The sequence below is a fragment of the Aotus nancymaae genome, unplaced genomic scaffold (assembly GCF_030222135.1).
Source record: "Aotus nancymaae isolate 86718 unplaced genomic scaffold, 86718_ANA_hifiasm-v0.15.2.pri h1tg000079l, whole genome shotgun sequence".
NCBI classification, from domain to species: domain Eukaryota; kingdom Metazoa; phylum Chordata; class Mammalia; order Primates; family Aotidae; genus Aotus; species Aotus nancymaae.
The window spans coordinates 20,459,497-20,703,289 of record NW_026988494.1 but is presented as its reverse complement, the minus strand read 5'-3'; the positions used below and the strand labels follow the sequence as shown (position 1 = coordinate 20,703,289).

At 52.7% G+C, this 243,793-nt stretch overlaps 11 protein-coding genes and 1 non-coding gene across 31 annotated transcripts; 5 read left to right on the top strand and 7 right to left on the bottom strand.

Annotated features, from left to right (window-relative positions):
- Window positions 1-268: 268 nt before the first annotated feature.
- BMP1 (bone morphogenetic protein 1) lies at window positions 269-50,250 on the bottom strand. Of its 3 annotated transcripts, none has more exons than XM_021665093.2 (20): window positions 50,070-50,250; window positions 40,877-40,990; window positions 37,375-37,545; window positions 37,031-37,148; window positions 36,543-36,758; window positions 35,723-35,828; window positions 33,865-33,989; window positions 32,891-33,006; window positions 21,495-21,597; window positions 19,235-19,351; window positions 18,823-18,968; window positions 18,494-18,689; window positions 17,765-17,890; window positions 16,239-16,399; window positions 15,661-15,841; window positions 10,885-11,010; window positions 5,626-5,753; window positions 5,097-5,310; window positions 2,795-3,045; window positions 269-999 (listed from the first exon to the last, which is right to left on the bottom strand). In XM_021665093.2, the coding sequence occupies exons 4-20, from the start codon at window positions 37,068-37,070 to the stop codon at window positions 865-867; spliced, it is 2,487 nt and encodes an 828-aa protein (XP_021520768.1). In that variant the 5' UTR covers window positions 37,071-37,148; window positions 37,375-37,545; window positions 40,877-40,990; window positions 50,070-50,250; the 3' UTR covers window positions 269-864. The 3 variants fall into 3 exon arrangements, with proteins under 3 accessions (XP_021520768.1, XP_021520767.1, XP_021520769.1); XM_021665092.2 differs by having other exon boundaries at window positions 36,543-36,721; XM_021665094.2 differs by lacking the exons at window positions 269-999; window positions 2,795-3,045; window positions 5,097-5,310; window positions 5,626-5,753; window positions 10,885-11,010 and adding an exon at window positions 11,020-11,699 and having other exon boundaries at window positions 36,543-36,721; window positions 50,070-50,232.
- An 883-nt stretch (window positions 50,251-51,133) lies between these two features.
- Window positions 51,134-53,927, bottom strand: SFTPC (surfactant protein C). Its single transcript, XM_021665096.2, has 6 exons — window positions 53,672-53,927; window positions 52,859-53,017; window positions 52,389-52,511; window positions 52,047-52,157; window positions 51,543-51,693; window positions 51,134-51,329 (listed from the first exon to the last, which is right to left on the bottom strand). The coding sequence occupies exons 1-5, from the start codon at window positions 53,711-53,713 to the stop codon at window positions 51,553-51,555; spliced, it is 576 nt and encodes a 191-aa protein (XP_021520771.2). The 5' UTR covers window positions 53,714-53,927; the 3' UTR covers window positions 51,134-51,329; window positions 51,543-51,552.
- A 5,104-nt stretch (window positions 53,928-59,031) lies between these two features.
- LGI3 (leucine rich repeat LGI family member 3) lies at window positions 59,032-68,032 on the top strand. The gene is made up of 8 exons (XM_012435260.3): window positions 59,032-59,237; window positions 60,132-60,203; window positions 60,969-61,040; window positions 61,387-61,458; window positions 61,561-61,632; window positions 62,917-63,086; window positions 63,266-63,430; window positions 65,910-68,032. Exons 1-8 carry the CDS (start codon window positions 59,032-59,034, stop codon window positions 66,725-66,727), a joined length of 1,647 nt encoding a protein of 548 aa, XP_012290683.2. The 3' UTR covers window positions 66,728-68,032.
- Window positions 68,033-72,986: 4,954 nt separating this feature from the next.
- On the top strand, window positions 72,987-76,888 carry REEP4 (receptor accessory protein 4). Of its 3 annotated transcripts, none has more exons than XM_012435261.3 (8): window positions 72,987-73,475; window positions 74,256-74,328; window positions 74,701-74,777; window positions 74,865-74,985; window positions 75,405-75,518; window positions 75,876-76,011; window positions 76,136-76,290; window positions 76,373-76,888. In XM_012435261.3, the coding sequence occupies exons 1-8, from the start codon at window positions 73,444-73,446 to the stop codon at window positions 76,436-76,438; spliced, it is 774 nt and encodes a 257-aa protein (XP_012290684.1). In that variant the 5' UTR covers window positions 72,987-73,443; the 3' UTR covers window positions 76,439-76,888. The 3 variants fall into 3 exon arrangements, with proteins under 3 accessions (XP_012290684.1, XP_064224904.1, XP_012290685.1); XM_064368834.1 differs by lacking the exon at window positions 72,987-73,475 and adding an exon at window positions 73,482-74,154; XM_012435262.2 differs by lacking the exons at window positions 72,987-73,475; window positions 74,256-74,328 and adding an exon at window positions 74,336-74,482.
- A 5,746-nt stretch (window positions 76,889-82,634) lies between these two features.
- On the top strand, window positions 82,635-84,363 carry HRURF (HR upstream open reading frame). The gene is made up of 2 exons (XM_064368835.1): window positions 82,635-82,712; window positions 83,772-84,363. Exons 1-2 carry the CDS (start codon window positions 82,676-82,678, stop codon window positions 84,215-84,217), a joined length of 483 nt encoding a protein of 160 aa, XP_064224905.1. The 5' UTR covers window positions 82,635-82,675; the 3' UTR covers window positions 84,218-84,363.
- A 1,233-nt stretch (window positions 84,364-85,596) lies between these two features.
- Window positions 85,597-100,522, top strand: HR (HR lysine demethylase and nuclear receptor corepressor). 2 transcript variants are annotated; one of them, XM_012435295.3, is made up of 18 exons: window positions 85,597-86,259; window positions 86,975-87,764; window positions 89,025-89,175; window positions 89,253-89,446; window positions 90,950-91,114; window positions 91,876-91,965; window positions 92,148-92,263; window positions 93,386-93,467; window positions 93,827-93,990; window positions 94,107-94,343; window positions 94,545-94,710; window positions 94,889-94,958; window positions 95,175-95,305; window positions 95,755-95,874; window positions 95,948-96,063; window positions 97,902-98,066; window positions 98,528-98,656; window positions 99,188-100,522. In XM_012435295.3, the coding sequence occupies exons 1-18, from the start codon at window positions 85,597-85,599 to the stop codon at window positions 99,248-99,250; spliced, it is 3,612 nt and encodes a 1,203-aa protein (XP_012290718.2). In that variant the 3' UTR covers window positions 99,251-100,522. The 2 variants fall into 2 exon arrangements, with proteins under 2 accessions (XP_012290718.2, XP_012290719.2); XM_012435296.2 differs by lacking the exon at window positions 97,902-98,066.
- Window positions 100,523-104,522: 4,000 nt separating this feature from the next.
- NUDT18 (nudix hydrolase 18) lies at window positions 104,523-108,016 on the top strand. The gene is given in 8 exon segments (XM_064368767.1): window positions 104,523-104,616; window positions 104,694-104,745; window positions 104,793-104,845; window positions 104,848-104,978; window positions 104,980-105,086; window positions 105,088-105,580; window positions 106,345-106,558; window positions 106,794-108,016. Coding segments are annotated over 8 exon segments (1,740 nt in total). The 3' UTR covers window positions 107,390-108,016.
- A 2,229-nt stretch (window positions 108,017-110,245) lies between these two features.
- Window positions 110,246-126,236, bottom strand: FHIP2B (FHF complex subunit HOOK interacting protein 2B). 6 transcript variants are annotated; one of them, XM_064368824.1, is made up of 17 exons: window positions 126,084-126,236; window positions 120,257-120,335; window positions 118,523-118,695; window positions 117,347-117,451; window positions 117,127-117,249; window positions 116,655-116,897; window positions 116,346-116,542; window positions 115,910-116,018; window positions 115,604-115,680; window positions 115,077-115,266; window positions 113,902-114,047; window positions 113,670-113,798; window positions 113,108-113,198; window positions 112,791-112,934; window positions 112,327-112,467; window positions 112,027-112,127; window positions 110,246-111,860 (listed from the first exon to the last, which is right to left on the bottom strand). In XM_064368824.1, the coding sequence occupies exons 1-17, from the start codon at window positions 126,126-126,128 to the stop codon at window positions 111,722-111,724; spliced, it is 2,232 nt and encodes a 743-aa protein (XP_064224894.1). In that variant the 5' UTR covers window positions 126,129-126,236; the 3' UTR covers window positions 110,246-111,721. The 6 variants fall into 6 exon arrangements, with proteins under 6 accessions (XP_064224894.1, XP_012290720.3, XP_064224897.1 ...); XM_012435297.3 differs by lacking the exon at window positions 126,084-126,236 and having other exon boundaries at window positions 111,538-111,860; window positions 120,257-124,184; XM_064368827.1 differs by lacking the exons at window positions 110,246-111,860; window positions 112,027-112,127; window positions 126,084-126,236 and having other exon boundaries at window positions 112,371-112,467; window positions 113,659-113,798; window positions 120,257-124,184.
- A 5,039-nt stretch (window positions 126,237-131,275) lies between these two features.
- On the bottom strand, window positions 131,276-161,515 carry DMTN (dematin actin binding protein). The gene is made up of 17 exons (XM_012435318.3): window positions 161,294-161,515; window positions 160,040-160,268; window positions 147,654-147,709; window positions 147,390-147,464; window positions 146,862-147,017; window positions 145,270-145,314; window positions 144,801-144,900; window positions 144,382-144,438; window positions 143,980-144,132; window positions 141,169-141,293; window positions 139,774-139,879; window positions 133,557-133,621; window positions 133,342-133,390; window positions 133,178-133,185; window positions 132,937-133,002; window positions 132,610-132,690; window positions 131,276-132,452 (listed from the first exon to the last, which is right to left on the bottom strand). Exons 3-17 carry the CDS (start codon window positions 147,669-147,671, stop codon window positions 132,339-132,341), a joined length of 1,218 nt encoding a protein of 405 aa, XP_012290741.1. The 5' UTR covers window positions 147,672-147,709; window positions 160,040-160,268; window positions 161,294-161,515; the 3' UTR covers window positions 131,276-132,338.
- A 5,521-nt stretch (window positions 161,516-167,036) lies between these two features.
- FGF17 (fibroblast growth factor 17) lies at window positions 167,037-172,342 on the bottom strand. 2 transcript variants are annotated; one of them, XM_012435369.2, is made up of 5 exons: window positions 172,268-172,342; window positions 172,050-172,086; window positions 168,961-169,138; window positions 168,637-168,743; window positions 167,037-167,330 (listed from the first exon to the last, which is right to left on the bottom strand). In XM_012435369.2, the coding sequence occupies exons 1-5, from the start codon at window positions 172,300-172,302 to the stop codon at window positions 167,037-167,039; spliced, it is 651 nt and encodes a 216-aa protein (XP_012290792.1). In that variant the 5' UTR covers window positions 172,303-172,342. The 2 variants fall into 2 exon arrangements, with proteins under 2 accessions (XP_012290792.1, XP_012290793.1); XM_012435370.2 differs by having other exon boundaries at window positions 168,961-169,105.
- Window positions 172,343-172,458: 116 nt separating this feature from the next.
- On the bottom strand, window positions 172,459-190,365 carry NPM2 (nucleophosmin/nucleoplasmin 2). 9 transcript variants are annotated; one of them, XM_064368659.1, is made up of 9 exons: window positions 190,279-190,365; window positions 189,604-189,694; window positions 189,391-189,476; window positions 189,139-189,264; window positions 182,894-182,987; window positions 181,865-182,040; window positions 181,613-181,647; window positions 173,239-173,327; window positions 172,459-172,539 (listed from the first exon to the last, which is right to left on the bottom strand). In XM_064368659.1, exons 2-8 carry the CDS (start codon window positions 189,659-189,661, stop codon window positions 173,288-173,290), a joined length of 615 nt encoding a protein of 204 aa, XP_064224729.1. In that variant the 5' UTR covers window positions 189,662-189,694; window positions 190,279-190,365; the 3' UTR covers window positions 172,459-172,539; window positions 173,239-173,287. The 9 variants fall into 9 exon arrangements, with proteins under 9 accessions (XP_064224729.1, XP_064224728.1, XP_064224721.1 ...); XM_064368651.1 differs by lacking the exons at window positions 172,459-172,539; window positions 173,239-173,327 and adding exons at window positions 173,334-173,656; window positions 179,361-179,394; XM_012435367.3 differs by lacking the exons at window positions 172,459-172,539; window positions 173,239-173,327 and adding exons at window positions 178,029-179,252; window positions 179,361-179,394.
- Window positions 183,729-183,830, bottom strand: LOC135271523 (small nucleolar RNA U13). The gene has a single exon (XR_010339680.1). It is a non-coding gene; the product is annotated as a small nucleolar RNA U13 (small nucleolar RNA).
- Window positions 190,366-243,793: the final 53,428 nt, after the last annotated feature.

Here is a 243,793-nt window from a genome sequence, read left to right as displayed (position 1 = left end):
CCCTTCCCTCCCCACCCAACGGCCTCTTAATGGCATGTTCCACCCCCCGCTCGTGCGGAGGGGAGTGTGTAGTTTGTGTGCACGCTGTGATGGACGCCTGCGAGTCTATGTGTATCTGAGTGAAATCACACCCTCGGGGGCCTGGGATCAGGGGAGGGAAGGGCAGCCCGTGATGCCCTGACCACCTGCTGGCCTCACACAGCAAGCCTGGACATCTGGAATGTGACGGCCCCACCCCCATAGCCCAGACAGCATCTGGCACAGGATATTGGCTGTAACACATTCGGTTTATTGGCTGCGGTGCCCTGGTATGGCTGACCGGCCACTGGGCCTCAGAGAAGCCCTGTCTTGTTTCTCCATCCCCTCCCCATTGGCTCCCCATAGCAGCTCCTGGGGGACACGCACAGAAACTTGTGCCCCCAGGAAACTGGGGGGCCGGAGTGGGGGCTCAAAAGAAAACCAAATGGAGGCTGGAGCAGGGGTGGGAAATGAACATTACAATGAAGATAACGCCCCCGCGATACACAATACAGCGTGCAGAGACACAGGGATGGCAGCAGAGTCCTGCTGACATTCCCTCTTGTCACCAGGCAGGGGCGCCCAGAGAAGAATGGTCACTTTGAAATGTTTCTGTGGAAGGTCAGGTCCCTGGCCCCAGCCCCTTGCTGGTGGGGGGTCGTGGGAAGTGGCTTACACAGGAGTCCAGTTCCCCCACCTCCTGTGGACAGTCTCACCGGGCCATCGTCCCTGCAGGTCCTGGGGCCTGGGGGAGAGGGACAGTGTGTCGCCTTCTGCCCACCCTCACTGTCCAGTCTAGACGACCAAGGGCAGCAGGCTCCGGTCCCCGCCCCTGTTCAGGCAGCGTCACTTCCTGCTGTGGAGTGTGTCCTGGAACTTGGTGCTGGTGTATCGCAGGTGGAAACCTTTTTTGGTGATGGTGTCATCCGAGTGGAACTTCACCAGAACAGAATCTCCCGCCGAGTACACCACCTCGGGAGGCTGGCAGAGAAAGGGATGGGGTGAGGTGGAGGGGCTAGGGCTGCCTCCCCAAGGTCCCCAGCTCTGAGGGGTAGGAGGCTCTCGGGCAGCTACCAGATTCTCCCCACCCCTCAGAGCAGGGAATTTCTTGCTAGTTTAAAAGGAACCTAGGGCGGGGAGAAGGCGGGGAGAACTTAGCCGGAAAGAACTAAGTTCCTGTAAACCCAGCTCTGCTACCAACTTCGAACTGAGTTGTGCAGTCTCAGGCAAGTCACCTCCCATCTCTGGGCTTCACTTCCCTCAACCACAAACAGGAGCACAATCTCTCTGCTCTCCATGCCCAGGAGGGGTGCTGGGGAAAAACAAAGGATGGGACTGATGTCAAAGTATTTTGCCAAGGGAGGCGATCTTTGAACGGCATGATTTCCTGCTGTCCCAGCGGACTCTTAGGAAAGACAGCACAGCCGCTTCTCTGCTGGAGTGTGGAGGAAGTTCTGGGGAGAAGCACAGTGTCCCTACCCCTTGCCCCCAACTCTCCTCTGGCCCCTGGCCAAGGTCTGCTCCAGAGCCCTTCTTGGGTGGCTCCTGCAGGCCCACTGAGTGAGGCCAGCCCGCAGAGCATTGGACGTCAACACCCTGGCCCTCCAGGCACAGAGGAAATCATGTCTGAGAACCTTGAGGACATTCCCAGTATCTCTGCCAGGAAGCCCCCATCCTTCCCCAAGTCCCCTCCCATGGACTCAGCCTGGGGGAGCTCTCTGGAAGAAGATACCTGGGGACATCCTATTTGGTGTGTGATTCAGAAGAAAGAGCAAAGAGGGGAGGGGCACTCCCTGGGGGAGAACCTGGGGGAGGTTCAGCCAATGCTGGGTCCAGCAGCTGCTGCAGCTTCCGGGAGCTTTAACCCTTCCTGGGGCATTCAGGCTGCCTGGGACACAGCCATGCGACAGGCAGGGGGCTGGGGAGGTGACAGGAGGGACAGTGTGTTTGAAAGTGCATGCAAGTGGGTGTGCCAGTGTAGGGGGGTGTGTGTGTGACAGAGAGAGAGAGAGAGAGAGAGAGAGAGAGAGAGAGAGAGAGGGTGGGGGGTGGGAAAAGAAGTCTCTCTCTCTAAAGTCCTCAAGAAAGGACAAAAAGAAAAATGAAGCTACAAGCTCTTATAGGGAGGAAAGGAAATCCTCCCCATAAGGCTAGCCCACGTCCTTCGGGAAAAGCCCATCAAGCTGACTTTTGCTCAGTGCCTCTGAATGTGCCATTTTATGGACCAAGAAGCAGTGCCCAGGGCCACTGGGACAGCAGCAGCAAGAGCTTTGGGACAAGCTGGCCTCTCACCAGGAGGAGAAACTGGCAGAGGAAGCCACAAGGGTGTTTATGGCTCCGGCAAAAGGTCTGGTGAGGCCCCCTCAGCTCAGGCCCCATGTCCGGCTCTGGTGCCAACCTCTGCCCCCCATTCCAGGCCCTGGTGAGCTGCCTTGGAGGAGGGGTAAGGAAAGGAGGGACAGGGGAAGCTCCATCCTCCTCCCCAGGTGCCAGCTCCCCTGGAAGCCCTAGCCGACTGGTTCTGAGAGCAGGCCTGGGTCAGAGCTGTAGGAACCTCTCGGTTGCCCAGAAAGGACTGGGTTTCCTAGGTCGGGGGCGGGGCAGTGTCTCTGAGCAGCCTCCACCAGGCTGGGACTCTGGGCTCCTACAGAAGGCCACACACATGCTTCACTCATCCTCCGGGGCCCATGTGGGTGCTGGGTCTCAGGAATTGGGATGAGAAGGCTGGAGGACAGTGTGGAGCATGGGACCAGGAGGGTGAGGGGCGGGGCCTCACCCCTGAGCCGCAGAAGCGCCCCAGCCTGGGGGCCGAGCTGTCATAACCGTCGAAGAGCTCCATGTAGTCATAGCCACAGTCAGTCTCCTCCTCCACCTCAAAGGTCTGGAACACCAGCTCCACGCCATAGCCTTCCTCAGCCATAATGACCCACTCGCAGTCCACACCTCCGGGGTAGTTGTTGTCGCCAAACTGGGCGTGGGAGTAAAGTTCCTTGGTCTTCACCTCTGCCTGTACCTGGCCCCCGCACTCTGCAGGGGACAAGATTGGCCACCAGCCCTAAGCACCTTGGGTGCCAGGCTCCATAGCACACCACGCCAAACCCGCACAGCAGGATGGAGGCCCGGATGAGATTCACATGGCTAGTGATGGGTGGGCGGGGGCCTGGCCCAGAGCAAGTGCTCTGCTACCCCACCTCTGGATAGAGGGACGTCAGCCCTAGGGTGAGGGGGACAGGCAGTGAAGCTCCCTGAGAGGAAGGCAGTGTGGAGCGGCAGCGCGGGGCACCACACACTTAATCTAAAGCAGACATTGCTCATTTGCTTCAGCTGATGACCGTCATGGAAGAATGTGGGCCTACTGTCGCCACAGCTTCCATTTTCAAGAAAGAAGCTGTACATCTGGGTTTTATGTGAAAACTCCCAACTTTTAAATGTTGGCTCACATTTTTAAAAAAACACAGTGTGGGCCAAACATAGCAGGTCCAAGGGCCAGATGGCGTTCCAGGCCTCTGGTTTGTGACCCTGTGCTGGGAGGGGCAGAGGACACTGCATGGAGCCACCCTCCTCCCCAGGCCCTCTGGCCTCTGTGCACCAGGCACTCAGATCTCCCTAGAGGAGGTGGGGATAGGACCGGGGAGGGGGTGCTGGGTCAGGGACTGAGTTGAAGGGGAAGATGGGAGGCCATGGACCATCAGCTCTGGGGACACCCTGACAGGTGGCTCAGGACCCAAGAGGAGACTGCAAAGCTCCCTCGTGGCGTCCTTGGTCTCTCACTCGTATCCCTCTGGGATCCAGCCTTTCTCTGCAGCCACCTCACTCCCACAACCTGCTGTCTTCACACACCTGTGGCTCCGGCCAAACCCAATGACCTGCTGTCACCTGGGCACACCCTGGGCTGGGCTAGGGCTGGGGCTCTGCCTGGGCATCTCTCCCTGCCTCTACCAGCTCATGCCCAGTTAGGCCGGGGTGCCTTTCTTCCTGCCTGACTCCCGTTTGGGCTCATGTGGTCATGGGCTGTGCCTGCCTTGTCTCTTTCCTGGACTGAGTTCCTGTATGGGGTGGGTGGCAGGGGAAGGGCTCATGCCTGATTCAGGCTACGTGTCCCTCAGTCCTCCTGCAGAGCAGAGCCCAGTCCATGGCTGCTGAATAAACAAGCGAGGGAAAGCAGAGCAAGCCCCTCAAGGGCTGGGGTCTTCGCTTTGTCCGTTTCCGGGATCTGCATTTAGGATTCGGCCTCATCCATCCTCCATGTCAGTAAGTATCGGGAGAATGGGCCGGGTGCGGCAGCTTATGCCTGGAATTCCAGCACCGTGGGAGGCCAAGGCGGGCGGATCACCTGAGGTCAGGAGTTTGAGACCAGTATGGTCAACAGGGCGAAACCCCGCTTCTACTAAAAATACAAAGATTAGCCAGGTATGGTGGCAGATGCCTGTAGTCCCAGCTACTCGGGAGGCTGAGGCAGTAGAACTGCTTAAACCTGGGGGGAGGAGGCTGCAGTGAGCCGAGATCATGCCACTGCACTCTAGCCTGGGTGACAGGGCAAGACTCTGCCTCAAAAAAATATCAGGAGAATGGGCTGGGTTGAGTGGGTCATGCATGGTGGTGGGCGCCTGTAATCCCAGCTACTTGGGAGGCTGAGGCAGAAGTGCTTGAACCCTGGGTGGCAAAGGTTGCAGTGAGCCAAGATCGCACCACTGTGCTCCAGCCTGAGCAACAGAGCAAGACTCTATCTCAAAACTAAAAATAAATAAACATCGGAGGACGTTTCGGGGTTGGTGTGTGGGTGGGCTGCTGCACTGGCCAGTGTGCTCTCAGGGGCGCCTCTGGGGGCTTTCCTCTCTGTCCCTGAGTTCCCTAACCTCTCCTGCCCATTGCCTTCACTGCCATCCTAACCCCTAACCATGCCCTCCTCTCCCTGCCCCCCAGGCCTGGTCCTCAGGTCACACTGCCTCCCCCACGTCCCAGGCCCTGGGTCACAGGGCTCAGTCCCTTTCTGCCTTCATACCCTCTTTGTAACCCCCGACCCTACCCCAGGCTTGGAGACCAGGCTCAGTGGACGCTCCCACAACCAATGACAGCACCTGTGTCGTGGGCGGCCTGGAAGCCCTTCCGCTGGACCGAATTGTCTGAGTAGAAGCGCAGGAACATGCGGCTGCCTGTGGCCAGGACGGGCTGGGGCTTCTTGCTCCCACAGAAGCGGCCGAGGACGGGGGCCTTGGTGTCTCGCCCGTCAAACACCTCCAGGTGGTCGTAGGCACACTCAGGCTGGGACTCGATGTCCATCTCCATGAAGGTCTAGGATGATGAGGAAGGAGCACAGATTTAAAATGTGGCTGGCAGGTGGGGCGAGGACGGGGCCCCAAACCCAGGCCTCATGGACACCCATGGGATGGGCCACAGCTGGGGATGACAGGAAAGGAGGGCCTAGGAATGGGGCAAAGGCAGGGATGCCCCTAATTTACACTGGGAAAGGGGCCTCTGTCCAGGCCACACTTGGGGTCTCCTGGGGTGGCAGGCCTCCGGGCTCAGCCTGCAGCCTGTGTGGCCCTGGGCAGTGCCTCTGACAGGGGGTGGCCACATAGCATGAGGAGTGGGGAGGGGGCCCCTTACCAGCTTGACCCGGTGCCCGGGGGTGCTGGAGATAGCCCAGGTGCACTCCTTCTTGCTGGGATACTTGTCAGGCCAGTTGGGGCTGGTAATGGTACCACTGGTGGATGTCACCTTGTGGTCACAGCCGGCTGCAGGGAAGCGAGTGACGGAAAGGGATAGAGAGGGACCCCAAGCTCCGATAGCCCTTCCCTCCTGCCCCCCTCCTTTCTTCCACGTCTCGTGCCACTTACGAACTGGATGGCAGGCAGGCATCATTTCTTTTTCATGAGGTTACCTGTGTCTGGGGAAAATCTAGCTGCCAATTCCTACAAAAGCCTTGAGTGAAGCCTCACGTGGCAGCACTCATGAAGCAGCCATCACAGGCTCTCCTGGGTGACCCCCGGACCTTTGTAGGTGTTAGGCCACATGGGTCATATCACCTGTGCTTCTCCATTTTTTTGGGAGTGGGGGGCAGGGACAGAGTCTCACTCTGTTGCCCAGGCTGGAGTGCAGTGGTACGATCTCAGCTCACTGAAACTTCTGCCTCTCAGGTTTAAGTGATTCTCCTGCCTCACCCTCCCAAGTATCTTGGATTACAGATGTGAGCCACCATGTCTGGCTAATTTTTGTATTTTTAGTAGAGAAAGAGTTTTGCCATGTTGGCCAGGCTGGTCTCAAACTCCTGGCCTCAAGTGATCTGCCTGCCTAGGCCTCCCAAAATGCTGGGATTACAGGTGTGAGCCACCGCATCCAGCCGACCTGTGTCTCTCCTTGAAGCTGTTGTCTGCTGATCTCCAGCAATCTGAACAGTCGCAAGAGACTTTGACACCTGACTCAGTTCTCCCCACCCCCACTCCTGTTACTCTCCCAGTCAACAGACATGCAATGGTCCACCCAAGATGGCCTCTCAGTTCCTTGAAGGCTTTGTCGTCATCCACTGTTTCTCCACGCCACAAACACGTCACCCTCTCCGTTCCGTGGCCACCTCCTGTTCCTTCGGGGTGCTCAGGACCTCACCCTCCCAACTATGGTCATTTGACTTTATTAAAATTAAAAAACAAAATCGGGGTATCACTTTGCTACCCAGGCTGGAGTGCGGTAGTGTGATAATAGCTCACCATAGCCTCAAGCTCCCAGGCTCAACCTCTGCCTCCTGGATTCAAGCAATTCTCCTGCCTCAGCCTCCCAAGTAGCTGGGACTACAGGCATAGCACCTGGCTAATTGTTTTCATTTTTACTTTTTGTAGAGATGGGGTCTCACTATGTTGCCCAGGCTGATCTCAAACTCCTGGTTTCAAGTGATCCTCCTGCCTCAGCTTCCCAAAGTGCTAGGGTCACAGGCATGAGCCACTGCACCTGGCTGGCCTCTTGATTTTAGAGAGACCTCCATGGTCTTCATCTCTCCATTCCCTCCCAATACTTCTTCCTCAATTGACTTAACTGACTGACTGCCTCGCTGACCACCCAGCCTGCTCCTCCACACTCTGCATGGCCCTGCATCCCGGCTCTACACAGCACCATCTTAGAAAACCCCATCTGTGGCTCCAGCCTCACCTGGGCCCCCAGACCACTGCATACTCCTTGGATTTGTCCTTCACCAGCTCCATCTCTCACCTCCTTAGCAATTGCTGCAAACATCCAGCCCCCTCCTCAAGCCACTCTATCAGCTCCCAGTGGCAGACCACCTCTCTCTTACCTCCTGAGAAAGCCGGGGCCCTCCACTATAAATGGCTTCAACTTCTGGGTTCCGACCTGCAAAACCATCTATGCTGCTGCTCTGCAGCCTTGGAGCAGATGCCCCTCCTCCCCGTCAGGATGGACTGCCGTTCTGGGAGCTGCGGCTCATTGCTGCCCATGCCTGGGAACCCTCACACCAGAAATGATCCAGCCTCACACTCTCTCTTAGCTCTGCAGCCTCTGAACCTTCACACATCCTGAAAGAGCTCTCCCAGGCCCCTCCAGCTACAGCCCATCCACTCTCCTTTTCTTTCCAGCTTGCCTTCCAGAACACATGCTATGGCCACATTCTCACTGCATGTCTCCTCAATCCACGGCAATCTGACTTCTGCCTCTGAAAAACATGGCTTCCCCAACTCAATTGTTTTTTTTTTTTTTTTGAGACAGGGTCTTGCTCTGTCACCCAGGCTGGAGTGCAGTGTCGCAATCCCGGCTCACTGCAACCTCCACCTCCCAGGTTCAAGTGACTCTTGTGCCTCAGCCTCCCAAATAGCTGGGACTACAGGCATGCACCACCATGCCTGGCTAATTTTTCGTATTTTTAGTAGAGACAGGTTTTGCCATGTTGCCCAGGCTGGTCTCGAGCTCCCGACCTCAGGCAATCTGGCCCCCTCAGCCTCCCAAAGTGCTAGGATTATAGGTGTGAGCCACCACACCCGGCCCCAACTCAAATTTAAAAGCTGATGATCGTTATTCATAATCATGTCATCAGACAGGTTTTACTAGGGGAAACAGGCAGCCAGGCACTATGGCTGGTGGGGAAAAGGATGGGCAAGATACAGCCCTGTTTTCCAGGCCCCTCTCTACTCCCTGGTGGAGGCAGGTGAAGCTCCCATCTCCCCACACTTACACCATGAGCTGTCGCCATTACCAATCTGTGGGTTCACGCAGCCCCTGGCCTCTCCCTTTGCACTCTGGCCTTTCTGCTCCCTGTGTTCCTTGCATGCTCACGTCTCTCCCCAGAGAGCCTGCATCTCCGCAGGGCACCGTCTTGAATTCCCTACAGATCTCTGCATAGCACTGGGTCCTCCATAGGAATCAGGAAATGCTTACGAATCTGTAATTAACCTATCACCTGAGTAAGAAACCGCACATACTTCTAAGGTGAATCAGCACATAAAAGGTAAACAGGCCATCTTCTCCAGGAGCTTCACCCCTTCCTGGCTATCTTGTGGATTCTGTTCTTTATCAAACCATCTTTTTACGCAGGGAGTACAGAGACAGAATGCAGTTTAGACAACAGGAAAAGGTCCCGTCTAGCTAGTTCCATGACTCAGGAACTGCATATTTGGGAAGCTTGAGGTCACAGGGTTGGAAGCCCTTGACTGTCCACTGGTTCACTGTTGAGTGCTTTGGTTCTGGTGAGCAGCTCATCTGTTTATACCTGGGTTGTCAACTAACCAGGATGGGAAGAGTCACCTGCCAGGCATGGTGCTAAGGGCTCAGAGCCATGTCTATATAGTTTAATACGTTGCAAGGTAGGTATCATTTTTATTTATTTATTTTTTGAGATGGAGTCTTGCTCTGTTGCCCAGGCTAGAGTACAGTGGCCCAGTCTCGGCTCACTGCAACCTCAGCCTCCTGGGTTCAAGTGATTCTCCTGCCTCAGCCTCCCAAGTAGCTGGGATTACAGGCACATGCCACCACACCCAGCTAATTTTTTGTATTTTCAGTAGAGACAAACCTGAGCTCAAACGATCCCGCTGCCTTGGCCTCCCAAAGTGCTGGGATTACAAGCATGAGCCACTGTGCCCAGCCTAGAGCTATTTTTAAATGTGTGCAGGGCTTCAGTGTCAGGAAGGCAGTGGCCCTGTTCTAAGCATCCCCAGGGGTTATGTGGCCTCACATTGCTGTGTTGGCAGACACTTTTAAGAGTCTAATGTTGGCAAATCCGAAATAAGGGATTAAAAGCAGTGACTCACATTGGTACAATATCAGACTCTTTAACCTATAGATTCGCCCAGTTTTCAGGAATTTGTGTGTGTGTGTGTGTGTGTATGTGTGCATGTGTGTGTAATTCATTTCTCCACTGGGTTTTGAGTTCCTTGAGGGAAGGAATTGAATCCTACCCCTACCGTCCTAGAGCCCCATGGATTTTAAAGAAGTCTATGTTGGCCAGGCTGGTCTCGAACTCCTGACCTCAAGTGATCCACCCACCTCAGCCCCACAAAGTGCTGGGATTACAGGCATAAGCCATTGCACCTGGCCTATGATTTTTTATCATTTTATGGATGAGGAAACTGAAACAGAGAGGTTGAGGGACTCACCCAAAGTCACACAGATGCTCAGCGGTAGAAGCAAGTCTGTGTGTGCTGTGGGATTGGACGCGCCCAGCAGGCAAGGGCCACAGTGGAATCCCTGACTCAGAGCGGGCCTGTGAGGTATCATGTCCCAGGAAGTATCAGGGATACTGGCGATGCCAGGAGAGCTAGTTTAATTTCACTTTATTTATTTATTTTTATTTATATTTATTTTTTCCCACTGTCACCCAGGCTGGAGTGCAGTGGTATGATCTCGGCTCATGCAGCCTCGACCTCCCCAGGCTCAGGTGATTCTCCCACCTTAGCCTCCAGGGTAGCTGAGACTATACGTGTGCACCACCACACCCAGCTAATTTTTTTGCATTTACTATAGAGATGGAGTTTTGCCATGTTGCCCAGGTTGGTCTTGAACTCCTGGGCTGAAGCAATCTGCCCACCTCGGCCTCCTAAAGTGCTGGAATTACAGGTGTGAACCACCATGCCAGCCTATTTTATTTTTAGTTAAAAACACTGTTTAAAAATAAAATAGAGACAGGGTCTCACTATGTTGCCCAGGCTGGTCTTGAATGCCTGAGCTCAAGCGATCCTCCTGCCTCAGCCTCCCCAAGTGCTGGGATTACAGGCATGAGCCACCGTGCCCGGCCTAGAGCTATCTTTAAATGTGTGCAGGGCTTTACTGTCAGGAAGGCAGTGGCCCTGTTCTGAGCATCCCCGGGGTTAGAAGTGTGGCTGATCATGGTAACAGATACCATTGTGCTTGCAGTGAGCCTGGCACTGCCTGGGGCGCTTCAAGCCCCCAATGCCCCTCTGAGTTGGGTACTATTATTATTATCTACATTTTATGCAGGAGCAAACCAAGGCACAGAGAGGGTAAGAAGTCGCTCAAGGGCACACAGCTAGCTAAGTGGCAGGGCTGGACCAGACCACTGGCCCTGGAGACTGTGCTCTTACCCACTATCCCTTCTTGCCTCTGTGCCAGTAGGAAGTCACAAGGACAGACTTGGATGTGGTTTTAAGAGGCGCGAACCACTAGGAGAGTCTGCAAATGAAGCCTCGGAGCAGCCATGAGCTCCTCCTCTCCTAAAGTGGGCGATAGAAGTGAGCGTGTGGCTCCGACATTGCGGGAGGGGGATCGATGTACCAGGTGGGTGGTGGAATGAGGGGGCCTCGGAGATCACTCGGCCCCCAGAACCTAAACGGAGGCCAATGGAGACGGCCCCTGGCCTTCCACTCCCGGCACCGGGTCCTTCAAACCCCGACGCCCCTGGCATGCAGCCCGTACCTTCTTTGCAGTCATGCTTGTTGTCGTGAAGGACGAAGCCGCTGCGGCACTGGCATTCGTAACTGCCGAACGTGTTGACGCAGTCCTGCTGGCAGCCACCATTATCCTTGGAGCACTCGTCCTTGTCTGCAGGGGAGCAAATAAGGGCATTCGCTGGGTCTGTGCAGGGCTGGGATCTGGATGCCCCAGGGGAAACGGAGGCCTGGCTGGGCTTCCTCCCACCTGTACAGAGCAACAGCTGGCCAGAGCCGGCCAGGCCAGGTGGCAGGGAGTGGAAGGCCAGGCGACAAGGGGGTCCGAGGGGCACTGTATCCAGCGGGACCAGCTGAGTGGGGCCCAGCTGTGGGGAGAGGAGGACGGGGGTCCGAGCGGACCAGCATGGGTCACCATTACCTGCTTACTGGACAGATGGGCAAGTGGAAAAACAGACACATGGACAAGCAGACTGCAAGAGAAAGGAGCAGGACGCAGGGGTCCCTCTTTTACTTCACAACAGGAAATGTCACAGACACCATCAAAATGGGAGAGGGTGGGGGGTGGGGCATGGGGCAGGGTCCCCAGTCCGCGGGACGGGCACAGTGGGGAGAGAGCACCAGTTCTGTCCGGCCAGAGGGAGGTGGGCCGGAATGGCAGAGTGGAGGTGGGGGGGGGTGGGCACCGAAGCCCCCATCCCATTCCATCCAAGGTGAGGTTCCTGAGTAACAAGGGGTCCGGGAGGCCTGGCAGGCCTCACTGGGGGGTCCGGTTTCTTTTCTGCACTCGGAATTTGAGCTGGTGGGGGCGTCCCCGAGGGGGCTGCAGAGCTGGCCTCTTTTCTGAAACGAGAGAGAGAAGGAGAAAAGGGACCAAGGGGTGGGGGTGGAGGGCAGGGACCAGGGAGGGACAGCAGTGAAAACCAGACCCAGGACCTCCGAGGTGGGTCCGAGGGGCAGGGTGGGGCGGGAGGGCAGGCGGACACACATGCAGGGTGGCCATGTCCAGGCGCAGCCAGGGCACGGAGGGCTGGGTTAGCAGGGGCAGGAGGCACAGCGACGGGACAGAGACAGAGCCTGTGGCAGGGAGAAGGCCTGGAGGGACGGCGCACATGGCCCACTAGGCGTGCATTGCATCAGGGAAGGAGAGAACTGGGGAGTCGTTGGTGGAGGGAAGTAGTACTTGGGAAGGGCTGGGGAGAGCTCTGCTCTGGCTCTCATTCAGAAGGTGACATCAACAGAGTGTGTTAGACACACACACACTCACAAATACACCTGCAGACCCAGTGCATGGATGTACTGTCACCCAAATGTGGCAACACAGGCGCTGGCCCAGAGGCACACACATACATGTGCACACGGTACACACCACCCACACGCGCACAGACACACAGCTCCAATACACCATGCAAATGCAGATGGACAGCCAACCACACGTGTGTCCTCACTCGCCCACCCAGCCTGTATACAGGTGCACACAAAGAAAACACACTGCACTCCAGCTACGCGTGAGGAGGCAGGCACAGATATCAATGTGCAGACAGGCACAGACACACCCAGGGACAGGACACATGTGTACACATAGGTGCGTGAACACCTCGACATGGATACAAAGTCACGCATAAAAGCAGAGATGTAGCTCATTAGCAGATGGCTCACAGACGAGCAACTGCCACATGTCACAGACCCACACATGCACTCACACGACGAACACACGATGTGGATATGCGCCCTGACGCACAGAAGTGCACATGGTCACAGGTGTGTGTGCCACAGCCACATACACTCAGGTCTGTCTGTGGGCACTTGGGGGATGGTGTGCCTAGCATAGAAGCGGGTATATCCAGGGAAGATGTGGGATCCCAGTGGAACCCCAGAATTCCAGAGATGAACCATGAGGTAGAAAGATGCCTGCTGGCACTGAGCTGGCCAGGTGGGGGTCTGTGCAAGGGGGTCTGTTGCTGATCCGCATCAGGAGGGGTGCCCAAGGGCTGGAACATCGGCTTCCAGAAGGCCCTGCTTCCCCAACCCAGGATCAGGCAGGCCAGGCCCCTAGGGGCCACAGGAACCCAGGCCAAGAGGTGGAGTCCCCAAGTCCTCTCCAAGGGCTCTTGCTCAGTTAACACATCACAGAGGCAGCCTGATCGAGGGCCCCCATAAGCTGCCTTTGAATTAGCCCTGCAGAAAATGTGGGGTGAAGGGCACCCTATAAGCCATCCTGGGGTTCACAGAGGACATCTCCAGTGACCATGCTAGAAGCTTTGGGGAGCCCAGCTATGGACTGAGCAAAGCCTTCACTCCACCCCTTCCTCACATTTGTGCCTAGAAAGGCTAGTCCAGTGCCTGGTACACAGCAGGGGTAAAGTTACACCTGCCAAATGCACGAGTGAATGGGTACGTGTGTGAGTGGGGGAAAGTAAATCCTGAGGAAGGCTGCTGCAGTGCCTGGGGCAGGAGTGGGCAGCCTCACCTGGGAGCTGGGGGGAGCAGGTTGCAGGCGGGTGGGGTGAAGGAGGTGGGCACCGGCCCAGGCAAGGAGATGGCACTCACCCTACAGTGCCCAAATGCCCCGGAAGGTGGCAGGGTCAGACTGAAGGTCTTCAGGCTTTCTTCTTCTTGGCTTAGGGTCTCCTCGGTGGGTGTCCCAAAAGTCCAAATAGCCCCCTTCCTGGGGGGCCAGAGTCAGATGCCCCAGGCCTTGGGTTGAGCCTCGATTCCCCTGGTGGGGGTGCTCTGCAGGTTTCTTGTGCAATGAGGCAATGTGTGTGCGCATGTGTGTGCGTGTGCATGTGTCTCTGTGCAGGGCTGAGGGTGGGGCGGGCACAGTGTCAAGCGGAGGAGCAGAGCAGAGCAGTAACTCCAGGCCTGAAAGATGTGTCAGTCCCCGGGCCCCTCCAAGACTGGAGCAACAGAAGGGCAGGAAGAGACGAGAGTAAGCAGGTAATGGTTTCCCGGGGCACAGCCTGCCCCCAAGTAGAGCTACATCCTCTCAACCCTCTGGTGAGCACCTCTTAGGAGTCCCAGGTGGGCGCAGGGAAGAAAGAAATTGGCCTGGCATGGGGAGGGTCTCAGCAAGCAGGGGCTGGGGGCAGGAGGTCAACGGGCACTGTAAGCAGAGCAGGGTGGCTGGCAGTGCCAAGCAGGGAGCCAGTGCAGGGGCAGGTGCATGGCATCTGGGGGTCAGGCAGGGTGCAGGGTGGCCACAGAGGGGGCTTGAAGATGCAGGACGCTGGGCAAAGGAGGGGAGAAGGAAGGCAGCGTGGACTGGGCTGTAGGTGTCCTGCCTTCCTGCCTACCCCTTGTCCTACCCAGCAGGCAGGCAGAGTGAGGATCCTGGGCCTGCTGCAGCCAGCCCCTGACCTCCCTCTCTCCCCTGCTCCACTTCACTCCTGTCCTTCACTGCATGGGCCTGGGTCTGGTTACCTCTGGGGACTACCAGCTACCTTGCAGCCTCACCCCAGGGTGAAGGACTGAGTGATTCACAAAGAAGAGGAGGTCTTCCGAACTTGGAGGCCCAGCTCAGAGGCTGGGCCAGGGGCTGCTGATCAACATCGAGACCACCCGAAGACGGGGCCATCAGAGGCTCAGATGAGTCCCAGGGACTGGAGCCCAGGCCTTATGTGGGGCAGCTGTCAATTAACATCTGCTAATTGGATCTGAGTTCCCGCCCACTGGCTCAGGGGAGCCCCAAGGCTATGGAATTGAAGGAAGCGGGTGACTCATCTTTCTTCTTTAAAAAAATAAAAAAATTTTAGAGACAGCATCTGGAGTGAGGGATGAGATCATCATTCACTGCAGCCTCAAACTCCTGGGCTGAAGCAATCCTCCCACCTCAGCCTCCTAAGTAGCTGGTACTACAGGCAAACACGACTACACACACCCGGCTAATTTAAAAACTTTTCGTACAGACGGGTTTGCTATATTGTCTAGGCTAGTCTCGAACTCCTGGGCTCAAGTGATCTTCCCGCCTCGGCCATCCTAAGTGCTGGGATTACAGGCATGAGCCACCGCACCTGGCCACGCCTCATCTTTCTGAAGGCCCCAGTGTGAACCTATTTGACTTGTGCAGGGTCTGATTAGAAGTCTGACTACTCTCACGCCTGTAATCCCAGCACTTTGGGAGGCTGAGGCGGGTGGATCACGAGGTCAAGAGATCGAGACCATCCTGGTCAATATGGTGAAACCCCATCTCTACTAAAAATACAAAAAATTAGCTGGGCATGGTGGCGCGTGCCTGTAATCCCAGCTACTCAGGAGGCTGAGGCAGGAGAATTGCCTGAACCCAGGAGGTGGAGGTTGCGGTGAGCCGAGATCGCGCCATTGCACTCCAGCCTGGGTAACAAGATCAAAACTCCGTCTCAAGAAAAAAAAAAAAAAAAAAAAAAGAAGTCTGACTACTGCCAGAGACTCTGCCCCACACAGTCCAAGGCAAACACCCGCCTCTCCTCCATCCACCAACATTCTTGAACTCCCTGTTCCTAGGACCTGCCCTCTCCCAGGACTTGGCTTGCACAGCTCCTGACACCTGGAATTCCCTCTTCTTCACTTCCGGATGCTGATTTCTAAATGTTCATGTTCTGCCCATCCTCCAGCCCCAGCCATCACAGCCCTGAGGGCTCAGGGATAATGGGATGTGGGTACCGAAAGGGCTGGCTTGATGGGGAGTGAAGTGATGAGGAACAGAGGGCAGACTCTGCCTGCCTGGCACCAGGAGGGCTGGGGAACGTGGGGTGCAGGAGCAGGGAGAAGGGAGCCCTGTTCTCCAAGGAGAGGCAGGGCCAGGAACTGGGCAGTCCAGGGGTACCTGAGAAGAAGTGGGCCTTGAAGCCCTTTTTGGACACGGTGTTGTCAGACTTGAACTCCACACGCATGTTGTTGTACTGGGAGGTGATGACCTCGGGCTTCTCAGAACCACAGAACTTGCCATGCAGCTTGGAGTCGGCCGTGAGTCCACTGCGCACCTCCACGAAGTCGTACTTGCACACCTGCAGGGAAGCCCAGCTCCAGACCCGCCTCCTCCAGGAAGCCTCTCTTGACTACTCCCACCATCGGGAAGCTCTGCTCTGTACATCCTTTAGCCTTGTCTTTGCTGCTCCCCCTCACTGGATCCTCTCATGCTCCCCAAGCCAGTCCTAAGCCTTCCCTTGCTCCACACACCTCCCTAACACAATGTCCTTCCTGCCACTTGCCACATGTCCCCTCACCCCCTTCAGGGCCCTCCCTGCTGGGCCTCCTGTGCTTCCTGAGCTGGCAGCAGTCTCTCCTCGACATTTGCAGCGTGTTTCTGGCCGGCCCACTCTCAGAGGGCAGGAAACAGGCACCGAGCTGAATGCCCACACCTCATACCTTCCTGCCCCACCTCAGTCCCTGGTGGGCACTTACGTCATTGCCCTCTGTCTCGAAGAAGTCAAACTGCAGGGAGATGCGGTACTGGGTGGGCGCCACCAGTTGCCAGATGCAGTTCTTGTTGGGGGGGTACTCCTTGGGCCAGCCTGGGCTGGTGATAGAGCCGTTGAGCTTGGTGAGGAATCCACCACAGGCAGCTGCAGGGACAGGAGAGGTGGCACCATCTGCAGGGAGCCCCTGCCATGGGGAAGGGCTGAGACGCGGGCTGGGATGCAGTAAGAAGAAGATGGGGAGCCTGTGGACTCCCCGAGGCTCAGGGACCTGTGTCTGGTCCCTCTGGGGCAGACAGGAGGAGGGAGGGTGGGCTGGGAGTCTTTAGGGGTGAGCCTGTAGGAGGAGCAGGGAAGTTAAGGGGTCATAAGTGTGGCCATTTCTATTTTCTCTGAGAATGAACAGGTCAAGAATCTGCCAAGAGGGAACAAGGGGGAGTAAGGGGTTCAGGGGAAGCAGTTCAGGGACGGGGGCAGTCCAGGGAGGCGCAGGAAAGGGAGCAGCTCAGGGGCATGGCAAGATCAGCCCAGTGAGCTGGAGCCATCAGCCTCGGAGTGCTGTCACCGGCATCTAGGCACCATGCGTGGAGAGGCAGAAACAGTGCCTGTCCCACAACAGGGGTTTCCAACCTGGAGATCACAACGCCCTGGTGGGTGGTGATATCAATGAGCAGGTCAAGATTGTCATTTACAAAAAGAAACAAAACTCAAAACACTCCAAGAATGAAAAAACAAACCAAAGCCAGCACACATCCTACAGGGTGATGGTGTGTTCCTGGGGTTGCAATGTGACGTATCTTTTTTTTTTTTTTGAGACAGTCTCATTCTGTCGCCCAGGCTGGAGTGCAGTGGCTCGATCTCGGCTCCCAACAACCTCTGCCTCCCAGGTTCAAGGGATTCTCCTCCCTCAGCCTCCCGAGTAGTTCAGATTACAGGTGTGCACCACCACACCCAGCTAATTTTTGTATTTTTAGTAGAGACAGGGTTTCACCATGTAACTCAGGCTGGTCTCAAACTCCTGACCTCGTGATCTGCCCGCTTTGGCCTCCCAAAGGGCTGGGATTACAGGAATGAATCACCGCACCCGGCCTGTGACATGTATTTCTTATCCATGAGCTATGAAAAGAGGGTTGGGGTATCCGTCTAGCTTTTCCAGGAAGGGGTCTGTCCAAGGCATAAGAAATCTTGGCAGTGACTGAAGCCTGTAATCCCAGCACTTTGGGAGGCTGAAGGATTGCTTGAGGCCAGGAGTTTGAGACTAGCCTTGGCAACGAAGTGAGAGCTTGTTTCTACAAAAAAACTTTAAAAATTAGCCAGGCAAGGTGGTGTGCGCCTGTAGTCCCAGCTACTTGGAAGACTGAGGCAGGAGGATTGATTGAGCCCAGGAGTTGGAGGTTATGGTGAGGTAAGACTGACCCACTGTACTTCCAGCCTGGGTGACAGAGCAAGACCCTGGGCAGGTGGGCCGGGGCCGGGGAGGGAGCAGGGTCAGGGCGGTGTCGGGGCACTCACCCTCACAGCGGCGCTTGTCGGGGGCCAGCTCATACCCGGGGTCACAGCTGCACTTGTAACTGCCCAGGGTGTTGAGGCAGCGCTGCTCGCAGCCCCCGCGGTTGGGCCGAGAGCACTCGTCCACCTCTGTGGTGGGGAGGAGAGGGTGTCACAGACTCCAGGCAGGGGCCTGGCCCCTCTTCTCCCCTCTGCTTGGGGGTCAAGTCCAGGGTCCCTCATGCTTCTTGTGACCAACCCCTCACCCCATTCAAGGGAAGAAGTTGGCTGTGAGCCTCTCTTGTCACTCAGCCCCAGGACCCACCTAGCCCCTCAGTGGCTGGAACCCCACAGAGCCTCCCTGCTGAGCACATGGACTGGGTGAGTGCCCCTCCTGTTCTGGCCCTGACTAAGGACCCCTCTTTCATTTCTCCTTCAATCCTTATGTGAAGCCTGTTACTGTGCCCATTTTAAAGATGAGAAACTGAGGTTCAGGGAGAATATTGTGCCCAAGTCCACACAGGTGAAAAAGCCTCCAACTGCCTTGCTTCCTCCCTGAGTCCTATGGCAGGTTCTGCCTCTACTCCACACTGGGGGACCCCTTCTCCCCATTTAGCCCCAAGTTTCTTAAGGGCATGGCCCTGACGTCTCACTGGCATCCATATGCCTCCTAGAGTCTCCGTGTTGAATGAGTGAATGCAGGAGCGGAGGTGATGGGCGCCTTGGGGCAGGGGCGAGCAGGGTAGGAGGCACCTTTGAAAAAGTTAACGGCAAAGCCAGCTTTGTTAATGGATCCGTCGGAGACGAACTTGAGCCAGAGGCGGCTGGACGAGCTCTTGACATCATCGGGCTTCTCGTAGCCACAGTAGCGCCCGATGAGGGGGCTGCTCTCGCTGTGCCCGTCGCGCACCTCCAGGTAGTCGTAGGCACAGCTGTCGTGGCGCTCAATCTGGGGGTTGAGGCTTCATCAGTGGAAGGGGCTCTGGCTGCCAGGGACCCACCCCCAGGAGCCCAAAGAGAGGAAGCTGTTCCAGGGAGCAACTGCAGGGTTCAAAAGTCAGATCACAGGGTCTCTGACCTACCTCAAAGGACTGGAATGTGAGGCCCACATGGAAACCCTCGGACACCTGGATCCGCCAGATGCAGACTTTGCTGGGCCGGTAATCGTCTGGGTAGTTGGGCGATTGAATGTGGCCGTAGTCCTTTTTCACGTCACCCCCACAGATAGCTGTGGGGACACAGGGTGGGGTGGGAAGGGGTGGTGGGTCGGCACACTCTGCCCTGCTGGGGAGCTCCTTCCCCCACTCCTCCAGCCCCTCCCATGCCCCTCCAGCTTCTCAGTCTTCCACCCCCAGTCCCAGCCAATCCCACCATTCTCTCTGCTTCCTCCCTTGGGGATCCACAATCTTGCCCCTGGGGTGCCAGGAGGGAGTTGTTCTAGAATGCCCAGGGACCTCCCATCTGACTCCTCCCGTCCGCCGCCTTCCTCAGTACCTTCATAGACAGCAAAGAAGCCCTTTCCAACCCAATTGCTGCTGCTGCGGAATTCAACCCAGAGGCGGCTGTCGGTGGACACGATGGGCTCAGGGAGTTTGGACCCGCAGAAGCGGCCTGCGCGGATAGGGTAGGTGGAGGCGTGGTGAACCCCGAGGACACCCCCTGTGGAGGCCACACCTCTCCGGGAGGCTTGGGTGCCTGGGCCCTGATCTGTGGCCACCCCGCTTCACACATTCCCAAGACTGTACACTCTCCAGTTGGCTCCTGTCTGGTCCAAGGTCCAACTTGGCTTTAGAGAACCAGAGGCCACTTGAGGGATAGGACGTGAGTCTATTTTCAGGAGGAAAGGTAAATCTTTATTTTTATTTTATTTTAGATGGAGTCTTGATCTGTCGCGCAGGCTAGAGTACAGGGCCCTGATCTCAGCTTACTGCAACCTCTGCCTCCTGGGTTCAAGTGATTATCCTGCCTCAGCCTGAGTAGCTAGAACTACAGGCATCTGCTATCACACCTGGCTAATTTTTGTATTTTTAGTAGAGATGGGATTTTGCCATGTTGGCCAGGTTGGTCTCGAGCTCCTGACCTCAGGAGATCCACCCACTTCAGCCTCCCAGAGTGCTGGGATTTCAGGTGTGAGCCACTGTGCCTGGCCAAGGTAGATCTCTATAATGTGCAACTATACATGTGTTCTATTTACCTTTTTTTTTCTTTTTTGAGACAAAGTCTCACTCTGTGCCCAGTGGTGCGATCTTAGCTCACTGCAACCTCTGCCTCCTGGGTTTGAGCAATTCTCTGTCTCAGCCTGCCGAGTAGCTGGAATTATAGGTGTCTGTCACCATGCCCAGCTAATTTTTTTTGTATTTTTAGTAGAGGCAGGGTTTCCCCATCTTGGCCAGGCTGGTCTTGAACTCCTGATCTTGTGATCTACCCGCCTCAGTCTCTCAAAGTGCTGGGATTACAGGTGTGAGCCGCCGCACCCGACCAATGTGTTCTATTTACCTTTCTAGAGACTATTTTGCCATCATTATTTACCTTTTCTTATTTGCTTTCTATGCAAAGAAGTAATCATGAGAAATCAACATGGCTTTCTTCACACATGACAAACTGCCTTCACAGACATGTTTTTATTTGGTCAAATGCAAGGGATGCCCCAGGACCCTAAATAAATCCCAGAATCTGGGGACTGGGTCAGACAATGTCCACTTTGAAATAAAAATGAACAAGAGTCAACCTAAGTGGATGAGGCCGGCCATCTGTGGAATTCTTTGTGGTGAAGAATTGCTAGGAAGGAGCTGTGTGTTCCTAATAAGGCCGGTGTTTCCCAACATTCAGCAAGGGACACAGGGTGCTGGCCCAGGAATGTAAGTTATGAAAAAGAAACTCCCATCTTGGAAAAACACTAACACGTTCAAGGGAGGAAGTGTTGTAAGGACAGCAGCTTTGAGTGACCGAAAAGAAATATTTAAATATCAGAAACTAGGGGGAAAAGAGAGGTTAGCAGGATCCGCCTGGCTGAGGAGCAGAGGCTCTGTTGCCAGAGTGGTCCTGAGCGCCTTACAGTGAATCTAGCCGGAAGCAGGAGACTCACACAGCTCCTTGGGCTTGCTGCAAATACCCTCTAGAAACACCTGCCTCCCTCTGCCCTAATTCCAGGTTCATTAAGGCACCTTCTGTCCTGTGGGTCTGACCCACTTATCCCCACTGACTCACCTCCTGCCCCCTACCCTCCTCGGAACGAATCATCCTATGTGAACAAGGTTGGGCCACAGCGCCCAGCATGCAGCCTCCGGCGGCGAGTTAGGAGACATGCTGGCAGGTTTATGAAGACTCTCTTTTGAGCCAGGCTGCACTGTGGACACCCAAAAGCCAGAAGGGCAGACAGAAACAAATGGTGCAGCCTCTGAAAGTGCCCAGATGAGGAGGAGAGCCTGGGGCCGTGGAGATGCGCAGAACAGCCTGTCTCTGTCTCTCTCTCTGTCAATTCCGATGACTCCTTGCACGATAGGGTGACAGCCACCTTTAGAGGGAGGTCCAGAAGCCTACACTGGGGACTCTGAAATCTGGATCGAGGACAGGACTTGCCTAACGTGAGTGAGTGATGCAGTTAGCTGGGACTAATGGTGCCAGGACTCCTGGCTCCCACACCAGGATGTCGTCCCTGGCCAATGCTGGCCCTGTGGGAGGATGAAGAGCGTGAAGAGAATGGTTCAGAGAGGGAATCAGCGTGGAAGAGGCAGGCGGTGGCTGGTGCTGTTACCTCGGAGGGGCGCCTTCCTCCAGAAGCCATCTCGGACCTCCACATAGTCGTACCAGCACAGGCGGCTGCGGTACAGGTCCAGGGATGTAAAGTTCAGAATGATCTAGGGCAACAGGGGAGGAAGAAGGTTAAACTGTTCCCTACATTGCACCGGCCCTCTGCTGGCCCCACGATAAACACAACCTGCCTTACGCCAGGCAGGTTGCCCCGGGTGAGAGTCAAGGGGCTCCCGAAAGGAGCTCCTGGCACAGAATCACCCCTCCTCCCAGTTGTCTGTGTATGGTCCGCTTTCTTCCCAGAAGGCCCAGGAGGAGAAGGAGCCATCACTTTGGGTTGAACCCCTGGCTCCAGCTCTCCTCGTAGTCAATTAGTTAAAACAGCCCACAACACCTTCAAGAGGAAACTGGTCTCCACAGTGGTAGGAAGGGCCCACGCTGCAGGAGGGTACTAGGGGGTCTGAAGTGGGGATGAAGGGTCCCAGGAACAGAGGTAGGGGGAAGAAGGGCTGAGTCACCAATCATCACTTATTTATTTTTTTTGAGTCAGGGTCTTGCTTTGTCACCCAGGCTGGAATGCAACAGCACAATCACAGCTCACTGTAGCCTCCACCTCCCAGGCTCAAGCGATCCTCCCACCTGAGCCTCCCACAGTGCTGGGATTACAGGAGTGCATCACTGTGCCCAGCCCCATCATCATTTATTGAGTGCTGATTCTGGGCAGAGGGACACACTAAGTGCTGAGGGGACACCAGATCTGAATACGTCCCTATCCTCAAGGAACTCCGGGCTTAGGGAGGAATGAAGATACACACACGAGAAAGCTCAGACTCCAGTCACACAGCCTGGGGGTGAATCTCTGCTCTGCATTTCCTGCTGTGAGTCATCAAGCAAACCACCTAACCTCTCTGAGCCTCTGCTGTGTCCTGCGTGCAATGGGGAGAAGAGTCCCTACCCTGACATTGCACTTACAAGGCACCGGCATGGTCTGTCCTGAGCACCTCATTTCAGGCTCCCAGCTCAGGAAACACTCGCTCGCTACTGGAGGCACATTACACCATGGTGAGTACCAATCCTCCTCAGCAGGTGGGCATTTAATAGGTACAGAGTTTAATGACTTCTCTCCATTTTCAGGAAATGGAGAGAAACCACTTCCTTGGTAGGTTCCAGAGTGAGCCCAAAGCCTGTCGTGTATTCAGAGCTCCAACAAGTAGGGATTCCAGGGATGTGTTCGCCGTGACCTGCGAGGCCCGTGCGGCGGACACACGATGGTCTCAGGGGCCTCCTGCTCTGGGAGAGCTGGGTTCTCTGCTAGAGAAGGCGACAGCAGTCCTGCCTCCCTTGTAGCTTCCTGAAGAGTTAGAGGCAGACAGAGTAGAGGCCAGGATGAAAAAGAATCCAAGGTGGGCGCTGACAATTGCTGTCTGTAGCCAGGGTCAATTGGCTGGTTGGGAGGAGCTCCTGGCTCCTGGTCACTGTGACATGAGCCCCATCCAAATACCTGGTGATTCCAATATCCAACTAGGGGACCCTTCCCACTTCCTGGCCGCTCAGTTCTGTGACCTCCTCTCTCCACCTCTCTGTTCTTTCCTGGCCACACACAAATACGTCACACACCGCAGCCCGGCTTCACCAAGAATTGTCCGCCCCTCCATCATCTCAGTTTCAAGGGCCCCACTCTCCATTCGATTCCCAGCTTTTCCTTCAGTTCTCATCACTGTGACCTTCAACCAACTGCACCCAGGAATTTCATTCCCGGTCACCCCCATCTAATCTCTCTCCTTACCGAGCTCAGCTCCACAGCCCATCCTTCTTCTATTCGTTTTTAAAATTCATACATGAGTTTAAATATATTTATTTGGGGGACCTTTTATTAATTGTCGCATTCTGTTATATAATTGAGATCATGTTTTTGAACAGCACACTATAGGCTAGGTGCAATGGCTCACACCTGTAATCCCAACACTTTGGGAAGCCAAGGCAGGTGGATCACTTGAGTTCGAGAATTCAAGACCAGCCTGGCCAACATGGTGAAATCCTGTCTCTACTAAAAACACAAAAATTAGCCAGGCGTGGTAGCAGGCACCTGTAATCCCAACTACCTGGGAGGCTGAGGCAGGAGAATCACTTGAACCTGGGAGGCAGAGGTTGCAGTGAGCTGAGATCATGCCACTGTACTCCAACCTGGACGACAGAGACTGTGTCTCGAAAAAAGTAAAATAAAATAAAGCACAGCACACTATATACTACGCTTGTTATTATTAATTATCATCAGTTATTATTACTATTGTAAGTGCTGGCATGTTGAAACACTGAAGGTGCAGGTCTGTTCTAGCTCTTGCTGTGAAGTAGATGGCGTCTCATTACCTAATCTTTTAACTTTTTAGAAAATGACCAAATGTGGGCCAGGAATGGTAGCTCACACCTGTAACTGAGCACTTTGGGAGGCCGACGCAAGGGGATCGCTTGAGTCCAGGAGTTCGAGACCAGCCTGGGCAACATAGTGAGACTCCATCTCTAGAATAATTAAAAAATTAGCCAAGTGTGTTGGCACGTGTCTGTAGTTCCAGCTACTTGGAAGGCTGAAGTGGGAGGATCGCCTGAGCCTAGGAGGCTGAGGCTGAGGCTGGGATTGTGCCGGCTCACTGAATGGATATTTGGTTTTACTGTATATATAGAACATATATATATTTTTATTATATATAATTTATATATTATATATAAAATATATATCATAGGGCCAGGCGCGGTGGCTCACGCCTGTAATCCCAGCACTTTGGGAGGCCGAGGCAGGTGGATCATGAGGTCAAGAGATCGAGACCATCCTGGTCAATATGGTGAAACCCCGTCTCTACTAAAAATACAAAAAATTAGCTGGGCACGGTGGCGCGTGCCTGTAATCCCAGCTACTCAGGAGGCTGAGACAGGAGAACTGCCTGAACCCAGGAGGCAGAGGTTGCAGTGAGCCGAGATCGCACCATTGCACTCCAGCCTGGGTAACAAGAGCGAGACTCCATCTCAAAAAAAAAAAAAATAAAATAAAAAAAATATATATATATATATAAAAAATATATATAAAATATAATATATATCATATATCTATATCCATGAATAGAGACTTGTAGGGGGCAAGTGAATAATTGGAAGAAATCAAGATAATGGCATTCTGAGCAGCCATAAAAATGACTGAGTGCTGGCATGGAAGGGCGACCACCTCATTGCTGAGTGCAAGGTATATTGCGAAAGACCATATACATGTGTATACAATTCCTTTTTGTCCTGTATGTACATACATACGTGTGTACACATACATGCTTACATGCACATGTATACCTAGAAGGGTCTGGAAGGAGACACCAGGAAGTGTTACCAATGCTTAGTCACCTCTCAGGAGTGGGATCTGGAGGGGGGTCAAAGGGAGAAAATTCCCTTGTTATTTTATGCATTTCTAGATTGTTCAAAACGTTTACTGTGTGCAGATGTTATTTTTATATCTAACAAACAACAAAATGACTTTAAGAGTGTGGCTGGCTGGAAGAAGGGAGGCCGAGGGCCCAGTGAGGGCGCTCTGGCTCCTGACTCAAGCCTTCCACCACTCCTCCACGTGGCCTCCCCGGGCCTGCCAAACAGTTCTGCTCAGCAGCTGTGCTGAGGACAAGCATCCTCAGAAGCAACCCTGGCTCTATCTGGGGAGGATGAGGTCAAAGCCACTGAGGAAGAAACCACGCCCAGCCGGCAGAACCCAAGGGCCCACCCAAGACCTCCAGAGAAGCAGGAGGATCCAGAGGTCACGTCACTCAGGAGGGGAAACCTGCTCTGGCCGAGAGGCGTCCTACAGAGGAGTCCAGTGATGGCTATATTGAGACCGGAGGTGTCTAATTAAGAGTTGTACTGGCTTCTGTCATGTGGAAACAGCTCTGCTCTGGTGGCAGGGGCACTGCCCTTTGCCAGAGAAAACCTGGCCAGCCCCGCCACTTCCGGGCTGGTGACTTGGGCCTGTGGCTCGGCTTCCTTAAGCCTTAATGTTTTTGTCTGAAATTGAGATGGGGCCAGGCACGGTGGCTCATGCCTGTAATCCCAGCACTTTGGGTGGCTGAGGTGGAAGGATCATTTGAGCCCAGGAGTTTGAGACCAGCCTGAGCAACACAGTGAGACCTCATCGCTACAAAAACATTAAAAAATTTGCCAAGCATGGTGGCACATGCTGGTGATCCCCATTACTCCGGAGGTGGAGGTGGGAGGATGACCTGAGCTGGGGAGGTCCAGGCTGGAATGAGCTATGATCACACCTCTGTGCAACAGAGCAACTCTGTCTCAGAAAAAAAAAAAACCCAAACTAGAGATGATCATAATGGCTCTGCTGGAGAGTTGGGGGGATTCAATGAGATATGGGGTGCAGAGTGTCCTGGTGCAACCCGAGTATAGGAAATACTCCTCATGCTTGCTGCATGCTGGCAGGGGAGAAGTGATGGGACACCTCGCTTTTTGCCACAGTGTGCCAGTTCAGCACGTCCCCCCTTGGTGACTCACTGTCTGGCTTCAATCTGACCTTGCTGCATGATCTTTACGCCTGTCAACCAGTTCTGTGCCTCCGCATCCTTGTTTATAAGAGGGTAATGATGATACTGTCTGCCTCCCAGGACTGAGAGAATTCAATTCATATGTGTAACAAAGTTTACAAGTGTCTAGCAGAGTAAGCACTCAATAAATGTTAACTTTGCTATTAGAGTGAAGTTTGCTTAAGATTTTTTGGTATTTGAAATGGTTCAGACTAGAATCCTGGAATTAGAGAGAAATAGCGTTCCTGGGGAAGTAGACCAGGGTTTCCTCATTTAAAAAGATTAGGGCTGGGCTGTGGGCACTGTGGCCCATGCCTGTAATCCCAGCACTTTGGGAGGCCAAGGCGGGCAGATCACCTGAGGTCAGGAGTTTGAGACCAGCCTGGCTAACATGGTGAAACTCCATCTCTACTAAAAATATAAAAATTAGCCAGGCATGGTGGCATGTGCCAGTAGTCCCAGTTACTCAGGAAGCTGAGGCATGAGAATCACTTGAACCCGAGGGGTGGAGGTTGTAGTGAGCTGAGATAGAGCCACTGCACCCCAGCCTGGGCAACAGAGCGAGACTCCATCTCCAACAACAAAAATTTAAAAATTAAATAAAATAAAAAGATTAGGACTATAGGAAAGACAGCAGCAGCTAACACTGTCACTGTGTGATAGGTATTACTCCAGTGACTTAAGTATATTAATTTGTTTAATCCTCATACCTTTATGAGGAGGAGACTTTTAAGAAGGGAATCATGGTTAGCAGATCAAACATGATAGTGCCTCCAGGTACTATCACCAGACCCATTTTATAGATGCGGAAACAGGCTGGGCATGATGGCTCATGCTTGTCCCAGCACTTTTGGAGGCCAAGGCAGGCAGATTGCCTGAGGTCAGGAGTTCGAGACCAGCCTGGCCAACATGGCAAAACCCTGTCTCTACTAAAAATACAAAAATTAGCCAGGCATGGTGGTGCATGCCTATAGTCCCAGCTACTCAGGAGGCTGAGGCAGGAGAATCGCTTAAACACAGAGGTGGAGGTTGCAGTGAGCCAAGATCAAGCCACTGCATTCCAGCCTGGGTGACAGAATGAGACTCCATCTCAAAAAATATATAGATAGATAGATGGGGAAACAAAGGCACAGAGAGGTTAAGCAAGTTACCCAAGACCACACAGTCAGTACGCTGCACAGCTGCAAGTCAACTCAGGCCCTCTGGCTCTTAAGTTACACCCTCCACCAATCCTCCACGTGGCTTCCCTGGGCCTGCCAAGGAATTCTGCTCAGCAGGTGTACTAAGGATAACGGTCCACTTTCCCTTCATCCTCAGAGCCCCCCACCCTTCAAGCAGCATGGACTCAGGGTAGGATCCAGCACAGGCTTTGCAGAGGATAGAGGGATTCCCTTTGGCCTGGATGGGCACGTGGAGGTCAGGGAAGGCATCAAGAAGTTGGGTTGGACCTTGAAGAATGGGCAGCATATCAGAAGGCAGGAATGGGTGTGAGGGCAGATACTGCCAGTTCCAAAAGTTCTTATCTTCTTGGCACCTCTGCAAATGCTTGATCTGCTGACCATGATTCCCTTCTTTTTTTTTTTTTTTCTTTTTTGAGACTGAGTCTTGCTCTGTTGCCCAGGCTGGAGTGCAGTGGCATGAGCTCAACTCATTGCAACCTCCACCTCCCAGGTTCGAGCGATTTTCCTGCCTCAGCCTCCCGAGTAGCTGGGACTACAGGTGTGTACCACCATGCCCAGCTAATTTTGGTATTTTTAGTAGAGACGGGGTTTCTCCATGTTTAGGCTGGTCTCGAACTCCTGACCTCACGATCTGCCCGCCTTGGCCCCCTAAAGTGCTGAGATTACAGGCGTGAGTCGCCTTGCCTGGCCGATTCCCTTCTTAAAACCATCTCCTCCTCATAAAGCTTCTCCTCCGTTGCTGGGGAACCAATGTCAATCCTCTCCACGCCAGCTGCTAATTACACGAATGTAGACTTGGGGGATCCAAGAAGAAGGTTTTCCAGGTGGCTCTTTTACTTTGACATACCCATGACATGCAGCATCAACTGTATACGATAAGATTTACTATCATTCACATTTCTGGCAATAAGCTGAGAACTGGGAGGCAAGTGAAAAACAACTTCTCCACAGCCAAAGTAGATGGCAAAGTCCATCTGCTAACGCAGGTGGCATCATTTCAGGTTGACTGTTGAAAGATCATAGACTTTGGAGTCAGAAAGTCCTAGAACTTGAACGCCAGTTTCACCACTACTACCTGTGTAAACTTGGGGAGATTTACTCAAGCGCTTGGAGCCTCCATTCTCTTGGCTAGGGATAATAGTACCCAGGTCGTAAAGGTGTTACAGGGGCCAGGCACGGTGGCACAAGCCCGTAATCCCAGCACTTTGGGAGGCTGAGGCAGGTGGATCACGAAGTCAGGAATTCAAGACCAGCCTGACTAACATGCTGAAACCCAGTCTCTACTAAAAATACAAAAATTAGCCAGGCGTGCTAGCGGGCGCCTGTAATCCCAGTTACTTGGGAGGCTGAGGCAGAAGAATCATTTGAACCCAAATGGTGGAGGTTGCAGTTAGCTGAGATCACACTATTGCACTCCAGCCTGGGCGATGGAGCGAGACTCCGTCTTAGGGGGAAAAAAAATTGTTACAGAGAATAGCAGCGTCTGGAATGTAAGGTGCCTAATGCTTTGCCTGGTGCATAATCATTAAATAACAGAGAGGCCGTTATTATTCTACTACGCCAAGCTCTGCAGGCCCTTTGAGTGTTTCCATTCCCAGGGTGTCGCTAGGCTTCCCTTACAACTCTCCAATTTCATTCAGGACCGTGGATAGTTTTTACTTTGTGTATTTCTACAACCACGTGTTGATTAATCTGGAATTTTTATACTTAGCCCTTTTCTCTTTCTGTAGCTCCAGGGAGGCTTCTGAAAAAAGGGCAGCAGTCCTCTGGGAATTGTGGCAAGTGCAGCCCCAAGGCAGAGAGGGAAGCTTTCAGGGCAAGGCCATGTGTGTCCTCTAGAGAGAGACTAGTGCCAGCCCAGGCTAGCCGGGAACAAGAGAGAAGGAAGCCGATCCTGATCAGCTGCCATACCCCGCTGCTTGCATAAAACTCCCGGACAGGAAGGTAAGTATTGTGCCACCTGACTCCGCTGCTCAGGGCCAGGGACCCTCTTGTGCATCTGTACATCCTCAGTGGCCGACCCAGTGCCGGGCACATGGTAGGCACACTGGTTTGCTGAAGGGCACTAAAGTAATTGTTGAAATGCAACAGGGCTTCAGAACACACCTAGTATTGCGATCACTGACTCTTGTATCATAATCCAATTCTATGCGATTTTGGAGAAGTTACTAAATTTTTCCACGTCTGTTTTCTCATCTCCAAAACAGGGATAATGTTAGCATCTGGGCTGTAATGTTGCTGTGTGATAATGTTGGACAAAATGTACATAAAGAATTGAACACATACCTGATCGATCTATGTTCAATCAGTGTTAGTTACTGCTCTTATTATCTGTGGGTGAGATTTCCCAAGGCTGGAGTAATGGGAACCCTCTAGAAGGAAACAAAGGAAGCCCAGGACATAGCTGGTAGAAAACAGTAACAAAGGAATGCAATTTTTTGTTGTTTTGAGACAAGATCTTGCTCTGTCACCCCAGCATGAATGTAGTGGCATAATCACAGCTCACAGCAAACTTAAACTCCCAGGCTCAAGCCATCGTCCCACCTTGGCCTCCCGAGTAGCTGGAATTACAAGCACCCAAAATACACCCAGCTAATTTTTAAAATTTTTTGTAGAGATGGAGTTTCGCCATGTTGGCCAGGCTGGTCTCAAACTCCTGGCCTCAAGTGATCCTCCTGCCTCAGTTTCCCAAAGTGGATTACAGGCATCGGCCATATAATGGGCAGAATGGCAATTTTAAAGTGAGATTCAGAACAAGGAAGAACGGGTTCACTTTTAAGGGAAGATGGTAGAATGTCAACCAAGAGAGAAGCCAGAATTACTCAACTCTCAATAAAAATCTGTCCTATGTAAGAATGATCTTCAAATTACAACAAATGAAAATAAGCATTATTTGAAAAGAAAACAGAAGTTCAATAACATAGAAGGAGGAGAGTGCGAGCACCTCTCTAAACTGGTTGTCTCCAAGCTCACCAATGACATCAGAGGAATCAGTCAAATAACTTGCAGATGTGATCAGCATGTGTAATCTGCAGAACTCAGAGCAAGAGCTTTCCCAGTCTTCAAAGGGGTGTGTATGCTGGGAGGAGAGTAAGGAGTGGATTCTGGGAATTGCAAACCACTGGGTCAAATGTCAATCCCCAATGAAACAGATGGTGTGTGACCATTAGAAAAGAAACACTTGATTACTAGGAGCCAATTTGGGTTCACTGGAAACAAGGCACATCGAACACATTTGTCTTCCTTTTTAAAGGGGTTTTATCAACTGGGGGAACAGATTTAGTTCAGTAAGGGGCTGTATCTTAAGTATTTGGCATTTATGAAACACTTCCTAAGCCAAGGATGGAAAGATGACCAAGGTATGGTCTCAGAAGGAGCACACATCCCGGTCAACCAGTGGTGACCTGTGGCTAGACAGTAATGACCACAAGTGGCATCATAACTAGTGTAATAACTCTGCCCAGAGCCTAGATTAACAGATTAATGTCAATTTGGAGGGAAATCTGGGTTCTTCTTTGGTTTGTATGCGGTTCAATGTTTTGATCAAAGACCAGGATGAAGACCTTCTCCAAAGCAGCTCATGGCAGATTTAAGAGGAGGGCTACCTGATGGATGGTGAAATTCTGATTCAAAATTTGAAGGCTTTGAGATGTTGAAACGAACAATTTGACAATAACAGAATCGAATCCACCTCAGGTTGCATTATGACATTAAGAACCATGCCCCAGGCCGGGCACGGTGGCTCACATTTGTAATCCTAGCACTTTGGGAGGCTGAGGCAGGCAAATCACTTGAGGTCAGTAGTTCAAAACTAGCCTAACCAACATGGTGAAACACCGTCTCTACTAAAAATACAAAAAAATTAGGTGGGCATGGTGGCAGATGCCTGTAATCCCAGCTATTCAGGAGGCTGAGGCAGGAGAATTGCTTGAACCTGGGAGGTGGAAGTTATAGTGAGCCGAGGTGGCACCACTGTACTCCAGCTTGGGCAACAGAGTGTGACTCCAACTCAAAAAAAAAAAAAGAACCATGCCCCAATCAAGGAAGATAAAGTCTTGTAGCTCATTTTTGGGAGCAATAAAAATAGGAAGGACACAGAAGGTCTGGGGTTGGTGGGGAGGTCCAGACTCCATGTGAAAAGCCCATGAATGGATCTAAGAAGGCATGGGAGTAGTCTCCCCATGTTAGGAGGGCTGACATGGGAAAGAGGGCCGGAGTTATCCTGAATTGCTCTTGAGGGAAGTACTGGAGCAAGTGAGGGGTTTAAGGGAGAAGAAGAGACATTGTAACATTAAGAGCTGGCTACAGGCCAGGCGGTGGCTCACGCCTGTAATCCCAGCACTTTGAAGCCTGAGGCAGGAGGATCACTTGAGGTCAGAAGTTCGAGGCCAGCCTGGGCAACATGGTGAAACCCTGTCTCAACCAAAAATAGGAAAAAAAAAGTCAGCTGGGCATGGTGGCGCACATCTGTGGTCCCAGCTACTCGAGAGGCTGAAGTGGGAGGATTGCTTGAGCCTGGGAGACAGAGATTGCAGTGAGCTGAGATCATGCCACTGCACTGCAGCTTGGGTGACAGAGTGAGACTCCTCAAGAAAAAATTTAAAAAGAGCTAACTAGAGTGCAGAATGAATTATTCTGCAAAGTAGTGAGCCTCTCATCACCTTCGATATTCAAACAGGGCTAATCAACCATGCAGTGGGAAACCCGACCAGACAGGCTTGGGGGCCTTCCCCGACACCCTGCTTGCCACCAATTAATATGGCGAGCAGGGAAGCCTTCCTGAAGGAGGTCACATCCAAGCTAGACTGTGAAGATGGAGACAGCTCTGACCTGATCCCGTAGTGTGCCCTAATCCAGCCCTACGTGGCAGCGAGTATGAGAACTGGGCACTTCCTACAAGGTGAGATGGAAAGTGGAGCTGAGCTTTCTCTCTGGATCAGAACTGATACAGCAGATGACAGGTAGAGGGAGGAGAAAGAGTGCCGGTGGAAAGCCAGGCACAGAAAATCAGGCCCACAGAGCAAAGACTGGAGGGGCCTGGCCTGTGCAAAAGGAAGGACAGGTGGGAAGGAGAGACCCTCCAGGGACATCCCGCTGAAGGCACGCGCATCATTCCTGAATTGTTCCGGGACCAGAGCCTGTCAGAATTGGGAAGAACCCTTCAAGGAGCCCCTGGCCCAATCCCTGATGAAACAGATGAGAGCTGCAGATCAGGTTGAGCAGCTCATCCAAGGGAATCCAGACCTGAAAGGGGCTCCAATCCCACCTCAGTCCTTGTTAGCTGTGTGACCTTGGGCAAGTTACTTAACCACTCTGCCTCAGTTTCCACATCTGTAAAATGAAGGTGGAGGGAGCCATAGAAACTAAAAGAGGTGATGCAGGAAAAGCACCAAAGAAGAACTAGATAATCAAAACAGGCCTACATAGCAAGTGCTATCTGCAAATTAACACTAATTTACAAGTATTGGGAGATGCTGGGGAAGGCGGCAAATTGCCGGGAGCCCCTTCCCACAGCAGTGCTCCGTCAGCGCTGTGGACTCAATGCATTTACCATGACCAGGTAGGATGCTGGCACCCACTGACCCCCCACCATGGTAGAAGTCCCTGAGGTATGGGGTCCCACAGAGGAGGGGAGGCTCAGTGGCCAAGTCCACACGTACCTTCTCCCCAGGCGTGACGGAGATGCGCCACACGCAGTGCATGTGAGCTGAGTAGCCATTGGGGTACTCAGGGGAGGAGAAGTTGCCTGTGCTATCTTGCAGGGTCTCTCCACAGGCTGTGAGGAAAGGAAATGACAGAGCAGGGTTGCAGGCACTGAATCCCCCACCTTCTGGTTCACCCACCCCTGAGCCCTGGCATCCTCTGGGCAAGGGGAGAATGCCTGAGAAGGAAGGTGTCTGCAAGGGTCCTGTCCCTTTAAGATCCACCCCCTCCGCCTCACATACAGCACACACCATCCTACCTCCCAGCCCAGTACTGACTGGGTAACCAGTGCCCTGTTGTGAAGGCAATGTAGGTTCCAGAGTTAAGGTCAAGCTCCCTTGGTGGGCCTCCGTCTCCTAGGATTGCTCTGTTCTCCCCAGTTCTTCTGCCCCTACAGAACCTCAGAAGGTGGCGGCTCAGCTTCTCAACACCACCCGTCGCTACCCCCAGGCAGCTTCCTTCACTTGGACACTGCCCCCCACTATGGGGTCCCCTCCCCTCTACCCCATTCTCTCTTTTTTTTTTTTTTTTGAGTCGGAGTTTCGCTCTTGTTGCGCAGGCTGGAGTACAATGGCGTGATCTCGGCTCACTGCAACCTCCGCCTCCCAGGTTCAAGTAATTCTCCTGTCTCAGCCTCCCGAGTAGCTAGGATTACAGGCGCGTGCCACCACGCCCGGCTAATTTTTGTATTTTTAGTAGAGATGGAGTTTTATCATATTGGTCAGGCTGGTCTCGAACTCCTGACCTCAGGTGATCTGCCCGCCTTGGCCTCTGAAGGTGCTGGGATTATAGGTGTGAGCCACCATGCCTGGCCATCATTCTCTAAGACTTGCAGCCTCAGTCTTTCTGGTGGCACCAGGCCCCTGGCCTCTGCCTCCCTCAGGCCCGGCCCTGCCCTCCATGCCCTCACCCATCCCTCCTTTGCCCTGACCTGGGCACTTGTAAAGCTTGCGGGCCTGAGCAATGTCCCCCTTGCTGAGCCGTGTCCTTTGGCCAATGGGGGGTTTCACCCCGTTCACCTCATACTTGGGGACAATGGTGTCCAGGAAGATGCCCCTGAGGAAGAAGAGGGAGAAAAGTAAGAGTGAGCATCTGATGGATGGTGGGCAGGGAGTGGGTGGCAGGCCCATCCGTACCCACAAGTCACGACCCTGCTGGAGCCCAGACATTCCTCAGCAGGGTCAGGGCCGGGTGGAGACGTCTCACCCTGTCATTATGCTGCCCACTGACCAGCAGCCACCCTGCTCCGTGGCAGCCACACCACAGGAGTCGGGGGAGCCCCAGGAACACATTGGGAGGTCAGGGATGCAGGTCCAGGGTGCCCTGGGACCCACTGGTGCCTCCAGCTCAGGCTGGCTGCAACTCACAGCCCCAGGAAAGCTATGGGCCCCTAGGGGGTCATCTCTCCAACCCTACTGGGCCCCTGCTTCTGCAGCCCCTCATGTGGCTCCAGCCCTAACTGAACTTCTCCCAGGACTCCCAGGCGAGCTCCTCACCCTGCTGGCACAGGCTGCGTCTGACAGCACCTGTAACAAGGCCAAAGGCAGATTCCACTGCAGCCAGACCAAGCCCTGGGTACAGCCCCACCAAATCCCAATCTATCAGTGTCTCCTGTCCCCACATTCCTCCCTTCAAAATCCTGGGTATTTCCACTTGGAGGAGCAGAGTGAAGGGGAGGCAGCCTCCACCTCCCCAGGGCCCCTGACTCACACCCAGCTGGGTGGATCACAGCAGGGGGTGGGGTGGGATGTGGTGGGAAATATAAGCCTGGGTCTGTGGGTGTGGGGGACAGAATGACCTCACCACCCTTCCTTGGTCTCTGTTCCTGCAGGTCTGCAGGCAGGAAGAGCAGATCGGGTAGGAGCACTGAGAAGAAGGGGGAGGGCCACTGTCTGGGACACAGAGGATGAGCAAAGCACCAGGCCTGGGAATGGCCAGGCCAGGAAGGAATGCGAGGAGGAGGGAGGCATCATTTCCCACACTCTGCTAAGGAGAAGCTGGGGGAGGGGAGGTCAGGCCACCACCTTGCAGGGTTCTGGTTGTGGCTTCTGGTACCTGGGCCTGGGATCAGGAGGATATGCTTGGGAGCTGGGCATGGGGGCTAGTCCAGGGCAGGGGCCACGCTTCATGCAAATTAGCCAATTACAAAAAAAGCGGACTAAAAGGAATGGCTGGGCGTGGTGGCTCACGCCTGTAATCTCAGCTTTTTGGGAGGCCGAGGTAGGAGGATCACTTGAGCCCAGGAGTTTGATATCAGCCTGGGCAATATAGTGAGGCCCCATCTCTTAAAAAAAGGCATGGCGGTGAGTGCCTGTCATCCTAGCTACTCAGGAGGCTGAGATGGGATGACTGCTTCAGTCTAGGAGTTTGAGGCTGCAATGAGCCATGACTGTGCCACTGCCCTGCAGCCAGGATAACAGAGCAAGACCCTGTCTCAAGCAAAAACAAACAAACGGCCTACAAATGAACACTCAGTCCTTCAAGCTGATAGTTTTGGGGCTACCCCATACTGCTTGGCTTGCAGAGTGGCTGGGTTCAGCCTCCTCCGCCAGGTGCCCTGGGTGCACCTGGCAGTAAGGGAAGAACCTAGTCCCTGCCACAGACCCACTGGAGGAAGAAGACAGGAGGGCAGGCAGCATCTACAAACCCTCAGCTTGGAGGCCACAGCCCCCTAGAAGGCCACTCTCTTCCTGCGTCACTGCCCCAGAAGTGGGAGGAGGAGGAGAATGGGCTACAGAGGGCAGGGTGGGGCTGCCCCTGCAGAGGCCCAGGCCCGACCCCGTCTCCACCTGGAGAATGTGTTCCGAGCGTAGTGCATGATGCTGTCGAAGTCATAGGTCTCCCCCAAGGACTCCACCTCCTGAGGCTCCATCTTCAGGAAGTTATACTCCTGCCCTGTGAAGATCAGGAAAAGGGTGTGAGGGAAGGGAGGGGGTGGGTCTGCCTGGAATGCAATGCTTCCTTTCCAGCGCAGGGAATGGGGTCCTTCCTGTACCTGAGGGGGCCCCCCTACCTGAGGGTCCCAGGAGCAGCCAAGGGGAGCCTGGGGGGTGGGGAGGCTCTCAGGAAGAGTCCTGCCCAGCAGACGGCCTGGTGAATGGAGGACTGAAGGCGCAAGGGATCATGGGAAGGAAGCACCCATTTCTAGAGCCACAGCTGAGAAGGAAGCAGTGAAGCATAGAGAACACCTGGGGCAGAGAGGGAGGAGGCAGGAAGGGAGGGACAGAGATAGCAGAAAAATGAGAGAAAAACCCTCAGAGGTCAGACCAGGCAGAGGACAGAAAGAGGGCAAAGGTGAGAAGAAAGGCCTGAGCAGCCCCCACGATGGGCCCACTAAGCCCATGCCCCACCCTAGAGGCTGCCAGGGCTCCTGCTGTCCAGGACCAGGACCTGGCCCAGCCTCCCAGAAGAGCTCTACAATGGATGTGCGTCCTTCATCTGCAAGGGAGGAGGAAATGCCTCGGGGGCAGGGGCTGGCTCAACCCAGGCTGTGGGCAGCGCTGCGGGCTCAGGCGATGACTGCGGACAGTAGCGGCTCCCACTGCCCCGCCAGGGGCTCTGGAGGTGGGGGCTGGGGCGGGAGCCGCGCACGGAGGGGCAGGTATCTACCTGGCTGGATGTTCTCACGAACGATGGAAACGTGGCGGTCACGGTCTGGCCGAGTGTGTTCGTGCCAGAAGCCGACGACATGGCCCAGCTCGTGGACCACGATGCCGAACTTGTCACAGTTCTTGCCGATGGAGATGGCCTGGGGGCCCCCGCCGCGGCGACCCACGTAGGAGCAGCACCTGGAGGGCGGGGCCAGCTCAGGGGGGCGGTCCCGAGCTGGGGGAGTGCATCCACTCAGGGGCGGGGCCAGGCTGCCGGGGGCGGGGCGGCAGGGGAGCGGAGGGGAGGGGTGGGCCCTGAGTGCCGAGTGCCCAGGCTGTGCGCTGGAGTCACAGCCACACAAGGGGCAGTTCCTGGAGAGATGCCCCATAGCAGGAGGGGACAGAGGGACCCAGGGCTGTGCCCAGCTGGGGGCAGCGGCAGTGCCCAGGGCAGAACATGGGTTGGGGCAACGGCGGAGGGTGCAGTGCCTAGGGCTCCCTGCTCACCCGCAAGGTCGGTAGGTGAATACAATATAGCTGTCCTCATCAGTGCGCTCCAGGAAGGTGACACAGGTGTGCTTCTCCCAGTGCCTCATGGCCTGCCGGAAGACTGCCCTCTGGCTACCTGCCAGGAGGAAGGAAGCCAGGCTGCCACGGTGTCCAGGCGGTCCCACCTCCTACCCACAACTGAAGAGTCACTCACAGCCATTCTAAGAGCAGACTCCCGGGAAAGGAATGTGTGGGCACTCTGGCTGCAGGTGGCACCCACACACACCTCCATGCCTGGCAGGGCCGCCCCAAACCCAGGTCCGATACTGGCTGCAGCCTGGGTCCCACAATAGCATGCTCACCAGTGAAGTTTCCCCCAATGACAAAGGGGATGACCCCATCCGGCCACACACGCTCTGGTCTGGACGTTGCTGCCCGCCGGCTACGAGATCTGCCTCTCCACCTCCCGCAGGCTCCACTCTGAGGCTGCCCATTGGTGCTTTTGCAGCTGAGGGTAGAAGTGTTTCCTGAAACTGAAAGAAGAAGGGATGTGGCTAGTGAGTGGAGAGGAAGAGGAGGAAAAAAAAGCATAGTCAAACCTCACGTTTCATGGATTCTGTGCTTGCAAATTTGCCTACTGGCTAAAATTTATTCGTAGCCCCCAAAATCAATACTTTCAGGCCTTTGGCAGTCATTTGTGGACATTTGCAGAGTGGTGAGAATTTTGAGTCACCCAACATGCATGTTCCCAGCTGAGGTTGGACAAAGCCTTCTGCTTTCAGCACTCTTTGTGTAAACAAGTATCCTTTTTGAGGTCTAGTTAAAGTGCCATGTTTTTCGCATATTTGTGCACTTTGTTGAGGGTTTCACTGTTTAAATGGGCCTTGATTGGCCAGGCGTGGTGGCTCACTCCTGTAATCCCAGCACTTTGGGAGGCCGAGGCAGGTGGATTCCAAGGTCAGGAGATCTAGACTACCCTGGCCAACATGGTGAAACCTCCTCTCTACTAAAAATACAAAAATTAGCTGGGGGTGGTGGCACACTCCTGTAGTCCCAACTACTTGGGAGGCTGACGCAGGAGAATCACCTGAACCTGGGAGGCAGAGGTTGCAGTGAGCCGAGATCCCACTACTGCACTCCAGCCTGGCGACAGAGCGATGAGACTCCATCTCAAAAAAAAAAAAAAAAAATTAGTGGGGCATGGTGGAGCCTGCCTGTAGTCCCAGCTACTCAGGAAACTGAGGCAGGAGAATCACTTGAACCCAGGAGGCGGAGGATGCAGTGAGCCAGAGGTTGCAGTGAGCCAAAATCACACCACTGCACTCTATCCAGCCTGGGTCACAGAGCGAGATTCCGCCTCAAAAAAAAAACAAAACAAACAAACAGAAACAAAAGGCCCCTGAGCATAATGCTGAAGTGCTCTCTGTGTTCCCTAGGGCAAGAAGGCTGTGCTATGTCTTACAGAGAAAATACATGTGCTAGGTAAGCTTCTTTGATGCATGAGTTAAAGTGCCGTTGGTCATGAGTTCAATGTTAATGAATCAGCTCTATATTAAGGAAGGTGTCTTTAAAAAGAAACACTCATAAAACAAGATGATGCATTGATCGGTTGATAAAAATGTTGAGACCTGTGGCTTGAAGGAACCTGACTGTATTTTCCCTAGGAGCAATGGCTCAGCATTTGGTAATGTTTTCAGTGACTGTACAGAGTAACGATAAAGTTATTCTATAACTTCTGCAAATGGCAAGAATTGACTGTAATCATAGAATAGAACAAAGGTGTACTCGTTTTCTAGGAACTGTAGGGGTCTGAGATTTGGAGAATATCCCTTCTCATGGAATAAACCTTGACATTTGTGGAGCATTCAGAACTCTCGGCCTTCTTTTAGTTTCCCAAATTCATGTTTGCATTTGACACGGGAGCTCTAAGGCACGTGGGCAAGTGTCATATTGTATTTGGCAGATGAGGAAACTAAGGCCAAAGCTTTGCCCAGGGTCACCTGGTGCATTAGCGGGGGACCCCTCCATGCAGCTTTCCCTTGGGCCATACCTACTAGCCCCCACTAAGGTCACATGAGCCTTACCTATTAGCAGGCTACCAGGTCACCCTCCAATGCCACCTACCCCCTGGGGTACTTTACTCCATGGGGTGCTCACACCAGGATCTTCCCTCAAGCTGGACAGGACAACTGCAGCCACACCAAGTGTTCCCAGAGCAGGCAGACCTCAATAAAAATCCCTGCCCTTTGGCGTGGTGGCTCATGCCTGTAATCCCAGCACTTTGGGAGGCCGGATCACTTAACGCCAGGAGTTTGAGACCAGCCTAGCCAACACAGCAAAATCCCGTGTCTACTAAAAATATGAAAAATTGGCTGGGCGTGGTGGTGAATGCCTGTGGTCCCAGCTACTTGGGAGGCTGAGGCACGAGAATTGCTGGAACTCAGAAGGTAGAGGTTGCAGTGAGCTAAAATGGTGCCACTGTGCTCCAGCCTAGGTAACAGAGAGAGATCTTATCTCAAAAAGAAAGAAAGAAGGAAAGGAAAGGAAAAGAGAGGAAAGGAAGGAGAGGAGAGGAGAGGGGAGGGGAAGGGGGGAGAGGGGAATAGAGGGGAGGGGAGGTGAGCAGAGGAGAGGAGAGGAGAAGAAAGGAAAGGAAGAGAGGAATCCCTGCCTCTGCCCTTTGGGAAGGGGAGAGCTATTTGTGTGCTCTGAGGACCGTGTCCCAAACATCAGCATTGGCAGTGAGGCACCTTCTACAGAGCAGTGAGAGGCTGGAACAAACCGACACAGCCCAGGCCCTCATTCCTCCCATTCCCACATCCACGCACAAGTACCACGTGGGCTTTTATTTATTTATTTTTGAGACAGAGTCTCACTCTTGTTGCCCAGGCTGGAGTGCAGTGGCGCAATCTCGGCTCACCACAACCTCTGCCTCCTGGGTTCAAGCAATTCTCCTGCCTCAGCCTCCTGAGTAGCTGGGATTACAGGCATGCGCTACCATGCCCAGCTAATTTTGCATGTTTAGTAGAGACGGGGTTTCTCCATGTTGGTCAGGCTGGTCTCGAACTCCTGACCTCAGGTGATCCACACACCTCAGCCTTCCAAAGTGCTGGGATTACAGGCGTTAGCCACTGCGCCCGGCCCCATGTGGGCTTTTAGGTGTTTGGACCACAATCGAGGATAAGAAGAAAGCATCCCTGACCTTAAAGAGCTTTGAGTCCAGCTAGGGAGACATAGGAGCAAATCCTTTCAACAGGGTGTGGTAAGTTACTGAGTAACAGTGTGAGCACAGAGGAGAGAGAAAACAGGGGAAATGGAGGGACACTCATGTTTGGCAGGCAACTGGGAAAGACGAATAGGAGAAGCTCCTGAGTGGGCCTCAGAGGACGCACAGAAACCTGCGAGGTGGAGAAGTACCGGGAGGGACTGCAGGGTTGGGCAGAGTCTCAGATCTGGAGTGAGAAAGCTCGGGTTCCAGTCCCAGCTCTGCCACTCACTAGCTGTGTGATCCTGGGCAGGTCACTTTACCTCTGTGGGTCTTAGTTTCTGTACCTGTGAAACAGGAGTTGTCCTGACACCACCTTTAAAGGTAGTTGGGGACAGTCAAGCTAGACAATACTATGGAAGGTGGTTTGTAAACTGTAAGCAGAAAGAATGTCAGTTCTTAGTTGCTGGGGATGTCTATATTTGCTACTCCTCTGGGGAAGGGATAAAGATATCCCAAGGGAAAATAAGCCCATGTGCTGAGGTCAAGCTCATGGCCTCTGTCCTGGGAGGGCCTGGCTGGGAACAGGGAGATTCTTTGTTTCCCTAAGCCTGGAACCCATTTCTAGGACACAGAGGGCCCGTCGGCACCTGGCTTACCTGCAGCTTTGAAGGAGGACCTATGGACTGTGCGCTGTCTGAGATCCGCAGCTTGCTGCACCTGGAAGGCCCTCAAGTCCTCTTCGTCCAGAGCAATGTCCCCAAGAAAGGCAGCTAAAGAGAATAGCAGCAGCCAGGTCTGAGTTAATCCTCCTACCCAGACCTAGATGCAACGTGCTTCTAGTCCCACCCCTGTGGTCACCAGCCCCCAACCTCCACAGCGACTATGATCCTCAAATGCCATCCGAAGACGAAGGAGAAGGGCAGCGAGGAATCAGTTTATAGAATTTCTTGGGGAGCTCATGCTCACTTTTCAGTTAAAAACCCAGTAAAGTGGCCAGGTGCAGTGGTTCACGCCTGTTATCCCAGCACTTTGGGAGGCTGAGGAAGGTGGACTACGAGGTCAGGAGATTGACAGCATCCTGGCTAACATGTTGAGACCCCGTCTGTACTAAAAATTAAAAAAGAAATTAGCTGGGTTTGGTGGCGCATGCCTGTAATCCAGCTACTCGGGAGGTTGAGGCAGGAGAATCGCTTGAACCAGGGAGTTGGAGGTTGCAGTGAGCCAAGATCCTGCCACTGCACTCTACCCTGGCTACAGAGTGAGACTCTGTCTCAAAAAAAAAAAAAAGAAAAAGAAAAAATTCCAGTAAAGCTGATGCTCAGCCCCTACCAGGCTGTTAGCTCATCATTCTTTGGGGGCCGTCGGGGAGATAGGGTCTCACCTCTGTGCCCAGCTAATTTTTTAAAATTAGCAGGGTCCTTGCTATGTTGCCCAGACTGGTCTCAAAATCCTGGCCTCAAGGGATCCTCCAGCCTCCTCAGCCTCTCCAGTAGCTGGGATTACAGGTGTGCGGCACAGAGCCATCAATCTTCAGCAAATAGTTAACATACTACTGTGGTCCAGACAAGACCCTAGTCATTAGCAAGACAAAAGAGGCTCCTGCTCCTGTGGAGCTAACCTTCAATAATATGCAAGGAAATAAATACTGACCTAGGGTCTTCCAGAGAGCATAAAGAAAATAAAATGAGGTATGCTGACCACGTGGTGTTCACTCAGCAAATGCTGTTTCAATTAAACCAAGGGGAGGTATGAAATAAAATAAGCCACATGTGGTGGCTCACACCTGTAATCCCAACACTTTGGGAGGCTGAGGCGGGCTGAGGAGGGCAGATCACTTAAGCTCAGAAGTTCAAGATCAGCGATCAGCCTGGGCAACATGGCGAAACCCGTCTCTATAAAAAATACAAAAATTAGCAGCCAAGTGTGGTAGCTCACGCCTGTAATGCCAGCACTTTGGGAAGCCGAGGCAGGCAGATCACCTGAGGTCAGGAGTTCTCGAACAGCCTGGCCAACATGGAGAAACCTGTCTCTACTAAAAAAAATACAAAATTAGCCGGGCATGTGGCGCATGCCTGTAATTCCAGCTACTTGAGAGGCTGAGGCAGGAGAATAGCTGGAACCTGGGAGGTGAAGGTTGCAGTCAGCCGAGATCGCGCCATTGCGCTCCAGCCTGAACAACAAGAGCAAAATTCCATCTCAAAAACAAAACAAAACAAAACAAAAAAGCACACAAAAATTAGCCAGGCATGCCTGTAGTTTCAGCTATTCACTCAGGAGGCTAAGGGAGGTGGATCGATTGAGCCCCGGAGGTCAAGGCTGCAGTGAGCCAAGATCGCGCCACTGCACTCCAGCCTGGGCAACAGAGTGAGACCTTGTCTCAAAAAAAAAGAAAAGGAAAGGAAATAAAATGCTCCAATTTTCTTTTTTTTCTTTTTCTTTTTTTTTTTTTGAGACTCGCTCTGTTGCCCAGACTGGAGTGCAGTGGCACAATCTTGGCTCACTGCAACCTCCACCTCCTGGGTTCAAGCAATTCTCCTGCCTTAGCCTCCCAAGCAGCTGGGATCACAGGCACGCACCACCATGCCTGGCTAATTTTTGCGTTTTTAGTAGAAACGGGGTTTCACCATATTGATCAGGCTGGTCTCGAACTCCTGACCTCATGATCCTCACACCTCGCCCTCCCAAAGTGCTGAGATTACAGGCATGAGCCATGGCACCCAGTCAAAATGCTCTAATTTTCATTGGAACAGATAAGCATCTTTGGGAAATAAAGATACTTTCTGGGAGCTTCCCAGCTAAGAGGAAAAGACTTAACAGTTCTCAAATCATTTCTATTCCAAGTCTTAGACTACCCAAGCAGAAAGGCCAGAGGGGAAGAGAGCCTCTTTAAAGGGCCATTCTGATTCCAGTATCTGGAGCAGGGGAGGGATGTTTCCAGAGACCCGGCTGAACTGTTTGTCTTCCTTTTGAGAAGTCTGGAGAAAAGAAAGCAGAGGCCAGAGAACTGGCTGCTTTAGAAAGTGCTCAGATGGGAGCTGCACGCTGAGCTGGGCTGGGCTGGGGGAGGCATGAGGCTAGGCTGGAGGTGGGACCCACAGCAGCTTCCCTGCAGCTCCACCCATGGCGACATCTGCTTCTCATCCAGGCAGAGTGCTATACAGGCCTGGCGGTCGCATTACACAAATTGTTTTAACCCTGAGGCCTTCTACACAGGTTTCTCCTCCCCAGTCGGCCCCACTGGTGAACACACACACACATACACTGACTTCATCACACACACAATCGGACACCCAACGTTAGTGTTCCTACGGACATATGGTGATGTCCACACCCTTGCCATCCAGTGCAAAGCCATCAAAGCCAGAGACACACATCCTTGCACACGAAAGCAGCCCCCAGCACTGCGCTTTCCAGGATGTTTGAATGAATGAATTGCCATGCTGATATTCTCTGGCTTGCAAATACATGCTCAGAGACACACCCTCACCTAGACAGGATCAACAGAATGTGGGAGTGACTGTAGCAGTCATCAAGGCCAACTTTCCATTTTACAGATGAGGAAACTGAGGTCCCAAAAGAAACAACTTAACTGAGACTACACTGCTAGCTCCTGGAAAAGCTGGATGTATAACTCAGGCCTCCCCATTCCCAGTCCAGGGACCACTGCACTCCCTAGAACCCCTATTGTAAATACATACACACAAAAATAGACAATCCACAGCAAAATACACACGCAGTCACAGACAGTCCTAAAAAAACACACGCATGCACAAGCTCCAACACACATAAACCAGCTGCAAGCTCTGAACCCATTAAGCCAGTAATAGTCGTGATAATGACATCTTATGTAAATATCTGTTGAAATTTATGTGGTGCTTTCCAATTGGCAAAGTGCTTTCCCATTAATTAATTTAATCCTGGCCTGCCCACAACATGCCTAGTAAGCCACACTCCACACCATGCTCTTGCAGAGGAGTATCCCATTAGAAACCCTCAGAGAGATAACCTAAGTGGCCAGGTTCCAGCCCACCTCCCTGACTTTAGAGATCAGAACCCTTGAGCCTACGACAGGCAATGACTCACTCAAGGTCACCAGCCAGTAAGTGGCCCCAAATCTCTTCCACCCCATGAGAAAGCGTCTCTTACCTAAATTGCCATCCTCGGCAGGTGGCCTTGGCTCAGCAACTGATGGGACAGCCACAGAAGATGCTTTCAGGTGACATGCAAGAGTGGCCTTAGCAAGGACATGGGATGGGGGATACTCTCCAAGGAAGGAGCAGTGGGTTCACACTCGCCAAAGTTCACATAGGTGTGCATATGCCACACGAATGCCCCCCCACTTACGCATGTTACACCTTTCACAGACACTGCACCTGCAGGCTCCCACACCCAAACCCACAGGCATCACCACATACAGGTGTGGCTGGTCATGCAGAATCATCTCTGGACATAGAGCAAAGGGCAAGGTCTCTGGAGTCAGACAGGCCTTTCTTGGAATCCCGGCGTGGCTACTATTGGCTGACAAGTCATGTAAACTCTTCTAAGCCTCAATGTTGTCCTACATAACAGAATCTGTCTCCTAGGATTACTGCATAAAATAAGACATATACACGAAACCCCTAGCACAGAGCATGCAGCATGGTAAGCACCCACCTGCCACTTTAATATTATCCCAACAACAACCCGCAAGCTCAAGGTCAGCTCTAGACCTCCTCAGGAAATGCTGGCTTGCCCACACACGCTGCCCCCACCCCTCCTTGAGTAAAACCCCAGGGCAGCCGGGCGTGGTGGCTCACGCCTATAATCCCAGCACTTTGGGAGCCCGAGGCAGGTGGATCATGAGGTCAAGAGATCGAGACCATCCTGGTCAACATGGTGAAACTCCGTCTCTACTAAAAATACAAAAATTAGCTGGGCATGGTGGTGCATGCCTGTAGTCCTAGCTACTCGGGAGGCTAAGGCAGGAGAATTGATTGAACCCAGGAGGCGGAGGCTGCGGTGAGCCGAGATCGCACCATTGCACTCCAGCCTGGGTAACAAGAGCGAAACTCTGTCTCAAAAAAAAAAAAAAAAAAAACCCAGGGCAGAGGCCACAGAACTGTGCTGGCCTGCGGGTCCAGGACCAGTGTAGGATCAGGGCAGAGCAAATGCAAGGCAGGGCAGGGCATGGGCCTGGCTGCTGAGCTCCTGGGGTGAGGATGTCACGACTGAAGAATGCGTGGGAACCGAGTAGGGGTGGGGAGAAAGGAGGTGGGCAGGAGAGCCTTAGGGGCAGGAGCTGGGCTTTGGGGCCCTGTGCATTTGGGGTCCCCTCTGGGGAAGTGAGGGAATCTGGATGCTAAGGAATCCAGGAGGTCTCTCCTTACTCAAAGGAAGCCCTGGGTCATGGTCAGGGTAGTAGTTATTTTCAACACAAGATAAAAAAATGTTTGTGTTGTTTTCCAGCTGTAAACCTGCCAGGAGGACTGTGGCTGAGCCCAGCTATGTGCCTGTGCCTGGGAAGAATCTCACTCTTCCAGGTCAACCTCTGGACTCCAATCTCCTCCCCAAGGGCATGGCAAGGCATCTGCTTCTGGGGAAGTCGGGAGGGGAGACTGGCTGGTGTAATAGCCATATGTGCAGGACTGATGCATGTCCCATCACATAAACACAGCTTCTAGCTGAGGGAGGACACACCCAAGCCCCTGCAAACCTGTGGATGGACTTCATCACATATATGCCCTTCTGCAGAGGTGCATGCTTGCACCCATACCTGTATGTACTCAGGAAGACTCCTGCACACGGGTTAACTCGCTTGCCCATAAGGCAGCGACACACCCACAAATGTGCACAAACACACACTCAACCTCTTCCCGTGCAGAATCTTGTGTTTTCAAACACACAGATAACTGCAAGCATGCACCGCGTTTCACAGGCCACACCCCCCAAAGGACAAGGGCATACTTAGAAATGGACAGGGATGCATTCCTGTGAGACAATGAGAGGGAGGGAAGGAGGGAGATTAGCTGACCCTCTTGGATCTCCTTAGGAGGTTCCCCGTGGCCTGAGGAGTGCTGCTTCTACTCCCTTCACCCCAATATCTTCTCTCCAAATCTCTGGAGAATCTAGACTTTTTTTTTTTAGACAGAGTCTTGCTCTGTCACCCAGTCCCAGCTCCCAGCACCCACGAGAAATATGACAGCGAATGTCCTGGTTTACCTGCAGCCCAGCAGGCGTGGAGGGGGTAGGGCTGAGGGATTTGCCCGATCTCCTCCATTGGATGGGTCTCTTATTCTACCCAGGCTAGAGTGCAGTGGCGCAATCATAGCTCACTGCAGCCTCCAGCTCCTGGACTCAGCCTTGAACTCTGGCGCTCAAACTCCTCCCATCTAAGCCTCCCAAGTAGCTGGGACTATAGGTGCATGACACTATGCTCAGCTAATTTTTAATGTTTTTTTGTACAGATGGGTGTCTTGCTGTGTTGCCCAGCCTAGTCTTAAACTCCTGGCTTCCAGTGATCCTCCCACTTTGGCCTCCATTGCACCCAGCCTACAATCCTTAAGAATCCCTCCTTCCTGGGGAACCTCACTGCCCCTCCCCCACCACATCTAGAGCCCAGAGAGAGTATAAGTCTTTTCCTCCTCCCTTGGGGCACTGAAATAAGAAGGTGAGTCAGGGGGTAGGGGCCTGGGTGGGTGGGGCGACTCAGCTATCTAGAGGGGGAACGTGGTCTGGTGAGAGGAGAGATTGCTTCTCGACCTCAGAGGGTGTACCCTAATCCCCTACGGCTTTCTGATGTCCAAACCTAGGCCAGGCAGTCCCCTGGGTGGGGATGGGGATGTGGGCTGATGAGCACTGCCCCCTCCCGCTCCTGCAGACTCTGGGCTGCCAGATGAGGTTGAGGTGGTAGCAGGGGCCTCACTGGCACAGGGTCACTACCCCAGACCTGGGTACGACACGCTTCTAGCCTCACCCCCGTGGGGTCAGGCCCGTGGGCTTCTCTGCTTATGGGATCAACTGCGTCCCAATTCCTGCCTCCAAGGTCTCTCTGGGGCTTGTTGGTTGGTCACCTGGGGCAGCCAAACAGCGCTGGAAATCTTGCAGAGGGACCCCCTTCATGGCTTGGCATCCTGACATACAGGAAATCAGGGCTGCCTCAAAGTCTTCCTGGGCAAGGGTTAGTGAGGGCATGGTGGCACCAGCTCTGAGCACACAAACAGACCAGCCTGGCTTCCTACACACTGTCCTGGTCTTGCCCAGAAGGTCCAGGAACCTCTCCAGGGTAGCAAGGGTCTTAATTTTGCCCTTACTACAACGGCAATCATAACTCGGCCAGTAATGGCCAGAGGTGACTTCCAATGAAGGGAGCTGGCTATCCTCAGAGCAACACAAGATGTCACAGGTAAGCTGTGGGAGTCAAAAGGAGCTTTCAGTCCCAGGCTTTGAAAAGAAGCAGGGACAGCCATGCCTGCCATCATCACCTCCAGGATCTGGAGGTCAGGGCTGCAGTGGGTACGGGAAGCAAAGTCAGAAAGGAGAAGGCAACATGGAGAACAGAGCCCAGGGACTGGGGTCTGGAGGGCAGTAGCCCAGGGGTGTGGGTGTGAGCACCTGGGAACGCCCATGTGAGTTTCCTTCAGAGGTGGGCAGGTCTCAAGCATCAGTCACACTCGAAAGGGAGGCCTGATCTGACGCGAAGCCTGGCCTTGTCAGGCTCTGGGGCCCTCTCAGCTGCCCCTAGGCCTGGCCCAGTGTCCCCCCAGCCTCACTTCACTCGGTTGGAGTGCTTTCTCCAGAACCCTTACTCACAGCTCCAACTCAGCCAGCCCCACCCTAGCATGAAACCTGAGACTGGGGGGGAGAGCCCTCAGCCTCCTGCTGCTCTGGAAATCACTCCCATTTGCAACAAGAAGGGAAAGACATCAGAATGGCTTCTCGCCATTCTTTAAGGCCTGGTCCCAGCCCCAAATCCTCCATGAAGACCCCAAAGACTTTCCCAGCCTGCTATGATCACTTTTCTCTGCCACCACCAGGCTGAAGAGGGACAGGAGACTCCCTGAGCCTTTAGCGTCCTACCCTCCAATGTGGCACTCAATGTGGCTTGGTTTGTGCTGTTGATTATGTCTGTAGGTGTCTTGTGTCCCTACTGGAGCATAAGCTCCTTGAGGGTAGGGTCCTAGCTTATACCTCTCAGTACCTCCCACAACATCCATCCCAGGCCGTAACACATATTATGTTTCGATGGATTGATGGATAAGAGGCACAAAGAGACACGAGCAATCCCACACCCCTCAAAAAAATGAAGTGAGAGTCTGAAGCACAGAAGACAAGGAGTAGGGAGCCCACATTTATTTAGTGCTCACTGCGTGTTAGGCACTAATAAGTGTTTTATGTATGTTCTCATATTTAACGCTTTCCACCAACTCTATGGAAAGATGTATGATCAGTTTCATTTTACAGGTGTGAGAACTGCAGTTCAGACACGATAATTACCATTCCCAGCTATCATGAGTGGCGGGGTCAGGATTGGAAGCTAGATGTGCCTGCCTTCAAAGCCCATGCGCAGTCCCCTCTGCCCTGTGCCCACTCCCAGCACCCAGAGAGAAAGATGACAGCGAATGTCCTGGTTTACGCTCAGTCCAGCAGGTGTGGAGGGGGAAGGGCTAAGGCATTTGCCCTGATCTCCATTGGATGGGTCTCTTATTCCTGCCTGTGGTCCATCTCCCCAGGAGAGTCCCTGAACAGGGTCCCCAGAGCCAGGATTAGAGCTGCCTGCCCCTCCGCCCCCTTGTGCCCCATGCAGGCAGCCCGGTTCTAGGATCTGTGCCACTTCCCCTGGCTCTGGCTATTTGGAGATGAACTGAAGTCAGGCAGGAAGTCGAGGAAAAGTTCTGCTTTCTTGTCCCTGTGTGTCCCCAAACAGCCTGCTCAGGGTCACGCAATCGGGCAAATGGCCCGAGTGCCTGGCCATCTGGTCACTCCAGGGGCAGGACCCTCCTGGGCCCAGCAGGAGTGAAAGGGTTACATAGAGACAAAGAACACACACACACATACAGGCAAACACACACTCTGGGGCCCTGACCTCAGCTAATTAGCCTCTGGTGTCTCAGGGGTGACAGAGCGGATATACAATATCTGGGTTCTCTTTGTATTTTCCCTCTTTCCACCCCAACTTGGCCTTGGCAGGGGTCTCTGGGCACATAGGGGCAAAGGCAAGTCCCCCTTCTGGGCTGGCTTCTCTGACTTTGACAGCTGTCTCCTAAGTCCCAGAAAGCTGCAGCTACTGGTTAAACCACGGGATACCCAGAGAGCACGATCTCAGGGAATCCCTGGCAAAATTTCTTCTTTCACTTGGGCTGGGTGGTGGCCCTGGGACCTGCTCCTTGGAGACTCAGGCCTCCCAGCTCCAGGCCGGACAGATGTGCAGCCCCAGGGCAGCCCAGACAGGCTGGAAAACACCCAGCTCCTGGAGCAGGAGAGATGGGGGAGACGGGGAAAGAAAACTCATGCACGCACACACACACACACACACACACACACACACACACGCACAGGAGTTTGGCCGGAAAAGTTTCCTACAGAAGGAAAAGCAGCTTTGCTCGCAGGTTTTCCCGGGACCCAAGGAGACTTCCCCAGGAATCCTCTGGGAAGATGAGAGGCAGCGGCAGCAGCTTCCACCAGCAGCAAAACTTCAGTCCGAAAAGTCCCCCAAACCCCCCTTCCTCTCCCCCTCGTTCTTTTGTTCCCCACTGCATTGCCAACCAGGCAGCTCCCGGCTTCCCACACTGGACTGTCCTCCCCCAACCCCGAACCCGAACCCGCCCGCGCCTCCCCGCCTGGCCCGCCGCCGGGGGACCGGGGGGCGCTCACCCGCCTTGCAGGGGTCTTTGTAGTTGAGGGGCTCCGGGTCGTCCTCCTCCGCCAGGTCATAGGTGTAGTCGGCCAAGTCCAGTGGCCGGCCGGGACGCGGGAGCAGCAGCAGCCCGAGCAGCAGCGGCAGGCGGGCCACGCCGGGCATGCTGGCGGGGCGGCGGCGAGGGAAGCGGGCACTGGAGGCCAGGGGAGGGCGTCCCTCGCCCGCTCGCTCGCTCGCTCGATCGCGACCGCGACCGCTCCCGCCCGCGCTCCCCGACCTCTTCCCCTTCCCTCTGCTCGTCTCCCTCCTTCCTGTCTCCCGCCCCCCGCTCGGGCCGCGGCTCCACGCTCGTCCTCGGGCTCCAGCCGTCTCCCTCTCCCTTCCCTTCTTTTTCTCTCTTTCTTTCTCTCCCTCCCTCCCTCCCGTTCCCCCCCGCTTTTTAGGGAAATGAGCTCGCTGGAGGGCGGGTTTTCGCCCGAGCTCGGCCCCCCTCGGGGCCGGGACTGTGCTCTGCCGGGCCGGGCCGCGCGCCAGCCGTGGCTGGGAAGGCGGGGAGCCGCGTGCCCGGGGAGGGGGCTCGGGCCGCCCGGGGCGCGGGCTGCGGGGCCGGGGCGGGAGCTCGGTCCCCCGGGGTGCCGGGCGGGCTGCCGCTCCCGAGGTGCCCTCTAGCGGCGGCTTCCCCCGCGGGCGCCCGGCCGAGCCCCCGCCCCGCCGCGGGACACGCTGTCAGTTTCTCGCGCCGCCCCTGCCCCTCGCCCCCGCCTCGGGTCGGTCTCTCAGCCCGCGTCTCCCTCGCTCCCCTTCTCGGACCCTCGCTCTCTCGCGTCTCGCTCTTTGCGCTCTGTCTCTCTCGCTGTCTCGGCGTCTCTCCCTCCTCCGGAGACGCCGCTGGAGGGCGCCGAAAGCCCGTGGATGGCTCCCGGCAAGCCCCTCTACCCCGCCGGGTGGACCCAGTCCCCCAGCGCCCTGAGACAGAGGAAGAATGGCAAACCCCTCTCTGCTCCCTCAAGCCCCTTCCCTTTCTGGCCGGCCGCCGCCAGGGCAGCACTGCGTCCTGCGGGAAGATGGAAGCAGACCCTTTGCTTTTCAATCAGGCTGCTTTATTCTGTTGTGGCAGGAGTTCCCCGGCCCCTGGGCGCCACCTCCGCCCACTCCCATCCTCTCCCCAAACTCCCATTTCTCCAGGGCCTGTCCCTGCCCTGTGGGCAGAAGCAGCTTCTTGCCCGTCTGCAAAAGTTGCAAAAGACCCTTTTCTTGGGGCGTTTCCACTGACCCTGTGAAGCAAAGGAACGTTGAGGTTGGACAGAGAGGGTCCCGGGAGTGGGAAATACTGGTATGAGCCTCCCCTCCCCTGAGCTCCCTGGATGACCTGGCTTCAATGGACGCCCCAGCGCCTGGTCAGCCTGAGTGCTCCTCCACTGCTCAGGGCAGGTGGCCCGAGGGCTCCTCCACTGCTGATCAGGGTCCCTGGGATCACATCTGCTCACCTGAGGAGTTCTAGATGTAGTAGAGCGGCACTTCGCCACACAGGGTGCTCACCGCCATGCCCAGGAAGCCCGAGTCCCCTCTGGAGGGTGCTGAGCCTGCATCACGCCCCTCCGCCTGGCCCAGCTTAGAGGTTGGCATTTCAGGCTTGGCCTGCAGAGAGCATTCCATTTGGAATCTGGGAAGTGAGTTTCTATCCCATGTGCAGCCCGTATTGTTGGACTTCAGGCATGTCAGGCAATCTCTCTGAGCCTCTGTTTCCTCACCAGGAAAGGGGGACTGTGCTGGAGTCAGGAGCCCCCAGGTGGTGAGTGGGCTCACCTGAGCCCAGCAGCTTGGCAGCAGGGTGGGTAGGAAAGGAGTCGTGCAGGGGAGTATGGAGAGGCGTAGTTAGTCTGCAGCCCACGAGGAATGGTGCTTTACAGATGACAAATAGCCACCATTCAGACACTCCTCCCAGCAGGCCTGGCAGGGAGACAGCCCACTCTTTTGACTCACACACATACCTGGAAGTTCTGGACTTTTCTAGTGAGAGCCTCCAGACTGGGGATGCTCTCCGGAGCAATCTTCATAATGTAGCAGCAGGTGCCAGGGGCTGGCTTGTAGGTGATCAGGAGCTGGGCACAGAATGCTGGCGATCATTTAGGGGTTCCTGCCCTGCTCGCTCCCTGATCCAGATCCTTAGCCAGCTCTGTCTAGGTTGGGCACAGGAGTCATACTAGAATCTGGAGTTCAGGCAAAAAGGGCTGGAGGAGGGGACAGATGGATGTGGATGAAGTGGCCCAGCTGGGTGGCTCTAGCAGAGTCTTGTCATTAATCCCAGGATCAGGAGGTCTGAGCATACCCACCCGCTGGTAGTCATACACCACGAGGCCAGTGGAGCCGATGGAGAAGGTGGCAGTGGTACCCAGGTGCTCACTCAGGGCCAGGCGTTGCTGGGCTTCCGGCGCTCCAATGCTCATCTCCAGGACCTGGCGAAAGCACACAGAACTTCCTGGTCTTCCCCTTTCCTACTCAGCCTACGGTACCAATCCACATACTGAGACCTCTGTACTCAGATGCGCTTCCCTCTTTCCCTAGAGCTCAGGGAGGCTGAGTGGATCCAGGTGCTGGAGGGAGCCGGCTGTCCTGCTGCAGGACACAGGGGCCTTGTGGAAAAGCCTGGGCTGGGTTGCTGCCTGGTTCCTGCCTCTTTCCTTCTAGCTGTGCCCCTTGCCTCCCCTCCATTCCCCTTGGACAGTTTCCTAACGCCCATCCCACCCAGCCCCTCTGTCTGGCGTGTCCTGTGCCCACTGCTGCCCCATCCCACACCTCTCACCATCTCCGTGTGTTTCTGGCTCATGTGGAGACCCATGAGCAGAGCTCCCACAATCACCACGACGACGAGGACCACCACCACCACCACGATGAGAAGGCGTTTCAGGTGCACCGGGCAGCAGGGGATGCCAAATCGGCCCCGGGGGGCTGCGGAGTAGTCCTGACAGGGTGGGGCAGGCAGAGAGACCGGCATGAGGTATTAGGGTATCCCCTCCTCTCCCTGCACAAGCTGGACACCCTCCCACGGCCGCCTAGGGCTGGACAGCCAATGTGATGGATGGGCAGGAAAGGGCTGAGATCAGAGGAGGCTTCTTGGAGGAGACGGCCTGGATTCTAACAAACCCATAGACACATAGAAGCGGAGAAGCAGGGTCTAGTTTTGAGGGACCCCAGAGAGCCCACTTCACCTGTCTCTTCCTGAGCTTCCCCCAGCCCCCTGGCATCCCAGCCATGGCCAGCTCCTCTCTGTTCCCCAAGTGATCACCCCCATTAAGTAGGAGTGACATTTTCTCTGTGAAGTGTCCCCTGACCTCTGATGTATTTCATGGCTTCTTACTTGGGGCTGTCTACAAACAGCCCTTTCCATCAACCCCTATATTGGCTCTCGGCCCATAACTGCTCCCCAGCGGTCTCTGGCTTAGTGGTCTTGGTGTCCCCATGTGGACTTATCACAGCCCTAGGTTAGTTGAGTGAATGGATCTGGATAAGGAAACAGGCCAGGGACGTTAGAGGAGGCAGGGCCCATCACACACATACAAACACACACACACACACACTCTATGTCTCTCTCTCTCTCTCTCTCTCTCTCTCTCACCGGCGGGCTCTCCATCAGGACCTCTTTGCTGCCCACATCCATCTTGTCGCAGGCGCTATGCTCTCCTCTCCTCCTCTCCCAGGTGTGACCAGGGTCTTATATGTGTCCGTAGGGAGAGAGGACAGAGGTGAAGGACCAGGCCCCCTGTGTGCCAGCCAAGACCTTGGCTTTGAAGCCTGTTTGTTCCTGGCCCTCCAGAACTGAAGCCCAGATAAGCCAGCTGTGAGAGCCCCCAAGGGCCCTTGGCCCTGGCACATGAGTCCTCTTAGCCCCAGCAAGAGCAAACCTGGGTGAGCTGAGCAAACTTGCCCTTGGGGCATCTGCACCTCTCACTGTGGGTATCTCGTTGGCGTGCCTGCCTTCCTTGCTGGCGCCTGCCCCTGCTGCCCTGTGGCTTTCCTTGTTCTTCTGCCAGCCTGAACCTCTCAGGTGGCCAAGGGTTTGACCATCACATTTCCCAACAGAATTTCGCCATGCCTAGGGATGAGCTCCAGGAAGCGGGTTCTGGAGACAGCGCCTGTAGACTCCGAGGGGACTCCGCTGAAGGCAGGAGGTGCTTTGACATCAGTTTTGGTTATTTCATAAATGTGCATTTCCCTGCAAGGGCTGAATTCCCACTTCAAGCATTCTTTCTCTCACCTTGCCTCCTGCCACACATCTGGTACCAACCTCAAACTTGCCCCCAGTCATTATTTTCCTCATTCTGGAAACTCTGTCCCCACTGGTGGCAAGCTCTTACTCATGTGCAGTGCTTCCTTCTTTGCTGTGGGCTTGTCTGTCAATTGCAGACTGTGCTGATGGCAGATTCCAGGTCTGACACTGTTTTCTTCCACCTGGACAGCCCTACGCAGGATTGGCTCTGGTCACTGGCGGGCTCCCAGTCTCCTTATCCTCGAATCAGCCCACTCACCCTGTGGTCTACACCCCACCCCTCTAGACTCCCTTTCTACATCCTCTGATCCTAAATTTGCCGTGAGAATGCTACTCACCCAAATACGATCAACTTTTGGGACAGTCTCCTTCTCCCTTCTCTCTCTTTCCTACTGCTTTCCCCAAAACCATCTCTGCATATTTACAAGGTCACATCTGCCCACGACTTTGGGCTGACTCACCCTTCCTCTCAGCTCCCTTTCACTGTTTGGGCCAGGTGGCCTCTGAAGTCCCTTCACCTCCAAACTCAGGTGACTGAGGCAGAGTCCACGCCTCCCTCTCTAGGCCTTGCTCTCTTAACCTCCTATCTTTTTTTTTTTTTTTTTGAGACAGGGTCTTACTTTATTACCCGGGTGGGTGTGCAGTAGCAAGATCACTGCTCACTGCAGCCTTGACCTTCTGAACTCTGGTGATCCTGCCACCTCAGCCTCCCGAGTAGCTGGGACTGCAAGTATGTGCCATCACACCCAGCTAATTTTCATATGTTTTGTAGAGCTGGGTTTTCGCCATGTTGCCCAGGCTGGTCTTGAACTCCTGGGCTCAAGTGATCTCAGCCTCCTAAAGTACTAGGATTATAGGCGTGAGCTACTACGCCTAACCAGCTCCTATCCTTTACCTTTAACATGCCACCTCAGTTCCTGTCCCTTGCCCTGGCCCCTTCCCACCTGAGCCCTGCCCTTCAGTCATGAGCTGACGAGTTCCCCTGTTCCCTCTCCACCTGGAGGGTCTTCAGTCCCCCGGTTGCCTAATAGCATGGCATCTGAGCTGAGAGCCCCTGAGAAGTAAGAAAGGAAGGGAGAAAGAGAAGGAAGTGTTTGCTCCCACCATCCTCCTTATCCCCTAGCTGCCCCTTTAAATATTTGCCTAAGACTCCAGCAGCCAGAGAGTGTCCTGGGACAGTGAAAGGAGGGGAGGGGTGCCAGGAGGCGGGGGGAGCCCGGAGAAGTGTCCTCTCAGCTCAGCCTCAGCTGTGTGCAGGTGCCAGATGTAGGAGACAGCTCTCCCGCAGTGCCCACCCCTGCCCTCCCCCGGGCCCCCGCTCCCGCCCCCATCGTCCTGGCAACATTGGGATTGATCAGCTGACTCATGAGTACTGGGCCTGAGCCAGGTGGGCAGCTGGCCAGCGGGAGAGCCAAGCACTGCAGGCATCTCGGGGTCCCTGTGGGCATCTCATGGGGGCCGTGTTATCCTCACGTGGGACTTGTTCTTAGCAGGCACTATGGGTGGGGCTTGCCGTCATCGCTGGGTGCTGGGAGAAGGGTCTTTTTTTTGAAAGAAGCCTCCGCTCCTCAGGCCTTCAGTCTCCCCGTTACCCTCAGGCTGTAGCTGTCACAGGCTCTGTGGCTGCTGCTGCTGCTGCTTCTCCTCCTTCTTTCTTAAACCCGCGTTTTTCCTTGCTTGAGAGCTGGGGAAGGGTGCCTGCTTCCTGGAGGGCTCACACCAACCAGGTGGAGGTCTCGGGTTCCTTGGAGAAGGAAACACAAGAGTCTGCTCTTGTCGTTAGCTGGGTGTGCCAACCTTCCCCCTCCTCCATACCAGCCCTCTCTGCAGCCTTCTCACTTTTTGGCATTTACTTAAGTCATTTCTCCCTCTGTGAAAGCCCACCTCTAATCCCTCTCCACTTCTCTGGTTTTATTTTTATTTTTATTTATTTACTTATTTATTTATTTTAGAGACAGGGTCTCTCTCTGTTACCCAGGCTGGAGTGCAGTGACACAATCACAGTTTTATAGCTCACTGCAGCCTTGGTCTCCTAGCCTCAAGTGGTCCTCCTACCTTGGCCTCCCAAAGTTCTGAGATTACAGGCGTGAACCCTGCATTCTGGCCTTCCATGTCTCTGAATGCCACCCACCCAAACAGGCCAAGAGCCAGTGGCACCTGCTCTGTGACCTCACTCGAGTTCATGGTGCCCTCTGAAATCCTCAGGCTCTCTGTGGCACCTTCCACCCACCATTCGGCACACATAAATGTTCTCATTGGCGACATGGGTGCTTTTTGTTGCTCTATCTTCCAGCGCAACTGTGGGCCCTGGAAAGGAAAGGAGCATGCTTCCCGCAGGCTTCTTTGAACATGCCACTGGGCAGGAAGCTCACAAACAGCCAACACTTAGTGATAGCCAACAATGAGACCAACCCCAACAGCGGTCAGTAGTCCTTGCCTTTAGTATGTGAAGGTCTCAGTGCTTCCACTGGCCAGCTCTGGGACTCAGCGGGAGTCAATCTGCTTTGCCAGGCATTAGTATGTTCGTCTGTGAAATGGGTCAGGTCCTAGCTGTCCACCTCACCCACTGTTGTTGAGTACTTAATGACATCCTGGGTGTGAAATCCAATCGTCATCATTAGCATCATCTACTTCATCCTCTCAGGCACCTCTCACTAGCCAAGAATACAGCGCAGACTTGCCCTCTCTATTTCTGGGTTGACCCCCTCCGAGAGCCGTGGGTGATGGACAGCGCATGGTGGCCACCCCTTCTGCATGGGCCTCCCCATTTCCTCCTCCAGCCCCTCAGCTGCAGGGGTTGGGACAAGATTCACTTTGCTCTTTGTGTACTGGGCAGAGCCGTGCCAGGGACGGGTGGGGACAGTTGCCCAGCTGCCCCAGCCACCTCCCTACCCCCACTGCTTCCCTCCCCCCAAGCTGGCATGGGGAGGGCAGCAGGGCAGCTGGATGTGTGGCAGCAATCGACATCAAAGGGCAGGGGCATCCCTGGCTGGGAGAACACAACTTAAGCTCAGACCAGAGAATCCCCTGCTGGCAGAGGCCGGGGACAGCTGGGGAAGCATCTTAAAGCCAATGGTCTCCATTCCCTGGACTGATGTGGAAAGGACACGAGACTAGGAGCCCAGGCAGCTGACAGCCAGCCTCCCCTTGCCCTGAGCCCACGAGCTCTTAGGACAGTCATCCCCCTTCAACGGGGACCTAATGTGGTACAGAGCAGCAGTCTTCAAGCTTTTTGGTTTCAGGACCCCTTAATACTCTCAAAAAGTATTGAGGACCCTAAAGAGCTTTTGTTTATGTGGGAAACATCTATTCATAGTTGCTGAGAAATTAAAGTTTTATTTACATATTAATTTAAAATATCACTAATAAACCCATTATATGTTATGACTAAATCACATTTTTAATGGATATAACTATTTTACAAAGCAAAAAAAAATTAGAGAGGAGTGTCATTGTTTTACAGTTTTGGAAATCTTTTCAATGTGGGGCTTAATAGAAGTGAAAAGGGTAAATCATGTCTTAACAACAGTAGGAAAATCGTTCTGAACTCAGACAGTCCCTGAAAGGTTCTCAAGGACCCCTGATCTCCCAGGGGCATACTAGGAAGAGCCCCACATAGAAGGACGACCATAAATGGTGAAGTTGGGCAGAGTGGGCGGAAATCCCTGCTGATACCTTTTCTTCCCATGTGACAGGCCTCGCTTTTCTTGTCTGTAAAAGGGAATCACTATCACCTGCCTCAAACGATGGAGAGGATGAAGTAGGGAAAGTACAGAGCACATGCTAGATGCATAACAAGCTTAGCCAGCCTCTTTTGGGGGGCCTCAGTTTCCTCATTTGTTAGACAAAGGGCTGGACTGGAAAACATCCAGCGTGCTTCCCAGCTCCAACAGGCTGTGGCTGAGCAGTGAGAAATGTTCCAGAATTCCACATAATCCCACTCCAGCTCCAGAGCCTGCATTTCCCTTCTCAGCTCATGCTGACACAAAGGTACATGCTGTTCAGCGGCGCGTGGAAAAACATGTGAATCCAGTTAGAAGCGAACTTCAGACTCCTCCAGGACGCCCTTGTGCTTCCAATCTTGCCGCTAACTTAGATATGCGCTGTCACTCACGACATGCCCATGGCTCTGCCTAGGGGATGTATCCCCCCATGCAAAGAAACCCAGGTACCCAGAAGCACAGGGATCCCTCACCCCGAAGCACCTCCACAAGGCGGTGTGTGCATGTGCCCGTGCACAGACAGGTGAGCACCGGCGCGCACGGTCGTGCCCAGCACACGGAGGCACAAGTACACCCTCACACGCTTGCACTTACGCGCAGCCACACACGCGGATGGCCCCAGAGACCGCCCGGTAGAGCACACAGCGGCCACTCCTCCCTTCGGCGACTCCCAGGCCCGGGCCTCCCCCCGCCGCCCCGCGCGCGCCCCCGCCGCCCGCGCCGCAGTCCGCATCCACCCGGCGCGGTCAGCCCCGGCTGCGGCTCCAGCTCCGCGCTCCGCGCTTCTCTCCGAGCCGGATCGCGGGAGCGAGCAGGGGAGGGGACCGCAGCCGGCGCCCGAGGGCAGGAGGAGTCCACAGGCAGGTCCTGGGCTGCCGCAGCAGCTGCCAGTGGCTAGGAGGTGCCAGCCCGCGCGGGGCGGCCCAGCTGCGGGAGCGGTGGGGCGGGGGCCGCGGCCGCGGGCCCCAGGGAGAGCTCGCGGGCAGCATGGCGGGGCTGCGGGCCAGGCGGGGCCCGGGGCCGACGCTGCTGGCGCTCTCGGCTCTCGGCTTCTGCCTCATGCTGCAAGTCAGCGCTAAGAGGCCCCCCAAGACGCCCCCCTGCCCTCCCAGCTGCTCCTGCACCAGGGACACCGCCTTCTGCGTGGACTCCAAGGCAGTGCCCAGGAACCTGCCCTCGGAGGTCATCTCCCTGTGAGTGTCCAGCCCTGGCTTTGGGGGGTGGGGAGGGAGAGGAGGCCGATGACAGCTCTGGGAGAGGACAGGAGAACCCCTGCTCCCTGTCTTAAGAGTGTAGAGACCAGGGGGACCGCAGGGGTCCTCAGGACTGGAGATTCCAGGCACCAGTGGGCAGCGAGTTCTGCAGTTTTGCAGGCTCAGCGGCCATGGCTGGGAAAAGCATGAGTTCACCGCCAAGAATGAATCATCACTGCCAGGAGCATCAATGAGACCTACTATGTGCTGGGCTCGGGACTTGGGGGGGTTGTTTACAGGAGCATGTGGGCCCCTGTCTGTGATGTCACACCAAGGGTAGGAGGGCTCCTTATGGGGGAGGAGGGTGGCAGGCAGGGTGGTGTGGGAATGAGCTATGCCCTCCCAGCACCCTGGCTCAGGGCACATGCCTGCCACTGGCCAGGCACTCGGCACCCAGCCCGGCCAGTCTGTCACTTGCAGCAGCCAGCCTCAGGGGCTCCCCTTGTCTGTAGAACCAGAGAGGCTGTGAGGTCCTTGGGGACCAGGATGCCAGCCACCACCCCCATGCCCCATCTCTCAACAGCACTCAGCACATTGTGGGTGTTTGAATGATGATGACGACGGTGCAGGTGATAGAACCTTTTCTTGGCTAAGAGGGAAGCTAAGCCTGGGGCCATGGGTGCCCCAAGAGGCAGTAGGGGAGGACCATGGCGAAGGCAGGGGGTGAATTTGGAAAGAGAAAGGAAAGACACACAGGTAGGGGCCAAGGAAGCTTGGTCAAATGGGGCATTTCCAGAGTGAGTGAGTACAAAAGCCACTCCCTCCCTGTCCACCTCTCCCTGCCTCAGCACATTCCCTGCAGCCCCCACAGTACTGACTGGGGTGTCTCTGCAGGACCCTGGTGAATGCTGCCTTCTCAGAGATCCAGGATGGAGCGTTCTCCCACCTCCCACTGCTGCAGTTCTTGTATGGACAGGGCCTTGGGGGAGGGTTGGGGGGACTGTGGGGATGGTAGCAGGGGACAGATCCGGGCTGGGGAGACAGAGAAAGAGAGTGGACAGAAGCAGCCTCTGGAGATGAAGATGCAAGTGTCCCTTGCTTCTGTTCTGATAGGATGTACCCAAAAGGCGGGGCAGCCTGGAGTCATGGGAGTCAGGGGCAACAGGAGGAGCGCTAGAGATGGCTTACAGAAGCCAAGCAGGGGGGATCGGGGATGGGCTCGGCTCCTCTGGAGACCCAAGGAGATTGGGTGCGATAGCCTGGTCAGTACCCAAGGTGGGCACTGTGGGGTCATCTTAGAGACAGGTGACCGCAGGAATCAGGGATCACAGAAAGAGCTGGGGGCTGAAAGAAAGGGATGGCAGGAGTGTTTCGAGCTCTACAAGATCCCATCCATGAGGGACAGTTGTCCATGAGGGGTTGAAGTGGGACAGAATGAGGGTAGGGGACAGGGAGAGGAGATGTCACAGGGGCGGGCCAGGAGCCGGCTTGACAACAGAGCCCTGCCTTGGCGAATGTTTAGGAGCCAACAGGGACTCTGGGAGCTTCTGGGGCCAGAACAGGCTCCTACCTGGTCTTGTTGCCCAGGTGGCCCAGGGATTCCCCATGGGGTCCCTATGGATGGCAGTGGGGCAGCCAGGTCTTGGAGAAGCCCAGGGCTGAGGCAGCGGGCTGGGGGCTGGGGCAGCAGGCACACCCTTGAAAGCTCTAATTCCAACTTTGTCTCCGCAGGTTACTCAACTCCAACAAGTTTACACTGATCGGAGACAACGCCTTCACAGGACTGTCGCACCTACAATATCTGTGTGTGGGATGGAAGGGGCCATGGGAAAGCAGAAGAGAGGGGGACCCCAGGCCTGGGGGGCCAAGGGTCTGGGTGGGGAGTGGACGAGAAGGCTTTGGGATGGGGAGATGATGGGAGGCGATAGCTCTTGCATCCCACGATGGCAGGACCTGAGCAGGAGGTCGTTTGATTTGTTTTGCCTCCACCCTACCTGATGCCCTGTCCCTACGGGCTTGATGTTGCCAGATTCCATCTGGAAACCTGCCTTGGGGACATGGGCTGACACCTAGGCTGAGGCATAGGGCGAGTGCTGCTGGGGGTCTGGCATCCTTCGTGACAACTGAGGCCCATTCTCGCTTTCCCCAGCTTCATTGAGAACAATGACATCTGGGCCCTATCCAAGTTCACCTTCCGAGGACTCAAGTCCTTAACTCACCTGTGAGTACATCACGCATTCATACACTGCACTGAAGCCCCACCTCTCCTGTGGCCTTTGACCGTGGTCATGATCTTCAGCTAACCCAGATGTCTCTCTTGCAGCTCGCTGGCCAACAATAACCTGCAGACACTGCCCAGAGACATCTTTCGGCCCCTGGACATCCTGAATGACTTGTAAGACCCAAGTCCTGCCTCCTCCAACAGTGCCGCAGAGGGTGCATCCCTGGAGGGAGAGGCATGGGAGTCAGGACTGGGATGGTCACGAGGTCTTGAGAGGCTGACAGGGCTTGGGTCTTGGGGGGGTCCCTGAGAAGGCGAGGTGGAGTTAGATACAGATGGTAGCTTTCCAAACTGGAGTTTCTCTCAAAGTACACCAGAGACGCTATGTGTGTATGTTTTAAAAATGTGCTTTTTAAGGCTGGGCGTGGTGGCTTATGCCCATAATCCCAGCACTTTGGGAGGCTGAGACGGGTGGATCACCTGAGGTCAGGAGTTTGAGACCAGCCTGGCCAACATGGAGAAACCCCATCTCTACTAAAAATACAATAATTTGCCAGGCATGGTGGTGGGCACCTGTAATCCCAGCTACTTGGGAGGCTGAGGCAGGAGAATAGATCACGCCATTGCACTCCAGCTTAGGCAGCAAGAGTGAAACACAGTCTCAAAAAAGAAATAAAAACATGTGCTTTTCTTTTTGGAGACAGAGTCTCACGCCGTTGCCCAGGCTGGAGTGCAGTGGTGCCATCTCGGCTCACTGCAACCTCTGCCTCCCAGATTCAAGTGATTCTCCTGCCTGAGCATCCTGAGTAGCTGGGTCTACAGGCGTGAGCCACCACGCCAGGCTATTTTTTTGTATTTTTGGTAGAAATGGGGTTTCACCATGTTGACCAGGCTGGTCTTGAACTCCTGACCTCAAGTGACCCGCCTGCTTTGGCCTCCCAGAGTGTTGGGATTACAGGCGTGAGCCACTGCACCCAGCCAACATGTGCTCTTTAAATGTATGTTTGACTGGACTCTACATTAAAGTCCAATGAGAGAGGAGTGTTTGAAGGTCTCGAGTGAGTAGTGGCGTATAGTAGTATATATACAGCACATAGTAGCATGTAGCATAGCCACACTCATTTATCATATTTGTAAGAAAATAAAAGCCTTGGATTGTGGGAGGCTTAGAGAAACAGGGGTGCAACATATAGCTGTGCAAGTTGCACACTGCGAAAGCTAACCTGGCCAAAGAGCTCAGCAAGGGCTGAAACTGGCTCCACACTGCTGGCCAAGCCTGTGTCTGTGGAGCTGCATCCAGCCAGAGGGCAACTTTTCTCTAATCAGTACAAAGATGCAAGTGAGTGACCCGAAGCAGCCTTGACCAGCTCTACTAATGGAAACCTGGAGGGCCTGGGTGGGCCAAGCCCTGAGAGCCTGTCCCTCTCTGTGCCCCCCTCCTCTGCCCTCATGATGCAGAGACCTGCGGGGCAACTCCTTCAACTGCGACTGCAAGGTGAAGTGGTTGGTGGAGTGGCTGGCGCACACCAACACCACGGTGGCGCCCATCTACTGCGCCAGCCCGCCCCGCTTCCAGGAGCACAAGGTCCAGGACCTGCCCCTGCGGGAGTTCGACTGCATCACCACCGGTAGGAGGCGCCCCTGCCTTGGGTGTCAGTCCATGCCTACCCCAAGGCAGCTTGACAGGCATGAACCCTCCCCACCCTGTCCCACAACACTCAGCAGCAGCAGTCAAGCAACCGCTGTCACCCACGGAGCCCTTCCCTTCTCCCTCTGGTCTTGAGTCACACGCTTCTCATCCCTGCAGATTTCGTGCTGTACCAGACCCTGTCCTTCCCAGCAGTGTCGGCTGAGCCCTTCCTCTACTCCAGCGACCTCTATTTGGCTCTGGCCCAGCCAGGTGTCAGTGCCTGCACCATCCTGAAGTGGGACTATGTCGAGCGGCAGCTTCGAGACTATGATAGAATCCCAGGTACCTGCGCCCAACCTGGCTCTGCTGGCCCTTGCCAGCGGGAGGGAGAGTGGGCTTCATCGTTCTACCGCATTGAGTTCCTGTAGGTAGAGGGATAGATGAGACATAGCTTCTGCCCACAAAAACTTTCCAGTCTTTGGAAGGAGGCCAATATGTACACAGATAACATCCATATGCTAGGCAGGTGTTAAGAGGGAGATATTAACACGATGCTCTTAGTAGCACAAAGGACAGGCCTACCCTGGGCAATCAGGGAAGGCTTCCTGGTGTAGGGCGATATCTAAGCTGAGTCTTAAAGGATAAAAGAAAGGGAGGACTCAGAAGTGATGCCCAGGTTTCTGGCTTAAATAATTAGATGGACTGGGAAATGAGTAGGAGGAGACAGGAGTGACTGTTGAGCTCAGTTTTAGATCTACTGAGTCTGAACTGAGTCTTGAAGGCTGGAGGAGACTTAGCTAGGAGCTAAAAAAATAGTATTTTGGCAGAGGGAAAAGCATGAACAAAGTCAAGGAGGTGTGCGGTACCTTAGTATGTGAATGTGTGTATGTGTGCAAATCATAAGCAGCTTGGATGACAAGGGATAAGGTTCAAGGTGGGTGAACCCTTGACAGGGTTTGGGCAGAATGTGTGATCCAGTCTGCACTTTGGAAAGCATCTTGCATGGGAAAAGGCTAGGTGTGGGGCAAGACACAAGGGCGAAATAGTAGGGGGATATGTGCCTGTCTGCTAGAGGGGTGCTGGAGCCTGGACATGAGACAGTAGCAGTGAGGATGGAAGGAGAGATTTAAAAGGAGGGTTAAACTGACACAAGATGAAATAGAAAACTTACATTGCCCCATTTCCATTAAGGAACTTGAAATCAGTATTAAAGAAAAAAAAAAGGGCCAGGTGCAGTGGCTCACGCCTGTAATCCCAGCACTTTGGGAAGCTGAGGCAGGTGAATCACAATGCCAGGAGTTTAAGACCAGCCTGGCCAAGATGGCGAAACTCTGTCTCTACTAAAAAACTACAAAAATTAGCCGGGAGTGGTGGCGGCCACCTGTAATCCCAGCTACTCTGGAGGCTGAGGCAGAAGAATAACTTGAACCCAGGCAGCAGAGGTTACAGTGAGCTGAGATCATGCCACTGCACCACTCCAGCCTGGGTGACAGAGTGAGAATCCATCTTAAAAAAAAAAAAAAGAAGAAGAATGAACGAAAGAAAGAAAAAAGGAAACCCAAAACACCTTCCCCCTAAAAAACCTCCTGGCCCCGATAATTTCCCTGGTGAACTCAATCAAACATTTAAGGAGAAACTAACACCAGTCTACACACACTATTAGAAAGTAGAAGGGAAGCTTGTTGGGACCTGGGGACTCATCAGGGAGGGGCGAGTGGAGGAGAGAAAGGTGTTAGGGATGACTGCCAGGTTTCTGGACTGGGAGACTAGTGGAGCCACAGCTGAAACCAAGAACAGAGGAGGAAGAGGGCAGGCTCAGCGATGGGTATGGAGCTCAATTGTGAGTTGTGAGCCATGAATGGTGCTTGTGTGGGTGTGTAGACCAGGAGAGTCTGAGGGAAAAGCAGGAGCTGAGGGGTGGCATGGGGGTCATTAGCATCTGGGTGGGGCAGACCAAGCCCAAAGAAGGGATTTAGGCAGTGACCGCCGGAACCTGAGGCTCTGCGAAAACTTCTCTTGGGAGAAAGGTGGGGTGGTGTGAGAAGGAAAGAGGGGTGAGTTGGGGATGTCAAGGTGGAGATGCTGGGCAGCAGCTGGAGACCCCAGGACAGGTTGGCAGTGCATGGTTTCATGTGCTTGGTGTCCGAGAAGGGCTCTGATGAAGCTGATTGTGAGTACGGGTGCACATGGGCACTCAATTTTGTACATAAAAGCCCTTTCAAAAGTGAGAATCTTGGGAGGTTGTGTTTTCACGCGCCGTTATGCAAACAGCAAGGAGTCTTGGGTATACCTAAGATTTCTCTCCCCACTGTGGATCCTCTCAGATTCTTCCTCCCTTCCCTGCCTGGCCACTGCCAGTGGGGTAACTTTGGGCAAGTCACTTGCTCTCTCTGAGCCTCAGTTTCTTTCTGTGTGAAACAGACAAAAATCACAGGGCCCTTTCCAACGTGATGGATTCCTCATCGATGCAACGTGTGCTTACATTCAGCATAGTGGCTGCCTGCACACCATAAGAATTCAATAACTGACATTAAGGTTAAGCAACAAGTCAATATCGAGGGACACCTATTTTGGGCTGTTTCAGTTTGTATTTGAACCCTAGGGGTATGGGTGGAACAAGGGTGATATAAAACTGGGTATCAGCTGTGAATCAATTGGAAAGCACTGAGCGCTTAGTGGATGAACTTCCGTGTGGGTGCAATGGTATAGCGCAGAGTCTTGGTCCTGGTCCAAGGTTGGAAGGGATGGCCTTCTCCGAGGGGGTGGGATGGAGTGGGAGCTGCCAGCCTGCCTGATGCTGCCTGCCCCTGTCCTGGCACAGCCCCCTCTGCAGTGCACTGCAAGCCGATGGTGGTGGACAGCCAGCTGTATGTGGTCGTGGCCCAGCTGTTTGGCGGCTCTTACATTTACCACTGGGATCCCAACACCACGCGCTTCACCAAGCTGCAGGACATTGACCCGCAGCGCGTGCGCAAACCTAATGACCTAGAGGCCTTCCGCATCGACGGTGACTGGTACTTTGCCGTGGCCGACAGCTCCAAGGCGGGTGCCACCAGCCTCTACCGCTGGCACCAGAATGGCTTCTACTCCCACCAGGCACTGCACCCCTGGCACCGCGACACAGACCTGGAGTTTGTGGACGGCGAGGGCAAGCCGAGGCTGATCGTGTCCAGCAGCTCCCAGGCGCCCGTCATCTATCAGTGGAGTCGCACCCAGAAGCAGTTTGTGGCCCAGGGTGAGGTGACCCAGGTGCCTGATGCCCAGGCTGTGAAACACTTTCGTGCCGGCCGCGACAGCTACCTGTGCCTCAGCCGCTACATCGGTGACTCCAAGATCCTGCGCTGGGAGGGTACCCGCTTCTCTGAGGTGCAGGCCCTGCCCTCCCGGGGCTCGCTGGCCCTGCAGCCCTTCCTCGTGGGTGGCCGCCGCTACCTGGCGCTGGGCAGCGACTTCTCCTTCACCCAGATCTACCAGTGGGATGAGGGGCGACAGAAGTTTGTACGGTTCCAGGAGCTGGCTGTGCAGGCCCCTCGGGCCTTCTGCTACATGCCTGCTGGGGACGCCCAGCTGCTCTTGGCCCCCAGCTTCAAGGGACAGACACTGGTGTACAGACATGTTGTGGTGGATCTCAGTGCCTAGCGAGGTGCCGAGGCCTCTGGGCTCCTCAGGGTGGCCGCTGGAGGCTGGGTGGGGGCCTCTGTGAGCAGCACGTGTGTCTGTGTGAAGACACGAGGCCTACCTGCATCCGTGCCCTTGCATATGCACACGCCCAGTGTGCACAGGCACACCCTGTGGACTGGCCCAGGGGGACAAGCGTCATCACTGCAATCAGCATGAACACCAGGCACCCCTGGGACACCTAGCACCCAGTTCCCATGACCCTATCCGGCAGGTCCCCCCACTCGGCAGCCTTCCCCACGCTCTGCCCCCAGTCTCATGCATATGAGTGGTGCGGGGTGCTAGGAACGAGAGGGGCTGCATCCTCCTGTCTCCATGCTTCTCCTTCTGCCCCCGGTCTTTCCTGTCAGGTGCACCTGCTCTTGCTTCCCTGGGGTGCACTCAGCCCTGCCCCACCCCGTCTGCATGCTCATGTGGATGGGGATGGACACATTCAATTACACACTCACACGCCCCATCCTCACTCCATGTCCATCTATAAACATGTCAGGGCACGTGTGCATACATGCAGAATCAGCGCTGCCCACCGGGCTCGCCTCTTGTTACTTTGCCTCTCTGCTTGGAGGGGACCCCCTCTGCTAACCCCCATCGTGCTCCCCCGCAACTGATAAGGATGAGAATGGTGGTGCCAGCTTTTGAGGGCCTGCTTGGCCTCCTGGGGGCAAAGCCCCTTTGCCCAAAGCAATAACAACGGCAGCAGAAGCAGCCCGGGGAGCTTCCAGCGCTGTCCGCCTCTGTTCTCCTTGGCGTTTCCTTCATGGCCCTGAATCCCAGCTCACCCATGGACAGAGGCCCCCCCCAGCTGAAAGCCTTTCTGCTTTTCTTCCTGGAGCTGTCGCTTCCTCAGGCTGGGGCTACTCGCTGGTTCACCCTGTCTTTGGGACATGGCCCCGGAGCTAGGCAGGCCTCTTGGGTGGATCCAAGAGCTGGCCAAGCTGCAAGCACCCAAGCTACCTGTGAGGGCGCCCAGAGTGGAGCCTGTCCTGAGGGCATGTTGCAGCCCTGGCACACCCAATCCACAGAGGCCCCTAGTAGCACTGTCTTTCAGTGGACAGGGTGGGAGCTGGTGGGAGGAGCCCCAGGAGCTGAGCTTCTGCTGCCCTCTGCTGTCTGCTGAGATGCCAGGCTAGTGGAGAGGGAGTGGGCAGGGGTGGCCCTGCCCTGTGCCCAGATGGTGTGATACTCCTTGTGGCAGGATACCAGGGCACTAGGGGGCAATGCTATGATTCACTTGCTTCAAATAAAAAGTTCCCTCCCCATAACTGATTCTCAGTGTCGCCAAGGTGTTTCATTGAAAACGGAGACTGGGCCTGCCCTGCTGCCCGCAGGGGGCCTGGCAATGGTTTCCAGACTCTCTTCCTCCTGCTTCCCTTTTTTATGAGACGCGGGCATCCCCAACATCAGCTGGGGCTGGGGTCAGGAGTTCACAGGGATGGCACTCAGGTGCTGAGCTGGTGTGACAAGTCTCCAGCACCTGGGACTGACTCACAGCTCATGTTCCTTCCTGGAGATCACAGTCCAGGGACCCAGGAAGACATGAGTCTGTCCTATTGTCAGGTCAACTGCAATCAGTGTGGCCGAGGACAATCTCAGCAATTCGTCTCCTTTTACACCGACCCCCGTTCCTCCACTGGACAAATGTCTGTCACTGCTGCCACCTCCACCCAGGTGAGGTGCCTTGCAGTTCTAGGTGACATCCAGGTCCCCTTTCTCCCATATTTCATAAGCCACCAAGTCCTCTCCATTCTTTGTCTCAAAGGTTTGCTAGATGGGCACTTTTTTGTCTTGCCCTTTCCAAGCTCAAAGCTTTGTCCAAACCCTCCTCATTGTCCACTGTCTTGGGTCCCTTGCCAGCCCCTGCCAACGAGCTTCTTGGTCTGATTTTTTTTTTTTTTTTTTTTTTGAGATGGAGTTTCACTCTTGTTGCCCAGGCTGGAGTGCAAAGGTATGATCTTGGCTCACTGCAATCTCCGCCTCTCTGGTTTAAGCAATTCTCCTGCCTCAGCCTCTCGAGTAGCTGGGTCTACAGGTGCCCACCACCACATCCAGTTGATTTTTGTATTTTTAGTAGAGACGGGGTTTCACCATGTTGGCCAGGTGGGTCTTGAACTCCTCACCTCAGGTGATCCGCCCGCCTTGGCCTCCCAAAGTGCTGGGATTACAGGCATGAGCCACCGCGCCCGGCCATCGGTCTGATCTTTCTAACACATACTTCCCTCCTGTCCTCCCCTGCTCAGGAACCTGCCTTGGCTTCCTGCTCAGCAAGCCCATGAGCCTCTGCCCTACATGAAGATCCCCTGTGACCTCATCCCACCACACACACCCAAGTCTGCTGGGCCGTCAGGGGCCCTCAACATCTCCGAGTGGAGTCGAGAGAGTCCGAGACAGTTAGATGGGGGCCGGGCGGGGACAATGCTCAGGGTGTCAGTGCAAGCAATGGAGTCTTGGGACAGCACGCTAGTACTAAACGGCAAAACAGGTGTTGTCAAACTGGGGGACCCTCTTCTCTTCCCCCATGGGCTTGAGTAAATGGATTTCTCTTGTGTGGGTTGATGACAGTATAAGGAACAGGAGATGGAAGTGGAGGAAATGATGGATCCTTGGGCAGGGGTGCTTGCTGTGTGACCCTGGGCAGCTCAAATCTCTTTTCTGTGTCTCAAGTTTTCATTTGTCCTCCCGAGCCCCTTTCAGCTCTCATATGTCACAAAACCCCCTTCATTTCTCTGTCTTCAGCGAGCACCTGTGAGCAGCTGGGCACAGAGGGCTGGGTCATGGCCGGAGAGCCCAGGCAGCTCGAAACCAGCCTGGTGGGGCGCGGAGAACTGGAGACAGTGGGGTCTGGAGCCTGGATAACAGGGGTGTGAATTCTGGCTCAGTCCCTTCCCATGGTGTGAGATTTCAAGCAAGTCAGCTGATTTCCCTGAGCTTCAATTTCTCCTTCTGTGAAGCAGATTAAAAACCCCACTTCATGGATTACTGATTCTGCCAGCTTACTACAGCCACATTACCTAGCCTATTTGTGCCTCAGCTTTTGTCATTTATAAAACAGGTATAATCGTGATACCTACCTGACGGCATTTTTGTTTGTTAGTGTTTTGGTTTTTGGTTTTTTTTCCAGCTCAGGCTGGAGTGCAGTAGTGCAATCTTGACTCACTGCAACCTCCACCTCCTAGGTTCAATTAATTCTCCTGCCTCAGCCTCACGAGTAGCTGGGACTACAGGAGCACGCCCCCACACCTGGCTAATTTTCATATTTTTGGTAGAGACAGGGTTTGACCATGTTCGCCAGGCTGGTTTCGTACTCCTGACCTCAATAATCTGCCAACCTTGGTCTCCCAAACTGCTGGGATTACAGGCGTGAGCCACCGTGTCCGACCCTGACAGGGTTATCTATCATGAGATTTAAATGCATTAATATATGTAAGTCCATTGGTATAGTGTGCTCAGCACATAATTATGATTTGCCTGGGTCTGTAGGACTATATGAAAACAGAGGTGCCTTAGAGAAGGGCGTTTTGTACAAGAGGAGGAGGTGGCTCTTTAGAGAGAACTGTCTGTAGGTGACAGTTCCTCACCCATCCTCAGTCTTGGCACCCTGTGCCCCATACCTTACCTGCAGCCTCTGGTCTGGCCTCCTCACCCCCAGAAATAGGTGACTTATCTGCCTTCCACCTCCTTAAACTTGGCTTAGCAGGCGCCTCCATCATCCTGGGGAGGGCTGTCCTTTTTCAAATGGGAAATGGGCCCTTATCCTGTGCTTGGGAGAGGTTGCCAGGGAAAGTAGGCTGAGTCTCCCAGATATGCTGGCACTCTGCTGCCCAGTAGAAAGATAAATACCACTTTGACAGCTGCTGCCCCCGTGGAGGGAGCTCTTCTGAGGGTTGGGAGGCATTCTCCTCCCTCGGCCACTGAGTGCCCAGCTTTCCGTGTGTGCCTGCCGGGTCACCTGCCCTGGGGCTTGTCCACATCCAGAGTGCTGCTTAGCAACCCAGGGGAACTGGGTGACTGTGTCAACAGCTCAGGACCAAAGGTTGGAAGAGGCAAGGTCCACGAACTCTGCCAAGGCCAGGGAGGGTGGCACTCCTCAGCTGCCAGCCTCTTGCCCTCCATGCTGAGACTTGCTGTCAGCGAGGACCTGACATCTCTTCTCTAGATTTCCCAAGCACAGGTATTGGGACCAGGAGTTTCCATGCAGAAGACCATCCCAGCTGAGTGGGCTTTGGGCGGAACCAGGGAACGTTTCCCAGCGAATGCGGGGAGACAGAGGCCTGTGATGCTGAGGTCAGGCACGTGGCCCCAGAAGGCAGCGGAGGGAAGGAACGGTTCTGCAGACTCACCAAAGGACCCGAGGCTCACATGTGCAGTGAGCTCCTGAATCATGAGGTCCCTTTCCTCCTGAGACCATCAGGGGATCACACCCTTTCTCCTTCAGGGGGACCCAAGACACTTTTCACCTTCTGTGCTTAGAGATGGACAGTGGCTGGAGCCTTCCTTAGAGGGGTTCCTCTAGCCCTTGGCCTGTCTGGTGACTCCAATGTGTGTGTGTGAGGGGGACGGGTAAATGTGAGGGGGTGGTTAAGAGAGGAGATGGAGACATGGGGGCCTCCAGGGAGTTTCTCCTGTGGGCCGGTTTCACTGCTAGCTCTCACACCCAGAAATACCAATAAAACTGATGATAATAATTAAGACCATATAATCACTGTGTGTTTATTTACCCCCTGGAAGCCTCCTTTCCCTGGCCCCATCATTACCTTTTCCATCCTTATGATAGCTGGTGGGCGTTAACTATGGCTCCAATAAAAAGCAGTAACTGCCTGTGTTTCTATCCCACATGCCCGGACAGCTTTGCTCCCACCCTCTGCAGGGTGGGGCGACACTGCGCTCCCTATTTGCAGAGGGAACAATTGAGGCAGTAAGCTGAAGATATCACAAAGAATGAAGCCTCACAGAGCAAGTAGAAGCAGCAACGTTTGCCTTCTTGTTTTGAGATGGAGTCTTGCTCTGTCACCAGGCTGGAGTTCACAATCTCGGCTCACTGCAATCTCTGCCCAGCGGTTCAAGCAATTCTCCTGCCTCAGCTTCCCAAGTAACTAGGGCTACAGGTGCGTGCCACCATGCCCGGCTAATTTTTGTATTTTTAGTAGACGCAAGATTTCACCATGTTGGCCAGGATGGCCTCGATCTTGTGACCTCGTGATCCTCCCACCTGGGCCTCCCAAAGTGCTAGGATTACAGGAGTGAGCCATGACGCCGGCCTTGCTTTATTTTTTTAGAGCCTTCTCCCTTCTTCCAGGTGTCTGCCTCCCTCCCAGAGGAACTTCTCCGGTTCCACGTCCCTCTGCAGGGCCACTCTCAGCCTGCAGTTGCTGATGCCTCAGAAGCCTGATCAAGCCAAGCATGTAGCCACCAGCCAGCAATAAACATTAGGTGATACTGGGAAAGTTACTTTTTACCAGTGAGCCTCCTATTTCCTACATGGTAAAAAGGATGCTTGCAAAGATTAAGACCTTTTGTGCAAACACTCATTACAAAATAGCAATGGCTGATGCTACTGTTAAGGGCCCAGGGATGTTTGTGTAACTTGGCTCAGAGGAATAGGTGGAATTTCAAACTTCTGGTGAAGAAGGAGCTTGGGAGCTGGGAGCTCTACCCAGAATGCCTCAAATCGTCGCGGTCAGCCCACCTCGGAGTCAGGGCTCTGGAAGGGCATTCCAGAGAGAAGGGAACCCCTGAAACCCGCTGGGGTGAAGAGTGCCTCAGGTTCCCTCTCCCCGACGCCTCCCCGCTTTCCCACCTGGACGCACTAGTGTAAGACCCGGGCTTGTGGGCGCTTAGCCAAGCGTCCTTCCAGCTCCTGCCCGAGCCTGCAGAGATCCTCCCATAACCCCCCAACCGCATCTCATACGTTTACCCATTTCACACAGGGAAAAATGAGGCGAGAAGGAAAGACACTGGGAAAAACCAGTGAAGGGTCGCGAAAACTCTGGAGTCCCGCTTTTCTTCGTGTCCCGACCCCCGCACTCCCCCTGCTTTTTTGTTGCAGCTTCCCACACTCTAATCTTTCCGATTGGGACGACGACTCCACTGTGGGCCCCACGCGCGAGTCCCGTGGCACATCGCCCCTTTAAGGGGCGGGCCTCTCGCCTCCTTGACCTCGCCCCGCCCCCTCTGGGGCCACACTGCGCTTGCGTGGTGAGCCGGAGCCCTGGGGTTGGGCAGCACTTCGTTCCGTGCAACTTTCAAGTGAGTTGCAAACTCCGCCCTGCAGTTCGGTGCCGGTGGCTGGGTGCACCGGGACCGCGGCGACTCGCACGAGCGAGGCCGCGACCTGCCGCCCCAGCGCGGGACCAGCAGCGAGGGCCGAGCACGGGGTTCTCCGCGTCAGGAAGGGCGGGTCGGAGCCGTAACTGCCCCAACCGCGGGGCGTACGCGCCAGCGCCCGCTCCCAAGTCGGCTTCCTCCCCACCGGGGCCACTTTGCCCCAGGTCTCCCCATTCTCCAGGTCCCCCGAACTGCGGAGTCGGAGGCCGTGGGCGGCGGGCTCTGCCTCAGCCGAGGGACAGCTGGATCGCCCCTCTGCTTCCCGCAACTGCCCCGATCCCCCCGTCCCAGCCCTTGCTTGAACGACCCTCTGGGCGGCTTCTTGGGGTTCTCCCCTCGTTCCCAAGGCCGGCAAGATGGTGTCCTGGATGATCTGTCGCCTGGTGGTGTGAGTATGGCTGCCCTCAGACCTCCTCTACCCCGGGGTGCCGTCCCGCCCCTGTGGTGGAAGCTGGGGACGTGTGGTGGGAGAGGGAACTTTACAAGCTCCACCCTCCCGCACTCCATGCAAGGGTTAACGGACCTGTGGTCTTGCAGGCGGTGTCTGGGGCACCGCATGCTCCCCGCCCCACCAAACCTCCCCCCACCAAGCCTCGTTGGCTGAGGACGCTCCCTGCCACACGCCACACACACTTCAAACAGATGCGTGGGGCCAAGGGCCACAGGCCTACCTTGCAGCTCCTTGGCAAACACAAGGTGATATGGCACGTTGTGGGTGGAGAATCCAGGTGCCTACTTGCCATTGAGCAGTCACATGACGAGCAGTCACATGACTCACGTCCTGCTCCTCACCTTTGAGTACTCCAACACCTGGCTCACAAGCCGTGTCTGCAGCCCGGCAGTGCCGGGTCTGGTGGCCCTGGGCCTGATTGCATGCCCATGGGAGGGGACAGTCTGGTGTTCTCACCCACTTCGTGGAGTGGCTGTCCTCTCGCTCCATCATGCACCCATGGGCCACATGTGCAGGCCTGGGCAGGCTTGGGATGTTTGTAAACAGCAGGGTGGGGAGGTGGCCTCCAGGGCTCTGACTCAGGCACGGGTTGTACAAGCCAAGCGAGAAAAACAGGGTAGGTGATGCCACCTTGCACCCCAGTGGGGGGAAGTGGCCACCTGGCGGGGTGAGAGTGGGGCATGGGGCCCCTCACGCTCTCGGTGGCTGCTCTTCCAGGCTGGTGTTTGGGATGCTGTATCCAGCTTATGCTTCCTATAAGGCTGTGAAGACCAAGAACATTCGTGAATATGTGAGTGTGGGGGTTTGGGTGTGTGTAGTAGGACTTGGTGCGGGGAGGGTCTGAGTTGGCCTCTCCCTCCTCTAGGGGCAAGGTCGTGTGGCACATCCTGAGTGGAGTAGGGAGAGAGAGAGAATGGACCCTGTTCAAGAGGGTGTAGATACAGGTCAGGCCATCGGGGTGCCTGTGGAAGATAGTGTGGGTGAAGCCCATTGGAGGCGGGCACAGGAATGAGCAGCAGTTTCTCAGAGCTCCTGTCCAGCCCTGTGTGGGGGAAAGCAGCTATGCAGCCGGACAGGCTCCGTGGAATCTCTGGGCTGGGCTGGCCGGGATGGGAGTTGGTGCTGCAGGCCCCAGGCTGACCTCTGCGCTCTTACCCCGCAGGTGCGGTGGATGATGTACTGGATCGTTTTTGCACTTTTCATGGCAGCAGAGATCGTCACAGACATTTTTATTTCCTGGTATGGACGCAGGGGCCGCAGGCCAGGGTCCGGGGTGGCCCACTCCAGCCTGTTCCTCGGCTCACCCTGCCCCCTGTGCTGTGACAGGTTCCCTTTCTACTATGAGATCAAGATGGCCTTTGTGCTGTGGCTGCTCTCGCCCTACACCAAGGGCGCCAGCCTGCTTTACCGCAAGTTTGTCCACCCGTCCCTGTCCCGCCACGAGAAGGTACCCCAGGAGGAGGCGGGAAGGGAGGCTTAGGGGTGGGTGTGAGGGAAAGAGCCCTGGACCTGGGATTTAGGATGCTGGGGACACTGGGGTTCTAATCCCAGTCCTGCTGCTGGTGAGCTGCGGAGGTTGACAGAGCCCAGCCTACCTCATCTTCTGGGATAATCAAGTGGGGGTGCACATGAATGACCTTTCAGGGTTGGTTTGGGAGTAGTGGTGGCAGCAGCTGGAGCATGGCCGCTGACTGAGGTGGCCTGCCCTACTCCTGGTCTGTGTTTGTGGCCCAGATCTGTGGCCCCTGGGCACCAGGTGGGGCTGGGCTGGGCTGGGTGGCCCCACAACCAGTGACTTCTCAGAATCTGCAGAGGGAAAGGGACTCTGGCTGTCCGCCTTAGCTCTCCTCCCCACTGGGTCCACAGGAGATCGACGCATACCTCGTGCAGGCCAAGGAGCGCAGCTACGAGACCATGCTCAGCTTTGGGAAGCGGGGCCTCAACATTGCCGCCTCGGCTGCTGTGCAGGCTGCCACCAAGGTGCTACGAGCCCCCGGCCCTCCAGCAGCCCCCATCCCACCCCTAGGCCCTTTTGGGCCCATTCAGCTCCTCTGCCAGGGAGCCCAGAGACGGCAGCTGGGAGCAGGGATGAGAAGGTCCGGAAGTGTTGGCCGAAGCGTGGAGCTGAAGTCAGACCTTCCTTCCTGGCTCTGGCACTGAGCGTGAGCAGCAGTGCCTGCTCTCTGGCTTTGGTTTCCTGTTGGTGCCACGCTGGCATGGGGCCAGAGCTTGCTGAGCAGTTTTCAGTTCTGCATCTCAGCCCCAGTGATTAGTTGGTTGGCCAATTTCCCTGGGCAGCCTCCCCGCTGAAGCCTCTCCCCCATACCCACCCCGCAGAGTCAGGGGGCGCTGGCCGGCAGGCTGCGGAGCTTCTCCATGCAGGACCTGCGCTCCATCCCCGATGCACCCGCCCCTGTCTACCAGGACGTCCTCTACCCAGAGGACCAGGTGCTCCACCGGAGGCCACCCATTGGTGAGTGGGCAGAGGGCCATGCCAAGAGGGTTGGCTTCCTTCATGCGCACCCTGGCTTCCCCTAGAGCTAGAGGAAGGGCTGGCCTGGCCACAGACGTTCAGCTTCACTGCCTCCTCCTCACAGGGTACCGGGACGGGGGCTTGCAGGACAGCAACACGGAGGATGAGTGTTGGTCAGATACTGAGGCGGTCCCCCGAATGCCAGCCCGGCCCCGAGAGAAGCCCCTGAGCCGCAGCCAGAGCCTGCGCGTGATCAAGAGGAAGCCGCTGGTGCTGGAGGTCAGTGTGGGAGGATGGTGGGAGGCAGGGGGGCTATGCTGGCGCTCCCCACACCCTCATGCTGGGCCTTCTCTCTTCCCAGGGTACCTCGCGCTACCTAAAGGTTCGGACGAGGAAAAAGACTGTGCCCTCGGACATGAACAGCTAGGGTCTGCTGCATCTGGCCCATTCTTACCTCGTGCCCTGCAGGGCTCCAGGGATATTTGGAGAGACCTTTGGCTGTGCATCTGGCCCGCCTGCACCGGCCGCAGGGCCCCGCCCTCCTTGCTCCTGCTGATGGTTAAGGGCCGGGAGCAGATGCTGCCAAGGCCACAGGCGGGATGCACAATGATGTACCAAAGCAGGCTAGGCCAGCATTCTATTTATTGCCTTGCTCTGCCTCTTCTTTCCCTGGTTGTGGGACCAGAGCCCTCCCGGAACCCCTGCAAATGAAACCAAAAATCCACCTGAGTGTGTTCATTCCTTCCTGTCCTTCTAAGTATCTGATGATAGCCTTTCATAAGGCCTGGCGTGTGTATCCTGGTTGTGTGTGTGTGTGTGTGTGTGTTGGTGAGTGAGGTCAGGTTTGCACGTTTTGATAAATAAATACATAAAGGGGTTCTGTTTCTCCTGAATTCTTATTCCCAGTGCTGATGTCATACCCTTGAAATTCAACAGCCCGGTCCCAGCCTAGGTCTAAGGCTGAAGGAGCCCAGTCCTTTGGAGGGAACAAAGCCATTGACAGAGCGTTGTGATGCAGCATGTGATTCCACGAAAAAACTCTTGGGGCGCTCCGAGAGCATCAATGGGAAAGTGGGGGGACCAGTCCAGAGGACAGGTCAGAACCAGAGAGGAGAGGCTTTGGCAGGAAGGTGCAGCTGTAGAGAAACCAGTGGGAGCCCGGGCAGGCGAGGGCTTGGGGCAGCATGTTAGTCCCATAGGGCGGTCAAGCTAGGCAGGAGGGGTCTGCGGAGTATTTCCTCCAGGAGCCTGGAAGAAGGGGGCCCCTGGGGCAGCTCTGGGGACATCCAGTTCTGTAAACACTCAGGTAACAGCAGGGGTAGCATTGCACCTCTGAGGAGTGGCCACGAGAGGGCAGTAGCAGCCAGGATCTGGGCTGCCCCCAGCTTCCAGGTCAAGGAGGGTGGGGCTGGGAGACTGGCCAGAGCCTCGCCCTGCTGGGCCTGGCAGAACTTGGACGGCCTCCAGTGTCCCTCCCTGCTGCTTGTGGTCACTGGTCCTTGGCCTGCCCCATCTAAGGAGTCTCCTCTGCTCTCCTGAGACCAAGGCTCTTTGCCTGGCTGGTTCCACTCCAACCCCTCCTCCAATCCCTGGGGCCACTGGGTACCCAGCTCTGCCCTCTCCTGCCCTGATGCTGATGCTGGCCTCGTCATGATGCCTGGGGTGTGCCCCTCTGACACCGCCACACCTGCTCCTCCTCCCTGCTTTTGATTAAGCAAAGAGGTGGGTGAGAGTGTGGGATGAGAAGAGGGGAAACGGGGTGGTAACCTGGAGTGGCCTCAGAGAGTGGATTAACTCTTGGTGTGGGGATTATCTGGGTTTTATTTGGGGGAGGCTCGTAATCTGCTGTGGTGGTTTAGCTCCTCACGTATGGGTGCTCGCTGCCATCCTACCATGGCCTGTCTTTGCATCATGGGGTTGTCTTATCTCCATTAATTCATTCAAAAAATCTCTATTGAGCCTCAAGCAGGTACCAGACAACATGCCAGACGCTGCAGGGGGAGTGACGGCTGGCGCCCAGCATGTGGCCGCCCACGCAGACACTGCTCTAAGCCCCTAGTATATACTAATTTAATCCTCATAACAATCTTTGTGGGGTACGTACTACTCAGAGTCTCCATTTTACAAACAGGAAAACAGGCACAGAGAGGGCAAGTGATTTGCCCAAGGTCACACAGCTAGTAGGTAGCAGAAGGGCTTGGAATCAGGCAGTCTGGCTGCAGCATCTGTGTACTTAACCACTATGCAGTACCAGAGTGAGGGAGATGATTCCTGCCTGGCAGGCAAGGACAGGGAGACTAACGTGTGGAGTATTTGTCATGCGCCTGACCTTGTACTGGGCATTTTACAGAGATGATTTCCTTGAATCCTCCCAACAAGCCTGTCAAGTAGGGACTATATCCATTTTTTAAAACAGATTCTCACTGTATCACCCAGGCTAGAATGCAGTGGAGCGGTCATAGTATACTGCATTCTTGAACTCCTGGACTTGAGGGACCCTCCCGCTTCAGCCTCCTGAGTAGCTAGAACTACAGGTGCTGTTCATCACACCTGGCTAATTATTCTATTTTTTTTAAAGATGGGGTCTCCCCATGTTGCCCAGGCTGTTTTTTTGAACTCCGAGGCTCAGGTGATCCACCTGCCTTGACCTCTGAAAGGGCTGGGATTACAGGCATGAGCCACTGTACCCATAGGGCTATACCCATTTTACAGATGAAAAACTGAGGCTTGGAGCCACAACAACTTGTCTACCATCGTGCTGCTTGTGAGTCGGGGACCCTGACTCCTGATGCACCTCTGCCTGGGAGTTGCATTGACAGAGGTGGGCTGGCACGATCCACATACCCAGACCAAGGGAACAAAGCCAGAGGGGTGCCAGGCGCGGTGGCTCACACCTGTAATCCCAGCACTTTGGGAGGCTAAGGCAGGTGGATCATCTGAGGTCAGGAGTTCAAGACCAGCCTGACCAACACGGTGAAACTCCATCTCTACTAAAATGTAAAAATTAGCCAGACGTGGTGGCGCTTGCCTGTAATCCCAGCTACTCGGGAGGCTGAAGCATGAGAATCGCTTGAGCCCAGGAGGCAGAGGTTGCAGTGAATCAAGATTGTGCCACTGCACTCCAGCCCAGTGACACAGCAAGACTCCATCTTAAGGAAAAACAAACCCAGAAGCGCATGTGATGAATGACAAAACAAAACAAAGCAAAAGAAAACTGTTGGGGAGAGGCCTGACGTTGTGTGGTGGTGAGGGAGATTTCACTGGGGTGGGGGCTTCACTTACCCTCCCTCCTAGGACAGGTGTTTGGAGAGGGCCACAGGGCCACCCGAGTCCCTGGCAGAGCTCGTGATGCCTTGTCCTCGCCACCTCATCAATCAGGCTGTCTTCTGGCTCCGCGTGGCCCTGTGCATACTGACCTCTGACATGCTCTTCCTCCACCATCCCACTGTATCCTATTCCCCCTTGCCCTTAGAACCCCGCTCAGACATCATCTCTCTGGGAAGCCCTCCGCCAGCACTCCCTCACCTGGAAGTGGTTTGCTGTCTGGACCTCACCACCTCTGTTCCTGCACAGACTTCTGCTTTTGCCTTGAGCGCGTTACCTTTTCTCCCCCACTGTATTGTGACTTCACAAAGAACACATGTATTTTACACACTGTTGTAGCTCAGCCCTGAACAAAAGGTCTAACGGAAGTGAAATATTTTTGAGAGTTTGCAATTGGGTGGTGAAGTCATGCTCATTCTCTGACCTGTCTGTGAAGCTCCCCTGCCTGCCCCACGGCAGGACTGGGAGCATCTGGTAATCATTCATGAACAAGCCCAGCTCCCCCAGTGCCCAACACTGGGCCAACACCTATGAGGCCTGGAGGAGTTTGTGCTGGTGAAAGAACAAATGCACACAGTGAGCATGAGTTCTGGGTGGGGGAGGCCGGGGGGCGTGGGATGGCCTTGTGATTTCTGCGTTTGTGCCCTGGATCGCCTGGGGCCCACCGCAAAGTGTTGAACGTGCAAGGTCCCTAGAACATGGGTTTGGTGAGCGGTAACTGCAGTTGTATGAATTCCAACACATGATGGGGCAAGAGGGGAAGGAGCCACGAGAAGTCCAAGTTCTGGGGCATTTCTGGGCGAGCATGCATGTGACCCAAAGGCTCAGGGCACTGGTTGTCAACTGGACTTCCCTGAGAGCCAACCCTGCCCCTCTGAGAACCCCTGAGACCTCACCTTTGCCCAGCATGGTCGCACACTGGAGGGGGTTCCTGTCTCACCCTCCACCCATTCTGGCCTGGCCTCTCAAGGAAGAGTAGGCTGCACGCCAGCCTGCCCAGGTTCCCCAACCCTTTCCTCCCCACCAGCCAGTGGACCCCCAGCAGGATCAGGGCACGAAGGTGGGGACACAAAGCTGCCACAGCCAGCCCCCTTAGAGCTGCACACCTCCCCTGGGTGTGGCCCCTACCCAACTCGGTTTGCGCCCTGGTCTCACTCCTCACCTGTCTACAGCTCATCTGCTTTTGAGGGGTTCCTCCATCTCCCCACTGGTTTCTGGGTGCAGATGGCCCTTCCTGCTTGCCCCTCTCTTCTCTCTCCTCCCCACCCACTGCCAGGCGCTTCCAGGTGGCTCCTGTCCCTCCCTGTGTCTTCAGCCCCTTCACCGACCTTCTCGGCCTGGGGACCTCCGTGTCCTGGTCCCCTTCCCCACCTCCAACTCCATGTGCGCTCCACACACTGGCTGTATTTTTAGCTGCCACTGATTAGCCTCTAGTTCTGACACAGCTCTGACCCAGGCTGGGTTGGGGCATCCTGGTTGGCACTGCCCCCCACCTTGAAGGAGTTAAGGAGGTGGCGCTCAGGCTCTGGCTCCGTCCTCTACCCAGCATCAGGGACTGCGGGTCTCAGGAGCTGGGCAGGGGGCAGACGTCCAGGCAGGAGGATTCTCTGCTGCTGGAGAAGTCCTGGGGGCCACAGTTGGTGTTTCCAGCTAGGCACAAAGGTCCCAAGCCCAGGGCAGAGTGGAGCTGGCTTCCTCTCCAAGGGTGGGTAGCTTGTGGGGGTAACCTGGAGGGGAGAGGAGGCTAGGGGGAGGCGCGCTGAGAGGTTTGGACTGAGAAGAGGAATTAGGTCAGGGATGTAGGTGGGTGGGCAAGAGGGGAGGGCGGCATCTGTTGCGGAGCTTCCTCCTGGTTCCAAAGGCATCTCCACACTTCCCTTCCCCTCCTTCCCACTGCGGGTCCCAGGAGAATTCGCCCGGTATTCCCCCTCCCCCATGCCCCCCCCAGGCGTTGCCAAAGGGTGGGGGGGTGGGGGGAGGCCAGCCTCAGCTGTCTGAAGGATGGAGGGGCTGGGGAAGCAGGGCTAGGTGCCCAGACGGCCGCGTGTGTGGGAGGGGATGTCCTCAGATGCCCTCCACCCGGCAGTCCCCGCTCTGACGTGGGTGCCCCCCCTCTCCCCGCCCGGATTAGTGGCAGCTTGGCCTGACTCTCCGGGGCTCCTTCCCCGCCCCCGCCTGCTGCCCTCCCCTGGGCCAGGGGCTGCTCTGCCCAGGGGGCACTGTGATTGCCCAGGTAAGGGGCTCTGGGGATGGCAGGAGGGCCACCGGCTCGAGTGCTGCTGTGTCCGTCAGCACAAGCGTGTGTCAGTGAGCGTGTGGGTGTCAGCATGCCAGGGGTCGGTGCGGGGCTGGGGCTGGGCCCACGCGTGGCTGGGGGTGCTGGTCAGCTTGCCTTTGTCCACGAGTCTGGCACTGTGTCCACACGCCGTGTGGCTTTCCTTCTGTGTTTGTGTCTTTTGTGTGTCTCCTCAGCTCTGCTCCATCCTCAGGCACAGAACAGCCAGCTACAAGGACTCCGTGGGCCTGTGGCATGGGTTTCCAAGTGGGATGGGGAGCTGGCAAGGGTGGGGAAGAGGTCTTTCCTCCCACCCCGCAAGTCCCCACGAGCCCCTGGGCTTTTCAGGAGCCTATCCCCTAGAGCCCTGCTCTAGTCCAGGGACTGGGGCCTGACAAAGCAGACATGAAAACTGGGGGTGGGGGGATCTGTCCCCCTCCCCTGGGATAGTCCCCATCCCCTTTGGGGTTGTCAGCGATAGGCCCTCAGGGTTCTGGACTGCGCAGGCTCCCATCTTGGCCTCTTCCAGGCCCCAAGCCGCAGGAATCTCCCCCTGGCGCTCCCACAAGCTTCGGCTGCTGAGGAGGGAGGCCAGAGGACACAGATGGGGGACCACAGGCACGCCCCAGCCCCTCACCTTCACCCCTGGAGCCAGTTGGAGTGAGGCCGGGCCTCAGGGCCTGGGGCCTCCAGTCCATGTTAGACCCTCTACAAGCAGCTCCCCTGGCACACTCAGGTCCCCGCCACCCCCAGGGGAGCTGGGGAGGAAGGGAGTGTTACTCAGTCATGTAAACAACCCCTACCAGTCTGCTCTGCCACAGAACTGGCCTCTGGAGGGAGGCCTGGGGTGGGCTGAATCGATGCCAACATGGCCCTAGTCCTGCCCAGTGCCAGCTGCTTTAGGCCCCCTCTCCCCACGACCCCACTCTTCTCCTCAGTTGGTAGAAGGATCCAGGTCTTTGCTCATCCTTAGGAGGAAGGCTTCTGGCTCTTCAGGGCTCCCCTCTGCAGAGATAATGGTGTGACTTGGGACCAAGCTAGAGGCATCCAGAACCCATCACTTTCATGGGATGGGAAAGAGGGGGTACAGCTTCGGTCCCAGGTAGGCCAAGGAAGGCTTCCGAAGGGGCAGGGAGGCAGGGGAGCTGAGGGTGGGAGGTGGGTGCCTGAGGGGAAGGGAAGCACCCGTTGGGCGTGTGGGTTTCTGTGTGAGTCTGAATCTGTCTGTGTGTGTTTGAATCTGTCTGTTTGTGTCTGCGCTGGAACCACCCCCGCAGAGGAGCCGGGATGCTTCCTCGGGTGGAGGGTGCCCTGCTTTTCCATTTCCTCTCCTCCTCTCTGTGCTCTCCTGGGAGCCACTCCCATGGGCGCCTCTCCAGCGCCGGGCCTGAAAGCACCAGGAACCCTGGGGATGGGGCAGACCCTCAGAGCCCAGGGTCTGGGGCCAGTGTCGGAGCTCATCCCGGCCCACGACCTCTCCAGACATTTGGCGAAATCAAGGCCCTTAGACCAGGGACAGACCCAAGCCCAGGCCCTCTCAGAGGCCCTAGGCCACAACCCTTTGTGCCCTTGAACTCTGGAAGGGGTTTGGGAAGGGTTTGGGGTGGAAGATGGCAAAGAGCAGCTTGATCAGGTGAGGATGAGGCAGTGCAGACACAGGCCAGTGGGGCGTGCCATGTGCCAGAGCTGGAGAGGACCAGGAGCCAGTGGCCCGGCAGGCACAGTCCGGCTGGCGTGGGCCAGAGCGCCCATCACTGACCCGTGAGAACCCGACTGCCCCTGCCAGCTCTGGCGCTGCCCCCTCCCAGCCGCCCCACCCTAGCACCCTGGGGGGCACCCCGCCCCACCGTGGCCTGGTCCGGCCCCTCCCGCCCTTTGCTCCAGTTTCCCGGGCTTGGCACCTATAGTGGGGGTGCCGCCCGCCTGCCAGGCTCCGGGGCCGGGCCCACGGGAGGGTGGGGCGGCTGGGAAGCTGGCACGCTGCCCCGGGGGAGCCTCTCTCGGCAGGCGCCCGGGTGCCGCGGGGGGGAGGGGGAACAAAGGGCTCATTCTCCCCGTGCGCAGCCGGTGGCATCGCCGGGGCGTTGGCGGAAGCCCCCGGGGCCCAGGAGGGGGCAGGCCCAGGCGCGGCCGCCGAATCACGGGCTCCTGTTTCCCGCAGGGTGCTGGAGAAGGAAACCGGCGGAGCAGCTTCCCCACTCTCAGTTGCGCGTCTGGCGATGGCGATCAGAGGTCCTGCTGCGCTCTCCGCCGCGCTCTACCTCCATTAGCCGCGCTGCGCGGTGCTGCGCCCTCGCCGGTGCCTCTCTCCTGGGTCCCGGGATCGGCCCCCATCCAGGCACGACCCCCTCCCCCGGCCCCTCGGCCTTTCCCCCAACTCGGCCATCTCCGACCCGGGGCGCGTGCTCCCCCCGGCCCGGCGCCTTCTCTCCCTCCGGGGGCACCCGCTCCCTAGCCCCGGCCCGGTCCTCCCCGCGGCGCAGCACGGAGTCTCGGCGTCCCATGGCGCAACCCACGGCCTCGGCCCAGAAGCTGGTGCGGCCGATCCGCGCCGTGTGCCGCATCCTGCAGATCCCGGAGTCCGACCCCTCCAACCTGCGGCCCTAGAGCACCCCCGCCGCCTCGGGGGAAGGAGAGCGCGAGCGCGCTGAGCAGACCGAGCGGGAGAACGCGTTCTTGCCCGCCGGCCGGGAGGCCCCAGAGACGGCCCATGGGGAGCAGGCGCCCGGTGCCGGCCACGACGACCGCCACCGCCCGGGCCGCGACCGGCCGGTGAAGCCCAGGTAAGCGCCAGAAGCGCGCAGTCTGGGGACACTTGTGGCGGGGGATTTCTGAGCCGAGCCTGTGGTGCCCTCAGGGAGTGAGCTCCCCAAACTCCTCTGGGTTGGGCCACCCATTCCGACACCTTAAAGTTAGGATGCCCGACGGGGCCAGACCACGGTGGAGCGGTGGCTCCAGAAAACCCGGGCGCCCTCTGCCATTGCGCCGTCACCTCCTGCCAGGGGCTTCCTCGCGCTGGCGGAGGAGACCACGCCAAGAGAGCGCTGCCGCTCTAGTGCCACCTGTCATCCTGGTCCCTTGCACGCACGTTCAATTTTCCCTCCCTTGCCTCTCTCTGGGGCCCAGCCCGCTTTCCCCGCCTCCTTCCCTCCCCACTCCCCGCCAGGCTGAAGTTTCCAGCGGCGGTGGCGGCTGCCCTGACACTGCTGGCTGGGCTAGGGCAGCTTGACCCATCCACCTGAGGCTTCTCAATTCCCCTCCCCTGTGCTGGCGTGCTCTTCCTGCTGGGGGCCAGGGTGGAGATCCTAGCCCCTGTAGTTGTCCTGGGACTCTGCTTGAGAAGCCGAGAAACTGCAGAACTCTGAGAAGAGGCTGACTCAGGGCCGCCCAGGTGTAGGGAGAGACACAGCCAGCAGCCCTGGCTGGCAGCCCTCCCCATGACTCCAGCCTGCCAGGCCTGCACTTTCCATAGCTACAAGCCTGGCTGGGGCTATGGGCTAGGGTCGGGCTAGTAACACCCCCAAAACCACGGACTGCAGGATGGGGAGAATCCTCTGAGACGTGACCCAAGCCTCAAAGGCACACTGAGGCCCAGAGGAGTGACATGACTTGTCCAAGGCCACACAGCACAGGACAGTCAAGGCCAGGATCCAGCCCTTTTCCAAGTTCAGTGCCTTCCCTTTCTGTCCTCCCTCATGGCTCGAGCAGGTTTCGAGCCCAGTGAGGCCAGGAGGTCTCTGACTAGCAATGGCAGTCTCTGCTGAGGGGCGCTGGCCCAGGTGGCATTTGGGGAAGAGGTGATATCCTCACACTGAAGGAGCAAGATGCGTCGGGCTGCATGTGAAGAGGCAGCATGGTGCCCAGCTGTGGGTTGGCACTTGCCTTACTGGTTTGAGCTGCCTTGGTTCTGCCAGGGCGGTGCCCACTCTGTAGCAGGCCGTAAGGTGCTTGGGGCATGTGCCCCAGAAGCTCATGCTTTGATGGTTATGCTCCAGGGACCCCCCCCTCTGGGAGAGCCCCATGAGGGCAGGAGAGTGATGGAGAGTACGCCCAGCTTCCTGAAGGGCACCCCAACCTGGGAGAAGACGGCCCCAGAGAACGGCATCGTGAGACAGGAGCCAGGCACCCCACCTCAAGATGGCCTGCACCGTGGGCCGCTGTGTCTGGGAGAGCCTGCTCCGTTTTGGAGGGGCGTCCTGAGCACTCCAGACTCCTGGCTTCCCCCTGGCTTCCCGCAGGGCACCAAGGACAATCTCCAACTTGTGGAGGGTGAGGGCACCCAGAATGGGGAGAGAAAGGCCAGCTGGCTGGGCAGCAAAGAGGGACTGCGCTGGAAGGAGGCCATGCTTGCCCATCCACTGCCATTCTGCGGGCCAGCGTGCCCACCTCGCTGTGGCCCCCTGATGCCTGAGCATAGTGGTGCCCATCTCAAGAGTGACCCCGTGGCCTTCCGGCCCTGGCACTGCCCTTTCCTTCTGGAGACCAAGATCCTGGAGCGAGCCCCCTTCTGGGTGCCCACGTGCTTGCCACCCTACCTAGTGTCTGGCCTGCCCCCAGAGCAGCCACGTGACTGGCCCCTGGCCCCGCACCCCTGGGTATACTCCGGGGGCCAGCCCAAAGTGCCCTCTGCCTTCGGCTTAGGTGGCAAGGTGAGTTCAGGGGCAGAGAGGGTACCTGGGGCTCTGGCCTTGCAAAGTAGCTCGGTGGTCCCCAAGCTGCCCTTCCACTGTGATAGAAAGGGAAGGCAGCACCAAGGTAGAGAGGTCCATCAGCTCGGAGCTGTCCCAGGCCCCACAGCTGACCCCAGCAAGCCCTCCCCTGAGAAGCTCATCTTTAGGCCTCCCCTCCCCTCAGGTCGTTGCAGCCGCTGACTCATCCATTGTCTGCCCAGGATAAGGTCCTGGGAACTCTGGCCTTGGAATGTATGGCTTCTCCTGGGAGGAGATGGGCGGGCTGGCAAGGCCACTCTATCTGAGCGTGGGATGTGCAGGGGACCCCATGGCCCGTGTCTAGGGCACCTCCCCCATAGATTACTCCCACTCCCAGGGATGAGATTTTAAAACACTTAAAACACAGTATGGCACAGGACACCAAACGGCCTGAACAGACCCGGGATGCCATTTGGCTGTGCCCGGCGTTCATCCTTTAGTGCTGGATTTCGGGGAAGCCTCAGAAATCCCGGGGGAGGATGTGGGGTTGCCAAGACAGCGGCAGAGGTGCTCCAGAGACCTAGAGCAGTGCCATCCACTAATCAGAATGTGAGACCTTCAGTATTCTCACCATCCTTGCTTGTCAGTTCTGCCTGTCCTTTTAGGCACCGGGAGCCCAAGTCAGCCCGAGCGTAACCCTTTCTCTTCCCTCTAGGGCTTTTACCACAAGGATCCGAGCCTTCTCAGGTTGGCAAAGGAGCCCTTGGCAGCTGTGGAACCTAGGGTGTCGGGCTTAACCCCTGGTAGGCACCTGCAGAGAGCCGGGGAGACCGAACGCCCTTCACTGCACCCGAGGGATGGAGAGACGGGGGCCGGCCAGCAGCAGAATCTTTGCCCACTCTTCCTGGGGCAGCCAGACATTGTGCCCCAGACCCCCTGGCCCACTTGTGCCCCAGGCCTCGTTCATACTCTTGGCAATGTCTGGGCTGGGCCAGGCGGTGGGAGCCTTGGGTACCACCCGGGGCCACCAGCCACACCAAGGTGTCCTTCTCCCGAGCCGCCTGTTACCCGGGAGGGCTGCTGCTCATCCTACCGGCCCACTAAAGATGGGGGTCTTGGCCCTTGTGGGAAGTGCCAGGAGGGCCTGGATGGGGGTGCCAGTGGAGCCAGCGAACCCAGCGAGGAAGTGAACAAGGCCTCTGGCCCCAGGGCCTGCCCCCCAAGCCACCACACCAAGCTGAAGAAGACATGGCTCACGCGGCACTCAGAGCAGTTTGAATGTCCACGCGGCTGCCCTGAGGTTGAGGAGAAGCCAGCTGCTCGGCTCCAGGCCCTCAAGAGGGCAGGCAGCCCCGAAGTCCTGGGAGCAGTGGGCAGCCCAGCCCCCAAACGGCCACCGGACCCTTTCCCAGGCACTGCAGGACAGGGGGCCGGGGGTTGGCAGGAGGTGCGGGACACATCAGTAGGGAACAAGGCAGACTCGGGACAGCAAGATGACCAGAGAGGTAAGAGGGCCTGGAGGGGCTGCAGGCGCTGCATGGGAGGGCACAGCTGGGGCTGGGGCTTCGCATGTTGAGGGGGTCTGTAGGCTTTGTGAGTGGACCACAGCTTGGATCACGATGGCTTGCTAGGCCTTCCTCAGCATCTCCAGGCCAGAGCCTTCTAGCAAGTGGCTTCTATCTCCGTCTCCTCCCAAGCCCTGGTGTGTTGGTGACAGTATAATGACATGAGTAGGAGCATGGCTCTGGAGCTAGAGCGCCTCGTCTCTGACTTGGTTGCTTCACCTCTCTGGGCCTTAGTTACTTCATCTATAAAGTGGGGCTGAAGATGGCACCTGCCCCAGAAAGACTGCTGCAAAAGTTAAATGCTAGAATAATTCACTGCAAGAGCTTGGAAGAATTCCTGGCACCCAGTGAACACTCAAGCAATGTTCACTGCAAGGACTGCTTATACCACAAATCCCTGTGTGGGGATGGCCTGTCCTGAAGGATCCCTTGTCCTGGCCAGGAACGGCTGCTCTCTCGGCCAGATGGAGCTGGAGACTCAGTTTGGACTCTGCCAGTGTTATAGGGCTCTGGGCGCACCATGGAGTCCTCTGCCACACTGCGCCCCCATGGAGGGCCCTCGCACTGCTGGCCCAGCCTCAGTTCTTCAGGAGCACTTCAGTTTTTCAGCTTCCTGGACGGCTGGGTGTGGATCAGGACTCTCCATGGCCTTGCCCAAATGCCCCTGCACCTGGCATGGGCCTGCTGTGCCCTCTCAGGCCTCTGCCCTGGCTGGGAAGTTGTTGGCCCCTTCGCCTTCTTGGGTTACTGCACCTGTGGCCTGTGTCGAAACTCTCCAGCCTTCTCACCTTCCAGCACTCTCCGTCCACGCTAGGATTGTCTCCTCCTGTCACGTGGCCAGTGGTCAGTGGCATCACCAAACCCACAGTGGAGCTATCCAAAGTCTACACTGGCTGGATCCTGCGCTTGTGTCAGGACGATTGCCCCAGCTGCCCAAAGCCTTGGGTGCAACGCACCAGACAACCTCTTCCCTCAGCTGCCGGCCCGGTGCCAGGGCATCCTCAGACTCCCTGCTCAGCCTGGTGTTTGAGGCTTCCAGCTGCCTGGTCCACTCCTGCTGGTTCTGAATTAGGCTTCAGAGACCTGGGGCGAGGAGCTGGGCTGGCTCTGTGTGTGGACAGGCAGGACGCTAAGGCACGGGATGGGGTTCCCAGCAGCCCAGGAAACCCTGACTCCTCACCTCCCACATTGTCCCCTCAGGACCCCACGATGGCCGGGCCAGTCTCCCGGACCCAGGGCTTCAGGACATACCATGCCTGGCTCTCTCTGCAAAACTGGCTCCATGTCAAGGTTGTGCCCAGGCATCTGGAGAGGGAGGAGGGCCTGCCTACCACCCTCAGCAAGTGCAGAGGTGAGCCCTTGACCCTGGATGCCTCCAGTGCCCTCTGGCCAGGCCTCCCTCCTCACCTTCCCCTGCCCTCTGTCCAGATTGCCTCTGGGAGAGGAGCCACAGCCAGAGGAAGACACAGCCGCCAGCTCCAGCTCTGAGGAAGACCCAGGGTCCAGCCCTAATGGCCGGCTCAGCACGGGCCTCGCCAAGCACCTGCTCAGTGGCTTGGGGGACCGACTGTGCCGCCTGCTGCGGAGGGAGCGGGAGGCTCTTGCCTGGGCCCAGCGCGAAGGTGAGCAGGACCTACTGGGTCTGCCTGGGGTCTGCACTGTATGGGGAGCCCCAGGCGTCCCTCCCCTGGCCCCACCCACACTGCCGGCTCCTAGACCTCAGGCAACCTCAGAAGAGTTCCTGGCCTGGGTGGGGACGTCACCAAGGTGACAAACTGGGTACGGCCCAGTTCTCTGGGAGTTTTTGGGAAAACAAGAACGAGTGCCAAGTATCTGCAAGGCACCAGGATGTAGGGTAGCTCCTGAGGTGGGGTAGCTTGTGGGGTCAGGTGAAGCTCCTGGGCCTGGAGGGCTGGCAGGACCTAGCCTAAAGTTCCTCTGGCTCCAGGCACTCACTGGGGTCGCCTTTCCCAGCAGAGAGAGTTCCTCTTAAGCACAGAGCCCCGGGCTCCTGGTCGGTGTTCGGCGGAGACCCCCCCCAGCTCCCTCTAGCCCCAGACAGGGCAGGCTCCTTGGCGTGTCTTCAGCCGGCTCCCTGCTGGCTCCCGCCACTCCCAGCCTGGGTTCCCGGCACACACGCCATCCATCTTTCCCTTCCCGGCTCCCTGGAGCTTGTCATCCCCTTGGGCCTTGGCACTGGCTTTCCTGTGTCTGGAATGCCCTCCTCCTCCCTGCCTACCTGCTGAATGAAAACTTACTCATCCTCTGGGGCCCTCCTGGGAAGCTCCTCCTCATTCCCATCCTCACCCTTCCCTGGCATTTTCCGTCTCCAGCACCCACCTCGTGGTGCCATGGTCATTGCCGTATTTATGGGTCCATCTCCCTACCCGGAATGTGAGCACTACAAGGCAGGGCCAAGTCCTGACCACCTCTGAGTCCCCTGCGCCCAAAGGCAAGGTGTTTGTTGAATTGTACTCCATGGCACCTTTTCCACCTACCAAGAAGGGCTGAGTCTGATACTTGGCTCTTAAAAAACCCCACTTCTGGCTGGGTGTGGTGGCTTACACCTGTAATCCCAGCACTTCAGGAGACCGAGGTGGGAGGATCACTTGAGACCAGGAGATGGAGGCTGCAGCGAGCTGGGATCACACCACTGCACTCCAGCCTAGGTGACAGAGTGAGACACTGTCTTAAAACAACAAAGTCCCCTGGAGGAAGTGTCACCTGAGCATAGTTACCATTTCTGGCAGCATGTAGGGCTTGGAGGAAAGGAGGTGGAGGAAGAATATGCTAGAAGTGGTGCGGATTAGTAATTCAGGGCCACTGGGGAAGTCCCTGGGGCAGGGCTGGGTGTGGGGCAGGAATGGTGGAGCCAGGACTTCCACTGTCCCTGGAAGTGTTTGCTGGAGAGGATGGTTTCTTCGGGGAGGCTCTTAAGGGGCTGTGGAGTAAGCAGGGGGTAGCTGTCAAGGAGCCTGCCTCCATTCTCTGGCGGGCGGGCGCAGGGGGCTTCCATGGAAGCTACTCCCTGTTCTCCTGCCCCTTCCTGGATCCTTCTCACGTGAAGCTTTTCAATGGGGCCCGCTGCCTTCACCCTCTGACCCTGTTCCCTCCGTGGGCAGCAGGCCAGGGGCCAGCTGTGACAGAGGACAACCCAGGCATTCCACGCTGCTGCAGCCGTTGCCACCATGGACTCTTCAACACCCACTGGCGATGTCCCCACTGCAGCCACCGGCTGTGTGTGGCCTGTGGTCGTGTGGCAGGCGCTGGGCGGGCCAGGGAGAAAGCAGGTAGGAGGGGGCCAGGGGCGGGAGGGCTGGAGGGAGCCCTCAGTGGACTGCCCCAAGGCTGTGGTCATTCATTGGCTGCCACGCCCCAAAAAGCCCCCGACCCACTGCCCAGCCGCATTCTCAGCCACCGTGGTTCAATGCCCTTAGAACAGAAGTCCCCTCTCTGCAGATCAGAGGAGCATGCCTGCGTCATTGACCACCCTTAAACAAAGGCGAGTGCCCTCTCTGCATCTCCCACTCTGCTCAGCTGGCATCCTTTAAAAACTACTGTAACGCCGTGAAGTGGCTATTATTGCCTTCATTTTCCAGATAAGAAAATCTCAGAGGATAAGTGACTTGTCCAAGGTCACACAGTCAGTCAAGCGTTGCAACCAGGATGTAGACTCAGGTCTTCTGGTTTCGCCCTGTTTTTTTCATGGTTCTCAGCTTTCTCTCCCTTGGCTCAAGTTGGCCATGGGAGAGCTTGAAATTTTTCCCCGTGTTCCAGAAGGCATGACCAAAAAGAGCTGCAGGGTCAGATGAGCTTTAGAACATTGTCTTCCACATGGTTAGCCTGGGGACTTGCAAAGCATCTCGGCACATTAAAGGCTGTGCCTTCTACAAGCCAAGAATGCGGTGTCTCTGTGTGACCCAGGTTTCCAGAAAGCACAAGTTTTACGGACTATTGAGTCCCCGGATTTAGATCTCATGTCCTGACCTTCTCTGACCTTAACCTGTGATTACCTTGATTTCTGAACCTGCTTTTCCCCTCCTGCCCACAGGCTCTCGGGAGCAGTCCACGGAGCAGTGCACGCAGGAGGCTGGGCACGCTGCCTGTTCCCTGATGCTGACCCAGTTTGTCTCCAGCCAGGGTGAGCCGTCTTGGAGGGGTGGGGTGTGCAGAGGTTGGGTCCTGAGGGAAACCAGCTTCCTGTCTGATTGTCCGTTCCCCCCCAGTGCCATGCCCTTCTGCTTGGCAAAGCCAAGTTGCCCGGGCTGCCTGTTGGTCTACACTCACCACCAACCTCCCTCTCCTGCCCACCCCCACCCCCAGCTTTGGCAGAGCTGAGCACTGCAATGCACCAGGTCTGGGTCAAGTTTGATATCCGGGGGCACTGCCCCTGCCAAGCTGATGCCCGGGTGTGGGCCCCCGGGAATGCAGGCCAGCAGGTAAGACCCAGGGCATACCACCGGTTGGGTATCGTGCCTGCAAATGACTGACCTTTGCAGGGGTTTGCCCTCCCCCCTTTTTTTGGTGGGGATGAAAATCGAGAGAGAAGCCTGTGGAATCAGGCTAATTCCCACCTTCCCCTGGGGATCAGGAGCCATGCAGGCTCTCCAGGGCAGGCCCTCCCACCCCCATGCCCTGAAAGTCCTCACCTCCTGCCTTCCTGGAGTTCTGCCCTACTCTGTGCAGATTCTAGTTCAGTGCCTGCCACATCATGCTAGAGGAGCTTGTTGGTGTGACCGTGTCCCCAGGCCATGGGTTCCTTCGGGTGGAGCATTGGCCCGCCTTTCAGTATCCCCAGTACCTAATACCTAGTAGGCGCTCAATGTGCATTTTGCAAAGCTTTTATGAAATTCATGTTCTTATTATAAAAGTCATTCATGGCCAGGCACGGTGGCTCATGTCTATAATCCCAGCACTTTGGGAGGCTGAGGCGGGCAGATCATGAGGTCAGGAGATCAAGACCATCCTGGCGAATATCATGAAACCCAGTCTCTACTAAAAATACAAAAACAAAAAAATTAGCTGGGCATGGTGATGCGTGCCTGTAGTCCCAGCTACTCGGCAGGGTGAGCAGGAGAATTACTTAAAACCAGGAGGCAGAGGTTGCAGTGAGCGGAGATCGCACCACTGCACTCCAGCCTAGGTGACAGAGCAAGTCTCCGTCTCAAAAAAAAAAAAAAAAAAAGTAATTCATTCAAAAAAAAAAAATAGTTCATTGAATGCATTTTGGGTGCCAGACACTGTTACATACCCACTGTGGAAATTTTGGAAAATGCAGACAAGTGTAAGGAAGAAAATGATGATGGCCTTAATACCACTGGTAGTTTTGACGCGTTTCTTCGCAGCCATCTGTCTGTTTTAGTAGACTGTAGACCCTACCACAGGTGGAAACCCACGAGCAGTGTTTTTCCACCTAACATTATATCCTATAACATTTTGCCCCTATAAATGTGATTTTAGGACTGACAAGAGTCCACTGTTCATTCTTGTGGGTTGTGTTGAATTGTGTCTGCCATTTTTAAATCTCTGGTTGGATGGGGGCGGGTGGATGGGCTTAACAGAAGGAATCGACACAGAAAACGCCCCCAGCTCCACAACCTTCCTGCAATGGGGACACCCACAGGACCAAGAGCATCAAAGAGGGTGAGCGGCTCCTCTGGCCCCTTGGCCTGTGCAGGAGGGAGGCTGGGCCAGAGTTTGACGGAGGAGGTGACAGGCAGCGGAAGTCTCCAGGAACTTTAGCAGCCCCCGCAATAATCTCCGTCACTCCCCTCAAGACATGTCTCCAAACACCTTCTCTGGCCAGACCCCCTCTGAACCCCTCCTTTTAGAGGTTCTGGAGCTACCTGCAGGAAGGGTAGTAGCGGAGGAGACCCAGAGCAGAGCTGAGGTGGAGGGTCCTGGTAGGGGGAGATTGAGCTCAGCCAAGAAGAGAGGAAAGAGAAGCACGGGGAAGGGGAGGGACCAAACGCAAAGCCCCTGACCATCTTCCTCCTGGACAGAAACCCCAGATTCCACTGAGACCCCAGCAGAGGACCGTGCCAGCCGAGGGCCCCTGCCTTGTCCTTCTCTCTGCGAACTCCTGGCCTCTACCGCGGTCAAACTCTGCTTGGGCCATGAGCGGATACACATGGCCTTCGCCCCTGTCACTCCGGCTCTGCCCAGTGTGAGTGAGGGCACGGAGGGAGGGCTGGGAGCCAGGAGACCAGAGGCTGGGCTGCCCTCTCTGTGGGGCTGGGCGGGTCCTGAGCCCCTGTGCCCCTTCCTGCGTCCCTACTGCAGGATGACCGCATTACCAACATCCTGGACAGCATTATCGCGCAGGTGGTGGAACGGAAGATCCAGGAGAAGGCCCTGGGGCCGGGGCTTCGAGCTGGCCCGGGCCTGCGCAAGGGTCTGGGCCTGCCCCTGTCTCCAGTGCGGCCCCGGCTGCCTCCCCCAGGGGCTTTGCTATGGCTGCAGGAGCCCCGGCCTCGGCGAGGCTTCCACCTCTTTCAGGAGCACTGGAGACAGGGCCAGGTGAGGCGCCCACCCTGCCCCTCCCCTCCCAGCCCTGGCCACCCACCTGCCCCTCAGGGCCTTGGTCCCTAGACTCAGACGGACCCGGCGGCTCCGAGGGAGCAGGAGGGCTGTCCCCATGCTGTCCTACTGACCTTACGACACGCTCTCGCCCGGCCACGGTGGGCACCTTCTCATGGCCTCCTTCCTCTCCCCCGACAGCCTGTGTTGGTGTCAGGGATCCAGAGGACACTGCAGAGCAACCTGTGGGGCGCAGAGGCTCTTGGGGCACTTGGAGGCCAGGTGCAGGCGCTGAGCCCTGTTGGGCCTCCCCAGCCTACCAGCCTGGGCAGCACCACATTCTGGGAGGGCTTCTCCTGGCCTGAGCGTAAGTGTCCCCAACACAGGGGAGAGAGAGCTGGGAGCCCAAGCCCTAGGGACTGGGTGGCAGAGGAGTCCCAGAGGACGCTGAGGGGCTGGAAGCAGGTGTTGCTGCCACCGGGGCAGGGGTTTCAGGCCGAGGAGGCCCCTCCCTGGGCCAATGGCCATTCTGTCTCTTCCTCTAGTTCGCTCAAAGTCAGACGAGGGCTCTGTCCTCCTGCTGCACCGAGCTCTGGGGGATGAGGATACCAGCAGGTGTGTCTGTCACCAAGGGCCAGACCTACCTCCCCAGCCACCGCAAGCCCCGCCTCGTTCTGCCCTCCCCTCATCCTCTGACCCCCACCCCCACCCCGTGGCCCTTGGTGCTCTCACATTTGCCCTCTGGGAGTTACCCCAGCAGTGGGGGGTGGCTTTGATAGGGTCTCTGGAGCCCAGGTTGGGCCTGCTGGGCATGACCCCTTCCCCCTACAGAGTGGAGAACCTAGCTGTCAGCCTGCCACTCCCAGAATACTGCGCCCACCATGGGAAACTCAACCTGGCTTCCTACCTCCCACCGGGCCATGCCCTGTGTCCACTGGAGCCCCAGCTCTGGGCAGCCTATGGTGAGTGGCCCTCTACCCGCCCAGTCCCTACTCCCATGCCTGTCATCTCGGGGCACACAAGCGTCTGTGCCAAGGCCCTGGGGCCTGAAGCGCTTCTCTGATTCCATTTTTTTTTTTTTTTCTGAAATAAAGTCTCACTCTGTCACCCAGGCTGGAGTGTAGTGGTATGATTTTAGCTCACTGCAACCTCTGCCCCCTAGGTTCAAGCAATTCTCCTGCCTCAGCCTCCTGAGTAGCTAGGATTGCAGGCATGTGCCACCACACCAGCTAATTTTTTTTGTATTTTTAGTAGAGGCAGGGTTTCACCATGTTGGCCAGACTGGTCTCAAACTCCTGAACTCAAAAGATCCACCCACCTCGGCCTCCCAAAGTGCTGGGATTACAGGCGTGAGCCACTGTGCCCGGCCTCTGATTCCATTTCTAACCGTTCTTACTCTATTGCCATACAGGTGTGAACCCGCACCGGGGACACCTGGGGACCAAGAACCTCTGCATGGAGGTGGCCGACCTGGTCAGTGTCCTGGTGCACGCTGAGGCACCAGTGCCTGCCTGGCACCAGGCACAGAAAGGTAGGTCCTCGGGCAGAGGCGAGTGTCTGCAAGTGTGGGCCCTGGGCCTGCCTGATCGCACTTCCCTCTTCAGACTTCCTTTCAGGCCTGGACGGGGAGGGGCTCTGGTCTCCGGGCAGCCAGATCAGCACTGTATGGCACGTGTTCCGGGCACAGGACGCCCAGCGCATCCGCCGCTTTCTCCAGATGGTGAGGAGGCAGCTGGGAGCCCTCCCCTTACCCCTGCCCCACCCAGCCCCAGAAGCTTGTCTAGTCCTGTCTGGCCGGGAGCCCACCCTAGTGTTTAGTCCCAGTGTGCTCATCCACCTCATGTTCTCAGGTGAGCTGCACAGACAGGTGCAGAGAAGGCAGAGGGGACCCGGATAGCCCCCTGCCCCTTCTCTGAGCCTGGACCCGAAGGTTTTGAAATGAGAGCACCAGCTGCCTAAGGCTGGATGTGGTGCTAGGGCCTTAGTATCTGTTACAATCCCAGCCTCCACCACCCCATCAGGAGGCACTGCTCCCTTCCCACTTGCAGATGCGAACCCAGAGGCTCAGTGGTAGGGCTGGTATCTGAGCTTCTGTCTGTCATGGGCTCAGGTCACTACTCTATGCTTTTCCAGGGGGCAGGCAGCTCCGATGCCTCTGAGACTCTATCCTGCTGCCCTCCTTTTGGTATCTGCACCTTGTTAGGGAAGACTGCCTGGAGGAGGTGCTCCCAGAGGGGCTAGCAAGGAAGGGAGCTGAGGGAGGCGGAGGGAGAGAGGGGCCAGGTGAGGAGTGGGGGAAGGGGAAGGTGATGGGGTGGGCAGGAGGCAAGAAGCTTGAGGTGCAGGGGAGGAGAGAGGCCAGGGGTAAGGTGAGGGCAGCCCCGTGGTTCCCAAGTCCAGCTGGGCCCTCATTATCCTGGGGAAAAGACTTCCACCAAGTGCCACCCCTCGCCAAGGCACATACACAGAGACGTGCAGAGGCCAGCGTGGTGTGTCCCCCTCCCGCGCACAGGCACAAATGTGCAGATGCACACACAGATGCTGCGACATGCAGAGGGCAGCACTCAAGCACACCTCCACACACAGATGGCCTCGTCCAGGCTGGGTGGGGCTGGCCATGGGCAGTCCCCACGGCCCAACCCAGTGACTCACGGAGCAGGGCTGAGGGGCACATTCTCCCTGGGTGGCCTGGGAAACACTGTTCTGTGCCAGGGTGGACCTGCATCTCCAAGAGCAAGGGAATCTTGGCACCTGGCCAGGACTCCCCTGCAGTCCAGACTGCTTCGCCAGCCTTCCTTTCCCCCACAGCCCCATCTTGCAGCCCTAAGCCCAGGGGCAGTGGCTGAGGTCCTTGCTGTGGGTAGATTGGGCTGGTGGCTGGTTCAAGCACGATGCTGGTTCTGCAAGTCCCTGCCTGCCCTAAGAGCTCCCTGATCTGGTTGGGCTTGTGAGGCCCCCGTAGCTGTGGCTGCTGCAGAGGCCTCAGCCTGGTCCGAAAGCCTATTCACCCTCTAGGACCCAGAGCCTCTCAGTGGCCCTCCCTTTTTCTGTATCAGGGATTTTAGGGAGCCTCTGATGAATGCTTTGGGTTGTCCCCCGAGGGACATACAGCTCCCTCCACACCCGCCACTGAGCACAGTTCTGGCCAGCCAAAGACTTCAGGTTAAGAAGTCCTGCATAAGACAGTTTACGAACTGAGATTATGCAGGACGTCTTCCTGGGTTTTGCGGAAAGGGGTAGCATTGAGACAGGGAGCAGAGTGGCCGAGGTCACAGAGGCTGCTCAAGGCCTCCAGCCCCAGAAATGCAGGGATTCAGTCTGCCCACCTGTAGGACCTTGAATCCCTTCCTTCTAAGCTCCTTCCAGCCAAATGTGTGTTCTGCCAACCTGAGCTGCCCCAGGCCCAAGCAACCAAGCCATGCCCTCCCTGCCTGTCCTTCAAGACTTGACCCTTCAGCTCTTCTCTCCACCCCTGGCCTCTGGGAAGTCTGTGCCCCATCCTCCTGCAGCCCTGCCCTGCCTGCCCCATCTCACTCATCTCCCCTTCTCTTCTTTGAGGTGTGCTCGGCTGGGGCAGGCGCCCTGGAGCCTGGCGCCCCAGGCAGCTGCTACCTGGATGCAGGGCTGCGGCGGCGCCTGCGGGAGGAGTGGGGCGTGAGCTGCTGGACCCTGCTCCAGGCCCCTGGAGAGGCCGTGCTGGTGCCTGCAGGGGCTCCCCACCAGGTGCTTCCCGGCAGGCAGGGGCTCTGCGGGGAGATTAGGATGGCAGGAGCAACCCAAGCAATGAACAACACCGCAGGCATCCACATTCCCTCAACACCCCAGAGCTGGGCAGGGCAGGGAGCTGCACGCTGCTGTGCGGGGAGAGGAAATGGGGGCGCCAAGAGGACTTGAAGTCACCAAGCCCAACTGGGACTGTGCCACAGTCCAATCCTGGGCTCCTGGGCATGCTGATGCCAGAAGACTCACGGGGAGGCTTTGGGGTCTCTCTGGCAGCCCTTAGGCCGTGTTTTGGCCACAGCCTTTGAGGTGTCCAGTGGTGCTTCCAAGAATCTGCTCTCTGAGAGCCAGGCAATGGGGGTGGGCTGTCATTAGATGAAGCGAAACTCAGGGACCAGGGGGACAGGAAGAGGATGCATGACCTTGAGCCTCGCTGACCACCTGTTCATGTCCCCCCAACACAGGTGCAGGGCCTGGTGAGCACGGTCAGCGTCACTCAGCACTTCCTCTCCCCTGAGACCTCCGCCCTCTCTGCTCAGCTCTGCCACCAGGGACCCAGCCTTCCCCCTGACTGCCGCCTGCTTTATGCCCAGGTAAGTGCAATGTGGGCCAGCAGGCCGGGTGTGCTGCCCGAGCCCCCATCTCCCCGTGCCACAGCTGCAGTGGACATAGCAGATCCCACCCTGTGCCAAATAGGGAGCCACCCTGTGCAGGGGAAAGAATATTCCTTTTGCTTACTTTGTTTTATTTTTTTGAGACAGAGTCTTGCTCTGTCAGCCAGGCTGGAGTGCAACGGCATGATCTTGGCTCACTGCAACCTCCAATTCCCCGGTTCAAGTGATTCTCCTGCCTTAGCCTCCTGAGTAGCTGGGATTACAGGCGCCTGCCACCAAGCCCGGCTAATTTTTTTTTTTTGGATTTTTAGTAGAGGAGGGGTTTCACCACGTTGGCCAGACTGGTCTCGAACTCCTGACCTCAAATGATCCACCCACCTCGGCCTCCCAAAGTGCTGGGATTACAGGCTTGAGCCACCGTGCTCGGCCAGAGTATTCCTTTTAAGACGGGTGGGAGATAGAGGTGGACCCAGGAATGTCACTGAAAATTATTTGTCCTCTTTTTCCTAGATGGATTGGGCTGTGTTCCAAGCAGTGAAGGTGGCCGTGGGGACGTTACAGGAGGCCAAATAGAGGGATGCTGGGTGTCTCGGGTAGGGATGGGGACAGGTAGACCAAGCGGTCAGCCCAGGCACGACTTTAGCAGGGAATGACACTAGGGGACTTGGGGATTTCCGGTCAACCCCACAAGCACCACTCTGGGCACAAGCTAGGTACCCTATTCCCCTCCCCCTCAAGCCAACAACCACAGTGCCACCAAGCTCACACCTGTCCTTCTCAGGCTGGCACCTCCCCTGCCCTGTGCCCCTCTCCATGGTACCAGGCACACATTGGAGGTGACTGACTTCCTCCAAAGCCCACTCCTCCAACCCAGGACACAAACAGCCCTTCCTTGGGGTACCTCGGTAATCATTCTGGCTTAAGCAACACCTCCTCCTGCTGCTCTCTCTCGCTGAGCCCGCTCTACTGCCCCGCTCCGCTTCCACCGCCGAATCCTCACTGGGCTCGCTGCAGCCATGCTGAAGAAGGGGGCCCGACCTTCCGCCCTCCTGCCGGAAGATCTGGGGAGTGTGAGAGGGTGGCATCAGGGGCTGCACAGGCTTGGCTGAGGGAGCAGCATGGGTGATGTCATTCAGCCCACTGCCCGTCTGCCCGCTTTTCTCCTTCATGATTTCCATTAAAGTCTATTGTTTTGTGACTGCTGCCAGTGTGGTTGGCCCTGACCCTGCAGGCCACATGGTCCAGGGAGGGAGGGAGACATGGAAGTCTGCCCTAGAGTAGAGGCAAATGGAGTAGGGCGGGCCAGAGCTGGGGCCCAAGGGACAGGACACCACTGCCTGCTGTTCTTCTGGGGCCTGGGTCCCTGCCTCCCACTGAGGAGCCTTTGGGTGGGGTGGGGGGACTGTCCCCTAAAGATGCTCTTGCGTGCAACAGCAGGCAAGGCAGAGTCCTGGGGCACAGCTGCAAGGTGACTGCCCTGTACAGGGATTCTGGAGCCCTACTCCACCCAGCAAGCTCCAAGCCACCCCATCTCTCCCATCTACCTTGACCTGGAGATCCAGGAGTGTGGTCCAGAAGAGCCCTTGCCCCACCTGTCTGCCCTTGGTGGCCATGATGCGCACCAGGCCCAGCCACCCTGGGAATGAACCCGACTGCTTCAGATAGTGAACCCTCCTTGTCCCCACCCCACGCCTACAGGCTTCTGGTGGCGCTATGGCCTCTCCCTCTTCTCTTGTGTATTTCAGCCCCACAAAGAAAAATGCTCCCACTCTTGTCAAACCTAATTGTTCCTGCTGTGGTTTGGGGACTTTTTTAATTAAATAAAGTTTTTTATTATAAGCTGAATATACTTTGAGAACATTCAGAAAATAAAGTCACCTTCGAGCCCATCATTACACACCTCCAACTAATATGAGTATACTGGCATATTTCCTCTAGTGCTTTCCAAGGGAGGGAGGAAGCCATGTACACATGGCTGGATTGCTGTGATTTGGCCTTGGTTTCTTTCAACACCATATCATAATCATTTTCTATGTTGCTACCTAACCTTCATTTTAAATGACTGCTTAGATTCTATTAAGGGGCTTTGCCATGATTTACAAAACCATCCTTTATTAAAAAAAAAAAAAAAAAAAAAACACAAGGCCGGGCACGGTGGCTCACGCCTGTAATCCCAGCACTCTGGGAGGCCAAGGTGGGCAGATCACTTGAGGTCAGGAGTTCGAGACCAGCCTGGCCAACATGATACACTGTCTCTACTAAAATACAAACAAAAAAATTAGCTGGGCATGGTGGCGTGTGCCTGTAATCCCATCTACTCAGGAGGCTGAGGCAGGAGAATTGCTTGAACCCACGAGGCAGAGGTTGCAGTGAGCCAAGATCATGCCACTGCACTTCAGCCTGGGCAACAGAATAAGACTCTGTCTCCAAAATAGTAACAACATAATAATAATTTATCTAATTTAATCCCTTTCATTTAAATGATCTCAGTTAATCCATTATCACAATTTTGAGACAGACAAGATTTATTTCCATTTTACAGAAGAAGAAACAGGCAAGCTGCAATTAAGTACATTACCCAAGGTCACAGAGCAATTTTAGTGGCAGAACTGGGATTTGAACCAAGTTTTCTGAGTCAAGCCACTTTGTGTACATTATAGTCTTAGCTCTCACTGGAGTTTAAAGACAGGCTTGCCCTCCTCTCTGTCCTTCTCCTTCCAATGCATGTGCTTTATAGCTGATCATGTTCCAAGTGGCCCTGAATGACCCGTTACCACCTACGTTTCATCTTTTGTTTGAGACAGGGTCTCACTCTGTCACACAGACTGGAATGCAGTGGTGCAAACTCAGCTCACTGCAATCTCTGCCTCCTGGACTCACGCCATCCTCCCACCTCAGCCTCCTGAGTAGCTGGGACCACTGGTGCATACCATCATGCCTGGCTAATTTTTGTAGTTTTTGTAGAGATAGGGTCTTGCCACACTGCCCAGGCTGGTCTCGAACTCCTGGGCTCAAGCGATCTGCCCACTTTGGCCCCCGAAAGTGCTGAGATTATAGGAATGATCCACTGTGCCCCACTTCATCTGTAACCATGCCCTGATGTCACCCCAGAACCCCAAATCCGGGGTCTTTCCTGTGGAAAGATGGTTCTCTGCATTTTACCCATTGTGGTAGGGACAGTGTGTCATTAAGCCTCTGTCTTCCCCATAAGACCTTCTCTCCTGTTTACCCCCCTGGCCTTCCAGGTGGGTCACAATGCCCTCGAGGACATATTTGGTTTGACTCTTTGTAAACAGAAGTGAATCAATGTTCATTTGTTCCAGCACTGCTCCTCAGAACACAGCTGGGCCAGGTAGGGACTGACCCTGAGACTCCTCTTGGGACACTCAGGGGCACTGTTCCTCACAGAGACCCTTGGGGCTCTGCTGCTTGCAGGGTCTACCAAGCTGTGCCATGCCTCCAGCCCCTCTGTCACCCAGATATCCCAGACATACAACCAGCCAAGCTGGAAGTGAGCACGAGGTTGCATATCCAATGCCTTCTTTTCCTCTGATAAAATTCTTAGACTTTTTTTTTTTCCCTTTTTACCCAGGAGCATAGATTCAAGTTGCCCTGAATATACATGCTCAGGCTTTCTATTTTGAAATAATTTTAGATTTACAGCTGAGTCACAAAGATAGCACAGGAAGTTCCCAATTATCCTTCACCCAGCCTCCCCTATTGTGAACATCTTACATAACCGTGGTGCCTTGATCAAAACTATGAAATTAGTATTGATACCACACTACTAACGAAGCAACAGACCTCACTGGGCTTTCACCAGTTTTTTCACTAATGTCCTTTTTCTGTTCCAGGATACAGCAATGCCTGGATTTGACAGATGGCCTGGAGGGTAGATGTGGCATCCCCAGGGTCCCCCAGAGAGCTAGCCTGTGGCCAGCCCTCCCGCTCCCCCTGTAGCTTGGGCTCCTGCCCTTCTCACCTTCCTTCCTTGTCAAGACAAAGGCCTTGTTGCTCTGTCCATGATGCTAACATCACAGACACCCTGACCCAACCTTGCCTGCCTGTCCCTATCCCCACCCCCGTGGCCACCTACCCAGGCCTTCCTGCTCCCCCACACATGCGCACACATGCCCTGAAACAACTGACTCCGGTTTCGCCCGCATGGGTGCTGGGAGCATCAAGCTACTCCCATCCACCATGCCATGCAGCCCATCACACTGACCCAGAAGGTTCTTCCCTCTCTGGGACTAGAGGACACACAGCTGTCTTGATGGGGACCCTGGCATTTCCCATCCAGCCTCCCATTCTCCCTCAGCTGCCTCCCTTGTCTCGGAGCCTCTCCAGCCTCCGTCTGACCGCTGTTCTCTCCCAAGGCCTTGGGAACGCCTGCCTCTTTGTTTTCTCAGCACTGCCTTTACGGTTTACGAGGGGCTTTTGGGGAAGGCTTTCCCCTCGGGATGGGATAATGGGCGGCGCCAAGCCTGGGTTTGCTGCGGTCTCTGCTCTCTGAGGCCTTCTGGTGTTTACCTTAGGCTGCCTCTGAAGCTCCCAGAGCCCTGCCCAGACATGATCTCATTCTCTCAAATCATCCCTGCGAGGCAGACAGGAGTCTGGCACCAAGCTGCCCCCACTTCACAGGTGGGAAAACTGAGAGAGTCGAAACTGAGAGTCGTGCATGCACGCGCGCGCGCGCGCGCGCGCGCGCACACACACACACACACACACACACACACACGGCAAATACGTTGACGAGTTGCTCCGCAGTTCTGGGGTCCTGACTCTCGGCACTGTCCCTGCAGTTGTTTGGGAAGTGAGAGGTCCAGGATAAGGCTTGGCCCAGTGGTGTTCAGCAAGTGCCTCAAAATTCATGGGCCTTCCAGGGATATCCCACAGCCTAACACAGGGCCTTGCCTCCAGGGAGCCTGCAGTATCAGTAAGTGAGGAGCCTGAAAAGACATCCTGCATAGCTGAAGTTCCCGAGTCCAGTTCTAAGGCAGCTCTACAGGCACATTTTGCCAGGCATGGTGGCTCATGCCTGCAACCAGTGCTTTGGAAGGCCAAGACAGGAGGATCACTGAGGCCAGGAGTTTGAGACCAGCCTGGGCAATATAGCAAGACTCTCTATTTCTACAAAGAATTAAAAATTAAAAACTCAGCCAGACATGGTGTCGCACACCTGCAGTCCCAGCTACTCAGGAGTCTGAGGCAGAAGGATAGCTCAAACCCAAGAGCTCAAGGCTGCAGTGAGCTGTGATCATGCCACTGCAGCTCCAATCTGGACAACAGAATGAAACCGTCTCTAGGGGGTAACAAAAGGCACATCATATGAGGACGGGCCTTTGGTGTGGTAGCAAGAAGAGCTAGGCCTGAGAGGGCCCACCCCTGAGGGTTGGTGGGCTGCCTGGGGGGTGGTGCCCAGCACTGGACAATCCACACAGCTCCTCTCTGATTGTCATGCCTTCCCAACACCCCTGTAAAACAAGAGTTGTTATGACCCTACTCTACAAATCAGGACACTGAGGCCCACAGCTCACCCAGGGGCACAGAGCAAGCCAGCCAGCAGTGACCGGCCATCTGGCTCCAGGTCTCGAGCTATGTCCACACCACCAAGCCTGTCTTCCCAGCAGGGAGGTGCAAAAAACCAGCCGAGGAAGAGGAAAGGGGTGGCCTCTGTGGGGTGAGGAGTCAGACGGCCTGCTTCGCAGATCCTTCCAGCTGGCCTTGACTTCCAGTGCTGAAATGCGTGAAGGAAGAAAGGCCGGGCTGGGAGAGGGGCAGGCGCTCGCCACAACAACCCCCACCCTGCTCTCCATGCGCCAGGTCCTGCGCGCTGGGTAGGAGGATGACGACAAGGATGGAGAAGCGGGGCCCCACCCTCGCCCTCCCAGGGCGCACCGTCTGCAGCGGCGAGGGCCTTGAGCTGCGTGGGAAATTAGGTGGGCAGAGGGCCACTGTTGAGGGTGGGCTGGCTGACTGCAGCCCTCTCTCAGCCCATGCCCACTCCCTCTTCCAGCGCTGGTCACTCTTCCTGCCCAAACCAAGCCTTTAGCACTTAGCCTCGAACCGTCAGCTGATTCCTCATCTAGGACTACGCCCCTCTCTCCAATTACAGCAGAATCTCCTGAAAGGCAGGGGTTTACGTCCCCCACCCCAGGGGCCACATGACATAACTCTTTAGTAAAGTGAGAACAAAGTTATTTGGGATGTTATCATCTCCGGCAATGCCGTAGCGTGTTTACAGCAACAGCGGGACAGTAGGTCCAAGGGGCGGCCCCGGGTCTCCGTGACGTCACCTGGCTTGTCACGTCACTGTTGCTTGCCCCGGCGGCGAAACGCACCCTGCGGGAGGAATCACTTGACCGTCGGAGCCCCTGCGGACCAGTGCGCGCTCAGGCAGTTGGCGAGGTGGGCAGCTGGGAGACGTCCCGAGCGTACGGGACGGACAGGCGGCAGGAGCCTGGTGGGAGTCCGCGGAGTTCCGGCCGGGAACCCACCCTGTTCCCCGGCGGCCCCGCCCCCTCGGTGACTGCCGCGGACCGGCCAATCCGGGCAGGCCGCGGCGCTGCGCCGCCTATCAGCGACCAGGGCTCGTGTGCGCTTCCGCGTTCTCGTGCGCTTTCGCGTTCGCGCCAGGCCCGCTGCTGCGGGGACTGTGAGAGGGCGCCGGAACCTGCTCTCGCCCGCGGCCCGGCCCGGCAGGTCTGCCAGGACTCGGGCCGTCGCCTCCCGGGGTACCCGATGGCTTCCGAGGGTCTTGCGGGCGTGCTGGCGGCAGTGCTGGCGGGCCAGGGGCTGCGCGTGCAGAGCTGCGACTCGGCGCCGGCCGGGGAGCCACCGGCACCGGTGCGGCTGCGGAAGAACGTGTGCTACGTGGTGCTGGCCGTGTTCCTCAGCGAACAGGTGAGCGGCCGCCAGCCGGGCCCGCAGGGCCTCGGGAGCACGCAGCCAGCCCAGGTGGGAACGGAAGACCCAACGGCCACAGCCAGCGCTGCCCAGTTTTGCAAAGCACTCCCACTCCCGCTCGCATCTGTGTCCTGCGATCGTCCCAATATGGAGAAGAGGAAACTCGGGCCCGGGGCCTGTTTCACCCCACTAGGCCTCATTCGTTCCCTTCCCCAGAGTCTAGCGAAGTGCCTAGGGCCCCTCAGATAGCAGTTGGCTTAACCATGGCTTACCTCAGGCCTTTGGTGCCGATCCCGGTCCTGGGCAACTAGAAGGGGCCAGGGCCATAAGGCAGGGTTGTACAAGGTAGAGGTCGGGGGTCGTGTTTCAAAGCCAGACCCCAGGGTGAGGATCCATCACAAACAGTTCACAGGCCACGCCGTTGGAGACAAGAGATACCCAATGACACGTACAGACGTAAATCAGTGCAAGACTGACACATGGTGACCTTCACTCTGAGGCCTCATCTCCAGCCCCTGTAGCAGCTTCCAGGAATCTCAGCCCTTTCTCAAGTGGAAGTCTTCTTAACTCCAGAGGGGGACTAATTGCAGGGAGGAGAAGGTTGCAGCCCCCAGCAACTTAAAAGGCAGGTCTTCCTCAGCGCTAGCTGGTTTAAGGGCATCCACCCAGAGGGGACTCTCGGGCGACTGCGTTTGAGATGCCCCCTGGTCCCGGGGCTCGGCAAGGCTATGGCAAGAAATGAAGATGCTCTCTCCCCTCAGGATGAGGTGCTACTGGTCCAGGAAGCCAAGAGAGAGTGCCGGGGGTCGTGGTACCTGCCTGCGGGGAGAATGGAGCCCGGGGAGTCCATCGTGGAGGCACTGCAGCGGGAGGTGAAGGAGGAGGCGGGGCTGCACTGTGAGCCCGAGACACTGCTGTCCGTGGAGGAGCGGGGCCCCTCCTGGGTCCGCTTCGTGTTCCTCGCTCGCCCCACAGGTATGGCCTACCTGGAGGCAGTGTGAACAGGGCCAGTTGACATCTTTTCCCCAGCTGCTTGGTGAGGTGAGCCCCTCCACAGCCAGTCCTGTTATGGCTGGCAGAGTCTGGCATGGGCAGATTCCAGCCTGCAGGCTGGGGGCCTCTCTCCTGGGTCAGGGATGTCTGTTGACGCTGCCAGTCCCGCACTTCTCTCCACAGACCCTCCCTGCCCCATCCCCCACATCTCCCCCAGGTGGAATTCTCAAGACTTCCAAGGAGGCTGATGCAGAGTCCCTGCAGGCTGCCTGGTACCCACGGACCTCCCTGCCCACTCCGCTGCGAGCCCATGACATCCTGCACCTGGTTGAGCTAGCCGCCCAGTATCGCCAGCAAGCCAGGCACCCACTCCTTCTGCCCCAGGAGCTGCCCTGTGATCTGGTCTGCCAGCGGCTCGTGGCCACCTTTACTAGTGCACAGGCAGTGTGGGTGTTGGTTGGCACAGTGGGGATGCCTCACTTGCCTGTCACTGCCTGTGGCCTCAGCCCTACGGAGCAGAGGGGTGGCATGAAGATGGCTGTCCTGCGGCTGCTGCAGGAGTGTCTGACCCTGCACCACTTGGTGGTGGAGATCAAGGGGCTGCTTGGACTGCAGCACCTGGGCCGAGATCACACTGATGGCATTTGTCTGAATATGCTGGTGACCGTGGCTTTTCAGAGCCCAGGGATCCAGGATGAACCCCCAAAGGTTCGGGGTGAGAACTTCATTTGGTGGAAGGTGACGGAGGAAGGCCTGCAAAGCCAGCTCCTCCAGCGGCTTCAGGGATCCTCTGTTGTCCCAGTGAACAGATAGGGAGGTGGAGGAGGTAATGAGGAGCTGGGCAGCTGTGCTCCCTCCAGTGTGGCCTTGTCTCCCTCCGAGGGAGGCAGGAGGCTGGCGACCAAGAATCTTGTTGCATTGGGAGCAGGGGTGGATTTCCTGGTCCCCAGGAGAGATGCTTTGAGGAGCTTTCTTCTAGATTACACAGGGACAGTGCCTTTAACCAAGCAAGGAGTCCAAAGCTCAGGAGCCGGCTACCCTGTGGGCACACTGGCACTTCTCCCCAGGGGGATGGGGAGCTTTCTGCACTCCCAATGGCATCTCATCATCACATTCTGTGTCTTCCTTGGGAAAGGCCTGCACCCTGATCCTTCCAGGCCCTGAGAGCTGCGAGGGGCCCTGAGGCAGGTCTCCCGAAGGAGGAGCCCCTTGCTCAGTAAAGAAGTGTTGCTTACCTTGCCTCCCTGCCTAGATGTCTCTGTGGGGACAAAGTGATGGGGACTGTGTCCAAGAGCTGCTCCTCCCCCGTTGTGCCACCGACAGCCACCTATATCTTTCCCAGTGCACTGACAATGCGGGCCAGCAGCCTGCTGTCCAGGCTGGGCTGTTGGCCTGGGGTGTGACTCTTGAGGGGACCCATCCCTCATGAAACACAGCTGTGAACCCTCCAAGGGTTGGGCAGTGGGCGGCCCCGGGGGAGATTCACATGGGACAGGAGCTGCAAGTGCTGCCTCAGCTCTCTCCTTGAGCCACCCTGGTGTAGACCCCTCCCCCCTCCCCCGGCTCTCCTGCCTCTGCCTTTTCACAACTTCAGCCCACGCCAGACCAAACCTTGTCTTCATTTCCCCTCAGCCTGGCTGAATCACGGTAGGATTTTTTTTTTTTTTTTTTTTTTTTAAAGTAAGCGTCCGGGCATAGTGGCTCATGCCTGTAATCCCAGCACTTTGGAGGCTGAGGCAGGATGATCAGTTGAGGTCCAGAGTTCGAGACCAGCCTGGCCAACATGGCGAAATCCTGTCTCTACTAAAAACACAAAAAATTAACTGGGCATGGTGGCATGTACCTGTGGTTCCAGCTAATCAGGAGGCTGAGGCAGGAGAATCACTTGAACCCCAGAGGCAGAGGTTGCAGTGAGCTAAGCTGATATTGTGCCATTGCACTCCAGCCTGGGTGACAGACTCCCTTGAAATAAAAACGAACTTTGGCCAGGCACAGTGGCTTACACTTGTAATCCCAGTGCTTTGGGAGGCTGAGGCAGGAAGATTGCTTAAAGGTTAGAGTTTGAAGCCAGCCTGGGTAACATAGTGGGACCCTGTCTCTACAAAACAAAACAAAAAATAATTAGCCAGGTGAGGTGGTGCACACCTGTAAGTCCCAGCTACTCAGGAGGCTGAGGCAGGAGGATTGCTTGAGCCCAGGAGGTCAAGGCTGCAGTGAGCCATCATCAGGCCACTGCACTCCAGCCTGGGTGAGAAAGCAAGACTCCCTCAAAAGAAAAAAAAGAATTTTACTAAAATTTAAGGGAAAATTTAAGGGAATGAACAAATAAAATACCAAGTGTTCTACGGTAAAGATCTGAGTGCCAAGATAACCTCCAAGGCCCCTTTGCCAGCACCCGTCTCTCTTGCCTGCTTCTCTTGTCTTTCTGGCCCCTGGAAGGTGGGAGGAATCCTTGTACCCTCTGAGGACAAATACCTCGCAAATGATGGAACTAAACCCTTTTGTTTCAGTTCACTTACCTCAGTGTCTAAGGGACCCACCAGCCCATATCCAGTCAGCCAGGCAGTGCTGTTGGCTTTGTTCCCATTATTAGCCTAGTTTTCAACCCTGGGTGCACAGTACGGTCACCTGGGTTTTTTTTCTCAGACAGGGTCTTGCTCTGTCACGCAGGCTGGAATGCAGCGGCATGATCGTGGCTCACGCAGCCTTGACCTCCCACGCTCAAGTGACAATTGATTTCCTGCCTCAGTCTCCTGAGTAGCTGGAGCCACAGGCACATGCCACCATGTCCAACTAATTTTTAAATTTTTAGTAGAGATGGGAGTGGGGTCTCGCTATGTTGCCCAGGCTGGTCTCAAACTCCTGTTCTCAAGGATTCTCCTGCCTCAGCCTCCCAAAGTGCTGGGATTTATAGGCGTGAGCTACCACACACAACCACCTGGAAAGCTTTGACTCTGGGCCCACCCTCAGCAACACTGATTTAACTGGTGATGGGGCACTGGGCATTGGGATTTTAAAAAGCAACTCAGTCATTGGTCATAACATGAGCTGAAAGCCACTGTCTGGCTCTTTTTCCTCCAAGTTGTCAGTCTGCCCTACCGTAGTCTCTTGGAGACCCCTCTCAGAGGATTCCCCACCCCTCCACACACATCTAGGGACAAAGGGTTTATTTTTCTATGTGTTAATTTTTCTTTTCTCCTGAGAACACACCTGCAAATTTTCTTTTTTTGGAGACAGGGTCTCACTCTGTTGCCCAGGCTGGAGTGCAGTGGTGAAATCATAGCTTGCTGCAGACTTGAATTTAAAGACAAGGTTTTAAGTATCAGGCCTACTTGATGACAAAAACGCATACAACGTGCAACACAAACACACCCAGGTGAGACATGCACACAGATGCTCCCATGTGGGCCATTCCCTCGCCGTGTCTCCAAGGTGGGCAGGCTCTCGGCTGCAGGTCAGCCTGGCAGAGGTGACACTGCTCGGCCAAGAGTCTTTGGCAGGCGCTGGGGATGAGCAGATCTGTACTGCCAGAGCCTGTCTGTTTACCACCCACCCCACCTCCCTGCTCCAGTGCTAGAAAAAGAATTCCTTGGGGAGGAAGATGGTCCCGAATTAGCACTGGAGTCCTGGGCAGAAGGAGGGGAAACCTGGCCAAGAACAGCCACCGTGTCCACGCAATCACACCATTTATTGCTGTGCTGTCCGGGGAAGACACCGTGCAGACACCAAAGTGCATTGAGGGGAGGGGAGGGTCTGTGACTCCCAGACCCTTGAACATTTTATGAACCTAGGAGTCCAGACCCAGTTCATCCATGGAGATCTGTGCCCCATCCACACTAACCCATGTTCGTGCAGCCCACACGGCACAGTGCTCTCAGAGTGGCGAGGTCCTCCCCCGTGGGGAGGAATTCGGGAGAGGCAGAGGTCACTGAGTTTCCTCCTGTTTCATGTCACCTCTTGGCAACCTGTGCCTGGCTTCTAGAAGCAGCATGGGCAAGAAAAGGAAGCGAAAGAGGCTCTGGCCTGCTCCTCCTTGCCCAGAAGCAAAGCCAGCAACTGTGTAGTCCCGCTGTGAGGTAATGCCTGGCGCCGCCTGTGTATTCCTGCAGGTCAAGACAGATGCAGACCGGGTGGGGTGGCAGCCCCAGCCACGGAGGGCAGGCAGGGAGAACAACACCAGGACTGGCTGCCTGGGCCACAGCCACTCCCTGCCAGACTCAGGCCTGGAGTCAGGGGGCGCCCTGCCCTCATCTGTCTCCTGAGCTCCCTGGTCCCCCGGAAGGGTCTTCCATCAAGAACACAGGGCACTGGGCAGAAGCGAGGGCGAGGCCCGGCCTCCCCTAATCTCTGACCTCTCTGCCCAGGTGCTGTGGACCTGCTGAGACGGGTTCAGAAGGCGCCAGAGAGGAATCAGCTGGACCAAAGCCGGGCACCTGGCTCCCCGGCTCCCCAGCTCCCAGGCCCGCTCCCCTCCTGGCAGCAGCTGCACCAAGGTTCTCATTAACAGCAGCCCCCGCCTGGGTGTGGAACATGCTTTGGGCATTTGCCATGAGGCGGCTAGGAGTTTCGCAACAGTTTCCAGGGGAGCAGAGCAGGAAGAGGGGGCTTCCCCGACAATCCCATTCACTACTCCTTCTCCATGGGCCAAGCCATGAAGAAAGGGACAAAATGTCAGGTCTCACCAGCTCCCATGGTACCCTAATGTGACAAAGACAGGGCTCCAGGCCCCATCTCCCTGGCCTGGGCTCCCCACCAGTCTTGGAGCAATCAGCTCACTCCCCATCTTGCCCCTGGAGTTGTCACAGGTCTTGGCCCTGGCCACAAATGGTCAGTACAGAGGGGGCCAGGCACACAGCACCTGAGGGTCTAGGGTTTGGGCGCTCACCTGGCCGTCACCCAGCTCCTTCAAGAAGGCCCCAAGGACCCTGCTGCCTGGAAAGCCATCTGTTTGGCTCCTTGGCACCTGGCAGGCCCATTCCCTGAAACCCAGTCTGGTGTGGTCAACATGCCACAGCCTCCTTGAGTGAGCGTAAGAGCCAAAGCCCCCATCCCAGGAGGAGAGTATGGTGGCAGTGGCAGTGCCAGACAGGAGGCAGCTCTGGGGCAGAGGTGCAGACAGGAGTCTCCCACTGCCCTGCTCCTGGCTCAGACCTGCCCTTCCGGGGCTGGGGAGAAGTTCTGGAGAGGACCATTCGGGGGAAACTTGACGAAGGCAATGGCAGCCAGCTCCTTGCAGAACTCCTCCAGCACCACCACGCCCTGGAGTAGGGTCTGATGGTCCAGCCTGAGGGGAGATGGCACAGGGGGCATGGCTGGGTGGGGGCAGGACTGTGCCCAGCACGACAGCCCAGCATCCACCAGGCTTGACCCTGTGGCTGGCCATTTCCCTTCCCAGAAGCACTCTCAGCCCTCCTACCCCCCAGGCTTCACCTGGCACCCTTGGTACTCACTGCTCCCCAGGAGCCTGGCCTGTCAACTGCTTGCGCACCAGGAGCAGCTTGCCCGGGAACTGGGGCACCCTCTGGATTCTCTGCATCAAGTCCCCGATCACCTAGAGCGGGAACCACAGGGAACTCAGATGGGGCCATCCCCTGGCCCTGCCACACCTGGCAGAGCATGGGAGTCTGTGGTTTCCCACGTACTGGCAAGGGTGGCCATTCCTCCAGCCCCCAACCACCTGCCCCGTTCCCCTTCCCTGCTGTCCCCTCCACCCCCACTGGGCGCACTCCCTCGGGCCAAGGCGTCCTCACCCTCACCAACACAGAGAACAGGCTCCTGCAGCCGGGGGCCAGGCTGATGTAGGGATCCAGGAGGTACTCGTGGATATGGGGGTGGGGGAAGAGGGCAAGCCGGGACAGGACCGAGGTCACCTGCAGGTTCAGGCTGTATGGCTGCAGGAACAGTGGCCAGAGCTGAGGGTTGGCAGGGCTGGTGAGCATTTTGCACTCCCCCAGCAAGGTGCCTGGCCAGTGTGAACGTGTGTGGGGGTGGGAGGCTCACGTGATGTGTGTGTCATGGATTCCATGGGGCTGAGGGCCAGAACATGTTAGAACGTGTGGAGCAGGGGCGAGACGGGGCTTCCCACCTGGAGAAAGGGCAGGGGTGCTGTGGCACAAAGGAACCAAAGCGGAGGCAACCCTGTGGACAGCCCCTGCTCTTGAAGGATCCCAGAGGCACCAGCCTGGCCTTCTCTTGGCCCGGGCCCACTGGCTACCTGATCCAGAATCCGGGACATGCGGTCAAACAGCACTCGGAGGAACTGGCCCTCGAAGAAAGGTCGCTCAGGCTCATGGAGGTCCAAAGGTATAGGGGTCCGAGGCCAGCCCCAGGGCGCGACGCGGGAGCTGCACTCCTGAAACTGAGACAAGCGGGAGTAGAGAAAGTGGGTCTGAGCGGTTGGAACCAGAAGACAGGGCCCCATGCAGGAGGGATAGGCAGGGGTCCTCGGGCAGATGAGGAGGGGAACCCAGAGCTTATCATCCAGCCTCTCTGAAGGACAGGAAGTAGGAGCTGGTGGCAGGAGCCACTCACCAGGCCATAAGCATCGTGAACGTATGTGTCATAGCCCGTCTCCTCCAGGAAGGCAGAGGTCTTGGCTTCCTCAGGGACCAGGCACAAGAAACTGAGAGACAGAAGCTGGTGTGGAGGCACTCCAGGCTCCCCCTGTTCCCCCTGCTCTCGGGACCCCATCTCCCTCCCCGACTGGACCCCGTCAGGGCTGTGGCCAAAGAAAGAGTAAAACTCAGGCCATGCATGGTGGCTCACATCTGTAATCCCAGCACTTTGGGAGGCCGAGGTGGGCGGATCACCTGAGGTCAGGAGTTTGAGAACAGCCTGGCCAACATGGGAAACCCCGTCTCTACTAAAAATATAAAAATTAATTGGGTGTGGTGGTGCATGTCTGTAATCCCAGGTACTCGGGAAGCTGAGGCACAGGAATAGCTTGAACCCTGGAGGTGGAGGTTGCAGTGAGCCGAGATTGTGCCACTGCACTCCAGCCAAGAGTGATGGAGTGAGACTACCTCAGATTAAAAAAAAAACAAAACAAAACAGTAAGACTCAAGTGGTTCAGACTGCCTGACCTGCTCCCCACCTGTTGACAATCTCGGTCACTGCTGTTTTGCCATCGTAACTGGTGGCAGGAGCAGGGCGAGGCTTTGCTCGAGGTTGAAAGCCGGAATCCAGGAAGCTATCGGTGAAGTATGGGTCTTCCTCCAGATCTCTGTGGCCAGGACAGAGCAGCGGGCACCAATAAATGAATGGACAGAGTCAGCGTGCGAGTGCTGAGGGCTGGGCTGGGTCCGGAGGGTGCCGGTTTCACTTACAGGGTGTCCTCGTAGCTCTCAGGCTCTGGTGAGCCCCGGGCCACATAAGGGCGGCCCTCGAGGTTGCGCAGGACCAGGCTGCGGATGATCCCCTCATGGGGCTTCTGCAGCAGTTCCTCGAATAGCCGGAGCGTGGCAATGCTGATCTGGATCGGGAAGGGGGTCAGCAGGATGGCCCCTTCCCCACCCAGCTCCCAAGGGTCCCTTGCCACTGCCATAATAAAAGGCCTCCGAGGCAGAGTCACCTCCCCTGGCTGGATGCTAAGGTGGCAGGTTTTGGGGGGAGTGTGTGGGTGTGGGTCCAGGAATCAATAAGTCTGGGTGGTCCCCATTGCGTGACTAATTTCATAGGCGATTTCAGGCAAGCCAATTTGGTTCTCTGTGCCTCAGTTTCCATGTGTGAGAAATGGGAGTATCAACCTCACCTACCTCAGAGTAGGTGTTAGCCCTCCAGCAAGCCAAGTGACTACAAAATCAGTGTGCAAAATATAAAATGCTATCAAAAATAAGCTGGGCATGGTGGCTCATGCCTGCAGTCCCAGTACTTTAGGAGGCTGAGCTGAGAGGATGGCTTGAGGCCAGGAGTTAGAGACAGCAGTGAGCTATGATCACACTACTGCACTCCAGGGCCTGGGTGACAGAGCAAGACCCTGTCTCTTTTAAAAAAAAAAAAAAAAAAAAAAAAAAAAAAAAAAAAGGGGCCAGGCATGGTGGCTTATGCCTGTAATCCCAGCACTTTGGGAGGCCAAGGCGGGAGGATCACAAGGTTAGGAGTTCAAGACCAACCTGACCAACATGGTGAAACCCATCTCTACTAAATACAAAAAATTAGGTGGGTGTGGTGGCACATGCCTGTAATCCCAGCTACTCAGGAGGCTGACGCAGGAGAATTGCTTGAACTTGGGAGGCAGAGATTGCAGTGAGCTGAGATCGTGCCACTGCACTCCAGCCTGGGTGACAGAGTGAGACTCTGTCTCAAAAAAAAAAAGAAAAAAAAAGTGTATGAATGATCATAGAAAATTAGTGTGTGACAAAAGTGGCTCGGCAGTGGTTCCACAGTTTAATGTCTCCCAGCGTGGAGTCACCTGGGAACACTAATGAAATGGGAAGAGTGTTCAGGAAATCCCTTTGGCAGGGGTGGTGGGAGGAACAGAGGTGCTTGTCTCCCGCCGTACCTCATCAGAGAGGTGGTCACAGTGCCCGATGAGGTGAACATACAGGGCACAGGGTTTGTCCCCAGGGGCTTCAGGCTGGCGGTCTGTGCCCAGGAGGAAAGTCACGGCCTCCCGAAGCAGCGCAGGGGAGCGGAGCTGGCGCAGCATGGCTGTGAGGAGGGCAGTGGAGGTCAGGATGCTCGGCTCAGACCTATGGGAAGAGGGCACCTTAGCCAGGCCTGGTATGCAGATGGCACATGAGTGCGGAGGGAGAACCTTGCCTGGTTGCCTCGAATCTTTGGGTGGTATGTATCTGGTCACTTGCCCATCCCTGCTGAAGTCCTGCAGGGAAGGGTAGGAGGCCTTCATTTAGTCCACGTAGCTCAGAGCCATGTGCACATCGTGGGGCAGGCCTGGCAAACATCACCCAAGGGGGCCCACAGATGGGATTCTGGTCAAGGAGGTGCCTGGCCTTAGGGACAGGAGGCTGGGTTGGGTAGGCGGTTTGCTGTAGACCACAACTATGCCTGAGGGAACCAGACACTTACACGTGCAGGAGCTGGGGCTGTAGGGTCTCCATGAATAACTTCTCAGCCACAGCCTTCGCCAAGGCGTCCGCAACCACCTGGGTGCCAGAGAGCACGACGTCAATGTGTTTTGCGCTCATCACAATTCCCGCTGAGAAGTAACCATGTCATTGCACAGCGCCTGATGCCACTGGAGAGGGTCCTGGCCCACTGGGGCCCCGCTTAGCTCCTGGACCCCATGTTTGCACGTCCCTGCTCCACTCCGTCCTCGAGACAGATGGTACAGGGAGCAGCATGAGAGCCCTGCCCGTGAGCGCCCCTGCTCACCGCATGTGCCTCTGTGATAAGGTGGTCGCAGTAATCAAACCAGCCCAAGAAGGCAGCCAAGGCCTCCTTGCCAGGGAAGGAAGCCTCATCAGATGGGGCACTGGGTAACCTGAAGGGAGAGGGGAGGGAAGGCTCAGAGAGTGCAGGAGGAGCATCAAGGTCTTCCTCAGTATCTCCTGAAACTGGGCCCTTCCCCTCTCCTGTGGAACCTCTGCTGAGGCGGTCAGTTATCTTGGGGGTTTTATGGACAGAGGCAGCAAAAGCAGTGCTTCCCTGGAAGGCGAGAAGGCCTCTGAGGATCAGCTGCAGCCCTGGGAAGAGGGTGACCAGCAGGGGTCCCCAGCCACGTGGAACACCAGGGGAACTGGCCATCAAAGACAGGCAGGGCTGCCAGCCACTGAAGATGCTGACCAGCGTTCCCCGGCTGGGCACCCACCTCCAGCTGATGCCTTCTAAGGCCGCAATGTCTGCGGGGTCCAGAAAGGCAGGCATGGACCGGTACAGCTGGCAGAGGTGCCGGACGATCGCACGGCAGCAGGGGCTGCTCTGTGCCAGGTAGGTGGCAGCCGCCGGGGAGGCCGTGCTCACCAGGAGTAGCAGGTTCTCCTGGGCCTTCAAGGCCACCCGACTTTTCTAGGGGATGAGAATACAATTTCAGGGACATGCATGTGAGCTCCCAAATCACCTCCCAGCTGTCGACCCACCCTTCCCCTGCCCCCACCCTCTCCATCTCTGCTGCCAGCACCTTGCTCCGGCACAGCCCAAGCAGGGAAGTGATCAAGTTGCTCTCTGCAGTCCCACCGTCCAGCTCCTCAGTCTCAGCCAGCAGGGGGTTGTTCAAGGCCTGGGCCCCACAGGGCTCCCCGTCCCACTGGGGCCTGGCGGGAGCACCATTGTGGGAGCAGTTCTTGTCCCTGTGGCTGGCCGCGTCCTTAGGTAGAGCATCGGGTTCTCCACATGCCTTCTTCCTAGCTACAATCTTTTTACCCTGCAAAGAGGGTGGGATGAGGCCAGGCCTGGTGGGGACCACTTCCCAGGGTCCCCCACAGGGAACACAGGGTGGGCTGCCAGCAGGGCCTCGGCCTGGAGGTGAAGGGGAAGCTGCCTGCACGTCTCCCAGGTACCTGCTCTCTGCTTCTGCCTCCTCAGGAGGGCTGAGCGGGCTTGCCCTTGGGGTTCCGCGCCCTCCCCGTCCTGTTCCCTATAGGAGTGCTCACTTCCAGGATGTAGGCCAGCAGCTCGGGGTCCTGCTGGATCTTGGAGCAGAGGACAGTGGTGAGCTGCACCTCCTCCTTTTCTGTAACGGATCCGGGAACTGTCCCACCAAGTCGGAGGAGTTTCTGGAGGAGCAGCAGGACAGAAACAGAGGGGAGCGGGGTGGCAGGGGAGAGCGAGGGGCCTCATGCTCAGATACCCCTTGGCCTCTGGGCCCCTCACCTGCACAGGCCTGTGGACGCTGAGGTAATGCAGCAGCGGGTGCTGCACCTGGGCCAGGACTCTGCTGAAGAACTGGAACACCTGCTGCCGCATGCCTGGGGGGTACTGAGGCCGGGACAGAGCCATGTCAGAAGCCATCCCTGGCCTGGAACACTCTGCCCTCGGAGAACCCAGGGTCAACTCCTCCCTGCATGCCTGGGGGGTACTGAGGCCAGGAATGGACACAGCACCTGTCAGAAACCTCCTTGCCTGGAACATCCGCCCCTGGAGAGCCCCAGGCTCAACTCCTCCCTCGGTGCCGGCTCAGAAGGCACCTTCTCACAGGCCTGCTCCCCTCGCCCTGTTGTTGGAAACTGGCCTTCCTGGGACTCGAAACCCCTTTTTCTGCATCCCTTTGGCTCCTTAACTGGGTCATTGTCGATGCACCACAGGACCGTCCTGCCTCTCCCACTAGGATTCTTGTCAGATTCTCTTTATTTAAGAGACAGGGTCTTGCTCTGCCTCCCAGGCAGGAATGCGGTGGCACGATCACACCTCACTGCATCCTCCACCTCCTGGGCTCAAGCAATCCTCCCACCTTGGCCTCCCACGGAGCTGGGGCTACAGGCATGCACCACCATGCCTGGCTCTTGTCAGTCTGAATCATTGCTGTGTCCCCAGCATCTAGAGCAGAGCCTGGCACGTGGCAGGCCCATCTCTGTGGTGTCAACAGGGAACAGGAGCCCCTGGATGGTAGGATGTTCTAAGTGAGACAGCCACAGTGCCCATCCCGTTTGCTCCCCTCCCTGCAACTGCCACTTTCAGTGTCAGGACTGGGAAGAGCACAGGCAGAAAGGCCTGGAATCCAGGGAGCTCCGAACTGCCCACCTCAGCCTGTAACCCAGGGGACCCCGGGCCCCCCACCTCGGCCTGGCCCGGAGCACAGGGGGCCCCTGACCTCGGCCTTGCCCAGCGCGCAGAGGGCCCCCCACCTCGGCCTTGCCCAGCGCGCAGAGGGCCCCCCCACCTCGGCCTTGCCCAGCGCGCAGAGGGCCCCCCACCTCGGCCTTGCCCAGCGCGCAGAGGGCCCCCCACCTCGGCCTTGCCCAGCGCGCAGAGGGCCCCCCACCTCGGCCTTGCCCAGCGCGCAGAGGGCCCCCCACCTCGGCCTTGCCCAGCGCGCAGAGGGCCCCCCACCTCGGCCTTGCCCAGCGTGCAGAGGGTCTCCAGGATCTTGTGCTGCAGTAGGTACTCCAGGCAGGGCCCTGCCTCCCCCACGGCCGCCTGCTGCTGCTCTTCATACACCAGGATGTCCAGCATCTGCTTCAGCCGCCAGGGAATGTCCGTCTTCTTGGCGGGGGTGTTTTCATCTAACGGATGTTTGGGAAACAAGGGTGAGTGGGGTAAAAAGGGGCACCCTGGCTTGAAAACTTCATCTCCTGCCAAAGCCCAGAAAGGGGGGGGCCTATCCAGGAGAGGTGGGGGAAGAGAGCTGCGGCCAACTGGGAAGTGGAAGTTTACAGCGGATGCTTCCATATTTAAGACAAAAGTCCTTCCAGGCTTAGGACACAGCCCTCTGAGAACTCATGCATGCCCAGTGCTTTATCCCAGGGCGGCAGCATCGGGTTCCTCCAAACCCCGGCATAGGTACAGAGACAGGGACACGTGGTCCTGGGCCCGCAGACGGCTGCCTGTCAGCTGTGGGCCTGAGTGAGACAATGTGGGCTCAGGGCTCTTGTCACATAACTTAGAGGCTGTAATTTCAGCAGCCACCTGAGAGAGAACCTCCCCCACGGACAGAGAAGGCAAGCCTCTGTTTTTCACAAAGCAGAAAAAAAACACCTGTGCCACCACCTTCAGCTTTGACCCAATCCTGTTCCCTCTACCAAGGCCCTGACAGGGAAGCTACTTAGTGGGGCTTTTGCAGTCAGAGTCTCAGTGTGTGTTTTAAAGAAAGTTCTGGTGCTTTAGGACTGGCCTTGGAGCATCCCCTAGCTTTTCTTTAAGGTACAGGAGCTTAAGTAGGGTGGCCTGCCTCTCGGACTTCTGACCCCTCTGGTCTAGGGACCACTCTGGAAATCAAAGAGCTGGATCTGGGTGGATTTAAGCCAGTTCTGATCTGATCTTACTCTGCTGGTGGACTGAGGCTGTCCTTCAAGAGATCTTTAACCTGAAGAGGTGGTTCAGAACCGGGTGTGCGCTCTTGCCCCCCAGGGAACATGAAGCAATGTCTGGAGATGTTTCTGGTTGTCCCAATTCAGGGGTGGGGTGTGCTACTGGCACCTAGTGGTCAGACGCCAGAATGACTGCTGCGCATCCTGCATTGCCCAGGACAGCCGGCACAGGAAGGGCTCCAGGTCCAATGCCAACCGTGCTAACATTGAGAAACCTGGTCTAGCAGAACCCTCAGAGGGTCCCATAGATTTCTGAATTTCTTAGGCTGGCCTAGGCTGGAAAGAAAGCCGGTAGGAAAGGTGTGGGCTGCAATCAGGCTAGTTGGCTCAGGGAAAAGGAGAATGTGTTAAACTCTCTTCTTTTAATTGGTAAACCCTGGGCACTAGCTCTTGGGGCCTGAAGGCCTAGAACTGGAAGCTGGGGGAAGTACAGCCACCTCTTCCTTGCCATCAAGCCAGTGAGACGCCCAACCTGGCTACTCCTCCCTCACACAGTCCCTTTCCAAAAGGTCAGGGTGGAACCGGCAGCTAAATCATCAGGAGTAGAGGTGGGACAGGCAGTTAAATGATTAGGAGTGGAGGCAGCCCAGGGCTCTGGGTCTTCTGTCTGTCTGGTTCTCTGTCTTCATTCACTCGGCTCCAATTCTGAAGGACTGGGCACATGACCTTCCCCAGGACACCTGGATGGTGACATTCTGCCCACATCTTCCTCCCCGCTCCCTCCAGGGTCCCCGAGCTGGGGAGGGCCAGGCCCTACCTGTGGTCTCGATGTAGTAATGTGTGATGCCCTTCCAGTGCTCCACGAAGGCCTGCAGCAGGTCAATGCTGGGCTCCCGCTGCAGAGAGAGCAGACACAACCTCGGTGGGGGCCACAAATGCCAGGGAGCCCCTGACCTCATGGGTGTCAGGTTCATGCCAGGCCTTGGAGGAGGCCCCCTGCTCCCTGGCTTTCAAAGGGAACGGTAACACATTTCCTCCAGGACACACTGGCACCGTCTCCATATCTTGCCAAGGATCTCCTGGCGGGCACTTCTCCCTAGATACCCCTTCCTCCTGGAAATGCTGTTTTCTTGCTGTATGTCACAATCCTGTCCTGTCCTTAGCAATCCTGCTAAGAATGTTGCTGGGGAAACAGATACAGACACAGATTATTTCAACACAGCATGATTATGCTACAGTAGAGGCACCTAGAGGACAGGAGCACAGTCCCCCAAAGAAAAACAAATGATACAGACCTGGCAAAGGCCAGGTGCAGCGGCTCATGCCTGTAATCCCAACACTTTGTGAGGCCAAGGTGGGCAGATGGCTTGAGTCCAGGAGTTTGAGACCAGCCTTGGCAACATGTCCGTCTCTACAAACAATTTAAAAACTAGCAGGACGTGGCCAGGTACAGTGGCTCACGCCTGTAATCCCAGTACTTTGGGAGGCCGAGGTGGGTGGATCAGAGACCAGCACAGCCAATATGGTGACAACCTGTCTCTACTAAAAATAAAAAATTAGCCGGGTGTGGTGGCACATGCCTGTAATCCCCGCTACTCAGGAGGCTGAGGGAGGAGAATTGCTTGAACCCGTGAGGTAGAGGTTGCCGTAAGCCGAGATTGTGCCACCGCACTCCAGCCTGGGCAACAGAGCAAGACTCAGTCTAAAAAAATTAAAAACAAAAACAAAAAAACACTAGTAGGATGTGGTGTGTGCCTATAGTCCCAGCTACTCAGGAGGCTGGGGCAGGAGGATCACCTGAGCCCAGGGAGGTTGAGGATTCAGTGTGATCGCACTGGTGCACTCCAGCCTAGGTGACAAGGTGAGACCCTGTCTCAAAAAGAGAAAAAAAAGGAAAAGAGAAAAAGCTTTCTCATTCCTGTCAATGTGAGAGTCTATGAAAATCTCTTCAAGACCACCACAGGCTCTGTTCAGCCTGATGGGTAGGTAACATCAGCATGATATTAACAAAGTGCCTTTCTTAAAACACGCTTTCATCTTGTGTCCAAAGCCTGAGCCTGCACAACCCCAACTTCTTAGCCAGTGCTGTTCTCATTTTCTCCTCTACTGGCTCCTTCTATCAACCTTGAATTCTGGTTCTGCTCTGGGCAAGCCTCTAACCGCCCCCTTTTCCGTAAGTACTCTCTCCATCTCTCCACTACAGTGGTACAGCTGATACTGGCCTTGCACTCAGAACCACCACTTTCCCTGAAAATGTCTCCAAAAAAAAAAAAAAAAAAAAAAAAAAAAAGCGCCATTCCTTCCCTTTTCTTGCAGAGTAAATGTCTGCAGGAAAAAAATGATTCCATCATCCCTCCCAACAGGTGTGCGTTTCTGCCTCTGGGTCTTTGCTGGGGCCACTCCTCTGTCCAAGGTGCTCTGATTCCTGCTAACTTGTCTGGACCCTGAGAGTCCCCAGTGAGGTTCAGTCCCCAGCAGCTCCACCAAGCCCTCTCCAGTGCCTCTGACCCCACACTTTGCTGCACCACAGAGCTGAGTAAAATCATTCATTCATTCCAGGCGCCCACTATGTACAAGACACCGTTAGATGCCACAAGCAACGTGAGGATGACTAAGACCCAGTCCTCAAGAAACATGCCATGGAGAAGACAACATCAAACTGCACTGAATAATGAAACTACAAGGAAGTAGTGTGAGGCTGAAGGAGAGGTGGAAAGTAGTGACCTCTCTGGAAAAAGGGGTCACTTCTAACAGGCAAGGCTTTACCAAGGCCACATCTGAACTAAAATTTGAAGAACCAGTTCAGTATTGACAAGAGCAGGAAAGACAGTCCCTGCAGAAGGAACTCTGCAAAGTGTGTCTGGGGCAGGGGTGGGCTGGTGAGTCTCTGGAGCCTCTAATGCCCAGCCAAGAAGTCTTGATCATTTTTTCCAGGCAGCAGGTCAATGACAGCTTTTTTTTTTTTTTTTTTTTTTTTTTTATACGGAGTCTCACTGTCACCCAGGCTAGAGTGCAGTGGTATGATCTCAGCTCACCACAACCTCTGCCTCCTGGGTTCAAGTGATTCTCCTGCCTCAGTCTCCTAAGTTGCTGGGATTACAGATGTGCACCACACCTGGCTTGTGTGTGTGTGTGTGTGTGTGTGTGTGTGAAACAGAGTCTCACTCTGTGGCCCAGGCTGGAGTACAGTGGCATGATCTTAGCTCACTGCAACCTCAGCTTCTCAGGTTCAAGCGATTCTCCTGCCTCAGCCTCCTGAGTAGCTGGGATTACCTGCCACCATGCCTGGCTAATTTTTATGTTTTTAGTAGAGATGGGGTTTCACCATGTTGGCCAGTCTGGTCTCTAACTCCTGACCTCAAATGATCCGCCCACGTTGGCCTCCCAAAGTGCTGGGATTACAGGGGTGAGCCACCACGCCTGGCCACTGACACCTTCTGAGCAGTGTTTTAGGAAGATGCATCTGGCAGTTGAGCTTGGGAGAGGAGGTAAAGGCAGGAAGAATGCTTAGAAGGCCACTGCAATGGGGGGCGGGGAGGGATGACACTCAGATGACTGGAAACACTCCCCTGGGTCTGCAGGCCATCTTGTTTTCTTTCAAAGCTTGTTAGGGGCCACAACCCTCCTCAAAGTGGTACCACCCACAGTTATTCCAAATATTCCATACCTATGGTGTGACCCCACCTCACCACATTGCATGCGACAGTGCCTGCTGGGCTGAGCACTCATCTCTCCTGCTAGATAAGCTCTCCGAGGACCAGGGTTCTGTGTTTTACAGCTAGCCTTTCCTCCATGGACTCAGCACATAGTGAATACCCATGAATATTTACCAAGTATCTCAGGAAACTGCTGCAGACATTCTTTCCCTAGTTCCTTGTTTTAGAAAAGTCCTCTGGCCCTTTACCAGCCCCACAGTTATCTCACAATTTCTGCATTTGGGTCTCCTTTAGCCTCAAAATTGGCTTATAGTCTTCGAAAACCTTGAGCTGGGCTTTAACCAAAAACAACACTGCAGTATGAACAGAAGACACAGGAGGGGCAGGTTAACTAGCACAGGTCATTACACAGCTGCTGACACAGGGGTGTGATCTTTTCCTGACTCCAGGACCAGCTATGGTAACTCCAAGCCAAAGGCACTGGAACCAACAATTTCTCTTTAAAGATATTATTAGTGGCTGGGCATGGTGGCTCACACCTGTAATCCCAGTACTTTGGGAGGCTGAGGCAGGTGGATCACTTAAGGTCAGGAGTTCGAGACCAGCCTGGCCAACACAGTGAAACCTTGTCTTTACTAAAAATACAAAAATTAGCCAGGTGTGGTGGCGCAGGCCTGTAATCCCAGCTACTTGGGAGGCTGAGGCAGGAGAACCACTTAGGCGGAGGCTGCAGTCAGCTGAGATCACCCCACTGCACTGCAGCCTGGGCGACAGAGCGAGACTCCAAAAGGCTAGGCTGGGTACAGTGGCTCACGCCTGTAATCCTAGTACTTTGGGAGGCCGAGGCAGGCAGATCATGAGGTCAGATGCTTGAGATCATCCTGGCCAGCATGGTGAAACCCCATCTCTACTAAAAATACAAAAAATTAGCCGGGCGTGGTACATGCATCTGTAATCCCAGCTACTCGGGAGGCTGAGGCAGAATTGCTTGAACCCAGGAGGCGGAGGTTGTAGTGAACTAAGATCGTGCTACTGCATTCCAGCCTAGGCGATAGAGTGAGACTCCATCTCAAAAAAAAAAAAAAAAAAAAAAAAAAAAAAGCTGTAATGATTCCTAGTCTGTTGGCTCAGAAGAGGGCAGGGAGGAGCATTCTTCCTCCTTAATGAGGAGTCAGTTGACTTACTGCCATCACACGTTATTTGGTGACCCAGGCCCAGGAAAGACCTAGACTGGAAGGAAGCCTGGTGGTAGAGCAGAAAAGAGAAATTCCCATCTCCCTGTAATCACCTGGTGCCAGCCACACTTCCTGGACATAGCCTATGTGGTAAATACTAAAGGGCCTGGAGGATCACCTGCCTAAAAAGATCTCCCTCCACTGCCCAAATCTCCTCCTGCCACTGATGCCTGTACTTTGTCATTGGAAGCCTTAGAAACTGACTCCCAGCCGGGTGTGGTGGCTCACCCCTGTAATCCCAGCACTTTGGGAAGCTGAGGCAGGAGGATGGCTTGAGGCTAGGAGTTCAAGACAAGCCTGGGCAACATGATGAAGCCCGGTCTCTACAAAAAATGCAAAAATTAGCCGGTCGTGGTGCCACATGCCTGTAGCCCCAGCTACTCAGGAGGCTAAGGTGGGAGGATTGCCTGAGCCCAGAGATGGAGGCTACAGTGAGCCAAGATCGCACCACTGTACTCCAGCCTGGGCTCCCAAATGAAATAAAGAAAAAGAAATTCACTCCTTAGGACTGAAGAACTGTCTGGCAATTGGAGTGTTCCCCAGAGATATGAATTAGTTTATCATACCACTTTTGAAGATGACAGCTGTTTTGACTGGGGATGGGGAGAAGGGGTAGAAAAATCATTTTGGAATCTTCTCTACCTGAATGTCCCAAGGCCCTGGACGTGGGACAACAGCAGGGCTAAGAAGGGGGAAGGAGCCACAGTTTCTCACTTTCTTCCCAAGTGTGCCTAAGGCTGAGCCCTCCCTTCCACAGGAGCTCCCATGACGGTGGGGAAGGAGGTGGTGGGGAGGAAAGAGGGTGAAACCCAAGGCTTTTTCTCCTGAGAAAATCTGATCCTCATTAATTGGGGGAAGATTTATACAAGGAGGCAGCAGTATTGCTGACTTTATAGCTTCTTGACACTTACTTTCAACGGCATCCCCCCACCCTACCTACAATGCACTACAACCTGCTGAACGAACCCTCGTAGTGGGCAGCCAGGGACCAGCCCGCAGCCCCAACAAAAAATGGCAAAAATACAAACTCTGATGGCATGTGAAACATCAATGGATTCTCTCCGCCTCCCCCCACAGCCACACAAGCCCCACCACGGGTGGCCTCTCCCTAACTCAAAGTCAGTTTGGCTTGGGACGGGTGGAAACTCGCTTTCGCCCAGCAGGAGGCGGTTTCCCCGGCTGGGCAACCACCCGCCTGCCAGGGTCTTTCCCTTTCGTGGGGACTTGGACCAGCAGGGCCCACACTTCCCACGTCCCGGGGTGATGGGCAGGGCGTCCCGCACCCCAGCAAGGTCCCCGGGTTGTCTGGGAGGTCAGACCCAGGAGAAGGGACCGCGATTTTTCGAGACAGGGCGAGGCGGCGGTGTGGAGAGGGGAAAGGAGGAAGGCCCCCAGGGGCTGGGGAGACGGCCTGGGGCCCCAGGGGCCGGAAACACCCCATGGGGTGACAGGAGAGTCCCGGCGAAGGCGAGTTCGGGAACTGGGAGAGACTCCCGGGGCCGGAACGCACAGACAGGAAGCGACGCGCGAGCAGGCCGGGGAGGTGGGGCGGTCGGGAGGAGTCTGGGAGCGGGCCTGGGAAGAACGAGGGAAAGCGGGGCGCGGCCGGCGAGGGGAGGCCAGGGAAGGGGCGCCGCGGCCCGGTGGTCCCTACCCAAGGGGGCCCGCCCGCCCCCACCCGGCTCCGCACCCACCCTCTCCCCGGCCTAGGCCCGCAGCCCCCGGCGACCCGCCCCGGCCCTCCCGGCCTCACCGCCCCCACGGCCTCCTGCAGCAGCGCCCCGAGCCGGCTCAGCATGATGGCGTCCGGCCCCCCGGCTCCCGGGCGAAGGCGGCGGCGGCGGCGGCACTCTCGGCGGAGGCGGCGGCCCGGTGGCCCCGGCGGCCCCGGCACGGCGAGGGAGGCGGGGCCAGGCCGCTCCGCCCCTTCCCGTCCCAGCTGCGTGGCGCTGGCTGAGCCGGGCTCAGGGCACCCCGCCGGGCCGGGGAAGAGGGCTCCGCCTGCGGAGGGCCCTGAGAGTCGGCCGGGAGGTTTTCTTTTTTTGTCTTTCGAGACAGGGTCTCTCTTGGTCGCCCAGGCAGGAGTGCGGTAGCGCGATATCTGCTCATTGCAGCCCCCAACTCCTGGGCTCAAGCGATTCTCCAACCCCGGCCTCCCAAGTAGCTGGGACGCCAGGCGCAGGCCACCACCCCCGGCTAATTATGTTTTACTGGGCGGGGAGTTCTCACTACGTTGCCTAGGCTGAACTCGAGCTCCTGGCCTCAAGCGACCCTCCCGCCAGGGTCTCCTGAGTAGCTGGGATTACAGGCGGGAGCTAAGGGAGGTGTTTTCGATGAGGAATTGTAATTCCTCCTGAATTGAAGTCTCAGGCAGCCCCAGCCACATGGGCTGATGAGCTCCCGATATGTGCTGGTCCCAACCAAAATGTGCAGTGCCAGGCACACCCCGATTTGGAAGATACAGTAAGAAAGGAAACAATGTGAAACTGCACTAACCCTGACTTGTATTCATTACATATTAAAATGACTATTAGGTGTGTTGAGTTAAAGTATATTGTTCAAGTTAATTTCACGTGTTGCTTTTTACGGTTTTGAAACGGCAATCAGAAAATGTTTACGGGGCGTGGGCGGTGGCTCACACCTGTAATCCCAGCACTTTGGGAGCCAAGGCGGGTGGATCACTTGAGGCCAGAGTTTGAGACCAGCCTGATCAACATGGCGAAACCCTGTCTCTACTAAAAATACAAAAACAAAAACAAAAAATTAACCAAGCGTGGTGGCGTATGCCTGTAGTCCCAGCTACTTGGGGGACTGAGGTGGGACAATCACTCGAACCCGGGAGGCGGAGGTTGCAGTGAACCAAGATCATGCCACTGCACTCCAGCCTGGGCAACAGAGTGAAACCCTGTCTCAAAAAAAAAGTTTCTGCAGCTGGGCTTGGTAACTTATGCCTGTAATCCCAGCACTTTAGGAGGCCAAGGCTGTTGACCAACCTGGACAACACAACAAGATCCTGACAAAAAGAAAAAAAAAATTAGCTAGCTGTGGTGACATGCACCTATAGTCCAAGCTACTCGGGAGGCCGAGGTGGGAGGAAATCAGTTTCCCTAGCGAAGGAGAAATAGCCCCCGTCAGAATTACAGAACCTCGAGTTTTGGGGTCTCAGGCTTCACAGGACCTGCCCCACCTTTTAGGGCCCATTCTCCAGTGAGGCTGAGCACGAGAAATGCTAACCTGCTAGACTAGGCTCTGTGCTGTGGTGCGGCGGAGTCCGCTGCCTACAGTCCGCTCTAAGCCAGGGTGCAGCGTCTGAGCCTCAGGCCCTAGGAACTGCCAGGGTTAGGTAAAGCCCAGGCTCGGTAAGAATTGATTAAGATCGCAGTTCTTTAATAGGTGGGAGTTCCAGTCCACTCTCTGCAGATTTCTGAGCCCACTTCCTCATAGGTGAAGGACGCAGGCTGGGTAAGTCATATCAGCTTGCTTCCCTTCAGCATGTTTCAAAGGACTCTAGGGGATAATGACAGTGCATCAAGAGTTCAAAACCTTTTATTCGACTTAACTTTTTTAATGTTATTTTTAAAAGTCCAATAAAAGTCAGTGTATACACTACATGTGCTATATTCCAGAAGTTTCAGAGACCATGATGTTGTGCTAAATTCTGCTGTCAGGTTAGCCCACTTAGGGGAAGACCTTTGAATAAAGCCTCTCCTATCAGTTTAAATGAAGAGTTGAAGACATTTTCACAGTAAATGAGACTCCGGGGCCAACATGGTAAAACCCCATCTCTACTAAAATACCACCCCACCTCCCTGGCCTGCTCGCGCATTGCTTCCTGTCTGTGTGTTCTGGCCCCAGTCTCTCCCAGTTCCCCAACTTGCCTTTGCCTTCACTGGGATGCTCCTGTCATCCCCGGGGGTGGGAGGGGGCCCAGCAACAGCCTATGAAGCTGAGCGCCTCAGAAGCTGACAGCCTACCAGGCTGAGGGCCTCGAGCAGACGCTGACCCACACATTTATTCTCTCTGAACAGGTGATCATTATTAACAAACAGGTGTTCTGTGTTTTCTCGTAACACAAAATATGCCAAGTAGGCAGCTGGTGCCCACTTACCACTAATCACAAACTAAAAAGTTTTCTCCACGAGGGAGCCACGGGGGCAAGGTCAGATATCTAAAAGAATTGTTTTAACCTGTGGATGATATTTACATATTGTTCTGCCACTTTGGAATGCCCCAAGCAGTTTTCTACTTGGGCAGGGTGTCGGGGGGTGGCTAGGTTTTCCTTGCCATCCTTCTTCCGAGCAAACAATAGATTCTATGATACACTCAGCGTTTTTCCACAGAGAAGGCCATATGGCCGGGCGTAGTGGCTCATACCTGTAATCCCAGCACTTTGGGAAGCCAAGGCAGACAGATCACCTGAGGTCAGGAGTTTGAGACCACCCTGTCCAAGATGGTAAAACCCCATCTCTACAAAAAATATAAAAAGTTAGCTGGGTGTGGTGGCGTGCACCTGGAGTTCCAGCTACTCAGGAGATTGAGGCAGGAGAATAGCTTGCACTCTGGAGGCAGAGGTTGCAGTGAGCCGAGATTATACCATTGCACCCCAGCCTGGGTGACAAGAGCAAAACTCCGTTTAAAAAAAAAAAAGAAGAAGAAGGCCATATAGTTAATGACTCTCAAGGTGAAAGAATTTGCTCACGTTCTTATTTATTTTTATTTATGTGTGTTGTGGGGAATAGGCACTGAGAGACTCTTTCTAAGGTTTATGTTAGGGACAGAGACCTCCATTCTGAGATGTTCTAATTTTTTTTTTTTTTTTTTTTTTAGTAGAGATGGGTTTTCACCATGTTGGCCAGGCTGGTCTCAAACTCCTGACCTCAGGTGATCTGCCTGCCTTGGCCTCACAAAGTGCTGGGATTACAGGTGTGAGCCACTGCGCCCAGCCTTAGTTTTTTTTTTTTTTTATTATTTCTATAGGTTATTGGGGAACAGATGGTATTTGGTTCCATAAGTTCTTTAGTGATTTGTGAGATTTTGGTGCACCCACTGAATCCAATTTGTAGTCTTTTATCCCTTGCCCTTTTCCCACCCTTTCCCCCACAGTCCCCAGAGTCCATCGTGGTTTTTTGTTTTTTTGTGACAGAGTCTGGCTCTGTCGCCCAGACTGGAGTGCAGTGGCAGCCCACTTTAATGTTCGCCTCCCAGGTTCAAGTGATTCTTGTGCCTTAGCCTCCTGAGTAGCTGAGATTACAGGTGTGTGCCACCATGCCCAGCTAATTTTTTGTATTTTTAGTAGAGATGAGGTTTTGCCATGTTGGCCAGGCTGGTCTTGAACTCCTGAGCTTGGTCAAGTCTCCTGCCTCAGCCTCCCAGAGTGCTAGAATTACAGGTGTGAGCCACTGCACCTGGTCCATTGTGACATTCTTATGCCTTTGCATCCTCATAGCTTAGCTCCCACTTACGAGTGAGAACACATGAAGTTTGGTTTTCAATTCCTGAGTTACTTCACTTAGAATAATAGTCTCCAGTTTCATCAAGGTTGCTGCGAATACCATTCATTCGTTCCTTTTTATGGCTGAGTAGTATTCCATCATAGGTATGCTCTAAATTCTCATGAACTGAAAATCCTTTAGGACCTAGGGTCAAACCTGCCCCTACCACATACATTTCCCAAACCCTGTCTCCAGCACCCCTTAGGGTTCAATGACCTTGACATTTTTCCAAACAGCCTGGGAGCTCTTTGTGGACAAGGGGCAATGCCAGCCTCGTCACTGCTGTGTTCCCCATGCCCAGAGTAGGGTAAACCCCCAGCATTTTCTGAATGCTTAGTATTGGTTATGCGTGCAGAGACCTTCTCTATCTGTCTGCAGCTCCTCGTCTGCCCTCCTCTGCTTCCCCTTCACTGACCACGGGACCTATTGGGAAGGCCCTGGAAAGCTGAATGCCATCTCCATTCTCCACTCATTCATTACTGTGGCTCTGGGCTTCAGAAGAAATGTCTCTGTCCCACCATTTCTCCTTTGCTAAGAAGATGACAGTGGTCTGTCCTGTTGCCCTCACAGGTTTGCTGAAGGGATAAAATGATGTGGATGCAGCAGACTCCTACAATGTAAAACAATTGCTCACATGTGAGGGATTCTTACCCACTTTGCTTGTTTCAGCCACAGGGGCTAGGAACTCAACTCGAGGACTCAGGCCAGGCCCCAGCTCCAGTCTCAGGTGGTTCTGCTCCAGCCAGGTGAGGCCGGCCGCTCCACACATAAGCACCCACACCTGCAGGCAGTCATCCTCCTTGTCTTTCACTCAGATCTGCAGCCTCTTTCCCACCCCCAACCCGCAACCCGCAATTCCCTGTCTATTCCCCTTGGGAGGCCTTGCCAAGTCAACCAAGACCAGATTCCCATCTTCCCCTCTTGGCCTCCCCTTGACTCGTCCTCCAGCTGCCATTTCTCCATTCCTTAGTTTCCCCTGTCTGATTCTTGGCAATCCACTCACCGTACATTCACACTCCGCTGACCTTTTCTGTATCTCTGGCCTCCCCATTGGACTGTGAGCCCCGTGCCTCTTGGGAGGTGCGATCATGTCCGATGTTGAGCTTCGGTACCAAGGCAAGCACGTCAGACCTTGGTGCAGGGCTAGGGCTGTCTTTCCTCCCATCCTGTTCTCTACTGGCTCCTCCCTGAGATGTGAGTTCCCTCTGGCCCCAAACACAAGGGTTCCTGCCCCCATCACAGAGTCCGTAAAGGAGAGGCAGACAGGCCCCTACCTAGACAGCTCCTCCTTCTGTGGTCTGGGCTTGGGGGAAGAATATTGCGTGACTGCCTCTTCTCCCCTCCAACCCTATGTGGCCTCTGCATTTGAACCCTGGCTCCCAGGGCTTCCCTAGGCCTGATATTGATTACCCCATTCACCCAGATCTGATGGCTCATAAGAAACAGACGGATGTAGGGACCCAATGCAATCTTTTAATTCCAAGCAGAGTCCCCCTCCCCCAGCATGGTCACACACACAGTGGAAAGGGATGCCAGGATCTGGGCAAGAGCAATACCCAGACCTGGGCAAAAATATAGATATCATTATATACACATGTGGACTGGAGAGAAGTCAAGCTGGAGGTGTGAGTAAGGTAGGGCAGGGGCAGGTGAGGAAAGCAGCTGGGGGGCCCCAATAAATTACATTCTTGAGAGAGCATAGTGTGGGGGTGCATGGGTGTGGGTGACAGCTGGTAGCCAGAACACTCCAAAATGTGCCAGGCCTGGCCTCTGGACCCCATCCAAGGGAGTCAGAAGGCCCGGTTTCAGCCCAGTGCCTGGCTTGCTGCTGGAATTTCCATTGCATGGCCCAGAGGCGGGTGGAGAGCCAGGGTTGTGTGTAGGCAGCTTCTCCACCCTAAGCTGAGGCTTCTGGGGAAGCCGCAGGGCTGGGGCAAGACGCTTCGAAGCTCAGGGATTGCAAGAGGAGGTCGGGGCAAGCTAAAGGAGTAGGGGTAACCTCCCTGCCGGAGGCTGAGTTGGGGCCTGTTCCCACTAGAGTCCGAGGAGCAGGAGGCTGCAGTGCGGGAAAGCTGTCAGGAGTGAGCATGGGAGGGCTGGGTGGGCAACACCAGAGCCTGGAACTCTTTCTGCCTGACTGCTTCCCACCCCTACGTCTTCCCTCCAGCTATTCAAGACAGGCCTGACCACCAATGCCCCTCATCCCTCCTCACCCTCTGCTGGGGGTCCTTCATGTGGGGTGAGGGGCAGGGAGAGGGCAAACAGAACCTCTCTGTCCTGGAGTCCAGGCTTGCTTTGCCCTGTGCAGGGAAGGCCAGGGAGGAGAGCAAGAGACTCCCAGGAGTGAGGGGAAGAAAGTCCGTGTTCACTGCCCAGGACCGCAGAGGCCTCGGCTCTGCTCTACCTGAGGACAGGAGGCCACCCTACTTCCATCCCACCTCCTGCCCCTCCCAGCCCTCAGGGAAGAACCCTGAAGCAGCAGGGGGGAGGGGCCGTCCCAGAACAGGTGGGGGCTATCAGAAGAGAGAGGCCTTCTTCTTGAGCTCATTCCGCTTCCACAGAGCCAGCTTGCCAAACTCTTCAGGGGACATGGCAAACACCCTTGAGAAGTCCTCTGCGGACAGATGCCTCTGCATGGGAGAGCAGGGGGAATGGGCCAGCTCAGCATGGGGTGGGAGCTGCACTAAGTGACCGAGGGGACACTCATTCAAAGAGGCCCCAGGTCTTTCCCCGGGCTGGAGAGTGCCCGTGGGGTGCCCCCTCATCCAGGGCATCTTCCTTGCCTACCTCCAGCCGCATCCGATCCACACCCGGTGGCAGCTTGGTTCGCCCCTTGTTGGTCACCACTAGCATTTCATAGGGATAGATCTGGGGGCAGGGGGAGGGGAACTTAGGCTCACAGAATGTCATCAACGGACCCCCTTCAACTCCCTAGGCCCCCCCGTCAACCTGCAGAGGCCACTGGGGTTCATGCCATCTTGTCCTCTGTCTTCCCCAATATCCTTGCCATCCCTCCCATCTTCAACGTCAGGAGAACCCCACAGCGCATTCCACTTGCCTGGCCTCTCCCCAGCCTCCCGTCCCGCTGCAGGCGCTGGGTCCCCTGCCCCTCACCTTCTGCTCCAGCACACAGGGCAGGGAGTTCCCCCGGTCCATCCTCCCCCTCTGGCCCTCTCCGTTCTGGGGAGACCAAAGCCGCAGTGAGCCAGAGTGGGGCAGGGAGACCTTCCCAGCCTTACCCCAGCTTCTTCTTCACCAGGCAACTCTGTGGCCCCACAACCCCCTCCCCCGACACTTCCAGGCGCCAGGACCCGGCTTCTGCTGCTCCGCCTGTTCCCCTTCAGGAGGCGCTCACCTGCAGGCCTGTGAAAGAGAAGGCGCACGGTTCAGAGGCAGCTCCCAGGTAAGCAGGCCAGCACATCTGACCTCCCAGACCCCTGCCCACAGTCCAGACACCGGCTGCCCAGGGTCCCGTGTAAGCCCCTTCCCCAGATCCCAGCACCAGGCTCCGCTTCTCACCTGGGCTTCCAGTCTCACTCCCCGATGGGCTGAATTCTGTGGACTGTAGCTAGAAAAGAGGCCAAGGAATCAGAGGCAGTTGGGGATATTCGCCTTTGGTCCCCTTCACTTTGGGGGTCTCCCTGCTCCCTGAGGGGGCCCAAGTGGCACCGTGCCTCAGCACCCACATGCACGCCCCTCCCATGTAGTCTGTAGCTCTGGTCCTGAGACCTTACCCGGCTCAGGGTGGTTCTGCCATAGGCGGGGAGAGAGGAAGATTTAGACGTTCCCTGGTGCAAGGCTGGAAGAGAGCAAAGGCCCTGGGTTCAGTCCCTTTGGCCCCGACAGCCCTTCCTGAGAGAGCTCCCTCACTGGCCTTCCACAGCTGGGGCAGGGCAGGAAGGGGTCACGCTGAGGGGAACCTGGTGGGCTTCTCCCAGCTCCCAGCTCCTACTGGCCACCTTCAGCAAGCAATACAGTGCTGGCAAGTCTCAGCTGTCTCTACCACCATCCTCCTTCTCTCTAACTAGACGTCGCCCAAATATACAACAGGGCCCAATGCCTGACTGTGAAGATTGAGAGTCAACTGGAGCCAAAGCTCACATCCAAAAATGAACCTCTGGAATATACAAAGAAATCTAAATCGCTGGGCACGGTGGCTCACACCTGTAATCCCAGCACTTTGGGAGGCCAAGGCAGGTGGGTCACATGAGGTCAGGAGTTCGAGATCAGCCTGGCCAACATGGTGAAACCCCGTCTCTACTTAAAATACAAAATAAGGCAGGCGTGGTGGTGCACATCTGTAGTTCCCGCTATTTGGGAGGCTGAGGCTGGAGAATCGTTTGAACCTGGGAGGCGGAGGTTGCAGTGAGCAGAGATTGCGACACTGCACTCCACCCTGGGCCACAGATGGAGGGGCTCCAACTCAAAAGAAAAAAAGAAATCTAAAATTGAATCACAATAATTACATTATTATAATTTTGTTAACAATGTTAGTAATCAAATCTAAAAAAAATTTTTTATAGATATAGGATCTCACTGTGTTGCCCAGGCTGAACCTGAACTCCTAGACTCAAGTAATCCTCCTGCCTCTGCCTCCTCAGTACTGGGGCTACAGGCACAGGCCACCTGCCCAGTTAGTAATCATATTTGTTTGTTTATTTATTATTTTTGAGGTAGGGTCTCAGTCTGTCACCCAGGCTGAAGTACAGTGGTGTGATCATACCTCACTGTAGCCTTGACCTCCCTGGCTCAAGTAATTCTCCCATCCCAGCCTCCTCAGTAGCTGGGACTAGAGGCATGCACCATCACACCCAGCTAATTTTTCTTTTTTTTTTAAGAAACCAGGACTCACTTGTACCCAGGCTGGCCTTGAACCCCTGGGCTCAAGCAGTCCTCCCACCTTGGCTTCCCAAAGTGTTGGATTACAGGCGTCAGCCACTATGCCTGGCCTAGGAATCGAATTTTAAAAGTCTGACATTGTACTACAGAAAGAGTCATGTTGTCAGCACTATCGCTGGGGATTGTACCAGCAGTCAACAACTTCACATCAGCATTACTGGACCTCAGCCTCAACTTGCACATTTAATAGGATCTCTACATTTTCAAATACTGCAGATTAGAATTCAAGAAAGTTTGTTTCCAGTAATATGTTTTCTTAGAAATAACTTTGTACCTAAGATTCTTAGCTTGAGGTGATCTCAAAACGCCTTCACCTCCAATTACAAGAAATGGCTGGCATCTATAGCAACTATTTCCACAAGTATTTTTGTGTAAGTAGTTAACTTTCATAGATTCAAAACTATGGGAATTATCTTCTTAAAATATTCTTTTTTTTTTTGATACAGAGTCTCGCCTGTTGCCCAGGCTGGAGTGCAATGGCAGGATCTTAGCTCACTGCTACCTCCACCTCCTGGGCTCAAGCAATTCTCCTGCTTCAGCCTCCCAAGTAGCTGGGATTACAGGCACCTGCCACCACACCTGCTAATTTTTGTATTTTTGTTAGAAACAGAGTTTCACCATGTTGGCCAGGCTGGTCTCGAACTCCTGACCTCAGGTGATCCACCTCCCAAAGTGCTGGGATTACAGGCATGAGCCACTGCATCCGGCCTTTTCTTAAAATATTCGTATGAAATTTGTTGCTTAGAATACTTTGATTATTGAGAACAAAACCTCAGGTCTCCCCCGACACTTATTTTTATCTTGAAAATAGCTTTCACAACAATTTACTCTTATTGCAAGAGTAAATGCTTCACTATTGAATAAGCATACATTTATTCAACCGACTGATAGAATTTCAACCTTCAAACCCTGCACAAAGATGTTCCCCCCCAGATTGCTTATAGAATGCTTATGTGTGTTTCAGAGCGACTATTCCAGTGTCACCATTAAATCAGCATGACATACCTGTTCATGATTCTAGAATTCAGGTTGTTTTAATATATCAGTAACCTACGCAGTCATGTGATCATTAATCACCCACAAGTTCAGGGACGCCAAAGATGACACGGACGGAGATAGGCATCTGGTATTCGACTTCAGGAGGCCAAAATGGAAGTTAAAGAGCTAATCTGGGCTGAATAGAAGATTCTGGCAGAACACTGAAACTGAATAATCCAACCTTTAGGCAGCCTCTGTCCACATCAGTCTTCCGGCCTTAAATCTTGATTCCACATTCTCTAAAAAACCTCTGAAGCTCTTCCACCCACAGAGACAGCATTCTGAGAGCTCTCCCTAACCGCCTATTAACCTTGAGGTCCTTGCATTCCCCAGTGGTTTTCACCTCTGCTCCACATAAGACAACCCTTTCAAAGGGTCCCACCCAGGATCTTGTCATCAGCCACACCACGCTGCCTAGAAACCGTCAGCTTGGACCGTTCAATTTGTGGCTTTGGCTCAGCTCCATCCCTACCACGCACAGCTCACCAACCTCATGGAGACCTCCAGTTTCTTCACTCCCCTCCTGCCTCCCCCACCACCTGCCTTCTGTCGCTACCTTCTCAGCTTCAGCCCTGTGGCTGGGCACAGTAACTACTTTCATCAGCTCCTCCTCGGTGTAGCCTGGACCCTCAGCACCTTCCTCACAAAACGCTAACCCAAGGCCAACCCAACAGCTGCTCTCCTGCCCCGGCTGTGGACATATAGCCCACTCTGTAGTCATGAGCACCACAACAAAGGCCAAGCCTCCCCTCCACAGCAGTTCCAGATCCTCTCATCAAGTCTCCAAACCCTCTCACCAAACCCTCTCACCATTCCTACCAAGTCTCACCCCCTAATGCTCAGCAGACAACTTAGCTTCTCATCTGGCCTGCTCCTGGATCCAAGTTCCCAGCCCCCAGGGGAGGCCTTTCAAGGCCAGCCCCCAACACATTCTGAGGCTGGATCTCAACCAGCCCTCAAATTGAATATATATATATATATATTAGAGACAGGGTCTCACTCTGTCACCCAGGCTATTGGAGTGCAGTGGTGCAATCATAGCCCCCATCTCATCGCCCACCTGGCTGAGACTACAGGCACACACCACCACTCCCAGCTAATGTTTCTATTTTTTGTAGAGACAGGGTCTCACTATGTTGCCCAGGCTGATCTCAAACCCCTGACTTCAAGCAATCCTTTCACCTCAGCCTTCCAAAGTGTTGGGATTACAGGCGCGAGCCCCTATGAGACCTTTAATGGAAGCCCTGGGCACCCTTCCCTTCTTTCTCTGTACAATCTCACTTCCTCCTCACCATTTCCTGCCACATATCAGCAAGCCGAAGACCCTCAAGCTCCTGACTCTGCCCGATTCGCTTCCCACCCACAGTGCTCTACACGGGCCACTTCATCTTTCCCTGAAAATCTGCCTCTCTTATTATCTCAGTTCCAAGTTGGTCATCACCCAGCACCCAAGACAAAAACCTCAACTCCACGCTCTTACACCTCCCACGTTCAATCAGCTACTGGATTCAATCCAGCGGATTCAATTGTCTATATATTTCTGAAATCCATTCCCTCTTCTCTGGACCCACATCTGTTTTTAGCACTTATCCAGACTATTGGAGAGTGTAGTAGATTGTTTCTGAAGATGGCCTGCACCATCGCCTCCCATCTTTCATGCTTTCTGCAGTGAGAGCATGTGGTGCCTGTCATCAAGAAGTAGAGTCTTGGCCGGGCGCAGTGGCTCACGCCTGTAATCCCAGCACTTTGGGAGACCCAGACAGGAGGATTGCTTGAGCCCAGGAGTTCAAGACCAGCTTGGGCAACATGATGAAACCCCATCTCTACTAAAAATACCAAAATTAGGCTGGATATAGTAGCTCATGCCCGTAATCCCAGCACTTTGGGAGGCCGAGGTGGGTTGATCACCTGAAGTCGGGAGTTCAAGACCAGCCTGACCAACATGGAGAAACCCTGTCTCTACTAAAATTACAAAATTAGCTGGGCGTGGTGGCACATGCCTGTAATCCCAGCTACTCAAGAGGCTGAGGCATGAGAATTGCTTGAACCTGGGAGGTGGAGGTTGCGGTGAGCCAAGATCCGGCTATTGCACTCCAGACTGGGCAACAAGAACAAAATTCCATCTCAAAAAAAAAAAAAAAAAAAAAATTAGGCCAGATATGGTGGCTCACGCCTGTAATCCCAGGACTTTGGGAGGCCAAGGCGGGTAGATCACCTGAGGTCAGGAGTTTGAGAGGAGCCTGGCCAACATGGCGAAACCTCACCTCTACAAAAAATACAAAAATTAGGCTGGCAAGGTGGTTCACGCCTGTAATCCCTGCACTTTGGGAGGCCAAGGTGGGTGGATCACCTGAGGTCAGGAGTTCGAGACTAGCCTGACCAATATGGAGAAACCCCATTGCTACTAAAAATACTAAATTAGCTGGGCATGATGGCGGATGCCTATAATCCAAGCTATTTGGGAGGCTGAGGCAGGAGAATCCCAGGAAAACCTGGGAGGCAGAGGTTGCAGTGAGTCAAGATCATGCCACTGCACTCAGAGCGAGACTCCATCTCAAAAAAAAAAAAAAAAAAATTAGCTGAGCATGATGGCGTGCATCTGTAGTCCCAGGTACCCGTGAGAGGCTGAGGCAGGAAAATTGCTTGAACCTGGGAGGCAGTGGTTGCAGTGAGCAAAGATTGTGTCATTGCACTCCAGCCTGGGTGACAGTGAAACTCTGTCTCAAAAAAAAAAAAAAATTAGCTGGGCATGGTGGCATGCACCTGTAATCTCAGCTACTCAGGAGGCTAAGGCAGGAGGATCATTTCAGCCCAGAAGATGGAGGTTGCAGTGAGCCAAGATGGTGCCACTGCACTCCAGTCTGGACAGCAGACCCTGTCTCAAAAAAAAAAAAAAAAAGTAGAGTCTAGCTCTCCTCCCCTTCAGTCCAGGCGCCCAGTGCCTGGCTCTGGCAGCTACAATGCAGAAGCGGTGCTATGCGGTTTCCTCTTAGGCTTCAGAGGCTTTGCAGCTACCATTCCTTGGTTCTCTGGTCTCTCCTCTCCTCTCCAGCTGCCGAGCTCTGAGGAAGTCCAGGGTAGGCCCTCGATAGTGAGGCATGGCATTCGAAGCCTGCCCTGCTCCCCATCTCTTGGCCTTGCTGCTCACCACCCCTCAGTGTACCCTGTGCTTGTAATTCCAGGCTCCGCCAGCCAGGATGTCTCATGTTCCCAGCTTCACTCCCACACTGTTCCTAACGGTTACGGTGACCTCTCCCACGCACTTTGTCTGGCTTGCCTGTCTCAGCCTTCCAAACTCAGTTTAGGCTGGGCGTGGTGACTCCCACTTATAATCCCAGCAGTTTGGGAGGCCGAGGCAGGATGATTGCTTGAGTCCAAGAGTTCAAGACCAGTCTGGGCAACATTGTGAGACCTTGTCACTATAGAAAATTTTAAAAATTGGTCAGGGATGGTGGTGCACACCTGTAATCTCAGCTACTCAGGAGGCTGAGGTGGGAGGATCGCTTGAGCCCGAGAGGTGGAGGTTGTATTGAGCTGAGACTGCACCACTGTATTCCGGCCTGGGCAACAGAGCAAGGCCCTGTCTCAATACAGCAAATAACAACAACAAAACCCCTTAGTTTAGCCTCCCAGGCCCCATTGCTGTGCTCCCAAAGCACCCTGCACACCTTGATCACGATACCTGCCACACTGCGCCTCAACCCCAGGCACCATGACAGTTTCCTGGTCGACCGCAAGTGACCAGAGGACAAGACTAGATTTTCTCACCGCTTATATGCCCAGTGCCTAGCACATGGTAAACATCCAATAAATGGTTGTTAAGCCAAACTTGCTGAAACTGCTTTAGCCGATAATACCTTTTATCATCTGACACTGTTCCATGACTAGGGTTTTTTGTCCAAGGAGAGTAGCTTTGGGTCAGGGATGGCATACTCTGTCCCACAAGTCAACAGATGCACAGAGTCAGCCCTCTGTCTCTGGCCAGGTGACTCTGAGCCCCTCTACGGTACTCACAGGTATGGAAGGGTGTCCGGTCAGGCAGGGAGCGGGTTTTCCTTCGGATAGGCAATGACTTTTCCATCTCTTCTTTCAAGATCATCTTTCCTAGGTTGGAAGTAACCTGAGGAGGGAGAAAGGAAGATGGAGCCAAGACTTAGACACTTGTTTCTTTTTTTTCTTTTCCATTTTTTTTTTTTTTTTGAGACAGGGGCTCACTCTGTCACCCAGGCTGGAGTTCAGTGGCACAAACATGGCTCACTGCAGCCTTGACCTCCTGGGCTCAAGTGATCCCACCTTCTCAGCCTCCTGAGGAGTTGGGACACAGGCATGTACCACCATACCTGGCTAGCTAATTTTTTTTTTTTTTTTTGTAGAGATGGGGTTTCACCATGTTGCCCAACCTGATCCCAAAATCCTGGGCTCAAGCTATCCTCCTGCCTCAGCCTCCCAGAGTGTTGGGATTTCAGGCGTGAGCCACTGTGCCAGGCCTATACTTGTTTCATATCTCCAAAAGGTCCAGAGTTGGGCACGCTGCACGCAGGACTGGGGATATTTCCCAAGTGGCTGGTCCATGCCTTGGAGCTCACAGAGCCTCTCATTCGTGGCAGACACATGGCCACGTTGGGTTTGGCCATCCTTGAGAGCCAGGAGTCAGAGCTGCTCAGTAGAACTCTACCGCGGCAGCATCCCTGTCCCTGTCCCAGGTCACCCTGCCCAGAGCCCAAGCCTATGTCACTGTCGATGGCCTTTCCATGGTTCTCCCTCCTCCCCTGGAGGCTGGTAGCCCATGCTCTCCATTTTTCTCTTTCCATGGGCCACTTGGCCTGCTAGCTCCCGGCTGTGGTGGGACCACCGTTTTCTGTGCTTTTGACCCAATATCAAGTAGTGTCCTCCGGAAAGCAGCATAAAGTCGAGGTGTCCCTTCACAAGCAGAAACCTGGGGTCTTAAAAAGAAGAGGCTGTCCCACGTGTTCCAACAAGCATGCTTTTTGGGTAGGAGCCCCTTAGACTAGCTATGGAGCCAGACCTTTTGTCCCCAAAAAGACACAGAATGGGCTGGGCGTGGTGGCTCATGCCTATAATCCCAGCACTTTGACGACTCTGGAGGCTGAGGTGGGAGGATCGCTTGAGGTCAGGAGTTTGAGACCAACCTGGCCAACATGGCAAACCCCCATCTCTACTGAAAATACAAAAAAAAAAAAAAATTAGCTGGGTGAGGTGGCAGGTGCCTATAATCTCAGTTACTTGGGAGGCTGAGGCAGGAGAATCTCTTGAACCTGGGAGCGGAGGTTGCAGTGAGCTGAGATCATGCCACTGCATGCCAGCCTGGGCAACAGAGCAAGACCCTCGTTTCAAAAAAAAAAAAAAAAAAAGACACAGGGTGGAGGGTGTGGGGCGGTGAGATGCTACCTTACTGAGTTCCTCTTTCTGACGTTCCCTGAGAGCCTTCATCTCCTCTCCAGAGTCGTCATCTTCCTCCTCCTCCTCTTCCTCTGCTCCCCTCCGAGACGCCTTCCGCTTCCTCCATTCTGTCTCTAGGAGACACAAGCAAAGGCAGGCGGGGAGTCACCCGCTGCAGGCTCATTGCACGTCTACAAGGCACAGGCTCTGTGCACTGCCTAGGGCTGGACCTTGATGAGGCCATTACAAATTATTTTTTAAAAATAGCTGGGTGTGGTGGCTCATGCCTGTAATCCCAGCACTTTGGGAGACAGAGGCAGGTGAATCACCTGAGGTCAGGAGTTCAAGACCAGCCTGGCCAATATGACGAAATGCCATCTCTACTAAAAACCCAAAAATTAGCTGGGCATGGTGGCGCACATCTGTAATCCCAGCTACTCAGGGGGCTGAGGCAAGAGAATCGCTTGACCTGGGAGACGGAAGTTGCGATGAGTGGAAGTTGCACCATTGCACTCCAGCCTGGGAGATAAGAGTGAAACTCCATCTCAAAAATAAACAAACAAACAAACAAAGTAGGGTGGGTGAGGTGACTCATGCCTGTAATCCCAACACATTGGGAGGTTGAGGTGGAGGATTGTTTGAGTCCAGGAGTTTGAGAACAGCCTGGGTAACACAGTCTCTATAAAAAATTATTTTTGAAAATTAGCCTGGTGCGGTGGGGCATGCCTGTAGTCCCAGCTACTGGGGACGCTGAAATGGGAGGATTGCTTGAGCCCAGTAATTCCAGGCTGCAGTGAACTGAGATGGCGCCACTGTACTCCATCCTGGGCAACAGAGTGAGACTCTGTCTTAATAAAGAAATAAATATTTCAACATAAAAATAAAGTAAGACCTGGCACAGTGGCTCATGCTTGTAATTCCAGCACTTTGGGAGGCCGAGGTAGGTGGATCACTTGAGATCAGGAGTTCAAGACCAGCCTGGCCAACATGGTGAAACCCCGTCTCTATTAAAAATATAAAAATTAGCCAGGCATCTGTAATCCCATCTACTTGGGAGGCTGAGACAGGAAAATTGCATGAACCCGGGAGGTGGAGCTTGCAGTGAGCCGAGATCACCTCACTGTACTCCAGCCTGGGCAACAGAGTGAGACTCTGTCTCACAATTAAAAAATAGAGTCAGGCATGGTGGCTCATGCCTGTAATCCCAGCACTTTGGGAGACTGAGGCAGGTGAATCACTTGAGGTCAGGAGTCCGAGACCAGCCTGGCCAACATGGCAAAACCCCGTCTCTACTAAAAATACAAAAAATTAGCCAGGTGTGGTAGTATACACCTGTAATCCCAGCTACTCAGAAGGCTGAGGCAGGAGAATTGTGTGAACTCAGGAGGCAGAGGTTGTGGTGAGCCAAGATCACACCACTGTACTCCAGGCTGGGTGACAGTGTGAGACTCCATCTCAAAAAAATGAAATGAAATGAAATGAAATGAAATGAAATAAAAACAAGAGTAACATTTTCTCATCTGGCCATGAAGCTGGGGAGGCAACACAGACACACGCACTCACAACTGAAATTCAGTGGGTGCAGCAACATGAATGGAACTAGAGGCCATTGACTTAAGTGAAACAAAGAAAGACAAAGACAGACTGCATGTTCTCACTCATGAGTGCGAGCTAAATAGCGTGTGTGCATGCATGCAGAGAGTGGGACGATGGACCATGGCGATTTGGAAGGGTGTGGGGGGTGGTGATGGGAAATCGCTTAATGGATACAACGTGATTCTTCAGATAACAATGCCATAAAAGGCCTGACTCCACCACTGTGCAATCTATGCAGGCAACTTGTACCCCATAAATGTGTACAAATAAAAATTAAGGCCGGGCAGGGTGGTTCATGGCTGTAAACCCAGGACTTTGGGAGGCCGAGGCGGGCGAATCATGAGTTCAGGAGTTCAAGACCAGCCTGGCCAACATGGTGAAACTCTGTCTCTACTAAAAATACAAAAAATTGGCCAGGTGGAGTGGCTCATGCCTGTAATCCCAGCACTTTGGGAGGCTGAGGCAGATGGATCACAAGGTCAGGAGTTCAAGATCAGCCTGACCAACACGGTAAAACCCCGTTTCTACTAAAAATATAAAAATAAGCGTGATGACTCATGCCTGTAATCCCAACTACCCAGGAGGCTGAGGCAGGAGAATTGCTTGAACCCGGGAGGTGGAGGTTTTGGTGAGCCAAGATCATGCCACTGCACTCCAGCCTGGGTGACAGAGCAAGACTCTGTCTCAAAAAATAATAATAATGATAATAATACAAAAAAATTAGCTGGGAGTAGTGGCAGATGCCTGTAATCCCTACTCAGGAAGCTGAGGCAGGAGAATGGCTTGAACCCAGGAGGCGGAGGTTGCAGTGAGCCAAGATCGTGCCACTGCACTCCAGCCTGGGCAACAGAGTGAGACTCCGTCTTAAAAAAAAAAAATTAAATTCACTGGGGACCAAACCATTTATCATTTATCTTTCTCTTTCCCAGAGCTCCCATCCCAGAGCCTGGGAGGCAGGGGAAGTTTGATACATGTCTGTTGAGTCATGAAATAAATGAATGGAAAGTAAATGAATGACCAATAAACAGGGCCACTTACACCAGGCGCTATGGGAAGGCAGAGAGTGGGTGAGCAAGGAGCCTGGGGCCTCATGAAGCTGGGAAAAAGCCCACGAGGACACCACGGGGCAGGGGTGGAAGTGGGTTCACGTGGCTGCAGCAGGTGCCAAGGGGAGGGAGTGCAGAGGTCCCAGGGCCCCCATTCCCATCTCCGCATCTCTCCTACCCACGACAGCCAGAGACGGGGGGCAGGGCCAGTAGTCAGTTTCGATCTTGGCTGGCTGGTTGGGGTCCGGGGGCTGGGCTGCAGGGAACTTGGATGACTCAATGATGAGATCCTCGATGAGGTGCTTGGTCTGAGGGCTGCCTCCCACAGACTCTGCAGACAAAGGCCAGGGTCAGCCAGGTGTGACCTGCCTGAGGCCAACCTGGCTACCCTCACCCCTCTCCCTATACACCTGTGAAGTCCTGCAGGTAAAAGCAGTGTACGCGCTGAGCACGGGGCACACTTTTCTTGCTGCTGTCCCTCCATATCCTCCGGTCCCCCTCCAGCCAGCCCCCAGCCCCGGGGCATAGCCTCCCAGTTCGCAGCTGGAAGTGGGCTCTGGTGAGCCAGGGGAACACTCACCTCTCTGCTTATAGATGGGTGGCTTCTTGTAGATGTTGGAATCCGGGCGGGTGGTCTCTGTGGGAGGGAGACAAGCAGATGAGGAGGAGGATATGCTAATATCAGGGAGGCTGGGGCTGAGAGAATAGAGACGATGGAAGGACAAGGTGGGGAACTCACTGGCCCCTGTCAGGAGCCGAGACAGAGCTGGCATACCTGGCACTGTCCCTCAGGGGTTTGGGACATTTTACACTTTTCTGGCCAGGGGAGAGAGAAAAAGCAATAGGTCCCCCATCTCTGATGGAGTCCTGGCCTCCTAGGGTCCACTTAGATCTGAGATGAGCATATACACCAGAGAGTGGGGGACTGAGCATCAGGGGCTTGGGGTTCCTGAAGGGAGAAGTCTTAGGAAACAATGCGGTCGTGCCAAGAAGACCTACCAGGGTGGTGGAAATGGGGCAGGCTGGTCCGGGGGGTTCCAGTGGTTCTGGGGGCCACAGCCTGAGAGATGATTCCAGGTGACCGGCTGTCTGCCCACACCTGCAGAGTAGAAGCGTGTGGCTCCAGGGTCCCCATCCCCCTCCAACCCACACATGCACCCCGTCAGCTCACACCACCCTCTCTGTCCTCCCATCCTGGCTGCATCCTCCCAAACCCAGGGCAATGTTGTGGCACAGTTCCAAGGACCTACTGATGGTGCCTGGCCTGGGGAGAAAGGGTGGAATGAGGTCCTGGGTCCGACAGAATGATGGACACAGAGCTGGCCAGGGACGGGCGGTGGGGGGGGGGCAGGTAGTGCTGATTCGGGCACTCCCTGGGCTCTGCAGAGCTTGGTCTGATGTGTGGGGAGGAAGTTGGGGACCCCTGCAGGGCAGGGCAGGGCAAGTTGCAGGTGTGGGGCAGACTCACCTCCGGGGATGGTGGGGGGGATGTGGATTTGGGTGACAGAGAGCGCTGTGAAGGGAGAGGGGACTGGTCAGAGCTACAGGGGCAGATTCAACCTCTTCCCTAGAATCCCAGAGTGGCCACTTCACCCTCCACCCAATGCCACACACTTTCCTGGCCAGCTCTGGGCCACCTCTGCTTCCTTGGATCCTGGCCAACCCCCAGCTGCCTTAATCCTTCTCCTTCCCATGGTTCCCTGCACAGAGTCCTCAGCCTTCCCATGGAGGCACAGAGAAGCCCACGAACCTTGTAGCAGCACGCTGGGGCTCCCAGGGCCAACTTCTCCCTTCCCTCCCTCCTTCCTTCCCTCCTTCCTTCCCTCCCTTCCTTCCCTCCCTCCTCCCCCTCCCTCCCTCCTTCCCTCCTTTCCTTCACTCCCTCCCTTCTTCCTTCCCTCCCTCCTTCCTTCCTTCTCTCCTTCCTTCCCTCCCTCCTTCCTTCCCTCCTTCCTTCCCTCTTTCCTTTCTTCCTTCTTTCCTTCCTTCCCTCCTTCCTTCCCTCCCTCCCTTCCTCCTTCCTCTCTCTCTCCCTCTTTTATTTTTTCTTTCCTTTTTCCTTCACTCCCTTCTTCCCTCCCTCCTTCCTTTCTTCCTCTCTCTCTTCCCTTTCTTCTCTCTTCTCCTCTCTTCTCTCTCCTCTCTCCCTCTCCCATCTTTCTTTTTTGCAGTCTCACTCTGTCACCCAGCCTAGAGAGCAGTGGCTCTATCACAGCTCACCGCAGCCTCCCCCTCCTGGGCTCAAGGGATCCTCCCACCTCAGCCTCCTGAGCAGCTGAAACTACAGGTACACACCACCACACCTTGCTAATTTTTGTAGAGATAGGGGTCTCCCTATATTGCCCAGGCCGGTCTCAAACTCCTGGCCTCAAGTGACCCTCCTACCTTGGCCTCCACAAGTGCTGGGATTATAGGTGTGAGCCACCGTGCCTGGCCTTCTGAGAACCAATTAAGGAATAGTTGGTCCTGTCCTCAGAGCCTCAACACAAATAGAAGGGACAAGACCAACAAGCATCCAAGGATGAGGTCCGGGGTCATCACGAAGGAACTGAAGTCACCCCATGGTTTAGCCCCGTGTCACCGGTCAGCCACGACACTACCCTGACTTGAACAGTTGTACACTACTCAGCTCATGAGTACCTGCCTTGCACTCTCTCCTGCACCACGACTACCTTGCATGTGGACGGGCAGAAAGGTCACCTCTGTTTTATAGGCGGGTAAACTGAGGCCACAGCATCACAGAGGTCCCTCTGCTGGACTTTCAGCCCCACGCTCAGTGCCTCTGTTTCCACAAATCTTGCTCTTCCTGCCCCCTGTGTGCTGCTGCCATCCAGATGTGTCCACCTCTCTACATCTGAGCAACACGCCAGCCCAGAACCCGGTCGCCTGCTCTCTTGACCTCTGGATAGACTGACTGGTTGGTTCCTGTGCACAGTTCCCTCTCTTGTTTTTCCTGAGGCAGACCTCAGAAAGGAAAGGAAGCATGGGAGGGATCGGTCCCCACCCAGTGTGGCTTGGTGGGGCCTCCCCTCAAGTGCTGCCCAAGAGGAGCCCCCTCACCTCCCGGCTGCGGGGCAGCTCCACGTGTTCCAGGAGGGAATACGTGAAGTGGGGCTCGTAGATCATGAGGTCGGGCCGCTCGATGTCCAGGATGGCCTTGTCCTTGGGGATGGCAGCCAGGTCCTTGTAGCCCAGCACCTGATTGTCCATCTTGGCCTGAAGGGAAACGTGTGCGTGGAATGGCTGTGCCGAAAGCCCCGTCTAGGACACAGGCCCGGCTAGCTAGACTTATGTTAATTGCCAAGAAAAAGGACTGCCATTGCAGACGTTAACAATTCTGCTAATTTAAGAATTTAGTCACCTTAAAACACGATAGTCCTTTGCCTAGCACTTCGGGTGTAAGGAAGCCAGAGCAGTGGAAGTGGAATGTGAGAGCCTCTCTGGGCTTCGGGGTTCTCTCCGCCCGCCAGTACTGGCGGGACCACCACTGGGGAGGCTCTGCGGGCAGCTCCCCAGCAGCCAGGGGTCCCCCACCCGCCCCACTCCCAGCCTGGTGGGGGGGTGCTGGTGGCCGAGAGGTGTACTCACCACGATGCTGGAGGGAGGGCCAGGCACATTGGAGTCTCGGGAGGAGCTCACGCTCCCGGGGGAGGTAAGTGGTTGCTGGGGAGAGCGAGAAGGCGGGCGAGTGGGCACGTGCGTGGGTGCGGGGGCGGGGCAGGGGCGGCCCTAGGCCTGGGGGACCCGGGGCGCTGCGCGGCGCTGCGAGGCGGGTGGCCACCAGGTGGCGCCCTGGACTCCCGAGCAGCCCCCACCCGCCCTCGGCCCCCGGCCCGGGGCGGCGCCGCGCACCTTCTGCAGCCGTTCCATGCAGCCCGGAGCTCACCGGCCGGGTCACTCGCAGAGCCCTGTGCGCGAGGGGAGAGGACAGCGAGTCAGGCTCGGCGCGGCTGCTGGGCGCTGCGCGCTCGGGGCCGTGAAAGCAGCCGGCGCGTCCCCCTGGGCTGGCGCGTCCTCATCCCTCGGCGGCGACTCTCCAGGCTGCCGGGAGAAGGAGGGGGGCGGCGCCGGGGCGGCGTTAGGCTGCGGGGCCTCCGCGGGCGGCCGCTCTCCAGGCAGCCGGGCCCCGCGAGGCGCAGGCGTCCCATCCGCTCAGACCCGGAGAACGCGCGCGTGGACGGGAGGCAGCCGAGGGACGGGTGGCGCTTGTTTTTGAGCCATTGTTCTCTGGCTCCAAAGGAAATGACGGCAGGGGTCAGCGGGCTGCCCGGGCGGAGGCCTCCACGGCCCTGCTCCGCCGCACCTGCCCTCCCGCCCTGGCCCGACCCGGCCTGCGGCCCCGGCTCGGGCCCTCCCCTCCCGGCCGTTGATCCCACTCCCGCTCGGGGCACCGTCCCCGCCGCCACTTCCCGACGCTCGGCCAGGAAGGGTTAACGCAGAGGGTTCCGTGAGCCAGCCCGGCTTCAGCATCCCTCATCCAAAACCTGACATCCGCACTCCGAAACTTCGTGAGTGCCTCCCGAGACGCCACAAGTGGAAATTCCGCACGTCGAACTTCACACAAACTTTGTTTCATGCACAAAATTGTTTTTAAAACACTGTATAGGTCGGGCATAAGTGGCTCACGCAGGCAGTCCCAGCACTTTGCGACGCTGAGGCAGAAGGACTGCTTGAACCCAGGAGTTCGAGACCAGCCTGGACAACACAGTGAAACCCTGTCTCTACAAACAAATTTAAAATTTAGCCAGGCATGGTGCTGCATGCCTGTAGTCCTAGCTACTAGGGAGGCTGAGATGGATCACTTGAGCCGGGGAGATTGAGGCTGCAATGAGCTGAGATTGCACCACTGCCCTCCAGCCTGAGTGACAGAGTAAGACCCTGCCTCATTTAAAAAAAAAAAAAAGAGAGAGAGTCTTGCTCTGTCTCCCAGGTGGAGTGCGGTGGTGCGATCTTGGTTTACTGCAATTTCCACCTCCCAGGTTCAAGCGATTCTCCTATCTCAGCCTCCCAAGTAGCTGAGATTACAGGCGCAGGCCACCATGCCCGGCGGCTAATTTTTGTACTTTTAGTAGAGATGGGTTTTCACCATATTGGCCAGGCTGGTCTGGAACTCCTGACCTCAAGTGATCCACCTGCCTTGGCCCCCCAGAGTGCTGGGATTACAGGCGTGAGCCACGGTGCCCAGCTCCACTTTTCTGCTTTTGACGCCTTCCAATGCTCTGCCCACCTCTCTGCCTCCCAGATAACTCCAGCCTTCCAGAGCCATCCCAAAGCCCCTCCTCTGAGAGGCCTCTCTTTACTAGTCTTGTCCTCATGGATCAACCGTTCTCTGAATTCCAGTGGGACTTAAAATCAGACCAATGTAGCTAACTAAGCACTTGATCACAGGGAATATGTTTTCTCCCTAACTAGACAGACTGCTAATCGCAGGAGGGTGAAAACAATAAGAGCTACATGGGAGGCCAAGGAGAGAGGATGGCTTGAGGCCAGCAGTTCGAGGCCAGCCTGGGCAACATAGGGAGACCTCGTCTGTAGCAAAAAATTTAAAATTAGCCAGGTGTGGTGATATGCACCTGTAGTCAGCTCAGCTACTCCAGAGACTGAGGCGGGAGCATTGCTTGAGCGCAGGATGTCATGGCTACAGTGAGCTGTGATCAAACCACTGCATTCCAGCTTGGGTGGCAAAGCAAAGAGCTATCATTTTTTGAATGCTCATTATGCACTAGGTACTTTGAGAAGCCCCTTTACAAGGATTATTTTGTTTCATTGCCACAACAACCCTATAAGGTACACCCATTTACAGATGAGGAAACTGGGGCTCAGAGAGGTTAAAAATTTGTCCAGAGTCATGGAGCTGAAAATGACTGTGTCTTCAGCACAATTCTCTTACCTAGTACCATGTCAGGTGAGAATGAGGAGAGCTAGAATCTACTAGATTTCTCAAGTCTGTTGGAATTCTAGAACCATGGCATCTCCAAAATAAGACTCTAGCCATCGGAGTCACACGAGGTGTTGGTGCCCATGGAAAGACTGTTCCGGAGCTTCATATTCCTCTGGCCTTCTTAGTGCTCACTTTGTAATGCTTTTAATTAAGCAAGAAGAAGAATAAATTCTGGAACATACTTGAAGAGCTGTTAGTTCTCTCTCCTCTCTGATCTATACTTTGTTTATAGCTAGTATCAAAGTAGATATATACTTGGCTTAGCCCTAGGGGCAAATGCTCATCCATACATGCATGCATCTATTCATTCATCTATCCATCCATCCACCCATCCATCCCTGCATCCACCCATCCACCCTGCATCCATCCATCCATCCATCCCTCCCTGCATCTATCCATTCCTGCATCCATCCAGCTACCCACCCTGCATCTATCCATTCATCCATCCCTGCATCCATCCATCTATCCATGCATGCATCCACCCATCCACCCTGCATCCATCCATCCATCTCTGTATCTATCCATCCATTCATCCATCCATCTCTGCATCTATCCATTCCTACATGCATCCACCCATCTACCCTGCATCCATCCATCCATCCATCCCTGCATCTATCCATTCCTGCATCCATCCATCCCTGCATCTATCCATTCGTGCATCCATCCACCTATCCACCCTGCATCTATCCATTCATCCAACCCTGCATCCATCCATCCATGCATGCATCTACCCATCCACCCTGCATCCTTCCATCCATCCATCCATCCCTGCATCCGTTCCTGCAACTATCCATTCATCCATCCCTGCATCCATCCATCTATCCATGCATGCATCCACCCATCCACCCTCATCCATCCATCCATCTCTGTATCTATCCATCCATTAATCTATCCATCCCTGCATCTGTCCATTCCTGCATGCATTCACCCATCCACCCTGCATCTATCCATCCGTCCCTGCATCTATCCATTCCTGCATCCATCCACCCATCCACCCTGCATCTATCCATTCATCCATCCCTGCATCCATCCATCTATCCATGCATACATCCACCCATCCACCCTGCATCCATCCATCCATCCATCTCTGTATCTATCCATCCATTCATCCATCCATCCCTGCATCTATCCATCTATCCATGCATGCATCCACCCATCCACCCTGCATCCATCCATCCATCCATCTATCCATCCATCCACTTTCCATCCATCCATCCATTCAACAAATACCTTCTGAGCACCTATTCTGCAACGAACACAGAGCAGGACTCTGTGGTAAGTCTTATGGAGAATAGAAAGATGAGTCAGAGGAGCTAAGCTGCCCCTCCAAAAATAAGGCATACATCTAGATAACTCCCATGCAATGTAGAAAACTATATGTACCAGAGAAGATAGTATAAAGCATATGAGAAGTCACAGGAGAGATTCCTCCCTCTGGGGTGTCAGGAGGGGGAAAAGGGTTTATTGGAGGAAGAAGTATTTGAGATAGGCCTTGAAAGATGCCCAGTTTTGGCCAGGCGCGGTTACTTACGCCTGTAATCCCAGCACTTTGGGAGGCCAAGGCAGGTGGATCATGAGGTCAAGAGCTCAAGACCCTCCTGGCCAACATGGTGAAACCCTGTCTCTACTAAAAATACAAAAATTAGCTGGGCGTGGTAGCACGCGCCTGTAGTCCCAGCTACTTGGGGGGCTGAGGCAGAAGAATTGCTTGAACTCGGGAGGCGGAGATTGCAGTGAGCCGAGGTCTGCCACTGCATTCCAGCCTGGCTTCCGGCGATGGAGTGAGACTCTGTTTCAAAAAAAAAGAGAAAGGTGCCCAGTTTGAGATCATGCAAAAATGGAAAAAGGGGCTCCTGACAGAGAAAGCAGCATAAGGTGGGGACATGGGGATGCACTGGGCCTGTGTGGGGTCAGCAAATATTGCTGGATCGGAGAAATCATGACGTTGAGAAGCATTTGGGACAGGAGGTCAAGACCAGATCATGGAGGCCCTGAACCCAGCCTAGTTAGGTCGTAATCTGTTGGCAACAGGGGGCCAAAGAAGGCTCAAACACTTTTTTTAAGTGAAGAAGTGATGTGATTCAAGCAGTGCTTTGGGAAAATGAACCTGGTTGCAGCCTGAGAGTCAGATTGGACTGGCAAAGGCATTTCAGGTCCGCAGGGAGACTGGTCCGGAAGCTGCAGCAGCAGTTCAGCATGGCATTGTGAAGATCTAGACTTGGGCAGGAAGGAAAGGGGGCAAATCAGAGAAACCCTAGAAGCAGCATGTGCAAAGCAGGACTGAATCTGGGGTGCCCATGGAGGAGGCTGCAAGTCCAAGAGACTGGGAGAAGGGGAAAGGAAGAAGTCACTTTGACAGGTGGAGATTGCGGTGGGTGCAGCAGGGGAACAGGAAGGAATGTCCAGGAGGAGAGGAACCTACGGGAGAGGCCAGGCTGGAAACAGAGATGTCAGAGCCATTTGCCTAGAGGTGGAAGTCCGAACAAGAGATTACCAAGGGACAAAGAAGGTCAAAAACAGCATCCTGGGAAACACCTGGGGGATTGAAAAGAAACAGCCAGAGATGACACAGTCAGAAAGAGAGGGGAAAACTAGGTGGCAACTCCCAGGGGCCAGGGAGTCTCTAGTGAGTTTTTGTGTTTTCAGCAAAGGGTCTGATACATAGTAAATGTGCAAAACATATTGAGAGAGAGAATGGGAGGGAGGGAGGGATAGAGGGTGGGGCTGAGACAGTAGAACATCGTGGAATCCAAGTGTCGCCGTGGAGAAGGTGGGGAGAAGTGTTTTTCCTCCAGCTCGAATGTCAAGGCCATAGTGGCCTCCTGGTTAGGGATGGGGGGGTGAGGGGGTGCTGGCCAGGTGGTATAGCCAGGGGAGTGGCCCTTCCAAGAAGTATGATAGAAGAGCAGAGTCATTTTGGAGGAGCCAAGATTGGCCTAAGGCCTTTAAGGAAAGGGGGAGCTTGAATGTGTTTGCAGACAGCAGAGAGGGAACAGTGGACGGGAAAGATTGAGGCTGCAGTGGCGAGTGGGCACTGGGTGGGTGGAGCAAGAGGGCAGCAGGAGGGAAGGGATCAGGTTCATGGCCACGTGCAAGACTGGCTTTGGGAAGAAAGGCTCCCTGGAAACAAAGATGAGCTGGGTGGTGGCTCAGGCCTGTAACCCCAACACTTTGGGATGCAGAGGTTGGGGGATCACTTGAGCCCAGGAATTTGACTCCAACCTGTGCAACAGAGAGAGACCCTATCTCTACAAAATATATATTTTTTAATTAGCTGGGTGTCATGAAGTACACCTATAGTCCCAGCTACTTGGAGGCTGAGGCAGGAGGATGGGTTGAGCCCGGGCGGTTGAGGCTGCAGTGAGCTATGATCATGTCACTTAGCTCCCTGGAAAGGAGAGGACAGGGAAGGAAGTTGGGTGATGACCATACAGGGCTTCCATTTTCCCAGCAAAAGTGAGAGAGAGCGGCCAGGTGCAGAGGCTTATGCCTGTAACCCCAACACTTTGGGGGCCAAGGCAGGAGGATCGCTTGAGGCCAGGAGTTTGAGGCTTTAGTGCGCTATGAATACACCACTGCACTCCAGCCTGAACAACAGAGTGAGATTCTGTCTCAAAAAAAAAAAAAGTGATAAATAAGGTTCTGTGCAGATCTTACAGGTGGGGCCGAGGTTTGGAGGGGTCACTCTGAGGAGCGAGTGCAGCTGGGCACAGAGGGGCCAGGAGGGAGACTGGATAACTTGAGCATGTTGTGGAGCCTCAGCTGAGCCTCACGGAGGCCCTGGAATCCTCCTGGAACACGAGCCGGGGGAGGGGTACAGAGTGGGACAGTGGCTATCTGTCACAGTGGTGGCTACTCAGAGTGGCAGGAGGTGAGGGGCCTGGGGTGAGCCATGTCTCAGGAGTATGTGGCCATCTATCCCCATACTCACACGTGCACAGACACCATCCCAGAGGCACAGACACTCAGAAACACGGTTGGAAATCCTGATGGTCACAGTCATAGCTGCCATTTATGGAATGTCTATGTTATGGCTGGCACTGTGCTGTGTACTTCACATTTCTTTCTTTCTTTTTTTTTTGAGACAGGGTCTCACTCTGTTACCAAGGCTGGAGCACAGTGACATGATCATAGCTCACTGCAGCCTCAACCTCCCATGCTTAACCCATCCTCCTGCCTCAGCCTCCCTAGTAGCTGGGACTACAGGAGTACTTTATGACACCTAGCTAATTAAACAAAAAAAAATTTTTTTGTAGAGATGGGGTCTCCCTATGTTGCCCAGGCTGGTATCGAATTCCTGGGCTCCAGTGATCCTCCCACCTCCGCCTCCCAAAGTGTTGGGATTATAGGCAGGAGCCATTGCCCAGTCCCTCTTTGTTTCAATTTAACCCTCATGTTCCAATCCTGTGGGTGGACTTGGATTGGCGAGTATCTCAAGTTTGCACAGTTGAGACCTGAACAAGTTAAGTCATTGGTCAAGGACACACTATACTGTGTGGAATCTAAGCTCAGGTCTGTCTGACTTCTAAAACCATTCACCACGATACCACCCAGGCAAAGCTGGCGTGAGTCACTGAGCCCCTGGCCTCTCACTTCTGCTCTGTCCCCAGTCCCTTCTTGCCCAAAACCCCACTGCTGGGTCTTGTCCTTTAGTATCTGGGTCTGCTTCCAGGGCTCTGCCAGGGCCCTGCACCCTGGCGCCACCCCCTCCCCTGCCATTTGTTAGAGAGCATGTTGGTTGATAAATTATTTCCAGAGGCAGAAATTTGGTCTTACCTCTTGGGGGACATTTGCATGTAAACTTGGGCTTAGCCTTAAGGCATCAAGTTTTTACTGGTTAAATTGTAAGCTGTCAGAAGACCAGCAGGGAAGATGTTTGGGAGGGAGAAGAGTGTGTGTATATGTGTGTGCACGTGCATGTGTGTGTGAGAGAGTGTCTCCTTGGCCTCTCTCAAATCACACCCTGCCTCCTCCACCCACTCGCAGGCCCTTCCGCCAAAGCTCATTTCTCCCAGGTCAATGCCGGCTCACTCCACCTCCTCCAGTCCGGACCCCTCTCCAATGCACCACCCCACCTGCCTGTGTGTGCACCCCGAAGGGCCCAGCGACCTCTGCACACAAAGAGACAGAAAGGGCGAGCTGCAGCAGGAAGAGGGGCAGGATGGAGGAAGGGAGAGCGCCACAGAGGAAGGCAGTTCCAGGTGGCGGAAGGGACAGCTCAGCTGCCCCTGGCCCTGGTTGGACACCAGCCGGCTGTTCACCCTCCATCTCAGCCCCACCCTCCCCCAGCTGTGCCTCCCTGCCTTATCTGAACCGCCAGCCCAGCCCCACCTCACCCACCACCCTTTCCTCTCCACAGCTCCCCGGGATGTGGGTGATAAGACCTGCCCACAGGGCCCTCCGAGTTTGTGCCCACCCCTCCTGGCGGGCTCTTCTTCCAGGCAGAAACTGATCCAGACCATGGCTCCCTGGACTTTTAGCAACGAAGCCTCCGTGGGAAGAAGCAGCATCTGGATAGGGGTCGGAGGTACCCTGGTCTAGCTATGCTCCCGTCTCTGGCCAACCACTACCTGTTCGGCGCCAGCCCCTGTACTTGGGATTTTCATACATTCTCTTTCAACCTCACCCAAAACGACGTTCTCCTCATTTAGAAATGAACAAAAACAAGGCTGAGAGGTGAACATGCCAAAAGCCCCCACCAGACAGCAGCCAAGCTGGAGTTCCCACCAGGCCAGCCTGAGGCCCAAGCCAATGAGCGCTCTTTTCAATGAGTACCAAAGATCCCACTTCAATCAGAAATGTGGGACCTGGGGGTCCCACGCTCTAACCTTTAGACAGTGGGGCCACCCAGAGTCCTGCTCGCTGATGGCATCTGTAGAACAGCAGCTGGGAGTCTGGGGGCCTCTGGCTCTGGGCCACATGGACAGCAGGGTCCAGCCAGGCTGGAGGCCGGCCGCTGCAGACAGCAAACGAATTATGAAACGAGGCAAGCCATCCAAGTGGGCTGGCGTGGGGTGGGCAGGGGACTTCACCCCACGTCGCCTTCTCTTGTTCTGTTCACCGTGCAGCGGCCTGGCCCTCTCCCTTTCTTCCTCCTGTCTTTCTGCTTTCTCTCTTCTGGTCCTTTTTCTCTGCTTTCTTCATCTTTTCTCCCTCCCTCCCTCTTTCCCTTTCACCCTCTCCCCTCCCAGCCCTATCCCCGCAGTTACTGTGGCAACAATTCAATGGCAGAAATAAAGGCAGGATCCAGCTAGGTCACCAGTTCCCAAAACAGCATCCCGGGTAGGGAGGAGCAGGGCGGGTGCAGCAGTGCAGCGTGGCAGGGCAGGGGCCAGGCGCTCCCATGGGTGCTGTGCGTGTGATGTGGGTGGGGCAAGGCACCTTGCTCCCTGCTCCTCCCTGGAAAAGGACACCAGGAGGCTGAGGCCTGCTCTAGGCCAGTGGCTCATCAGAGGTGTCCCTTACTTAGGGCAAGGCTGACAGAGCCTGGGGACTCCCTCCTCTTCTCCCAGTTTCTCCCTCTTCCCCACTCCAGTGTTTTTTACCCTTGTGTCTGCTAGGATGAGGGTTCCCCTGACCCAGCACTGTAGGCAGCCTCTCACACTCAGATACAGGACCAAGCCTGAGTGCATGGGGAGCTCAGAGTGCCCCTGCTCTAGGCCTGCCCTCCCCTGTTGTCTTGATAACAACAAAACTGGGCCTGGGTGCCCCCTTCTGCCCCTCTCCTGGCCCCCAGCCCAGCCAGAGATGCATGTGCAGCCATCTTCTCCCAGGTCTTTCTCTGGCTGGGTTTCTGCGTGCCCTCTGCACTCTCCCCCTGAGGAAGCCCCACAGCCCCTCAGGCCAACTTGGCAGGTCCTGCTCCCCTCCATTTATGGCTGGTCCTGTTGTACAAATGGGCCTGGCAGAGCTGGGGGAGACGCAGCCTCAATTCAGCTTTCTATATTCTGGAGCCTCCCTGTTCTGGTCTCCACAACATCTGGGAGCTCTAGCAGATGGATTCTGCAGATAGTGGCCCACCAGCGGACAACCTGACCCAGGAGTCTGACACCTGGCCACAGAGACAAGATGGATAGGTGCGCACAGGCAGAAGCGCCCACACTGAAACCATGGCAGGATTTAACGCACGCGGTGCACATGGGGAGACTCCGAAGCCCTGTGTGCCAGCTCACGCCCCCACTCTCCCATCGAGGCCCCTCACAGTGACATGTGGTGCTGCCAACACCCACTCGCACCCACCCACCAGTCCTCTCCCTGGCATCCCTCCCAGAGCTGCGCACGTGTACAGCAACACACAGTGAGCCCTCCACTTCCTCAGCCCCGGGGCCTTCCCCGGGCTCCCCGTTCCCAGAGCCCAACTGCCTTCCTTGCATCGGACCTGTCCCTGCTCCCCTTACTCTCACAACCAGGCGACCGGTCCCCGGGAAAGGACACACCAGGTGTGTCTGCCCATGAAAGGGTGCCAGGCCTGCTAGGCCCCGAGGGACAGAGCTAGAGAGGGGGAGCTCCAGAACCCTGTGGGGGCTGCATGTCTGCTCAGCCCTGGCCCCTTCAAGCACCCTGGCATTGGGGACAGGGGGAGCACTGAGCACTGGGCTTGGGCCTGCAGCCTCGCCCTGTCACTGCCTCACTCCTCACTCAGCCCCACCCCAGCCTGGCTGGCCACTGTCTGGGAGCAGACTCTCCTCCCACTCCCCCTAAAAAGCAGGCACCAAACCAACAGCCTCAGGCCCTGAAATGAACTGCTCCAATCCCCAGGGTGGAGTGCTGGTGGGAAGGCCAGCAGGACTTCCTCTCCCAGTATTCAGCAGAGAGGGAACGCTCCCCTGCCCACAGTCCCATACCCACGGTCTGTCCCTCCCATTGCTGGCCTGCTCAGCTAGGTGGGCAGGGCAGAGAGGATAGGGAAGAGGGGATTGGGCTGGTAGCAGTTCTTATCCTTGGGCTGAGAACACCCCAGACCACCCTCTTCCCCAAATCAGAAGGAGATTCCATTAGATCAGGCCCAGCTGGTCCCAGGGGCCGACCCATCCTCCCACTGAACAGGGCCCACGGTGGGCTCCCCCCTCACCCGGTACCCTGCCACCACCCAAAGCCTGGCTCACCAGCAAGCGCTGTGGCCCAGAGTGCCCACAGAAGGGAGGAGAGGCGGAGACCCTGCCACCTACCTCTTCCCAGACAGTGTGGCCCAGACGCTCTGAGGCCACAGAGGCCTGAGAGGCGCAGGCCAGATCCACGGGCTGGCACTTCCCCCAGGAAGGTAATCGGCGTCTCTTCCAGGAACCCAGCCTTGCTTCCCCGGAGCACAAATAACAGGAAAAAAGCCGGCTTGGGGAGGGTGGGCGGGGTGGGAGCTGGTGAAGGAGGGGAGCTGGTCTCGGCTGAGCAGTCTGATCTCCCCTCTGAGGCCCCACCCGCCTGGCCCCCCACCCTGCTTCTCTGCAAGCCTCGGCCTCCTGGATCCCCCCGGTACCGGGGAGTCCTCGTCTGGGGGCGGGCGGGCTGGTGGCTCCCCCACGCCCTCCCCGCACCCTCACCACCTCTAGCTGATAGCGTGTGGCCGGCGAGGGTGTGTGTGTGGATGTGTGCGCTCTTCCACCAGCGCTGCAGCTCAATCCATTTCAAACAAGAGGAGCATTAACCCAGCGTCATGACGAAGCAGAATCAGCCAGCACTGTCCTCTCCCTTTCCCACACCCCAGCCTGCAGCACTCACACTCATACACACACCTACATGTACTCAGAGCCCCTCAGCCTCCTCTTAAACAGCCAGAGTTCAAGTTGCTGTGGGTGGTGGGTGGGGGGGTAGGGAAGGGGGCTACTGATGACCCAGGGGGACGATGCCTGGTTTCTCCAGGCACCTGCACCTCCTACCCTGTTCATGACAACCCCATCATCTGACAGCAGCAACTGAGGTCTCTGGGGGCCCAGCATCTCGAGGTGCAGGTGCAGGCACAGGCCAGAATTGGTCACCCAAGGATGAACTCTCTCCTGGGAGGGCAGAATGGAGGGGTGCCACCAGGTCCCCAGTACAGAGACTTGGGCTGGCCCCTCGGTAACCTGAATCCCCCAAGAACGCCAATGGAATGCAGCAGAGAAAGAGAGAGAGAAGGACCCCATCTCTCCCTAGGACAGCTTCACAAAAAGGGAGCTTCCTGCCAGGTGACCCCGGGTCCCAATACAGAATTTACAGGCATGTGTCTTCCCTGTCTTGAGCAAAGCCTCAACCACCCCAGGAGCCTGTCATTGGCCTTTTGGGCCCCCTGGGCAGGATGCGGAAGGGCAACAAGCCTTGCTCTCGACTCTCACCCTGGCCCCAGAGTCCTCTCCACCTCCACACCGCAGACTTGCCTACCTAGGCAGCCCTCACCGTTGCCCTGGCAACCGCTGCCCACAGCCGGTCAGCTGATGGTATCAGCTGTTGTTGGGGAAATCTAGAATCTGGGGAGGGGGCTCTGGGTGTCTGAATGGAGGAGCATGGGGGAGGGACTTGAGGGAAGAGGCCAGGAGGGGACAGAAAGTATCTGGCTGGTGGGGACAGAAAGGAAGGTAACCTGAGGGATGGGCTCCAGAGAGAAGGGAGGGAGGAAGGAGGCAGGTGGCTGAGAGAGGAGACCGAACACAGGCAGAGCTGCAGACACAGGCGGAGCTGCTGCAGCCGGTGGGGAGGCCGTGAGCTACAGAGAAAACCTGGGGGTGGGGGATGAAGCGTCGGATCTGTGGAACTGCGGAGAAAAAGGCCAGGAGTGATGTGGGAGGGGGTGCACATTTAATGTGGCAGGAGGGGGCACAGCACTGGAGGAGGAGCTACCCCGGCCATCGCTCCACAACCAGCCTGGCCTCGGCCCAGCCTCTCGGTTTTCTGTCCCTTCAACCCCACACTTACTGCCCTCTGATCAGGGTCTGAGAGACAGAGAGGAAGCCCCAGCTCACTCCAGCCCTAGATCATCTCTCTCTGTCCCTCCTGCACCTGGGGCTTTGACACCTCAGCCCTTTAGAATTCCTGAGCCCCCCCACCCTGACCTGGGTTCCTCCCCTGCTGTTGGCTGTCCCCTACCAGGCCCCACCCCAGGAGAGCTGTCCTGGTGCAAGGGTCCCAAGAGCAGAGTTGGAATGAGCTGATGCCAGGAAGGACAGCTGTGGTCAGGGGCCTGGAAAGAGGTGGGTGATGAGGAATGGGTAGGATCGCTGGGCCTGGGAGGAGGGGTGCCTCCTATGGAAACCGGCATGTGCGGGGCAGAGTGGGGTGAGCCAAGGGGAAAGGGCGGAGGGGAGAAGGAGGGGAAGGTGCTCAGTACCTTCAAGGGCCCAGGGCGTGGGGCAGGAGCGCAGCAGCCTCCTCGGTGACACACACCTCCATCCCTCGGCGCATCTCCTCTCCGCCTCCCGTTGCCAAGACAACCTGCCGGCAGCTCAGGCCCAGCTCAGCCGAGGCGGCAGGGAGGGGGAGGCGGAAGCTGTGGCTCCTGCTGCCTCTTCCTCGGAGATGGAAGGAGGGAGTCTGAGGGTGGACCCTCAGTGCTGGGGCTGGGGGTTAGAGGACAGCTTCAGGAGCTAGGGTGCCCAGTGAACCCCACCAAGTGCCCCATCCCCCCACTTCCCTTCATAAGGCTCTAGAATTGCCTCTGGGGTGACCTCAGGAGAACCCTAATTCAGGGCCAGAGAGCAGGCCAGTCTCGAAGAGCGTGCAGCACTGGGGAGAGTCCCCACTCCAGAAAGCCAGCATGGAGCTCAGGGCGGTGACAGACAGCAAGGCAGGGATGGTCCCTGTGCTGAAGGGCCAGAGGGGTGGCTCCTGCAGCGTGCGGAGTCCTCTGGGTGCTGGCAGCACTGGGCACGCGGCTGCAGGCCCCATACCTCTGCCATCTCCATGTGAGCACCTTCTCCTGGTCCCAAACCCTCTCATTCCACCTGAGAAAAGTCAGAGCACGGGACGGCTCTCTTCCAGTCCCTCAAGGTCCCATTCCTACTGCCCCACCATGCCCGAGTCCCACATTCCATCAGAATGTCCCTCCACGGGCGGGTGGGGTGGGGGCGGCCACCTCGGGCAGGAAGAGTGCTCAGCCCAGCCAGGCCTGGACCCGAGAGGACTGCAGAGTGAGGGCTCCCTCTGTCGACCTGAGTAGTGGTAGCTGCCAAGGTCATTTTGCTGCCAGGGATCTGGGCTGTGTGTGTGTGTGTGTGTGTATGTGTGCGTGCGTGCGCGTGTGCATGTGTGTGTGTGTGTGTGCGTGCGCGTGTGCATGTGTATATATTTGTGTGTTGGTGGTGGGCGTCCAGAGGGGAGGCAAGGGTACCCTTCTCACCCATGCCATCCCCTGCCCCCACCTCGTCTCTCTCTTTGTCCCATGGACTCACTCTGCCTCCAGCCTCCTCCTCCTGGGAAGGCCTCTGACCCCTCAAGGACGGCTTGTCTGAGAGGGGAAGTTCCCCCTACCCCGAAGCTGGCAACACTGAACAACAGGTGCCTGTTAGCTCAGACCCCAGGCGGGGGCTTCCTCAGCTCTGCTCCGTACCCAGCAGGCAGGTGGCGGCTGCCAGGACTTGCGTACCTTTGAAAGTTCAGGAGTTCTCAAGACCTTGAGGATGGGCGCTTGTCTCCACAACGCAGGGCCAGGGCTCCTGTGTCTCTCAGGCAGGGGGTCCCAGGACCCCTGACGATGCCCTGTTCTTGGCTCCTTTCCCCACAAGGTCACTGGTGCCAGATGTCCTCGGAGAACTCGGGCCCCACCACCTCCTCCCTCCCCTGGGCCCTCTCCATAGGCCTCTCTGTCCACGACTGGGCTGTCTCACTCCAGTGCCCCCAGCCCCACCCCACGCACCAACCTGCTGGGCGGGGGAGCACCAGGAGTGCCTCCCCATGCTATCTAAATATTAACTCCTGGAGAGGTGGAGCCTGGGCACCTGGACACTCAGGCAGGAGGGAAAGGGTGACAGGGACCTGAAGAAAAGGAAGGATGAGGGCCCCAAAGTCTCCATTCTCATCAGAGATTGGGAGCCATGTTTCCCTGCTTCCGGGCACTGGACTCTGCTGCCCGGACCCCAGAGCCTCCGCTCCTCCAACACACTGCCACCAGACCACGGTCATCGGGTGCCCCCAAAGCCCTTCCCGATCTCCTCCCTGCCACAGCATAAGGATCAAACTCTTCATCATCGACCCAATCACTTCCTGCCACTTCTCTACACAAATTTCAGCTCCAGCCAAGTAGACGGACTGCTCCCCTTCCCTGGAGCACACCTCCCATTTTCCTGCCTCTAAGCGTTGATTTTCATGCCCATTTTTCTGCTCGTCATTTTCCACTTTGTGCATCTTTTCTCCACTGAAATCATGCAAACGCCAGGCCTCCCACAAAGCCCCCCCAAACACCTTGGCCTATGCTCTCTCCTGCCCCAGAACCCACAGTGCCTGGGCAGGCGAGTGGACAACCTCAAACGCAAGGTGTGGAAGCCGGGCAGAATCTCGGGTGCAGTGCTCACTAGCTGTGAGACCGTGAATGGCCTGGCGCCTCTGAGTGTGAACTCAGCCACGCGTGCTACGTGGGAACATCTCACCGCCCTAAAGAAGGGGTGCAAGCCAGTGTGCTCTGAGTGTGTCCCCGCACATCTGCTGAACTCGGCACATATTAGTTTCCTTATTTCCAGTAATTCTTATCTCCCCTTTCCCTCTTTGGGGATGTACCAAAAAAAAGAAAAAAAAGCTTTTGTTATACCATGTGTAAGAGAGGGATTTCCAAATGTCCCACCCAAGAATTGCCTTTTTATGGGTTTAGTCCTCCAATTAAATCTCAAGTGCCTTGAGAGCTCTATCTTGTCCATCTCTTTTATTAACAGAAGGATTAGCACGGGGCTTGAATGATGTGGGGAAAAAAGAAATACTGGGACTGACTGCTTAAGCCCTAGCCCCGTCCACATCTGCCTAAGGAAGGAGGGAGAACACAGGATTCTGGCCTCTCTCCTGCCTCCACCTGGAGGGACGGTGGGGTGCTGGGCCAATGACTTCTTTCTGGGGCTTCAGGTGATTTATTTCCTCAATAAACACTTACCCTGTGCAATGTACTGCACTGGGCATGGTGGGGGAGGAAAAGATGGACTATTTCTACGTCTGGGGCACTTGCTACTTAGTGGGATCATGACAAGCACATTCATTATGACAGTTCTGGACAAGCTGTGACAAGTACCATAAGGCAAGGACAAGTGAACGGCTGGCGAGACCAGTGGCAGTGGGGACAGTCGCTCATCCCAGGGAAGTGCCAAGAGCCTGTGGAGCAGAGGAGCAGCCCGTGGTCTGGGTGTGCATGTGCACTAGAGCAGGATGCGCCAGGTGGCAGGAACCCTTCGAATGAGGATGGGGGTGTGCTTGTTTGATAGAGTTCCAGTTTTACAGTGTTCTTTTTTTTTTTTTTGAGACGGAGTTTCGCGCTTGTTACCCAGGCTGGAGTGCAATGGCGCGATCTCAGCTCACCGCAACCTCCGCCTCCTGGGTTCAGGCAATTCTCCTGCCTCAGCCTCCTGAGTAGCTGGGATTACAGGCACATGCCACTGTGCCCAGCTAATTTTTTGTATTTTTAGTAGAGATGGGGTTTCACCATGTTGACCAGGATGGTCTCGATCTCTTGACCTCGTGATCCACCCTCCTCGGCCTCCCAAAGTGCTGGGATTACAGGCATGAGCCACCGCGCCCGGCAGTGTTCTTAAAGGGGAATTGTGGGGCTAGGGCTGAAGAGGGAGACAGAAAGGGCTGGACCAGAGTCTTAAAGATGACACTAAGGAGTGTGGCCAGGACGGTGTGGCCTGGGCGGAGCTGTGGTTGATGGTAGGGAAGGTGAGTGGGGTCAGCTCCGGTGCCCTGGAGTGGAGGGCAGTGTTGGGAGGCACAGACACGATGCTGGGAGTGAGTGCAGATTTAGACAGATCCCAGTGAGGCCTGGCCACGGTGGAGAGCCCCAGAATTCAGGAAAGAAAGCAGTTACCCACAAGGAGGGCAAGGAGTTGGTGGCTGAGATTGCTCACAGAGGCGGCAGGCAGACTAAGAGCAGAGTGGGAGGGACTCTCAGGGAAGGGTCCTCTGTGAGGAGGGGAAAGAGAAGCCCGGATGGCAGGCCGAGGGGGGTGGGGGTGTCTCTTTGCCAGGGCAAGTGCTTGGGGCTGAAGACGGTGATGACGGAGGCAAGGCTTTCAGCTTGGTCCCTGGAAAGTCACTGTCTCAGCGTCAGAGGGCAGGGTTGAATAGACTGATGTAAGTGGAACCAGCTCGTGTGGCCTAAAGAGTGATTGATTGTCCCCCTTGGATATCCTGCTCGGCTCTCCCCTGCCTCATCTGGCTGTTCGCAGGACAGGACAGAGAAGGGAGGTCAATATGTGAGCTGTTCTTAGCGAGCATTCTTGGTAATCCCAAACTGGCGTGAGATTTGAGGCACTGGTGGCTGCTGCCGCCACCTCCCTCCACCTGATCACATTCCCCCCTAAAGGGGTTCATGTTTCCCCAACAGCAAGCGGCGACTAGCAAATTGCCCCCTGTGGCCACTCCTGCTCACACCTGCAGAGACCCAGGGGCTCAGAGGTGAGCAAGGCTGCTGGAGCCAGGTGTGGCCTGAGGACCTGGGGAAGCCTCCTTCCTGCCCACCGCCTAGCTGTGCCTGTTTAGTTCGTTCTGAAGTGCCAGCATTAGGGATCTACTCTTGTGGCTTCTTCCTTTTAGCATCTTCGAAATCACCACTAGTTCAGGGGAAATGAGCTGAACAGGTTTCCAGAGCCTGAAAAGCCACCTGGGGCACGGTGTCCTGGGCAGAGGCGCTGAGAGTTTGGCGAGGAGAAGGCTAGAGCCCAGCCAGAGACCCAGGGACCCAAGGCAGGAGCAGGCACTGGGCACCTGAGGGCTGGGCTGGGGTGAGGGCTCTCCCCGGGACAGCACAGGCCTCCGGAGCGGCCCTCCTTCTCCCTCTCCCTTCTCTGTTCCTCCCTGCCAGGTCTCACCTCAAAAAGCAAGAAAGAAAACAGTGAGGGCTTTCTGGAGCCGGCCCCGAGAGGCCTGTCGGTGCTGGGGAGGTCAAAGAGAGGGAGGGAGGGGCCGGAGAAAGGCCATGAAGAAAGCAGAGGCAACACAAAGGGCCCGGTCCACCTTTGAAGCCGTCTCTAACCCTAGCGAGGGAGGGGTGGGAGTGGGCCGGAGAGCCGGCTAGCAGGGAGGCAGTCTAGAGTTTTAAAGAATGTCTCAAATTCCTGCGGAAATCAGAGGGATTGTAACAGCCCCCCTCCCCAACACACCTCCTTCCCAGCCACCCCCCAAAGTCCAGTTCTCTACACCTGGGGGGCCCCCAACCCTTTGTCCTCAAGTAATTGCTGGGTGTTGCCCCCGTTTTAAAGTCCCATTGAACTCGACAGTTATCAGCTGAGGCTCCAGACCACCCTCCCGCCACACATCCTAGAAAACTACCCCCAACACAGCGCGGTCTTCACTGGGATTAAGGCTCTTTGTGATGGGGGAGAGAAAAAAGTAACCTGGTGAAAAGCAATTATGACGAGCAGTAGGGAGAATGTCTGTCCCAGGGCCGGGGACCTCCCTCTTGGCTGCGGCTGTCCCCACCTTTTAAATTGCCCAGTGGTGGGGGTGTCAGACTCTGCGCTGGCCCTCGCCATCAACCGGGGCTGCAGCTGCACCCACCTCCCACTGTCACTGGACCAAGGCCCTTCCCCACTTCCTCTTCTTTCCTTATTTTTAGGCCATGGTAGGGAGCAGAGAGGAGAAGGGACGTCTTTCATCCTCTCTCCGTAATCCCCCTCCTCAAGGTAGTCTCAGAAGGAAGAGGGAGGGGAGAGGAAGCAGGCTGGAGGGAGTACATCCGCAGAAGAGAGGGCTCAGTGAGGGAAGAGGAAACTGAGGCTGGGGGTCCATCCCCAAAAGAGAGGGCTCACTGAGGGTAGGGGAAACTGAGGCTGGGGGGTAATCCCCAGAAGAGAAGGCTCAGTGAGGGAAGGGGAAACTGAGGCTGGGAGGCCATCCCCAGAGGGCTGAGGGCGTTCCCCCTGAAGAGCTGACCTGGTTGTGGGGGGTGGGGGGGCGGTGTCCCAGCGAGGAAGGACCTCCCCCTGGACATGTTTAAAAGCCAGCGGACAGAAGAGGCGGGTTTTATGGCCCGCGAGTTCCACTCCCCACACGCACACCTGGAGGCCCCTGGGAAAGCCCACCGGAGAAGCTGGGGTGGGGGCAGGGCTATCCCTTCCTCCCCGCCCCGCTCGCTCCCTCCCCCGCGCCATCCGGGCTGGGCCGCCGCCTTTAATTGAGATTTGCCCTCAGGTGTGGCCCCCACCCAGGCCCCGCGGGGACCCGGGAGGACGGGGTACGCCTTCTCGCCCCCTCCCCCTTCCGCCCGCCCAGCCCCGCTCCCCGCCCCCGCCCTCCTCACCGGAAAAAAGCAATCTGGCTGCCCGAGAAGGCTCCTGGCGTCCGCGGGTCGCTCGGGCCCCGCTGGGCTTCGCAGAGCCCTCGCTCGCGCCTCGGGCCTGGGCCCGGCTGGATTCCCGTCCCGGCCCCAGCCCCTCCTGGGGCTCGGGTTTTCTTCCCCAACAGGTAGCACGGGCCGCGCCGCGCGAGCCCAGGAAACCCGAGCCCGCGCCAGGGAGGGGCCGCCCGGCCTGGACGCGCCCTGGACCGCCCGCCTCCCGCGGGGCCGAGCCCGCCGCCTCCCGGGGCCCCGGCGCGGCGGGCCGCGCCTGCACCTGCCGGGGCCACGCCTGGCTGGGACGGACAGGCGGCTCGTTTCCAGGGGTGCCCCGTGGTCGGATCCCCCACCCCGCTTCAGATAACCCGTTTGCAGGAAAATGGTTTTATTCCGGAGATGGGAGTTGGGGGTAGGGTGCAGGCCTGGGTCGCGGAATGTGAGGAGTGGCCAACCCTCTATTCTCTTTCTCTCCCCCCCCTTTTTTTTTTTTCCTGGAACAAACAAAAAAAGTCCCTTCCTACAGTCTGGCCAGGAGGAGTTTGGGGGCTGGGGGGCAGACTGAGGGAGATCCGGAAGCAGATTTTGAGGATAGCCACCTCCAGACGGTGTCTGCAAGGTCTCGGGAGGCCGGCGGAGGCTGGCGGCTGAGATCAGGGTGACACTCAGTTCCTCTCCAGGGCCTGCCACCCGGGCCACTGTGCCAGCCGCCCCTGGGGCACCGGCCTGCCCCTTCCCAGCGGCGGGGGGGTGGGGGGCTGGCTGCTTCGCGGCCCTCCCGCCACCCAGCCTAGTCCTTGGATTAAGAAGGGAAGAGGATGGGGAGGCGGCCCAGGGGTGTTGCCCCTTGCCTCCCTGACTACGTGAGGGGCTGGGGCCGCCGCGTGCGCTTGGTCCGGCGCGTGGGGGCGGAGCCCACAAACTCGAACTGCTTCTGCTTGTCGGCGTGGTTGGGGAAGGGCAGCTGGCCCTGGTAGAGGCGCTTGATGAAGTGGGCCTCGCGCTGGTTCTGGCGGCTGCGGGAGGCCTGGCGGGGCCGCCCCTGACGCGTGAAGGCCATGAACCAGCCCTCGTGCCGGGCGTTCTGGAAGGCCGTGTAGTTGTTCTCTAGCACGATCTCCGTGAACACGCAGTCTTTGCTCTTTCCGCTGGGCTGCGGGAGAAGCAGGAGAGGAAGGGCATTGTCCACCTACCCTGGTATGGGGTGTCTGCCCTTAGGGCCTCTCTTGGAGGACGGAGGAGGGACCACGGGAACAGCAGGACCCTGAGCCCAGGGAACTCTGCCTGGTGAAATGGCATCCTAGTTAGAGAGGCAACAGTGGCCAAAACACACTGCGGATCTGAGTTGCAGGCTTGTCATTTAGCAGCCCTGTACGAGGCTGGGCCTCAGCTTCCTGAGATGCAGGTGGAGATCAAGGTCCTGCCACAGTTCTGACCGTGCCCGTGCCCTTAGCACTGAGAATGCTCATGCAGCCTCGGTGAGTGGTGCGGCTGGGCGGGGGAGAGGAGGCAGCAGCCTCCAATGAGAAGAAAGAAGGGTGCCAGCGTGGCCACCCATACCACCCTGCCAGCAATCTGGGGGTTGATGCCCATTTCTACAGACAAGAAGCCTGAGGCTTGAGAAAGAGAAGCAAACCAGAGGTTATGTGGTCACAGCAGCCGGAATGGGAAGCTGGGACTGCCTGATTCCAAACGAAGTGGAATTCGCCTACCCAACAGGGCTGGGCCCACCGTGCGGTTTGGTCGCAGCAGCTGCTTAGCATGTATCTTGCGAGCTGGAGCCCCCCGGCCCCACTGAATTGGGGGAGTTCCTGCCTTACCTCTGTGCCCTACTTTCCACCCTCAGCTGCCCTTAGTCCTCCACCCAGAGGCTGCAGTGTCAGGTACATGCTAAACTCTTCCTGATGCCTGCTGGAGAAATACTCCTGACGTCAGCCTACCCATCCCGATGGCTCGCCATTCCCCTCAGAGGGCTGAGTCCCAGGGACTCATTTAAATAGAGAAACCAGGCCGGACTCATTGGTTCACCATGTAACCCCAGCACTTTGGGAGGCTGAGGTGAGAGGATCACTTCAGCCCATGAGTTTGTAGAGACAGGGCCTCACTATGTTTCCCTGGCTGGTCTTAAATAAAAAATTAGCTGGGCATGGTGGCATGCACCTATAGTGCCAGCTACTACTTGGGAGGCTGAGGCGAGAGGATTGCTTGAGCCCAGGAGTTCAAGGCTGCAGTGGGCTATGATTGTGCTACTGCACTCCAGCCTAGGTAGCAGAGCCAGACTGGGACTCTAAAATAAAATAAAGAAACCAGAGAGTGGCCCAGTGGGTGGGCTGGCAGTGGGATGGGAAGTCTTTGTGCAGGAGGGTGTGGCTCAGAGGAGGGAGGGGGGAGCAAGCTGCCCTGTGTGTCCCCACCCCAGAAGTCCTGATTCTTTGTTCCTTCCCAGTCTCCCGCCTCACCTTCCCGATGAGCTTGCCCCTCTTGTTCATACAGATGTACTTCTCGCTCTCAGCCCCTTTGATGCGAACCCGGCTGCCAAACGTGTCGGTCTCCACTATGAGCTTGGCTGTGGTGGGGGAGGGGAGAAAAACCTCCGTCCATCGGGGCTGCCGGCCTATGGCTACAGCAGGGGACCCCAGCCACACTGACCTCCAGACTCAGGCGAGGGGGTTGGGGATGCTCAGGGCCTTGGGGCCCTCAGCCCTGACACAGGATCTGGGGATGGACCAAGCGGTGAGGCAGGGTGGAGGTGTGGGTGGCCTGGGGGGAGGGCCAGCTCTCACCAAACTTGTTGCCGTCCTCAGCGGTGGCGGAGATGCGACGCCCGGTGACCTGCACGTGCTTGCCGCTGGTCCGGCTGTAGAGCTGGTACTCGCGGATCTGCCGCCTGCTCAGCTGGTCGGTCATGGCACCCTGGTCCCTCACGTACTGGTTAAAATTAGGAGACGGGTGATTCTCCCCCTTTGCGGTTACCAAGGGAAAAATAGTGTCAATTTGCTTTGGGTGACACCACCGCTGGTCCATCCAAGGGAGAGGGGTGAGGAGGTGAATGTAGTGGGGACAGGCCACTGGTCCTGCAGAGTGAAGAGGGCATATGGCCATAACCTTCCCAGGCCCCTGGGTGAGCCAGCCGGTCATAACCTCTTGGCTTTGCATCTACCCTAGAGCAGGGGTGGTCTGCCCAGGCTGGAGAACACTTAGTGACAGAGCACAGCCCTGGAATCAGCCCTGGGAGGTGGAAGGAGCCTTCAGGGTTCTATCCCATCCTTATGTTCTATGGAGGAGGTGCACAGGGCACACAGCTCATTAGGGACAGAACCCCTGTCCCTGCCTTTTAGACCGGAGCCCATCACCTCCCCGCAGAACTCCAGGGACATGGCTCCATTAGCCAGGACCATTAGATTCCTTCCTGATCCTCCCCACTGTCCTTGAAAGACCCCTTGCCCAGCACGCAGGGGCACAGAGCAGATGGCGCTTCGAGTTAGGGTCACCAGAGAGCATGTGGGGGTCTCTGGAGGCTCCTGCAGAGCCCCGTGAACATATCTTCTCAGCACTAACCAGGGAATCCTGGGCTCATACCCATCTTCTGCCCGGCCTCGACCCCTGGTGCTCAGGGCCCTTCCAGTGTTCCTCCCTCCTCTATGGGCTGGAGCTGGGGCTAGGGCTGGGCACTAAGGGAGAGCAGGCAGGCAAGGTGCCTCCTTAGCGGAGGGAGGCAGAGGCAGCACCGAAAGGAGAGGCGCTATCAGCAGTGGGCCAATGGCTGCCCCTGCCAGGAGGCTCCTTTGCCACAATGTAACAGAGGCTCCCGGGCAGTTGGGGGGATGCGCCCACCCACCTGCTTCCCCTTTGGAGGGCGAGGAGAGGAGCCATTTCCCCCCACGCACTGTGCAAAGCCAGGAGGGGTGCCGCCTCCCAGCTAGGTCTCTCCTTTCCCATCTGTAAGGCTGAGTGGGGGAGCCCCGGTATACTGCTTGCCCTCCATCCTGCAAGGTGCCACCCAGGCTAGGTTTCCCAGCTACTGGCAACAGCCTGAGCTCTAGCACCTTTTGTGTTGCTTCTCTCTCCACCTGGATGCTGCTGCCTGTGCTGGGACGGCTTTCCCAGCCCCTGCCCCAAATCCCTAATTCCACCTTTATCCCAGGCCCAACCCCAGTCATCTGGACAGAGCTAGACCCAGGTCAGCATCTGTTAGGGGCTACTGTCTCCTAGGGAGGGGTGGTAAATATCACCTTTGAGGAGGGGAGTGAGGGAGCAGCTCTGGAGCTGGCCGTTTTCACCTGCACACGGTTAACCCTTCCTGTGCACTGTTGCTCATTTCCAATTGCAGTTCCCCATAGAGCAGCCTCTGCAGGACCTGCCCCTCACCCCACCCTGGAGCATTTGGGGTGGGGGACCTGCCCAGCCTGCCCCTCGCTGGCCTCCCTGCCAGGGGGTGGGGTCCTGCCTGTCCCAGCCCCGCCTCCTGGCCCAGGTTCAGGCCCTCCGCCCCTCTTGGCCGACAGCCTCCTCTGGCAGTCTGTTCCAGGTCAGGAGCAGAGAGCGCCCCCGCAAGCCCCCTCCTCTCCTTGTCCCCCTTCAAGCCTTTCACAAAGGCAGCCCCACGCCCCCCCACAGTCCACAGCCCACAAGTCCCTCTCCCCGCGGGACCTAGCCTGTCCCTTTCATGTTCCCGCTGCGGGGGGACCTCCCCTTCCACCACTGCAGACAGCTGCTTGTCAGACGGCCCCTCAAGCATGGCTGTGGTCCGGTCTGCTGGCCCCCCCTCCCAGGGGGGTGAGGGGGCACTTCAAGGGGGAAAGGACCGCTTTGCCACCTTCCCTGAGTCCTGAATGGGGCCTCAGCCAGGCCATAAACGCCCGGCCAGCGGCACCATTGTGCTAGTTCCCTTCCAGAACAGGTTGGGCCCACCCCCAGCCCCCTCCCAGCCTGGCTCCCCCTGGATGTGTGAAGCAAAAGGCCTGGAACGGGGCTGGAGCAAAAGGGGGAAGGAGGGGGGGGGAGTTGTCTCTCCCTCTCCCACCCCCCCACTGCTTCAAAGGCTGCCCCTTTCCCTCTCCCAGAGAAAAGGCATTTACCTTCAAAAAAAGTCCCCACTGGATATGAAGAGAAGCGGCCTCCGGCCTGGGAAAGCCAAGCGATCTCTCCCCAGAGCGGTTCTGGACCAGTGCATTTTAATAGCTGCACTTTTATGGAGGATCACAAAAAAGGGAGCAAGCCTCGCGCTGAGGGCTGAGACTTGGGGGTGGGAGGTGTGCATGGAAGGAGGTGGGGGGCCGACATGGGGTGGGGGGAGTGTGGAGAAGCAAACCCTGCATCCCATCCCAAACAATCCTCTTCGGGCTTGACCTCTGTGCCCTCTAGGTGAGGAGTCACCTCACCCTGGTCGGGCGTTCTGGACATGCTCATGAGACCCCCCCACCCCGGGCACCCATATTGATGGAGTCGGGTGGCCAGAGGGACATAGAAGTGATTTTGAATAGAAACCTATCCTTTCAGGTACTGGCAAACCCAAGCCTCACCTGAGCCATCACCGCCACCCACTTCCAACTGATCCAGGGCTCTGTACCTCAGGTCCGGAGTGCCAACACTTAGCTTTATGGGGGAACCCGGTGGAGAGGGATGGAGAGGAGGAGAGACCCAGGGGAAGCCGGGAGGGTCCTCAGAGGGAGGACAGAGATAACACCTCAGTCAGCCCCCTTCCCTGCCCTCCCTATCAAAGGCTCACTCCCCTCCAAACCTCAGTGCCTCCTGGACCCAGGGAGAGGCCAGACTCTGCCTCTGTCCACCTGAAAGAAGCAGGTTCCCCGCACCCGCCCAGGTTAGGTGGGGTGGGAAAATTGGGGGAAAGCCAGTGGGAGCGCCTACCTACCTGAGTTTGACAGCAGAGAATCAGCAGCTGGAAGCACCTGTGCGGGTAGAGGAGATAAGCCCAGGTGTGCGTGCCAGCCACAAACCCAGGGTGCACCCGGGCCCCCACCCCTACCCTGCCAGCCCTGTGCACACACGCATGGGAGTCCCAGGAAGAGGAGGGCTGCCCTGAGGCTGGAAATGGCAACAAAATTCCAGCGGGAGAGGCAGCACACTTACAGAGTGAGGTTGGGCAGCAGGCGGGCGGCTCCCATCGCTGGAGAGGTTCCTCAGGCGGTTGCCCCCCTGCCCCCAAGCTCAGGAGCAGATGTGGGCAGTCCCCAGGAGTAGAGTCCCAGAGAAGCCAAGGTCTCTCCAAGCCACAGGTTTTCAGGGGGGCGAGGAGGAGAGAAAGGGGAGGAGGAGGAGAGAGAAGAGGGAGGAGGAGGGGGAGGAGGAGGGCGTAATTGGGAGACTGAGGTATGAGGTGTCCACCTTCCTGGCCAGTGAGGCTGCAAAGCAGATGCGGGTGGGGGTGTGTGCGCTGTGCCCTCCGGGCTGCCTGTCTCTCCTGGGCCACCCAGTGCAGGGATGGAGCAGTGGGCACCTTCTGAAGGAGGTCTCCTGCTCTATTCCTGACCCTCACAGACTGGCCAAACTCGATGCAGGCAAGCTCAATGTGTGGCAGGCAAGGGAGGGGGAGCCCCTCCTCCCCTCTCTGGGGCTGCGGTCTCCTACCCTCAGGTCTGGTGCCCCACCTCCCTAAGGGTGAGCTGCAGGTGTCAAGCGGGGCTGGGGTCTCTGGCTCTGGATCTGGAGTGGAAATTCCCAGAAGCAGCCTTAAAAGGAGGAGCCTCCCTCCAGGGGGCAGGGGTGGGCTTGGCTTGGAGCAGCTGATTGCTGGGGAAGGAGGTGTTAAGGCTGCCCTGACCCGCAGCAAATAGTGGGCGCAACAGGTTGGGGGTCAGAGGTGGATTGGCAGGTACAGATGGAGGTCTAGGAAGAATCCCAATTGAGAATTGGAAAAGCTGGCCTGAGACAGATACTGGGAGGAAAGCTGGGTGTCCTGGCCTAAACCCCTTTTCCCTGGGCCTCTGTAGTGCCATCTGAGAAATGAGGACAGCAATGCCTCAGGATGTTGGGGGTCAAGTGTGAAATCATCACACAGCAGACTTCAAGGTGTCTGTGTTCTGAGAACCAGGTCCACTCACCATTCTGCATCCTGTTCCTTCTCATGCCTGTCCTTGGAGCCTCTCTGAGCTAGGAGCAGCTCAGTGTCCCCTCCCTGTGTCCTGTGTCCCTGAAATGAAGTGCCTACCAGCCTCTTCCCATGACCTCCGGTCCCACACAGCTCAGTACCATGCCAGCGACTAGCCCATCTTGCAGATGAAGAAACTGAGGCACACTGGTAGGTAATTTGCTCAGAATGACCCAGCTAGTGAACAGAAGAGCCAGAACAGAAAATTCCACGCTTTTTCTGTTCTGCGTGGACTGGGTTGCCGCCCTCCAGGTCCAGCCCCAAACCTGCTTCACTGTAGGGACACAGAAGCCTTCCTGCGTGTCCAGGATTAAAGGTGGGATCCAAGGTCCTGGAGACTGGTGACCACAGAGCTTTTTGCTGTTCCCTCCCTACAGAAAAGTGGATGACCGCGACTGCAGAAGATGGGAGGGCTTGGGGGTCCGAGGGAAGAGCCAGTGTGAGCAAGCAGAGCTCAGGCCTCAGCTCTGGGCTCCCTGGAGTTCTCAGCGCCCCCAGGGTGGCAAGGGAAGGGGAAGTGGCGGATGTGAATTTATTTACCTAAAGAGATGACTGGGAGGGTGAAACTCTCACCTGTGGGTTCCTTCTCACCTCCCTGAGCTCCATCAATCCACAAAGTGGTCTGCCACCCCTGCCCCCATGCACTGACCAGTGCAGGCAACTCCAGGCTCTCCTCTCCACAGGCTGTTCCTCAGGGACCCAGCCCAGGAGTGGGTGAGCCTGAGCTGGTGTGGAGAGGATGGTGTGAGCCCTGGCCTTGCTTACTTGGGTGAGTCCAGGGTTCTGGAATGAAACTCAAAGAATGTCAAAGCTAGAAGGGGTCTTAGGAATTCATCATTTGTTCCAACCTCCTCATTCCTCGGATGAGAGCCACAGAAGGCCACGGACTCTCCCAGAGCCTCACAGCTAGCTGGTGGCATGGCTGGGACAAGTGGACAAGGCACCAGCAGCCCACATGCCCACTTCTCTGCTTTCCCCCTGTGGATCCTTCTGGCCACTTCTGTTCCACGTTCTTTCTGTCATCTACAGCCTGAGTTACACTGCGCCTCTTCTGGCAGCTCTGGCTCCTTCCCTGGGAAAACTTCAACCTCATCTCCACATCCTCACCAGCTCCCAGCCCCCAGGCAGGGCGTTAAAGAGAGCACAGACACATGGAGGGCACAGCTCAGGCCTTGGGTTCCAGGATAGGGCTGTCAGCTGGGGGTGAAAGGTGGGTGAGGGCTCCACTTTATGATGTCGGGACTCACTGGCCACGGGGACAATGGGAGCCGATCAAGGCCTCTGAGCCCAAGTACCTGGTTTCTATCCATGGAGCCAGGGCCTGCTGTCACTGGCCAGCCCTCAGGCCAGCCTGGGTCTCTATGGTAACAAATGCCAGTCAAGAGGGTCTCAGGGCTCAGCCAGGGGACTCTGGGCATGGCTGGATGGCCTGCATCACAGACAACATAGCTGTGGCTCCTTATCCCTTCCTGATGGGCACCTGCAGGCCTGGTTTTCTTTTCTTTTTTTTATTTTGGAGGGGAGCGGGGGACGGAGTCTCCCTCTGTCGCCTAGGTTGGAGTGCAGTGGCGTGATCGCAGCTCACTGCAACCTCCACCTCCAACAATTCCCCTGCCTCAGCCTCCCGAGTAGCTGGGATTACAGGCGCACACCACCATGCCCAGCTAATTTTTTTTCATTTTAGTAGAGACGGGGTTTCACCATGTTGGCCAGGCTGGTCTCGAACTCCTGACCTCGTGATCCACCTGCCTCAGCCTCTTAAAGTGCTGGGATTTCAGGCGTGAGCCACCATGACCAGCCAGGCCTGGCCTTCTAACTTGGTTTGCTCCTTTACACCCATGGGGAAGCCAGTGGTGGGCCTCAGTGAGAGGGGCATGGAGCCCTGGATTTGGCCCCCGCCCCCTTGCCCTGCTCCTTACAGGCTGTGTGACCTGTGGCAAGTCCCTTCTCTTCTCTGGTTTCAGGGTCCCAGTTTATAAAAAGGAAATGGCTACCACCAGGGATGCTGTCAAAACCGCTGCCATCCACGTCAGCTGAGATAAAGGACTGGCCCAAACGCATCAAGTGCCACAAGTAGTGGGGCAGGGGCCCTTTTTGGGGCTTAGCCTCAGTTGACCTAAACTGTCATACTTTCTCCCTTGACTGGAGTGAGCTGGGGGTGGGGGGAGGGAAGGAGGGTGGGGCTTATTAACATTCATTGCTGGGGAGGGGTTCAGGAGGTGATAAGGGAAGTGAGAAGTAGCCTGGGCTGTTGTGGTTAATCCCTACCCCCTAGTGCCAAGTTCAACGCCCCCCAGCCGGGGTCGTCTTACGCCTGCCTCTCCTAACAGCCCAGCTGGTGCAAACAGAGCCCACCTGCAAATCTGCCACTTGCCACCACCTGCTTCAGCCCAGCCCACCCTCTTCCTGCTGAAAAACAGAAGCGCTGGGGCAGGGGAAAGGCAAAGGGCAGAGAGCAAAGGGCACCCTATCGATGAGGATGGACCCCCACCTTTGCAATATGTTTTGTTTTGTTTGAGACAGAGTTTTGCTCTGTTGCCCAGACTGGAGTGCAATGGCATGATCTCGGCTCACGACAACCTGCGCCTCCCGGGTTCAAGCGATTCTCCTGCCTCAGCCTCCCGAGTAGCTGGGATTATAGGCGTGCACGACCACGCCCAGCTAATTTTGTTTTTGTTTTTTGAGACAGAGTCTCACTCTGTCACCAGGATGGAGTGTAGTGGTGCAATGTTGGCTCACTGCAACCTCCACCTCCCGGGTTCAAGTGATTCTCCTGCCTCAGCCTCCCAAGTAGCTGGGACTACATGTGTGCACCACCATTCTCAGCTAACTTTTGTATTTTTTTAGTAGAGATGGGGTTTCACTATGTTGACCAGGCTGGTCTTGATCTCCTGACCTTGTGATTTGCCTGCCTCAGCCTCGTGCTGGGATTATAGGCATGAGCCACGGAGCCTGGCCTAATTTTGTATTTTTAGTAGAGACTGGGGTAGGGGGTGAGGTTTCTCCATGTTGGTCAGGCTGGTCTCAAACTCCTGACCTCAGGTGATCTATCTGCCTCCCTAGGCCTCCCAAAGTGCTGAGATTACAGGCGTGAGCCACTGCGCCCGGCCTCCACCTTTGCAACGTATTTCCTACTGCCTGCTTGCAAATCAAAATCAAGTCATCACCGGTTCATCTGTTGCATACCCTCATGTGCTTGGGGCCAGGGGAGGGGAACAAATACCTATCCAATACAAGCTCAGCTGTAGAGAGGCCTGGCAGGCCCTCGAGGACTCCCATCACACGGTGGACTGACTTCTAATTCCCACTCTCAGTTTATGAGACTTTGTAAACTGGGCACTAGCGCATGCCTCCCTCCCATCAGCAGAGTGGTCAAAATCCCAGGCTCTGGGGCCAGACTCCCTGGCTCCTCTGCCAGCTGTGTGACCTTGGGGCAAGTTGTCTAACTTCTCTGTGCCACACTTTCCTCACCTGAGAAATGGGGCTGGGTCGGGTGTGGTGGCTCACATCTGTAATCCCAGCACTTTGGGAGGCCAAGGTGGTAGGATAGCTTGAGATCAGGAGTTTGAGACCAGCCTGGACCACACAGTGAGACTTTCCCTCCCTGTCTCTACAAAAATGTTAAAAAATGAACTGGTGTGGTGGTGCATGCTTGTAGTGCCAGCTACTCAAGGGGGCTGAGGCAGGAGGATAGGTTGAGCAGAGAGTTCGAAGCTGCAGTGAGCTATGATCACGCCACTACACTACAACCTGGGTGAAAGAGCAAGACCTAGTCTCTAAAAAAAATTTTAAAAGAAATGGAGCCAATCACAATGCCCTTAAGGCATGATTACGAGGATTAAAGGAGTGAGTCGTGGGTATTAGCGGCTGTTACTACAGCCGATCCATCTTTAAGCGAGTGTCTGCCTCAGACCCTTTGCACGCTCTGCTCCTGTTCCCAGCAACGTCCTCTGTCAGCTCATGAACCCACCAGCCCCTTCTTGTCCATCACCTCCTCCAGGAGACCTCCTCACCGAACTGGTTCCCCCTGCCCTCCAAATTCGCTTGTTCCACTCGCTTCAAAGCACCAGACAGTGACTGAAACCATTGTGTCGGTTTTTGTTTCCATGAGACTGTAAGTGACTTGAAGGTGAAGAATTGGGTCTACCCCGGGTTGCTGTGGATGAAACCAGGTTCAAAAGGCCCCAGCTGCCCACGTGGAGCAGTCCCCCTGTCACTCTCTGGGTGACCTGAAGTTACTGGTTTGTCCCCTTGCTAGAGGGTGGGATTCTGGTGACCTGAAGTTAGAGGCTTGTCTGTTGGAGGGTGGGACTCTGGTGACCTGTAGTGGCTTGTCTGTTTGTTGGAAGGTGGGACTCTGGTGACCTGAAGTTGGTGGCTTGTCCATTTCTTGGAGGGCAGGCCTGCACCCAGTCTGTCTCATGGGTATTGGAAACATGCAGAGAAAATGCCACCCTGGGCGGGCGCGGTGGCTCACATCTGTAATCCCAGCACTTTGAGAGCCCGAGGTTGGAGTTGGAGACCAGCCTGGGCAACACAGCAAGACCCCCTGTCTCTACAAAAAATGTTAAAATTAGTTTGGTGTGGTGGCTGGCACCTCCCAACACTTTGGGAGGCTGAGGCTGCAGTGAGCTAGGATCGTGCTACTGCCTTCCAGCCTGGGTGACAGAGTGAGACCCTGCCTCCAAAAAAAAAAAAAATTGAAAATAATAAAGAATCCCTACCTGGCCTCTTCTACCTCTGTCTCGGGTCTCAAGAGAAGCTATAGCTGGACAGGAGGCCAAGCCTGGCTGTTGACTTTCCTGGGCAGGTGTTCAAAGAGCTCCAACCTGCTGGGCCCCACACCTGGGGGTCATTGGCAGGACGCCAGGGCCAGCTCCCCACTGGCCCACTTGAGGCCTGGCCCCAGAGGGTGCTGGGGAGGGGCAGGGAGAAGTCAGCAGCGGCGCTGAATGGATCACCCCGAGTAGGGGCCCATCTGTGTCCGTCTGCTCCAGAAACTGCGCCAGGGCCACCCCTGGGTGGTCAGCCCTCTGGAGTCCCCTCTGCACATGGGGGAGAGGGCAGGGGTCCCCACACCATTTGCTACTTCTCTCTTGGCCTCACCCCTATATTTGACTGAGCGCTGCTCCAGAGCACACAGGGCTTGGTGGCTCTGTAAAGCTCACCCCGTCTACCCTACTTTGAAGGTTTCCTGAGGGTGCGGGCCTCTGGCTCCTGCCTAACACAGATCTTCACACATGGGAGGTCCCTGTGACAAGAGCTGGTCCCTAACAGAAGCAAGCAAGGAGAGCAGGTGTCCCCGAGGTCCCTATAGATGCTCTACACACAGTAGCTGCCTGACAAGAGTAGGGCGGGGAGAAGACCCCGGGGGCTGGTCCCCTAGGGCAAGGCCCTTTCTGGTACCAGGAGCAGCCATAGTCCCTGGGTGCCTGGAAACCTAGCCCTGCCCAGAGGGAGTGTTCCGGCTGGAAACCACCTGACACCCGGTTCAGCAGAGGGCAGACTCTAGGCTCTTCCCTCGCCACTGGGAGGGAATTAGTGGTGCCCAGCAGGAGGGACACAGCAGCCTCAGGCTTAGGGGGCTGGGTCCAGGGAGGGGGGGTATGACCTCAGGGCCCGGGTGCGCTGGTTCAAGGCCGCCCTCTGCTGGGCACTTGGGCTGGCGCAGTGGGTAAGGAGGCCGACAACAGGGAAGAGAAGGAAAGTCCTAACCAGACAACTTTATTGTGACCCGAGGCGGGGAGGTCTTCACCCGGAGCCTCCTGAAAGTGGAGAGCTGGGGGTGAGGGGCTCTCGTGTTGCCCCCACAACACCCCTGTCACATTCAGACAAATGCAGGGGTGGGGCAGGGGTGCCCCGTCCCTGCAGCACAGGCCGGGGAAGGCCCACTCTGCATCGTGGCCCCCAAGGCGTAGCTCCTCATTTCTTGAATCCTGGCTTTTTGGATTTGGATATGGCTTTGGCCTGCGGAGGGAAGGCAGGCCTCCAGGGTCCCACTCCCTCCTCCGGCCCAGGCAGCCTCCCCGAAGAGCACCCGCCTGTCCCAGGGGCCCACCCTCTGGTCCCACTCACCTTCTTCTCAGGGCTCTTGTCTCTAATGCTGGGTCTGCAACAGGGTGGAATGGACCAGGAGTGGGATGGGGGTCAGGGAGAGAGCTCAGCTCCAGACCAGTGGCGCAGCCCTCCCAGTGCCCGCCCTGGCTGCTCCTCCTGGGGACCACTCAGACTCTTTCTTTATTGTTGTCGGAGACAGAGTCTTGCTCTATTGCCCAGGCTGGAGTGCAATGGCGCAACCTCAGCTCACTGCAACCTCCGCCCCCCGGATTGAAGCGATTCTCCCCGCTCAGCCTCCTGAGTAGCTGGGATTACAGGCTCATGCCACCACGCCCAGCTAATTTTTGTATTTTTAACAGAGATGGGGTTTCACCATGTTGCCCAGGTTGGCCTCGGCCTCCCAAAGTGCTGGGATTACAGGTGTGAGCCACCTCGACTGGCCCACTCTGACTCTTTTTAAACAAAGGTGTGTGTGTGTGAACGCATGCATGCACGTGTATGTTTTCCTTAGGCTTCCACCTTCGTTATCACAAATGTCTTTGTTTTGTTTTTGAGATGGAGTCTGGCTCTGTTGCCCAGGCTGGAGTGCAGTTATACCATTACAGCTCACTGCAGCCTTGACCTCCTGGGCTCAAGTGATCCTCCTGTCTCAGCCTCCCGAGTAGCTGGGACTGCAGGTGTGCACCACCACACCTGGCCCACAAATGTCCTTTTCATTACAAAAGTAATGTTAACCATTTTCCACAAAATACAGCAAATAGACAAGAAAATACATTACTTAGAGTTTTCTTTACTGCCCACACTAAACATTTTGGTGTATTTTCTTTCAGGGATTTTTTTTTTTTTTTTTGGTCAAAAAATTTTTTTTTTTCTTGAGATAGAGTCTTGCTCTGTTGCCCAGACTGGAGTGCAGTCATGAGATCTTGGTTCACTGCAACCTTCGTATTCTGGGTTCAAGTGATTCTCCTGCCTCAGCCTCCTGAGTAGCTGGGACTACAGGAAAGCACCACCATACCCACCTAATTTTTGTATTTTTGGTAGAGACAAGGTTTTGCCATGTTGGCCAGGCTGGTTTCAAACTCCTGACATCAAGTGATCCTCCCACCTTGGCTTCCCAAAGTGCTGGGACAAGCGTGAGCCACCACACACACCCGGCCTGGTCAAACTCTTTTAAAAAATATGTGAAATAAAATAAAAATGACTTTATAGCCCGCTATATAAACTGTCAATACTCTTGCCAGGTGCAGAGGCTCACACTTGTAATTCCAGTGCTTTGGGAGGCTGAGGCAGGATTGCTTGAGTCGAGGAGCTTGAGATCAGCCTGGGCAACATAGAAAGACCCTGTCTCTACACAAAACTTAAAAATTAGCCATGCATGGTGGCACACACCTATTGTCCTAGCTACTAGGAAGGCCGAGACAGGAGGATCTCTTGAGGCCAGGAAGTGAAGGCTGCAGTGAGCCATGATTTGTGCCACTACACTCCAGCCTGGGTGGCAGAGCAAAACACTGTCTCATTAAACAAAGCAACCAAAACTATACACGTACATTCTAGGTTACTATATTCTTCATAAGCATTATGAAATATTCCATTGAGAAGATACATGTAGCTTAGTCAGACGTTATACTGGTAGACATTTACAATGCTTCCATTTTTTTTCACTATTATTTGAATAATACCATGATAAGCACCTTTTTTTAAATTGTTTTTTGAGACCCAGTTTCGCTCTATCATCCAGGTTTGAGTGCAGTGGCACGATCTCAGCTCACTGCAACTTCCACCTGGGTTCAAGCAATTCTTGTGCCTTAGCCTCCTGGGCAGCTGGGATTACAGGCAGGGGCCACCAGGCCTAGATAATTTTTGTACTTTTAGTAGACACAGGGTTTTATCATGTTGGCCAGGCTAATCTCAAACTCCTGACCTCAAGTGATCCGCCCACCTTGGCCTCCCAAAGTGTGGGGATTACAGGCATGAACCACCACACCCAGCCATGAGAAACATCTTAGTACAGATAATTTCCCTTGAATTTTGGATAGAATTCTTTGGAAGGAATTTCCTTCAGTGGAATTACATCCCAAGATAAGAACGTTGTAATGCTTTTCCAGAAAGGTGATGCCACCCTCCAGTGCTTCCATGCCCATGTGCCTGCGTATGCAGGAATACATACCATGTGTGCATTTGTACACATATACACCAACAACACAGTATTCTTTCTAATACTGTGTATCTCATCTAAGAGACTGGCTAATTTAATAGGTAGAAAGAATTACCTTACTTCCTCTTGTTCTTTTTCCAGCTTTTTTTTCTGGAAACCAAAAATGAGTATATTAGGAGAGTTAGAGCCAGAAGAGACTCCCAACATCCACAAGGTCCCCGCTGAGCACCTGGACAGAAATGGCCACAGCGGCCTTGTCCCATCCTGCACACTCAGAAGGCTGGCCCAGGCTCCTGGTGCCCCATCCCTCTGAGGGGCTTCTGCAGGGGCAGTACCTCCTTCCAAACAGCCACGCTCCTTCCCCCACCTTAGCCACGCTCGTCTGCTTCTGGGGCATCAGCCTTTTGCCTTGTTTGACAGGGGATTCCTCCTCCAGAGATATATCTACATCCTCATCCTCATCCTCATCATCTTCTTCCTCCTCTTCCTCTTCCTCCTCTTCCCCTTCTTCTTCCTCCTCCTCCCAGGTTAGGTCTGATGTTTCTGTGATAGCACGGGAAAGAGGGCAGGGGCATAGGTTCAGAGCTACAGAATTGATGCCCACCTCCCATTGTGTAATCCAGGTTGCTCCAAGCACTGCCCTGGAGGAATCCCAGCCTAGAGTTGACAGTGGTTACCTACCTACCACCTGTACAGGGTGGTGCCCTTTCTGGTCCTTCTGAAGCCAGGCTAGCTTAGGGGATCTAGGAGAGCCCTGCAGAGGGCTGGGGGTGGTAGAAAGAGGGCAGGGGGAGTGGCTCTGGCTGAGTAGGAGAGGGATTCATATTGGCAAGGGCTGGGGCCAAGGCTAAAGGTGGGCAGGGTTGGGGAGGAAAAGGAGGAGAGGGGGAAAGAATCTAAAAAACAGCTAAGGAACTAAAACCTTATCCTAAGAGAAGTGGCACCTGCCAAGGCTTTTTAGCAGGAGAGTACCCTGATGTGAACGAGGTCTAATCATACAGAAAAGAGGGCCAGTTGAAGGATCTGGAAGCAGTCAGCATCATGCCACGTTGCTATGGTCTGCATCACTGTGGCAGTGATATCCTCAACAGTGGCTCCCTACTACCGGATATTGCACTGAGTGCTTTTCCTGAATATCCCAATTATTCTTCACAACCGCTCTTTGAACTTTGCAAGTAAGGGGCTGTGGCCCACAGAGGTCATGGCAGGTAAAAAAGAACAGAGACCAGCACCCTTGCCTGTGGCCTTCCAGTCCAGGCTGCTGGCCATCATGTTGCCTTTAGGGATTTTTCTCCCAAAATTCAAGAATCCCTCCAGTGTTTCAGTAGCCAGTATGTCCGGAGCCCCCGCTGGGCACGGTACACTCGGACCTTCCCGAGCCTGGGCTCTGACTTACCATAACGCTCCTGGCCACTGAGGAACACAGGTCCTGAGCCAGCCCGGAGTTGGAAAGTAATTGGGGGAGAAAGCTGTACTCCAACCATGGTGACCTGCAGTGGGAGGAAGCAGAGAAGACAGGGCCACTTAGGCCTGGCACCTCTTGGGGGCTGGCCTCAGGCAGAAATACTGAGTTGATTTCCCTCCCTGAACCCTACACACTACTCATGGGTTGTGTGGACCTTACTCATTCTCAGCCCCGTACCCGTCTGCCAAAGTGGGCTCTGTCCAAGAAGAATTCGAACCCGGTAATCCCATTCTTGCTAAACTCACAAATAGCCTTCCAAGCTGAGGGGCAGCTGTTAGATAGGAGTCTGATTGCTATGAGCTGAATTATGGCCACTCTCTCATCCTCCAAATTCCTATTTTGAAGCTCTATCCTCCAGTGTGATAGTATTTGGAAAGTGATTGGTTGGGGGGGGGGGTCTTGGGGAGTGATTAGGTTTGGGGCCATGAGGGTGGGACGCTCACAATAGAATTAGTGCCTTTACAAGATGAGACACTATAGAACTCACTCACCCTCTTTCTCTCCATTCTCCACTCTCCTGCCCCATCATGTGAACACACAGCAAGAAGGCTGCCATCTGCAAGTCAGGGAAAGAGCCCTCACCAGAACCCAACCATGCCGGCCCCCGATCTCAGACTTTCAGCCTCCAGAACTGTGAGAAAACATCTGTTGCTAAAGCCCTCCAGTCTGGTAGTTTATAATAACAACTAGGGCAGAGTGAGACGCTCACTGATCAAACGAGAAAGCAGATGCACAATTTTATGTACAGTACTACTTTCTTTCTTCACATCAGACAGGTCATGTGCCAACTCGTAACCAGGTTTGTGGAGGCACATCTTACACGTGATCGTGAAACCCCAATTATCACACTTAAAAATGACAAGCACCTCTATAGTACTACTTTTGTCTTACGCATAATGTATGGATATACACGTGAAAAAGGCTTAAATATATTAAAATGCTAACCATAATTGTCAGTAGACATTACGGTATTTGTTGTATTTATACCTTCCCAAACTTTCAGAATTTTCTAGAATGACAACAGCTTATTTTATTTTAGTTTCTGCCACGAGCCAGGAACCCTGTTTAGTGTTTTATCTGCTTTATCTCATTTAAATCCTCATAAGAAACGCATGATGGAAATACTGATACTTTACAGAAGAGGAAACTGAGACTTAGAGTGAATAACTTAGAGCTTCTAAGCTCTAAGTTCAGACAGGAGGTAATAAGCAAAATTATTTTGCTTATTATTCTAAGGGGCTCTGCAGCCAGAGCCACTTAGAAGTGCCAGAGAGAATGTAATTCAGTGTTTCGACTGCATGGCTGAACAGTAAGACAGAAGAGTTCTTGAGCATAAAAAATGAAGAGAGGATGCCTTCTGATTAGTGATGAATGAAAAAGAAATGAAGACAGGCAGGTGCAGGAACTGGTGTGCAGCAACTGAGGAGAAATGGACCTGAAAATAGCCAGGACTTCGGGCTTCAAAACTCACACACAGTCCGGGCTTGGTGGCTCATGCCTGTAATCCCAGCACTTTGGGAGGCCAAGGCAGGCAGATCATTTGAGGTCAGGAGTTTGAGACCAGCCTGGTCAACATGGAGAAACCCCATCTCTATTAAAAATACAAAATTAGCTGGGCGTGGTGGCGCATCCCTGTAATCCCAGCTACTTGGGAGGCTGAGGCAGGAGAATCGCTTGAACTCAGGAGGCGGAGGCTGCAGTGAGCACCAAGATTGTGCCATTGCACTCCAGCCTGGGCAACAAAAGTGAAACTCCATCTCAAAAAAAAAAAAAAAAAGAAAAAAAAGTCCAAACCAGCCCTCTTCTCAAAAAATGAAAAACAAAAAATTAAAACCCTAGCCACCATTAAAGGAAACTAACAAGGAAGCATAAATGGAAATAAAAGCTGCCTCCTGTGAAAGCCCAGACCCATAGCTGTGCCTCTCACTTGTGTGGTTTGAATTATTCATTGAGTACAGCCAACCCAAGAAATGTGTATAAAATCCCAAGCTTATATATTCCTGAGGTAAATGGCAGAAGCAAACACGAAACCACTATGTTGGGACACTCCCCAAACTCAGGCCACATCAAATTCTTTAGGAAAAAAACAAAATAAACTAAAGATGAGCTCACTGTATAAAATTACAAAACACACATGAAACAATCCCACTAGAGTCAACAGAAAGAAACCAAATGACTGCAGACTCGCCCAACTAAGAACTTAAGAGGACACTCATCTAAAAACAATATCAAATTAAGCTGGGTATGGTGATGCACGCCTGTAACACAGGCTTCTCAGGAGGCTGAGGCAGGAAGATTGCTTGAACTCGGGAGGTTCAAGGCTGCAGTGAGCTATGATTGCACTGCTGCACTCCAGACCGATCGACAGAGCAAGATCTTGTCTCTAAAGTATGTATATACACATACATGTATGTAATAAGTTTAAACCCAAATAAATGCAATAATAGGAATCAGAACCATAAGAACAAGACATTATGAAAAAGAAAAAGACCCAAATGCAGCTTTCCAGACATAAAAAACAGAAGCTGAGGCTGGGCATGGTGGCTCATGCTTATAATCCCAGCACTGTGAGAGGCCAAGGTGGGAAGATTGCTTGAGGCCAGAACTTATAAACCAGCCTGGGTAACATAGGAAGACTTCAGCTCTACAAAAAACTAATAATAAAAATTAGCTGGGTATGGTGACTCGTTCCTGTAGTCCCAGCTACTCGGGAGGTTGAGTGGGAGGATCACTTGAGCCCAGGAGTTTGAGGCTGCAGTGAGCCATGATCATGCCACTGCACTCCAGCCTGGGCAACAGAGCAAGACCTTGTCTTTAAAACAAAAATAAAAGAAAGCCTGAACAAATGATTAAAAAGCAGAATAAACCAGCAGAAGCAGAATTAGTATGATCAATAGTGCCATGAGGAATTACCCATTATAAGGCACAGGGAGAGATTTAAAGAAACACGAAAGACAGGCTAACACGGAGGACAGAGTGAGAAGGTCCAACATATATCTAACTGGAGGAGGGACTAGAGAGACTGGAAGACAGTCAATATTCAAAGGGAAAACAACCAAGAATTTTCCAGAATTGATCAAAGACATAGATCTTCATATCTGAAAACCTAAGTCCTAAACAGATAAGTAAAAATAAATCTACACGTGAACATATCATGGTAAAACTATAGAAAATAAAAACAAAAGATATTATCTTAAAATAAATCAGAGAGGAAAGACATCTCCAAAAAAAGGAATAATCAGACAGATTGAGGATTTCAGCAGCAACACTGGAAACCAGAATAGAACAACAGCTTTGAAGCTGAAGGAAACTGTCTACCTAGAATTATATACACAGCCAAGCCATCATGAAGGAATGAGGGCAAAATCATGATATTTCTAGACAAAGCCTGAGTAAATTTACTATTCTCAGGCCCACTAAAGTATGTTTCTAAAAAAGATAAGAAATTAAATCAAGAAGGAAGTGAGTGCAAGAAGCAGCCGCAACCAAACTGATTGGTAAACAAAGTAAACCTACATAAGCATTAATTGGAAAATACATAGTACTAGTAATGAGTTGTGTTGAGTAGGCTGACAAGTTGGAGCTACAACACTAGATAATATTTAAGTTTAAAAGAGGAGAAGCAGGCCAGGCACAGTGGCTCACACCTGTAATATTGACACTTTGGGAGGCCAAGGGAGGTGGATCACCTCAGGTCAGGAGTTCAAGACCAGCCTGGCCAACATGGTGAAACCCCATCTCTACTAAAAATACAAAAATTAGCTGGGCATGGTGGTGCACACCTGTAATCCCAGCTATGCGGGAGGCTGAGGCAGGAGAATCACTTGAACCTGGAAGACGGAGGTTGCAGTGAGCTGAGATTGCACCACTGCACTCCAGCCTGGGCAACAGAGTGAGACTCCATTGTGAAAATAGAAAGATGAAAAGGGAAGAATCAGAAAAGTTCCTTGGATTATCTGGGAGGAAAGAAAACATTAATTTTAAACTTTGAGTCATGCATGATTGTTAAAAAAATTAAAGATAACCAGTAAAAAATTAGAATGAGATTCTATAACTTCCAAACCAGTAGAGAAGGGGAAAAGAACCTTTCATCAATCTAATGAAATGTAGGAAAAGGAGAAGAAAATAAAGCAAGGAAAGCAGATGTAAAAACTACATGCCACGAATCCAATTACATCAGCAATCACAATGAATAGACTCTACTGTCAGATAGAACAAAATCTAGCTACATACTGCATACAAGATACATACCTGGAACATAAGACATAAAATACATCTGAAACGGAGAAGTTGCTGAGGCCAGAGCACAAAGGCAAGGCAGGCCATGATACACTCTCAGCTCTGATTCCAAGTGAGAGAGAGCCATGACCTAAGTGTCCTAGCAGAGAAGCCACATGATCTGACCTGTGTTTAAAAGGATCTTTTCGGCCAGATGCAATGGCTCATGCTTGTAATCCCAGCACTCTGGGAGGCCGAGGTGGGTGGATCACTTGAGGTCAAGAGTTTGAGACCAGCCTGTGCAACATAGTGAAACTCCATCTCTATTTAAAAAAAAAAAAATCAGCCAGGCATGGTGGCCAGCACCTGTAGTCCCAGCTACTCGGGAGGCTGAGGCATGAGAATCACTTGAACCCCGGAGGCAGAGGCTGTAGTGAGCCGAGATGGTGCCACTGCACTCCAGCCTGGGTGACAGAGTGAGACTGTCTGAAAAAAAAAAAGATAAAGAAAAAAAGATTTTTGGCAGCTGTGTACAGCACAGACCAGGAAACTTTCTGAAAAGAGCCAGGAGGTAATATTTTAGGCTTGCAAACCATATGGTCTCCATGGAGACTACTCAAACCTGCTGTTATGAGGAAAGGCAGCCATGGAAAGGGTATAAATGAGTGTGGCTGTGTTCCAGTATAACTACTTATGAAAACAGGCAGTGGGCTAGATTGAAGCCCTCTAGTTTGCCTACCCTGGAATAGACTACAGGGGACCATGGGACGGTAGGTAGACCAGGTGGAAGGTCCTGCAATTAAACAGAGCCACAGGCAACTGTCACCTGGACCAGGGGTAGCAGGGAAGACGGTGAGCTGTGGTCCATCAGGGCGTAAGACGGAGGCAGAGCAGACAACAGGACTGCTGATATATCAGATATGGGAGCGGAAAAAAAGAGGGTTTGGGCCAGGTGCGGTGGCATGCCTGTAATCCCAGATCTTCGGGAGGCCAAGGCGGGTAGATCACCCGAGTTCAGGAGTTCGAGACCAGCCTGATCAACATGGCAAAACCCTGTCTCTACAAAACATACAAAAATTAGCCAAGCGTGGTGGCACATGCCTGTAGTCCCAGCCGCTTGGGAGGCTGAGACAAGAGAATCACTTGAATCTAGGAGGCGAAGTTTGCAATGAGCCAAGATCACGCCATTGCTCTCCAGCCTGGGTGATAAGAGCAGAAACACCATCTCAAAAAAAAAAAAAAAAGTTTTCTCCTGGCTAACTGGAAGAACAGCTATTTTCTGAGAGAAAATCAGGCTGAAGAGGTGGCGGGTGGATTGGAGATAAAAATGGAGTATGTGGATTTAGGCATGTTAAGTTTGAGATATTTATTATATATCTATTAAAGACACAGAGTTGGATATAGGACTTGGAGCTCAAGAGAGGGTGGGGTTTACAAACATAGATTTCTGAGTCTTCGTTTGTTTAGATGGTCTTGAAAACCACAGGACTGGATGAAAATGCTCCATCTCCGTTCAGACATTATATTCTCATGAGAAGCATGCAACCTAGACCCCTTGCATGCACAGCTTACAATAGCATTCATGCTCCCAAAAGAATCTAATGCCACTCTGATCAGATGCTGGGCTCAGGCATAATGCCGGCTAGCTAGCTGCTTACCTCCTGCTGTGCCGTCAAGTTCCTAACAGGCCACGGAAGGGTTCTGGTCCTTGGCCGGGCGGTGGGGGACCCATGGTTTGAAGTGTAATTTCTGCAGACAGCTTAAGTTGCCCAAGGTAACACAGCTCTAGGAAGGGGTGAGCTGGGCTAGACCCCGGCTCTTTGCATGGGCTGTGCTGCCTCCCTGACACGGCTGACTTCTATAGGGTGAATGTACCCTCGTGTGTGTCCATTCCCGCCAAAGGGTGAGGGTGAGGCTGGGGCTGGCGGCAGTTTTCCAGCCAGCAGGGAAAGGCGCACCATGGGGAGGACTTTGGCCTGGAGCGAGGCAATGGTGACCGGCTGCGTCTTCTTGTCCTCCCGGTTTCCTGGAGGCAGGATCTCCACGCGATGCATCTCCTCTTTGGCTTTCTCCCCTAAGCAAATCTGAGCAGGTTGAAAACAGACAGAGGCCCCTCATCACCCTGAGGGCAGATGAAAGAAACTCACAGTCCCCTGTTGGGACCAGAAACTTCCCCACTCCATCCTGCTCCCTCTTTCGGGCACACCTACCGTATGAAGCAACAGCCTGCAGCTCTGCTTCCCCTCCGGCTGGGGTCTGAAGGTCCAAGTCCGCCTCTCCTGACTGAGCTCGCAGCCTGCAGAGGGGAAAAAAGGCAAGTGGGGCCCTCCTTCCTCCCCAAGGGAGCGGCTCACCTGCGCGGCAAGATGCTGCGCACCGGAGGTGGGGCGTGGCTCTGGGAGCGAGCCTGGGTCTCCACTCACCCCAGAGCACGGTCGTCACTGCCTTTTCCTCCGTGCTGCTGGTGCTGCTGAGATTCATGGCTCGGGGCGGAGGAGCGGGATGGCCGCGCAGCTGCAAGGAGGACACCCGCGTGAGGCCTTGCGCCCCGACCCTTGGCTGGAGGATGCCAGAGGCCAGGAGGCATCGGCAGGTACTGAGGCGTCGCTCGTGGCCGGAGAGGGCCTGCCACGGTCAAGGGCTCACCAGCCACTTCTGGAGGACGAGTACCCACCTCCCAGCGGGGCGCGCAGCCCAGGGCCTGGCCGGACCCGCACAGGACTGCGGGACTCACGGGAGAGGGAGCTGCCCACCGAGCCCAGGCTTGAAAGCCAGCGGGGAGGTCACCTGGCTGCGCTCGGGCCTGACTCAAAGTCTCTGTGGACCCTCTACCAGGCCCAGAGAAGGGGGTGTGCGCTCGGCTTGGTCCCAGTTCCCCCACCCAGCCTTACCGTCGCTGCTCCGCGCGGGGCCAGTCACGCCATCGGCGCTCCCAGAGAGCAGCGCAACCTCATCCCCGCTGGCCAGATAGCGGCTGCCCACGCCCGGGCTAAGAAGCCCGCGAAGGGGCAGGACAGGTGTCCAATCAGCCGCAAAAAAGCCGCCTGCCTCTCCCCTTCCCTTCTCCTATTCTTTCCTCATCCGCGCGGAAGAATCACCTGGAAGGCTGTTAACGCGCGCGTGTCTGCCCTTCAGTCCACAGCTGCCCGTGGCACGGGTCTGGGTGGGGCCGAGGGAATTTGCATTTGTAATCAGTTCCCAGGTGAAGCTGATAATGCCGGCTCACGACCCTTCGTGAGAGCCGCTGTCCGGGCCAATGAGGACCCGCCGAGGCCTCCTGGCGCCCCCACCCCAGCCCGTGGAGAGGAAGCCTTAGCCCAGCTTAGGAAGGGAGGCCGGTAGTCGGCAGGAAGCGGCAGGTAGCGGCAGGTGGAAGCGCTCCTTCTAGTGCATTGCCTTTCTTTCTTTCCTTTCCCCATGCTTTATACAGCATGGGCCTTTCCTAAGGCCCAGACAACCCGTCCTTCCAGTCTCCAGTGAGAGAGAGAACCCTGTCTCCTAAACGGTGAGATTTCCGGCGGAGAGCCACAGCGGGCAGGTGTGGTGGGGAGGTGAGCAGTGAGGCGCCGCAGTAGCGGGGTGGGGAGCGCGGCCAGCGACGCTACAGGGCCAAGCACGCGACCAGCAGCAGGTCCCAAACTCAGTGGGCAGTGAAGACGAGGTGGGGTTTCAGCGGATATGCCCTGGAGACACCTCAGATAACCAGGAATCTCCCGCACACACCTGGGACAGGGGCTTATGGCCACAATGAGGTCAGAATCTTTTATTCCTGGAAGCTGGAGTCGGCTTCCCTGTGAATTGGCCCAGGACAACCCACAAGAGGCTTGGGGACCTGCCAGAGCCCCCTGAGGCTCCCTGTCCCCAGCTGAGCAGTTCCCGTCTCCTTCGCTGTCCCTGAGCTCTCTGTCCCTGGCAGGGGGCTTACTGGAGGTGACGGCCATTGCAACCAAGTGTGCGGTAAAGATGAGCAAATGGCAGGCACGTGCATGCCACGTATAGACGTTCAGGTATTCCCTCAACAAATGGTGATTCCGGCCAGGGCCTGGCCATCCCACAGTGAATACGACAGAGCCCGCTCAAAGGGCTTCCAGCCTCTTTAGAGAAGAGTACTCAAAGCAAATTGGCTCTCCGTGGCTCCAGACTACCCTCCCCATGAGTAATCACACTGATGTGAGGCTGCAGCTGGGGGTCACAGTGAAGGGTAAATGAAGGCAGGGAGGGAGTTGCCCCTGGTGTCACAATCTAGAACTGGGACGCTGGAACTGGACAGCCAGGATTCAAGTCTGCACTCTGCTTTGTGATTTCAGGTGTGCTAATTCATGTCTCAGTGCCTCAGTTTCCTCATCTGCTAAGTGGGGCTGTTATACTGGAACCATCCTCATTACCTTTTTTTTTTTTTTTACTGATACACATTAATTGTACATATTTATAGGGTACATATGATATTTTGATACTTGCACACAATGTGTAATCAGCAAATCAGGGTAACTAAGGTATCCATGACTTTGAACATTATTATTGTTATTACTATTTTTTATTTATTTTTATTATTATTATTTTTTGAGATGGAGGCTCACTCTCATCACCCAGGCTGGAGTGTAGTGGTGTGATCTCGGCTCATTGCAACCTCCGCGTCCCAGGTTCAAGCAATTCTCCTGCCTCCCAAGTGGCTGGGATTACAGGCGCCCACCACCATGCCTGGCTAATTTTACTATTTTTATAGAGATGGGGTTTTATCAGGTTGGCTAGGCTGGTCTTGAACTCCTGACCTCAGTGATCCACCTGCCTAGGGCTCCCAAAGTGCTGGGATTACAGGTGTGAGCCACTGTGCCCAGCCCAACGTTTATTATTTCTTTGCGTTGGAAACATTTCAAATCTTCTCTTCTAGCTATTTTGAAATATACAATAAATTCTTGTAAACTGTAGTCACCTTACTGTACTATCAACACAAGCCCTTCTTATTGCTATCTAATAGTATGCTTGTACCCATTATTCAACCTCTCTATCCCCCCAACCACTTCCCAGTCTCTAGTAATCATCATTCTACTCTCTATTCCCATTAATTCCCTTTTTTTGTTTTTGGCTCCCACATGAGTGAGAACATGTGATATTTGTTTTACTGTGTCTGGCTCGTTTCAGGTAACATAATGACCTCCAGTTCCACCCATATTGCTGCAAATGACAGGGCTTCCATCTTTTTTTATGGCTGGATATATTCCATTGTGTATACGTACCACATTTTCTTTTTCTTTCTTTCTTTTTTTTGAGAAAGAGTCTTGCACTGTCACCCGGGTTGGAGTACAATGGCGCAATCTCAGCTCACTACAACCTCCGCCTCCTGGGTTCAAGCAGCTCTCCTGCCTCAGGCTCCAGAGTAGCGGAGATTACAGGCGCCCACCACGCCCAGCTAATTTTTTGTATTTTTAGTAGAAATGAGGTTTCACTATGTTAACCAGGCTGGTCTCGAACTCCTGACCTCGTGATCTGCCCGCCTCTGCCTCCCAAAGTACTGGGATTACAGGTGTGAGCCACCTCGCCCAGCCTCCACATTTTCTTTATCCATTCATCTATTGATGGACACTTAGTGATTCCATATCTTGGCTATTGGAATAGTGCTGCAATAAACAAGGGTGTGCAGATACCCCTCCTTTTCTTTGGATACTGATTTCCATTATGGAAAGCAATATGGAGATTTCTCAAAAAACTAAAAATAGGACTACCATATGATCCAGCAATCTCACTACTGCGTTACTTACCCAAAGGAAAGGAAATCGGATACCAATTTCCTAGGAATCGGTGTTTCTGGGATTATTTATTCCAGTAGTGGGATTGTTGGGTCATGTGGTAGTTTTGTTTTTAGTTTTTTGAGAAATCTCCATACGCTTTCCATAATGGCTGTACTAACTTACGTTCCCAACAACAGTGTATGAGTTCCCTTTTCTCCACATCCTTACCAGCATTTGTCTTTTTGATAATAGTCATTTTAACTGAGGTGAGATGGTATCTCTCCTGGTTTTGATTTGCATTTCTCTGATGATTAGTGATGTTGAGCTTTTTTTCATATGCCTGTTAGCCATTTGTTTGTTTTCTTTTGAGAAATGTCTATTCGTGTCCTTTGCCCACTTTATATTATTATTTGTTTTTTGCTGTTGAGTCATTTGTATTCCTTGTATGTTCTGGCTGTTATTCCCTTGTTAGATGAATAATTTGCAAATATTTTCTCCCATTCTGCAGGCTGTCTCTTCACTCTGTTGACTGGTGCAGTTTTTGGTTTAATACACTCTCATTTGTCTGTTGTTTCTGTTGCCTGTGCTTTTGAAGTCTTAGCCATAAAATCTTTGCCTAGACCCATATCCTGAAGCATTTCCCGTAAGTTTTCTTCTAGTAATTTGATAGTTTCAGGCCTTAATCCATCCAAGTCTTTAATCCATTTTGAATTGATTTTTGTATGTGATAACATATGGGGTCTCATGTTTTTCTCCTTATCAATATCCAGTTTTCCCAGCACCATTTACTGAAGAAGATGTCCTTTCCCCAATGTACATTCATGGTGCCTTTGTCAAAAAAATCAGTTTGTTATAAGTATGTAGTTTTATTTCTGGGTTCTCTCTTTTGTTCCACTGGTCTGTCTCTGTTTTTATACCAATACCACGCTGTTTTGCTTACTATAGCTTTGTAGTGTATAATTTATATTTGTATTTGTAATTGAGACAGGGTCTGGCTTTACTTCCCAGGCTGGAGTGCAGTGGCACTACTTCAGCTCCCTGCAGCTTCCACCTCCTGGGCTCAAGCGATCCTCACTTCAGCCTATGAAGTGGCTGGGATTATAGGTGTGTGCTACAATGCCCAGCTAGTTTTTTTTTTTTTTCTTTTTTCTTTTTATTTTTTTATTACACTTTAGGTTTTAGGGTACATATGAAGAACATGCAAGATTGTTGCATAGGTACACACATGGCAGTGTGATTTGCTGCCTTCCTCCCCATCACCTATGTCTGGCATTTCTCCCCATGCTATCTCTCCCCAACTCCCCATCCCCCGCTGTCCCTCCCCTATTTCCCACTGACAGACCCCAGTGTGTGATGCTCCCCTCCCTGTGTCCATGTGTTCTCATTGTTCAACACCCGCCTATGAGTGAGAACATGTGGTGTTTGATTTTCTGTTCTTGTGTCAGTTTGCTGAGGATGATGGTTTCCAGGTTCATCCGTGTCCCTACAAAGGACACAAACTCACCATTTTGATGGCTGCATAATATTCCATGGTGTATATGTGCCACATTTTCCCTGTCCAGTCTATCATCGATGGGCATTTTGGTTGGTTCCAGGTCTTTGCTATTGTAAACTGTGCTGCAACGAACATTCGTGTGCATGTGTACTTATAGTAGAACGGTTTATAATCCTTTGGATATATACCCAGTAATGTGATTGCTGGGTCTAATGGAATTTCTATTTCTAGGTCCTTGAGGAATCGCCACACTGTCTTCCACAATGGTTGAACTAGCTTACACTCCCATCAACAGTGTAAAAGTGTTCCTATTTCTCCACATCCTCTCCAGCATCTGTTGTCTCCAGATTTTTTAATGATCGCCATTCTAACTGGCGTGAGATAGTATCTCAATGTAGTTTTGATTTGCATTTCTCTAATGACCAGTGATGATGAGCATTTTTTCATAGGTTTGTTGGCCTCATGTATGTCTTCTTTTGTAAAGTATCTGTTCATATCCTTCGCCCATTTTTGAATGGGCCTTTTTGTTTTTTTCTTGTAAATCTGTTTTAGTTCTTTGAAAATTCTGGATATCAGCCCTTTGTCAGATGGGTAAGCTGCAAAAATTTTTTCCCATTCTGCTGGCTGCCAATTCACTCTAATGACTGTTTCTTTTGCCATGCAGAAGCTGTGGAGTTTGATTAGGTCCCATTTGTCTATTTTGGCTTTTGTTGCCAATGCTTTTGGTGTTTTGATCATGAAGTCCTTGCCTGTGCCTATGTCCTGAATGGTTTTGCCTAGATTTTCTTCTGTGGTTTTTATGGTGTTAGGTCTTATGTTTAAGTCTTTAATCCATCTGGAGTTAATTTTAGTGTAAGGTGTCAGGAAGGGGTCCAGTTTCTGCTTTCTGCACATGGCTAGCCAGTTTTCCCAACACCACTTATTAAACAGGGAATCCTTTCCCCATTGCTTGTTTTTGTCTGGTTTGTCAAAGATCAGATGGTTGTAGATATGTTGTATTGCCTCCGAGTCCTCTATTCTGTTCCATTGGTCTATATCTCTGTTTTGGTACAAGTACCATTCTGTTTTGATTACTGTAGCCTTTTAGTATAGTTTGATGTCTGGTAGTGTGATGCCTCCCGCTTTGTTCTTTTTGCTTAGAATTGACTTGGCAATGCGGGCTCTCTTTTGGTTCCATATGAAGTTTAAGGTGGTATTTTCGAGTTCTGTGAAGAAGGTCATTGGTAGCTTGATGGGGATAGTGTTGAATCTGTAAATTACTTTGGGCAGTATGGCCATTTTCATGATATTGGTTCTTCCTAACCATGAACATGGAATGTTTCTCTGTTTGTGTCCTCTCTTATTTCGTTGAGCAGTGGTTTTTAGTTCTCCTTGAAGAGGTCCTTTACGTTCCTTGTTAGTTGTATTCCTAGGTATTTTATTCTCTTTGTAGCAATTGTGAATGGCAGTTCGTTCTTGATTTGGCTCTCTTTAAGTCTGTTATTGGTGTATAGGAATGCTTGTGATTTCTGCACATTGATTTTGTATCCTGAGACTTTGCTGAAGTTGCTTATCAGTTTCAGGAGATTTTGGGCTGAGATGATGGGGTCTTCTAGATATACAATCATGTCGTCTGCAAATAGAGACAATTCGACTTCCTCCTTTCCTAATTGAATACCCTTTATATCTTTTTCTTGTCTGATTGCTCTGGCTAGAACTTCCAGTACTATATTGAATAGGAGTGGTGAGAGAGGGCATCCTTGTCTAGTGCCAGATTTCAAAGGGAATGCTTCCAGTTTTTGCCCATTCAATATGATATTGGCTGTTGGTTTGTAGTAAATAGCTTTTATTATTTTGAGATACATTCCATCAATACCTATTTTATTGAGGGTTTTTAGCATAAAGGGCTGTTGAATTTTGTCAAAGGCCTTCTCTGCATCAATTGAGATAATCATGTGGTTTTTGTCTTTGGTTCTGTTTATGTGGTCAATTATGTTTATAGACTTGTATATGTTGAACCAGCCTTGCATCCCTGGGATGAATCCTACTTGATCATGGTGGATAAGCTTTTTGATGTGCTGTTGCAATCGGCTTGCCAGTATTTTATTGAAGATTTTTGCATCTATGTTCATCATGGATATTGGCCTGTAGTTTTCTTTTCTTGCTGAGTCTCTGCCGGGTTTTGGTATCAGAATGATGTTGGTCTCATAAAATGATTTGGGAAGGATTCCCTGTTTTTGGATTGTTTGGAATAGTTTCAGAAGGAATGGTACCAGTTCCTCTTTGTATGTCTGGTAGAATTCGGCTGTGAACTCATCTGGACCTGGGCTTTTTTTGGGTGGTAGGCTCTTAATTGCTGCCTCAACTTCAGCCCTTGTTGTTGGTCTATTCAGGGTTTTGACTTCTTCCTGGTTTAGGCTTGGGAGGATGCAAGTGTCCAGGAATTTATCCATTTCTCCCAGGTTTTCTAGTTTATGTGCATAGAGTTGTTTGTAATAATCTCTGATGATGGTTTGAATTTCTGTGGAATCTGTGGTGATACCGCCTTTATCCTTTTTTATTGCATCTATTTGGTTATTCTCTTTTCTTTTTTATTAATCTGGCTAGTGGTCTATTTTGTTGATTTTTACGAAAAACCAGCTCTTGGATTTATTGATTTTTTTGAAGGGTTTTTTGTGTCTATCTCCTTCAGTTCTGCTCTGATCTTAGTTATTTCTTGTCTTCTGCTAGGTTTTGAGTTTTTTTGATCTTGCTCCTGTAGCTCTTTCAAATTTGACGATAGGGTGTCAATTTTAGATCTCTCCTTGCTTCTCATGTGGGCACTTACTGCTATATATTTTCCTCTAGAGACTGCTTTAAATGTGTCCCAGAGATTCTGGTATGTGGTGTCTTCATTCTCGTTGGTTTCAAAGATCATCTTTATTTCTGCCTTCATTTCGTTGTTTATCCAGTCAACATTCAAGAGTCAGTTGTTCAGTTTCCATGAAGCTGTGTGCTTCTGGGTTGGTTTCTGAATTCTGAGTTCTAACTTGATTGCACTGTGGTCTGAGAGACTGCTTGTTATGGTTTCCATTCTTTTGCATTTGCTGAGGAGTGATTTACTTCCAATTATGAGGTCAATTTTAGAGTAGGTGTGATGTGGTGCTGAGAAGAATGTATATTCTGTGGATTTGGAGTGGAGAGTTCTGTAAATGTCTATTAGGTTTGCTTGGGCCAGGTCTGAGTCCAAGTCCTGGATATCCTTGCCAATTTTCTGTCTCGTCGATCTGTCTACTATGGACAGTGGGGTGTTAAAGTCTCCCACTATTATTGTATGGGAGTCTAAGTCTCTTTGTAAGTCATTAAGAACTTGCCTTATGTATCTGGGTGCTCCTGTATTGGGTGCGTATATATTTAGGATCGTTAGCTCTTCTTGTTGTATTGATCCTTTTACCATTATGTAATGTCCTTCTTTATCTCTTGTGATCTTCGTTGGTTTAAAGTCTATTTTGTCAGAGACTAGAATTGCATCTCCTGCCTTTTTTCCTCTCCATTTGCTTGGTAAATCTTCCTTCATCCCTTTAGTTTGAGCCTTTGTGTATCCTTGCATGTGAGATGGGTTTCCTGGATAGAGCACACCGATGGGTTTTGGCTTTTTATCCAATTTGCCCATCTGTGTCTTTTGATTTGGGCATTTAGCCCATTTACATTTAGGGTTAATACTGTTATGTGTGGATTTGATCCTGCCATTTTGATGCTAGCTGGCTGTTCTGCCCATTAGTTGATGCAGTTTCTTCATTGTGTCGGTGCTCTTTAGGATTTGGTATGTTTTTGGAGTGGCTGGTCCTGGTTATTCCTTTCTATGTTTAGTGCTTCTTTCAGGACCTCTTGTAAAGCAGGCCTGGTGATGATGAAATCTCTGAGTAATTGCTTGTTTGTAAAGGATTTTATTTCTTCTTTGCTTATGAAGCTTAGTTTGGCTGGATATGAGATTCTGGGTTGAAAGTTCTTTTCTTTAAGGATGTTGAATATCCTAAAGCCACTCTCTTCTGGCTTGTAGGGTTTCTGCTGAGAGATCTTCTGTGAGTCTGATGGGCTTTTCTTTGTGGGTAACATGACCTTTCTCTCTGGCTGCCCTTAGCATCTTCTCCTTCATTTCAACCGTGGTGAATCTGAAAATTATGTGCCTTGGGGTTGCTCTTCCCGAGGAATATCTTTGTGGTGCTCTCTGTATTTCCTGGACTTGAATATTGGCCTGCCTTGCTAGGTTGGGGAAGTTTTCCTGGATGATATCCTGAAGAGTGTTTTCTAGCTAGGATTCATTCTCTCTGTCACATTCAGGTACACCTATCAAAGGTAGATTAGGTCTTTTCACATAGTCCCATATTTCTTGGAGACTTTGTTCATTTCTTTTTACCCTTTTTTCTCTAATCTTGCCTTCTCATTTTATTTCATTGAGTTGATCTTCTGATATCCTTTCTGAACCTCTGATATCCTTTCTTCTGCTTGGTCAATTTGGCTATCGAAACTTGTGTATGCTTCACGAAGTTCTCGTGTTGTGTTTTTCAGCTCCATCAATTCGCTTATATTCCTCTCTAAACTGTTTATTCTTGTTAGCATTTCGTCAAACCTTTTTTCAAGGTTCTTAGTTTCTTTGCATTCGGTTAGAACATGTTCTTTTTAGCTCAGAGATGTTTCTTATTACCTACTTTCTGAAGCCTGTTTCTGTCAATTCATCAGAGTCATTCTCCATCCAGCCTTGTTCCCTTGCTGGTGAAGAGTTGTGATCCTTGTAGGAGGAGAGGTGTTCTGGTTTTGGGTATTTTCATCTTTTTGCACTGGTTTCTTCCCATCTTTGTGGATTTATCCACCTGTTGTCTTTGTAGTTGTTGACTTTCAGATTGGGTCTTTGAGTGGACGTCCAGTTTGTTGAGGATGAAGTTATTTCTTTCTGTTTCTTAGTTTCCCTTCTAACATTCAGGCCCCTCTGCTATAGGACTGCTGAGGTCCACTCCAGGCCCTGCTTGCCTGGGGATCACCTGCAGTGGCTGCATAACAGTAAGGGTTGCTGCCAGTTTCTTCTTCTGCTATCTTTGTCCCAGAAGGATACCCGCCAGATGTCAGTCTGAGCTCTCCTTTATGAGGTGACTCTTTGGACATATGGGGGTCAGGGAGCTGCTTGAGGAGACAGTCTGTCCTTTAGAGTAGTTCAAGTGCTGAACTGTGATCTCTGTTGTCCATTCAGAGCTGCTGGGCTGGTACGTTTACGTCTGCTGCAGCAAAACTCATAAACCCCCCCCCTTATTTTTTCCCAGTTGCTGTGTCCCCAGGGAGTTAGGGCTTTATTTATGAGTTTCTGTTGTGCTGCTGGCTTTTTTTCAGGGCTGCCCTGCCCAGCAAGGAGGCAGCCTAGTCACTGTCTGCCCGCAGAGGCTTTGCTGAGCTGCTGTGGGCTCCGCCCAGCTGCCGTGTAAACTTCCCTGCAGTCCTGTTTATAAGGGTGTAGTTAGAACTGCCTCGACAATGGCGGCCCACCTCTGTAATTGCGGACTGTCTCTAATGGTGGGCTGCCTCGGCAATGGCGGGCTGCCTCGGCAATCGCAAACTATCTCCGTAGTGGCGGACTGCCTCGGTTATGGCAGATGCCTCTCCCCCACATAGCTGGACTGTCCCAGGTTCAGCTGTGCTTGCTGTGAAACTCTCAATCCAGAGTGTTTCCGATTGCTGTTGTTCTTTGGGGGTGGGACCAGCTGAGCCTGATCACCTGGCTCCCTGCCTCAGAGACTCCTTTTTTTTTTTTTTTTTTTTTTTTTTTTTTAGTTGAACGGTCAACTCTCTCCCAGGTGTTCCAGTCGCCTGTTGAAAAGGCACCGGGATATGTGTGATTTCCCGTGCGGTGACCCACTGCGTCGGCTGAAACAGCGGCGCTGAGATTTATGGCACTTTTTTTGCCCGGGAATCTCCTGGTCTGGCTCTCTGATTCAGTCCCCTTTTTAATCAGATGAATGGGTGACTCTGCCTTCCCAGAGCTTCAATCGCCAGCTAAAATGCCACTCGGACCCGTGTATTGTTTATGGAGAACCACCACGCCGGGGCACCGGCAAAACAGCCGCGCTGGCCAAAACAACTGCGCTGGCAACCTGTGGGGCTCCTCCGCCTGGGAATCTCCTGATCTATGTGCAATAAAAATCCGTCTGAAAATGCAGTGTCCGCTCACCCTCCGCGCTTTCACTGGGAGCTGCGATCCTGACCTGCTCCTAATCAGCCATCTTGGATCCCTCTAGTTTTTTTTTTTTTTTTTTAATAGAGATGGGGTTTCTCCATGTTGTCCAGGCTGGTCTCAAACTCCTCTGCTCAAGTGATCCATCCACGTTGGCCTCCAAAAGTATGAGCCACTTACAAGTATGAGCCACTTGCCTGGCCTGTAGTATATTTTGAAGCCAGGTAGGATGATGCCTTCAGCTCTATTCTTTTTGCTCAGTATTGCTTTGGCTATTTAAGGTCTTTAGTGATTCTATACAAATTGTAGGATTGTCTTTTCTGTTCTGTGAAGAATGTTGTTGGTATTTTGATAGGGATTGCCCTAAATCTGTAGATTGCTTTGTGTAGTATGGCCTTTTAAATTTATTTCTTTAAAATTTTATTTATTTATTTATTTTTGAGGCAGGGTCTTGCTCTGTTGCCCAGGCTGCAGTGCAGGGTTACAATCATAGCTCACTGTAACCTTGAACTCCTGGGCTCAAGTGATCTTCCTGCCTCAGCCTTTTGAATAGCTGGGACTACAGGTGTGTGCTGCCATGCCTGGCTAATTTTTAAAATTGTTTTGTAGCATCCCGGTATGTTGCTCAGGTTTGTCTTGAACTCCTAGGCTCAAGTGATCCTCCCTCCTAGGCCTCCCAAAGTGCTGCAGTTAAAGGCATGAATCATCATGCCTAGCCCTAGTATGGCCATTTTAACAATATTAATTTTTCCAATCCATGAGCATGGGATGTCTTTGCATTGTTTGTATCCTCTCCAGTTTTCTTCATCAATGTTCTGTAGTTTTTGTTGTAGAGGTCCTTCACTTCCTTGGTTAAATTTTATGCCTTGGGACTTCATTTTGTGTAGCTCTTATAAATGGGATTATTTTCTGATTGCTTTTCTATTTTATTATTGGTGTACAGAAATGCTACTGATTTTCATATGTTGATTTCTGTATCTTGCAACTTCATGGAATTTCTTTTATCTGTTCTAGGAGTTTTTCAGTGGATTGTTTTGGCTTTTCTATATATAGGATCGTGTTTGCAAAGAGAGACAATTTTATTTCTTTTATAACTTCTTTTTATTATTTTATTTTGAGACAATCTTGCTCTGATGCCCAGGCTGGAGTGCAGTGGCACGATCTTGGCTCACTGCAAACTCTGCCTTCTGGGTTCCAGCTAACCTCCTTCCCCAACCTCCTGAATAGCTGGTATTACAGGTGCCCAGCACCATGCCTGGCTAATTTCTGTATTTTTAATAGAGGTGGGTTTTCACCATGTTGGCCAGGTTGGTCTTAAACTCTCTTTTTTTTCTTTGAGATGGAGTTTTGCTCTTGTTACCCAGGCTGGAGTGCAATGGCGCGATCTCGGCTCACTGCAATCTCCGCCTCCTGGGTTCAGGCAATTCTCCTGCCTCAGCCTCCTGAGGTAGCTGGGATTACAGGCACGCGCCACCATGCCCAGCTAATTTTTTGTACTTTTAGTAGAGACGGGGTTTCACCATGTTGACCAGGATGGTCTCGATCTCTTGACCTCGTGATCCACCCGCCTCGGCCTCCCAAAGTGCTGAGATTACAGGTGTGAGCCACCGCGCCCGGCCCGGTCTTAAACTCTTGACCTCAAGTGATCTGCCTGCGTTGGTCTCCCAAAGTGCTGGGATTACAAGCATGAGCCATTGCATGTGGCCTCTTCTCTTCCAATTTAGATGCTTTTTATTTCTCTTACCTGGTTGTTCTGGCTAGTACTTATAGTATGGTGTTGAATAAGACTGGTGAAGGTGGGCATCCTTGTCTTGCTCCACTTCTTAGAGGAAAGGCTTTCAGCTTTCTCCCATTCAGTATGATGTTAGCTATGGGTTTGTCATATATGACCTTTATTATGTTAAGGCATATTACTTGTACGCATAACTTGTTTTTATCACAAAGGGATGTTGACTTTTATCAAATGCTTTTTCTGCATTTATTGAGATGATTATATGGTTTTTGTCTCTCGGTATTCTTACCCTGCAATTCTACCTAAGAAACTTTTCATCCATATATAAAGTTCATGGATTTTTAAAGAAAAATCACCTTAATGAGGTATGATAGACCTGTATTTTTTTGGGGTGGGGGGGTGGATGGAGTCTTGCTCTGTCACCCAGGCTGCAGTGCAGTGGCATGATCTCAGCTCATGGCACCCTCTGCCACCCAGGTTTAAGTGATTCCCCTGCCTCAGCCTCCTGAATAGCCAGGACTACAGGCACATGCCACCATGCCCAGCTATTTTTTTTGTATTTTAGAAGAGACGGGGTTTCACTGTGTTGGCCAGGATGGTCTCGATCTCCTGACCTCGTAATCTGCCCACCTTGGCCTCCCAAAGTGCTGGGATTACAGGTGGGAGCGACCATGCCTGGCCTGTGTTTTTTTAAATTAAGAACACTTAATATAAGATCTATCATGTTAGCAGATAGCAAGTATACAGTACGATATTGTTTGCTCTCAGCACTGCGTTGCATAGAGGACTCCAGATTAATCTTGCAGAACTGAAACTTCGTACCCTTTGACCATAGCCTCCCTGTTTTCCTCTCGTCCCAGCCCCTGGCAACCATTCCTTGCTCTCGTTAGTTTTTAGATGCCACGTGAGTGAGATCATGCATGTTTGTCTGTGTCTGGCTTATTTCATTAAACATCATGCCCTCCAGGTCCAGTCATGTTGTCCTAAATGACAGAATTGCCTTCTTTTTCAAGGCTAAATAATACACCATTGTATGTATATACTATTTTCTATATCCACACATCCATGAGTGGGCATTTAAGCTGTTTTCATATCTTGGCTATTGTGAATAATGCTGTCATGAACACAAGAGTGCAGATATCCCTTTGAGATTCTGATTCAGTTCATTTGGATATATGGTCAGGAGTGGGATTCCTGGAACATAGGTAGTTCCATTTTTAATTTTCTTGCTTTCTGAGACAATATTTCACTCTGTCACTCAGACTGTAGTGCAGTGTGATTATAGCTTACTGCAGCCTTGAACTCCTAGGCTTAAGCGATCCTCCCACCTCAGCTTCCCATTTAGCTAGGACTACAGGTGTGCACCAACATGTCTGGCTAATTTTTTTTTTTTACTGCATTTTAGGTTTTGGGGTACACATGAAGAACATGCAAGATTGTGGCATAGGTACACACATGGCAGTGTGATTTGCTGCCTTCCTCTCCATCACCTATATCTGGCATTTCTCCCCATGCTATCTCTCCCCAACTCCCCACCCTCCTCTGTCCCTCCCGTATTTCCCCCCGACAGACCCCAGTGTGTGATGCTCCCCTCCCTGTGTCCATGTGTTCTCATTGTTCAACACCCGCCTATGAGTGAGAACATGTGCTGTTTGATTTTGTGTTCTTGTGTCAGTTTGCTGAGAATGATGGTTTCCAGGTTCATCCGTGTCCCTACAAAGGACACAAACTCACCATTTTTTATGGCTGCATAGGATTCCATGGTGTATATGTACCACATTTTCCCTGTCCAGCCTATCATCGATGGCATTTGGGTTGGTTCCAAGTCTTTGCTATTGTAAACAGTGCTACAGTGAACATTCGTGTGCATGTGTCCTTATAGTAGAACGATTTATAATCCTTTGGATATATACCCAGTAATGTGATTGCTGGGTCTAATGGAATTTCTATTTCTAGGTCCTTGAGGAATCGCCACACTGTCTTCCACAATATTTGAACTAATTTACACTCCCACCAACAGTGTAAAAGTGTTCCTATTTCTCCACATCCTCTCCAGCATCTGTTGTCTCCAGATTTTTTAATGATCGCCATTCTAACTGGCATGAGATGGTATCTCAATGTAATTTTGATTCGCATTTCTCTAATGACCAGTGATGATGAGCATTTTTTCATATGTTTGTTGGCCTCATGTATGTCTTCTTTTGAAAAGTGTCTGTTCATATTCTTGGCCCGCTTTTGAATGGGCTTGTTTTTTTTCTTGTAAATCTGTTTTAGTTCTTTGTAGATTCTGGATATTAGCCCTTTGTCAGATGGGTAGATTGCAAAAAATTTTTCCTATTCTGTTGGTTGCCGATTCACTCTAATGACTGTTTCTTTTGCCGTGCAGAAGCTGTGGAGTTTGATTAGGTCCCATTTGTCTATTTCGACTTTTGTTACCAATGCTTTTGGTGTTTTGGTCATAAAGTCCTTGCCTATGGCTATGTCCTGAATGGTTTTGCCTAGGTTTCCTTCTAGGGTTTTTATGGCGTTAGGTCTTATGTTTAAGTCTTTAATCCATCTGGAATTAATTTTAGTGTAAGGTGTCAGGAAGGGGTCCAGTTTCTGCTTTCTGCACATGGCTAGCCAGTTTTCCCAACACCATTTATTAAACAGGAATCCTTTCCCCATGGCTTGTTTTTGTCAGGTTTGTCAAAGATCAGATGATTGTAGATATGTGGTGCTGCCTCCGAGGCCTCTGTTCTGTTCCATTGGTCTGTATCTCTGTTTTGGTACCAGTACCATGCTGTTTTGATTACTGTAGCCTTGTAGTATAGTTTGAAGTCTGGTAGTGTGATGCCTCCAGCTTTCTTCTTTTTGTTTGGAATTGACTTGGCTACGTGGGCTCTCTTTTGTTTCCATATGAAGTTTAAGGTGGTTTTTTCCAGTTCTGTGAAGGTGGTCATTGGCAGCTTGATGGGGATGGCGTTGAATCTGTAAATTACTTTGGGCAGTATGGCCATTTTCATGATATTGATTCTTCCTAACCATGAGCATGGAGTGTTTCTCCATCTGTTTGTGTCCTCTCCTATTTCGTTGAGCAGTGGTTTGTAGTTCTCCTTGAAGAGGTCCTTTACGTTCTTTGTTAGTTGTATTCCTAGGTATTTTATTCTCTTTGTAGCAATTGTGAATGGCAGTTCGTTCTTGATTTGGCTCTCTTTAAGTCTGTTATTGGTGTATAGGAATGCTTGTGATTTTTGCACATTGATTTTGTATCCTGAGACTTTGCTGAAGTTGCTTACCAGTTTCAGGAGATTTTGGGCTGAGATGATGGGGTCTTCTAGATATACAATCATGTCGTCTGCAAATAGAGACAATTCGACTTCCTCCTTTCCTAATTGAATGCCCTTTATTTCTTTTCCTTGCCTGATTGCTCTGGCTAGAACTTCCAGTACTATATTGAATAGGAGTGGTGAGAGAGGGCATCCTTGTCTAGTGCCAGATTTCAAAGGGAATGCTTCAAATGTTTTGCACATTCAGTATGATATTGACTGTTGGTTTGTAGTAAATAGCTTTTATTATTCTGAGATACGTTCCATCGATACCTAGTTTATTGAGGGTTTTTAGCATAAAGGGCTGTTGAATTTTGTCAAAGGCCTTCTCTGCATCAATTGAGATAATCATGTGGTTTTTGTCTTTGGTTCTGTTTATGTGGCCAATTATGTTTATAGACTTGTATATGTTGAACCAGCTTTGCATCCCCGGGATGAAGCCTACTTGATCGTGATGGATAAGCTTTTTGATGTGCTGTTGCAATCGGCTTGCCAGTATTTTATTGAAGATTTTTGCATCTATGTTCATCGTGGATATTGGCCTGAAGTTTTCTTTTCTTGCTGAGTATCTGCCGGGTTTTGGTATCAGACTGATGTCGGTCTCATGAAATGATTTGGGAAGGATTCCCTGTTTTTGGATTGTTTGGAATAGTTTCAGAAGGAATGGTACCAGTTCCTCTTTGTATGTCTGGTAGGATTTGGCTGTGAACCCATCTGGACCTGGGCTTTTTTTGGGTGGTAGGCTCTTAATTGCTGCCTCAACTTCAGCCCTCGTTGTTGGTCTATTCAGGGTTTCAGCTTCTTTCTGGTTTAGGCTTGGGAGGTGCAAGTGTCCAGGAATTTATCCATTTCTTCCAGGTTTACTAGTTTATGTGCGTAGAGTTGTTTGTAATACTCTCTGATGATTGTTTGAATTTCTGTGGAATTTGTGGTGCTATCCCCTTTATCGTTTTTTATTGCATGTATTTGATTTTTCTCTCTCTTCTTTTTTATTAATTTGGCTAGTGGTCTGTCTATTTTGTTGATCTTTTTGAAAAACCAGCTCCTGGATATATATATATATATATATATATATTTTTTTTTTTTTTTGAAGGGTTTTTTGTGTCTCTTTCTCCTTCAGTTCTGCTCTGATCTCAGTTATTTCTTGTCTTCTGCTAGGTTTTGAGTTTTTTTGATCTTGCTCCTCTAGCTCGTTCAATATTGATGATAGGGTGTCGATTTTAGATCTCTCCTTGCTTCTCATGTGGGCATTTATTGCTATATATTTTCTTCTAGACACCGTTTTAAATGTATCCCAGAGATTCTGGTATGTTGTGTCTTTGTTCTTGTTGGTTTCGAAGAACATCTTTATTTCTGCCTTCATTTCATTGTTTATCCAGTCAACATTCAAGAGTCGGTTGTTCAGTTTCCATGAAGCTGTGCGGTTGTCAGTTAGTTTCCAAATTCTGAGTTCTGACTTGATTGCACTGTGGTCTGAGACACTGTTTGTTATGATTTCCGTTCTTTTGCATTTGCTGAGGAGTGATTTACTTCCAATTATGTGGTCAGTTTTAGAGTAGGTGTGATGTGGTGCTGAGAAGAATGTATATTCTGTGGATTTGGAGTGGAGAGTTCTGTAAATGTCTATTAGGTTTGCTTGGGCCAGGTCTGAGTCCAAGTCCTGGATATCCTTGCCAATTTTCTGTCTCGTCGATCTGTCTACTATGGACAGTGGGGTGTTAAAGTCTCCCACTATTATTGTATGGGAGTCTAAGTCTCTTTGTAAGTCATTAAGAACTTGCCTTATGTATCTGGGTGCTCCTGTATTGGGTGCGTATATATTTAGGATCGTTAGCTCTTCTTGTTGTATTGATCCTTTTACCATTATGTAATGTCCTTCTTTATCTCTTGTGATCTTCGTTGGTTTAAAGTCTATTTTGTCAGAGACTAGAATTGCATCTCCTGCCTTTTTTCCTCTCCATTTGCTTGGTAAATCTTCCTTCATCCCTTTAGTTTGAGCCTTTGTGTATCCTTGCATGTGAGATGGGTTTCCTGGATAGAGCACACCGATGGGTTTTGGCTTTTTATCCAATTTGCCCATCTGTGTCTTTTGATTTGGGCATTTAGCCCATTTACATTTAGGGTTAATACTGTTATGTGTGGATTTGATCCTGCCATTTTGATGCTAGCTGGCTGTTCTGCCCATTAGTTGATGCAGTTTCTTCATTGTGTCGGTGCTCTTTAGGATTTGGTATGTTTTTGGAGTGGCTGGTCCTGGTTATTCCTTTCTATGTTTAGTGCTTCTTTCAGGACCTCTTGTAAAGCAGGCCTGGTGATGATGAAATCTCTGAGTAATTGCTTGTTTGTAAAGGATTTTATTTCTTCTTTGCTTATGAAGCTTAGTTTGGCTGGATATGAGATTCTGGGTTGAAAGTTCTTTTCTTTAAGGATGTTGAATATCCTAAAGCCACTCTCTTCTGGCTTGTAGGGTTTCTGCTGAGAGATCTTCTGTGAGTCTGATGGGCTTTTCTTTGTGGGTAACATGACCTTTCTCTCTGGCTGCCCTTAGCATCTTCTCCTTCATTTCAACCGTGGTGAATCTGAAAATTATGTGCCTTGGGGTTGCTCTTCCCGAGGAATATCTTTGTGGTGCTCTCTGTATTTCCTGGACTTGAATATTGGCCTGCCTTGCTAGGTTGGGGAAGTTTTCCTGGATGGTATCCTGAAGAGTGTTTTCTAGCTAGGATTCATTCTCTCTGTCACATTCAGGTACACCTATCAAAGGTAGATTAGGTCTTTTCACATAGTCCCATATTTCTTGGAGACTTTGTTCATTTCTTTTTACCCTTTTTTCTCTAATCTTGCCTTCTCATTTTATTTCATTGAGTTGATCTTCTGATATCCTTTCTGAACCTCTGATATCCTTTCTTCTGCTTGGTCAATTTGGCTATCGAAACTTGTGTATGCTTCACGAAGTTCTCGTGTTGTGTTTTTCAGCTCCATCAATTCGCTTATATTCCTCTCTAAACTGTTTATTCTTGTTAGCATTTCGTCAAACCTTTTTTCAAGGTTCTTAGTTTCTTTGCATTCGGTTAGAACATGTTCTTTTTAGCTCAGAGAAGTTTCTTATTACCTACTTTCTGAAGCCTGTTTCTGTCAATTCATCAGAGTCATTCTCCATCCAGCCTTGTTCCCTTGCTGGTGAAGAGTTGTGATCCTTGTAGGAGGAGAGGTGTTCTGGTTTTGGGTATTTTCATCTTTTTGCACTGGTTTCTTCCCATCTTTGTGGATTTATCCACCTGTTGTCTTTGTAGTTGTTGACTTTCAGATTGGGTCTTTGAGTGGACGTCCAGTTTGTTGAGGATGAAGTTATTTCTTTCTGTTTCTTAGTTTCCCTTCTAACATTCAGGCCCCTCTGCTATAGGACTGCTGAGGTCCACTCCAGGCCCTGCTTGCCTGGGGATCACCTGCAGTGGCTGCATAACAGTAAGGGTTGCTGCCAGTTTCTTCTTCTGCTATCTTTGTCCCAGAAGGATACCTGCCAGATGTCAGTCTGAGCTCTCCTTTATGAGGTGACTCTTTGGACATATGGGGGTCAGGGAGCTGCTTGAGGAGACAGTCTGTCCTTTAGAGGAGTTCAAGTGCTGAACTGTGATCTCTGTTGTCCATTCAGAGCTGCTGGGCTGGTACGTTTACGTCTGCTGCAGCAAAACTCATAAACCCACCCCCCCTTTTTTTTTCCCAGTTGCTGTGTCCCCAGGGAGTTAGGGCTTTATTTATGAGTTTCTGTTGTGCTGCTGGCTTTTTTTCAGGACTGCCCTGCCCAGCAAGGAGGCAGCCTAGTCACTGTCTGCCCGCAGAGGCTTTGCTGAGCTGCTGTGGGCTCCGCCCAGCTGCCGTGTAAACTTCCCTGCAGTCCTGTTTATAAGGGTGTAGTTAGAACTGCCTCGACAATGGCGGCCCACCTCTGTAATTGCGGACTGTCTCTAATGGTGGGCTGCCTCGGCAATGGCGGGCTGCCTTGGCAATCGCAAACTATCTCCGTAGTGGCAGACTGCCTCGGTTATGGCAGATGCCTCTCCCCCACATAGCGGGACTGTCCCAGGTTCAGCTGTGCTTGCTGTGAAACTCTCAATCCAGAGTGTTTCCGATTGCTGTTGTTCTTTGGGGGTGGGACCAGCTGAGCCTGATCACCTGGCTCCCTGCCTCAGAGACTTCTTTTTTTTTTTTTTTTTTTTTTTTAGTTGAACGGTCAACTCTCTCCCAGGTGTTCCAGTCGCCTGTTGAAAAGGCACCGGGATATGTGTGATTTCCCGTGCGGTGACCCACTGCGTCGGCTGAAACAGCGGCGCTGAGATTTATGGCACTTTTTTTGCCCGGGAATCTCCTGGTCTGGCTCTCTGATTCAGTCCCCTTTTTAATCAGATGAATGGGTGACTCTGCCTTCCCAGAGCTTCAGTCGCCAGCTAAAATGCCACTCGGACCCGTGTATTGTTTATGGAGAACCACCACGCCGGGGCACCGGCAAAACAGCCGCGCTGGCCAAAACAACTGCGCTGGCAACCTGTGGGGCTCCTCCGCCTGGGAATCTCCTGATCTATGTGCAATAAAAATCCGTCTGAAAATGCAGTGTCCGCTCACCCTCCGTGCTTTCACTGGGAGCTGCGATCCTGACCTGCTCCTAATCAGCCATCTTGGATCCCTCTAGTTTTTTTTTTTTTTTTAATAGAGATGGGGTTTCTCCATGTTGTCCAGGCTGGTCTCAAACTCCTCTGCTCAAGTGATCCATCCACGTTGGCCTCCAAAAGTATGAGCCACTTACAAGTATGAGCCACTTGCCTGGCCTGTAGTATATTTTGAAGCCAGGTAGGATGATGCCTTCAGCTCTATTCTTTTTGCTCAGTATTGCTTTGGCTATTTAAGGTCTTTAGTGATTCTATACAAATTGTAGGATTGTCTTTTCTGTTCTGTGAAGAATGTTGTTGGTATTTTGATAGGGATTGCCCTAAATCTGTAGATTGCTTTGTGTAGTATGGCCTTTTAAATTTATTTCTTTAAAATTTTATTTATTTATTTATTTTTGAGGCAGGGTCTTGCTCTGTTGCCCAGGCTGCAGTGCAGGGTTACAATCATAGCTCACTGTAACCTTGAACTCCTGGGCTCAAGTGATCTTCCTGCCTCAGCCTTTTGAATAGCTGGGACTACAGGTGTGTGCTGCCATGCCTGGCTAATTTTTAAAATTGTTTTGTAGCATCCCGGTATGTTGCTCAGGTTTGTCTTGAACTCCTAGGCTCAAGTGATCCTCCCTCCTAGGCCTCCCAAAGTGCTGCAGTTAAAGGCATGAATCATCATGCCTAGCCCTAGTATGGCCATTTTAACAATATTAATTTTTCCAATCCATGAGCATGGGATGTCTTTGCATTGTTTGTATCCTCTCCAGTTTTCTTCATCAATGTTCTGTAGTTTTTGTTGTAGAGGTCCTTCACTTCCTTGGTTAAATTTTATGCCTTGGGACTTCATTTTGTGTAGCTCTTATAAATGGGATTATTTTCTGATTGCTTTTCTATTTTATTATTGGTGTACAGAAATGCTACTGATTTTCATATGTTGATTTCTGTATCTTGCAACTTCATGGAATTTCTTTTATCTGTTCTAGGAGTTTTTCAGTGGATTGTTTTGGCTTTTCTATATATAGGATCGTGTTTGCAAAGAGAGACAATTTTATTTCTTTTATAACTTCTTTTTATTATTTTATTTTGAGACAATCTTGCTCTGATGCCCAGGCTGGAGTGCAGTGGCACGATCTTGGCTCACTGCAAACTCTGCCTTCTGGGTTCAAGCTAACCTCCTTCCCCAACCTCCTGAATAGCTGGTATTACAGGTGCCCAGCACCATGCCTGGCTAATTTCTGTATTTTTAATAGAGGTGGGTTTTCACCATGTTGGCCAGGTTGGTCTTAAACTCTCTTTTTTTTCTTTGAGATGGAGTTTCGCTCTTGTTACCCAGGCTGGAGTGCAATGGCGCGATCTCGGCTCACTGCAATCTCCGCCTCCTGGGTTCAGGCAATTCTCCTGCCTCAGCCTCCTGAGGTAGCTGGGATTACAGGCACGCGCCACCATGCCCAGCTAATTTTTTGTACTTTTAGTAGAGACGGGGTTTCACCATGTTGACCAGGATGGTCTCGATCTCTTGACCTCGTGATCCACCCGCCTCGGCCTCCCAAAGTGCTGAGATTACAGGTGTGAGCCACCGCGCCCGGCCCGGTCTTAAACTCTTGACCTCAAGTGATCTGCCTGCGTTGGTCTCCCAAAGTGCTGGGATTACAAGCATGAGCCATTGCATGTGGCCTCTTCTCTTCCAATTTAGATGCTTTTTATTTCTCTTACCTGGTTGTTCTGGCTAGTACTTATAGTATGGTGTTGAATAAGACTGGTGAAGGTGGGCATCCTTGTCTTGCTCCACTTCTTAGAGGAAAGGCTTTCAGCTTTCTCCCATTCAGTATGATGTTAGCTATGGGTTTGTCATATATGACCTTTATTATGTTAAGGCATATTACTTGTACGCATAACTTGTTTTTATCACAAAGGGATGTTGACTTTTATCAAATGCTTTTTCTGCATTTATTGAGATGATTATATGGTTTTTGTCTCTCGGTATTCTTACCCTGCAATTCTACCTAAGAAACTTTTCATCCATATATAAAGTTCATGGATTTTTAAAGAAAAATCACCTTAATGAGGTATGATAGACCTGTATTTTTTTGGGGTGGGGGGGTGGATGGAGTCTTGCTCTGTCACCCAGGCTGCAGTGCAGTGGCATGATCTCAGCTCATGGCACCCTCTGCCACCCAGGTTTAAGTGATTCCCCTGCCTCAGCCTCCTGAATAGCCAGGACTACAGGCACATGCCACCATGCCCAGCTATTTTTTTTGTATTTTAGAAGAGACGGGGTTTCACTGTGTTGGCCAGGATGGTCTCGATCTCCTGACCTCGTAATCTGCCCACCTTGGCCTCCCAAAGTGCTGGGATTACAGGTGGGAGCGACCATGCCTGGCCTGTGTTTTTTTAAATTAAGAACACTTAATATAAGATCTATCATGTTAGCAGATAGCAAGTATACAGTACGATATTGTTTGCTCTCAGCACTGCGTTGCATAGAGGACTCCAGATTAATCTTGCAGAACTGAAACTTCGTACCCTTTGACCATAGCCTCCCTGTTTTCCTCTCGTCCCAGCCCCTGGCAACCATTCCTTGCTCTCGTTAGTTTTTAGATGCCACGTGAGTGAGATCATGCATGTTTGTCTGTGTCTGGCTTATTTCATTAAACATCATGCCCTCCAGGTCCAGTCATGTTGTCCTAAATGACAGAATTGCCTTCTTTTTCAAGGCTAAATAATACACCATTGTATGTATATACTATTTTCTATATCCACACATCCATGAGTGGGCATTTAAGCTGTTTTCATATCTTGGCTATTGTGAATAATGCTGTCATGAACACAAGAGTGCAGATATCCCTTTGAGATTCTGATTCAGTTCATTTGGATATATGGTCAGGAGTGGGATTCCTGGAACATAGGTAGTTCCATTTTTAATTTTCTTGCTTTCTGAGACAATATTTCACTCTGTCACTCAGACTGTAGTGCAGTGTGATTATAGCTTACTGCAGCCTTGAACTCCTAGGCTTAAGCGATCCTCCCACCTCAGCTTCCCATTTAGCTAGGACTACAGGTGTGCACCAACATGTCTGGCTAATTTTTTTTTTTTACTGCATTTTAGGTTTTGGGGTACACATGAAGAACATGCAAGATTGTGGCATAGGTACACACATGGCAGTGTGATTTGCTGCCTTCCTCTCCATCACCTATATCTGGCATTTCTCCCCATGCTATCTCTCCCCAACTCCCCACCCTCCTCTGTCCCTCCCGTATTTCCCCCCGACAGACCCCAGTGTGTGATGCTCCCCTCCCTGTGTCCATGTGTTCTCATTGTTCAACACCCGCCTATGAGTGAGAACATGTGCTGTTTGATTTTGTGTTCTTGTGTCAGTTTGCTGAGAATGATGGTTTCCAGGTTCATCCGTGTCCCTACAAAGGACACAAACTCACCATTTTTTATGGCTGCATAGGATTCCATGGTGTATATGTACCACATTTTCCCTGTCCAGCCTATCATCGATGGCATTTGGGTTGGTTCCAAGTCTTTGCTATTGTAAACAGTGCTACAGTGAACATTCGTGTGCATGTGTCCTTATAGTAGAACGATTTATAATCCTTTGGATATATACCCAGTAATGTGATTGCTGGGTCTAATGGAATTTCTATTTCTAGGTCCTTGAGGAATCGCCACACTGTCTTCCACAATATTTGAACTAATTTACACTCCCACCAACAGTGTAAAAGTGTTCCTATTTCTCCACATCCTCTCCAGCATCTGTTGTCTCCAGATTTTTTAATGATCGCCATTCTAACTGGCATGAGATGGTATCTCAATGTAATTTTGATTCGCATTTCTCTAATGACCAGTGATGATGAGCATTTTTTCATATGTTTGTTGGCCTCATGTATGTCTTCTTTTGAAAAGTGTCTGTTCATATTCTTGGCCCGCTTTTGAATGGGCTTGTTTTTTTTCTTGTAAATCTGTTTTAGTTCTTTGTAGATTCTGGATATTAGCCCTTTGTCAGATGGGTAGATTGCAAAAAATTTTTCCTATTCTGTTGGTTGCCGATTCACTCTAATGACTGTTTCTTTTGCCGTGCAGAAGCTGTGGAGTTTGATTAGGTCCCATTTGTCTATTTCGACTTTTGTTACCAATGCTTTTGGTGTTTTGGTCATAAAGTCCTTGCCTATGGCTATGTCCTGAATGGTTTTGCCTAGGTTTCCTTCTAGGGTTTTTATGGCGTTAGGTCTTATGTTTAAGTCTTTAATCCATCTGGAATTAATTTTAGTGTAAGGTGTCAGGAAGGGGTCCAGTTTCTGCTTTCTGCACATGGCTAGCCAGTTTTCCCAACACCATTTATTAAACAGGAATCCTTTCCCCATGGCTTGTTTTTGTCAGGTTTGTCAAAGATCAGATGATTGTAGATATGTGGTGCTGCCTCCGAGGCCTCTGTTCTGTTCCATTGGTCTGTATCTCTGTTTTGGTACCAGTACCATGCTGTTTTGATTACTGTAGCCTTGTAGTATAGTTTGAAGTCTGGTAGTGTGATGCCTCCAGCTTTCTTCTTTTTGTTTGGAATTGACTTGGCTACGTGGGCTCTCTTTTGTTTCCATATGAAGTTTAAGGTGGTTTTTTCCAGTTCTGTGAAGGTGGTCATTGGCAGCTTGATGGGGATGGCGTTGAATCTGTAAATTACTTTGGGCAGTATGGCCATTTTCATGATATTGATTCTTCCTAACCATGAGCATGGAGTGTTTCTCCATCTGTTTGTGTCCTCTCCTATTTCGTTGAGCAGTGGTTTGTAGTTCTCCTTGAAGAGGTCCTTTACGTTCTTTGTTAGTTGTATTCCTAGGTATTTTATTCTCTTTGTAGCAATTGTGAATGGCAGTTCGTTCTTGATTTGGCTCTCTTTAAGTCTGTTATTGGTGTATAGGAATGCTTGTGATTTTTGCACATTGATTTTGTATCCTGAGACTTTGCTGAAGTTGCTTACCAGTTTCAGGAGATTTTGGGCTGAGATGATGGGGTCTTCTAGATATACAATCATGTCGTCTGCAAATAGAGACAATTCGACTTCCTCCTTTCCTAATTGAATGCCCTTTATTTCTTTTCCTTGCCTGATTGCTCTGGCTAGAACTTCCAGTACTATATTGAATAGGAGTGGTGAGAGAGGGCATCCTTGTCTAGTGCCAGATTTCAAAGGGAATGCTTCAAATGTTTTGCACATTCAGTATGATATTGACTGTTGGTTTGTAGTAAATAGCTTTTATTATTCTGAGATACGTTCCATCGATACCTAGTTTATTGAGGGTTTTTAGCATAAAGGGCTGTTGAATTTTGTCAAAGGCCTTCTCTGCATCAATTGAGATAATCATGTGGTTTTTGTCTTTGGTTCTGTTTATGTGGCCAATTATGTTTATAGACTTGTATATGTTGAACCAGCTTTGCATCCCCGGGATGAAGCCTACTTGATCGTGATGGATAAGCTTTTTGATGTGCTGTTGCAATCGGCTTGCCAGTATTTTATTGAAGATTTTTGCATCTATGTTCATCGTGGATATTGGCCTGAAGTTTTCTTTTCTTGCTGAGTATCTGCCGGGTTTTGGTATCAGACTGATGTCGGTCTCATGAAATGATTTGGGAAGGATTCCCTGTTTTTGGATTGTTTGGAATAGTTTCAGAAGGAATGGTACCAGTTCCTCTTTGTATGTCTGGTAGGATTTGGCTGTGAACCCATCTGGACCTGGGCTTTTTTTGGGTGGTAGGCTCTTAATTGCTGCCTCAACTTCAGCCCTCGTTGTTGGTCTATTCAGGGTTTCAGCTTCTTTCTGGTTTAGGCTTGGGAGGTGCAAGTGTCCAGGAATTTATCCATTTCTTCCAGGTTTACTAGTTTATGTGCGTAGAGTTGTTTGTAATACTCTCTGATGATTGTTTGAATTTCTGTGGAATTTGTGGTGCTATCCCCTTTATCGTTTTTTATTGCATGTATTTGATTTTTCTCTCTCTTCTTTTTTATTAATTTGGCTAGTGGTCTGTCTATTTTGTTGATCTTTTTGAAAAACCAGCTCCTGGATATATATATATATATATATATATATTTTTTTTTTTTTTTGAAGGGTTTTTTGTGTCTCTTTCTCCTTCAGTTCTGCTCTGATCTCAGTTATTTCTTGTCTTCTGCTAGGTTTTGAGTTTTTTTGATCTTGCTCCTCTAGCTCGTTCAATATTGATGATAGGGTGTCGATTTTAGATCTCTCCTTGCTTCTCATGTGGGCATTTATTGCTATATATTTTCTTCTAGACACCGTTTTAAATGTATCCCAGAGATTCTGGTATGTTGTGTCTTTGTTCTTGTTGGTTTCGAAGAACATCTTTATTTCTGCCTTCATTTCATTGTTTATCCAGTCAACATTCAAGAGTCGGTTGTTCAGTTTCCATGAAGCTGTGTGGTTGTCAGTTAGTTTCCAAATTCTGAGTTCTGACTTGATTGCACTGTGGTCTGAGACACTGTTTGTTATGATTTCCGTTCTTTTGCATTTGCTGAGGAGTGATTTACTTCCAATTATGTGGTCAGTTTTAGAGTAGGTGTGATGTGGTGCTGAGAAGAATGTATATTCTGTGGATTTGGAGTGGAGAGTTCTGTAAATGTCTATTAGGTTTGCTTGGGCCAGGTCTGAGTCCAAGTCCTGGATATCCTTGCCAATTTTCTGTCTCGTCGATCTGTCTACTATGGACAGTGGGGTGTTAAAGTCTCCCACTATTATTGTATGGGAGTCTAAGTCTCTTTGTAAGTCATTAAGAACTTGCCTTATGTATCTGGGTGCTCCTGTATTGGGTGCGTATATATTTAGGATCGTTAGCTCTTCTTGTTGTATTGATCCTTTTACCATTATGTAATGTCCTTCTTTATCTCTTGTGATCTTCGTTGGTTTAAAGTCTATTTTGTCAGAGACTAGAATTGCATCTCCTGCCTTTTTTCCTCTCCATTTGCTTGGTAAATCTTCCTTCATCCCTTTAGTTTGAGCCTTTGTGTATCCTTGCATGTGAGATGGGTTTCCTGGATAGAGCACACCGATGGGTTTTGGCTTTTTATCCAATTTGCCCATCTGTGTCTTTTGATTTGGGCATTTAGCCCATTTACATTTAGGGTTAATACTGTTATGTGTGGATTTGATCCTGCCATTTTGATGCTAGCTGGCTGTTCTGCCCATTAGTTGATGCAGTTTCTTCATTGTGTCGGTGCTCTTTAGGATTTGGTATGTTTTTGGAGTGGCTGGTCCTGGTTATTCCTTTCTATGTTTAGTGCTTCTTTCAGGACCTCTTGTAAAGCAGGCCTGGTGATGATGAAATCTCTGAGTAATTGCTTGTTTGTAAAGGATTTTATTTCTTCTTTGCTTATGAAGCTTAGTTTGGCTGGATATGAGATTCTGGGTTGAAAGTTCTTTTCTTTAAGGATGTTGAATATCCTAAAGCCACTCTCTTCTGGCTTGTAGGGTTTCTGCTGAGAGATCTTCTGTGAGTCTGATGGGCTTTTCTTTGTGGGTAACATGACCTTTCTCTCTGGCTGCCCTTAGCATCTTCTCCTTCATTTCAACCGTGGTGAATCTGAAAATTATGTGCCTTGGGGTTGCTCTTCCCGAGGAATATCTTTGTGGTGCTCTCTGTATTTCCTGGACTTGAATATTGGCCTGCCTTGCTAGGTTGGGGAAGTTTTCCTGGATGGTATCCTGAAGAGTGTTTTCTAGCTAGGATTCATTCTCTCTGTCACATTCAGGTACACCTATCAAAGGTAGATTAGGTCTTTTCACATAGTCCCATATTTCTTGGAGACTTTGTTCATTTCTTTTTACCCTTTTTTCTCTAATCTTGCCTTCTCATTTTATTTCATTGAGTTGATCTTCTGATATCCTTTCTGAACCTCTGATATCCTTTCTTCTGCTTGGTCAATTTGGCTATCGAAACTTGTGTATGCTTCACGAAGTTCTCGTGTTGTGTTTTTCAGCTCCATCAATTCGCTTATATTCCTCTCTAAACTGTTTATTCTTGTTAGCATTTCGTCAAACCTTTTTTCAAGGTTCTTAGTTTCTTTGCATTCGGTTAGAACATGTTCTTTTTAGCTCAGAGAAGTTTCTTATTACCTACTTTCTGAAGCCTGTTTCTGTCAATTCATCAGAGTCATTCTCCATCCAGCCTTGTTCCCTTGCTGGTGAAGAGTTGTGATCCTTGTAGGAGGAGAGGTGTTCTGGTTTTGGGTATTTTCATCTTTTTGCACTGGTTTCTTCCCATCTTTGTGGATTTATCCACCTGTTGTCTTTGTAGTTGTTGACTTTCAGATTGGGTCTTTGAGTGGACGTCCAGTTTGTTGAGGATGAAGTTATTTCTTTCTGTTTCTTAGTTTCCCTTCTAACATTCAGGCCCCTCTGCTATAGGACTGCTGAGGTCCACTCCAGGCCCTGCTTGCCTGGGGATCACCTGCAGTGGCTGCATAACAGTAAGGGTTGCTGCCAGTTTCTTCTTCTGCTATCTTTGTCCCAGAAGGATACCCGCCAGATGTCAGTCTGAGCTCTCCTTTATGAGGTGACTCTTTGGACATATGGGGGTCAGGGAGCTGCTTGAGGAGACAGTCTGTCCTTTAGAGGAGTTCAAGTGCTGAACTGTGATCTCTGTTGTCCATTCAGAGCTGCTGGGCTGGTACGTTTACGTCTGCTGCAGCAAAACTCATAAACCCCCCCCCCTTTTTTTTTCCCAGTTGCTGTGTCCCCAGGGAGTTAGGGCTTTATTTATGAGTTTCTGTTGTGCTGCTGGCTTTTTTTCAGGGCTGCCCTGCCCAGCAAGGAGGCAGCCTAGTCACTGTCTGCCCGCAGAGGCTTTGCTGAGCTGCTGTGGGTTCCGCCCAGCTGCCGTGTAAACTTCCCTGCAGTCCTGTTTATAAGGGTGTAGTTAGAACTGCCTCGACAATGGCGGCCCACCTCTGTAATTGCGGACTGTCTCTAATGGTGGGCTGCCTCGGCAATGGTGGGCTGCCTCGGCAATCGCAAACTATCTCCGTAGTGGCGGACTGCCTCGATTATGGCAGATGCCTCTCCCCCACATAGCTGGACTGTCCCAGGTTCAGCTGTGCTTGCTGTGAAACTCTCAATCCAGAGTGTTTCCGATTGCTGTTGTTCTTTGGGGGTGGGACCAGCTGAGCCTGATCACCTGGCTCCCTGCCTCAGAGACTTCTTTTTTTTTTTTTTTTTTTTTTTAGTTGAATGGTCAACTCTCTCCCAGGTGTTCCAGTCGCCTGTTGAAAAGGCACCGGGATATGTGTGATTTCCCGTGCGGTGACCCACTGCGTCGGCTGAAACAGCGGCGCTGAGATTTATGGCACTTTTTTTGCCCGGGAATCTCCTGGTCTGGCTCTCTGATTCAGTCCCCTTTTTAATCAGATGAATGGGTGACTCTGCCTTCCCAGAGCTTCAATCGCCAGCTAAAATGCCACTCGGACCCGTGTATTGTTTATGGAGAACCACCACGCCGGGGCACCGGCAAAACAGCCGCGCTGGCCAAAACAACTGCGCTGGCAACCTGTGGGGCTCCTCCGCCTGGGAATCTCCTGATCTATGTGCAATAAAAATCCGTCTGAAAATGCAGTGTCCGCTCACCCTCCGCGCTTTCACTGGGAGCTGCGATCCTGACCTGCTCCTAATCAGCCATCTTGGATCCCTCTAGTTTTTTTTTTTTTTTTTAATAGAGATGGGGTTTCTCCATGTTGTCCAGGCTGGTCTCAAACTCCTCTGCTCAAGTGATCCATCCACGTTGGCCTCCAAAAGTATGAGCCACTTACAAGTATGAGCCACTTGCCTGGCCTGTAGTATATTTTGAAGCCAGGTAGGATGATGCCTTCAGCTCTATTCTTTTTGCTCAGTATTGCTTTGGCTATTTAAGGTCTTTAGTGATTCTATACAAATTGTAGGATTGTCTTTTCTGTTCTGTGAAGAATGTTGTTGGTATTTTGATAGGGATTGCCCTAAATCTGTAGATTGCTTTGTGTAGTATGGCCTTTTAAATTTATTTCTTTAAAATTTTATTTATTTATTTATTTTTGAGGCAGGGTCTTGCTCTGTTGCCCAGGCTGCAGTGCAGGGTTACAATCATAGCTCACTGTAACCTTGAACTCCTGGGCTCAAGTGATCTTCCTGCCTCAGCCTTTTGAATAGCTGGGACTACAGGTGTGTGCTGCCATGCCTGGCTAATTTTTAAAATTGTTTTGTAGCATCCCGGTATGTTGCTCAGGTTTGTCTTGAACTCCTAGGCTCAAGTGATCCTCCCTCCTAGGCCTCCCAAAGTGCTGCAGTTAAAGGCATGAATCATCATGCCTAGCCCTAGTATGGCCATTTTAACAATATTAATTTTTCCAATCCATGAGCATGGGATGTCTTTGCATTGTTTGTATCCTCTCCAGTTTTCTTCATCAATGTTCTGTAGTTTTTGTTGTAGAGGTCCTTCACTTCCTTGGTTAAATTTTATGCCTTGGGACTTCATTTTGTGTAGCTCTTATAAATGGGATTATTTTCTGATTGCTTTTCTATTTTATTATTGGTGTACAGAAATGCTACTGATTTTCATATGTTGATTTCTGTATCTTGCAACTTCATGGAATTTCTTTTATCTGTTCTAGGAGTTTTTCAGTGGATTGTTTTGGCTTTTCTATATATAGGATCGTGTTTGCAAAGAGAGACAATTTTATTTCTTTTATAACTTCTTTTTATTATTTTATTTTGAGACAATCTTGCTCTGATGCCCAGGCTGGAGTGCAGTGGCACGATCTTGGCTCACTGCAAACTCTGCCTTCTGGGTTCAAGCTAACCTCCTTCCCCAACCTCCTGAATAGCTGGTATTACAGGTGCCCAGCACCATGCCTGGCTAATTTCTGTATTTTTAATAGAGGTGGGTTTTCACCATGTTGGCCAGGTTGGTCTTAAACTCTCTTTTTTTTCTTTGAGATGGAGTTTCGCTCTTGTTACCCAGGCTGGAGTGCAATGGCGCGATCTCGGCTCACTGCAATCTCCGCCTCCTGGGTTCAGGCAATTCTCCTGCCTCAGCCTCCTGAGGTAGCTGGGATTACAGGCACGCGCCACCATGCCCAGCTAATTTTTTGTACTTTTAGTAGAGACGGGGTTTCACCATGTTGACCAGGATGGTCTCGATCTCTTGACCTCGTGATCCACCCGCCTCGGCCTCCCAAAGTGCTGAGATTACAGGTGTGAGCCACCGCGCCCGGCCCGGTCTTAAACTCTTGACCTCAAGTGATCTGCCTGCGTTGGTCTCCCAAAGTGCTGGGATTACAAGCATGAGCCATTGCATGTGGCCTCTTCTCTTCCAATTTAGATGCTTTTTATTTCTCTTACCTGGTTGTTCTGGCTAGTACTTATAGTATGGTGTTGAATAAGACTGGTGAAGGTGGGCATCCTTGTCTTGCTCCACTTCTTAGAGGAAAGGCTTTCAGCTTTCTCCCATTCAGTATGATGTTAGCTATGGGTTTGTCATATATGACCTTTATTATGTTAAGGCATATTACTTGTACGCATAACTTGTTTTTATCACAAAGGGATGTTGACTTTTATCAAATGCTTTTTCTGCATTTATTGAGATGATTATATGGTTTTTGTCTCTCGGTATTCTTACCCTGCAATTCTACCTAAGAAACTTTTCATCCATATATAAAGTTCATGGATTTTTAAAGAAAAATCACCTTAATGAGGTATGATAGACCTGTATTTTTTTGGGGTGGGGGGGTGGATGGAGTCTTGCTCTGTCACCCAGGCTGCAGTGCAGTGGCATGATCTCAGCTCATGGCACCCTCTGCCACCCAGGTTTAAGTGATTCCCCTGCCTCAGCCTCCTGAATAGCCAGGACTACAGGCACATGCCACCATGCCCAGCTATTTTTTTTGTATTTTAGAAGAGACGGGGTTTCACTGTGTTGGCCAGGATGGTCTCGATCTCCTGACCTCGTAATCTGCCCACCTTGGCCTCCCAAAGTGCTGGGATTACAGGTGGGAGCGACCATGCCTGGCCTGTGTTTTTTTAAATTAAGAACACTTAATATAAGATCTATCATGTTAGCAGATAGCAAGTATACAGTATGATATTGTTTGCTCTCAGCACTGCGTTGCATAGAGGACTCCAGATTAATCTTGCAGAACTGAAACTTCGTACCCTTTGACCATAGCCTCCCTGTTTTCCTCTCGTCCCAGCCCCTGGCAACCATTCCTTGCTCTCGTTAGTTTTTAGATGCCACGTGAGTGAGATCATGCATGTTTGTCTGTGTCTGGCTTATTTCATTAAACATCATGCCCTCCAGGTCCAGTCATGTTGTCCTAAATGACAGAATTGCCTTCTTTTTCAAGGCTAAATAATACACCATTGTATGTATATACTATTTTCTATATCCACACATCCATGAGTGGGCATTTAAGCTGTTTTCATATCTTGGCTATTGTGAATAATGCTGTCATGAACACAAGAGTGCAGATATCCCTTTGAGATTCTGATTCAGTTCATTTGGATATATGGTCAGGAGTGGGATTCCTGGAACATAGGTAGTTCCATTTTTAATTTTCTTGCTTTCTGAGACAATATTTCACTCTGTCACTCAGACTGTAGTGCAGTGTGATTATAGCTTACTGCAGCCTTGAACTCCTAGGCTTAAGCGATCCTCCCACCTCAGCTTCCCATTTAGCTAGGACTACAGGTGTGCACCAACATGTCTGGCTAATTTTTTTTTTTTACTGCATTTTAGGTTTTGGGGTACACATGAAGAACATGCAAGATTGTGGCATAGGTACACACATGGCAGTGTGATTTGCTGCCTTCCTCTCCATCACCTATATCTGGCATTTCTCCCCATGCTATCTCTCCCCAACTCCCCACCCTCCTCTGTCCCTCCCGTATTTCCCCCCGACAGACCCCAGTGTGTGATGCTCCCCTCCCTGTGTCCATGTGTTCTCATTGTTCAACACCCGCCTATGAGTGAGAACATGTGCTGTTTGATTTTGTGTTCTTGTGTCAGTTTGCTGAGAATGATGGTTTCCAGGTTCATCCGTGTCCCTACAAAGGACACAAACTCACCATTTTTTATGGCTGCATAGGATTCCATGGTGTATATGTACCACATTTTCCCTGTCCAGCCTATCATCGATGGCATTTGGGTTGGTTCCAAGTCTTTGCTATTGTAAACAGTGCTACAGTGAACATTCGTGTGCATGTGTCCTTATAGTAGAACGATTTATAATCCTTTGGATATATACCCAGTAATGTGATTGCTGGGTCTAATGGAATTTCTATTTCTAGGTCCTTGAGGAATCGCCACACTGTCTTCCACAATATTTGAACTAATTTACACTCCCACCAACAGTGTAAAAGTGTTCCTATTTCTCCACATCCTCTCCAGCATCTGTTGTCTCCAGATTTTTTAATGATCGCCATTCTAACTGGCATGAGATGGTATCTCAATGTAGTTTTGATTCGCATTTCTCTAATGACCAGTGATGATGAGCATTTTTTCATATGTTTGTTGGCCTCATGTATGTCTTCTTTTGAAAAGTGTCTGTTCATATTCTTGGCCCGCTTTTGAATGGGCTTGTTTTTTTTCTTGTAAATCTGTTTTAGTTCTTTGTAGATTCTGGATATTAGCCCTTTGTCAGATGGGTAGATTGCAAAAAATTTTTCCTATTCTGTTGGTTGCCGATTCACTCTAATGACTGTTTCTTTTGCCGTGCAGAAGCTGTGGAGTTTGATTAGGTCCCATTTGTCTATTTCGACTTTTGTTACCAATGCTTTTGGTGTTTTGGTCATAAAGTCCTTGCCTATGGCTATGTCCTGAATGGTTTTGCCTAGGTTTCCTTCTAGGGTTTTTATGGCGTTAGGTCTTATGTTTAAGTCTTTAATCCATCTGGAATTAATTTTAGTGTAAGGTGTCAGGAAGGGGTCCAGTTTCTGCTTTCTGCACATGGCTAGCCAGTTTTCCCAACACCATTTATTAAACAGGAATCCTTTCCCCATGGCTTGTTTTTGTCAGGTTTGTCAAAGATCAGATGATTGTAGATATGTGGTGCTGCCTCCGAGGCCTCTGTTCTGTTCCATTGGTCTGTATCTCTGTTTTGGTACCAGTACCATGCTGTTTTGATTACTGTAGCCTTGTAGTATAGTTTGAAGTCTGCTAGTGTGATGCCTCCAGCTTTCTTCTTTTTGTTTGGAATTGACTTGGCTACGTGGGCTCTCTTTTGTTTCCATATGAAGTTTAAGGTGGTTTTTTCCAGTTCTGTGAAGGTGGTCATTGGCAGCTTGATGGGGATGGCGTTGAATCTGTAAATTACTTTGGGCAGTATGGCCATTTTCATGATATTGATTCTTCCTAACCATGAGCATGGAGTGTTTCTCCATCTGTTTGTGTCCTCTCCTATTTCGTTGAGCAGTGGTTTGTAGTTCTCCTTGAAGAGGTCCTTTACGTTCTTTGTTAGTTGTATTCCTAGGTATTTTATTCTCTTTGTAGCAATTGTGAATGGCAGTTCGTTCTTGATTTGGCTCTCTTTAAGTCTGTTATTGGTGTATAGGAATGCTTGTGATTTTTGCACATTGATTTTGTATCCTGAGACTTTGCTGAAGTTGCTTACCAGTTTCAGGAGATTTTGGGCTGAGATGATGGGGTCTTCTAGATATACAATCATGTCGTCTGCAAATAGAGACAATTCGACTTCCTCCTTTCCTAATTGAATGCCCTTTATTTCTTTTCCTTGCCTGATTGCTCTGGCTAGAACTTCCAGTACTATATTGAATAGGAGTGGTGAGAGAGGGCATCCTTGTCTAGTGCCAGATTTCAAGGGGAATGCTTCAAATGTTTTGCACATTCAGTATGATATTGACTGTTGGTTTGTAGTAAATAGCTTTTATTATTCTGAGATACGTTCCATCGATACCTAGTTTATTGAGGGTTTTTAGCATAAAGGGCTGTTGAATTTTGTCAAAGGCCTTCTCTGCATCAATTGAGATAATCATGTGGTTTTTGTCTTTGGTTCTGTTTATGTGGCCAATTATGTTTATAGACTTGTATATGTTGAACCAGCTTTGCATCCCCGGGATGAAGCCTACTTGATCATGATGGATAAGCTTTTTGATGTGCTGTTGCAATCGGCTTGCCAGTATTTTATTGAAGATTTTTGCATCTATGTTCATCGTGGATATTGGCCTGAAGTTTTCTTTTCTTGCTGAGTATCTGCCGGGTTTTGGTATCAGACTGATGTCGGTCTCATGAAATGATTTGGGAAGGATTCCCTGTTTTTGGATTGTTTGGAATAGTTTCAGAAGGAATGGTACCAGTTCCTCTTTGTATGTCTGGTAGGATTCGGCTGTGAACCCATCTGGACTTGGGCTTTTTTTGGGTGGTAGGCTCTTAATTGCTGCGTCAACTTCAGCCCTCGTTGTTGGTCTATTCAGGGTTTCAGCTTCTTTCTGGTTTAGGCTTGGGAGGTGCAAGTGTCCAGGAATTTATCCATTTCTTCCAGGTTTACTAGTTTATGTGCGTAGAGTTGTTTGTAATACTCTCTGATGATTGTTTGAATTTCTGTGGAATTTGTGGTGCTATCCCCTTTATCGTTTTTTATTGCATGTATTTGATTTTTCTCTCTCTTCTTTTTTATTAATTTGGCTAGTGGTCTGTCTATTTTGTTGATCTTTTTGAAAAACCAGCTCCTGGATATATATATATATATATATATATATTTTTTTTTTTTGAAGGGTTTTTTGTGTCTCTTTCTCCTTCAGTTCTGCTCTGATCTCAGTTATTTCTTGTCTTCTGCTAGGTTTTGAGTTTTTTTGATCTTGCTCCTCTAGCTCGTTCAATATTGATGATAGGGTGTCGATTTTAGATCTCTCCTTGCTTCTCATGTGGGCATTTATTGCTATATATTTTCTTCTAGACACCGTTTTAAATGTATCCCAGAGATTCTGGTATGTTGTGTCTTTGTTCTTGTTGGTTTCGAAGAACATCTTTATTTCTGCCTTCATTTCATTGTTTATCCAGTCAACATTCAAGAGTCGGTTGTTCAGTTTCCATGAAGCTGTGCGGTTGTCAGTTAGTTTCCAAATTCTGAGTTCTGACTTGATTGCACTGTGGTCTGAGACACTGTTTGTTATGATTTCCGTTCTTTTGCATTTGCTGAGGAGTGATTTACTTCCAATTATGTGGTCAGTTTTAGAGTAGGTGTGATGTGGTGCTGAGAAGAATGTATATTCTGTGGATTTGGAGTGGAGAGTTCTGTAAATGTCTATTAGGTTTGCTTGGGCCAGGTCTGAGTCCAAGTCCTGGATATCCTTGCCAATTTTCTGTCTCGTCGATCTGTCTACTATGGACAGTGGGGTGTTAAAGTCTCCCACTATTATTGTATGGGAGTCTAAGTCTCTTTGTAAGTCATTAAGAACTTGCCTTATGTATCTGGGTGCTCCTGTATTGGGTGCGTATATATTTAGGATCGTTAGCTCTTCTTGTTGTATTGATCCTTTTACCATTATGTAATGTCCTTCTTTATCTCTTGTGATCTTCGTTGGTTTAAAGTCTATTTTGTCAGAGACTAGAATTGCATCTCCTGCCTTTTTTCCTCTCCATTTGCTTGGTAAATCTTCCTTCATCCCTTTAGTTTGAGCCTTTGTGTATCCTTGCATGTGAGATGGGTTTCCTGGATAGAGCACACCGATGGGTTTTGGCTTTTTATCCAATTTGCCCATCTGTGTCTTTTGATTTGGGCATTTAGCCCATTTACATTTAGGGTTAATACTGTTATGTGTGGATTTGATCCTGCCATTTTGATGCTAGCTGGCTGTTCTGCCCATTAGTTGATGCAGTTTCTTCATTGTGTCGGTGCTCTTTAGGATTTGGTATGTTTTTGGAGTGGCTGGTCCTGGTTATTCCTTTCTATGTTTAGTGCTTCTTTCAGGACCTCTTGTAAAGCAGGCCTGGTGATGATGAAATCTCTGAGTAATTGCTTGTTTGTAAAGGATTTTATTTCTTCTTTGCTTATGAAGCTTAGTTTGGCTGGATATGAGATTCTGGGTTGAAAGTTCTTTTCTTTAAGGATGTTGAATATCCTAAAGCCACTCTCTTCTGGCTTGTAGGGTTTCTGCTGAGAGATCTTCTGTGAGTCTGATGGGCTTTTCTTTGTGGGTAACATGACCTTTCTCTCTGGCTGCCCTTAGCATCTTCTCCTTCATTTCAACCGTGGTGAATCTGAAAATTATGTGCCTTGGGGTTGCTCTTCCCGAGGAATATCTTTGTGGTGCTCTCTGTATTTCCTGGACTTGAATATTGGCCTGCCTTGCTAGGTTGGGGAAGTTTTCCTGGATGGTATCCTGAAGAGTGTTTTCTAGCTAGGATTCATTCTCTCTGTCACATTCAGGTACACCTATCAAAGGTAGATTAGGTCTTTTCACATAGTCCCATATTTCTTGGAGACTTTGTTCATTTCTTTTTACCCTTTTTTCTCTAATCTTGCCTTCTCATTTTATTTCATTGAGTTGATCTTCTGATATCCTTTCTGAACCTCTGATATCCTTTCTTCTGCTTGGTCAATTTGGCTATCGAAACTTGTGTATGCTTCACGAAGTTCTCGTGTTGTGTTTTTCAGCTCCATCAATTCGCTTATATTCCTCTCTAAACTGTTTATTCTTGTTAGCATTTCGTCAAACCTTTTTTCAAGGTTCTTAGTTTCTTTGCATTCGGTTAGAACATGTTCTTTTTAGCTCAGAGAAGTTTCTTATTACCTACTTTCTGAAGCCTGTTTCTGTCAATTCATCAGAGTCATTCTCCATCCAGCCTTGTTCCCTTGCTGGTGAAGAGTTGTGATCCTTGTAGGAGGAGAGGTGTTCTGGTTTTGGGTATTTTCATCTTTTTGCACTGGTTTCTTCCCATCTTTGTGGATTTATCCACCTGTTGTCTTTGTAGTTGTTGACTTTCAGATTGGGTCTTTGAGTGGACGTCCAGTTTGTTGAGGATGAAGTTATTTCTTTCTGTTTCTTAGTTTCCCTTCTAACATTCAGGCCCCTCTGCTATAGGACTGCTGAGGTCCACTCCAGGCCCTGCTTGCCTGGGGATCACCTGCAGTGGCTGCATAACAGTAAGGGTTGCTGCCAGTTTCTTCTTCTGCTATCTTTGTCCCAGAAGGATACCTGCCAGATGTCAGTCTGAGCTCTCCTTTATGAGGTGACTCTTTGGACATATGGGGGTCAGGGAGCTGCTTGAGGAGACAGTCTGTCCTTTAGAGGAGTTCAAGTGCTGAACTGTGATCTCTGTTGTCCATTCAGAGCTGCTGGGCTGGTACGTTTACGTCTGCTGCAGCAAAACTCATAAACCCACCCCCCCTTTTTTTTTCCCAGTTGCTGTGTCCCCAGGGAGTTAGGGCTTTATTTATGAGTTTCTGTTGTGCTGCTGGCTTTTTTTCAGGGCTGCCCTGCCCAGCAAGGAGGCAGCCTAGTCACTGTCTGCCCGCAGAGGCTTTGCTGAGCTGCTGTGGGCTCCGCCCAGCTGCCGTGTAAACTTCCCTGCAGTCCTGTTTATAAGGGTGTAGTTAGAACTGCCTCGACAATGGCGGCCCACCTCTGTAATTGCGGACTGTCTCTAATGGTGGGCTGCCTCGGCAATGGCGGGCTGCCTCGGCAATCGCAAACTATCTCCGTAGTGGCGGACTGCCTCGGTTATGGCAGATGCCTCTCCCCCACATAGCGGGACTGTCCCAGGTTCAGCTGTGCTTGCTGTGAAACTCTCAATCCAGAGTGTTTCCGATTGCTGTTGTTCTTTGGGGGTGGGACCAGCTGAGCCTGATCACCTGGCTCCCTGCCTCAGAGACTTCTTTTTTTTTTTTTTTTTTTTTTTTAGTTGAACGGTCAACTCTCTCCCAGGTGTTCCAGTCGCCTGTTGAAAAGGCACCGGGATATGTGTGATTTCCCGTGCGGTGACCCACTGCGTCGGCTGAAACAGCGGCGCTGAGATTTATGGCACTTTTTTTGCCCGGGAATCTCCTGGTCTGGCTCTCTGATTCAGTCCCCTTTTTAATCAGATGAATGGGTGACTCTGCCTTCCCAGAGCTTCAATCGCCAGCTAAAATGCCACTCGGACCCGTGTATTGTTTATGGAGAACCACCACGCCGGGGCACCGGCAAAACAGCCGCGCTGGCCAAAACAACTGCGCTGGCAACCTGTGGGGCTCCTCCGCCTGGGAATCTCCTGATCTATGTGCAATAAAAATCCGTCTGAAAATGCAGTGTCCGCTCACCCTCCGCGCTTTCACTGGGAGCTGCGATCCTGACCTGCTCCTAATCAGCCATCTTGGATCCCTCTAGTTTTTTTTTTTTTTTTTTAATAGAGATGGGGTTTCTCCATGTTGTCCAGGCTGGTCTCAAACTCCTCTGCTCAAGTGATCCATCCACGTTGGCCTCCAAAAGTATGAGCCACTTACAAGTATGAGCCACTTGCCTGGCCTGTAGTATATTTTGAAGCCAGGTAGGATGATGCCTTCAGCTCTATTCTTTTTGCTCAGTATTGCTTTGGCTATTTAAGGTCTTTAGTGATTCTATACAAATTGTAGGATTGTCTTTTCTGTTCTGTGAAGAATGTTGTTGGTATTTTGATAGGGATTGCCCTAAATCTGTAGATTGCTTTGTGTAGTATGGCCTTTTAAATTTATTTCTTTAAAATTTTATTTATTTATTTATTTTTGAGGCAGGGTCTTGCTCTGTTGCCCAGGCTGCAGTGCAGGGTTACAATCATAGCTCACTGTAACCTTGAACTCCTGGGCTCAAGTGATCTTCCTGCCTCAGCCTTTTGAATAGCTGGGACTACAGGTGTGTGCTGCCATGCCTGGCTAATTTTTAAAATTGTTTTGTAGCATCCCGGTATGTTGCTCAGGTTTGTCTTGAACTCCTAGGCTCAAGTGATCCTCCCTCCTAGGCCTCCCAAAGTGCTGCAGTTAAAGGCATGAATCATCATGCCTAGCCCTAGTATGGCCATTTTAACAATATTAATTTTTCCAATCCATGAGCATGGGATGTCTTTGCATTGTTTGTATCCTCTCCAGTTTTCTTCATCAATGTTCTGTAGTTTTTGTTGTAGAGGTCCTTCACTTCCTTGGTTAAATTTTATGCCTTGGGACTTCATTTTGTGTAGCTCTTATAAATGGGATTATTTTCTGATTGCTTTTCTATTTTATTATTGGTGTACAGAAATGCTACTGATTTTCATATGTTGATTTCTGTATCTTGCAACTTCATGGAATTTCTTTTATCTGTTCTAGGAGTTTTTCAGTGGATTGTTTTGGCTTTTCTATATATAGGATCGTGTTTGCAAAGAGAGACAATTTTATTTCTTTTATAACTTCTTTTTATTATTTTATTTTGAGACAATCTTGCTCTGATGCCCAGGCTGGAGTGCAGTGGCACGATCTTGGCTCACTGCAAACTCTGCCTTCTGGGTTCAAGCTAACCTCCTTCCCCAACCTCCTGAATAGCTGGTATTACAGGTGCCCAGCACCATGCCTGGCTAATTTCTGTATTTTTAATAGAGGTGGGTTTTCACCATGTTGGCCAGGTTGGTCTTAAACTCTCTTTTTTTTCTTTGAGATGGAGTTTCGCTCTTGTTACCCAGGCTGGAGTGCAATGGCGCGATCTCGGCTCACTGCAATCTCCGCCTCCTGGGTTCAGGCAATTCTCCTGCCTCAGCCTCCTGAGGTAGCTGGGATTACAGGCACGCGCCACCATGCCCAGCTAATTTTTTGTACTTTTAGTAGAGACGGGGTTTCACCATGTTGACCAGGATGGTCTCGATCTCTTGACCTCGTGATCCACCCGCCTCGGCCTCCCAAAGTGCTGAGATTACAGGTGTGAGCCACCGCGCCCGGCCCGGTCTTAAACTCTTGACCTCAAGTGATCTGCCTGCGTTGGTCTCCCAAAGTGCTGGGATTACAAGCATGAGCCATTGCATGTGGCCTCTTCTCTTCCAATTTAGATGCTTTTTATTTCTCTTACCTGGTTGTTCTGGCTAGTACTTATAGTATGGTGTTGAATAAGACTGGTGAAGGTGGGCATCCTTGTCTTGCTCCACTTCTTAGAGGAAAGGCTTTCAGCTTTCTCCCATTCAGTATGATGTTAGCTATGGGTTTGTCATATATGACCTTTATTATGTTAAGGCATATTACTTGTACGCATAACTTGTTTTTATCACAAAGGGATGTTGACTTTTATCAAATGCTTTTTCTGCATTTATTGAGATGATTATATGGTTTTTGTCTCTCGGTATTCTTACCCTGCAATTCTACCTAAGAAACTTTTCATCCATATATAAAGTTCATGGATTTTTAAAGAAAAATCACCTTAATGAGGTATGATAGACCTGTATTTTTTTGGGGTGGGGGGGTGGATGGAGTCTTGCTCTGTCACCCAGGCTGCAGTGCAGTGGCATGATCTCAGCTCATGGCACCCTCTGCCACCCAGGTTTAAGTGATTCCCCTGCCTCAGCCTCCTGAATAGCCAGGACTACAGGCACATGCCACCATGCCCAGCTATTTTTTTTGTATTTTAGAAGAGACGGGGTTTCACTGTGTTGGCCAGGATGGTCTCGATCTCCTGACCTCGTAATCTGCCCACCTTGGCCTCCCAAAGTGCTGGGATTACAGGTGGGAGCGACCATGCCTGGCCTGTGTTTTTTTAAATTAAGAACACTTAATATAAGATCTATCATGTTAGCAGATAGCAAGTATACAGTATGATATTGTTTGCTCTCAGCACTGCGTTGCATAGAGGACTCCAGATTAATCTTGCAGAACTGAAACTTCGTACCCTTTGACCATAGCCTCCCTGTTTTCCTCTCGTCCCAGCCCCTGGCAACCATTCCTTGCTCTCGTTAGTTTTTAGATGCCACGTGAGTGAGATCATGCATGTTTGTCTGTGTCTGGCTTATTTCATTAAACATCATGCCCTCCAGGTCCAGTCATGTTGTCCTAAATGACAGAATTGCCTTCTTTTTCAAGGCTAAATAATACACCATTGTATGTATATACTATTTTCTATATCCACACATCCATGAGTGGGCATTTAAGCTGTTTTCATATCTTGGCTATTGTGAATAATGCTGTCATGAACACAAGAGTGCAGATATCCCTTTGAGATTCTGATTCAGTTCATTTGGATATATGGTCAGGAGTGGGATTCCTGGAACATAGGTAGTTCCATTTTTAATTTTCTTGCTTTCTGAGACAATATTTCACTCTGTCACTCAGACTGTAGTGCAGTGTGATTATAGCTTACTGCAGCCTTGAACTCCTAGGCTTAAGCGATCCTCCCACCTCAGCTTCCCATTTAGCTAGGACTACAGGTGTGCACCAACATGTCTGGCTAATTTTTTTTTTTTACTGCATTTTAGGTTTTGGGGTACACATGAAGAACATGCAAGATTGTGGCATAGGTACACACATGGCAGTGTGATTTGCTGCCTTCCTCTCCATCACCTATATCTGGCATTTCTCCCCATGCTATCTCTCCCCAACTCCCCACCCTCCTCTGTCCCTCCCGTATTTCCCCCCGACAGACCCCAGTGTGTGATGCTCCCCTCCCTGTGTCCATGTGTTCTCATTGTTCAACACCCGCCTATGAGTGAGAACATGTGCTGTTTGATTTTGTGTTCTTGTGTCAGTTTGCTGAGAATGATGGTTTCCAGGTTCATCCGTGTCCCTACAAAGGACACAAACTCACCATTTTTTATGGCTGCATAGGATTCCATGGTGTATATGTACCACATTTTCCCTGTCCAGCCTATCATCGATGGCATTTGGGTTGGTTCCAAGTCTTTGCTATTGTAAACAGTGCTACAGTGAACATTCGTGTGCATGTGTCCTTATAGTAGAACGATTTATAATCCTTTGGATATATACCCAGTAATGTGATTGCTGGGTCTAATGGAATTTCTATTTCTAGGTCCTTGAGGAATCGCCACACTGTCTTCCACAATATTTGAACTAATTTACACTCCCACCAACAGTGTAAAAGTGTTCCTATTTCTCCACATCCTCTCCAGCATCTGTTGTCTCCAGATTTTTTAATGATCGCCATTCTAACTGGCATGAGATGGTATCTCAATGTAGTTTTGATTCGCATTTCTCTAATGACCAGTGATGATGAGCATTTTTTCATATGTTTGTTGGCCTCATGTATGTCTTCTTTTGAAAAGTGTCTGTTCATATTCTTGGCCCGCTTTTGAATGGGCTTGTTTTTTTTCTTGTAAATCTGTTTTAGTTCTTTGTAGATTCTGGATATTAGCCCTTTGTCAGATGGGTAGATTGCAAAAAATTTTTCCTATTCTGTTGGTTGCCGATTCACTCTAATGACTGTTTCTTTTGCCGTGCAGAAGCTGTGGAGTTTGATTAGGTCCCATTTGTCTATTTCGACTTTTGTTACCAATGCTTTTGGTGTTTTGGTCATAAAGTCCTTGCCTATGGCTATGTCCTGAATGGTTTTGCCTAGGTTTCCTTCTAGGGTTTTTATGGCGTTAGGTCTTATGTTTAAGTCTTTAATCCATCTGGAATTAATTTTAGTGTAAGGTGTCAGGAAGGGGTCCAGTTTCTGCTTTCTGCACATGGCTAGCCAGTTTTCCCAACACCATTTATTAAACAGGAATCCTTTCCCCATGGCTTGTTTTTGTCAGGTTTGTCAAAGATCAGATGATTGTAGATATGTGGTGCTGCCTCCGAGGCCTCTGTTCTGTTCCATTGGTCTGTATCTCTGTTTTGGTACCAGTACCATGCTGTTTTGATTACTGTAGCCTTGTAGTATAGTTTGAAGTCTGGTAGTGTGATGCCTCCAGCTTTCTTCTTTTTGTTTGGAATTGACTTGGCTACGTGGGCTCTCTTTTGTTTCCATATGAAGTTTAAGGTGGTTTTTTCCAGTTCTGTGAAGGTGGTCATTGGCAGCTTGATGGGGATGGCGTTGAATCTGTAAATTACTTTGGGCAGTATGGCCATTTTCATGATATTGATTCTTCCTAACCATGAGCATGGAGTGTTTCTCCATCTGTTTGTGTCCTCTCCTATTTCGTTGAGCAGTGGTTTGTAGTTCTCCTTGAAGAGGTCCTTTACGTTCTTTGTTAGTTGTATTCCTAGGTATTTTATTCTCTTTGTAGCAATTGTGAATGGCAGTTCGTTCTTGATTTGGCTCTCTTTAAGTCTGTTATTGGTGTATAGGAATGCTTGTGATTTTTGCACATTGATTTTGTATCCTGAGACTTTGCTGAAGTTGCTTACCAGTTTCAGGAGATTTTGGGCTGAGATGATGGGGTCTTCTAGATATACAATCATGTCGTCTGCAAATAGAGACAATTCGACTTCCTCCTTTCCTAATTGAATGCCCTTTATTTCTTTTCCTTGCCTGATTGCTCTGGCTAGAACTTCCAGTACTATATTGAATAGGAGTGGTGAGAGAGGGCATCCTTGTCTAGTGCCAGATTTCAAGGGGAATGCTTCAAATGTTTTGCACATTCAGTATGATATTGACTGTTGGTTTGTAGTAAATAGCTTTTATTATTCTGAGATACGTTCCATCGATACCTAGTTTATTGAGGGTTTTTAGCATAAAGGGCTGTTGAATTTTGTCAAAGGCCTTCTCTGCATCAATTGAGATAATCATGTGGTTTTTGTCTTTGGTTCTGTTTATGTGGCCAATTATGTTTATAGACTTGTATATGTTGAACCAGCTTTGCATCCCCGGGATGAAGCCTACTTGATCATGATGGATAAGCTTTTTGATGTGCTGTTGCAATCGGCTTGCCAGTATTTTATTGAAGATTTTTGCATCTATGTTCATCGTGGATATTGGCCTGAAGTTTTCTTTTCTTGCTGAGTATCTGCCGGGTTTTGGTATCAGACTGATGTCGGTCTCATGAAATGATTTGGGAAGGATTCCCTGTTTTTGGATTGTTTGGAATAGTTTCAGAAGGAATGGTACCAGTTCCTCTTTGTATGTCTGGTAGGATTCGGCTGTGAACCCATCTGGACTTGGGCTTTTTTTGGGTGGTAGGCTCTTAATTGCTGCGTCAACTTCAGCCCTCGTTGTTGGTCTATTCAGGGTTTCAGCTTCTTTCTGGTTTAGGCTTGGGAGGTGCAAGTGTCCAGGAATTTATCCATTTCTTCCAGGTTTACTAGTTTATGTGCGTAGAGTTGTTTGTAATACTCTCTGATGATTGTTTGAATTTCTGTGGAATTTGTGGTGCTATCCCCTTTATCGTTTTTTATTGCATGTATTTGATTTTTCTCTCTCTTCTTTTTTATTAATTTGGCTAGTGGTCTGTCTATTTTGTTGATCTTTTTGAAAAACCAGCTCCTGGATATATATATATATATATATATATATTTTTTTTTTTTTTGAAGGGTTTTTTGTGTCTCTTTCTCCTTCAGTTCTGCTCTGATCTCAGTTATTTCTTGTCTTCTGCTAGGTTTTGAGTTTTTTTGATCTTGCTCCTCTAGCTCGTTCAATATTGATGATAGGGTGTCGATTTTAGATCTCTCCTTGCTTCTCATGTGGGCATTTATTGCTATATATTTTCTTCTAGACACCGTTTTAAATGTATCCCAGAGATTCTGGTATGTTGTGTCTTTGTTCTTGTTGGTTTCGAAGAACATCTTTATTTCTGCCTTCATTTCATTGTTTATCCAGTCAACATTCAAGAGTCGGTTGTTCAGTTTCCATGAAGCTGTGCGGTTGTCAGTTAGTTTCCAAATTCTGAGTTCTGACTTGATTGCACTGTGGTCTGAGACACTGTTTGTTATGATTTCCGTTCTTTTGCATTTGCTGAGGAGTGATTTACTTCCAATTATGTGGTCAGTTTTAGAGTAGGTGTGATGTGGTGCTGAGAAGAATGTATATTCTGTGGATTTGGAGTGGAGAGTTCTGTAAATGTCTATTAGGTTTGCTTGGGCCAGGTCTGAGTCCAAGTCCTGGATATCCTTGCCAATTTTCTGTCTCGTCGATCTGTCTACTATGGACAGTGGGGTGTTAAAGTCTCCCACTATTATTGTATGGGAGTCTAAGTCTCTTTGTAAGTCATTAAGAACTTGCCTTATGTATCTGGGTGCTCCTGTATTGGGTGCGTATATATTTAGGATCGTTAGCTCTTCTTGTTGTATTGATCCTTTTACCATTATGTAATGTCCTTCTTTATCTCTTGTGATCTTCGTTGGTTTAAAGTCTATTTTGTCAGAGACTAGAATTGCATCTCCTGCCTTTTTTCCTCTCCATTTGCTTGGTAAATCTTCCTTCATCCCTTTAGTTTGAGCCTTTGTGTATCCTTGCATGTGAGATGGGTTTCCTGGATAGAGCACACCGATGGGTTTTGGCTTTTTATCCAATTTGCCCATCTGTGTCTTTTGATTTGGGCATTTAGCCCATTTACATTTAGGGTTAATACTGTTATGTGTGGATTTGATCCTGCCATTTTGATGCTAGCTGGCTGTTCTGCCCATTAGTTGATGCAGTTTCTTCATTGTGTCGGTGCTCTTTAGGATTTGGTATGTTTTTGGAGTGGCTGGTCCTGGTTATTCCTTTCTATGTTTAGTGCTTCTTTCAGGACCTCTTGTAAAGCAGGCCTGGTGATGATGAAATCTCTGAGTAATTGCTTGTTTGTAAAGGATTTTATTTCTTCTTTGCTTATGAAGCTTAGTTTGGCTGGATATGAGATTCTGGGTTGAAAGTTCTTTTCTTTAAGGATGTTGAATATCCTAAAGCCACTCTCTTCTGGCTTGTAGGGTTTCTGCTGAGAGATCTTCTGTGAGTCTGATGGGCTTTTCTTTGTGGGTAACATGACCTTTCTCTCTGGCTGCCCTTAGCATCTTCTCCTTCATTTCAACCGTGGTGAATCTGAAAATTATGTGCCTTGGGGTTGCTCTTCCCGAGGAATATCTTTGTGGTGCTCTCTGTATTTCCTGGACTTGAATATTGGCCTGCCTTGCTAGGTTGGGGAAGTTTTCCTGGATGGTATCCTGAAGAGTGTTTTCTAGCTAGGATTCATTCTCTCTGTCACATTCAGGTACACCTATCAAAGGTAGATTAGGTCTTTTCACATAGTCCCATATTTCTTGGAGACTTTGTTCATTTCTTTTTACCCTTTTTTCTCTAATCTTGCCTTCTCATTTTATTTCATTGAGTTGATCTTCTGATATCCTTTCTGAACCTCTGATATCCTTTCTTCTGCTTGGTCAATTTGGCTATCGAAACTTGTGTATGCTTCACGAAGTTCTCGTGTTGTGTTTTTCAGCTCCATCAATTCGCTTATATTCCTCTCTAAACTGTTTATTCTTGTTAGCATTTCGTCAAACCTTTTTTCAAGGTTCTTAGTTTCTTTGCATTCGGTTAGAACATGTTCTTTTTAGCTCAGAGAAGTTTCTTATTACCTACTTTCTGAAGCCTGTTTCTGTCAATTCATCAGAGTCATTCTCCATCCAGCCTTGTTCCCTTGCTGGTGAAGAGTTGTGATCCTTGTAGGAGGAGAGGTGTTCTGGTTTTGGGTATTTTCATCTTTTTGCACTGGTTTCTTCCCATCTTTGTGGATTTATCCACCTGTTGTCTTTGTAGTTGTTGACTTTCAGATTGGGTCTTTGAGTGGACGTCCAGTTTGTTGAGGATGAAGTTATTTCTTTCTGTTTCTTAGTTTCCCTTCTAACATTCAGGCCCCTCTGCTATAGGACTGCTGAGGTCCACTCCAGGCCCTGCTTGCCTGGGGATCACCTGCAGTGGCTGCATAACAGTAAGGGTTGCTGCCAGTTTCTTCTTCTGCTATCTTTGTCCCAGAAGGATACCCGCCAGATGTCAGTCTGAGCTCTCCTTTATGAGGTGACTCTTTGGACATATGGGGGTCAGGGAGCTGCTTGAGGAGACAGTCTGTCCTTTAGAGGAGTTCAAGTGCTGAACTGTGATCTCTGTTGTCCATTCAGAGCTGCTGGGCTGGTACGTTTACGTCTGCTGCAGCAAAACTCATAAACCCACCCCCCCTTTTTTTTTCCCAGTTGCTGTGTCCCCAGGGAGTTAGGGCTTTATTTATGAGTTTCTGTTGTGCTGCTGGCTTTTTTTCAGGGCTGCCCTGCCCAGCAAGGAGGCAGCCTAGTCACTGTCTGCCCGCAGAGGCTTTGCTGAGCTGCTGTGGGCTCCGCCCAGCTGCCGTGTAAACTTCCCTGCAGTCCTGTTTATAAGGGTGTAGTTAGAACTGCCTCGACAATGGCGGCCCACCTCTGTAATTGCGGACTGTCTCTAATGGTGGGCTGCCTCGGCAATGGCGGGCTGCCTCGGCAATCGCAAACTATCTCCGTAGTGGCGGACTGCCTCGGTTATGGCAGATGCCTCTCCCCCACATAGCGGGACTGTCCCAGGTTCAGCTGTGCTTGCTGTGAAACTCTCAATCCAGAGTGTTTCCGATTGCTGTTGTTCTTTGGGGGTGGGACCAGCTGAGCCTGATCACCTGGCTCCCTGCCTCAGAGACTTCTTTTTTTTTTTTTTTTTTTTTTTTTAGTTGAACGGTCAACTCTCTCCCAGGTGTTCCAGTCGCCTGTTGAAAAGGCACCGGGATATGTGTGATTTCCCGTGCGGTGACCCACTGCGTCGGCTGAAACAGCGGCGCTGAGATTTATGGCACTTTTTTTGCCCGGGAATCTCCTGGTCTGGCTCTCTGATTCAGTCCCCTTTTTAATCAGATGAATGGGTGACTCTGCCTTCCCAGAGCTTCAATCGCCAGCTAAAATGCCACTCGGACCCGTGTATTGTTTATGGAGAACCACCACGCCGGGGCACCGGCAAAACAGCCGCGCTGGCCAAAACAACTGCGCTGGCAACCTGTGGGGCTCCTCCGCCTGGGAATCTCCTGATCTATGTGCAATAAAAATCCGTCTGAAAATGCAGTGTCCGCTCACCCTCCGCGCTTTCACTGGGAGCTGCGATCCTGACCTGCTCCTAATCAGCCATCTTGGATCCCTCTAGTTTTTTTTTTTTTTTTTTAATAGAGATGGGGTTTCTCCATGTTGTCCAGGCTGGTCTCAAACTCCTCTGCTCAAGTGATCCATCCACGTTGGCCTCCAAAAGTATGAGCCACTTACAAGTATGAGCCACTTGCCTGGCCTGTAGTATATTTTGAAGCCAGGTAGGATGATGCCTTCAGCTCTATTCTTTTTGCTCAGTATTGCTTTGGCTATTTAAGGTCTTTAGTGATTCTATACAAATTGTAGGATTGTCTTTTCTGTTCTGTGAAGAATGTTGTTGGTATTTTGATAGGGATTGCCCTAAATCTGTAGATTGCTTTGTGTAGTATGGCCTTTTAAATTTATTTCTTTAAAATTTTATTTATTTATTTATTTTTGAGGCAGGGTCTTGCTCTGTTGCCCAGGCTGCAGTGCAGGGTTACAATCATAGCTCACTGTAACCTTGAACTCCTGGGCTCAAGTGATCTTCCTGCCTCAGCCTTTTGAATAGCTGGGACTACAGGTGTGTGCTGCCATGCCTGGCTAATTTTTAAAATTGTTTTGTAGCATCCCGGTATGTTGCTCAGGTTTGTCTTGAACTCCTAGGCTCAAGTGATCCTCCCTCCTAGGCCTCCCAAAGTGCTGCAGTTAAAGGCATGAATCATCATGCCTAGCCCTAGTATGGCCATTTTAACAATATTAATTTTTCCAATCCATGAGCATGGGATGTCTTTGCATTGTTTGTATCCTCTCCAGTTTTCTTCATCAATGTTCTGTAGTTTTTGTTGTAGAGGTCCTTCACTTCCTTGGTTAAATTTTATGCCTTGGGACTTCATTTTGTGTAGCTCTTATAAATGGGATTATTTTCTGATTGCTTTTCTATTTTATTATTGGTGTACAGAAATGCTACTGATTTTCATATGTTGATTTCTGTATCTTGCAACTTCATGGAATTTCTTTTATCTGTTCTAGGAGTTTTTCAGTGGATTGTTTTGGCTTTTCTATATATAGGATCGTGTTTGCAAAGAGAGACAATTTTATTTCTTTTATAACTTCTTTTTATTATTTTATTTTGAGACAATCTTGCTCTGATGCCCAGGCTGGAGTGCAGTGGCACGATCTTGGCTCACTGCAAACTCTGCCTTCTGGGTTCCAGCTAACCTCCTTCCCCAACCTCCTGAATAGCTGGTATTACAGGTGCCCAGCACCATGCCTGGCTAATTTCTGTATTTTTAATAGAGGTGGGTTTTCACCATGTTGGCCAGGTTGGTCTTAAACTCTCTTTTTTTTCTTTGAGATGGAGTTTTGCTCTTGTTACCCAGGCTGGAGTGCAATGGCGCGATCTCGGCTCACTGCAATCTCCGCCTCCTGGGTTCAGGCAATTCTCCTGCCTCAGCCTCCTGAGGTAGCTGGGATTACAGGCACGCGCCACCATGCCCAGCTAATTTTTTGTACTTTTAGTAGAGACGGGGTTTCACCATGTTGACCAGGATGGTCTCGATCTCTTGACCTCGTGATCCACCCGCCTCGGCCTCCCAAAGTGCTGAGATTACAGGTGTGAGCCACCGCGCCCGGCCCGGTCTTAAACTCTTGACCTCAAGTGATCTGCCTGCGTTGGTCTCCCAAAGTGCTGGGATTACAAGCATGAGCCATTGCATGTGGCCTCTTCTCTTCCAATTTAGATGCTTTTTATTTCTCTTACCTGGTTGTTCTGGCTAGTACTTATAGTATGGTGTTGAATAAGACTGGTGAAGGTGGGCATCCTTGTCTTGCTCCACTTCTTAGAGGAAAGGCTTTCAGCTTTCTCCCATTCAGTATGATGTTAGCTATGGGTTTGTCATATATGACCTTTATTATGTTAAGGCATATTACTTGTACGCATAACTTGTTTTTATCACAAAGGGATGTTGACTTTTATCAAATGCTTTTTCTGCATTTATTGAGATGATTATATGGTTTTTGTCTCTCGGTATTCTTACCCTGCAATTCTACCTAAGAAACTTTTCATCCATATATAAAGTTCATGGATTTTTAAAGAAAAATCACCTTAATGAGGTATGATAGACCTGTATTTTTTTGGGGTGGGGGGGTGGATGGAGTCTTGCTCTGTCACCCAGGCTGCAGTGCAGTGGCATGATCTCAGCTCATGGCACCCTCTGCCACCCAGGTTTAAGTGATTCCCCTGCCTCAGCCTCCTGAATAGCCAGGACTACAGGCACATGCCACCATGCCCAGCTATTTTTTTTGTATTTTAGAAGAGACGGGGTTTCACTGTGTTGGCCAGGATGGTCTCGATCTCCTGACCTCGTAATCTGCCCACCTTGGCCTCCCAAAGTGCTGGGATTACAGGTGGGAGCGACCATGCCTGGCCTGTGTTTTTTTAAATTAAGAACACTTAATATAAGATCTATCATGTTAGCAGATAGCAAGTATACAGTACGATATTGTTTGCTCTCAGCACTGCGTTGCATAGAGGACTCCAGATTAATCTTGCAGAACTGAAACTTCGTACCCTTTGACCATAGCCTCCCTGTTTTCCTCTCGTCCCAGCCCCTGGCAACCATTCCTTGCTCTCGTTAGTTTTTAGATGCCACGTGAGTGAGATCATGCATGTTTGTCTGTGTCTGGCTTATTTCATTAAACATCATGCCCTCCAGGTCCAGTCATGTTGTCCTAAATGACAGAATTGCCTTCTTTTTCAAGGCTAAATAATACACCATTGTATGTATATACTATTTTCTATATCCACACATCCATGAGTGGGCATTTAAGCTGTTTTCATATCTTGGCTATTGTGAATAATGCTGTCATGAACACAAGAGTGCAGATATCCCTTTGAGATTCTGATTCAGTTCATTTGGATATATGGTCAGGAGTGGGATTCCTGGAACATAGGTAGTTCCATTTTTAATTTTCTTGCTTTCTGAGACAATATTTCACTCTGTCACTCAGACTGTAGTGCAGTGTGATTATAGCTTACTGCAGCCTTGAACTCCTAGGCTTAAGCGATCCTCCCACCTCAGCTTCCCATTTAGCTAGGACTACAGGTGTGCACCAACATGTCTGGCTAATTTTTTTTTTTTACTGCATTTTAGGTTTTGGGGTACACATGAAGAACATGCAAGATTGTGGCATAGGTACACACATGGCAGTGTGATTTGCTGCCTTCCTCTCCATCACCTATATCTGGCATTTCTCCCCATGCTATCTCTCCCCAACTCCCCACCCTCCTCTGTCCCTCCCGTATTTCCCCCCGACAGACCCCAGTGTGTGATGCTCCCCTCCCTGTGTCCATGTGTTCTCATTGTTCAACACCCGCCTATGAGTGAGAACATGTGCTGTTTGATTTTGTGTTCTTGTGTCAGTTTGCTGAGAATGATGGTTTCCAGGTTCATCCGTGTCCCTACAAAGGACACAAACTCACCATTTTTTATGGCTGCATAGGATTCCATGGTGTATATGTACCACATTTTCCCTGTCCAGCCTATCATCGATGGCATTTGGGTTGGTTCCAAGTCTTTGCTATTGTAAACAGTGCTACAGTGAACATTCGTGTGCATGTGTCCTTATAGTAGAACGATTTATAATCCTTTGGATATATACCCAGTAATGTGATTGCTGGGTCTAATGGAATTTCTATTTCTAGGTCCTTGAGGAATCGCCACACTGTCTTCCACAATATTTGAACTAATTTACACTCCCACCAACAGTGTAAAAGTGTTCCTATTTCTCCACATCCTCTCCAGCATCTGTTGTCTCCAGATTTTTTAATGATCGCCATTCTAACTGGCATGAGATGGTATCTCAATGTAGTTTTGATTCGCATTTCTCTAATGACCAGTGATGATGAGCATTTTTTCATATGTTTGTTGGCCTCATGTATGTCTTCTTTTGAAAAGTGTCTGTTCATATTCTTGGCCCGCTTTTGAATGGGCTTGTTTTTTTTCTTGTAAATCTGTTTTAGTTCTTTGTAGATTCTGGATATTAGCCCTTTGTCAGATGGGTAGATTGCAAAAAATTTTTCCTATTCTGTTGGTTGCCGATTCACTCTAATGACTGTTTCTTTTGCCGTGCAGAAGCTGTGGAGTTTGATTAGGTCCCATTTGTCTATTTCGACTTTTGTTACCAATGCTTTTGGTGTTTTGGTCATAAAGTCCTTGCCTATGGCTATGTCCTGAATGGTTTTGCCTAGGTTTCCTTCTAGGGTTTTTATGGCGTTAGGTCTTATGTTTAAGTCTTTAATCCATCTGGAATTAATTTTAGTGTAAGGTGTCAGGAAGGGGTCCAGTTTCTGCTTTCTGCACATGGCTAGCCAGTTTTCCCAACACCATTTATTAAACAGGAATCCTTTCCCCATGGCTTGTTTTTGTCAGGTTTGTCAAAGATCAGATGATTGTAGATATGTGGTGCTGCCTCCGAGGCCTCTGTTCTGTTCCATTGGTCTGTATCTCTGTTTTGGTACCAGTACCATGCTGTTTTGATTACTGTAGCCTTGTAGTATAGTTTGAAGTCTGGTAGTGTGATGCCT

Coding starts and splice junctions, on each gene's coding strand:
- LGI3 (XM_012435260.3), top strand. CDS start 59,032: ATGGCGGGGCTGCGGGCCAGGCGGGGCCCGGGGCCGACGCTGCTGGCG. Junction 59,238..60,131: donor CCCTCGGAGGTCATCTCCCT/GTGAGTGTCCAG, acceptor GTGTCTCTGCAG/GACCCTGGTGAATGCTGCCT. Junction 60,204..60,968: donor CTCCCACTGCTGCAGTTCTT/GTATGGACAGGG, acceptor TTGTCTCCGCAG/GTTACTCAACTCCAACAAGT.
- BMP1 (XM_021665092.2), bottom strand. CDS start 50,217: ATGCCCGGCGTGGCCCGCCTGCCGCTGCTGCTCGGGCTGCTGCTGCTC. Junction 16,400..17,764: donor CGACAAGCGCCGCTGTGAGG/GTGAGTGCCCCG, acceptor CTGTCCCTGCAG/CTGCCTGTGGTGGATTCCTC. Junction 15,842..16,238: donor TCGAGACAGAGGGCAATGAC/GTAAGTGCCCAC, acceptor GCTTCCCTGCAG/GTGTGCAAGTACGACTTCGT.
- HRURF (XM_064368835.1), top strand. CDS start 82,676: ATGGGATGGGAAAGAGGGGGTACAGCTTCGGTCCCAG. Junction 82,713..83,771: donor GGGTACAGCTTCGGTCCCAG/GTAGGCCAAGGA, acceptor TGTTTCCCGCAG/GGTGCTGGAGAAGGAAACCG.
- DMTN (XM_012435318.3), bottom strand. Junction 144,439..144,800: donor GCCCCATTTCCACCACCCTG/GTAGGTCTTCTT, acceptor TCCCTCCCACAG/AGACCACCCGCCCGGATTCC. Junction 144,133..144,381: donor ACCCATCTATAAGCAGAGAG/GTGAGTGTTCCC, acceptor CTTTGTCTGCAG/AGTCTGTGGGAGGCAGCCCT.
- FHIP2B (XM_012435297.3), bottom strand. CDS start 120,413: ATGAACCTGACACCCATGAGGTCAGGGGCTCCCTGGCATTTGTGGCCC. Junction 112,128..112,326: donor TGTTCTCTGTGTTGGTGAGG/GTGAGGACGCCT, acceptor TTCCCGCTCTAG/GTGATCGGGGACTTGATGCA. Junction 111,861..112,026: donor GGCCAGGCTCCTGGGGAGCA/GTGAGTACCAAG, acceptor ATCTCCCCTCAG/GCTGGACCATCAGACCCTAC.
- FGF17 (XM_012435369.2), bottom strand. CDS start 172,302: ATGGGAGCCGCCCGCCTGCTGCCCAACCTCACTCT. Junction 168,744..168,960: donor TGAGGACGGCAACAAGTTTG/GTGAGAGCTGGC, acceptor CCCCCACCACAG/CCAAGCTCATAGTGGAGACC. Junction 167,331..168,636: donor GGGGCAAGCTCATCGGGAAG/GTGAGGCGGGAG, acceptor CTTCTCCCGCAG/CCCAGCGGAAAGAGCAAAGA.
- NPM2 (XM_064368651.1), bottom strand. CDS start 189,661: ATGAATCTCAGCAGCACCAGCAGCACGGAGGAAAAGGCAGTGACGACC. Junction 181,648..181,864: donor AGCAGACGAGCGTGGCTAAG/GTGGGGGAAGGA, acceptor TTTGGTTTCCAG/AAAAAAAAGCTGGAAAAAGA. Junction 173,657..179,360: donor ACAAGAGCCCTGAGAAGAAG/GTGAGTGGGACC, acceptor ACTTTTCTGTAG/GGAGGGAACAGCAAAAAGCT.
- SFTPC (XM_021665096.2), bottom strand. CDS start 53,713: ATGGATGTGGGCAGCAAAGAGGTCCTGATGGAGAGCCCGCCG. Junction 53,018..53,671: donor TCCTGATGGAGAGCCCGCCG/GTGAGAGAGAGA, acceptor CCACCCTGTCAG/GACTACTCCGCAGCCCCCCG. Junction 52,512..52,858: donor GCCAGAAACACACGGAGATG/GTGAGAGGTGTG, acceptor TGCTTTCGCCAG/GTCCTGGAGATGAGCATTGG.
- HR (XM_012435295.3), top strand. CDS start 85,597: ATGCTCCAGGGACCCCCCCCTCTGGGAGAGCCCCATGAGGGCAGGAGA. Junction 95,875..95,947: donor CTGGCACCAGGCACAGAAAG/GTAGGTCCTCGG, acceptor TTCCCTCTTCAG/ACTTCCTTTCAGGCCTGGAC. Junction 98,067..98,527: donor CTGCAGGGGCTCCCCACCAG/GTGCTTCCCGGC, acceptor CCCCCAACACAG/GTGCAGGGCCTGGTGAGCAC.
- REEP4 (XM_012435261.3), top strand. CDS start 73,444: ATGGTGTCCTGGATGATCTGTCGCCTGGTGGT. Junction 76,012..76,135: donor CCACCGGAGGCCACCCATTG/GTGAGTGGGCAG, acceptor TCCTCCTCACAG/GGTACCGGGACGGGGGCTTG. Junction 76,291..76,372: donor GGAAGCCGCTGGTGCTGGAG/GTCAGTGTGGGA, acceptor CTCTCTTCCCAG/GGTACCTCGCGCTACCTAAA.